The 243,793-nt window shown below is 40.3% G+C and overlaps 6 protein-coding genes and 2 non-coding genes across 24 annotated transcripts; 7 read left to right on the top strand and 1 right to left on the bottom strand.

Annotated features, from left to right (window-relative positions):
* Positions 1-734: 734 nt before the first annotated feature.
* On the top strand, positions 735-28,223 carry pdia6 (protein disulfide isomerase family A, member 6). Its single transcript, XM_043717444.2, has 13 exons — positions 735-1,107; positions 5,063-5,201; positions 7,079-7,136; positions 8,751-8,877; positions 10,549-10,655; positions 12,853-12,983; positions 15,989-16,103; positions 19,088-19,231; positions 20,292-20,376; positions 20,624-20,696; positions 20,895-21,053; positions 21,677-21,773; positions 22,507-28,223. Exons 1-13 carry the CDS (start codon positions 1,065-1,067, stop codon positions 22,573-22,575), a joined length of 1,347 nt encoding a protein of 448 aa, XP_043573379.1. The 5' UTR covers positions 735-1,064; the 3' UTR covers positions 22,576-28,223.
* A 14,385-nt stretch (positions 28,224-42,608) lies between these two features.
* pabpc4 (poly(A) binding protein, cytoplasmic 4 (inducible form)) lies at positions 42,609-87,476 on the top strand. Of its 3 annotated transcripts, none has more exons than XM_043717443.2 (16): positions 43,204-43,342; positions 45,680-45,859; positions 50,757-50,950; positions 52,004-52,119; positions 54,622-54,761; positions 56,812-56,906; positions 60,898-61,035; positions 62,539-62,634; positions 67,673-67,945; positions 74,050-74,140; positions 76,860-76,976; positions 79,736-79,875; positions 82,230-82,323; positions 82,547-82,677; positions 83,544-83,652; positions 87,022-87,476. In XM_043717443.2, the coding sequence occupies exons 3-15, from the start codon at positions 50,777-50,779 to the stop codon at positions 83,628-83,630; spliced, it is 1,692 nt and encodes a 563-aa protein (XP_043573378.1). In that variant the 5' UTR covers positions 43,204-43,342; positions 45,680-45,859; positions 50,757-50,776; the 3' UTR covers positions 83,631-83,652; positions 87,022-87,476. The 3 variants fall into 3 exon arrangements, with proteins under 3 accessions (XP_043573377.1, XP_043573378.1, XP_087832902.1); XM_087976776.1 differs by lacking the exon at positions 43,204-43,342 and adding an exon at positions 43,693-43,783; XM_043717442.2 differs by lacking the exon at positions 45,680-45,859 and having other exon boundaries at positions 42,609-43,342.
* Positions 61,638-61,768, top strand: LOC122563799 (small nucleolar RNA SNORA55). The gene has a single exon (XR_006315737.1). It is a non-coding gene; the product is annotated as a small nucleolar RNA SNORA55 (small nucleolar RNA).
* Positions 70,016-70,147, top strand: LOC122563798 (small nucleolar RNA SNORA55). Its single transcript, XR_006315736.1, has one exon. It is a non-coding gene; the product is annotated as a small nucleolar RNA SNORA55 (small nucleolar RNA).
* A 7,209-nt stretch (positions 87,477-94,685) lies between the features above and the next one.
* Positions 94,686-111,475, top strand: ppie (peptidylprolyl isomerase E (cyclophilin E)). Of its 4 annotated transcripts, XM_043717438.2 has the most exons (10): positions 94,690-94,905; positions 99,557-99,655; positions 99,986-100,029; positions 100,877-100,903; positions 101,132-101,213; positions 104,015-104,118; positions 105,676-105,799; positions 107,039-107,224; positions 108,777-108,919; positions 110,806-111,475. In XM_043717438.2, the coding sequence occupies exons 1-10, from the start codon at positions 94,875-94,877 to the stop codon at positions 110,872-110,874; spliced, it is 909 nt and encodes a 302-aa protein (XP_043573373.1). In that variant the 5' UTR covers positions 94,690-94,874; the 3' UTR covers positions 110,875-111,475. The 4 variants fall into 4 exon arrangements, with proteins under 4 accessions (XP_087832901.1, XP_043573373.1, XP_043573374.2 ...); XM_087976775.1 differs by lacking the exon at positions 100,877-100,903 and having other exon boundaries at positions 94,686-94,905; XM_043717439.2 differs by lacking the exons at positions 94,690-94,905; positions 99,986-100,029.
* Positions 111,476-111,571: 96 nt separating this feature from the next.
* LOC122563556 (homeobox-containing protein 1-like) lies at positions 111,572-173,911 on the bottom strand. Of its 10 annotated transcripts, none has more exons than XM_043717430.2 (11): positions 173,784-173,906; positions 157,101-157,181; positions 155,025-155,481; positions 154,551-154,636; positions 152,594-152,704; positions 148,251-148,398; positions 141,712-141,794; positions 139,375-139,470; positions 137,434-137,528; positions 129,394-129,536; positions 113,528-113,665 (listed from the first exon to the last, which is right to left on the bottom strand). In XM_043717430.2, the coding sequence occupies exons 3-10, from the start codon at positions 155,471-155,473 to the stop codon at positions 129,396-129,398; spliced, it is 1,209 nt and encodes a 402-aa protein (XP_043573365.1). In that variant the 5' UTR covers positions 155,474-155,481; positions 157,101-157,181; positions 173,784-173,906; the 3' UTR covers positions 113,528-113,665; positions 129,394-129,395. The 10 variants fall into 10 exon arrangements, with proteins under 10 accessions (XP_087832896.1, XP_087832895.1, XP_087832898.1 ...); XM_043717432.2 differs by having other exon boundaries at positions 137,434-137,525; XM_087976770.1 differs by lacking the exon at positions 129,394-129,536 and having other exon boundaries at positions 111,572-113,665; positions 157,101-157,184; positions 173,784-173,911.
* Positions 173,912-183,620: 9,709 nt separating this feature from the next.
* On the top strand, positions 183,621-201,482 carry LOC122563555 (transcriptional regulator ZNF706). Of its 3 annotated transcripts, XM_043717426.2 has the most exons (5): positions 183,706-183,753; positions 184,936-185,002; positions 192,223-192,371; positions 193,349-193,468; positions 200,306-201,482. In XM_043717426.2, exons 2-4 carry the CDS (start codon positions 184,990-184,992, stop codon positions 193,442-193,444), a joined length of 258 nt encoding a protein of 85 aa, XP_043573361.1. In that variant the 5' UTR covers positions 183,706-183,753; positions 184,936-184,989; the 3' UTR covers positions 193,445-193,468; positions 200,306-201,482. The 3 variants fall into 3 exon arrangements, with proteins under 3 accessions (XP_043573363.1, XP_043573361.1, XP_087832894.1); XM_043717428.2 differs by lacking the exon at positions 184,936-185,002 and having other exon boundaries at positions 183,621-183,753; XM_087976768.1 differs by lacking the exons at positions 183,706-183,753; positions 184,936-185,002 and adding an exon at positions 189,008-189,031.
* Positions 201,483-216,499: 15,017 nt separating this feature from the next.
* Positions 216,500-243,393, top strand: LOC122563554 (14-3-3 protein beta/alpha-1-like). Its single transcript, XM_043717425.2, has 5 exons — positions 216,500-216,866; positions 238,015-238,138; positions 238,662-238,825; positions 240,545-240,640; positions 241,693-243,393. The coding sequence occupies exons 1-5, from the start codon at positions 216,564-216,566 to the stop codon at positions 241,750-241,752; spliced, it is 747 nt and encodes a 248-aa protein (XP_043573360.1). The 5' UTR covers positions 216,500-216,563; the 3' UTR covers positions 241,753-243,393.
* Positions 243,394-243,793: the final 400 nt, after the last annotated feature.

The following is a 243,793-nucleotide window of genomic DNA, read 5'->3' as shown; positions in this document are numbered from 1 at the left end:
TTATAATACTGCCAACGTAACATCTTTATTTTAAAGGGGAGGAGACAAAATAAGATAACTTAAGGTCATTAAGCTTAACATCTCTTTTCGGGAAAATGTTAGAGCTCATGTTATTATACTACCTCCAAACTATGGTTTCTTCTTAAGTAAGCCAACATATGGTACCTTAAAAAGCACCTGAAAATCAAAATCCATTACATTCACTGCTTTCCCTTCATCTATCCTGCTTGTTACTTCCTCAAAGAATTCTAATACATTTGTCCAGCATAATGATCATATTATGTATTTCTAAATGCTGTGGTATTACATCTTTTATAAGAGATTCTAACAGGTCTTTTTCTTACCCTCCCACCCTGTTTTTCTCTATCTCTTCCTCTTATTCTCTCTCCCTAGTACTTTTGCTATCCATCTCTCTATCTTCTACTGTTTATATCTCTCCCATTCTCCAATTGTGTATATTTCTCTCTATCTTTATCCTGCTCTTTGTCTCTCGAGCTGTCCACTCTATCTCTCCTACTCTATTTCTCTCCAACCTCTCCTTCTCTCAATCTCACGACCAACTATTTCCATCTCTCCTAATATTCCCCTTCCACCTCTTGCATTGCTCTACTCTGCCAGGAGCGCCGCTGCTGCTGACACGTGTCCGATTCTTGATTGGTCAAGTCTGCAGAAGCCGAGCTGAAGTCACAAAGGAGCAGTAGCCAATGGGCAGCGGCCACGGCAGGAGCGGTCGCGCGCGCTGCTGAGCGTGACCAGTAAAGAAACTGATTAGGCACGGGCCGGAGGGACTTGACCATCCGTGAGCAGGGATTTGCCGCCTAGTCAGAGGCAGCTGCCCGAAAGTCTGACCACAAGTGAGAGGAGATTTAACTGACTGGCTGGCCGGCCGGAGGCAGCTGTCCGAGAGACTGCCCATAGGGACTGGCTAGAGAGCGCCCGTGAGGCAGGGACTAACCGACTGGCCGGAGACCGCCGCCAGCACTCGCTGACTGAACGAGGGCCTAAGCCCCAGTTTACCGACTTCTTTCACGGACCAGCGCAGCCGGATCACTTCGGTGCTAACTATGAAGCCCAGGAGCAGGGAGACGGGTCTGCTTCGTGTACTTGGTGAGTGTCTCCCACTCTATCTTGTACATCGTAAAGGACGAGAATCTCTGGGAAGGGAAAGGCAGTGACATCCCATGGCACTCAGACTTTGTATCCGAGCTGTTTTTCCCCAATGAATACATGGGAAGGCCGTCTTGCCTGATTTGAGTAATGCTATTAAATCTGTCTGTCTGGTAACGCCGATAGGTCAAGAAAATCTCAGTGGGCCCAAGTAATAAAGGTGAATCGAACATATATCAAAATCTTGAGGTTTGAAGGATGTAGCTGAAAATGTGTTGCTGGAAAAGCGCAGAAGGTCAGGCAGCATCCAAGGAACAGGAGAATCGACGTTTTGGGCATAAGCCCTTCAGGAATGAGGAAAGTGTGTCCAGCAGGCTAAGATAAAAGGTAGGGAGGAGTGACTTGGGGGAGGGGCGTTGGAAAGATAGGTGGAAGGAGGTTAAGGTGAGGGTGATAGGCTGGGGTGGGGGTGGAGAGGTCAGGAAGAAGATTGCAGGTTAGGAAGGCGGTGCTGAGATCGATGGATTTGACCGAGACAAGGTGGGGGGGAGTGGAAATGAAACTGGAGAAATGAGTTCATCCCTTGTGGTTGGAGGGTTCCTAGGCGGAAGATGAGGCGTTCTTCCTCCAACCGTCGTGTTGTTATGGTTTGGTGATGGAGGAGTCCAAGGACCTGCATGTTCTTGATGGAGTGGGAGGGGGAGTTGAAGTGTTGAGCCACGGGGTGGTTGGGTTGTTGGTCCGGGTGTCCCAGAGGTGTTCTCTGAAACGTTCCGCAAGTAGGCGGCCTGTCTCCCCAATATAGAGGAGGCCATATCGGGTGCAGTGGATGCAATAAATGATGTGTGTGGAGGTGCAGGTGAATTTGTGGCGGATATGGAAGTATCCCTTGGGGCCTTGGAGGGAAGTAAGGGGGGAGGTGTGGGCGCAAGTTTTGCATTTCTTGCGGTTGCAGGGGAAGGTACCGGGAGTGGAGGTTGGGTTGGTGGGGGGTGTGGACCTGACGAGGGAGTCATGGAGGGAGTGGTCTTTTCGGAATGTTGATAGGGGAGGGGAGGGAAATATATCCCTGGTGGAGGGGTCCGTTTGGAGGTGGCGGAAATGACGGCGGATGATATGCTGTATATGGAGGTTGGTGGTGTGTTAGGCCCCTCCAACCGCCATCAGGACAGAACTCCACTGGTCCTCACCTACCACCCCACCAACCTCCATATACATCTTATCATCCGTCGTCATTTCCGCCACCTCCAAACGGACCCCACCACCAGGGATATATTTCCCTCCCCTCCCCTATCAGCGTTCCGAAAAGAACACTCCCTCTGACTCCCTCGTCAGGTCCACACCCCCCACCAACCCAACCTCCACTCTCGGGGTTTAAACGGGGTTTGCTTTTTTTGCTTATACTCCGAACTTGTTAAATAAATTTTTGTGAATCTCTTCAGTGATAGTACTCTTGAACCTTGTTAAAACCTTGCTTTTGGAACTACAAGCTAACATGCATTTGAAGCAGTTACTAGATACTAAAATGACCATGAAACTTGATACAAAATCTTAGGTTTATTTTATTTTGTATCACCAGAAGAAAACTGAGATTGTGCTAATTTGTGGAGTAATCACAAAGGATGGGAGCAACGTTTTGATATTGGCTAATATCACTTGGTTTTTTTAATGTTGATAAAATGAATCAAAAAATCACTGGGGCTTGTGTCACTAGATAGGCCAGCACTTATTAATCATCCCCAGTTGCCCAGATGGTGATTGGGTTAGCTGTGTTGCTGTGGGTCTAGAATCGCATGGAGGCTCGCCAAGTAAGAACGGTGCATGTTTTCATCAAGAAGTGCTCTTACACACAACTGAACATTTTTGTTTTCTCCCATCACTTATTTTCATCTGTTAGCCACTGTCATTAAATCATATAATCAAGTGATTAATTTACGTACAAGGTCTGTTGAAGGGAATACAACCTAAATGACATGAGTGAACCAGATCAGCAGTTATTGCATGATTGCTCGAAGATGAACTTTTAATTACATCAAAAGTTAATTCAGAACTTTAGCCTGGGTTACTCCAGTTGCACTCTTTAATCAGGATAATTTTTCAATCAAAAATTGTGACTAGATTTGTTTTGCAATTTACTCAAATGGTTAAACTTTCTAACAGTTATGTTGTACATACGTTTTGAATTTAGGCCTGGTTTAGGTGTACAGAGGAAGGAAGAATATTTTTGTGGATGAAAAAAGATGTAGTCACAATAGACAGAGCCAGAGCCAGTTGAACTATCAGCATTGTGCCGCATGTGTTTAATTTTAACTGTTAAATAATCCTGTTGAGTTTACATTAACAGTAGAAACCTCACTAGGAACTTTATTGGTTGTCAATTGAGATTAATACCTAAAGAAATATATCCTTTTTAAAATGCATTGGTCAGTAAGGCATTGTAGAGTCATAGAGATGTACAGCATGGAAACAGACCCTTCGGTCCAACCCATCCATGCTGACCAGATATCACAATCCAATCTAGTCCACCAGCCAGCACCTGGCCCATATCCCTCCAAACCCTTCCTATTCATATACCCATCCAAATGCCTCTTAAATGTTGAAATTGTACCAGCCTCCACCACTTCCTCTGGCAGCTCATTCCATACACGTACCACCCTCTGTGTGAAAAAGTTGCCCCGTAGATCTCTTTTATGTTTCCCCCTAAACCTATGCCCTCTAGTTCTGGACTTCCTGACCCCAGGGAAAAGACTTTGCCTATTTACCCTATCAATGTCCCATATAATTTTGTAAATCTCTATAAGGTCACCCCTCAGCCTCTGATGCTCCAGGGAAAATAGCCCCAGCCTGTTCAGCCCCTCCCTATAGCTCAAATCCTCCCTCCAACCCTGGCAACTTCCTCGTAAATCTTTTCTGAACCCTTTCAAGTTTCACAACATCTTTCCGATAGGAAGGAGACCAGAATTGCACGCAATATTCCAACAGTGGCCTAACCAATGTCCTGTACAGCCGCAACATGACCTGCCAACTCCTGTACTCAATACTCTGACCAATAAAGGAAAGCATACCAAACGCAGCCTTCACTATCCTATCTACTTGCGTCTCAACGAGCTATGAACCTGCATTCCAAGGTCTTTGTTCAGCAACATTCCCTCGGACCTTACCATTAGGTGTATAAGTCCTGCTAAGAATTGATTTCCCAAAATGCAGCACCTCGCATTTATCTGAATTAAACTCCATTTACCACTTCTCAGCCCGTTGGCCCATCAGATCAAGATCCTGTTGTAATCTGAGGTAACCCTCTTCACTGTCCATTACACCTCCAATTTTGGTGTAATCTGCAAACATACTAACTGTACCCCTTATGTTCGCATCCAAATCATTTATGTAAATGACAAAAAGTAGCAGACCCAGCTCCGATACTTGTCAAGCGCCTTACTGAAGTCCATATAGATCACATCCATCGCTCTGCCCATCAATTCTCTTTGTTACTTCCTCAGAAAACTCAGTCAAGTTTGTGAGACATGATTTCCCATGCACAAAACCATGTTGACTATCCCTAATCAGTCCTTGCCTTTCCAAATACATGTACATCCTGTCCCTCAGGATTCCCTCCAACAACTTGCCCACCACCAACGCCAGGCTCACTGGCCTATAGTTCCCTGGCTTGTCCTTACCACCCTTCTTAAAGAGTGGCACCATGTTAGCCAACCTCCAGTCTTCCAGCACACAACCTTGGGGCTTCTCTTTGAGGCTTACAAAACCTGAAGAAGTTAGATGACTTTTAGTGTTGTCTAAGACTTTTCATTAGCATTTGTTATACTGAATTATGCAAGGATTGAGCTTTTGGATAAATATGTTTAAAATGTTAAAAATTCTATGGACATCTTTTGTTCCATCTCTATCTGCAGTATCAAGATTCTGAATCTAACACTGGTGTCCTGTTTTGCTTTTGCAGGTATTTTTGGGTCTTTGCTGGTTACAGTCAGTGCTCTTTACTCGGCAAGTGATGATGTCGTGGAACTAACACAAAGTAACTTCAACAGAGAAGTAATTGAAAGTGATGAACTCTGGTTGGTGGAGTTTTATGCACCATGGTAAGTCAGAAGAACATTAATTTGATAATTGGAGTATGCTACACCTTGTAATTATGAACCTGGTCATGATGAATGTGCATGATATTACTGTAGCCTATTGTTTGCCATTTGTATGATATTCTACTTACATGTTTATATTTTACTTTATATACAGCATGTAGTACAGACTAGCTTCAGAAAAAAAAATACATTTATCCTAGTTAGCCATCCATTTGTTTGTGCAGACAAAGCAGGAAGTCTAATTAATTTGATTTAAGGTAATCCCAGAAATAATGTATGTCAAAGGTAGTTGGTGCCATTATATTTTGAAGGAAATACAATTTAGATTAGATTAGATTAATTACAGTGTGAAAACAGGCCCTTCGGCCCAACAAGTCCACACCAACCCGCCGAAGCGTAACCCACCCAGACCCATTCGCCTACATTTACCCCTTCACCTAACACTATGTGCAATTTAGCATGGCCAATTCACCTAACCTGCACATTTTTTTTTGTTGGAGGAAACCGGAGCACCCGGAGGAAACCCACGCAGACACGGGGAGAATGTGCAAACTCCACACAGTCAGTCGCCTGAGGGGGGAATTGAACCCGGGTCTCAGGCGCTGTGAGGCAGCAGTGCTAACCACTGTGCCACCATGCCGCCCACAATTGTTGAAGTTAATTCTAAAAGTCTCACGAAGAAATATCTACAAGTCAGATTGAATCCAGCTAAATGCCAGCCAATACAATGTTGTGTAAAAGTTTTTTTTTTGAGCAGTAAGAATTGCTCTCCTCTCCTCTCCTAAACTTGCCATACTTTCCTGAGTAAATAGTGTTGACACCATCTTGCAGGACAAGTGACCAATTTTGTTCATTAGAACAAATTGGCTGAAACATTTCTTTAGGAGCTAAGTTTTAATCATCCCTTGAATGTTTGTTGGAGAGTGTAGAATTAAGCTGAATGGACAGAATGGGTCATATGAATGCATTTATGGTTTTCTTAAAGGCATTATACAAAGATGATTTTCCACATTGTTTTGAAAATCATCAAATGCAAACCAAAATAGCATAAAGCACACTTCAGATCTGTCAGGTATTGTTATGAAAGATTGCCTGCTTAGAGCACATGATTGCCCAGGGATTCTAAATCTGTATTAAGAATCTGTAATGGGTTAGCTTGTCTACTGAATTTTTTGGTTGTCTGACTTTTAGATCATTTCTATATTTTCTCCTTAACAATTGACAGGCATATAATAAGGTGATCAGCAAACTGCAGTTCTTGACACAGTCTGTTATACTGTAGAAGACTAAAGCGTCGTCTTTGCTATTGCACTAGTTGCTTGTTCTTGTAATCGATTTGTTGATTGTGCCTGACCACTGTTCAGAGCTGGAGCAGACCTTCTCATCCATTCAACATTGATTTATGACTTTCCATTCTTCCATCATTGCTACATGACCATCTCCTCTCTATATTAACTAGTATCTCTCTGCATCTCTTGCACATGCTGTTGCCCTGAAGTCTGATTATTTCATTGCACTCCTAACCATACTTCACCCTTTATGCAGCTAGCTGCATATTTGCCATTTGTAAGTCCTTGCATGTCTGTGATCTTGGAGCATCACTAAATGTTAGCTCCATAAACTCTCCAGGTCAAGATCAGATAGAACATTCTCTGCTTCAGACAACATGGAAAAATCTACAAAGTGCAATCCATGTTGGTTTTGAAAATGGAATATGGTCATCTTGGCAAATGTGTACAAACATACTGGCATTCAGAATACATTACTTGTGTATGGCTATAATTATCTGTAGTCGTGCATTTATAAGACATTGTATCTTGAGCACTTTTTAAATATAACCTGATATTAGTTAAGGAATTTGTCTTTTCCTGTTTCAGGTGTGGACATTGTCAGAATTTAGCCCCAGAGTGGAAAAAAGCTGCATCAGCCTTGAAGGTTGTATTTTTAATTAAATGCAATTTAATGAACCTTTTGGTTGTGAATCATGTTTCAAGACTAATTGTCTGGAAATGAGAATTTTTTTGGGATTTATTTGAATACTTATTGACAGTACTTTACTTTAGGAAGGATGTGAAGTCATTTAGAGGCTGCAGTGTGGAGGTGTTTTTCAAGAGTGTTTTCAAGGATAAGAGATTTTAAATACAAAATTAAGTTGAGAAGGTGATTTGTTCTTGGAGCAAAGGAGATTGAGGGGAGATGTACAAGGTTATGGTAGGGTTAGATAAAGTAGACAAAAAGCTTTTCTCATTAAGAGATGGTATAAGGACTGGGGACAGATTTTAAGATTCTGGGTAAGAGCTATGGAATTTTTTTGTATAGCAAATATAATGTCCTAACTCATTGCTTAACAGGATGGTGTTTGTAATTTCTTAGTTAATCAGCAATCATAAAGTTTGAATTATAAAAGGACTTACTGTTTTTAAACTTTTTTCCCAACAATTAATTGCCAGCCCCAACTTTTGCCTTCATATCATTATATACCATGCCTCAGCTAGTGAAGCTGCACTAAGTACCGATTTAGGATGTGCATGAATGCTGTGTACTTTCATTTCCTTTACCCACGTTTTGATTGGTGGGCAAACATGAACTGATGTTCTTGGAGTTGATACAAGAAATGTTCACCACTGCTTCAGTCATTCTGTAATGGCCACTGTCTTGTTTCTGGTATTGACTATATTATCTAATTTTATGGATTAAAGTTTTGTTGTTTTAATATGGTGCTGTGCTAAGCATGTTTTTCTAGTGTGGTGCTGTAAAATGAGTGGTAAGGGAGAGTCGGTGGATGTGATTTATTTGGGTTTCCAAAGGCTTTCGTTAAAGTTGTACATAAGAGATTGGCGTGTAAAATTAGTGGGATTTGGGGGTAGTGTATGAGTATTGATAGAACTACTCGACAGGCAGGAAACAGGAATGCACAGCATCCAGTGATTAGTGGGTAACATGCAACTGTACAGGGCCTTGAAGTATTTTGTGCAGTATTGGTCTCCTTATCTAAGGAAGGATGTTCTGGTTATGGAGGAAGTGGAACTAGGGCTTACTAGACTGGTTCCTGGGATGGCAGAACTGTTGTATGAATGGAGAACTATATTTTGAACTATATTCACTGGAGTTTAGAAGGATGAGAGGGAGTCTCATGGTTTTAAACAGGATAAATTATTGGAGTCCAGAACCAGAAGTCTAAAAATAAGGGAGAGGCTGATTGGGACTGAATGAAGAGAAATTCGAAGAAAACCTGGGCATTCTACGTTAAAACATTGAATGTTTTCAAGAAGTTAATAGAGGTAGTCCTTGGGGCTCAAGAGTTCAGAGGTTATGGGCAGAATGTAGACTGATTTGGATGATTGACTATATTGAATGCCAGAGCAGACTTTTAAGAGCTGAGCAGCCCCCTCCTGTTTTCTAACTTCCTGGGCTAAATAAGTGTTTCTTAGTGTAGACCTGGCTATAGAATGTACAATAAATTTGCTTTCTGCAATCATCTGGGTCTTTTAATTTGATGAAGTAAAGATGAAATTATGACTCTGCTTTATAACTCTTGTGATATTGCAGGGAATAGTAAAAGTTGGGGCAGTGGATGCCGACAAACATCAGTCTCTTGGTGGACAGTATGGCATTCAGGGATTCCCAACTATCAAGCTATTTGGAGTAAATAAGAATAAACCAGATGATTATAATGGTAAGAAAAATAGTGTGGAGATACTTGGAATCTAAGAGTCAAATTACTAAGTGAGTTTATACAAATTCAATTTAAAAACTTAGTGATTAAGTAGCTGAACAAGTTTGGAGACAATAATAGACAACAGGTGCAGGAGTAGGCCATTCTGCCCTTCGAGCCTGCACCACCATTCAATATGATCATGGCTGATCATCTTTAATCAGTATCCTGTTCCTGCCTTATCTCCATAACCCTTGATTCCACAATCCTTGAGAGCTCTATCCAACTTTTTCTTAAATGAATCCTGAGACTGGGCCTCCACTGCCCTCTGGGGCAGAGTGTTCCACACAGCCACCACACTCTGGGTGAAGAAATTTCTCCTCATCTCTGTCCTAAATGGTCTACCCCGTATTTTTAAGCTGTGTCCTCTGGATCGACACTCACCCATCAGCGGAAACATGTTTCCTGCCTCCAGAGTGTCCAATCCTTTAATAATCTTATGTCTCAATCATATCCCCTCTCAGCCTTCTAAACTCAAGGGTATACAAGCCCAGTCACTCCAGTCTTTCAGTGTAAGGTAATCCTGCCATTCCAGGAATTGACCTCGTGAACCTACGCTGCACTCCCTCAATAGCCAGAATGTCTTTCCTCAAATTTGGAGACCAGAACTGCACACAGTACTCCAGGTGTGGTCTCACCAGGGCCCTGTACAGCTGCAGAAGAACCTCTTTGCTTCTATACTCAATCCCTCTTGTTATGAAGGCCAGCATGCTATTAGCCGCCTTCACTACCTGCTGTACCTGCATGCTTACCTTCATTGACTGGTGTACAAGAACACCCAGATCTCTCTGTCCTGCCCCTTTACCTAAATTGATTCCATTGAGGTAGTAATCTGCCTTCCTGTTCTTGCCACCAAAGTGAATAATCATACGTTTATCCACTTTAAACTGCATCTCCATGCATCTGCCCACTCATCTAACTTGTCCAGGTCACCCTGTAATCTCCTAACATCCTTATCACATTTCACCCTGCCACCCAGCTTAGTATCATCAGCAAATTTGCTAATGTTATTACTAATACCATCTTCTATATCATTAACATATATTGTAAAAAGCTGCGGTCCCAGTACTGATCCCTGCAGTACCCCACTGGTCACTGCCTACCATTCTGAAATGGAGCCGTTTATCACTACTCTTTGTTTCCTATCAGCCAACCAACTTTCAATCTAAGTTAGTACTTTGCCCCAATATCATGCGCCCTAATTTTGCTCACTAAATGGCACTCACTGACTAGAGTTTCTCTCAGACGGTGCTTGGGCAAATGGTTCATTAAGACTTGCCTGGAGTAGGTATATAGTCCAATGTATTTTTAGCCCAATTCTACATGTGGAAGTAATCAATGCTTCTGACCAAAGTTATTTTTTGGAAAAATGTTCTTGTTAAAATCTGGCATATTTTAGGAATGCTAAATGTATGTCTTTTGAAATCTCTAACTGAAAGATACAGCTGTAACTGTGACTAAACTTTTAAAACGCTAAAATCAATCGAGGGCTCATGTTTTAATGAGGTGCATTATGTTGTCTCATTGACTCTCTTTGTTAAATATTTTGTGGAGGTTGGTTGCTGTTGTAAATTCACGAACTGTAATTGACAATCTTAATGTATTTCTTGAATTTTAAATGATTATATGCAGGTGCCAGATCAGCCCAAGGGATCACAGATGCTGCCATTAACTCTTTAAGGTCAATTGTCCGGGATAGACTTGGAGGCAAGAGCAGCTCAAGTTCTTCTGACAGAAAGGTAATTCTCTCAGTGGATTTATTCTGACAGATGTACTTGTGCTGATAAGTATTTTGTTTACCTTAAATAGGCAAATCTAAAAACTGAATGCATGTAGAGACACAAGAAATCTGTCATCAAAGAATGAATGTCAAACAGCACACTTGAGCTACCAGTTCACAACATAAAAATACCTGTCAGCCAGTAGCTGTTTTACTAAGGCTGGGAGGAATCTGTCTTTTTGTAATGCCAGGAGAGGGAGTGGAGAGCTGTTGTTTTGCCCTGGGAGGGTCACAAATGGGCTTCTGAGAGAGGCAAAAGGGTACTTTGGAGGATAAAATGGAGATGAGAATGCTATGAGATAGAGAATATGGCCCAGTAGAGTGCAGAAGAAAGAGGAAGCATGTAATAGAAGGGATCTAGGTGCAGACTTTCAAGGTGAGAATGGGAGGGCTTCATGGGGATTTTAAGGAGATTGAGGAGGGAAGAGGGAGGGATGTGTGAGAGGAGAAGGAAGGAACAATTCCAACCTTGTTCCATCAGGGGCACAACTAAGAGCCAAGAAAGCATGGAATCACTGAGCTTAATGCTGCATTTATTCAGATCCTACTCAATTAGGAAGACTGTTGTTGTTACAGATGTCAGTTGTTACATTTTAAACCTGAAATTGAGTTTGGAGGTAATAACTGGTTAAAGTATTGTAGCTTGCAATGAAGCATATTGAGCCCTCCCCAATCAGTAAAATGTTTGTGATGGCTTTTTATGCATAGAAACATCACTTTCTATGTGTTGTCTTTAGATTTTTCATGGTGGTGTTGTTATTCAGGATGACTTTGTCAATCTGGGGTTATGGTGAAGTGACGAAATGATCCATTGTAGATCTGTACACTTTGCCGCATGTGAGTCAGATAGTTTTTGAAGAGGTGATTGCGTGAGATGCTCAGATTTTCATATGCTCCTTCCGTTGTTATGTGCTGTGTCTTTACATTGGTTACTTCCACCAGGCCAAGACAAAGTAGTTGCAGGTGCATCTTTTCACTTTGCGTGGTTGAGTAAGAGATTCCCAAGAATGGAAATTGCACCTTTGCAGAATGGTTTTGAGGGTGCCTTTGAAGCACTTCCTATGCTGTCCTGGTAACTGCTTGCTGTGATGAAGCTTGGAAGAGAGAACTTGTTTTGGGGAATTTTAACAGCTGTGCGGACATTGTCCATCTGTGTTGACACTATTTGCAGAAGGATTACTAATTATATTTGCACCAGGCTGATGGAGTTAAAACACATCAGGTGATGCAGCTGTCGTTGACTCCTGATATGGCACAGGTGTTGCAAACATCTTTTGGCTCCTTTGTCCCATCTTAGATGATAAAATCAATGTCCAGGGTGAGGATGTTGCCATGGTGTCTTTTATTTGTTGCTCTGACAAGTTAGGGCGTTTATGACCAGGCCATGCCTTGGGCATTTTGTCAGGAAGGGGATTCCTTTTGTGTTTGTCATCTCTAAGCCTTCCTTGCTAATCACAGTCTGTTCAGATTTGCAATCACCAATCAGAATCAAGATTGTAGTCAAACAGGTTTATTTTGAAGCACTAGCTTTGAATGCTGCTCCTTCAGATGGTTGTGGAGGTTAAGATCATGCTCACAGAATTTATAGCCAAAGCGGTCCAGTGTAATGGAGATGTGGCACAGTAAACAATCTTGGATTATTCATGACACTGGACTCCTTTATAAGTTCTATGAGCATGATCTTAACCTTCACAATCACCTCATGAAGGAGCGGCACTCCGAAAGCTGGTGCTTCCAGATAAACCTGTTGGACTATAACCTAGTGTTGTGTGATTTTAACTTAGTCCACCCCAGTCCAACACTGGCCCCTTCAAGTCAATCAGAATCAGGTTGACATGGCACAACGGCTCATCAAGGTAGGAGTAAAAATCTTTGGCCGCCTCCAATTCTTCTAGGGTTGGGGCATGCGCATCGACTGGTGTGCTGCTTCTGGATTAGATTTCACTGACTGGTCATAAAGCATTTACCCCACAGAAGAGCTTGCAGAGATGGACTTGGGTTTTTTTTTGACTAATCCTAGAAGTCTGCATTCTTCCTGATTAGTTTACCAGAAATGAATATATCTGTCACCTGTCCAGTCCTCCTCCTTTTGCTCCCTTACTGAGCCCTTGCATTCTTTAGATGTAAGTTTTTTTTTTTGTCCCTCTCACTTACAGAGCAGTGGCGATGGATCTGGTAAAAAAGATGTGGTCGAGTTGACTGATGACACCTTTGACAAAAATGTAATTGGCAGCAGTGACATTTGGATGGTGGAGTTCTATGCGCCATGGTGTGGGCACTGCAAGAGGTACCCAATCATTTTCATAAAGCATATTGAAGAGAAATTTGCCTTTGATATAGTGTTCAATGTTACTCTGAAGTGTTGTGAAGGGTCAGAGCAGTAAGATTTTTTTGAAGAAATTTACTCTTTTGAAGTAAATATGAAGTTGATAGCATCATATTGCATATTATTCTCAGTAATGAGCATCTGTTCTTCAGATACATGTGCTGCAACTTGACATTGGCCTTTGTGTCCTCTTTAGATGCAGGAGAGGTCCTAGAGGACGAGAGAATATCCTCTTACAAACTTGGTTTGAGTATTTTTGAGAAAGTGACAAAGATGATTTGAGGGCAGAGTGACCTTTTGACAAGGTCCCTCTTGGTTGATAGAGAAGGTGAAGTCACATTGGATCCAAAGTCAGTCTTCCAAGACAGAGGCAATGATGGAAGGGTATTTTTCTGACTGGAGATCTGGAATGAGTGGTGTTCTGCAGGGATCCGTGTTGGGATCCCGGTTCTTTGTTTTTAGATGTACAAATGATTTGAAGGGAATTGTTATACAGCATGGGAAGCAGACCCTTTGGCCCAACCCATCCATGCTGAGCAGATTTCCTAAACTGAACTAGGCCCATTGGTCTGCTTTTGGTCAGTATCCCTCTAAGCCTTTCCTATGCATGTACCTGTTTAAATGTCTTTTAAATGTTGTAATTGTACTTACTGCTACTAGTTCCTCTGGTAGCTCATTTTATATATGTACCACCCTCTTTAAAAATTGCCTGTCACTCCTTTTTTAATTCCTCCTCTCACCTTAAATCTGAGCTGTCTAGTTTTGGACTCCCCTACCCTGGGGAGTATCTACTTTATTCATGCAACTTGTGATTTTAGAAACTTCTGGAAGGTCACCCCTCAGTCTCCTACATTCCAGGGAACAAAAGTCCCCCCAGCCTATCCAGGCTCTCCTCTTAACCCAAACTCTCCAATCTCCATTACATCCTTTAATCTTTTCTGCACTTTTTGCAGTGTGATAACATTTTTATAGTAGGGTGACCAGAACTGTATGCAGTACTCCAAATATGGCCTTACCAATGCCTTGTACAGCTGTGACATGACTTTGCAACTCCTGTACTCAACGCTGTGGCCAATAACGGCAATCAGGACTCTACCGCTAACCTGTCCTATTTGTCTTAGTGCAATACCTCGCTTTAATCTGAGCTCCATCTGCTATTCCTCAGTCCATTGGCCCAGTTGATCAAGATCCCATCATACTGAGGTAACTTTCTTCGATATTGGGGAGACAGGATGCCAACTTCTGAAATGTTTCAGAACATCTCCGAAAGTACCAATCAACCCCACCGCTCTGTGGCTGAACACTTCAACTCCCCCTCTGACTCCGCCAAGGGCCTGCAAGTACTGGGCTGCCTCCACTGCAAAGTCCCAGCCACCTGACGCCTGGAGGAAGAACGCCTCATTTTCTGCCTTGGGACCCTCCCCCCATCTTATCCCAGATCCAACCCTCCAACCTTGACATGTCCTACCTGTCCATTTTCCTTCTTACCTATCTGCTCCAGGCTCTACTCTGACCAATGACCATCACTTCCACTTTCATCTAGTTATTGCATTCATAGAGCCCCCCACCCTGCCCCCGTGAAGAGGTTGTGCTGAAATGTCCACACTCCTTGGATGTTTTCTGACCAGCTGCACTTTTCCAGTGTCACACCTTTTGACTCTGATCTCTAGCATATGCAGTCCTCACTTTCTTCACTGTCCATATACCACCAATTTTGGTGTCATCTGCAAATTTACTAACCATGTCTCCTAAATTCTGATCCAAATCATTTATATAGATGACACAGTAGTGGGCCCAGTATCAATCCTTGTGGCACACTGGTCACAGGCCTCCAGTCTGAACAACAACTCTCTACCACAATCCTCTATTTCCTACCGTGATGCCAATTTTGTATCCAGTCAGCTTGCTCTTCCCAGATCCCATGTAATCTAACCTTTTCAATCTACTGTGTAGCTCCTTGTCGAAGGCCTTGTTGAAGGGGTTATGCTCGAAACATAGATTCTCCTGCAACTCAGATGCTGTCTGACCAGCTGTGCTTTTCCAGCTCCACGATCTTCGACTCTGATCTCCAGCATCTGCTGTCCTGACACTCTCCAAAGGCCTTGCTAAAGTCCATGTAGACAACATCTGCCACTCTGCCTTTATATAGCTAGCCTGATTAAGTTTGCAGATGATGCAAAGATTGGGGAGCTGTGGATAGTGAGGTGAATTGCCAGATGATGTGGCAGCAGAGAGGCTGGTGACTTTAGTGGAGAAATGGCAGATGGAGTTTAATCCAGACAATGTGAGATGATGCATTTTGGGAGATCTAATGCAGGAGGAGTGTTGTGCAGTAAATGGCAGAACCTTTAGTCTGGACATACCTTTTAAAGTAAAGGGAGTAAGTTTTTGAGATGTGAGAAGCATGTTTTTCACAGAAGGTGATAAGTGCCTGGAATGTGCTGCCAGAGGAGCTGGTGATAGAGGTCGATACAATACATTTTTGAGACATCTTCACATGGATAGGCAGAGAATAGAGAGACAAACAGCGTAGAGTCAAGATTTTTAGTTTAAAAAGGCATCTTGTTGATGTTGTCTCTTGTGGGCCAAAGAGCTTGTTCTTGTTCTTTTAAACATTTGATTTTGACACTTCAATATATGAAGAATGATAACAGTGTACTAGAAAACAACCTCTGCCTAAGAGACTGGTCATCAGGGGTCATTGTCTGAATAGCAATGTAAATTAATTGGAGTAGGGTTGGGTGAAGGGGATGCCTCTTTTTGGGTATGTAATTTCAGTGTACATTTGCACGTCTATCCACTCCATAAGTTTTCGTAGTGTTGAAGATTTAGTTTTCCAGAATAATTATTCTACTATGTTATATGCTTAGTACACCGTGCAGTTTTAAAAAATAATTACCTAGGACAAGAATACTGAACACGTGAAATATCTAACTGTTTCCTTAAAATTTGGTTGTGTTGTAAAGGTTGGAACCTGAGTGGGCAGAGGCAGCTACTGAGGTGAAAAGTCAGACTGGTGGGAAGGTGAAATTGGCAGCAGTGGATGCCACAGCTAATCAACTACTAGCTAGTCGGTATGGGGTAAGTGGACAGAAGCACTTAGCTTTCTGGCAGGTAGTATAACTTGAGCTCTTACATGTTTAATGTTTGGAAACCTTCTTATAAAGCATAATGTTCTTCTTTCTTGATGTAGAGCTTTACTTGCATTTCAAGTGTTAAGGTTGCTATTGATACAAGGGTGGGTGGGGGGGATGCTGTGGTAGTTTGGCACACTAACCTCTACACCACTGAAGCCAAGTGCCAACTCGCAGGCACCTCTTCCTACTGCCCCCTCAACCACTGCCTCATCTCCCATCACCAAACCATCATCTCCCAGACCATAAACAACCTCGTCCATCTGGGGATCTCCCATCCACAGCCTCCAACCTCAGTGCAGGAACCCTGCATCGCCAATTCCAACTCCTACCCAAAATTCACAAATCTGACTGCCACAGTCGATCCATTGTCAGCCTGCTCCTGCCCCACTAAACTTATCTCTGTATATCTTGACTCTTTAGTCCAGGAACTCCCCATCTACATTTGGGACATCACCCATGCCCTCCACCACCTCCATGACTTTCTTTCCCCTGGCCCTCCCAACGCATTATCTTCACCATGGACCAGTCCCTGTATACATCTGTCTGCCATGACGAAAGCCTCCAAGCCCTCCATTTCTTCCTCTCCCATCGACTCCACCAGTATCCTTCCACTGACTCACTCATTTGACTGGCTGAACTGGTCCTCCCCCTCAGTAACTTCTCCTTCCAATCCTCCCACTTCCTCCAGACCAAAAGGGTAGCCATGAGCAGCTGGATGGGCCTCAGCTATGTCTGCCTCTTCGGGTATGTGGCACAGTCCACTTCCGCAGCTATACAGACACCATTCCCCACCTTTTCCTCCGCTACATTGACTATATCTGCACTACCTTGTGCTCCCACAAGGAGGTTGAACGGTTCATCAACTTGACCAACACCTTCCCCCGACCTCACGTTCACCTGGACACCTCCCTCCTTTTCCATCTCCATTTCTGGGGACTGACTCAACATGGTGGACATCCACTACAAACCCACTAACACCCACAACTCCCTGGATTAAATCTCCTCCCATCCCGCCTCCTGTAAAAAAAAAAAAAAAAAGCTATACCTTAATCCCAGTCCTCCGCCACATCTGCTCCCAGGGGGACCAGTTCCACTGTAGAAGGTCCCAGATGGCCTCCTCCAAAGACTGGAATTTTCCCTCCCACATGGTTTACTATGCCCTTGCGTGCATCATCTCCTACAACCCTGTCTTGAACTTCATTCCTCCAGTCGCAACAAGGAACAGAAACACCCCTGGTCCTCCACCTTCCACCTCACCAACCTCCCAGGTACTCCGCATCATCCTCTGCCATTGCCACCACCACCAGACATATATATATTTCCCTCCCCACCCATATCTGAGTTTCGGAAAGACCATTCCCTCCGTGACCCTGCCCCGGTCCTCCCTTCTCCTGCTGTCACAAGAAGTGCAAAACCTGGGCCAAAGGGTCCTTCCACATCAGTCAGAAATTTACCTGTACTTGCGCACACATCACATCAGGTGCAATGGATGCAGTAGATGGTCTCATTGGGGATACAGGATGCCAACTTGCAGATCATTTGAGAACATCTCTGGGATACCTTCACTGACCAACGCCACCGTCCTGTTGCTGACCACTTCAATTCTCCCTCCCAGTCCTGGGCCGCCTCCATTGCCAAACCCTACCCTGGAGGAAGAACGCCTCCTAATCGTATACCATGGGACTCTCCAACCAAACGGAATTGAAGTGAATTTCACCAGTTTCCCCACTTCCCCTCCGCTCACCTTATCCCAGTCCCAACCCGACGCTGCCCTATTGAATGGTCCTACCTGTCCATCTTCTTTCCCACCTATTTGCTCCACTCTCCTCTCCAACGTATCCCTTTCACCCCCACCTTCAGCTACCTATTGCATTCCGATGTTATAGCCCCCACACCCATTTATCTCTCAGCCCCCTTTGTCCACAAGCCTCATTATTGATGAAGGGCTTATGCTTGAAGCATTGACTCTCCTGCTCTTTGGATGCTGCCTGACTGGCTCTGCCTTTCCAGCACTCTTTGCCCCACAAATTAGTAATCTGTATTTGGGTACAACCTGTAGCCTAGCTGCTCCTCAGAATGGATATCCTCACCCAGTTGAATTTCTATTTACATTTTGATGATGGACAGGTAACATAGTCCATCAGAACCCTATAAAGGAAAGAACTAAAAGACCACCCCATCTGGGTTATAAACAAGATGACTGCGTGTTACTGAAAACGGGACCTGCTACTTTTACAAGAACATCTCCACTTTGAACCAAACAGGAAAAGATGACTTTGAAAACCTACAGTATCTCTAACAACCCCATGTGGCCCATGCAAAAGGCAAGTGGGGAATGGATATTAACTATAAATCACAGGAAAACCAGATGTAGTGTCAAGCAGACAGTCAGCACTCATGACATCTGGAAGTCTACCCCCTGGGGCATCTGCACTGCCAGCAGAATTTCAGGCTCTGACTGAAGTCTGCAGAGCAGCAGAGGATCAGTCTGCCAACTTTTACAGACTCCCACTATGCTGCCAACTGTCACGAGTTACGCTCTGTTGTCCCATTTCAAAATAGTAACCGATGCTGTGAGTTCTGCTTCCTCACAGGTATTGGTTGCCTGGAAAGACCTGCCAGAGGGAGGTCCTGAACTGTACCAGGTGAATGGATTCTAGTGAAAAAGACCCATAAGGAACCCGAGTTGTACTAACCATCCAGTCGGTTGTCCAGGTCAGAGGAAAGGAGGCCTGCCACACCAAACAGGCATCTCACAATGAAGTGGGACCAGAGACTATGATGTTTGTTATTGTTGTTCCTCTAACTGTGCGTGTTTTCTTTTTGTAGAGTGTAGTTGCCAAACTGTTAAGTATGTAAACTAGATAAACATACTAAATGTTAATCTGGGAAGAATGCTCAAAGGTTCCTTTTTGATTCTGCTCACAGATCCGTGGTTATCCAACTATTAAAGTATTCCACAAAGATGAAGATGGTCCATATGACTATGATGGTGGAAGATCAAAAAGTGATATTGTCACTCGTGCTCTTGAATTGTTTGCTGAAAATGCACCAGCTCCAGAATTGCATGAGGTACGGAGTAGACTGGAAAGTCAAACTGCTTAAATGTATTTCATTCCCTTCAGTTTTTTCAGTTTGTGATTATGGTCCTGACCTCACCAGTTGGTGCACTTGATAGCCCAGTTCTGGTAGTGATGACTGACTGCCTCTAACCGTGTTCACAATATGGAAGTATTCTCTGACACTCTCTGGCTCCTGTTGCTCTGCATCTCACTTGGGTTTAACCAAAGAATTGCGCTTGTATGTGCAATTGTTACAAAGTTGTATGTCTGGCTTTGGCGCTTTCCTTTTCTTATTTACAGAAAGAAAAAAGAAGTATGGTAGTAAATGCCAGCAAGTCAAATGCTGCAACTGTCAGTTTTTCTAGAAAGCCCTCAGAGGGCTTGCTTCTGGACTGTTTTGTGGGTATTAGAAACAAACTTATTACTCCCTTATACATTTCAAGAGTTTTGTTGACATTCCTCCAGAGTTGTTATGTAAATGCTTGGCTGAGATTCAAAATCTACAGTTATTGCAGCAGTATGTTGAGGTTATGGTTTGACATTTAAAGAGCAAATCAAAGAGCTAGCTTGTTGACTTTGATAGAATTGACTTTGAAAGAGATTAACTGTCATTTAAAGGCTTGACGTGTTCCACAAATGACAATCAGTGTGTAAGAGTGAGAGCTGTGATAGAAATTATTTTTTGAGCTAAATGACCTAATAACTAGGTTAAAATTGACCATCCCATGATTGCAGTCTGCTTCTGTGGTAAATAGAACAAAATCATCCATTCTGGTGGGGTTGGTTTGGTTAATCAGGAAACTTTCCTGACTGCAGCTGCCCACTTCAAGCCACAATCTAGCTCTTTGCCTTTCCGAAGGTGGTAATCCTCAGCACTCAGCACCAGACCCCAGACAGTGTGAGGAAACAAATTAATTGTATACAAAAGGTTCTGTATTCTCTGGTAATCAATTATTGAATCTTGCTCCAGTCAAGATTACACTCCCATTTTCAGATTTGACAAGGACCAATAAAAGTACGAATAAATTCATGCCTTAGTTAACTTTCTGTCTTTCTTTTTGATAAAATAGATTATTAACGAAGAGATCCTAAAGAAGACGTGTGATGACCATCAACTATGTATTGTTGCTGTATTGCCACATATTCTGGATACAGGTGGGCTTTAGCTGTTCTTACTGTTGCATGAGACTCATTGAAACCATGAGTAGGAAAAGATGACTGGTCAGTGAAGCCTATCTGTGTTAATCTTGTGGGTTAAAGACATGAAAAATCGTATACTTTGTTTTCTTTGAGGTTGGTTCAGTCTTTGGCAATGAATGCCAGCCCATTCATTTAAAAATGAAAATGATCTCTGAATACATTCTACTTGACCATGTAAGTAACTAGTTACATCTGTTTACAGGGGCTTCTGGACGAAATGAATATTTGGCAGTACTGAAGACTATGGCCCACAAATACAAAAAGAAGTTCTGGGGGTATGTATATTTATTAAATTTTTTCCAAATGGAAACCTTAATCAGATGTTTAAAATCTTAATATGCTGATTTACTGTTAAAATATAAAATATAAATGAATGAACTGAAAGCTTGAATCTCTATTATACTAATAATTGCTGTTACATATTTGAATTCCTTGCAGTAATTGCTTTTTGCTTTTTTTTGTTTTTTTTTCAGTTGGCTGTGGACTGAGGCAGGTGCTCAGGTAGAACTTGAAGATTCTTTGGGTATTGGTGGTTTTGGCTACCCAGCAATGGCTACAATTAATGCCAGGAAGATGAAATATGCTCTGCTGAAAGGCTCATTTAGTGAACAGGGCATCAATGAATTTCTTAGGTAATTGTGTTTGACATTCAATCAAACTGGAAATCGGGAACTACTTTTCCCATGTTCTTTACACAACCATGTAGTAATCTGTCAGAGTGGATATGGAAGGCTTCAATAAGAAATTGCCAATCACAGACCAACTTTTTCTGTTTCAGAACTGCTATAAAGGGTCTAAAATCATGACCACACAATAAATTTCTCATCCAAAGATTCCAGAGGACCAAACTGTAGCTCGCTTATACACAATTCATGGCCCGAGTGCATGCTATTTCTCTCATTATTTACCATTTTTCCAATGGAATTTTTAAGTTGGCTTTTTTATTTGCCCAGTCTGTAAAAACTCTGATATGACTGTGTTCTTTTTGAAGACTAGTTCTTGGCCTCATCTTCAGACAAGACACATTAGAACTTTCTGGACTTTAATCCCTCTCCCTCTCTCTCTCATTGCAGCACTTTTTAATGTGCTCCTTGTTCTTGGCAATGTAGTTGTCAGCTGAGGTGTGCATAAAATGTGTTACAAGACTAGTCTGTGAATTTTAAAACTCTTTCTGAAATAATCCTGTTTTAACACTTCAGTTGCTTATTCATTTAATTTTCCAACTGAGCTGCTTATGATGTCAATTTCCTTGCAGGGAGCTGTCAGTTGGAAGGGGCTCAACGTCTCCTGTCAAAGGAGCCACATTCCCGAAAATTAATGTGGTAGAACAATGGGATGGCAAGGATGGTCAGGTGAGTTTTTCTTTCAATTACCCTGTCCAGGGATGTTAGAATCTACCTTTTGGAGCAGGTGGGACTTAAACCTGGGCCTGCTAGCTCAGTGGTAGTGGCACAGAGCAATTTTATTTTCAGGTGTGTATTCATTTAAATTTTGTAAATTTGCAGTCCTACTACGATACAATGTTTTCAAGTAGTAAAATAACATGGCTGTCGTGAGTGGAACAAAATGCCTCACTTCTAGCTAATCATTTCACTAAAAATGAAGGCTCATAAGTGCTCTCTAAGGATATGTACTAAAATGGTAAAGCATAATGAGCTACCAATCATTTTAGTCAGTTTGTATACAATTGGATCTGAACTCTAATTTGCTGAAAAGATGGAGTAGGAGAAAGTGAGGACTGCAGATGCTGGAGACCAGAGTTGAAAAATGTGGTGCTGGAAAAACACAGCAGGCCAGGCAGCATCCGAGGAACAGGAGAATCGACGTTTCAGGCATAAGCCCTTCTTCAGATGGAGTATAGAGCAAGATGCGTCTTTAACTGTATGCAAGTATGCATTTAGCAAATTGTAACAATACACAATCGAAAGTCTTCTCTTTATTCTTTACTGCCTCCTTCCCAAACAAAGTATCAGGTTTTTCCCTTTCCCTGTGAACTTGTGGGCTTTAACAGAATCTGTATGAGACAATTAAATGTTTGAGTACTTATCAGAACTCCAAATGAGTCCTTTTTTTAATCTTTCTCAGATGCCAGCAGAGGATGACATTGATCTAAGTGATGTGGATCTTGAGGATTATGACAAAGATGAGCTGTGAGCTGATTGCCTTCCCCTTTTATTGGCAGACAGTAACCATTGGAAGTATTGTCATCTGTCTGCAAAGAGGCCTTGTGTCATTGTTCTAGCTCACTGTATTTCTACTGTGATCTGTAAATATGTTTCACTGGTGTTTTTTTCTATTTAAAGAAAAAACAAATTGAATGTTGCAGTTATGTTTTAAATTTTCCAGCTGTTTTAAGTAAATTGATCTAACAGACCAAACAGTCATTTGTTATACCTGTTCCACTCTGCTACTTATTTTGAATGGATTCTCGCATTTCTTTTGAGGGGGTGAGGTGCGATCTGCATAATGCATTTAGAGGTCTCTACATGTATTTGAGCAGTCCTTCTTCCAAAGAATGTAACCTGTTCTGCACAGGGCAAGTAAAATCATGGTGGTTACACTATTAAATGGGATTGATCATTTTGGAATTTTGGATAGTGGAAAGACTTTTTTTTCTTCTCCTGTGAGGAACATTAATTTCATGGAATAAATTTGGAGATTCAAATAATTGAAACAAGATTTTCTGGAATGACTGGAGAGACATGATTTCACTTTTCATTTGAAGCTGTACCCTGGAGGCTCATCTCTACTTGTAGCCACAGCACAGTGGCACATTGGTTGATCTGACAAACATGTTTAATGCAGTTTCACTAAGATGAAGATATTTGCAAATTTCACTTTATCCTGAGTACTTGCTACAGAATCTGCTTTGCAATATTCAGCTTTGCAATTGATGTCCAAGTATCATCATTACTTAGTACCATGAAACATTTTCAATTCTGAAAGGTTTCCTTTTAAATGTTAAGTTTGGTCTTTTCATCTAGTGAATGAAAACTTCATGATAATACTTGTCTGAGAGATATGGAGTCACTCTTAAATGTTTGAGTTTTTTTTTAATGGGCAGTATTAAAGAAAAAGGTTAATGTGTAAAGTATTTTCTACAAATTACAACTCTTAATACCTTCTGTTGTTACTGAACTAAATAGAACATGGTCATACTTGAAAATACCATTAGAGGTCACCATTCCCTGAAAATAAATGAAGTGAAATATAGAGAAGTCATTTTTAGTCCCCTACTTTTTATTTATCAAATCACAATTACATTTCAATTTGTTTACAGCTGTCCGCTTTTATGCACTGATTCTTTTCCAATTTTCAGAATATTGGGGGGAGAATTTGTTCTTTTAATCTTGTACCTGCAGATTTGTCACTTGAACCAAGAATGGCCTTCCATCTTGTGTATTGAGCTCTCTATACCTCCATAAAAACACAATTCTTAACCTTAAATGGGCAAAATGTTAAATTCTGATTAAGGCAAAAACTAATAGTAGGCCACTAATTCAAAAATGCACAATGCAGATCGATGTGCTTCTTTGAGTTGGGAGGTGGCTCTGAAAAGAAAAAGCATCATTATGCTTGAATCCAATACCCACCCACCACCACCTACTAATCTTTGCCAGTGAAAGAAGTGCAGGTTTAAGCCATTCCCATTTTTGAGAGATAGGACTTGGAGACAAAAATTTTTTTTTTCTCTATGAAGTAACAGTCAGCTTCATTTTCTTTCAATTGTTCCTTGCCCCCATTGATCAGAAACATGAATGATGATTCATCAAACATATGGAATGCATCAGTAACAAATAACATCTTTTGCTAGATGAATATTGTTTGAATATAGACTTATGGATACTCAACTGCAGAATTTACAGCTGAGGTTTATGTAAATACTGAAAAATGGACCAGCTCCCACTAATATAAAAAATGTTCAGAACAGCACGGATCTTCGAGTAAACTAGTTCCATCCTAACTACTGAAAAGGATAAGTGTTACAAACTTTGAAGTGTGATTTATTTATCCAAGTCAATTGCGAAGGTAATTTTCATCCATTGCTGGGAACATTACTTGCACGTTTAACGATATTCTCAAAGTTTGTGAGAAGATTTTTAGCTCGGGTTCTCGTTGTTGAGGTTCTGTTCGCCGAGCTGGGAATTTGTGTTGCAGACGTTTTGTCCCCTGTCTAGGTGATATTCTCAGTACTTGGGAGCCTCCTGTGAAGTGCTTCTGTGATCTTTCCTCTGGCATTTGTAGTGGTTTGAATCTGTCGCTTCCGGTTGTCAGTTCCAGCTGTCTGTTGCAGTGGCCAGTATATTGATCAATCAATAAGCACATCGATCTGGACCCAATATACTCAATGGCTGACATTGAGGAAAATGTTCCTAATTTTGATTCTATTGTGCTATGAAAATTTTCTAATTTCCAGTGAAATAAAATTAAGTAGATATTTGTACTGATTTTTAGGGATGGGCTGAAGAACATTTGCTGCATTTATAACTACTATTGCACTGAAGAATGAGTCTTTAGACTCTGGGTGTTTGCACCCCTAACCAGAGGCAGAAGACAATGTATGAATCATTCCCTTTAACAGAGAACAGCCAATTTACTGATTTAAACCAAAACTGTTAGCCCTAAATTGCCACTTACAAAAACACTTGACAGTACTACTGGACATTTAGTAGTAGAAGTTATTCCAAAATACCTGCAAGTCCTGTGCATAATTTTAATGTCCTGATGGCAGGTGAATGAATATTATTTGGTAAGTGGCAGCAAATACTGAAAGAACCTGCCAAATCCATTTGTTTAAAGGGAGCATCAAATCAGCAGAATAATATAGCCATCCACTATGTTAAAATTTCTACATATACAGGTATTCTGACAGCCATTGTATGCACAGTTCAAATATCAGAGTCAAAGAGTTTGGTGCTGGGAAAGCACAGCCAGTCAGGCAGCATCCGAGGGCAGGAGAATTGAAGTTTCGGACATCAGCCCTTCATCAGGAACCCCTTCCTCATGAAGGGCTTATGCTCGATACGTGGATTCTCCTGCTCCTCGAATGATGCCTGACAGGCTGTGATTTTTCCAGCACCACATTCTTCGACTCTGATCAACAGCATCTGCAGTATTCACTTTCTCCACAATTCAAATATTAGCCTTTCATCCTTGTTCTCACTGGTCTGATGTACTGTTATTACATTGTGCTGTACTTTGCATATGGATGCTTTTTCTGCAAATAAGTGTTAAGTTGAATATTGATTTAAATCTGACTTCTAACTGTCATAAGGAAATAATTCAGAAGACCAAGACAGACTATCATTCTTAAGACACTAAGAATCCAGTGTACCTTTGCTGGGATTGCTATGGTTTACTCAAATTGAAACACTAAAACACCAAAAATTAAGCTGGATCTTAAAAGTTTATTTGTATTCATTGGCCTTATTTTTCAATTCCTTAATACAAATGTATTAATAACTTTTCTATTTACTGGCATATGTGCAAAACAGTAGAATGTTGAGGTAGAAGTAAGTGTTAATTTATGCTTTAACTTGTATTTAGCATACTTTTATATTATTGTATTTTGTATGGTGATGATATCGAAGTCTACCTCACTCCCACATCTATCAATCCTTTCAACATTTCTAAGTTGCCAGACTGATTGATTGTACATTCAGCATTGGGTGAATGGACATTTCTTCCAATTAAATCTTGGGCAGAGTGAAGCCGATGGTCTTTAGATCCAATTAGTCATTTTGAGCCACTAAGCCCAGGCTTTCCCTGTCTGCTGTTTGATGCTGAGACTGCTGGCAAACTTAGTTTAATATTCTAGGAACAGCATCCTGCAGACCACAATGAGCTGTAACCTTGGAGCTGGGTCAAGGATGTTTCTGAATGACTGTAGGGCATTCTGACAATTAGCCCCCTCTCTTCAAAACTTGTAGTTCACATTAAGTCAACATAATTTAGGTAGCTAGGTAGCAGATCTTGCAACCATTGAAGTTCTGGTTTTTAAGCCCTGGATTACTTCTGGTGCCACATATTAATGAGTACATGAGTCGGTGGTAGAACAGATGAATGCATAGCTGAAGAGTTGGAAAACTGGATTCATTTCTGGGGGAAGTGGAGGATGACTATTATCAAGAATGGGAGTTCAGAAGAATGAGGTGTGATCTTACTGAAATATACTACTGGACAGTCCTCACTTTTGCCCAGTCTGGTAACTCTGGCAAACCACTATTAGGCCAGCTCTTTTTTTCCAGGTTTATTTATCTTTTAATATCTGCCAAAGTGGGATTCAAACCCATGTCCCCAGAACATTGGCCTGGGGTTTAGGATTGCTAGTCCAGTGACATTACCAGTAATCCACTGCCTCCCCATACAATAGATGTTCACTATATAAACTTTAATTGAAGGACAGTGAGTGTTATGAGAATCAAACAAAAAGCTCGTGACCAGAAAACAGTGAGTTGTAGTACATTATTGCTTTTCGGTTTGGAGAATGGTAGACAGTGGATTTTAAGTTATTTTCAATATATATAAATTACTTGGATAAGTGAAACTTCAAAAATTTGCTGACAATGTGAAATTTGTAGTTGCAAACAGTGACTGGAACAATGTCGATAAATTAGTGCAATAGGAAAATATGAGGCAATGCAATTCAATACCAAAGTTTGAAGGCAAAGCAGTTTGCCAAAAGTATCAGGTAATGGTAATACTTGTTAGCTACAATGTCAGTTTGGAGAAGCTGGTTTTGTTCTTACAGTAAAGGAGATTGAGGGGAGGTGTACAAGACCATGATGGTTTAGATCAGAGTGGTGCTGGAAAAGCACAGCAGGTCAGGCAGCATCCGAGGAGCAGGAAAAATGATGTTTCGGGTAAAAGCCCTTCATCAGCAGGAATAGAGGCAGGAAGCCTCCAGGGTGGAGTGATAAATTGGGGGGGGTGGGGGTGGGGTTGCTGGGGAGAAGATAGCAAAGAGTACAATAGGTGAATGGGGGTGGGGATGGACGTTTGGTCAAGTTGAAAATAAAACCTATTTGCTCTGATATGAAGACTATGTTGTGCATATTTAAGGCTTTGGACAAGAGATGCAAGGGGGATGAGAGCAAAAGAAAAACTGTTCAGTTGGTGTGAGAGCGCATTGATCAAGCACACCTATCTTTGAGCCAGGGAGGATTCAAGTCCCATCTGGTCCATGGGTGTGTCATAACATCACTAAATATTATAACTGAAAATAAAGAAAGGGGTCTGACAGATCAATCTACAGAGAACTGACATGGACTTAATATACTGAATAGCTGCTTTCTGCTATAATGAGTCAATGATTAGTATGGTACCAGCATATTATTTGTGGATGCTTTCTAAACTGAAATTCTCAATCAGCCATTATGGGATTTGAATTATTCTCTGGATACATCACCAGACATCTGAATTGAAAGTTCAGGCTTCTGTATGACATAAAACTACACTACTGTACCTGGTTTTCTGTAGTGTCTTATTTCAAAATCCTATACTTTATTATATGCAATAGATGTTTATTCAGTGTTGTTAAAAGCAACCATTTTATATGGAAATCTGCTAACATCAGACATTTTGTGGTGACCAGATACAGAAAGTAGGATACTTCATGCATGTCTCTTATCAGCAGGTTGTCTGAAATATGTTATTGAGTAGTTTGACAGAATTCAATGCCAGTTTCTCAACTGAGTTAATTGCAATGCCTAGCTCAGTGACTGCACATTTCTTCCAAACATGACCGTCTAGACTGTACTATACACGTTGATTTTTAGATTAAAAAATCTACTTGATTGTTTTGAGCCTGTTATTTATTCTCCATAAATTCTGAGCTTGTGATCTGCATTTCACTACTTTCAAAGTTGTTCCTCTGGAAAATAAATATAAAGGAAAGACTGAAATGCACTTTATATAAACAGGTGTGTATTGCTGATTCTCAAGTCTCCTGCTCCAATACTCTGCTTTTTTTTTCTTATCTCTCTCCCTTTCTCTCAAAGATTTTGAGTCCACAACATGTAAACTACACAGGTAGGGATACATCTCAGTTTTCTGGTGATCATGGGCAACAATTTGTTTAAAGAGCCCTGGAGGTCTACAGCACAGCTCAACTCCCTTTGGTCCATTGTCAGTGCCAGGCAAAAACAAGCTCTTATCCATTTTAATCCCATTTTCAAGTACTTTGCCCATAGCCGCCTTTGCTTTGGCATCACAAGCGAACATCTCAATACTTCTTAGAAACAGAAATCTTCCTAACCTTTATCATTGTATGTCCTCCCAATTTTTATTTCCTTTTAAGTTCTTCTCTATAAAATAATATTTTTAATATATACAGTCCCTTTTGACAGAAAATAATTGGAGACTGAGACATGGAGAAGTTGTTTTCAGGAAGCAAGAAATGAGAGTCAAGCATGTTGTTGAATATTCTAGAATGAGGGGCTGATATGGCTCAAACCATAGTGAATACTTACTCTCTTTCTGCCATCCTCCACATCTGATGAATTGGCATGTAGGTATAGTATCTGGCTCTATTACCCAATAAAATCCATTCAAATCTCAGGACCAAGAGAGTGTAATCAATGGAGATTGCAACACAACAAAGTCCAACCCTGCCCCCAGACTAAATTCACACACACCCTATTTTCCATGATGACTGGAGGATCACTAGTAAAAAGAAATCCTGTTTGATTTTTCCATTTCTTAAAACCAAGGTAGGGAAACTTTTGATTACTGTACTCCTGCTAAGATTGGGTAACTTGAAATAAACCTTGAATTGAACCTTGTATCTCCTTAATGTATCGTTCACTGTTGTCGTATTATAGCATATATTCCAAACCAGACAGGCCTGTAATTTTAAGACCATTATATGGCATCACAATGTTCAAGTATAAAGGAATCTAATTTTGCCTTTAGTTACTCGCTCAGTATCCTGGAATCAAAGTCTTCAGTCAGTCAGCTAAATGTATGTAGTCAGCACAACCTTCTTCTCAAGGGTCATAAGGAATAGGCCATAAATGCTAGCTAGCCAGTGATACCCACGTCCCACAAGAGAATTTTAAAAAAATATAGTAAGGATAGAAACCAGAATGCGTGTGAAATTTAGCATTGTAAATTCCAAGATATTTAAATCAACAAAACTGTGATATGTTACATGGGCTAACATGTAGAAAACCACAAACTGCATCACTTTAGTGGCAATCATTCACACAAAGTTTGTCATGACAGTTGGGTAATGACATTAAGTAGATGCCGAAGAATGACATGGTGACAGCAGTATGAAAGCTGTGAAAAGTCTTTCCTAACAGTCATCAATCTATTCAGGTTTAAAGCTGAACTTACAACTAGAACCAAGACTAAAGTGCTACAATCAAAGTTAAAGGTTATAAATCTATACAGAAGCACAGTGAGTACTCTATACTTCACACTTACAAAGAAATTGGCAATTTACAAGATGCTGAGGACAGCTCTAATTTAAGAGATGGCTTTTAAGTAGTGCTAAAAGGACAGTTCCAAATTAATCAATTAATTATCATGTTTAAAAAGAAAGCAGTAATAAAACCAGCCTTCAATCTATTGACTCCATCTATACTTCCCGCTGCCTCGGGAAAGCAACCAACATAATCAAAGATCCCCCCCCCCCCAATCATTGTAGGATTATGCAAGAATCCCCATCATCTAAAATACTGGACAAGAGCATTAATTTTTTTAATATCTAAAATAATGGACAAAATCCTGAGCTCATGCTGCAACAAATATACACAGAGCCAGATTTGTCTCTGGGACAAATGTTCACTAATTTACACCTCCACTCTAAGAGAACAATTAACCAAACCTAACACCTCTGGTCCAGAACTAACATTTACACCTCGAGTTACCCAATGTAGGCTGTATGAAGCCTCAGAGATACTGAACATTCAACTTCAATCAAAATATTTTCATGCATACTCCTAACTATCAGAAGGCTAATTGACCTCAAAGAGAACACCAGAAATACAGTGGAAACACAGACTTGAGAGGAGATAACAGGGGACACAGTCTGATCTTACCTTGGGGGAGAGTCTTTTTCAACAACAAGCTTCTGAAGAAACAGCTTCCTCATAGAATTCCAGATCCAATAAGCAGCTTCAGAACTAAGAACTACAGAGACCGGATAAAGAAGCTGAATTGGGAAGACAAACCAAGAGCATCATCACTACAAAGGACATCCAACAGGGGGAGAAGCAAACCGAGCGCTATCTGAACAAGAGGCCTATTCTGAATCAAGAGAACCGATGGGAAGAATCTTAGCAACTGGACACACTTTAAAACAGTTTTTTTTTCCTCAGTGGTGAACTAAAACTCTCAAGATCCCAAAATTTCCAACATAGTTGGCATGGAGGGCAAGGCAGGGGGTGACAAGGGTTGGAAGCCTGATTAAAGTTTCTGTGATTAAAACTGCTGTTTAGCTTCTAATTTTATTTATTCTGCATTCATTTTAGAAGTGTATTTAATTACTGTCCTCTGTATAGTTGATAGTGTTAATTTCACTGTTTAGTGTTTTTTAAAATCTATTTCTTGTATAATACTTACCTTTCATATTTAAATAAACACAGATTCTTTTGCCCTGAAACACCTGTCTACTACCTTCTTCATTTCACGTTCCCTAAATAAGTTCAGTGTCAGAATCAGGGATCTGGTGGTGATTTGAACCACCTAAAATCAGTTAATTACTGAGGGCAAACCAGAACTCTACAGGATTCATTGGCGAGTGATACAAAGGTAAAAAATTTGACTTCACAGAAGCCTTGAACCATGGGTGTCGCTGGCTGGGCCAGCATTTATTGCCTGTTCCTAGTTGCCCAGGAGAAGATGGTAATGACCTGTTTTCTTGAGCTGCTGCAGTCCATGTGTTCTAGTTAGATCCATAATGCCCTTAGTAGAGGATTTCCAGGATTCTTACATAGCGACACTGAAGGATTTCCAAGTCAGGATGGTGAGTGGCTTGGAGGGGAATTTGCAGGTGGTGCTGTTTTCTATATAAATATTGCCCATGTCCTTCTAAATGAAAGTGGTTATGGGTTTGGAAGGCGCTGTCTAAGGATCTTTGGTGAATTGCTGCAGTGCATCTTATTGATAGTACACACGGCTACTACTGATTTTATTATTTCAAAAATATACTTTATTCATAAAATTATTTTGATATCTATACAATTGGTGATGCCATACATACGTATACATTCCATTTCTTTACATAGAGAGATTGGAATTAATCTGTACATTGACTATCCAGATATTTTGCTGAGGTGTAAGCGGAGCCCAAATACTGAGTGGACCACCTGTTCTTCTTAGGCAGGCAGACCTTACACGGTGGTCTTTCCCCACCGTGCCTTGGCGGCAGCTGTCCCAAGCTTCAGCGTGTCCCTCAACACATAGTCTTGGAATGTGCCAGTCTGCAACACTCAGTCAGGGTCAACTCAGCTGGAAGATCAACAGGTTTCGTGCAGACCAAAGAGCGTCTTTCACTGAGTTGATGATCCTCCAGATACAGTTGATGTTCGTCTCAGTGTGCGTCCCAGGGAACAGACTGTAAAACACGGAGTCCTGCGGCACGGAGCTGCTCGGGACGAACCTCAACAAACACCACTGCATTCCTCTCCAGACTTCTTTTGCATAGGCACATTCCAGAAGGAGGTGTGTGACAGTTTCATCCCCTCCACAGCTGCTTTGAGGGAAGCGTGCAGTGGGGCAGAGAGTCCAGGCACACACAAAGGATCTCACCAGCAGAGCCCTTCTCACCACCAGCCAAGCCATGTCTTGGTGCTTGTTTGAAAGTTCTGGCAATGGGGCGTTCTGCCAAATGACTTTGACAGTCTGCCCAGGGAACCGCTCAACAGGATCCGCCCTCTCCTTTTCCTGAAGGGTCTCAAGGACACTACATGCTGATCACCTCCTGATGAATTTGTGGTCAAAGGTGTTTTTCTTTATAAATTTCTGCACGAAAGACAGGTGATACGGAATGGTCCAACTATGAATTTATGGTCAAAGGTGTTTTTCTTTATAAATTTCTGCACGAAGGATAGGTGATACGGAATGGTCCAACTACTTGGAGTGTTCCGTGGAAGCGAGGCCAGGCCCTTCGCAACACCGGGGACAGGTAGAACCTCAGTATGTAGTGACACTTGGTGTTTGCGTACTGGGGATCCATGCACAACTTGATGCAGCCACACACAAAGGTAGCCATTAGAGTGTTTCTCCCCCCATTGCCCAGATCTTTATATATGGTGTCCCTTCGGACCTAGTCCATCTTTGAACTCCACATGAAATGGAAGATGGCCCGGGTGACTGCGATGGCACAGGTTCTGGGAATAGGCCAACCTGTGCCACATATAACAAAACTGACAGTACCTCACACCTGATGACCAGGTTTTTTCCCGTGATGGAGAACGACCGTTGCTCCCAGCTGCCGAGTTTCTGCTTCACTTTCCTGATCCACCCCTCCCAAGACTTGGCGTACACCCCAGCCCCTCTGAACCAAATACCCAGCACCTTCAGGTGGACACTCCTGACAGTGAAGGGGATTGAGGATTGATCGGCCCAGTTCCCGAAGACCATGGCCTCGCTCTTGCCTCAGTTTACTTGGCCCCTGAGGCCCGTTTGATCTGGTCACATATACACATGAGTCTGTGCACGGACATCAGATCTGAGCAGAAAACGGCGACGTCATGCACGTACAGTGAGGCCTTAACCTGTAGGCCCCCCACTGCGAGGAATAGTTACCCCTCTCAGGCTCGTATCCTTCCTGATGGACTTGGCAAATGGCTCTATGCAGCACACAAACAAGGCAGGAGAGAGAGGGCAGCCCTGCTTGACTCCAGATCTGACTAGGCAGTTGTCTGATTCCCACCCATTGATTGAGACTGCACTGACAATGTTGGTGTCGAGCAGTCAGATCCAATTGCAGATTCCGTCCCCAAAGCCCATTTTGGAGAGAATATCTCTCATATACGTATGCGATATCCTGTCAAAGGCTTCCTCCTAGTCCACGCTGATGGGGCAGGTGTCCACCCCCGTGTCCTGCACATAGGCGATCGTATCCCTGAGGAGTGCGAGACTCTCAGCGATCTTCCTGCCTGGTACAGCACAGGGTCTTCAAGGAGAAGGAAGGGGAGCCTCTGTTCTCCATCATGTCGGCGGTCCCGTTGTGTGTGCTTCCTGCACAGAGGAGTCGGGTTGTCACCATTTATATGTACAACCCCCACATCCCAGCAGCTGACGTCCTGACCTTCCCAAGAAGATACGTCCAGGTTGAGGGAGAAAGCACCGATGTGGTCAACCCTTTCGGGATCTGTACCAGCAAGCGGCAGGTCAAGGTAACCCTGAGGGTGGACGCCAGTGGGAACATCCTCTACCCACCCTCCAGCTTCGCAATTGGAGGGAGCAGACGTTACCTGACATACGCAGAGCATCCGAAAGTGTGCCGAACCTGCGGGAGGTCAGGCCACATGGCTGTGGATTGTAAGGTGACTATTTGTCGGAACTGCAAGCAGGAGGGTCACTCGACCAAAGAATGCAAAGAGACGAAGAACTGTAATCTGTGCGGAGAGGTGGGCCACATGTGCAAGGCCTGCCCAAGACATGGGGCTGCCCCCTACACATAGATGGCCGGAGGTAGCAATGCAAGCTGTGAACCGCAAAAGACTTGCAAGGTACCACAAACCAGCAGGGGAACGGTGTCTGGTGGCACCCAGAAGGAAGGACAAGCTGGAACGGAGCAGACAGCAGCCAGCGGGGAGGTACAGCAGCTGATCCAAGCTCCTACAGGACAGACGGAGACAATGGAGGAGGAGGGAACCAAGGAGGCAGAGGAGTGGATTCCTGTAAACAACAGGAGGAGGAAAACCTGCCAGGCCCCCAAAGCCTCCCATCAAAGGGGGAAACGGCAGCTGCATGGTGAGAATACAGGCAGCTCTTTGGATGGTGAAGACAGGCGCAAGGAGGGTCGTCACCAGAAGAAGAGACAGAGCGCCGTGGGGAGAAAGGAGGGTAGCACCTCCCAAACAGGAAATGACGGACCCTCTGAGGTTACCGGTAAAGACCACCCCCCACCCGGTGAGAACCAGGAGGTATCCATCGCCCCACAGCTCCAGGTAACAGGGAGCAGCAATTCCCTGGCAGCCCCACTGTCAGACACAGAACTGGAATGTGGGGACCCTGGTCCCGGCCCGATGATACCAGAGCGGGGAAATGACTGCAGCGTGGAGCCGGACAGCTACTTCAGCCCTGCGAGGGTCCAGCAGTTTGCATTCACCACGGGGATGCAGACAGCTACCCTAGAGAGGTAGGACCTGGGGCAAATGGATGCTGGTAACCTCATAAACTGTTAAAATGGTGATAAAAATTGTGAGTATTAATGTGCGTAGCATTAAATCTGCTAAGCGATGTCCTGTTTCTGCAGGAGTGTGGGATAGCACACCTCAGCAGTTACAGGAGATGGTTGAGCCTGTGGGTCCATGGGCCGTCAGTTTGGTCGGGGGGCAATGATAACCGCTCCTCTGGCCTGGGTATCCTGCTTATTTTTACCTGGTTGATTTTAACCCTACTGCGAATCCTCTTGCAAGGATGCCTGCCTTGAAGAAGTTTTACTCCTCGCTCTACAAGAATCTGTGAATCTCTCTCTCTCTCACTGCAACCCCCAGGTCATCTCCTCTGCCCTGAAGCTCTTCAACACCCCAGCTCCAACCTTCCAGCTCAGCACCTCCCTCATGACCTGTCCTACCTGCCTATCTTCCTTTTCACCTATCCACTCCACCCTTCTCTCTGACCTATCACCTTCATCCCCACCCCCGTTCATCCATTGTACTCTTTGCTACCTTCCCCCATCCTCCTCTCTGACCTATCACCTCCATCCCCACCCCCATTCACCTATTGTACTCTATGCTACTTTCTCCCCACCCCCACCCCTCTCTCATTTATCTCTCCACTCTACAGGCATCCTGCCACTATTCCTGATGAAGGGCTTTTGCCCGAAACGTCGATTTTCCTGCTCCTCGGATGCTGCCTGACCTGCTGTGCTTTTCCAGCACCACTCTAATCTAGACTCTGGTTTCCAGCACTTGCAGTCCTTGTTTTTACCTATCCTGCTGCTAGGAGGCAACTTCACCATCTCCAAGGTTAAGGAGGTGGTGGGTGGGCGTCTCCTCGTCACTGACGTCATATACAGGAATACTCCCCTGAGACTAATTAATGTATATGCCCCAGCGGGTAAGAGCGAACTGTTAGCCGTCCTACAGCAGCTTCTACTGTTGCTGGCCACATCCAGGCCGGTCATTCTGGCCGGAGACTTCAACTGTATCATTGATGCAGATGGATGATCCGGCGGCGGGGGACAGGAAACTGGATGGAAACGTTCAAAGATGCCAAGCTGCATAACGTCTTCAGCACTCCTACAGACGGAGCGCAGCGCAGATACACCTGGTCATGGGCAGACAGGTCTATCCGCTCAAGGATAGATTACCTGTGTGTCCCGAACATTCTCGGTCAGATCACCGAGGTCAAGCCGGTGTTCTTCTCTGACCACTGCCTCCTGCTGGCCGACTGTCACCTATAGGACGAGCAGCGGGCTGGTAAGGGAACGTGGAAGCTGAACACAAAGCTGTTGATCCCAGGAGACATTGAGGAGCTCAAGAGGGATTACACAGGTTGGAGAAAACCATGAAACCCCTCTTTGAGTCTCCAGCAGACAGGTGGGAAATGGTAAAAGGGAATATCAAGATGTTCTTCATCCTCAAAGGTGTTCAGGAGGCGAGAGAGAGGCGGGGAAAACTGTCCCAACTCCAGGAAAGTATGCAGAACCTGCTCCTGCTGCAGATGATGGAGGTCGATGTCACGGAGAATAAAGGAGGTGAAGGGCCAGCAAGCCTCGCTCTTTGCCTCGGAGGCCTCCAAGATAATCTTCTGTTCCAGGAACCGCTCAGTGGAGCAGGATGAGACGTGCTCATGTTTCTTCTTCCAGAAGGTGCATAAACATAGCGCCGTGCTCAGCAGCCTGAAGGAAGAAGATGGCTCGGTAACGTCATCTCAGGCTGACATCATGAGGATCAGCAAATCCTTCTATGCCAGTCGGTATGACTCGAAGCCAACTGACAGCATGGCCTCCCAGTCGTTCCTGTCCTCTATCATGGAGGTCTTAGACGATAGAACACGGGAGAGGCGGGACCAGCCGCTATCTCTGGTGAAAATGTGTTGCTGGAAAAGCGCAGCAGGTCAGGCAGCATCCAAGGAACAGGAGAATCGACGTTTCGAGCATAAGCCTTTCTTCAGGGCTTATGCCCGAAACGTCGATTCTCCTGTTCCTTGGATGCTGCCTGACCTGCTGCGCTTTTCCAGCAACACATTTTCAGCTCTGATCTCCAGAATCTGCAGTCCTCGCTTTCTCCTCGCTATCTCTGGTGAACTGACCAAGGCCCTCGAGTCCTTCGAAAAGAATAAATCTCCCAAAAGCGACGGCTTACTGGTCGAGCTTTATTCTGCTGTATGGGACTTGACTGGCCAAGACCTGCTGGAGCTGTACGTCAGTATGCTTCTGGCAGGCACCATGAGCGAATCCATGAGGAAAGGCATCATCACCCTCGTCTACAAGCAGAAGGGGGAGAGGAAGGAAATCAGAAATTGGAGAACAATCTCACTATTAAACGTAGATTACAAAATCTTGTCAAACGTCATCGCCAACCGGGTCAAGTCTGCTCTGGGATCGGTGATTCACCCTGACCAAACACTGCTGCTACTGATTGTCGATGGTAGAGTTATTGAATATTTATGGACATGGCACAAGTCAACTGGGCTGCCTTGTCCTGGATGATGTCAAACGTCTTGAGAGTTGTTGTGAGCTGCACTCACCCAGGAAAGTTGGGAGTATTCCATCGCAGTCCTATCTTGTGCCTTGGGCAGTTTTTGAGACAGGTGGTGAGTTGGTTGCCACAGTATTCCTAGCCTCTGACCTGCTTTGTAGTCACTGTATTTTTATGGCTAGTCCAGTTCAGTTTCCGATCAATGGTAACCTCCAGGATGTTGATAGCGGGGAATTCAGTGATGGTAACATCCTTGAAAGTCAAGTGTAATAGTTGGCTTGTCTCTAACTGGAGTTAGTCGTTGTCTGTCACTTGTATGGTGTGAATATTACTTGCCAGTTGTCACCCTAAGCCCAGATATTGTCGAGATCTTGCTGCATTTGGACATGGACTGCTTCAGTATCTGAAGAGTTGTAAATGGTGCTGAACATTGTGCAATCATCAGTGAACATCCCCACGTCTGACCTTACGAGGGAAGGTCATTGATGAAGATAGTTGAGCAAAGGACACTAGTATGAAGAACTCCAAAACAGATATCTGAGACCTAAGAGGACTGACTTCCAAGAACCACAACCATCTTCCTATGTGCCATGTATGACTCCAACCATCGAATAGTTTCCCCATTATTCCCACAAATTCTAGTTTTGCTAGGTCTCAGTGCCACACTCTGTCAAATGTGGCCTTGATGTTAAGGTCTCTCAGTTTTACCTCACCTCTGGAATTCAGCTCTTTTGTCCATGTTTGAACTAAGGTTGTAGTGAGGTCAGAAGCTGAGTGACCTTGGCAGATCCCAAACTGGGTATCAGTAAACAGATTATTGCTGAGCAGGTGCTGCTTGATGCCACCGTTGATGACACCTTACATCACTTTACTAGTAATAGAAAATAGACTAATGGGGTGGTAATTGTCCACTTTGGATTTGCACAAGACACACCTGGGCAATTTTTCATATTGACTGGTAAATGCTAGTGGAGAAAGTGAGGACTGCAGATGCTGGAGATCAGAGCTGAAAATATGTTGCTGGAAAAGCACAGCAGGTCAGGCAGCATCCAAGGAGCAGGAAAATCGATGTTTCGGGCATGAGCCTGAAGAAGGGCCAATGCCCGAAACGTCGATTCTCCTGCTCCTTGGATGCTGCCTGACCTGCTGCGCTTTTCCAGCAACACATTTTCAGCTCTGGTAAATGCTAGTGTCATAGCTGTACTAAAACAGCTTGGCTAGGTGTGTGACAAGATCTGGAGCACAAGACTTTAGTACTATTACCAGAATACTGTCAGGGCCTATAACGTTTGCAGCTCCAGTGCCTCCAACCATTTCTTGATATCATGTGGAATTAATTAAATTGGCTGAAGACTAGCTTCTTTTTTAATTCCTCCATGGGATATGGGCATCGCTATTTAGGCCAGCACTTACTGATCATCCCTAATTGTGAAAGTGGGTGAGAAAGATGGTGGTGAGCTGCCATCTCGAACCACGACAGTCCATGTTCTGTGGGTATTTCCACAATGCCATTTGGGAGATTTTGACCCAGCAATGCGAAGGAATGATGATATATTTTAAGGTCCCAATGTTGAGTAATTTGGAGGAGAACTTGCAGGTGTTTTGCTGCTGTTCTTTTAGATGGAGCTGGTTGTGATTTTGGAAGGTCAGTCTAAATAGTCTTGGTGAATTTCTGCATGTTTTGGATGATGCCTGTACCAGTGGTGGAGGGAGTGAATGTTTGAGGTTGTGGTGCCAAACAAGTAGGTGGTTTGTTCTGGATGCTATCAAAGCTTCTTGAGTACTATTGGAGCTGCACCCATCCAGGCAAGTAGGGAGTATCCCAAAATACTTCTGACTTGCGCCTTGTCGATGGTGGAGAGGTTTCGGGAATCAGGAGATGATTTACTCACTTAAAGATTTCTCACCTCTGATCTGTTCTTATAGCCACGGTATTTATGTGACTGCTCAAGTTCAATTTCTGGTCAATGGTAGCCTCCAGGATATAAATAGAAGAAGGGTGATGGTAATACCATTGGATGTCAATGGGCAATGGTTCTATGATACTGTGACCTCTGGAGATGAATCATCCATTCGGCACTCTGGCTAACTTAGCTGAAAGGTTTTCAGAACTGGTTGCTGTTTTTACACCCATCACTTCTTTCTGTAAAGTACTTAACAACAACCCAAAGAATACACCAATGATGCTCTGCCAGAAGGAGGATTAGAAGGAATTATAACAGGCCAACAGCACCTGCAACTGCTTGACTCTGGAACAAATACTGCATCCATCAACAGGTTTAGCAGGACATCCAGATCCTGCGTGAGATGTGGCTTATCTCACACAAAGATAGTGTACAGTATTTTGTAACATATGTAAGCTAAGCTCTAAAAAAAGGGCATTGTGCTATAATGTGTAGAAAGTTCAATTGCCAAGAGAAATTCAAAGTAAAACATCATGGTCCACTGTGACATACGAAGAAGAACCAATCAAGAAACAATGCAAAGAAACCTTTCCAACTTCCATTCGTGGCACACAAGTACATCAATAAAATCCAAGAGGTAACAACAATGACACAGGCTAGAGACCAATGTCAGGCAGTACATGTGGCCAAGTTGATACACCAGGTTATGCCATTAGAAAAGCTAAAAGTTTCACTTTTACCCAAGTGATAAACCCCAAAATAAATGAACAAAATGCAATAAATGCCAAGATCGACATTGGTGAAAGTGAAAATTTCATCCCTTTACATGAGATATGAACAGGGAATTGGCACAGTGGAATGCAGTCTAACAGCATACAAGAGTCTGACATCCCCTGCATTCATATTATCAAGCTTCAATATCAATACAGGTCAGTGATGCACATCTGAAATCCTCTACATTGTTGAAACAGATAGATTGGCTATTATTGGTCTACCAGTATGCACAAATCTAAATATTATTGCAGTCCACAAGGTAGAAAACTCATTAGTTGCAACACCAAAAATTCCAGGCTGCAACATCAAATCTATCCATCAACCTCAACAATGAGGAGAACATCTCCTTCCACATGAGTTTCTTTCTGAGCCATGATGCAAGATCCTCACTGCTATTTTCCATGTTTAAAAACACAATTGCATTCTGATGACTGACTTTCACCAAATTCCCTTTTGTACAACAAATCAAAGATACCACTCGAGTAACTGTTGTTGACAGATTGACCGACATTTTTTGTAAGTTTGGTGTACTCAATAAAATATGTATGACAACAGTCCTCAATATGCTGGCATATCCTTCCAAGATATTAAGAAAATGGGGCGTTCAATATATTACTTATTCCCTTCACTACCATCAGTCAAATGATCTCAAAGATAGCACTGTTTGTACTGTAAAATCCATAATCATTGAACGTAAAATGATTTTGCTAAGATTTTTGGATACCCAAGATGCTACCCTTCTAGAAGAAAGTGAGGACTGCAGATGCTGGAGATCAGAGTCGAGAGTGTGGTGCTGGAAAAGCACAGCAGGTTAGGCAGTATCTGAGGAGCAGAAGAATCGGCGTTGCAGGCATAAGCCCTTCATCAGTTCCGAACAGTTCTTATCAAAATCACAAATTATATCCTATGTGACTGTGACCATAGCAAACTTCCTCTTTAAATTCTCCTCAATCCATGTGCAGAGTTTGACCTGTTTCCATTTTTATTTATTCAGTTGTGGCCAGAGAACACTGTCTTCGTTCCTCTTTCTGTTACTGCTTTTATATTTCTGGTGTCAAGGATATATCCTTGGCTCTCTCCTGAAAATAGTAGTTTGACTCCTCCACTGTTGATAAATTATCAGACAGCTTAGCCAATATCCAGTACTGAATGAGCAGGTGTTTCCTCCAATTAAATATTGTGAAGACTGAAGCCATTGCTTTTAGTCCTAAATCCATACCCTGCTCCCTAATTACCAAATCCATTCCTCTCCCTGGCACAGTCTGATATTAAATCAGTCTGGCTTTGATCCTGAACTGAACCTCTGATCTCCTGTTCATGCTATCACTAAAACAGTCTACTTCCACCACAGTAACATTACGTGAAGTCATCTCTGTTTCAGCTCATCTGTCTTCTGTCTCTAGATTTGACTATTCTAATGCACCTTTGACTCCCATATTCTTAGATTAGATTACTTACAGTGTGGAAACAGGCCCTTCGGCCCAACAAGTCCACACCGACCTGCCGAAGCGCAACCTACCCATACCCCTACACTCACCCCTTCACCTAACACTACGGGCAATTTAACATGGCCAATTCACCTGACCTGCACATCTTTGGACTGTGGGAGGAAACCGGAGCACCCGGAGGAAACCACGCAGACACTGGGAGAATGTGCAAACTCCACACAGTCAGTCGCCTGAGGCGGGAATTGAACCCGGGTCTCTGGCGCTGTGAGGCAACAGTGCTAACAGTGCTAACCACTATCCTCTATTGAGAGATCATTCAAAATGTTGTTGCCTGTATCTTAACCCACAAGTACCTATCATCCCTGTGCTCACTGACCTACACACATTGAAACAAGCAACATATGCTTTCGAAATTCTCATTTTTTTTCAAATTTCTCTATTGTCTGAGCCTTCCCTCATCTCTCACCCACAACCCTCTGAGATATCTTCAATCTACTAATTCTGGCTTCTTGTGCATTACCCCTAACTTTAATTACTCCACCACTGGTGGCTGTATCTGGGCTACAAGCTTTGGAATCCCCCCACCCCAACCCTCTCCCCTCTTCCACTTTTAAGATACTCCTTATTGGGTTCAGTGTCACACATTGGTTTATAACACTCCTCTGCCTTGGGAGGTTTTGCAAGATTCCATAAAAAATATTGCTGATGAAGGGCTTTTGCCTGAAACATCAATTTTCCTGCTCCTCGGATGCTGACTGACCTGCTGTGCTTTTCCAGCACCACTCTTAATCTTGACAATATTATACCTCACCTCAACTTACTCCCAAAATGAAGATTTGACCCCTTCCTTTGACCATGCAGGAACTTCTACTTGCTAATCCAGACAGCACTACAGCTTTAGAGGGGACAAGGGCACAAAGGGTGTGTAACCCAATCTTGTAGTCGATGAATGCCCTTTTGGGTCAGACCCATGGGAAGTAACCTAGAGGGATAGATGATGGCACGTTTTGGTTTTGAAGTCTTTTGCAAGTCAGCTGAACATAAACTCTGAGCTGTTGAGCCTGCAGAGGGCAGCGGCTATAGCTGACTAAGCTGAGTTGTTGGTTTTTTTTAAATATTCTCCCTCTTGTTCTTTTTGCCTTTTACTCTCATGGTGCAGGAAATGACGGGACTGTTGCCTGGCTGATATAAAAAGCCTCCTCCTCCATTGCTCTCCCTCCATCTCCTAGCCACATGTGTGAGTGTGGAAAAGCTCCTGCAGAAGCACACACTCATACGTGAAAAAATTTTTAAAAATCCAAAAAAATCTTATAAACAGAAAAAAAAACAAATAAAAATCGGTGGAACTAAGTTTTGAAGAGGAGGAAAAAATCCAGTTACTTTTTATAATTTAAAAAAAAGGAAAAATAAAGCCAACCAGGTCTCAGCCACGCTCTGGGATTTATCGTCTGGAATCGGACAAACCTTCCGAAGTTTCTGGAAACTGAAGTATTTCGAAGCGGTTTTCTAAAAAAAAACAAAAAAATTGAAAGAGTCGGGAATCCTGTTAAGTACATAGGCCACAGGCTTCAGGAGAGAAGAAGGTTTAACCGGTTCAAGCATTTCTGGAAAGTTCTTTGCCCGACGGTTTCTCTCCTCTTCTCTTCCCTCCCCCTTTTTTTTAAAAAGAATCCCTCGCGCTCGCCGTCACCCGTTTCGTTGGGGGAGGTGGGGAGGGGGAAAGAAGAGAGAGAGAGAGAAAAGTTGATCTTTTGATTTACGTCGGACTGTCTGAGGATGAATCAGACCGGTGCCAGCTACCCGATGGCGTCGCTTTATGTCGGCGACCTGCACCCAGATGTGACCGAGGCGATGCTGTATGAGAAATTTAGCCCGGCCGGGCCTGTGCTCTCCATCAGGGTTTGCAGGGACATGATCACCAGGAGGTCACTCGGATACGCTTATGTCAACTTCCAGCAGCCCGCAGACGGTGAGCCAGAAGCTTTTATTTCTTTTTGTTTTATTTTTAAAAAACAAAATCTTCGATCAAACCCACATCCACCACCTGCCCTCCCTCACCATTTCCTCCTATGGCTTCTCCATCAAGCCCTTGCTCCCCCAGGGCTGTGGCTGCGGGAGGCCAATGACCCAACTCTCGACCATTGCCCGGAGATATCAATAACCACTGGCTGCTGGCGAGCGAAGGGAAATGTTTCTTATCTGTCTGTTGGTTCGATTAGTGCCAAACTTTTCTCATCCTGGGAGATTTCCCCTGCCCCGGTTTTTCAATTAAAAAATACACCCCACCAGTTAGTTTAAAACCCGTCGATTTCATTGCAGGTAGCTGAAATGATGGGCTAGTAAAATTAAGAAAGGTTACGAATTCTGAAGGGATTGAAATCTCATGACCTTGGGCAACACAATGTCGCAGGTATGAAAATCAATAATGACTTTAACATTTCTCAATGTCACGGTTGGGCCATGAATACGCAGCTGGCACACTTCTTGTTAAGATGTTCCAAAGAAATTACAGGCAGGGACCTAGACACATGTTAAGCTAGTAGGGGAAAAGTATTTCAGGCATAAGAAAACACTTATGGGCCTTATGTCCTTGAGGAAGAAAAGTTGTAGAACACCTACCATGGCTCAGTGGGCTGATGAAGGATTTGATCTATTACTGAGCCAAATAACCTATAAAACTGTTTTAGTAATTTTTAGCAGGGATTATGGAAGATGAGCACTAAAATTGGCTTCAGTGTTCCTGGGTTAGGGGGAATACAAGAAAAAACATTTAGTATTCAATACCAGATTTCTTCTGATGAACCCCTTCTGGAAAGTTTGTCTGTGATCCAGAGTCAACGAGCAAATGCAATCCAAACTTTGCATTTGTAGAATGTCCTTTTGACTGAGATCTCTGAAGAACCAATATATTGTGGAAGGAGGAGCTGGCAGTTTTGTACTGTCACTACTATAGTACTTGAGAATTGGATTAGAGTGTTGTACATATTAAAATTCAAGATTGAAGTCAGAAGTCATAGTCCTACAGGACAATAGATTGCTTTCTGCTTAGAGAGAAATGACTGCTGATGAGTTTAATGTACGGATCACCATACATGAAGGTCTGGTGAAGGGCAAGGTTGAGAAGGCATGGTAACCTCACCTAGGTAAAAACAATGACTGCAGATGCTGGAAACCAGATTCTGGATCAATGGTGCTGGAAGAGCACAGCAGTTCAGGCAGCATCTGAGGAGCTTCAGCAAAATCGACGTTTCGGGCAAAAGCCCTTCAAACAGAAGGGCTTTTGCCCGAAACATCGATTTTGCTGAAGCTCCTCGGATGCTGCCTGAACTGCTGTGCTCTTCCAGCACCATTGATCCAGAATGGTAACCTCACCTGTTGCAGGAATTAAACCTATGCTGTTGGTGTCATTGTGCATTGCAAACTAGCTGTTCAGCTAAAGGAGCTAACTAGTCAAGTCAGTTGAAGAATGTCTTCAATATTAAATGTCATAGAAATTTAGTGAGGATGTGTCAGATGTGCTAATATGCATTATATGACGTTTGTCAGTGACTGAATGCTTTGCAATATTCTTGAGCAGTGCTTCTCCTTATCCACAAGCATAATGAGCTGAAATTGATTGTAACCCAGGTTTGAGATCAGAGAATTTAGCAAATTACAGCTTTTGAACCCTGGATTTTGTTGAATTTCTGTTCGCTGCAATATCAGGTTATCTATTTACCCACTAAATGATCATGTGCATTTTTCTTGCTATAAGATAGTTTTCTGGTATTTTACTCACTTTTGTACTTAAAATTAATTTTGTTTCTTGTCTGCTATGTTGGACTAGTTTATTCAATCTCATCTGGCATTACTTAGTTTCTGCACAGAGAACATCTACCCTTTCCCTTCCTCTGATTGTTGGGTCAAGTTTTGTGTATTTGCAATAATGCTGGGGATTATCAGCAGATGGTATTCATCTTTGCTTTAGAAAGTGCAGTGTCAGCCATTTCATATGCTGCTTTGTCCCTGTTGTGATTGAATTTTGGAAAAAATCAGCATATATCAACTTGCAGTTCTTTATGATGAGGAAAAGGTATTTGAAGCCTTCTAGTGACTTAAATCCATTTAACAATAGGATAGTAGCAGATATTGTATAATCTCTTGTTCAGCACACAAGTAATATATCTTGGCACAAGTTAGAGTGCTTAAAACAGTAACTGGTGTGCTGAAGTATGGATAATTATACCTTTTTGATTTAATTGTTGCACTTAGATTATTAGTTTCACTTTGTTTTAATGTCTTAAAATTTTTAAAAAATCTTTTTCAGTTGTTGTTCTGTGATCCTCCTGACATCACAGCACCAGCTCTAACACAAAACAATGAAAGGTTCTGATGCTGAGCGAAACTGTGCAACTATCGTGGGCATAACCACAGTTCTCAGCCAATCGGAATCCTCCTTAAACTAAATCAGAAATAAATGTTCAACTATCAGCAACCTACACGCATGGTAAGGAGCAACTTGAGCATTTACACGTTATCCATAATGAAATATGAAGCAGTAGTCTAATGTGCTCAGAATACAACTTTCTAGTGTCACTATTTCTTTTCTGCCCTATACTAGTGACTTTTCTTGTCACTTGACTTTGGAAGTTTTCCAATATGAAATCTGTTTTCACCCCCTTTCTGTCAAATAATGTTAAGCAATGTTTTAAAAGTGCTGCTTCCTTCATAAGATAATAGCAGAGTTGAGTACATCCTGAAAACCACTTATTAGAAATTAATTGTCACTGGGCTTGTTAGCAACTTATGCTAATATGCTTTATGGGGGAAAAAATCATTTTAATGCCTTAATATGCTTCTTTTAAGATGCTTTGATTCAGACACTTCAAATGAATCTATTATAGCCTCCAGCTGCAACAAACTTTACAGTAGGGTCATAATGCTTTTTTTTCCAGTCCTTTCAAATTTGTACAATAAAAATAGTATTTCATGTTATTCTAAGTCAGTATGTCTGTAGTTTAAAAATCAGATGGAATGCCTGTAGTATAATACAAATCAGAATTAACACATTGCCACTAGAGTTTTGTAGTGTAATGAATCTCATCATATGAAGCAGCCATTAGGTTATTGAGAGTTACAAAAGGTTTAGATGTGGTCTTTTCACAGTAGGTTGGGTTTTCTGCCTGCTTGGAACTGAAGTGTATTCACTCAACATAACAACTATTCTATATGTAAGCATTAAAAAGACACAAACAGTAATTCTAAATTCCTTCAGCACTATGGAGGGCATTAATTTAATCAAAGTTTTGTCAAATCAACTTTTAAGTCTTTTAAATTACTGCCAAAAATGCCACTTTTAACAAATCGCCACGGTGACTGACTTAATATTCAGATGCCTAGTATCATTCATAGGTGGAAAAACAATCATTTTCTGGTGGTTATAAATTCGTATCATAAATCAGAGTTACGATTTGTTGGTCTGCTTTATATTAATTGATCTCATTAAATCACTGGCAAGATGATACAATCATAGTACAGTGAAGGTAGCCTACCAGCTATGATGTAGGTTGGCATTAAGATGCTTGAGAGTGTAGTTGATTCCTACTCTGTTCACAGGCGTGTATACACAAAACTAGCAAAAACAATCGGGGAGAGGAAAGATATGGTACTGGAAGTGCAGAATATTACTAGAAACTGTAGAATGTCAGACAGATGAAATAACTTTTCCAAATTTGAATGTCAGAAAATGAAGCTTTTAAAGACAGTAACAACTTTCCCTGACACTTGTATTAAACTCCAACGGTTTATTTGGAAGATGGGTACAGTGTTCCAAATTTTGAATGCAGTTTTTAATAGCATATTGCAATTACGACCAATAACATGCAGTTTCTACATGTTATCATTGTAACTCACTAAGTACAAGTAGAATATTTACAAATTTCATTAGTAGTTGGAAGAAACATTTGCCAGTTTTCGGCCAATTCTGAGTAATTTCTGCCGGTTTGCTTTTAAAACGAATCAAAGGTTTTGAATTATTTAGAGTAGAGAAATAAAATGTTTCTTTTTAATGTTATTTTAATTTTAAATGACAAACATACAGTTTTTTTTGAGCATGATGAACTTTGAAAGTGCCTGAATTTTTTAAGCAAATTTATTCTTTTCATTAATATCAGTTATATGTTCCTGAGTCAAATAAAATTCTGTAAAGCCATAAATATTCCAGTATCCCTGGTAATCAGTAACTTAAATAGTGTCTGTCTATTCAGATTTTATTTTAGCTAAACCCAGGAAAGGAGATTGGCTCAGACCATGTGGTAAGTGTAATGTTGATTCAGCTCTTCTGCCTGCACATGCCTTTAAAGGACCACTTGCTAAAAATAGCAGGCAACGAAGTACAAAAGAGGTTGCATCGTCTATTGATGGTGTTTTTGTGAAATGGCTGTGTGTTATCATTTAACATGGCAATATAGCTTTCATTGGCTTTGAGAGTTCATGTAAAGTAAAATAATTAGTAAATATTACACATTATTTTAGATTTTATGAAAGTGTGGAAAGTTACAGTGCAGTAGTTTCAATTAAATACTGGAAACTACAGGACTGCTAGTTCTTACAGACAGGAAGATTTCACCCTGAGAAAAATTTGGAAGCTGAAACCAGAGCACTAGGGAAAAATGCAAGTTTTAAGATGTGCTTATTTAACTTAGGTTTTAGCTTCCTTACTGATACAGCATATATAACACTAAATGTCATGACCTCTTACACAAGGGAGTAAATAAAGTTAGCATCTGTGTACTTGTCAATATTTATTTGAATGTTTTTTGAAGCAGGAGAGATTGCTATCAAAGCTGAGATTTAAAACGAATCAACTGATTTCTGGGTCAAAAATGCTGTTCGGTTTTTAACTGAAGTTTTTTGTTAACTTGTATGAGAGTTAGTTTTTGTACTGCTAGAATATTTAAAGGGCGGTATGAAGGACTAATTATTCTAGTCAGACAGCTCTTTAATCCAGATACAAATTTTGGTCATTCAGAAATCTGTTAGAAGACAGGACTGTATAAGGTGAAGGAGCCATTTAATCAGCCATTTATTCCCCTTGGAAGTAGTGAAATTGCAGTATGTTTGCTGTTGACAGTCTCAATTTCCACATTCAGATTAGATTAGATTACTTAGATTAGATTACTTACAGTGTGGAAACAGGCCCTTCGGCCCAACAAGTCCACACCGACCCTCCGAAGAGCAACCCACCCAGACCCATTCCCCTACATATATTACTATATTATTTGCTTAGTGAATATGCACCAAACAAATGTTACTGGAAACATTTCTGAAGGTCAGTGAGAATAATTCTTGCTGGTAAAGAGTACAGGCAAATCTCTGGGAACCATAGTAATCAAAATGCTCAAAAGCTAATAGAATCTAGTTATAACTTAAAATATAAATTATGGTGAATTAGTCTGACTTGAGCGGGGTTACATGAGAGTCACCATTTCTGTTTGTTTAAACTTTCCAATGTCATTTTGTTAATCTTGCTTTCTGCTGACCCATCAAAATGTTTATAAGATGGGGGAAGAATGTGTTTGATAAATTACTTTCTTTCCTCAGTGAGGTTTATATATTATTCTTTGATTAAATGATTTGGGGAAGAAAATAATGCTTAACAAATTTGGGATGAGAAAAACTTGTCACTCTCAAGTTTCAGTCAATGAAGTTTTTCGCATTCTAGCAGAATATTTACTAACAAAGGATTCTGCAAAATATGAGCTGGTTCCTTTTGCTGACTTTCAGGAACTAGAGGCAATAGTGTGCTGGGGATTGGACAGGTCTGTTGCAAATAGCTCTTGCAATCAAAATGTGTACAATATTAACATCAAGGTAATTGATTTGAGAATTTTTGAGAAAATACATTCTGCTGACTGTGCTATAGAAGTCTATTTGCATAGTGATTAAATAGAAGAACTCCAAAGAAGCAGGATGCGCTGCATATTTATTTTTGAATTTACTCACATCAAATTTAATTTTCCCTCTTCGTTAACAAAGTAGAACAGTGTCAAATGTTTTAAGAGTTTGTGGAACTTCTTTAACACATTTTAACTAAAATGTGATGTATTAATGTGCAAAGTTGCAAAAGTGATAAGTACAGGCCTTTCATAATTCCAGCGACACTTCTAAGCGCAGGTGCTGTGACTTTTGAATGGTTCTTCAGCAATAGATATTTAAAAAGGTAATGGAAGGGAAAATCATGCATGTGTATTTCTCAACATTAATTTTCTGAGTGTTACTAGTAAAAGCTGAGATGTGACTTGAGCAGAGAAATGGAAAGGAGAAGATGTAAATAACTTTGAAATGTGTCACTTGTGTAAGTAAAATACCTACAACCTTCTTAATTCAAGTGAAAACGATAATACTCTATCATAATTATATAATGCTGAATTATACAGCGTTTTGTGATTTGACCTCTGTTTCAAGTCTTAATATAGAGCTTCAAAAGGTCAATTATAAATAAATCCTATTAACTTTTTTTGGCACGTGAACATTTTATGTAATGTTCCAATGAAAACAGGTAAATAAAACTTGACAGCGGATAATAAGATATGTTATTTTAATTAGTGTGAATGCTTGCCTTGATAGAATAGTACGGTTCAAAACCTTATACTTTTGTAATTGTTACAAACCTGTAACGTTTTACTGCATTAGTAGTTGTATTTCTGTCAAGAGCAGAGAGAATTAAAATTTTACATGCTGAAATTCAACAACTTTCAGTATACTACTTAGTATTTTTATTCCACATGATTACCTCATCTGAAAAGGCATAAGACACGTCAGTTCTAGATGATATGGAATTGGACTTATGTAGCTCTCATCATAATTACCCATTGTTCTCTATACAGAGACGAAATATTTGTTCTAGACAATAAGATTAGGAACTCAGTTTTGACTCACTGATGAAACCTTGCATTACAATATTGTTTAGTGCATCAATAAATCTACCAGTTGACTGTAACAAATTTCAGAATTGAAGCCAAGTAATAACTATCAGTTAACAATCTTGGCATTTGTTGTGTCAGATCTATTACATTTCAGTTAAAGATAGGCAGTAAACAAGAACAGAATTTACTGTTTTTGACCTTTGAGCAATGGTTTTCATTATCTTGTACAAGATTTCTGAGAAGGAGTGATTATTTGTCTTTTCTCAGTTAAAGCATATGTTGTCACTCATTCAATCCTGATCAATTTGTATGTTTAATTGTGCAAATTGATCTGACACATTAATCAGACACACAGAAATTTGGTGTAGAGTAGGACAACATTTATTATATTGTTGAACTTTTTTCCACATCTTGATTACAAACCCTATTAACTTTAAATTTACTTGGACAACTTTTAAAATTTTCTTAATATTGTAGCTGAACGTGCCTTGGATACCATGAACTTTGATGTCATCAAGGGGAAACCAATCCGAATCATGTGGTCTCAGCGTGACCCATCTCTGAGGAAATCGGGTGTAGGCAATGTGTTCATCAAGAATCTAGACAAATCCATTGACAACAAGGCTTTGTATGACACATTCTCTGCGTTTGGGAACATCTTGTCTTGTAAGGTGAGTTTTCAAACATGATGGATTAAAAACTAATCTCAAGACTTCTCGCTATTATTTTGCTCCACCCATGCATGAGATCAGATTACTTTATCAGAAATTCTATGGCAGTCTTCTTGAATAATTCTACTCAGAATACATGACCTTTAGGAACATTTGGAAGTTAGCTTGCCAAAGTAATTTAGTGAAATGAACAGTTCAGTTGAAAAGCATAGAAAAGTTAATTATTTCTATCAGCCAGATTTTGCTGCAGCTGTTATGGTGTTTAAATAATGCATGTGATTCTTAATGTGCAAATTGACCAGAAACGTGTAGTGAGAGAATTGCCAAAATGTGAGTTATGAAACGTGTGAATAGCCAAAAATTGATTGCTATTTTGTGTTAGTCCATTGAAAACGATGTCTCATCCGTAACCTGGTAATTTTCATGACGTTGTTGCATTTGTATGCAACTTATTTAACTGGCCACAAAATGTTAAGTCTAATCATTTATCAATATTAAGTGTTCTTTTAATGGTGTGATGATTGTTAATCAATCCTTTGCATAGAATATTTTTTCTCCATGTATATCTCTGCGACCCATTAATTATAAGTATGTTGTCTTATTCTTTGAGATTTTGAATTTTCTCATGTAAAAATGCTAAATTTTTTCTTGCTTTTTCTTGTCTTTTTTCGCTACTTATTTTTCTGTAGTTAAATTGGTATTGTATTGATTCACTCCAGTAACCTTTCGTTCCTACATTTTATTTATTTCTCAATCCTTTGCCCCTAAATTCACCAAGGTCACAGATACCCTATGATCTTCAGAGTAGTATTCTAGTTTTCTGAGTATTTGTAGAGTTTGTTTAAAGTTGCTATTTCTTGCTTTAATTTATCAAATGCACGATACAGGACATGATCTATCAAAAGTCTGGCTTTCGTCCAGGTCCTAATACCTTTTGTACTTGTTTTTTTAAACTCTTTTTCTACTGTGAAATCATTTAGTTCTCATTAAAAGTGCATGAAAGTAAAGCATAAGTTTAGGCTGACCAGAAACACAGGCATTTCTTTTCTTCAGGTGGTATGTGATGAGAATGGCTCCAAAGGATATGCATTTGTTCACTTCGAGACTCAGGATGCTGCAGATAGAGCTATTGACAAAATGAACGGCATGTTGCTTAATGACCGAAAAGTGTGAGTACCTCAAAGCTGGTGCTGTTTAAATTGTGGTTTCAATATGTGTGCTGTTAGACCTTGAACAGTGTTGCTCATACCTTGTATTAAATAATTAACTGGTTATTCTGAGAGATGGTAAATCTGGAAAAAATTGTGGTATGTATTTGTGACATAAATAAGATTTGTTTTAATGATCTATACCATTTAGGAATTTTCTAAGAACTGAATTCAAATCACTTCACACATCAATAGTAACCTTGATCAGTAACATTGATCCTGCTCACACCCAATTCTTATTTATTAGCTTCCCACAGGGAACTTGTTAACTTCAGTGTTTTATTAGCCTCACCTGTTTTGGGACATACTGAATAATAGAAGTTTAACTGTGTAGCTAAGTTTGTTTATAGGATAAAGATGTTGACGTTTCCACCTGCTGATTTAATGGCTCTATTTTAATAAAATTTGAACCAATTCAGTTAAAGTTAACCTGAAACTATACGTAAAATGTTTTTTGTACTTGTTTTCCCTTTTCTGCTATTCATTTTTCTTCCCAACCATTTTTCTGTTTTAACATTTTTTTTCTTTATATGTGTTTGTTCCTTTTGTTTTTGAAATAGTTTAACATACAGTTCTTTTGTTGGATCTCTCATCAATCTTGCCACCCAGTTATTCAAGGCCTAGAAGTAGATGTAAGTGGTTCTTAGTGAGATTTTTATTTAACATCAAAGAGAGAAATGCAATATAACTGTTAACAAGTTAGCTGATGGTTCCTTGTTGCATGGACAAGACAATTGGTCCATGGAATGCAAAGCATTAAAGATGTTATGGTGAAATATCACACTGGATTAACTAAACACAAATTATTCTTTCACACCCAAGTGCTTACGCACCCAGGTTGTATGGATCCGTTGTCATGCAGGCTCAGATCAAACTATTGTATAAAGCTTTTTTTTGAGTGTAGTGGAATTTTCTAAGTGAATAAATGTTTCCTGAAAGTAATAAAAGTCTATAAACTGAATTTGGGTCTCCTTGACGATGTTTTTAGTTTTCCATTAAAAATCTGTTGTTCTAAAACTGGATGTGTTACATCTAACAAAGCTGAAACGGTGCAATAAATGTGGAAGGATTTAATGTTATAGCAAAGGCTGTGCAGTGTAATTCCTTTATCTTGGACTCAAATTTTTCATCAGGGAAATAGGCTGGAAACTCAGATCAGATCTTATAATGTGTATTTTAGGATAGAAAGAAATATCTCTTCGGTCATTTTTCATCTGTAAAAGTAAATTGAGAAGCAATGAAAGCAACCAACTAATATGTTAAACCAATTTGGAATCAGAGTATCATACAAATATCAATAATAGGTTAGCACCAAGGTAAAATGTAACGTGCTGCTATTCTACATCTGTAGCCTAACAGAACTTGACCCCATCACGGTACTTATCCCAACATTTGTGTTTTCTGCTTAGTAACTCCGATCCTTAGTATGAAGAATCACCCCACCTCACAGTACAAAGGTGAGAGAATGCATGCAAAAACTAGCTTCTTACGGCTTCAAGAATAAAAATAAGCTTTTGAATTAATTTCAAATGCTTTATATTAATTTTATCCTTTTCAGATATTTTAGGGCCATTAAAAAGGGTTTAGTTGATTAACTTTCCTTTTGGAACATAAACCCTTATAACGCCAAGCACATAATATGTGTGACATGAGTATGACCTGCTAAGGTCAGCAAAATAACTTCTCCTTGCACCAAAATGGATTTGTTTTGGGAGATTCCAATAGAAAATTTCCTCATTTTGCTAATATTTTCAACACAGGAACCCATTGATTTGAGACAGCTGTATTCTACATCTATTCATAATGTTATATTGAACTCTCCAATATCCACAACTTCAAAAAATTTTCACAAGTATTCAAATCTAGTGAAAAGGGTTTTGGCTCATTCAGGATGCCTCTTTTATATACTGTTCATTTTTCATCTTTTGACAGTATTGCTTCAGGATTAGGACATTGCTATTACACTCAATTTATGTGAAAGTTCATAGTTATCTCTTATGAGGAAGAGTTAAGGAATGTTACTTTATAGACAAGAAGAAAGGGAATGTGGTTGTACTGAGTGATTCAATCGTCAAAATCTTACAAGCTCATTTGTGTATTTTTAAGAACAAATATCTGATCTAAATGACCACAATAACTTTTCATGCACCATGGAAGCTTCTGCTTGATTTTTGAATTTCACTAAATATTATACACCTTCTGCAGAATGGTGTCAGTGTAGGAGGTGATAATTTGGCTTGTCGTGTTTGCACGGCCTCTCCAAAGGAGTATTTTACCTCGTGCTACTCCCTGAACTTCTCCCTATGGCCATACATATGCTTCCTATTCAAATGAATAATTCAACTGCCTCTTGAATACCTTGATTGAATCTGCCTCTACCACACTGTCAAGCAGTGCATTCCAGTTCCCAACTAATCACTGGATGTAACAGCTTTTTCTCACTTCAGCATTACTTCTTTTTAGATTTGTCGGTCGTTTTAAGTCTCGTAAAGAGAGAGAGGCTGAACTTGGTGCAAAGGCAAAAGAGTTTACCAATGTTTACATAAAGAACTTTGGTGATGATATGGATGATGAACGACTCAAAGAAATGTTTGATAAATTTGGTGAGTGTAACTCCGCTACAAGTGTGGCTTTGAGATGGAGATAGTATGAACTAGTAGTCCTACATTATGTTTTTCGATTGCTCTAGTGAGGTGATGTTACCACCTGCGAAAGCGTGTTTGGATGTCATGGGGAGCATTTTCACTTATCTTTCAAAGTGATATATTTTAATTTGTCTTCTAAGTTTTCAAGTTCTACACATATACTTAGGCATGAATTCATGCCAGTTTGATGCCCCAAAAGTTTTCTGTAACAATTAAATCTTCTAAATTGTCACTTTGCTTGTTATTAAAGTTTCCTGATCAGTGCTTTGCTGATGGGTGATGCTATTTGAGGCCCAATGCCTTTCTGTAGAGAATGGATATTTCATTCCTTCCATAAGCCTTCTATTGACAGTGATGCAGGGGTCTGAATTCACTTCAGTTAAAAGCAACTGTGGTATAAGGTCATTAGAGGTGAGAGTACTCATTTTAATTCTTCAAAGAAAGTCGTGGAATGACTTTTTTGGAACTATTGTTTACTACTGTGAATTACCCATGGAATCATAAGATTAACTCAGTGTTCTATTTTGTCCATATAAGCTCTCTGCAAGAATACCTCAGCTAGCCTCTACCCTTTACCTCTCTTCAGATTTTTATCCAATTCCCTTTTGAAAACTGTAACTGAATCTGCTTCAAAACAGTGTGTTCTGGATCTTTGCCGTGTAAGATGGGTTTTTTTTTTGTCAATCAATTTGAATCAATGATCTCAACCCATCTGCCAACAGAAATGGTTTCATCTTTACTCTGTCCAGTCCCTTGCAATCTTGAATGCCTCTGTCAAATATCTTAAACTGTCTGTAAGGAGAAAAGGAGAACAGCTTTGCCAATCGATCTACTTAAGTGAAGATTTTGTCACCCTGGTACTATACTGATAAATACTTTTGCAAACTCTTCAGTGCCTTTACATCCTTCTCAAAATGCAATATTCTGGTTGAGGCTGAAATAGTGTTTTATGAGGGTTCACCATAACTACTTTGATTTTGCATTCTGCCTCCATTTATAAAGCCAAGGATCCCATATGCTGTATTGATTGTTTTCAGATTCCCTTTAGAATTGTACCCCTTCTATTTCCTTTCTTTGTTATTACTATTAAAATATATCACTTCTCATTTCTTTGAGTTACATTTCAAGTGGTACATATCTGTCCATGCCACCAGCCTTTCTCTACTATTTTGAAGCTTATTGCTATTCTACTCAGAGTTCATAATACTTGCAAGTTCTACACTGTGAAAGTATCTTTTGTAAATGGGGAGAGCTATAAATACACAATTTAACTTCCATTTTATAAATTACAAAATTGTGAAATGAAACTTGAATTTAAATATTAGGCTTCTGCATTATTGTTGCTTGCTTTATTTTTTTAATCTTATGATTCACCTTGTCATGCTGCAATCACTTTAAAATTCTTCAGTTGAGAATTAAATAAACAAATGATTTTTGTGCTTCCACAATTTCCACCATTGCAACTATTGGCTCTGCAATCCTTATTTTAAAACTAAAATGAATTCTGCAAAAATAAAATTGATTAGAATAACACCCTGAATGAGGTATGGAGTGCCAACTAAAGACTGTAAAGAAAACATGAAAACTTTAAAAGTAAAAACTAAATAATTTTCTACATCCATTTGCATCACTTGTCTCGCTCATTATCGTAAATGGGATCCATCTAAATTTCCACATACATGTGTTCTAAGGATAAAAGTGTGCCAGTGTTTTTCAGATAATATAATTACCTTCTACTACTTTAGAGCCCAAGTTTTTTTAAAATTCCTTTTGCTGGGACCACAGCTTATGCACTCCATAGCAGCAAAAAAATGACTGCAAAAGGTGTGACAGATATTAATCACCAGATACAGAGAAAAGAGAAAGGTGAAGCAATCCAAATCTTCTCACTGCTTTAGAAAGGGGCGCTTATGTTATTTTTGTGAAGGAATGCTAATTATGTTTGCTGCTTAGTTTCATATCTCCTGATATTCATCTGTCCTTTTTCTGTTTCTCTTTGCCCTATTAGGCAAAACCCTCAGTGTCAAAGTAATGACAGACCCAAATGGAAAGTGCAAAGGCTTTGGCTTTGTTAGCTATGAAAAACATGAGGATGCTTCTAAGGTCTGTATGGTTGTTCACAGGAGCTTGTAACATTACGGACCAGTACGGAAATGGATCATGATTTAATCAGTCATCAAAATTAATTGTCTGCACTTGAACAACTCAGACAAATGGAATTGACTCAAAATCCTGAAATTTTAATTTGGAAATTTTAATATAGTGAGCTGAAAAAGAAACTGCGGCATTCTGTGGTCAACTTTCAAAATTTGAGGTGCATTGAGAACATCAAATTCTAATTTTTAAAAAAGATATTTTCCATTATATAAATTCTGAATTGAGATAAGGATTTTGAATTCAAAGCAAACTTTCTTTAATGGAGAGAAATATGAACAATGTTCCATGTACTAATGGAAAACAAAACTAGTAAGGCAGCTCAAGCTGTAAACATATTGTACCATTAAATTTTGTGAGCATTATCTGACGTTGAAAGCAAAAGGCAAGCAATACAATGCAAACAGGATTCTATAATGTGACCCAGTTTAGGTGATGTCAGACTTAATTAGACATCAAGTCATCAACAACATTATCCAAAATATCTGCTGTGGTCAGTGCTTCTTTGCTATAGAAGTAAAGTCATGACATAACCCGTTTGGTTTGTTTTTACAATTTCACACAAAGTCTATTCTTTCCAAAGTTCAATACTTGTCTTTCTAATAACTATAACTCTTTGCTCTAGAGCTTCTTATTGCCAAATGTGTTCTAACTTGTTGTTCCACTTCTACAACTCTGGTAGGGAGGACATTGTGCATAGTTCGTCACCAGGCCACAATCTACGGTCAATCAACTGAAAAATAAATATTCTGCATTTTTATAATGTATGCTCAGAACGATCATAAATTTTACTATGACTGTTTAGTTCTCTGTTTTGGAAAGGATCTTTAAAAGCAAATGCTGACCATCCAATCACTCCTATTGAATTAGAATCAAGGGTTTTAGGTTGAGAATAGTTTGTCTTACATGAAAGTATCTAGTTAAAGGAAAAAAACATCCATTCTTTTGATGTAAATTTCAACTTTATCATGAGACAAAATTTAATTCTTTTGAAGCACACTGCGTTTACTTTATTAAAGAAGTGCACTTTTTACAAACTTCCAAGTTTTATAAATATTCATTACATAGATGAACTTTGGTAGACCATGAGGTTAAATTTTGGTATTGTATTAAATCAACTGATTTTAGCTAAGGCAGCAGCAGGATGCAACAATTGCCTTTCATGCCCCTCTGTCTTAGAAGAGTAAATTGGCCAAGATTTCTCCTGGTTGTTATCCAGGTGATCCTTCTGGACGTTCATGTGTGCATATGAGGACAGGATTTGCACAGTCTGTAATATATTTGACAATTAAAAAGCTATAAATATGTGAATTTTCAAAAATCCTTTCATTTACATAAAATTGTTTGGAATTTCAGGATGTCCCAAAACACTTTACAGTTAATTATATGTTTTGGTAGGAACATAATAGTTGCTAGACAGTAAAGCAACCAAATCTATTTAGGTTTGCCTTCTATCATCACCTAAAACAATGCTAATAAAGATTGGACTAGTCATAACAATATAGCTTTGTCAATTAGTTTACAATGACAGTGATGCTTTGAGAACCATCCTTTTTAGCATGCTACATTTACCATTTCAATTCTCAAATTACTCTCCCATCGATTTCCAAAATGTTATTTTCTAAAAGAACTTCTTTCGAATTGTCCAACCCTCTTCAGCTGCTTCATCAGTGACCTTGCCTCCATCACAAGGTCAGAGTGGGCATGTTTGGTAATGATTGCACATTGTTCACCATTCGTGATTCCTCAGATACTGGTTTGGGGGTGGGCAAGTGGTATGTAACATTCACATCATAAAAAGTCCAGGCACTGAACATCTCTAGTAAGAGACGATCTAACCACCACCCCTTGATATTCAATGAATCTCCCACTGTCCCATCCAGGAGGTTACCATTGACAAGAAACTGAACTGGACAAGCCATATTAATAAAAATGGCTACAATACCAGGTCAGAGGTTAAGAATACTGCAGTGGCTAACTCCTCTCCTGACACCCCAAAGCCTCTCCCCCATCTACAATGCACACTATCAGGAGTGTGATGGAACACTCTACACTTGCCTGGATGAGTATAACTCTAACAGCACTCAAGACGCTTGATACTATCCAGGAAAAAGCAACCTGTTTGATGGGCATCACATCCACAAACATCCAAATCTTACAATACGGATGCTCAGGAGCAGTAGTGTGTACCATCAATAAGATGCACTTCAAATATTCACCAAAGATCCATAAGTGGCACTTTTCAAATTCAGAACCATTGCAGTCTAGAAGGACAAGGACAGTAGATACATGGGAACGCCACCTCCTGCAAATTCCCCTCCAAGCCACTCACCATCCCAACTTGGAAACACATCACTGTTCATTTAGTGTTGTTGGGGAAGCTGGGAACTTACCGCCTAAGAACATTATGATTCTAGCTAGAGCACATGGCCTGCAGTAGTTCGAGAAGGCAGCTTGCTACACCTTCTCAAGGGCAGAGAGGGATGGGCAATAAATGCTGACTGACTCAACGATCTCCACATCCCACAAATGAATTAAAATAAATTTGCATTTAGTAGTATAAATTATTTCCATTATTTATACAGAGACTGATACAAACACTTATTGAAATGTTATTTTGACAAATCGCATCTTCTGGTTCTTCCATTCTGAACCAGGTGAAATTGCTGTGTATTACCTATTTTATATAGTCCTCCTCGTATCTTAAAAAAAACAACAATTTCACCACAGCCTTAATGAGAACACATCTGATACACATCATTGTTGTGATGTAACAACCTGGCAGACATTTTGCAAATTGCAGAGTTCCATAAACAGCAATTAAATGAACAGATCATGTACTTCAGATTTTAGCTAGAGTCATAGAGATATACAGCACAGAAACAGACCCTTCGGTCCAACTTGTCCATCCTGACCAGATATCCTAAGTAAATCTAGTCCCAGTTGCCAGCATTTGGCTTATATCCCTTTAAGCCCTTCCTATTCAGAAACCCATCCAGATGCCTTTTAAATGTTGTAGTTGTTGGAATTAAATGTAGAGCACAATATGATTTTCTTGGATCTTGGTCACATATTGCAGTGGGAGCCTTTATATTCAAATGAAAGAGCAAATGGGCCTTTGGTTTATTACCTCTTCTCCTCTGACTGAAATAATTCTTCAGCACTCTGATGTGCCAGCCTTGATTCATGTGCTCTCATTTCTGGAGTGAGTCTGAGGCGATGACCTTATGATGTGTGAATAAAACCACTAACCCCAGGCTGCATGTAGCAGCTGTTGGTATATAGGGCCAAAAGTTAATAACTTCAGGGGAACCCTCAGTCAATGTGGAAGTCTATATCTTAAAAAGTATTAAATATTTATTTATGCTCCACTTTTTGAATGTGTTTTATGTTAAGGTTTTAAAAATTTCATTAAAACAGCTAATAAAATTCCTTGCCATGAGCAATTAATTCCTCAGAATGTAAATGTTTTAATACAAATGTAAATGAAACATGCACAGTATTCTAGCCTGTTCTACATGTTTGGCATTAATGTAGCATTGTATAGCAATATGTCACCCTGGCATATGTATACTTTAGTAAATATCATTTGATAAATTTGTTTACAATAGAACATAGCACAGTACAAGCCCTTCAGTCCTCGCTGTTGTGCCAGCCTTTTATCCTACTCTGAAATCAGACTAACCTACATATCCTACATTGTACTATCTTCCATGTGCCTATCCAAGAGTCACTTAAATGTCCCTAATGTATCTGACTCTACTACAACTGCTGGCAGTGCATTCCATAACCCACCATTCTCTATGTAAAGAACCTATTTCTGACATCTCCCCATAACCTTCCTCGATTCACCTTAAAATTATGACCCCTCATGATAGACATTTCCGCCATGGGAAATAGTATGGATGAGCTGATGCTCTTTTCTCGTCTGTACTTATAGGCTGTGGAAGAAATGAATGGGAAGGACCTGAATGGGAAAATGCTGTTTGTTGGACGTGCCCAGAAAAAAGTGGAACGACAGGCTGAACTAAAAAGAAAGTTTGAACAACTAAAACAGGAGCGAATCAGTAGATACCAGGTGTGTAATGAAGTAGAAATAAAAACAAAATGCTGGAAATACTCACTAGGTCTAGCACTTCTGTGGGGAGGGAAACAATTCAAAGATTTTTCATCAGAATGAAGAGCCTTTGTAATGGCCTCATAATACATAACCACATTTGGAAATTACACCTATTATTAACAAACTCTGGGAATAAAGTTACAATCAAACTGGAAATCTCTTGATTAATTTGCTGCAGGACACATATACAGAGGCTATGTTACCTTTTGACTTTTTCATTTTTGTCAAATTTGGTGCAGTTACAATTCAAAGGAGGTGTTAAATGACTGTTGTATATAAATTGAGTTCTGTAGGGCAAGAGCAAATTATCATAATTTTCTTTTCAAAAACAGCAGTGCTCGTTTTTAAAAAATGGGTAGATAGCACGCAGGAAATACTAATCAGCTGAAAGTTTACATGTTTAATATATGGTACAAGAAGAGATAGTTTACCTGCTGTATGATCTTCTGCGGTTAAGGAAAATTCACCTAACTGTAGCACTGTCATAGAAAAAAAAGTTGTGCATGCAACAAATATACTATTGTGTGCCTTTGACCATATATAGTTCTGTTTGTAAAGTAGCGCCTAGTTCCTATAACCAGTTCTGATTGCAATGCAGATCCTGGAGGAGCTGTCGTGCAAAAGTAAAAGCTGAGTAAATCCAGATGGGTCTCTTTAAATTGAGGCTTGTCTCTACAACTTTGCAACACATTTTCAGACTTACAGGAAGTATTTTCCATATTTTCTCAGAGACTGTGACCCATTCTGTGCCACAGTTCCATAAGTGCAGACAGTTTTTCAGTACTTTCATAATCTATTTCAGGATATTAAGCACCAATGTATTCTAAAACTTTCATCAGTTTTTAGATCAAGTTCTTAAGTGACTTCCTTTTTGTACATTTCGTATCCCTTTTGAAACTGACCCGCTAGGAGTCCTCACTCTGAAAATTTCTGAACAGTACTGAAAGCACAGTGGGATTTCTTGCATGATTTTTCTCCTTTAGATTCTGGCAGGTTTCCGTATTGGAGTGTTCCCAGTAAGTTCATGCCAGAAGACTGCAAAAGTGTGTTTGGAAAAATGCTAGTTTTAGAAAATGTAACTATTGTAATTCACAGTTCATAAGTTTTATTTTGCTTTGAATGACGAATATAGAAAGTGTTTTCAGCTAATAATTTGTTTTATATTTGAACAATTAATCAATCAAATGGGTAATTAAACAATAATGCCTAATAATGTAAACTTTAAACTTATAAAAGTCACCTGCACCATTTAATTTAGAAAACTTTTAATGTTAGATTAATGGCTTTCTAGCTTATGTTTCGTTTGTGTGTGTTAGAACATGGACAGTTTTACTGATTTAAGATGGAATAATGCAGCAGTGCATTGTTAACCAATTTTATTCTATTTTTCAGCTGCAAGATTTGAGAATGTTAGTTCAGACTAAAACTATAGCGTTAACAATTTTACTAAAATGTTTTTAGGGTGTGAATCTATACATTAAAAATCTGGATGACACCATTGATGATGAAAAACTGAGGAAAGAGTTTGCACCATTTGGATCAATCACCAGTGCTAAGGTATATTTACTAATTAGTGCTAATAATGCTAATCATCAAAACAGAAAAACAAGCAAGGGTAAAATAAGTAAAAAGGTCCAAAGTTGACTTTCCCAGTTTAAAGTTCACTCCTTTTAAAACATGGTGAACTATTATTACTGTTTTGAAACATCAGTGTCCCTAAATGAATTGAACTCAAGTGCACTGTTGTCAGCACATCCGAAGAGCTCATGGCCTTTTTTATTGCTCAGAGTGAGACCATCTGTTTTGCCACCTCTAGTGTTCCCTTCTCTACTTGTAGCCAACCAGGGTCAAACTTAGTCTGACATTTTCCCCACCCCAACTCTAGCCCTGAACTTGCTGTTGCTCCCAAAGCTGTGGTCATGTTTCCTTATTTCCTTGTTTTGAATTCCTCCAATAAGGGTTCTACCCTACCACAGTACAGAAACAAGCCTGAAGTTACAAATGACATTCTATATTAATGAACTTCTTTGTCCTTCTCTACCTTGATGCCATATCAAATCTCCAGTGTAGTCCAGCTGGATAGGACTGTACTTACTCAGTTCTACTCTTCTCTGTCTAACCATAGCCAGCGGTTCACTTGAACTGACTTCTGACCCACTCATGTATCATTGCTGAAAAAAACGTTGCTGGAAAAGCGCAGCAAGTCAGGCAGCATCCAAGGAGCAGGAGAATCGACGTTTTGGGCATAAGCCCTTCTTCAGGAATGAGGAAGGTGTGCCAAGCAGGCTAAGATAAAAGGTAGGGAGGAGGGACTTGGGGGAAGGACGTTGGGAATGCAATAGGTGGAAGGAGGTTAAGGTGAAGGTGATAGGCCGGAGAGGGGGTGGGGGCGGAAAGGTCGGGAAGAAGATTGCAGGTCAAGAAGGCGGTGCTGAGTCTGAGGGTTGGGACTGAGATAAGGTGGGGGGAGGGGAAATGTGGAAGCTGTAGAAATCTGCATTCATCCCTTACGGTTGGAGGGTTCCTAGGCGGAAGCTGAGGCGCTCTTCCTCCAGGCGTCGTGTTGCCATGGTTTGGCAATGGAGGAGGCTAAGGACCTGCATGTCCTTGGTGGAGTGGGAGGGGGAGTTAGTGTTCAGCCACGTGGCGGTTGAGTTGGTTGTTGCGGGTGCCCCAGAGGTGTTCTCTGAAACGTTCCGCAAGTAGGCGGCCTATCTCTCCAGTATCGAGGAGGCCACATCGGGTGCAGCGGATGCAGTAAATGATGTGTGTGGAGGTGCGGGTGAATTTGTGACGGATATGGAAGTATCCCTTGGGGCCTTGGAGGGAAGTGAGGGGGGAGGTGTGGGCGCAAGTTTTGCATTTCTTGCGGTTGCAGGGGAAGGTGCCGGGAGTGGAGGTTGGGTTGGTGAGGGGTGTGGACCTGACGAGGGAGTCGCGGAGGGAGTGGTCTTTCCGGAACGCCGATAGGGGAGGGGAGAGAAATATATCCTTGGTGGTGGGGTCTGTTTGGAGGTGGCGGAAATGACAAAGGATGATACGATGTATCTGGAGGTTGGTGAGGTGGTAGGTGGGGACCAGTGGGGATCTGTCTTGGTGGCGATTGGAGGAGCGGGGTTCAAGGGTGGAGGAGCGGGAAGTGGAGGAGATGCGGTGGAGAGCATCGTTAACCACGTCGGAGGGGAAATTGCGGTCTTTGAAGAAGGAGGCCATCTGGGTTGTTTGGTATTGGAATTGATCCTCCTGGGAGCAGATGCGGCAGAGGCGAAGGAATTGGGAATATGGGATGGCGTTTTTACAGGGGGCAGGGTGGGAGGAGATTTAATCTAGGTAGCTGTGGGAGTCGGTCGGTTGGAAGTGAATGTCTGTGTTGAGTCGGTCGCCCACGAGGAGGTTGAACAATTCATCCACTTTACTAACACCTTCCACCCTGACCTCAAATTTACCTGGACTGTCTCAGACTCCTCCCTCTCCTTCCTAGACACCTCCATTTCTATCTCGGGCGACCGACTCAACATGGACATTTACTATAAACCGACCGACTCCCACAGCTACCTAGATTACATCGCCTCCCACCCTGCCCCTGTAAAACGCCATCCCATATTCCCAATTCCTTCATCTCCGCCGCATCTGCTTCTAGGAGGACCAATTCCAATACCGAACAACCCAGATGGCTTCCTCCTTCAGAGACCGCAATTTCCCCTCCACCGTGGTTGATGATGCTCTCCACCGCATCTCCTCCACTTCCCGCTCCTCCGCCCTTGAACCCCGCCCCTCCAGTCGCCACCAGGACAGAACCCCACTGGTCCTCCCCTACCACCCCACCAACCTCCAGATACATCATATCATTCTTCGTCATTTCCGCCACCTCCAAACAGACCCCACCACCAAGGATATATTTCCCTCCCCTCCCCGATCGGCGTTCCGGAAAGACCACTCCCTCCGCGACTCCCTCGTCAGGTCCACACCCCCCACCAACCCAACCTCCACTCCCGGCATCTTCCTCTGCAACCGCAAGAAATGCAAGACTTGCGCCCACACCTCCACCCTCACTTCCCTCCAAGGCCCCAAGGGATCCTTCCATATCCGTCACAAATTCACCCGCACCTCCACACACATCATTTACTGCATCCGCTGCACCCGATGTGGCCTCCTCTACACTGGAGAGACAGGCCGCCTACTTGCGGAACGTTTCAGAGAACACCTCTGGGGCACCCGCACCAACCAACCCAACCACCCCGTGGCTCAACACTTTAACTCCCCGTCCCACTCCGCCAAGGACATGCAGGTCCTTGGCCGCCTCATCGCCAGACCATGGCAACATGACGCCTGGAGGAAGAGCGCCTCATCTTCCGCCTAAGAACCCTCCAACCACAAGGGATGAACTCAGATTTCTCCAGCTTCCACATTTCCCCTCCCCCCCCACCTTATCTCAGTCCCAACCCTCGGACTCAGCACCGCCTTCTTGACCTGCAATCTTCTTCCCGACCTCTTCACCCCCACCCCCTCTCCGGCCTATCACCCTCACCTTAACCTCCTTCCACCTATTGCATTCCCAACGCCCCTCCCCCAAGTCCCTCCTCCCTACCTTTTATCTTAGCCTGCTTGGCACACCTTCCTCATTCCTGAAGAAGGGCTTATGCCCGAAACGTCGATTCTCCTGTTCCTTGGATGCTGCCTGACCTGCTGCGCTTTTCCAGCAACACATCTTTCAGCTCTGATCTCCAGCATCTGCAGTCCCCACTTTCTCCTAGTTGATCTTTTCATGTACCATTGCCTCTGGTGAAACCAAAAATCCATCCTTGACCTTGTTCTATTACACATCTACATTTTACCCTTCTACTTGATTTTGATTTGACTATTGTCACATACAGTGAAAAGTATTGTTTTTCATGCTGTCCAAGCAAATCATATCTTGCATAAGTACGTCAGGGTAATAGAACAGAATGAAGAGGAAAGTGTTAGAGAAAAGAACATTGTTAATAATTCTACCAGACTTAATTTTAGGAATATAATAGATGCAAGAAGATAATCGCTGGGGACTAAATAAAGAGTCGCAATGCTTTGGTGCCATCTTGCATAATATAACAAAACATAACATCATACGAACATTATAACATTATACAAAAACTATCGCTTTTCACATGTATTTTGACGACTCATCTTCACATCTCTCATTCCCCCTCCACTCTCACTAACTTGTCAGACTGCTTACTCATATCCAATACTGGATGAGTAGAAGTTTCTGCCGAGTAAATATTGGGAGACTGAAGCCATTACCTTTATTTTCAGATTAAAAATTTATTCCGACCACCAGCCCCAAGGTCTCTGTGGCAAAAAATTTGAGACTGAAACTGCTAACCCTGTTGGATGTCTGGAGATCCCTTCACTTAACACTTCATTCAAATGACAGCAGGAAAGGGGAAGTCTGTTTCATTGAGGTTGCTCGATTTTTGTTATCAGGTTTCTTTGAGTTTGTTGGTGTGCTGGCTGCGCATAAATCAATCATGCACTGTAATCTCCATCATTGTTTTTGTGGGCTATCCTGGGTTAGAATTTCATAGTTGGAATGGTGGGCCCCTTCCATTGACATGAGCTCGATAAGTCCCAGTAAGGTAGCTCACAACTGCTGTAAGGGATCTGGCTCCAATAGAGAAATGTCCTGTTGTGTTTCTAATGCAGGACAGGTATCCCATCTCTGAGTTAGGCGAAAGTGGGTGCTGCGGATGCTGGAGATTAGAGTCAAGATTAGAGTAGTGCTGGAAAAGCACAGCAGGTCAGGCAGCATTTGAGGAGCAGGAACATCGATGTTTCGGGCAAAAGCCCTTCATCTCTGAGTTGTCAGCCAGTCAGAGGCTGTTGACTCTACAGGGCTTGCAACTTCATTAGGAAAGGTGCTTACAGGAGACTTGAGAATGAAACTTGTTTCTGGAGCTTCTGAGTTCAAGTTGAATAGGAAGGGATAGCTGGAGCTAGTCAGAGGTCCCAGTAAAGGGAGTGGAGGGAGCTCGTTGTAAAGGGTGGGATGGGTTTCTCCTTATGGCCCCATCAGTTGGATCATCTGATAATTTCAAGATTCCTGAGAAAGAGGGACCCCACTCCACACTGCAGCCTGCTGACGAGATTTTGTGTGGCACCCACCTGACTGATGTACAACCAATGGCATCAATAAGGCCACCAAGTGGCCTCCTTACTGGAGAAAGTCGGAAAGGTACCAAGATCTCCATTTCCAGGCTACCCCACCTCCCAGCCAACTCCTGGGGCAGCATTAATTTCACCCTCGGTTTCTATAATATATTGGGGTGATGGTGGTGGATACACTTCCTTAACCCAACTAACTCAGATATAGGAACTTTTGTCAGTTGTGAGAGTAGGCCACAAGGTATGGTGGGCATTTGGTGTTTACTCTGTTCCTTTTCACAATTGGATAATTAAGATAATTTTAGTCATAGTTGCACTTAATTGGCTGTTAACCACACTGTGTAGTTAAGATTCAGGATTATTCTGGGAATAAGTACAAACTATTTTTTTGCCACAGTTTCTTTCTCATTGCAAACTTCGAATTCTTCTGCCACTTATTTTGCTATTTTTAAAGGTAATGCTGGAGGATGGCCGAAGCAAAGGTTTTGGCTTTGTCTGTTTTTCCTCTCCTGAAGAAGCCACAAAAGCTGTAACGGAAATGAATGGACGTATTGTTGGTTCCAAGCCATTATATGTAGCTCTTGCCCAAAGGAAAGAGGAACGCAAGGCACATTTAACTAATCAGTATATGCAAAGAATTGCAGGGATGCGGGCCATGCCAGCTAATACAATCATCAACCAATTTCAGCCAGCTGCAGGAGGCTACTTTATGCCAGCTGTACCTCAGGTGAGTTCTCATTAGAATTTTTGTCCCCTTTGCACTCCAGAGCAGAAACTGATAGGACAGTACAGTTTGGGAAATCTGGTGGAAATTAGTTCTGCCAGATTCTTGTTGATTTTGGGTCTTGCTATATTCTGGTCAGGTCTAGGTATCTGAAGCTCCCACTCAAGGCAGCTGGGAGCCTCAGGACTCTGTGCAAAAGGGACAAGGGAGAGAAAGTTGCATACTTTACCTACCCATATTCATGCTGTTTACTGAGTCCCCACCATGGCCAGTGAAACCTGGTAAAGAGAACACTGTGGATGGGCATATGAATTTTAAAGGTAAGTGACTTTGCTTATAAATGTTTTTCTGTTTGTTTACTAACAGCTGGAATGTGGGTTTTCATCAGCCTTGTGCCAGTTGCTTGTACTGTGGTCCTACCATAATAAGCTGCCTAGAGAGGAAGTGATTTTTGTTAAGAGACCATACCAGACAATTTAAAATAAGTTAGGCTTGAACTAAATACAGATATTTATAGTTTTGACAGGTTCTTGGGTTGGTGGCATCATTTCCTGTGCTGATGTAATTTCCTGTTCGTTTTTTCAGGGAGTGGTAAATAGGATCCAAGTCAATATGTTTGTTGAGAGAGTTCCGGTTGGAATGCCATGCTTCTAGGAATTCTTGTGCGTGTCTGTGTTTGGCTTGTTCCAGGATACAAGTGTTGTCCCAAAGTGGCTTCCTTCCTCATCATGTAAGGATATTAGTGAGAGTGGGTCATGTCTTTTTGTGGCTAGTTGGTGTTCATGTATCCTGGAGGCTAGTTTTCTGCCTATTTATCCAATGTAGTGTTTGTTACAGTTCTTGCAAGGTATTTTGTAAATGACATTAGTTTTGCTTGTTGTCTGTTTAGGGTCTTTCAAGTTCATTAGCTACTGTTTTAGTGTGTTGACAGGTTTGTGGGCCAGCATGATGCCAAGAGGTCTGAGTAGTCTAGCAGTCATTTCCAAGATGTCTTTGATGTAGGCGAGAGTGGTTAGGGTTTCATTCACTAAAGAGAAAGAAAACAACAACAAACTGTCATTCCTCGATGTCGCAGTAGAGTGAACAGACAATGGGGATCTTCAAACTAACGTCTACAGGAAAACATCACATATGCACCAAGTACTGAACTTTAGAAGCAATCATCCCAACATCCACAAACGAAGCTTCATTAGACATTATTTCACTGAGCCACTACACTCTGCAGCACAGAGGAACTACGAAAAGCAAAGAAAAATCACCTATACAGTGTATTCAAAAAGAACGGGTACCCAATGAACACAGTCCGCTGATTTCTCAGCAACAAACCCAAACAAGCAGACAAAGCACATCCAGAAACCCTAGCCACTCTCCCCCTATATTAAAGACATCTTGGAAATGACTGCCTGACTACTCAGATATCTTTGCATCATGGTAGCCCACAAACCCACCAACACACTAAAATAGCAGCTAATGAACTTGAAAGACCCTATATAGACAACAAGCAAAACTAATGTCATTTACAAAATACCTTGCAAGAACTGTAACAAACACTACATTGGCCAAACAGGCAGCAAACTAGCCACCAGGATACATGGACACCAACTAGCCACAAAAAGACATGACCCACTCTCACTAGTATCTTTACATACAGATGAGGAAGGACACCATTTTAACTGGGACAACACTTGCATCCTAGGACAAGCCAAACACAGACACACATGAGAATTCCTAGAAGCATGGCATTTCAACTGGAACTGTATCAACAAACACATTGACTTGGATCCCATTTACCACCCCCTGAGAAAGAATATCACCAACCCAAGGAAATGTAAACACACAAATAGAAAGCGGGCCACATCAGCAGTGCTTCATCCGGAGGCTCCCTGATGATGTTACCTAGTATGGTGATAAAACATCTAAAAACGAATCTTCCAGCTCAGTGAGCAAACCTACATCCAGAACCTCAACTGAGCTACAAATCTTCTCAAAACTGTCTAAGATAGGAAAAGTTTTGAAGACATTTCAGATTTACAGTTTATATAGCTTTGGCTGTATATAGTTCTGTGTAATGGAGCACCTGATTCCTGTAACCAGTTCTGATTGTCATTGCAGACTCTGGAGGAGCTATTGTGCCAAAGCAATGCTGAGTAAATCCAGATGGGTCTCCTCTAAATTGAGGCCTGTCTCTACAACTTAGCAACAGATATCAAGTTACATTTATACAATAATTTCAGGGTGTTTTTGGTCCTCTTGGAGAATGTGACTCATTTGAGGTATGGCCACATTAGTGCAGAAGACCTAAAGACTTTGCAAGCCTTGTAACACCATGCCTGCAACTAATCATTCTGCCACGAGGAAACCCACAATGTAGGCTGTTCACCATGGTTTATGTGGTCTGAATCTCACCAGAAATTGACAGAAATGCTATTTTTAGCAAGTTTCATAGATGGTTTCTCTCAGAGCTTCCATCATGCTACCTTTTAAACTTATTACTTATGTATCACATCCCTGTCGCCTCCATCATATCTTCCCACTTGCTGCGGGTGGAAGTACTGGCCACTGCTGGGACGTCCCAGGATTCCTGCACTGCTATGCATCTGGTCACACTGGCAGTTCGCAGCTGTCCTGTATAATTCCTGTCAGTTACCCCAGATATGTTTCATAGAGAGAAATTGACACTCTGTTTTGCCATTGGGGACCTGGAGATCTTCCTGGACAAGGGTGTGTGTGGTTGCTGCCAATGGTTTGTGCTTTGAGATGTTACTGACTGATGGAGCACCAGGTGAGTACACAGGGCAAGGTTACTATTCTCTCTCTCATATTGGGAATTGTTGCTGTCTATTTCTGTATGGTTGGTGGGAGAATGGAAAATTGCAAATCAGTGAGATGAGATGTCATAACATGAGCAAAGTTGCCACCGAAGTTGATAGGGTTGTTAGGAAGCCGTATGGTGTGTTGGCTTTTATTATCAGGGAGACTGAGTTTAAGAGCCGCAAGGTTATGCTGCAGCTCTGTAGAGCGCTAGTTAGACCACACTTGGAATATTGTGTTCAGTTCTGGTTGCCTCATTATAGGAAAAATGTGGAAGTTTTAGAGAGGGTGCAGAAGAGATTTACCAGGATGCTGTCTGGACTGGAGGGCATGTTTTATGAAGAAAGGTTGATGGAGTTAGGGCTTTTCTCATTGGAGCAAAGAAGGATGAGAGGTGACTTGATGGAGGTGTACAAGATGAATGAGAGGCATAGATAGAGTGGATAGCCAGTGACTTTTTTCCATGGCAGAAATGTCTGTCGAGGGGGCATAATTTTAAGGTAATTGGAGGAAGGTTTAAGGAAGATGTTAGAGGTAGGTTCTTTACACAAAGAGTGGTGGGTGTGTGGAATGCACTGACCCTCGATAGTAGAGTCTGTTACATTAGGGACATTTAAACAATTCTTGGATAGGCATATGGAAGATAGTACATGGGGGGATATGTAGGTTAGTCTGATCTTAGAGTAGGATAAAAGGCTGGGACAACATAGAGGCCAAAGAGCCTGTACTGTGCTGTACTATTGAGGATGATTATGAAAGTAGGCCTCTTGACACTCACTAACAAGAGTCTTATATTTCCATTCAACTCTTGCCTGGATAATAGGACATTTTGCTCTTGATATTGGGAATCACCTTACTGCTAATTTCAAGGATGATTCTCCCATTTTTTTCCACTAATACCCACATTGTTCGGTAGCTGGGAAGATTTCACCCTGTAAGTCCTTTTGTTTTAATTAACAGTAACAGAAAGTATGTACATTTAACATGCTTTTGAATATTTTGTGATTTCATGTAGAAAGAATTTAGATTTATTTAATATCCTATCAAATAATCCAGAAACACTTCACACCCAATGTTTTTTGATCCAAGTAAAGTAATTATTTATGTGCCTATAACTCTCCTGGGTATGTAAGTTTAGCATAGGATAGTGTTTCACTATTCCTTAAATGAACACTACCAGCCAAAGTCTGACACCTAAGCCACATAAAGAGTAATTAGAAGTCATGGTCAAGAGGGGTGGGACAGTGGTTCCAGGGTTGGCACTGCTCCCTCACAGTGCTAGTGATCCAGGTTCAAAGCCAGCCGCAGACGACTCTGTGGAGTTTGCATATTCTCCCCATGTCTGTGTGGATTTCTGCTGCATGTTCTTGTTTCCTCCCATAGTCCAAAGGTGTAAGGTGGATTGGCCATGGTAAATGCAGGGTTATAGGGGTGGGATGGAATGCTATTTGGAGGGTCAGTGTGGACTCAATGCTTCCTCGCTCTAGAAATTTTATGGGTCTGTGAACACCTTATGGACGAGATGACGAGCTTTTATTTCTCCCTCTGAAGGAATGAATAGACTATTGACTTTTGTCTTTATGTATAGAAACTCAAACATTTACATGGCAAAATATGAAGAGATACAAATACAAGAAAGCTGATGCTACACATTTGTATCAAACCAATCTAAATTAAGTTTTTGTGAAATAAGTAAACAATTCCCTAAAGCATTCATTCCTTTACTCACATTGTTTTCTTAATTATCTCAATCATTTTGAATATGACACAGCTGCTACAATGCCTCTGGCTGTTGTAACTGTAAAGACCATATGTATTTTATTTCCTGTATGTTTGATTGTGGACTGGAAATAGGACTGTTTTAAAAAAACAAGGATTGTGGAAGGAACTACTGCACTTTCTAAAGCAAGTTATCATTGTTTAGATAAGTTCTACACTGCTGCTTGTACGGCCATTGGGAGAAGGTTAGTTGCTGTTGAATTAGCACCAGGGAATGTGTACAAAGTGAGATTTGGCAAGCCACAAGTAGCTGATTGGTCGATAGAAATGTGGTCAGTTGTCGATGGCAAGACGACAGCTTTGACAATGACAATGTGATTAACAGGCCTGAAGGGCTCTTGACATAAGGACCTCTGAAGGGTCACTGCACCCAAAAAGTTAATTTTGATTTTGCTCCACACGTTGTGTTAGACCTGCTGAGGTTTTCCAGTGATTTCTGTTTTTGTCTCAGATTTGTAGCATCCATAGTTTTTTTGATTTTTTGACTGTGTTTGGCTCCTAGGCAGCTGAATGGTTTGTGGGTGTTAACAATATGGCCAGAAGCATTTGAACCTCCAAAAGAGGAGGTAGTCTCTCTGTGTAGTAAAGCCTGTTTCCTTTCCCTTACCAGTTGCTGTAAGCTGTAACTTTTAACTAGGAACTGGGAAACTTTAAAACATGTGATTCAGGATGTGCAAGGATGTGAAAAAATCTGGACAAAAGAAATCAATGAACAGCTGATCTTAAAAGAAGGATCATCTCTGCAACACCTGTGCACAAATGATTGAATCTCCTTTTCAGTTCTTCCTTCCACACACAGCAATATATTTTCTGTGTAGGGTGGAGTTTATTGGGGGTAGGGGGGAGGTAGGGTAGTTAAACTGGTTTAACTAGTAGTTATATGTCAAAAGTTCATAAATAGATTTTAGCTATAGGTAAACGATTATTATGATTTAAGTTATAATCTTTATACAGAAACCTGGTTGTTTGATCTATCACCTGAGTCTAAACAAGCACAAAAATAGGGGAACTTGCATAGCAGGCTTGATTTCCGGTGAGGCAAGACACAACCCATATATGGTTGAGCCCCACAAATCATTGAGCTATATAGTATAACCATAGAACTAGTTAGTGCATATAGCTTGTATTGTGGTTTCATAACTAAACTACAATTTAACCTTGTTTGTGGAGGAGTATTTTGCCTACTGGTATAATTTCTATGTTCTGCTTTGGGTATTGTCTCAGTCAGATTAGCACTAGAACTGAACATGCACTGAGTAAATTAATGCATAACTAGTAGGAGAAAAGTTTTGTAATCAAGTTAGCAAAACAAAATAGAATGATGCCCTGCTAAAGGGCTTTAGCAGCTGCTGAAAGTGACACAGTAATGAAAGTACAATAAAATGAATTTACAATTTTGCACAACTTTAGGATTTAATTCCTATTAAAACTAATTATGAAGAAAATGATATGGGGATTTCAAGCTACAGAATAAATGTGTTGCTGAAAGGATAAAACAGGTTCTGGTTTCATTCCAGGCCCAAGGTAGAGCTACATATTATGCACCAAATCAGATGGCTCAGATGAGACCCAGTCCACGTTGGCAACAGCAACAAACCAGACCCCAAGGTATGCATTTATCATGTTTACTCGTTTGAAATGACTGAGGCATGTTGTGTATGAAAGAAAATATTGGATATTACAAATCTATAAAATTCAAGGAAATATAGGGAAAGCTTCCTAACAAAAAGATTTTCCTTTTTTCTTAGACACTTGCTTTCTTTAAAAAAAAGCACTTCGTCACTACTTCTAAGTTGTAAGAAAAATCTTTTTGGTGTTTCTAATATAAAAGTTGGGATTTCCTCAATAGTTACTAATGGTATTTGATATGGCAGTAATGTTATGGCTCAGGAAAGCCCCAAGAAATATTCCTCTGTTGAACTGAGTTGATCTTTGCCTTCATTCTGTAGTGAGATTTCTATTTCAGGTAGTTTAGTTTGGGGGGACAAAGGGAGGTGGGTATTTCCTGGCTGACTCCCAGTAGCTAGGAGCAAGTGAGGACTGCAGATGCTGGAGAGTCAGAGGCGAAAAGAGTGTCGCTGAGTAAACAGAGCAGGTCAGGCAGCAGGAGAGTCAATGTTTCGGGCGTAAGCCCTTTATCAGGAATCCAAAACATCGACTCTTCTGCTCCTCGGTTGCTGCCTGGCCTGCTGTGCTTTTCCAGTGCCACATGTTTCGACTCTGACTCCCAGTAGCTGTCCAGCATGCATTCTTATTGGAGAATAATGTGAACTGGTAGCCGAGGACTGGTGTGTTAATTGGCAATAGCTTGTGTTAAAACATGCCAGCTTGCCTGGTGGTCTTGGACGTGAGCATTTATGTTATTTACACTTAAATCTCTTCTGGGGATGATCAAATCTGGATTAGGTGGAAAGAGATGGTAAATTCAGTTTAGTCACAAGTAATTCAAATGCTGATCCAGTTACTAGTAAGGAGTATACAAATACATGTTATGTGTTCTTGACTACTGTTTATTGCAATTGTGTATCTAGTTTGACTTGTAGAGTTTTTAAAAACACAATTAGTGATATTCAGTAAAATGTTTACATTACCGACTAAATAATTTTGTTGTTGAATGACAGTTTGGTCTTTGGAAGACAACAGGTTGTGATGTTTGGAATATTAATACTGCTCCAATATGTAACTGAAAGTACTTTTCAAAGTTGAAGATTCTTAATTTGCGTAGTTCATACTTCATTTTATCATTATAGTGGAAAATTCTTATAGAATCGTAGAGTCATAGAGATGTACAGCATGGAAACAGATCCTTTGGTCCAACCCGTCCATGCCAACCAGATATCCCAACCAAATCTAGTCCCACTTGCCAGCACCTGGCCCATATCCCTCCAAACCCTTCCTCTTCATATACCCATCCAGATGCCTTTTAAATGTTGCAATTCTACCAACCTCCACCACTTCCTCTGGCAGCTCTTTCCATACACGTACCACCCTTTCCATGAAAAAGTTGCCCCTTAAGTCTCTTTTATATCTTTCCCCTCTTAGCCTAAACCTATGCCCTCTAGTTCTGGACTCCCCCCACCCCAGGGAAAAAAAAACTTGGTCTGTTTATCCTATCCATGCCCCTCATGATTTTATAAACCTCTATAAGATTACCCCTCAGCCTCCGACGCTCCAGGGAAAACAGCCCCAGACTGTTCAGCCTCTCCCTATAGCTCAAATGCTCCAATCCTGGCAACATCCTTGTAAATCTTTTCTGAACCCTTTCAAGTTTCACAACATCTTTCCGATAGGCAGGAGACCAGAATTGCACGCACTATTGCAACAGTGGCCTCACCAATGTCCTGTACAGCTGCAACATGATCTCCCAACTCCTGTACTCAATACTCTGACTGATAAAGGAAAGCATACCAAATGCCGCCTTCACTATCCTATCCTGCGACTCCACTTTCAAGGAGTTATGAATCTGCACTTCAAGGTCTCTTTGTTCAGCAACACTCCCTAGGGCCTTACCATTAAGTGTATAAGTCCTGCTAAGATTTGCTTTCCCAAAATGCAACACCTCGCATTTATCTGAATTAAACTCCATCTGCCACTTCTCAGCCCATTGGCCCATCTGATCAAGATCCTGTTGTAATCTGAGGTAACCTTCGCTGTCCACTACACCTCCAATATTGGTGTAATTTGCAAACTTACTAACTATACCTAATATGTACATAAGAACAGTCTATAATATTGTATGTTTATGTAGATTTTTGATTTGAAATTTTGAATTTGTGACTTGTGTACGAGTATAATGGATTATTGACAGCACGCTCAAGTCACAAATATAAATGTAACCTCGTACTCTTTCTCAGGTTTTAAGCAATATCCCCTGTAATTTTCCTTTGATGTATGTAGCCTGTTGTTTTTTGTATCCTTTACGACCACTATATGGTTGCTCATGTTCGCATTTTAAAAGTAGCACTGGTTGTGCACGACCTGTTTGTTGCAGTGCTCACATTAGGGTAGTATAGTGTAAGAAAGCAATCTTATAAAAAGTCATTCTTAAAAATACAACATTTTAAGTAGATGCAAATTTTACAGGACAGATCTGAATTCAATTACAAGTTGCAGTAATGCAGCAACAAAAACTGTGCATGCTGGAAATTGGGGGGAAAACAGGAAATTGGAAATTCTCAACAGAATCTGTGGAATGAGGCATATAGGTCATCCACGTGAAACATTAACTTTCATTTGGGAAATTTTGTGCTTAGTTTCAGAAGCAAAAAACATATTTTTAAAAAGTAATTATTTGATTGGTTTCAGAATCTGTTCTTTTCTTCAACAGGGTTCCAAGCCATGCCAAATGCCCTTCGTCAGGGAGGTCCTCGGCCTTCTCTGCGGCACCTAACGCCAACAGGAAATACTCAGGGTCCTCGAGGTATTCCTGGTGCACAGAGAATGGGTGAGAGTTTGCTGAATGAAGCATTTTGTCGTATTAATACATCTTCAAATAACCCGAAAAAAGATTATACTGGCAGTTGAGGAATGCATTCATGAAAATGGTTGAATAGTAGGTGAAGAGCCTCTCATATCTATTACATTCAGAAGATAATTTATTTTAAATAACATTAAATTTTACTTGCATTCCTTCCTAATAAACTAGAATCACGTTTTTGGAAATTTCGGAATAAGTCTCAAAGCAAATGTAGTGTCTGTTCTTTTAAATTTATATCTAATTAAAGAATTGTAAAGTTCCTCCCCTTTATATTAACTGATTTATCATTGTCAAAGAGTGTGGTGCTGGAAAAGTACAGCTGGTCAGGCAACATCTAAGGAACATAAGCTCTTCATCCAGGCCTCAGATGCTGCCTGACCGGCTGTGCTTTTCCAGCACCACACCCTTTTAATCTGATCTCCAGCATCTTCAGTGCACACTTTCCCCCCTGATTTATCAGTGTGTGTTGATGTTCCTGTTTAACAAGTTATGATTCTGATAGGGCTGGTTTCTTGTATATGAATTTTTAAACCAACTACAGGAAGTCCTAGTGTTATTTCCTCTGATACCCTCTTTGGAGGAAGTGAACCATCCTAACAGCAAAAAACATGTTATTCTTGGTTGTGGAAAGATTGCCGATTTCAGTCTTTGTTCTTTCTCCTGCTGGCTGTCCAGTGAATTATATCAAAAGTGCAAATATTTGACATTAAGGGCATAATTTTGGATCTTGGGTCAGAATCCTTATATCAGGGCCAAGTGGAGGTGTCATGCAGTGTGTGTCATGTACAAGATATACTGGAGTAAGTTTCTTTCTTAAACCTGCGGCTTCTACTGCTTAGAAGGGTACGAGTAGTAGACATATGGGAACAACATGACCGCAAGGGTCTTCTGCAATCCACATAACATCTTGACTTGGAACGATATTGTAATTCTTACATTGTCACTGTAGTCCATACCAGTTCAAGAAGACTGCTCACCGTCTTCTCAAGGTCAGTTGTGAGTGGGCAATAAATATTGATCTTGCCAGTGATGCCCACATCCTATCAAACAAGAAATAATTTTAACATCCTGCAGTTAAGTGAGAGTGGACTGTCCTCATCTTGAAGTTCTGTCTTTGTAATCTTTAAAAATTTTAGATTATATATTGTTGCTGCCTCAGCATATGTGTCAGCATTTTATAGGAGTGCCCCTCCACAGGAAGAGTTTCAAAGTCTCTGGTGTGCTGGCTCCAAGTGACTGGCTTCATCCCTAATGTCTCAGGAATGTGGCATACTGAGTGGAAAATTCCACTGGTCCTCTTTAATTGGCTTAAGTGGACATTTACCTATCTCATGTGGTTACCTGTCACATTGGGGGCAGTTAGATCTTGCAGCACCGATGTTCCCTCCCTCCAGGACACAGGCTTGAAATTGAGATGATGTTGGCTGGTGGTGCAAATTTCAGCCTTGAATGGGGATGAAATTCCAGCCCTGATTGTCAGTATGGGATCTGGGAGACGATGCCCCAGTGGTATTATTGCTGGACTATTAATCTAGAGACCCAGGAAATGTTCTGAGGACCTGGCTTCGAATCCCACCATGGCTGATGGTAGAATTTGAATTCAATAAAAATCTGGAATTAAGAATCTAATGATGACCATGAATTCATTGTCGATTGTTGGAAAAACCCATCTGGTTCACTAATATCCTTTAGGGAAGGAACCTGCCATCCTTACCTGGTCTGGCCTACATGTGATTCCAGACCCACAGCAATGTGGTTGACTCTCAACTATCTTCTTGGCAATTAGAGAAAGGTAATAAATACTGGTCTAGTCAGTGATGCCTATATCCTGTGAATGAAGTATTAGACTTGGTACTGATGTCCCTCTAGAAGGAAACAACAACTTGCAGGCGCTTATGGTCTACCAAATGCTGTCTGATCAGTACATTTAAAGCTAAGTCACTGCTATAATGCAGGCATGTGTGGCAGCCCACTTACACTTCGTGAAGTCCCACAAACAGAATGGAGATAAATGACCAGGTAGTATTGTCCAATGATGTTGGTTGAGGATACATGTTTCAATGAATTCAGACACAATTCTGGCACAAGTTCTTCAAACAAATTAATTGGATCGTTTATATCCACCACAAGATCTCAGTTTAAAATCTCACCTAAAACCAGGCACTTCTGACAGTGTGAGTGCTCCTTTGGCAATGTTAGCCTATATTAATGTGTTGAAGATTTTGGAGTGAAGCTATGGACTCTTGATATTCTGACTCGGGTGATGTCAACTTTGCAGCTGAAAGTACTACAGTTATTGTTAACAAATTACCACTTAATGAGGTACAATATCTAGTTGAAATGGGCACATTCAGAGCAAAATGGGGGAAAATTTCAGGGTTTCTTTATATGGAATTGAGCTATAGAAAACATTAACATTCTAAATTTGAGCTCAGGGCTCTCTTGAGTTACTTAATCTCTGCCTTGACAGTAGTATCTAAATATGAAAAATCAGTCAAGGACTCCATGCTTTATATTTTTCCAGGGTTCTTCCAAGGTAATAGGAGATGGCTTTTCATAAGCCTGGCAATAGTCATCTGATTTCAATCATTTTACTGGTGTATTGATTACCTATTATGGAAACAACATTCCTTGAATTGAGATGATTTGTTCAATTTAATGATAAATAATGATCTTTTTGTTCAACTTCTTGTTATGAAAATCTCAATTATGCCTTGGTATTTTAGGATTATCAACGACTCAGAATCTGGCTCATCGTCCTGGAATTGCTGGCCCGACACCAAGGGGTGTTCCACCTTATAAGTACGCTCCCACTGTTCGCAACCCACAGCAATCAGTAGTACAACCTCAAATGGCCGTACAACAGGTACTGTAAGTTTATGAAATTTCCATTCAGTTATTGATGGAATATTACCTGAATTGAGTACATGATAAACTGAACTAGTATAATTTTTTTGCATTTGGTCACTAATAAGGTGCTAACCTGGTGAAGCTACAAAACTTGCAAGCCAAACAATATGATTAGATTAGATTAGATTAGATTACTTATAGTGTGGAAACAGGCCCTTCGGCCCAACAAGTCCACATCGACCCTCCGAAGAGCAACCCACCCAAACCCATTCCCCTACATTTACCCCTTCACCTAACACTACGGGCAATTTAGTATGGCCAATTCACCTAATTCTGCACATTTTTGGACTGTGGGAGGAAACTGGAGCACCCGGAGGAAACCCACAGCAATTGATAGAAAGTATTAAGCGATTTCATAACCAATGGATCCGATTTAAGCTCTGCAATCCTGCGAAATCTAGCTGTGAATGGTGGTGGATAATTAAACAATTCACTGAAGAAGAGAGCTCCTCAAACATGTTTTTGCTCCATGATTGGAGAGTTGAGTACATTACTGCAAAAGATAAGGCTCATTAATTTGCATAAATCTTCAGCAAGAAGGGCCAAAACCACCCCTCTCCCATTTATCTCTCAGCCCCCTCGCCCACAAGCTTCATTCCTGATTAAGGGCTTATGCCCGAAACATAGATTCTCCTGCTCTTTGCATGCTCCCTGACCTCCTGTGCTTTTCCAGCACCACACTCTGGACCCATATTCTGACCGTCATCAGGACAAATCCAACCAGGCCACTTACTGCCAATCAGTCTACTCTGACCATTAGAAAAATTATGGAAGAGGTAATCAACACTGCTATCAAGCAGCACTTGCATAGCAATAACCTGCTCACTGACACTCAATTTGGGTTCCACCAGAATCACCCTGCTCCTGTTTTCATTACAGCCTTACTTCAAACATGGACAATAAAGCTGAAGTCCAGAGGTGAGGTGAGAGTGACTGCCCTTGACAGCAGTATCACGTTTGACTGACTGTGGCATCAAGGGTCCCTAGCAAAACTAGAATGGATAGGAGTCTGGGGAAGTTTCTCCACTGGTTGAAGTCCTGTCTGGCAGAAGGAAGTTGGTTGTGGTTGCTGGATCTCGAATAGCTCAGCTTCAGGACATCTCTGCAGGCATTCTTCAGGGTAGTGTCCTTGGTCTTACCATCTTCAGCTTCATCATTGACCTTCCCTCCTCCTCAAGGTCAGAAGTGAGGATGTTTGCTTCTGACTTTAGTGTTCACCATTTGCGATGAAGCAATCCATGCCTAAAAGCAGCAATACTGAGGATACTGAGGCAGTATCCAGGTTTGGACTGATGTGGCAAGCAAGATTCATGCCATGCAAGGGCCAAACGGTGACTATCTAGCCATCCCCCAAGGCATTCAATGCCATTACTATCACTGAATCCGCCACTGTCAACATCCTGGAGGTTACCATTGAAACTAAACAGGACTAGCAATATTAGCACTGTGGCTACAAGAGCAGGTCAGAGATCTGGCATCATGTCGTGAGCAAGTCTTCTCTTCCCTTCCGAAAATCATCTCTCTATCTACAAGGCATAAATCAGGAGTGCGTTGGAATTCTCCCCACTTGCCTGGGTGACTGCAGCTCCAACAAGCTTGACACCATTCACAATAAAGAAGCCTGCTTGACTGATGCCACATTCACAAATATTTACTTCCTGCATCACTGACGCCCAGTGTACCATCTATAAAATGCGCCACAGAAATTCACCAAGGCTTGGTGCACATAACTTCCAAACCTACAGCCACTAATATCTAAAAAGATGAGAGCAGCAGATACATAGCAATACCACCACTTGCAAAATTACCCTCCAAGCCACTCAACATTCTGACTTGAAAGTATATTGCTATTCCTTCAGTGTTGCCTGGTTTAAATCTTAGAAATCCCTGCCTAATGGCATTATAGATAGATGCAAAGTAGATGGACTGCAGTAGTTCAGGAAGGCAGCTGGCCAACATAATCTTGTTGGCAAAATGTGCCAATCTTCAGGAAGTAGATGTTATCTTAACTGCTACCTACCAAGGATAACCAACAGATGTAACCCTGGTGTATTAGGAAAACTGGGGGAAAGTTTATCCATGTCACTACCTTTTCAGCAGAAATTTGGGAAGGGCAATAAATGTAGGCCCACATTCCCATAAATGAATTTAAAAATAAATTAGTCTAGTAAACACTCATACTAACTGTTGCAAGAGTTCTCGTATGGAAGTTGGCTATTGTGCCTTGTCTAACGTTTGGTAATGGAATGCTCTTGGTGGTGGGGGGAAAGAGAGAAACCATTTAGCTTATTAATTACTGTGATTTTTAAGCCCTCTCAATCTGCAGTGCTTGTACAAGGACAGGAACCTCTGACTGCCTCCATGCTTGCTGCAGCCCCTCCTCAGGAACAGAAGCAGATGCTGGGTAAGTGAAATCTGAAGCCCATCTGCCATGTGGCTGCAATAAAAATTAACCAAGTATTAGGTATGGTTTTGAGTTGTCAAATATTGAGACATCATTGGAAATCAAAAGTGCTGGATTATTTAATACAAATGCAAAGTGATTGGTAAGCATGCATTGACTTCTCAATTATCTGCTGTTGAATTCAATTCATTGACAGACCTATCCTGTTCTGTTCCATTTTCAGGTGAACGTCTATTCCCCTTGATCCAGAGTATGCACCCTTCCTTGGCCGGAAAGATCACTGGAATGCTCCTAGAGATAGATAACTCCGAGCTGCTACACATGTTGGAGTCCCCAGAATCACTCCGGTCAAAGGTATACTGATTCAGATTAATTATTATGTGGCTGTTGGTAAAGACTCGCTTTAATATCCAAATGACTGCTATAATTTTAAAGATAATAGGACATTGCCTGGGCTGAGATAAAAATGGTTTTCAGCAAAAAATACACCCATCTCTCTGGATTTTAAAGCTGCCTCACAATTTGCTTGTTCCTGTGGAGGCTCATTTTCAGATCCTCCTTTCTAATTGTGGGCTGGTCCATTGACAATAGCAGAATCTGAGGGTGATTTTTCCACACAACAAATAAAATTTATACATGGTTAGGTTTTCCAGGACATGCAGGGGTATTTGGATGTGAAAGCCCAGTACAGGCTGGGTGCCTAGCAATAATTCACTAGTTTAGACTTTTTGAAGACTTGATCTTTTTCATGCAAGTGAAATTTCAAAGAAAGATATCTAACAACTTTTATTAAAATATTGAGAAATATTACTTAGAATCATAGAATGCCTACAGTGTGGAAACAGGCCATTGGACCCAACAAGTCCACACTGACCCTCCAAAGAGTATCCTTACCCTATTACTCTACATTTCTCGTGTCTAATGCAGTTAACCTACACTCCCCTGAACACTGTGGGCAATTTAGCATGGCCACTTCACCTAACCTGCACATCTTTGGATTGCGGGAGGGAACCGGAGCACTTGGAGGAAACCACACAGGCATGGGGAGAATGTGCAAACTCCGCACACACAGTTGCCATTGGCTGGAATTGAACCCGGGTCCCTGGCGCTATTAGTGCTAACCACTGAGCCACCGTGCCATGCTGCCCCATTTCATGGAATGCTGTACACGTTGTATAGCGAGTTGTGATTTGTGTGTATATGCAATCTGTCTTCTGCAGGTTGAAGAAGCTGTGGCCGTACTACAAGCCCATCAAGCCAAGAAAGAGGCTGCCCAGAAGGCAGCTGTGGTTGTAGCTACATCCTAATTTGGGAATGAGATGTGCAATGGTAAGAGTTTGAATCATTGATTGACCTCCAATATAGGTCAGTTTTTTGTTGACTAATTTAATTGGTGGAGGGGTTCCCATAGATCACATGGGATTCAGGATGAGCTTGCCAGTTGAATACAAATTGACTTGATGGTAAGAGATAGAGAGTGGTGGTGGATGGTTGTTTTTTTGAACTGGTGGCCTGTGACCCAGTGGTGTTCCACAGCGTTCGTTATTGGGCCCACTTTTCTTTCTCATTTATATAAATGATTTGGATGAGAATATAGGAGGCATAGTTAGTAAGTTTGTGGATGACACCAAAATTGATAGAATAGTGGACAATGACAAAGATTATCTAAGATTACAGAGATCTTGATCAGTTGGGCAATGGGTTGAGGATTGGCAGATGGAGTTTAATTTGAATAAATGTGATGTATTATATTTTGGTAAAACAAACATAGGCAAGACTTGTACAATTTGTGGTAGAACAGAGAGACCTAGGGGTTCAGGTAAATAATTATTTGAAATTTCTGTCACAGGTAGACAAGGTGGTTAAGGTGTTTAGCACACTTACCTTCATTGTTCAGATCTTTTGAGTACAAGATATGAAATGTCATTTAGAGGTTGTACAGAATGTTAGTGAGGTATCTTCTGGAGTACTGTGTGCGGTTCTGCTCATCCTACTTTAGGATGGATATTATTAAATTGGAGAGGGTTCAGAAAAGATTTAGCAGGATATTGCCAGGAATGGAAGGTTTGAGTTATAAGGGGAGGTTGGTTGGGCTGGGACCTTTTTCACTGCAGTCTTTTCCCTAGGGTGGGGAAATTCAAACCCGGGGGACATATTTTTAAGATAAGAGGAGAATGATTTAAAAAGGACATGAGAGGCACCTTTTTTTTTTAACACAGTAGTTCATGTGTGGAATGAACTGCCAGAGGAAGTGGTGGATGTAGATACAATTATAACATTTAAAAGATATTTGGATAAGTTCATGAATAGGAAGACTTTGGAGGGATATGGGCCAAATGCAGGTAATTGGGACGAGTTTGGTTTAGAAACATAATTGGCATGGATTAGTTGGATGGAAGAGTCTGTTCGAATCTATAAAGTGTGTAGTTGGAAACATAGCAGGTCAGGCAACATTGAGGAGCAAGGGAGTTGATATTTTACGCAAAACGTTTCATCAGAAGGTGAAGGGGAAGGGCTGAAAAATAAATGGGGTTGGGCTAGGGGAAAGGTAAGTGGGATGGCAATAGGTGGGCAAAGGTAGGTGTTTGTGATCAGTCAGTGGAAAGTGTGGAGTGGATTGGTGGGAAGGAAGATGGACAGGTAGGTCAGATCAAGAGGGTGGAGTCTGTTTTCATGCTCTATGACTCTGTGCCTATGACTGATATTTTTTCTAGCCTTCAGGACAAGGGGACCATAGTTCCTGGAGAACTAAGCAAAACTATAGGAACAGAAAAGTGACATGGGAGTTTTGAACCCAACCAGAAAAGTGACATGAGAGTTTGTCCAATATCATCAAAAAATATATATCACAAGTGCCTGTGAAAGAGGAAGGGAACTCCAACAAATAAAGTGATCGGATTAAAGTTTTACTTGGATCAGTATTTGTTTTTCATTGCTGATTTATACAAACTGTTTCCAGCAGGGTCAGAATCTAGGTTATGTTTTCCTTTTGCTGAAGAATTTGTGACAATTTCTCGAACAAAAGTATTTTTTAAATACTTCTGAGAAATGTGGAGTATTTCCAGATTCATTGGAGGACAATTCTTCTAACAACAGTGTACTAATGGTGATTGGTTACTTTATACAGTATTAGACCTCAGGGGGATTATTTGTGCAAAAGTGACTATAATATTATTAGATTTAACTCATCAGACAAATCAAAGTCACCAAGGATTTAATTCTAGTCTCAGATTTCAAGAGCTTTGTTTAGGAAGCTGGACAAGGATTGTCCTAGAAAGCAGGGTTATGACAAAATAGAATGGTTTTAAAACCATCTTGATGGAAACGAAGTCTGGATGTTCCCAAGGAAAATGAGTTCATGGTAAAACAAGTCATATGGCTTATGGTTGTGCAAGGACAAGTAAGACTTGACCACAAATACTCATACAGTTAAATAAACATGGTTGTCACAAAAGGGATCAGTACTGAGTTGTGAGACATTAGAACCTGCTATCAAAGTAGCCAGTAGGTTATTGGTGAAGACAGACATTTGCAGTAGCAATGATAAAAACATTTTTAGTTTTGTTAGAAGTAAGTGCAATTAAGGATTGTTTAGTGCTGTTGAATTTCTGCTACTCATTTCAGGTGAATTTCCTGAGCACGACAAAGATATTAAATTTCTACTTTACATTAATCTTCACTCCAGCAGATTGCTGTGTTACATTAATGCAATAATGCATTAATTTCCAAGTTTTTGTGGATGTCAAACTAAAAATGTGAGTTTGAGGAGGTTTCAAAGAGGCTGCAAGGAGTTTTGCAGAGTAAGCGATCAAGAAATGGCAGTTAGACTATAATAAGTGGGAGGTTGTCCACTTTGGTTGGAGGAGAAAGTGAGGTCTGCAGATGCCCGCTGCGCTTTTCCAGCAACACACTTTGGTTGGAGGATTGGAGTGCAGAATGGGAAGTGTTGATGTCTGTCCAAAGGGATAGATCAACAAACATGTAGAGTTAGACCCCATCTACTACCCCCTGAGAAAAAAATGGGAAATTACATCACTACAGGAAATGATGTCACCACAGGAAATGACATCACCAACCCAAAGAAACCCAAACATATAAATAGAAAGCAGGAATTATCAACAGTGCTTCGCCCAGAGGCCCACTGAAGATGTTACTTAGGGTGACAAAATGCCTGGAAATGAACCTTTCAGCTCAGCGATCAAACCTACATCCAGAACCTCAACCTGAGCTACAAATCTTCTCAAAACTCACTAACTGGTTTGCTAGTTGGTATTTTACTTTGGATTCAATCAGTTTTATTAATTTTAAAATAGTAACATTGTTTGAACTGTAGTTTTAAGTTCCAGTAATATTCCTGTTATATGACACACAGCAAGGTGGTTCTGGTAAATCAATAATGCTGGTTACCTATTGCAGTTTGTGATAATTAGTCAGTATGAAATAAAAACTTGTTGACTTACAGTGCAATATGTTGAGGCTTCAACCTTTGAACCATTTGATTTTTTCACTGCAAATACTGAAGGAAAAGTACTTCAATTTGCAGACAATTCTTTTGCAGTCACTTCTAACTGACAACATGGGTATTTTTATATAGTAACAACGATACGTGGGGTTGGGGAGCTATCGGAGATTCAGTCATTGGAAAGTTCCAGTTGGAGAGGAGCCAGATAATGAAATGTTTTACTTTTTTCTTTGCAGATTGCCAACAACCAAGGATTCCACAAGTTTTGATTCAGATATATTCAGACTGGATGCGTGGATAGTGCTTAGCTTTGAGAAAAAAACAAAAAACATTGCAAAATTTCAAATAACCAGATCCTGAAACATTTTAAATGTACCTTAAGAATTTAAAAGAAATATATTTTGATAAATCAACTATAAAATTATCAAGCAGGGCACCACTTTGATTTAGAACTTGTTTTGTTTTGAAAATGGATATCTGTGGCCAGGATAGATTTATTTATTTTTTCCTTCTCTTTAAAGGACAGGAAATAAAAGGTTAAGGGTATGAGAATGGAGCGAGATTTTATTTTGCAGTTGAGTTTTTATCATTAAGGTGTGTTTTAATTTTTAAAACTCAAGTTTGCCTAAATCTGGAAAAGTGTGTTTCTGATTGGGGAAGGGAGAAACCAATAAAGAAAACTCTTTCACTACAGTGTGTCAGTTGTCATCATTTGCACTTTGATTTGATCTTTTCACATATGTTTTATTTGTTAGGTTTTGTAGTTTAGTTGACTATTTAAATTAGGGAAGTGGAACTTCAGAAGTAAACAATAATTATTTTAAAATAATGATAGAATGCTGATAATACCTTGACACATTTGCAGTTTCTCATTGAAGTAGCAGTGGATACCAGATAGGAACTCCAGGGCTCTGGCCTTGCACAACATCAGTGGGTCTGTCACCATCATACAAGTCGACTATTGTTCCACCCTCATTTTCAATTTGGTCAATTTCCTCCGAGCTGAAAGGAAATCTTCTAATAAAAATGTTACAAATATTTCATGGCTGTGAACTGACATCGGGATGCTTAAGTTCAAAACTAGGTGATGGTACTGTTTCTCCATCAATAATGGGGAAGTCTGTGTTGTCGCCATGGTTAGACAAAATACTGTGTGAATACTTTCCAAATGGGAAAAAATGTAACTGAATCAATGTGCATCTCCTGATAGTTGTTTAGAAAACTGAGAATACTGGTCTCAGAAGAGAAGATTCACTTCAGTTTGGAGGAGAGAATATAAGACAAGCAAATGTGAAAGTGTAACAGTTTCTTTTGAATGATCATTTCTGCTTCACTTGAAATAAACATTGTATTCAAACATGGTATAATGCATGGATTTGCCAGTTTTGTCTTTGCTTCCACTTGATGTCATAAGAAAATCTGGAAACCTTTCATGATACAAATCAAACAGGAATACAGCAGCTACAGCCAGCAACATTAATTAACAGCACAAATATTAATCAGGATTTCATTTTAAGGCCGATTTGGCATCAATCATACAGATCAGCCCATTCCTTTGACATTAGAATTTAAACATTTTACATTATGAATAATTGTTCCAAACAAATGACTGGAAACATACATAATATGCTCGTTTTAGCTTAAAAAGTCCATTTTTCTATAATAGTCAAATCAACAATCCTATCTTCTAAACCTTTACAGATAGCTAGTAAAATAAGGTTAAATTTCAAGGCAATTTTTTGCATTGTGGAGCAAATTTCCCTTAGTGACATAGAAGACAGTTTTCAGAGCAAATTGCTCAAGAAATTCTAAAGTGATAAAACTCAAAATCAACAAAAGCTTGTCTTGAAAATGTATCATTTTAGGCTTAACAAAATGCTTCTTGACTTAAGGAACACAAAGTTAATTCTGTCTTCTCTGGATGTCTTACTGTTCCAATATCAGGATGCAACCTGGTTTCATGATCCAAGAGCGTAAAAAGTGCATTTCATGTGGTGGTGTCAGGCATTTTTTTCATGCAATTTAGGTACTGTAACTAAGGATTGATTTTATTTTCTGATTATGTGCCATAACCTGCAAAGTTAACATAGGATTACAGGCCTTGTGTATAAATGACATGGGGAAATTGTGAAAATATAAATCATGGAGTCCTGATGGGTCAGAACTGTGACCTACTGAACAAATCTGGAAATTCAAAGTTTGTGAGAAGATTTGTAGCTCGGGTGCTTGTTGTTGTGGTTCTGTTCGCCGAGCTGGGAATTTGTGTTCCAGACGTTTCGTCCCCTGTCTAGGTGACATCCTCGGTGCTTGGGAACCTCCTCTGAAGCACTTCTGTGATGTTTCCTCCAGCATTTATAGTGGTTTGAATCTGCCGCTTTCGGTTGTCAGTTCCAGCTGTCCGTTGCAGTGATCAGTATATTGGGTCCAGGTTGATGTGCTTATTGATTGAATCTGTGGATGAGTGCCATCCCTCTAGGAATTCCCTGGCTGTTCTCTGTTTGGCTTGTTCTATTAAAGTAGTGTTGTCCCAGTCGAATTCATGTTGCTTGTCATCTGCGTGTGTGGCTACTAAGGATAGCTGGTCGTGTCGTTTCGTGGCTAGTTGGTGTTCATGGATGCGGATCGTTAGCTGTCTTTCTATTTGTCCTGTGTAGTGTTTTGTGCAGTCCTTGCATGGGATTTTGTACACGACATTGGTTTTGCTCATGCTGGGTATCGGGTCCTTCGTTCTGGTGAGTTGTCTGAGAGTGGCTGTTGGTTTGTGTGCTTTGAGTCCTAGTGGTCGCAGTAGTCTGCCTGTCAGTTCGGAAATGCTCTTGTATGGTAGTGTGGCTCGTCCTTTGGGTTGCGGCATGTCCTCATTCCGTTGCCTTTCCCTTAGACATCTGTTGATGAAATTGCACGGGTATCCGATTTTGGGGAATACATTGTATCGGTGTTCTTCTTCCTCTTTTTGCAGTTCTGGTGTACTGCAGTGTGTTGTGGCCCTTTTGAATAGTGTCTTGATGCAACTTCTTTTGTGTGTGTCGGGGTGGTTGCTTTCGTAGTTCAGGACTTGGTCTGTGTGTGTGGCTTTCCTGTATACCTTTGTGGTGAATTCTCCGTTCGGTGTTCTCCTGTACCATCACGTCTAGGAATGGGAGTTGGTTATCCTTTTCTTCCTCTCTAGTGAATCGGATTCCTGTGAGTGTGGTGTTGATGATCCGGTGTATGTTCTCTATTTCTGTGTTTTTAATGATTACAAAGGTGTCATCCACATATCTGACCCAGAGTTTGGGTTGAATTTGCACTAAGACTGTTTGTTCTAATCTTTGCATTACTGCTTCTGCTATGAGCCCAGAGATGGGTGAGCCCATGGGTGTGCCGTTGATTTGTTCATATATTTGGTTGTTGAATGTGAAATGTGTTGTGAGGCACAGGTCCAGTAGTTTGAGTATGCTGTCTTTGTTGATAGGTTCAACGTCCTGTTATCTGTTCTGTGTGTCCAGCAGATTGGCTATTGTTTCTCTGGCTAGGGTTTTGTTGATAGAGGTGAACAGTGCCGTTACATCGAATGAGACCATGGTTTCTTCCTTGTCTATGTGTATATTTCTGATGTCCAAGAATTCCTGTGTTGATTGTATAGCATGTCTGGATCCGCTGATCAGGTGTTTCAGTTTCTGCTGTAGTTCTTTAGCACCTAAAGTGCACAAACCAGACATCCAACTCAGACCCACAGTATCACTACCAGGGATACCATCACACAAACTGGCTAAAGAACTACAGCAGAAACTGAAACACCTGATCAGCGGATCCAGACACTCTATACAATCAATTCTTGGACATCATCAGAAATATACACATAGACAAGGAAGAAACCATGGTCTCATTCAATGTAACGGCACTGTTCACCTCTATCGACAAAACCCTAGCCAGAGAAACAATAGCCAACCTATTGGACATACAGAACAGACAACAGGATGTTGAACCTATCAACAAAGACGGCATACTCAAACTACTGGACCTGTGCCTCACAACACACTTCACATTCAACAACCAAATATATGAACAAATCAACGGCACACCCATGGGCTCACCCATCTCTGGGCTCATAGCAGAAGCGTTAATGCAAAGATTAGAACAAACAGTCTTACCGCAAATTCAACCCCAACTCTGGGTCAGATATGTGGATGACACCTTTGTAATCATTAAAAACACAGAAATAGAGAACATACATCGGATCATCAACGCCACACTCACAGGAATCCGATTCACTAGAGAGGAAGAAAAGGACAACCAACTTCCATTCCTAGACGTGATGGTACAGAGAACACCGAACGGAGAATTCACCACAAAGGTATACGGGAAAGCCACACACAGACTAAGTCCTGAACTACGAAAGCAACCACCCCAACACACACACAAGAAGTTGCATCAAGACACTATTCAAAAGGGCCACAACACACTGCAGTACACCAGAACTGCAAAAAGAGGAAGAACAACACCTATACAATGTATTCCCCAAAAACGGATACCCGTGCAATTTCATCAACAGATGCCTAAGGGAAAGACAACGGAATGAGGACATGCTGCAACCCAAAGGACTAGCCACACTACTATACATCAAGAGCATTTCCGAACTGACAGGCAGAATACTGCGACCACTAGGACTCATAACAGCACACAAACCAACAGCCACTCTCAGACAACAACTCACCAGAACGAAGGACCCGATACCCAGCATGAGCAAAACCAATGTAGTGTACAAAATCCCATGCAAGGACTGCACAAAACACTACATAGGACAAACAGGATGACCGCTAACGATCCACATCCATGAACACCAACTAGCCACGAAACGACACGACCAGCTATCCTTAGTAGCCACACATGCAGATGACAAGCAACATGAATTCGACTGGGACAACACTATTATTATAGGACAAGCCAAACAGAACAGCCAGGGAATTCCTAGAGGCATGGCATTCATCCACAGATTCAATCAATAAGCACATTGACCTGGACCCAACATACCGATCACTGCAGCGGACATCTGGAACTGACAACCGAAAGCGGCAGATTCAAACCACTATAAATGCTGGAGGAAACATCACAGAAGCGCTTCACAGGAGGCTCCCGAGCACTGAGGATGTCACCTAGACAGGGGTCGAAATGTCTGGAACACAAATTCCCAGCTCGGCGAACAGAACCACAACACATCTGGAAATGGATAATTCCAGTTTATGAAACTGAATTTGTTTTTCATTTAATAAAACTGTTATATATCGCCCATATCTATAAATAGAAGAGTTTCCAGCATTAGGGAAGTGCTAAGAGAATATATTAATTAAATCATAACGATTGATAACAAATCCGTTCAAACAAATTTAGGTTTGAGATCTATAAGAATAAACTTGATATTTCTTCCTACTTTTTAATCCCATTCCTGAAGAGGTTCTCTTTGGAATATTGTTTCGAAGCAATCAGATGCCAACTGGTGTTTTGTCCAAGTGTCTCCATTGAGCATTCAATATATTAGCTATTCAACATCATATGGAGGCCCAGTGCTGTCCATGCCCACTTTCATGTATGCACACTTTGCAGATGTCACTGGGTATCTCTCCCTTCTCTGACTGAAAGTTTGTGATCCTGATTGTAGTTCCTAATAAAATCCACTCAAGTGTAGGTTAGTGATTGAACCTGAGACCCTCATTGTCTATTTGGTACAACCTCAACTTCCGAACGATATTGATAATTTTTTTTATACGGAAGGTAATGTACATTGGGAATTGGGGAATAAAAGTAGGCCATTCAACATTTTCAGCTTGTTTTGCTTTTCAATTAGATTTGCGGATGGTAACAAACTGATTGGGGCAATTGAAGGAAGTAGCCAGAGGATACAACTGCTGTAATTGCAATCTCTATAAATATGTTGATAATTGCAAGATTCCACATATTGAAAGGAAACTGGAACACCATGCCTCCCCTATGAAAGGTGTAAAAATAGCTAAAAGTTGAGGAAATTGAAAATAAACTTGAGCTAATTACCAATTTACAGTGAAGCAAAAATAAATATATTGCTGTATTTTATTGCCAAATCAAATTATAAATCCAAGGCTGTCACTAATGTCCTGCATTAAGTTTGGTTCATGTACAAGTTCCAGTCATGGAACACTGCAGAAAAGAGGTCAGAAGCTTGATTTTCAGTGTCGAAGGTTTTATGGAATACCCAGTTGAGAAAGGAACTGAATGAGAAGGAACCTGACAAAAGATATTTTATAGTGAAACCAGTACACAAAGCTGACAGAAACAGATATAAGGTAAAGTAACCATAGTTTTATTCTCTCATTCAAAAATGATGTGGAGGTGCTGGTGTTGGATTGGTGTGTACAAAGTTAAAAATCACACAACACCAGGTTATAGTCCAACAGGTTTATTTGGTTGTCACCCGATGAAGAGGCAGTGCCTCGAAAGCTAGTGCTTCCAAATAAACCTGTTGGACTATAACCTGGTGTGTGATTTTTAACCTCATCAGAGAAAGAAGACTGGTGATGGTTTAACCTTAGGGTCATCACATCTCAGGTGAGGGCAGAAATTGAACACAAACTGTTGGCCTAAGGCTGCTTTGCAAACTAGCCATCCAGCCAACTCGCTAGCCTTCCCTTGCAAGTAATTTTAGTATAAAGTTTGAAAGTGTGGAATTGTTACGATGCAGAAATAAAACTCATTAAAGATTTAATTGAATAATGCTTGGGGAAATTTTTAAAATCTTGAATGGATTAACTCCAGTCAGTAGACTGGAGTACAACTTTGTGGAAGAATCTAGAACTAGGGCTCAGAGTTTAAAAATAGGAGTGTGCCAATTTAAGCTGAAAATGTGTTGCTGGAAAAGCGTAGCAAGTCAGGCAGCATCCAAGGAGCAGGAGAATCGACGTTTCGGGCATGAGCCCTTCTTCAGGAATGGCAGAGGAGATGACCTGGGGTGTGCAGTGAGAGAGGGACTCACTGAAATCCTTGTGGAGGGAGGAAGAGAGCATCTTCGAGGAAGGCATCCTTGCAAGAGGATTTGCAGTAGGTTAAAATCTTCGAGGGGAAAGTGAGGACTGCAGATGCTGGAGATCAGAGGAAAATGTGTTGCTGGAAAAGCGCAACAGGACAGGCAGCATCCAAGGAGCAGGAGAATCGACGTTTCGGGCATGAGCCCTTCTTCAGATGCCAATTTAAGACAGAGATGAGGAAAATAAATCCTTCAGACGATTGTAAGTCTTTGGAATTCTCTTTCTCAAAAGGCAATGGATGCAGGATCTATTTTAAAACAGGTAGATAGATGGATATGCAGGAACGTAGAGTTGAGGTTGAAATCAGATCAGCTATGATATTGAATAGTGGAGCAGGCTACTCTTCTTCCTTGATTGCCTGTAACTCTTACCTGGAGGAGAAAGTGAGGTCTGCAGATGCTGGAGATCAGAGCTGAAAATGTGTTGCTGGAAAAGCGCAGCGGGTCAGGCAGCATCCAAGGAGCAGGAGAATCGACGTTTCGGGCATAAGCCCTTCTTCAGGAAACGTCGATTCTCCTGCTCCTTGGATGCTGCCTGACCTGCTGCGCTTTTCCAGCAACACATTTTCAGCTCTGTAACTCTTACCTACTTAGATAGTGAGAAATGTATTAAGTCCCATTTATAAACTAACATTTTGAGGCTCTTTGTGAGACTGAAGTCTGAATTGGAGTCAACAGCAATTTTCCTATATATCCCGTAGAGAGAGGACTGTGGAATATTACAGAACATAAGCTTATTTTCAAGCCGCACCTCCCCCAGGCATGTTTTGGTTAGAAGTGTCTATAGGGGGCCATATGATTAATGTCTGGCTCTGCTCTGATGTTTCTGCATCTACTTCACCCCACTCTGACTATTGCTTCAAAATGGTTTTCATTTCCCTGTCTAGTCCACTTTAGAAAGTTAGCTTGCGTGTTATTTTTTTCTCTTCATTGACACGGTTATTTTCAAGTTCGTATAATTTCATGTTTGAAAAGGAACTGGTTAAAGAAACCAAGCATTGAGCAAGTGTCAGGGTCAAAGGCTGGAGTTGAGAGGGTAAAGTTCAAGAGAAGATGGCGTCGACCAAGCGGGTGCTGTACGTGGGTGAGTAAGGAAGGGCCACGGCCGCTCTTTATCTCCTTTTAGAGTCCTTTCGCAGTGAAATAACATTCTCCACGGGGTATTTGTTAGTGTTTAATAGTCTGGTGGGCAAGTTCCAAAGCCCTGAACAATGAACAAAGCTCATCTTTGCGAGCAAGATCGTCTGAATGTGACTTCTCGTTTGTTTCTTTTAAATATTACCATCTTCTAAACAATTTTTCCGTTTATAATTTATCATTTCTCAATCTGAGAATGCATTCATTTAACAATCAGGTAGAATTGCGCAAAATAACGAGCCGTTTTAATTAATGCGGTCCTTTTAAAATATTGATAAAGCCAAAATATAATTCGGCCAGAATTATACATAATTTGCTGTTATTATTACAATGGAAGAACACAGCAAGCCAGGCAGCATCAGGAGGTGGAGAGGTTACACCCGAAACATTGACTTCTCCACGTGATGCTGCCTGGCTTGCTGTGTTCTCCCAGCCTCCTGCCTGTCCCTCCTGATGCTGCCTGGCTTGCTGTGTTCTCCCAGCCTCCTGCCTATCCCTCCTGATGCTGCCTGGCTTGCTGTGTTCCCCCAGCCTCCTGCCTGTCCCTCCTAAAGCTGCCTGGCTTGCTGTGTTCTCCCAGCCTCCTGCCTGTCCCTCCTAAAGCTGCCTGGTTTGCTGTGTTCTCCCAGCCTCCTGCCTGTCCCTCCTGATGCTGCCTGGTTTGCTGTGTTCTCCCAGCCTCCTGCCTGTCCCTCCTGATGCCTGGCTTGCTATGTTCTCCCAGCCTCCTGCCTGTCCCTCCTGATGCTGCCTGGTTTGCTGTGTTCTCCCAGCCTCCTGTCTGTCCCTCCTAAAGCTGCCTGGTTTGCTGTGTTCTCCCAGCCTCCTGTCTGTCCCTCCTAAAGCTGCCTGGTTTGCTGTGTTCTCCCAGCCTCCTGCCTGTCCCTCCTGATGCTGCCTGGTTTGCTGTGTTCTCCCAGCCTCCTGCCTGTCCCTCCTGATGCCTGGCTTGCTATGTTCTCCCAGCCTCCTGCCTGTCCCTCCTGATGCTGCCTGGCTTGCTGTGTTCTCCCAGCCTCCTGCCTGTCCCTCCTGATGCTGCCTGGTTTGCTGTGTTCTCCCAGCCTCCTGCCTGTCTCTCCTGATGCTGCCTGGCTTGCTGTGTACTCCCAGCCTCCTGCCTGTCTCTCCTGATGCTGCCTGGCTTGTTGTGTACTCCCAGTCTCCTGCCTGTCTACTCTGGATTACAACATCAGCAGTTTTTTTCCCCCCTCTAACCAAGATACTATTATAATGACTATTCAACAAACGATTGTCCAGCCAATGAGAATATTTTTAACCTGAGATAAATTCCTGCTATGGAGTTTACTCCTTGGGTCAGTGGTTTCAAAACTCTTTTCCACTGTGACTATTTCGAGGTTTGAAATTTGTCACCATTCTTCGGTGAGATCTTTGAGAGTTGATAGGGAGGAGTTAAGTACCTGAAGTGTTGTCACTTGTTAGATCTGGAGCACAGTCGCTTGGGACTTCACAGCAGCAATTAAAGCTTTGGAACTCTCAACTCTCAACTCACGTGCAGCCTGCCTTTACGTGGTGGTCTTTTGACAGATAAAATTACTATTTATACTGCACTGTCATGTAGTGACTTGATAAACTCACTGTAAAATCAAGTAACTCGACCTGATTGTCATTTGGAGGCAGTTGGATGTTGTTTGATTTGTGGGTAGATTCCTTAGTTCTTAGTGTAATAAATGTCTGTAAAAACACACTTGGAAATAAAATCTAAAAGGGATTGTGTTTGAAAAAAAAACCTCTCCGATCTTTAAATGGTTCTATCTCCAATAGCTCAGCCCATGTGTGTTAACACATTTTGTTATAGAATGGTGGAATGCAGGTTTTTGCCTCAAATTGAATATTTAATCTTGGTTGCGTCATGTGAGAAGAAGTGAAATGGAAAAATAAGGCATTTCCATGAAGAGAGGAGCAATTGGAAACTGACTTTCCTTAATGGTCATTCATCATTGCAGCTTAGATAGATATTTCACAGTTAGCAAATGGAGCAGAAACGGGAAATATTTGAATATCAAAGGATTAAATAATAAATGTGCAGAATAGTTTAAGGGCAACAGATGTAAAGAGAATGTGACAAAGAACTTTACTTTTGTAGTGATTGATTTGCCATTAATTTACTGCCTAGGATGGTGGTCAAACTGAGATGATCAATGGTTTTGAAAGGAAGTTGATCAACTTGAAGGAAATGAACTTGCAGGGCTGTCAGGGAGTGTGGTTGAATGTTTTGCTCCAAGGAGAGCTGGCAAAAACTTGAAGGACAGGATAGCTGCCTTCTATGTCAAAAATGACTGTGGCTTTGGGGCGTATCTAGATGTAAGACATTCTACAACTGCATCTGGACAAGAGCTAACGAGGCCTCCATTCATGAGTGTTAGAATAGTACGCAGCTTACTTTAAACTAAAGCTGTGGTGTACCCTAATACAGAGGAACCTCGATTATCCGAATATCAATATCTGAATATCGGATTATCTGAAGGGGATCTCAAGGTCCCGATAGAAACATTACGTCAAAGAGCTGCGTCAACCCTGATCGCGTCTTTTGTTTACAGGTACAATGATTAAAAACGAACTTGGCTCACTGAAATGCTGCCGAGAACAGTCCTGAACAGTCCAGACACTGTCTCTAAATGACTGACCTCCTGTCCTCTCCCACACACTTTCCCTGGAGTTCTACATGGGTGAATCCTAAACCCCCCCTTTCCCAGATAATCTCTCCAACATTGTTCTGCACAGGGCAGAGGTGGAATCTGTCAAAAAGTTGTGTGCGCTATTTGGAGACTTACCTCACAAAGGCAGCAGCAGTCTTCCAGTTGGTGTGCAGTCTGCCCCCCCCCCCCCACCCCATGGGGTTGGGGCGAGTGGATGTGGTTGAGGGGACAGGGCTTGTGCGTGGTGTGCTGCTGCCTAGTCTCCTGAACGGGGAGTAGACTTCACAGAAAACTCCGAGCCCCAGAGGAAATCAATTAACCAAGTAATCAATTTTCCAGATGAAGATCTGCCCACCTATCTCATTCGGATAATTAAGGTTCCTCTGTATGTCTAATCTTATCTTGCTGTCCCCTGGCATATTTTGTCAATGAAATATTTTCTTCCAAAAAGTTGGGCAGTGAATTGCACTTAGTCTCTTCAAACCTGATCTCTAAAATTGCTGCAAATTCGAAGTAAGATTTATTTATAAAATGGTACTACAATAAACCTTCTTTATATTTCAATATGAAGGGAACTCGATATGCAGCTTATTTCTTAAACAGTTGCTAAGCTCTTTGATAGACAAGTAGATGTACTTTGGAAGATGTGCAATTATTCAGAGTGTGCTATGTGCCATACACCTTTTCCAATTGCATTGCATGTTGTTCAGTTTTGTTTTTCAAAATGAATCACTTCATGTGGAGGAATTGAATGTAACAGGCACCATATTGTTTTAAAGCTTAACAGAATTCAGTTCTTTGTCAATTACAATGAAACTGAAAATTTTAAAAAGCGAAATTATCCTTTGATCACATTGTTTTAAGAATATAGCATTTAAAGTTCTCATTGTCTGAATGTTGAGCACTCAAATTCATTTGAAAGCACCATCATAAGACATATTTGTATTATTGTTACAATATGTGATAAGGTATCAGGCAATCACTCACTTCTGTACCAGTGGAGAGTTTGATACTGTTTCCTGTGTCAGGCAAGATTGTTGAAAATAGACAATTGTGTGTTTCCAAGAAACACAGGAAATAGCTAGGCATCTCCATTTTTTTGGATGATGTATGCTGCAATTAGGTAAAATTTTCTTAATACTGGATAACATATCTCACATACTGTATATATAGTTTCACTTTATTAGTCTTGCCCTACTCAAGATCAAGTACTTTCTGTTCTAAAATTAATAAAATATTGGGGAATAAAGCTGAGTTCTATAAAAAGGAATTTCTGTGGAAAGAGTGATTGAGAGAAATCACAGGCAGTCAGAGAAGCATTGACAAGGTGAGTTTGGATAGAGATTAAAGTTACTGAGAATGAAGAATCATTCAATGCAAATAAATGAAATGCAAAGACTGAGGGTAAAAGGGAAGTGAGTTTGATAGAGAGTGTGGATCCTATTGTATTCTGCGGTCAAAGTAATCTTAGTTCAAGGGAAACACCTACAAAACCAGAAGATGTTTGTTGTCAATTGAATGCTGCCAGACTTAGTGATTGAAGTGAATAGGTTTTCCATTGCTTGAATTGTTTTAATTCTATCGTGCCATCTGATGTTGATGCCAAGGCCAACATTTGTTACCCATCCCTAATTGCCGTTCTGAATATTGTGGTGAGCTACCGTCTTGAGTTGCTGCTGCCCATGGGATGTAAGTACACCCACAGTATCTAGGAGAAAGTGAGGATTGCAGATGCTGAAGATCAGATGAAAGGCTCTTTTCCAAAACGTCGATTCTCCTCGGATACTACTGACCTGCTGTGCTTTTCCAGTGCACCACAGTCCACCCACAGTATCTGTTAAGAAGGGAGTTCCAAATTTTTGACTCTTAGTCAAAGTGGTGATGTTCTCCCAGAAAATCCTGTTATATTTAATGTATGTTTTGTGTTATCACCTGTAGGAGGTCTTGCTGAAGAGGTAGATGAGAAAGTGCTTCATGCAGCTTTCATTCCATTTGGAGATATCATGGACATTCAAATTCCACTGGATTATGAAACCGGTAAATACTTCACTTAATATTCCTCCAACTGATTGAACAGATTCAGAATACATGCAAACTGAGTAAATACTGAGTTTTTACGAAATAAAAATCTCTTTCCCAAAATCCTTATACTGAAAATTGTCTGTAAATATGTTTTATTAAAAAGGAAAGGTTTAAATTTAACACTTGTTAAGAGCTGGTAACAAACCAGTCAGTGTGACGTTCCGAATACAGTGAGAGCTACTTCCATGTGATGACTATTGAGGCTTAATGCTTTTGTGTGAGTAACACCACAGTGGTGATTATGAAATAGCTAAAAATCTAAATCCTTTTTGTATCTTTAAACAGAAAAACACAGAGGTTTTGCATTCATTGAATTTGAAAATGCTGAGGTGAGATGATTGTTTTTTTTTCCAAAGCTGAGAAGAAAACCAACCTTTTATTCTCAGTGGGAGTGTAATGAAATACCACTTGGGCATTAGAAAGAGTTCATAAAGGGCTGGGGCCAGGAGGATATACCAGGGCCCAATAACTGGCTGTAGAGGGTCTATTGTGTTCAGGTTGGAAGGCAGGGACCACTAGGTTCTGTCATTTTTGTCCCTGCCTCTGGGTACAGGGCCCCAATTAAATAATGTTTTAATTAGAGGTGATTGAATGAAAATATTAAAATATATCCTGTGGTTGAAAGATCTGTCAGCTGACAAATATTGTATTGCTCTTTGACGAAGTGACGCCATTCATTAGCCTGTCTTAATCTATATTCACTGTTCATGTAAAATGTGTAGAAAGGCCAGCATGGTATTTAGTTGTCCTAATTCTTTTTACCAATCATTCTGTTGAATACTTTGGACTATTTATATGAAATGGAATCTTGAATAACAATGGGCCAACAATATGTTTTTAGTTTCACATTCTGAGGAGCAGATCATTAGTCAGGGCCTCTGCTGGTAATTGTTGTTCAGGGACAACACTTGGAAGGTGTGGATTTTGAATGAGGCACGCACCTCACAAATGAACACACATTGTCTCTCTCCACAGGAAGCAAAAAGCTTTATTTTTTAATATATAAAAGCTGTATACAGCACTATGGAGATTTGTTTTAGTGGTGGTATCTAAGATATCTATTGTATCCCCAGTATGATTCTCAGATATTTCCTTTAGATGTATGAAGGTGTCTGGATGATAATGGATTCTGCTGCTTATTGACAATTTGTAGCCTTTTTAATTTTTTTCTTTCAGGACGCTGCAGCTGCCATTGATAACATGGTAAGTGGCAAATGATCTAGAACAAATAGGCAACCTGGCAGCTCTGAACCTTTTTATAATAAAAACTGGCAGACTTCTGTAACAAATAAATAGAGTTGCTTTCTTGAAAACACATTTAAAATGTCATAAATACAAAATAGTCTGGATTGTCATTGCCAAGAACCATTGTATAAAATGTGTGTGTTCTATGAAGAATAGTGGCTGATCTCTTTTTTTTCCATTAATTAGAATGAATCTGAACTTTTTGGAAGGACAATCCGAGTAAATCTGGCAAAACCCATGCGGATTAAAGAGGGATCCTCAAGAGCAGGTGAGAAATAAAAGAAGTTGGGTTTTGGCGCATCGGCTCAGGGAGGCTTAAGTTGTATGCAGCTCAGCTAGATCAGGAAGCTCCCAGAACCGATCTTCGGCCTTAATGTGGAGAATAGGTGAGGAACAGACTATGTAGAACTGACGTCCTAACAGCTGAATAGAAATCAATAATGTGAAGGACGTGTGCAAATAATGGCCACTTGAGTCGCGTGCTGACTGAGTAAATGCTTGGCAGCGTTTAAGGAATTGCATGAGGAATTACTTCCTTCAGGAGGGAAGGACAAGTTTAATCAGGAGGATAAAGACAAAACTGATGTGATTAAACAAAGAAGAATTGGGCATTTTCTTCTTACTGTTTACTTGAACTGATTGTGAATAAAAGTGAATCTGAATTAAAGCTAAAAGTTTTAATAGATGTTGAATATATTGGGAAGTAAGCTGTTGCTGATTTACAGGCTCCCATTCTTTACAGGGTACCATAGAATAAAGGCAATTAACTTCTCACATCATGTTGATATATTGAGTGATTATTCCTTTAATCAGTGTTTGTGTTACCAAGGACTAAGTTTGCAGAGACAAGTCCATTCCTACATTACAATTACTTCTGCTCAGAGGATATGGACATGAATCCCACCACAGCAGCTAGTAGGGTTTTAAATTGGGTTCATAAATTTGGAGTGTAAAGCTAGAATCCACAACAGCTATCATTGATTGTTGTAAAAATTTATCTGGTTCACTAATGTCCTTTAGGGAAGCAAACCTACTGTCCTTACCCAGTCTGGCCTACATATGACCCCAGACCCACAGCAATGGATTGAATTTTAATTGCCCTCTGAAATGCCTTTACAGGCCATGCAATTTGAGGGCATTTAGGGAGGGCCAACAAATTTTTGCCTTGGTGAACGATGCACACAGCTCATGAAAGAACAAAGACTGTTTTGCGGCTTTAGCAGAATTCATTTCTGAAAATTCATTGGCTAGTTACAGAGGCAAACCTTCACAAGATTGCCTTTGCCACTGTACTGAGGTAAAAGGTCAAGTTGTCATAGTCCCAGAGGGCCATAGGGTTGCTCCCTTATTAGAGAGAGACTGTTGATGATGGTTTAACCTGAGAACTGCTTTATTGCAAGTGAGGAGAGAGAGGTCTACAAGGTAGGATCTTCCTGGTATCGGTGTGGGAACTGAACCCACGCTGTTGGTGACGAACCAGCCATCTGAGCTAACCAACCCCAACCAGTGTGCTATAGAACCATTGTGCTGGGAATAAATGTTTCATAATGGTTTACAAACAAAAACAGCTAGCATTTACATAGAACCCTTCATGTAGGAAAACAAAGTGCTCCAAGGTTATAAATAAAAGTGTTTGTCAGGGAAGGAGAGTCATGTGGGCTGAAAGGAGAGGGCACAAAAGGATTTGGTAAAAAAAAACCAAAAGGTTCAGGCATTTAAAAATGATGATGGCAGTTTTAAATCTGAGGTATTTGGGAGATAGGGAGTCAGGTCAGAGAGAAAAGCAATTAAAAACAAAGTATTGCAGATGCTGGAAAGCTGAATTTGTTTTAAAAAGTGAGCTGGAGAAACTCAGGTCGAGCAGCATCTGTGGAGAAAGAAAAATTAAGTTAATGCTTCAAAATTGACATGACTTTGGTTATAATATAATTTGATACAGTTTTCAAACTGAAATTCTGAAGAAGAGTCAAAATAGATTTGAAACATTAACTTTGCTTCTTTCTCCACAGATGTTCAAGACCTGCTGAGTTTCTGCAGCATTTCCTGTTTCTATTTACGAAAGGGGTGCAGATGAAAATTGGTGTGGCAAATAGTCTGTGGTGGAGGTAAAAGACAGGCAGTGTTATGGAGATGGAAGGAGGCAGCCTTTGTGGGTATCGGATTGAAAGAACAGACCAGTGAACTAGACATTAAGGTCACTGTCCACTTCAGCAGGAGATGGCATGGGTTGTGCAAAATGGATGTCAGGCATACTATCTAAAGTGGAGACAGTGGCAATCATTATATGGGATTATCATGGAAGCTGTTTCCTCATTGAAATTTGGATGGGAACTGAGGATTTACAGGGGTGGTGTGATTAATGGAGGGAATCCATTGCTAGAGATGCTGTGGCTATGATTGGGTATGTCAGAGTGGGACCAAGCAAGAGCAGTCCCACTCAATTAGAAAATGGAAGAGCTACGTCTTGAGAAGAATGCTGGGGCTGAATGTGTCCTGAAGAAGGGCTTATGCCCAAAACGTCAATTCTCCTGCTCCTTGGATGCTGCCTGACCTGCTGCACATTTCCAGCAACACATTTTTCAGCTCTGAATGTGTCATGGGCTGCACAGAGATCTGGAATAGATAATGCATTGCAGCCACCGAAAACATTGTTTGGGTCATCTTGATGTTGTGGGTAGTCCTATAAACTGGTGGGAGAATCAAGCATGGAGTTGTGAATGAGATAAATCTCCGAGTTGACAGTTCAGAATTCTTTCCAAAGAAAGGAAAAACAAAGGTGGCCTGTTTGTTTGTAAAAGTAGACGCCCTGTCTGTATCTTATTCTTGGCTGATAGCAGAAGTTTTGCTGGTGAGCAGCCTGCTACAGTGCTATCAACAGGTGCAGCTGGTGTTGTGGATAAATGAGAACAAACATGTAAAATGCAATTCCCTGTTGACATTGAGAAAAGGAGATTTATTTCAGTGCACATTAAAACAGAATATTGTGACTGACCTAGTAATTTTAATATGTAATATGTATCTCAAATGTTCCTTTTGAGTGAAACATAAATAGTGTCCCTCTCTTTCTAGTGTGGTCAGATGATGACTGGTTGAAAAAGTTTGCTGGTAAAACTCTAGAAGAGAATGAAAATGAAGAGCAGGGAGGAAATGATGGAAGTACACAAACACAGGAGGTAAGATTTTGTCACCATGTGCTCTGTTTAACCCCTTGGAGAATTCCTTGTTTTGAGGTTCCATATGAATCTAACCTGTTGTTGAGAAATTGAACAGAATTCTATTGAGCTATAGAGCCTATTTTGATGCCTGAATTTACCAGTTTAATATGTAGTGAATTACTAGGAAAGAAAACAAAAGGGATCTGGTCGTCATGGACGGTTTGGACCGAAGGGTCTGTTTCCATGTTGTACGTCTCTATGACTGAACATAGGTTCAGATGCCAATTGTTCTGGACAGTCGTAGATTTACAGTATCGAACTGCACATGTTTGGTTATCTTGGATAGAGATGTGTAGGAGATTAAAATGCTAACCCGGTGGAGGATTGTTTTGAAGGTTAGAGCTGGGAACGCTGCTGTTAGAGAAAATAGGGGAAGCTTGGTCTGATGTCTGCCCATGCATGGTGTTCATACCTTATGCTTGAAGTTAAAAGTGCATACATTCTCCACAGTAGTTGTTCATTTTGACAGGAAAATATTTGTAAAAGTAGTTAAGAGTATTAAACTGATCAATGGTTTGGAATGCTGAGGAAATTTTTTATTAGTTAAAGGTTTATAAAAAATCTATTATGATAAGCTGGAATCAGAGGAAAAGTACATTTTAAAAAAAACTTTTTCATGGATGTAGGAATTGTGCTGGATTTGTTACCAATCTCTAATGGCCCTTGAGAAGAAGGTGTTGAGCTGTTTGTTGTGCCACTGCAGTCTATCAGATGCAGATACAAACACAATGCTGTTAGAAAGGGAGTCCAGGATTTTATTCCATCAACAGTGAAGAAACAGTGATAAAGTTCCAAGTCAGGGTGGTGTGTGGCATGGAGAAGAATTTGCAGGTGATAGTGTTCCCAGTACTTCTGCTGTCCTTTTGCTTTTAGTTGGTCGAGGCACAGGTTTGGAAAATGCTAATGAAGGAGGCTTGGCAAGTTACTGCAGTGTGTCATGTAAACACTTTTTCTTTTGGATTTTAGAAGTTTCCTTTTACTCATAAGGATGTTGTTAAACTAGAAAGGGTGTAGGAAAGATTTATAAAGATGTTACTTGGACTGAAGGGTTTGGGTTATAAGGAGAGGCTGGATAGGCTGGGACATTTATTTCCTGGTGTGTCAGAGGCTGAGGAGTGACTTTATAGAAGTTTACAAAATTATGAGAGATATAGATGAGGTGAATAGCCAGAATCTTTTCCCCCGGATAGGGGAGTCCAAAACTAGAGGGCTTAGGTTTAAGGTGAGAGGGCATATATTTAAAAAGGACCTGAGAGGCAACGTTTTCCACATAGAGGGTGCATGTATGGAATGAGATGCCAGAAGAAGTGGTAGATGCAGGTACAGTTACAACATCTAAAAGACATTTGGATAGATACATGAACAGGAAAGGTTTAGAGCAATATGTACCAAACACAGGCAAATGGGATGGTTAAGCTTGGGATAACAGGTCAGCATGAACAAGTTAGGCTAATGGGTCTGTTTCTGTGCTGTATGATTCTATGACTCTATTAAAAGAGATTTATTTCTTTTTAGGGTGAACCACCAGCCAAAAAAACAAGAACCAATCCTCAAGTTTACATGGATATTAAAATTGGCAACAAACCTGTTGGCAGGTTACGTTTTTTATTACGAGCTGATATTGTTCCAATGACTGCAGGTAAAGATTAACTTTGTGTACACAGCTGTGACCTTTCTAGCATCGAGACCAAAGACACAGAACTTGTATTAATGACTAGTATTTTGCCCCTTTATTTACACTGTCTTCTTTATAAAGTGTCTCTCTGCATCTTCCATCTGAGTATACCAACTGTTGCTTACGTTTGGGTAGGCATACTGAGGTGCATCAGTTATTTGTGGTAACTCATATGTGCACTTATTTTCTATTTGCTGACTCGTCCCTTCTGAATTTTTGAGTCTGGAGATTTACAACTTCACTGGAAAAACAATCCTAAATCAAAACACAAAGATGTGTGGGTTTGCGTGGCTTGAGATGTAGTAAACATAGACTTCAACTGAAAATGTGGTTTATTGTGGTAAGCACCAAGCTGGCCTGCAGACATGGAAGGCTTGGACATTCCTGAACAAAAACAGAAATTTCACTCTCTTTCAAACATTCTTACTTTCCCTGTGACTTGATCAGAAAGATCATGTTTTAAAAACCAATTGAACGACTTTAATAAAAAGGTACTATTTCACCTGGAGGCCCTCTGAAGATGTTACCTAGTAGGGTGACGAAACATTTGGAAATAAACCTTCCAGCTCAATGAGCAAACCTACATCCAAAAAATTTAGATAGGGGAAAGGGGCAAGGCCGCATTTATAGCCCATTCATGATTACTCTTGAATACACAGTGAGTCGCCACCTTGAATCCAATTGAGTAGCTTCCTAAACCACTTCAGAAAGTAGGCACATTGCAATAGATCTGGAGTTACCTGTAGGCCAGGTAAGGACAGCAGATTTCCTGCCCGAAAGGATATTGTGAACCAGATGTGTTTTTAATGACAACCCAGTAAGTTTGTAGTCATCATTTGAAATTTATTTAAATTCCTCAGTTATTCTGTTAATGTCTCTGGATCTTTAGTCCAGGCCACTAGAATTACTAATGATGTTACCTTGCCCCTGTATTTCCAACATTTTCTGTTTTTTATTTGAGTGACAAAGATCTGGATGTGAACTAGCCACATGTGAATCAGTGATTTCCTTAATAACTGAAGCAGTCATAGTCAACTCAAAACTCTGGTTCCCTCTCCACAAATGCTGCAAGGATTGCTGAATGCATATGTTTTCATTTCAGATCTCTGGTGTTTTGCTTTTATTTCTTCGTTAGCTGATAGAGTTTGCTAAGATTCTGCAAATTGTTTTTTTTTGTGAGGATATTGAAAACATTTCTTTCAGAGAACTTCCGTTGTCTCTGTACACACGAGAAAGGATTTGGCTTCAAAGGCAGTAGTTTCCATCGCATCATCCCACAGTTCATGTGTCAGGGTGGTGACTTCACCAACCATAATGGAACCGGAGGGAAATCCATCTACGGCAGAAAGTTTGATGATGAAAACTTTATCCTAAAACACTCAGCACCAGGTAGAGTATTTCCAAATTTTTGATATACATTGATATGTAAACTTGGTGTATAAATGCAGCTTCCCATCGTTCAGCTATTCACTGTTATAATATTGAAGTATGTGGTGCTGATCTTGACTGGGCCAGTGTTCCCATGCAACAACTGAAGGTTTTGGTGTAAGCTGAGCACAAATGAGGGTCTTCAAATTTTGCACAAAAAACTTTAAAGAACCTGCTTATTAATAGACCGGATCTACAATAAGACAGAAAGGATCGGTCCTTCCCCCAGCTACAAAGTCCTCTATCATGCCATCGGTCGGTTTACTTGCAAAATGAGAGGCCTGCGTATTCGCAACTTAATAATAAAGGAAATGTTTTATATATTTATAGATAAAAGTTAAGTTTGCTATACATTTTTAAGATTTTGTCCTATAAAAATAATCCTTGTGTGTATAAACAGCTGGAGTAAATAGGTAAAATAGCTGAGAATTTTATTGCAGTAGTTCCTCAGTTGCTATTTTCTCCAGTTTTCTTTCCTTTCATTGAACTGCAGCAGTCTTTTACTGATGCTGGAAGTCCTTCAATGCTGTTTCCACATGCCTTGTACTCTTGGTAATCCTAGGTGGTCACCATTAGCAGGCTGTTTCATTGTGGCAGGTACCATGTTTCCCAGGGTCTTTTCAAATTTGATCAGGAGCAGGAACTTTGTTTTACCTCTTCCAAAGCCCAGTAGGTCACTGCAGGCATAGGGAGTACTGTCACCACTGCCCCAGCTGAGATCAGCGAACTCCAACACAGCCCAGAAATTGAACCAATGAACTTTTTGGACAATTTGGCTGACATTTACCAGTTGAAATGTTGGAGAAACTAAAACTTTTGTGCTTTTCGTTTATTTTTAAAGTCCTTGCCATGTAGTTTGTTTCACTTCAGTTTGTAAAGTGATTGTATTCTTCAATTCTTGATATATTCTTAGAACTTGGAATGTAATAATTCCAGCTGCTGATATCTTCCAATTGAAACTATACAAACTAAGGAGCTAATCATAAAAAGAGCATGGGTGGAGCTTTGCTCACTGAGCTGCAAGGTTTGTTTTCAGATGTTTTGTCACTATACCAGGTAAGATCTTCAATGAGTCTCTGAATGAAGCACTGGTGGTGTAGCCTGCTTTCTATTTATATGTTTGAGTCCCCTGAGAAAAAGAACAGGAAATGACATCACCATAAGAAACAATGTCACCACAGGGAAATGACATCATTTCCTACAGTGATGTCATTTGCTGTTCTTGTTCTCCAGGAACCCAAGGGAAACTAAACATATAAATAGAAAGCGGGCTACACCACAAGTGCTTCCTTTGGAGGCTCACTGAAGATGTTACCTAGTACAGTGACGAAACGTCTGAAAACAAACCTTCAAGCTCAGCGAGCAAACCTACATCCAGAACCTCAACCTGAGCTACAAATCTTCTCCAAACTCGCTAATAAAAAGAACATATTTTGACATGGGAAATTATGCATTGAATTTTGGACTCATTAACATTGAACAGTGTCATTGACTTTTTTTTTGTTTTGCTTAGGTTTATTATCGATGGCAAACTCTGGAATAAACACAAATGGATCTCAGTTTTTCATTACCCTTGACAAAACAGACTGGTTGGATGGAAAACATGTGGTATTTGGGGAAGTGGTGGAGGGAATGGATGTAGTCAAACAGATCGAAGTGAGTATAAAACTTAAGTCTAAGAAGTTATTTAATTTTTCTGCTTTTCACATGATTGCTTACCCCACCATCCTACACTGTAAGGAATGTTAATGGTGGTCTCCTCCAAATATAAATTTACTTGGTGATTTAGGCAGCATATCCAGGTGGAGTATATGTATCAGTGATCTTTGTGTATTGGAACTTGGGCTGAAAACTGATGGGTGTTGGTTGTCAACAGAATTCCAAATCAGTGACCAAATAAATGCAAAATGATAGTCTTTCATTTGCGAAGGAAAATTCCTGTGGCTTTCTTTTCTTTATATAAAGAAACACCTAAATATTAATGTATTTTTCTTTGATCTGCTGCATTCTTCATGGTGAGTCAGGATGAGTTATTTTTAAAATTATAAATGTTATACTGTGTAACAGTATTACATTGTAGTATTGAATCATGGTTACAGAAATATTTATATTTAAAATAAAACATTATAATATTTTTCATTGTGAAGTACCTCTAGAATCATAGAATTATACATTTCAGAAACAGACCCTTGAGTCCAACTCATCCAGACATCTAAAACCAATCTAGACTCATTTGCCAGCATTTGGTCCATATCCTTCGAAACCCCTCCTATTATGTACTCATCTGGATGCCTTTTAAATGTTGTAATTGTACTAGCCTCCACCACTTCCCCTGGCAGCTCATTCCATACACGTACCACACTCTGTGTGAAAATGTTGCCCCTCAGGTCCCTTTTAAATTTTGCCCCCCTCACCTTAAACCAATGCCCACTCAACTTGGATTCCCCTACCCTGGGAAAAAGAGCCTGGCTATGCACCCTACCCATGCCCCTCATGATTTTATAATCCTCTCTAAAATCACCCCTCAACCTCCAAAACTGCAGAGAAAACAGCCCCAGTCTATTCAGCCTCTCCCTATAGCTCATACCTGGCAACATCCTTGTAAATCTTTTCTGAACCTGATATTAATTTGTAATTGAACCTGTTGGGTATTTTCTAAAATCCTTTTCGAAGTCGTTACGTAGTGCAACAGACAGGGCAAACAAGTGTAGAAGTTGAGGAGGAAAAGGGTGGCACTTAGAAGCAGCACTGGGACAGCAAAGGTACTTGGATGAGGTAACCAATGTACACTCCTAACAGTGTGGAACACTCTGCAGAAATTACAAAGATACAGCAGGCATCAGGAGGAGGGAAGGATAGTGAACTTTGTTGTGATATGTTAAAGGATGTGACCCAGGACCCAGCTGAAGGATGGAAGTTTGGAAATTAAACAGAAGCTAAACACATTGTCTGAAAATGGGAAATCCTTTGTGTGTGACGTGTTTATTATTTCTTGAAATATAAATACTGCTCGCAGCAGACTTCCTTCCCTAACATACATTCTTGAATCAAATGTTTTTGAAAAGGTGATCATATCATGGTATACCTGTTGTTAGCTTTCAATTCTCGATGTATTATTAATTGAACTTAAGTTCCACCAGCTACCATCATGGGATTTGAACCCATGTTAACAGACCACTCTCTTCTTCTGTGTTGGAGCTATTCTGGAATGTGAGGTTATAGGTACACGCCAACAGTCAAAATAGGTTGAGTTTCTAATACAATTTAGGTGCGTTGAAAACCAAAACAGTCAATTTTTTTTAGAAAATAACGCTACAATTGTTTTGTTCTTTAAGAAAATTATATTTTGTTTTGGTTAGTTATTTCAGTGATTATGGTTAGCATTCTTTGTTTTAGAGAGTAGTAAATGCCTTTAATTTTTCTGTTTCTGGCTGACAAATGATCAAGACCAAAACAAATCATCAAAAATTGCATTTTTAGTGTCTGTTTAATTGAGGTTACTTTTTCTCTAACTATACATAACCATTTTTTAAATATTTCAGGCTCAAGGTTCTAAAGATGGAAAACCAAAGCAGAAAATGATCATCTCGGACTGTGGAGAATATGTGTGATTCCAGTCCCTGCAAAGCATGGTTTTGGGACATTCCAATCTTTTTATTATATTCAGTGTTATCTGTCAAGATTTGTAACTGATGTGAACACTTGTAAATACCTTGTAAACAACGTAAAGTAAAATATTTGTTTTCTAAAATGAAAGTTAGCCACTTTTTCTCTTACAGATTAATACACTTATATAAACAAATTTTAATTACAAATTTGCTGTGTAAAAGCTAATAAAATAATAATAATTCGGCACTTAAAATATACTTTTGCACAACAGAAAGGCAGTCTAGTGAATATACGTGGAAACACAGGCAATGTGCATCACAGAAGGATGTACTTTAGCCCCCACTGTACCTGTACTTAAGAACTTAGGCTCTTGCATTCAAATTCAGAATACTCTCAATTAAGTTTCTAGAGATCCCAGTAACATGGCTCTGTAATCTATGATACTCCATCAGATTCAAATATTCTAAAGATATTTCTGCTTCTATTTGTTTTAAAGGAATGTCACAATTGATTCTGAATTCTGCACTCTGCAAATCATGTGGTCGGTCAAAATAACATGCTCTGCAATCTAACTCAAAATGTAATTTAACCACATTTTTCATTTGAGGGAGTTTTATAAGAAGTTAGGAAGAACAACTTTACAGAGATAACAGAAATGATTTTATGTCTATTCAAAAACAAAGAAAACCAACAAGCCCATTTGAGTATGTTTATTGCTTTATTGGGGTAAATAAAATTTGAACTAACCAAAAAATTCAATTAATGAAAATATACAAAAACTATAAATTGGGTTCTATAACAGTCTACTGTCAAAAGGCACTAATCCAGACCATTAACTACAAATTATATACATATGGAAGCATATGTATGGACATGGAACAAAGGACAGTATACACAAGCACAGAACACAAATAAACCAAATTCTTACAATTCTCATTTCCTTTTATTTCCAGTCTTTTTCTGGGACAGAGTATATGAAAGGGCTTTTTCCCCCGCACTAATGTGTTATCATGCATTGCATGATAACCAGATCCCCATCCCCATAATGTAGTGTCTGAGATGCTTGGTTTACAATGCTGTGGTTTTGAGCACAAGTCCTAGATCTGGTATGTATGTCCAACATTTTCTGTTTATACTCCAGTGTTTGGTTTGATGCTCAAATTAACCAACCAAGCTCCTGATGAACTCCATCAGTTCTTGCCTCAATCACTGGATTTGCTATTTTGCAGTCAGGTTTTGCAGAAAAAAACTGATACAGACCATCATTCTTCACCCATTCATGTCCCCACCCCAAACCCACAAAAGGTCCTTGTCCTTACAAAGTGCACCTGTTGGCTTGAACACAGTGACATATAGGCATCAGTTACTGAACCCAGGGCTGGTTCACCTACACTTTTTCAATTAAAGGAGGTGAAAGGCCTTGTGGAGGGAAAGTATAATTTAAAAAGATATTGATAAATTGATGATGGCTAATATAAATTCCACAACATTATAGACACATCAATAGTTGATAGTTCAGTAGATCAATTTTCTCTTGCATATTTTGTACATATTGAGATACAGTTAACCTCTGGAGATAGACACTAAAGCAGTGTCCTTAAGTGGAAAATAACCCAAACATGAACTATAATGGCAGTAGATTTGTCAACAAATTAGTGAATACACATTCATAGTTGCCTTGCTGAATTTTAGTACAAGCTTAACTGAAAACTGTTTTCAAGCATATGTTGCTACAATAGTTTAACAGACACTGTTCAATCTATAATTAGACTTTTTGTACAATCTGAGTTTGTTAAACAGATAGATGTTCTGTATATCCTTGGAACTAAATAAAAGTAAATGTTAGAAGTTACTTAAATACAGTGCATAAAAAATTAAGAGTAATTTTAATAACAGTGACAATTTTACAGTGTATAGTATTTCAATAGTTACTTTAAAAAAACTCACAGCAAAATTACATAAATGCTTGTAATTTGTACAGAAAAAAAAACAGATGCTCCCCTTACACACCATATTCAAAACTACATTTCTTTTTATTCTTAAAGCTGCAAATAGAAGCTGGTCTAATCCAGTCAATGAAGAGGTCAAAATGGGCACTGCTGATATCGTTGTTCTGTGGGCAGTGTAATTGTACACCTGATATAATTTTCTGAAATATGCAACTGATCTGCTACTTTCATATGCTAAAACATACTAGAGTACAAAAAGTAATTTATTTTAAAAAGTGCTTTTAAAAAATATTTACAATAATTGGATGCAACTGGATGATGTTTGAAGACCTTACAAGTATGACATTTACACTGGCTAGACTCTGTTACCCTTTAGATCTCAAAATAGGGATTGGAAAGATGAGGGTAGCATTAATATTTTATGTACATATATATCTTGCAAAACTATAGACTTAAAACCTGTCTTTGTTATACATAACTCAACAGTCTTTCACAGAAATTACTAGCTGGGAGAAGCCCATGTTTGTCTTTTAAATAACCAGACAATTAAATAGGATACAAATTTAAGTGCAATACACTGCCCACAGTATAGTGGGTACCCTTTATATCTGGCAGAATGAATAGTGTAATACTGTACCTTTGCTTTAATCAATAGTGCAATTTTTTTTTAAGTTCAAGGTTCACGACTCCAGGTCAGATTGCTCATTTTTTTTTGAATGTCAATTCTCCAGGTTGATCTAACAATTCGCCAAATTTCCACGTAGGTGCTACTGTAATCTCTTACACTGTCATCCATCTCAATTAGATGGGGCATACAAATGGTGATTATGTGTACAAACCTCGCCTAAAATAAATGAAACCACAGGAAGTCATACAATTAGGCATGCCACAGTATCATGACGTTGTTTAAAAATTATTTGAAGATAGCATCTGATAAAAGTTTGAGATTAACACAGGCAGTTTTCCAAAAAGAAAATCTATATTATTTGTGTAAGTTTTACTCGAGGTGCATAGAATTTATAGTAAACTTGTAGTTTATTACTATCATACAATTATATGAAATTACTTCGGGGAGAAGCACAATGGCCACAATTTCTAATCCAGAAAATTGAATGTTTTGTTAAAAAAAACCCAGCAAATCTGTGACCATATTAACTTTAGATTAATTATCCAAGACATTGTATCATATTTTATAGGTTGCAGACAGAATTTGTAAAAAGAATTCTGGAAGATTATTTAAATTATGAACATCAATAAGTTAAGCATTTAACAAATGTCAACTATAAAATCAGTGATACCAAAAATCAAGAAATTAATAGCACAAATATCAATTTTAACTTCAATAATATTGCATGTTGTTAAAAACTTTAACCTCAATTTTAGAATTCAGCTTCTGAAAAATGCAAACTCCATTTTCTAAGTTTTTTGTGTTCTCTACACAGAGAGAAAAAAATGATCTGCATTTATATTGTATCTTTAGACATGTCTCAAAGTGCTTTATAGCCATGAGTGAAAGAGAATTGGGTAGCGAAGCTGGCCCAAAACTTCCTCCACTGCCACACTGAACTAGATGTTGGGAGTCAGGTATGGCCACTGGCAAGATGCAGAATGAAGTAGCTGCTCCCTCTGTCACCTTATTGCAAAAATGTACCTCAGGCCATACTAGTTTAATTGTCACTACCTTCATGACTTAAGGAGAAAGTGCTCATTGTGTCAGAATTATAGGCCTACGTCCACTGAGAACCTGGTTAATAATATCCATTTTTACTTTACATAGGTCCCTTGCACTTTTTCCAATGGAGAATGGATTTGACTTCACATCCCAGAAGGGAAAGTGGATTGTGCTAATCCACTGCAGTCCCCTGCAGACAAATGTTTTGAAAGTAAAGGGTTGTAGGTAGTATTGCTTGGCCATCTAATGGCTAGGTCAGCAAATGTACATCTGCCTTTCTCATCAAGTACATTGTTTAGAAAATGCAAACAGTCAAATAAATGTTGATTAAATTACATCTCAAGTTAAAGCAGAAACTAGACTACAGTGTCATAGGAAAACATGAGATAGAGGGAGAGATTGCCCATATAATCAAACCATCGCTTCCTCAAGGGCATTGAAGGAGAAACAACAATTAGTGGCAAACTCAGTGACACCCACGTCCTGTGAGTGAATAAAAAGATCTGTAAGCTAATTTTTTGTGTGGGCAAGGACATCATTAGAATAATATTTATTTGCTGCTTTATTTCAATAGTAAGAAATTCTGGTTTTACACAACCATAAGTTCCATATCACCATCTTCCAGATAATCCTCAGTATTAACAAGATGTGACATTCGTTTAAATAAAAAAACTGGAAGGAGGAGCCCCAGATAATTTGACTGGAGTGTATGCATGCAACATCTATCCAGCAGCAGCTTTTGAAAATATAGATCAGCTTTAATCTAACAGTGTCGACAGACTATTAGTAAATGATATTATTTTGATAAGATCTTGTCTTCTCTCGAAATGTGGGTTAACTGTAGAGTTGCTTTAAATTAAGATTAGAGATGGGGTTTGAGAGAGGGAAAGTGTAGGCTTTCAAAGCAAAAGAATACTACAACATTCCTGGGAGTTATTTGAATGATGAAACCCAAAATGGGATAAGAAGGGTCAGAGTGTACAAAGAAACAGCAACAAATAAGGTCAAAGGGGGAGAAATGGAAAAAAGGTGTTAATTTACAGTTCTTTACTTATATTCACATAGTGTTTTGACCAAAGGAAAATAATTAATGGCACAAATAAAAGTAATGGCTAACTTATGACCATTATAGAGACATTGTAACAATGAGTCAAACCTGGGAACTAAGCATTTAGTGAGACACAAATTCTTTTAAGGACAGGCAGGAAGGAAAAGGAGGTTGAATAGCATTGTTAATGCAAGATGGAATAAGTAGCAAGAAATAATATTGGATCAGAAGGTATGGGTGAAAGTAGGAAATAAGAGGAAAATGATGACACTAGTCTATTGGTCACCCAACAGCAGCTGTTCTGTTGGACAGAGAGCAAATAGGAGATAATGACAGCATATAAACATGACAGTACATTAATCATGAGTGACTTTAATCTGTGTGTCAATTGGGAAAATTAAATAGAGAAATTATTTATAATGTGAATTAGGATAGTCTCCTAGACTAATACATTGTGGATCCAACCAGGAGTCAGACTATTTTGGATCCAGTAGTGTGTAATGAGGCAGGTTTAATAAATGAAACAGTGACTAGAATGGGGCTGCATTTAACTCTCAGTTCATGAGTAAGAAATTTGGATAAAACCTGTGCTAAAGGTAATTTCAAAGGAGTGAGGATAGAGTGGACTGGGAAAGAAAGCAGAACAGACTGCTCAGCTACAATGGCAGACATTTAGAACAAAAATAATTCCTGACTCTCAAAAAAAGATTAACCCCAGTGAGGAAGGAGGATCTTAGGAAGGGATAAACCAATCATGATTAACCAGGAAGGTAAGGATAGCATCAAATTGAAAAAAAATACAATGTAGAAAAGTTTAATGCTAAACTAGAGGATTGGGAAACAAAAACAAAGACACCAAAAAAAGAGGCAGCAAATAAATTTTGATACTACTAGCAAGTAATATTTCCTGAAATGACATCACCACAAACCCCAGGAACCCCATCCAGGACAAACATATAAATAGAAAGCAGGAGACAACAGCTTCGCTTCACTTGGAGGTCGCCACTGATGATGTTACCTAGCCAGGTAATGAAACGTCTGGATATCAAACCTACAGCTCAGCGAGCAAACCTACACCCTAAACCTCAACCTACAAACCCTCACAAACCTTGCAGGTAGATTAATGTCTAGTACTAGCAAAATGTTAGAATTTCAATCATTTAGAAATGCATGATATGATCAAGCAGAGTCAACATGGCTTCATGAAGGAGAAATCATGCCTGACGTATTTATTAGAATTCTTTGAGGAGGCAAAAAGCTGGATAGATAAAAGAGAATAAGTAAATGTTATGCATTTGAATTTCCAAAAAGCATTTAGTAAGGAACCACACATTAGACTATTTAGAAGGTATGAGACCATGGTGTTGGGGGTAGTATATTAACATGGATATGGGATTGGCTAACTAATAAAACAGAGATATGGGATAAAGGGAGTTATTTCACAATGGCAACCTGTAACTAGTGCCACAGGGATGAGTGCTGGAGCCACAATTACTTACTGTATATATTAATGACTTGTATCAGGAAAGTGAATGTACTATCACCAAGTTTGTGAATGACATAAAAATGGTAGGAAGACAAGTGGTGAAGTTAACACAAGAGTATGTACAGAGGTATAGATCAGTTAAGTGAGTGGGCAAATATTTGGCAGAGGGAAAAAAAGTATGCAAATTTGAGGTTATGTACTTAGGCAGGAAGAAGAAGAGTTGAATATTATTTTAATGGAGGAAGACTGCAGAAAATGGCAACACAGAGGCAATTAGAAGTTTTCATGCATAGGTCACAAAGAGTAGGCATACAAGTTCAGCAGTTAATAAGGAAGGCAAATGGAATGTCAGCCTTTAATTCAAAGGGAATGAAGTCTAAAAATATGGAAGTCTTGCTAAAACTATACAAGGCCAGAACTAGACCACACCCAGAATATGGCCAACAGTTTTGGTCTCCTTATCAAAGAAAATACATACAGGAATTGGAGGCAGTTCAGAGAAGGTTTACGAGGTTGATCCCAGGTATGAAGGGATTATCTTATGAGGACAGGTTGAGTAGACTGGGCCTGTACTCAAGAGAATTTAGAAGAATGACAGGTGACTTTACTGAAACATAAGATTCTTAAGAGGTTTAACAGGGCAGATGCTGAGAGATTGTTTTCCCAAGTGGGAGGGGAGAGGACAACAGGGCATAATCTCAGAGAACGTGATCGCCTGGTTAGGACAGAGATGAGATGGAATTTCTGCTCTCACAATAGTGATGAAGTTGTGGAATTCTTTATCTCAGGACTCAGAAGCTGGGTCATTAAGTAAATTAAAAGCTGAGACAGATTTTTAATTAGCAAGGGAATAAAGGACCATGGGAAAAAGACAGCAAAGTGTAGTTGAGGATGATCAGGTCAGCTACAACCTTATTGAAAGACGGAGCAGGCTTGACCTACCTATGCTCCTTTGGTCTTACTGTATCTAACTAACCAGAGTACTTGTGAGTTCTATTAGTTGGATTTCGAGGTTGCAAGCTGACTTATATGTAGAAAGAAAATGTTTTCCTCTGCACCTGAAGGAAGGATTCCTTCAATGGGATATTGTTCTACAGGTGAAACTCACACTCTGAAACTAGCTGCCACTCACGTACCAATCTCAGCTGTGAGTGAGGTATACAGGCCATACCACTGTGGAGGTCAACACAGTTGAATCTGATCTCTTTCTCATTGGAAACACACACATCTCCACGTAAGAATTCTGTACAATTAGCAGGACCCAAAATAAGATCTTTACAACCAACTGAACAACTGCACTATTGCCTGGCAACTATTGGCAAAGACACTACAGAAATGGAAGCAAAATTGTTTTAGCTGCCCCAAACTAATGGCAATAGATAATAATGAAAAGTTTAACTTCTTGGAATCCATATTTATACAGATAATTATTAACCTTGCTCTTTGAGAAGAACACAGGAAGGAAGTGGGGTCGAATCTTCAATATGTATATTGGATTTAAATAATGTAACTGAGACTCAATCTAGAATGTCAACCTGCACAGGGAGCAGAACTTGGATCCAGATGCTAGGCTAGATGAAGAGTTTAATACTGAATTTCCTTATAAGCAAGAAATGCTCCTATTGTGCTTCATGTAGAAGCCTTACATTTCACTCTTTTGAACATTGTCTCTAGGGAAGGTGTTTTAATATAACAAGGGTGTGAAATTTGGTAGGGCAGATCTTATCAAATTTGTTGACTGGTCTCACCTGGATTTTGAAATGTTAATTCCATTTTTCTCTGCACAGATACTACTATTTCCAGATTTTATTTTATCCCACTTTTATTTCAGACTTCTTCCGAATGCAGTATATTGTTTTTGTGCTGACTTACAATTTAATAATCATTATTGCACACATTAGTAGGCCAAAACATTATAATGTACAGTAATTAAGTTGTTGAGCCATATGTGATCCAAAGGAAACACGAACAAGTTGGCATTATGGAAGTACTTTCAAGTGAAATTGTAGAAGTATAAACCCCAGCCCACAGTGAAATATGCTAGTCAAACTGATCTGCTTACTTGTCAAAAATCAATGAACAACTTAGTTTAGAATTTATTTATGAAGATGGTAGCCCTGTAAAAATCAGCCTGATGTGAAAGCCATACTGAATTAAGATTTAAACAGCAGTTGTAACCAATGTGCTTTTGTAACTGTAAGTATTTAACATTGTGAAGAAGGACTTCCTTTCTCTGTTTTGCAGCAGAACCATAGTCCTAACAGGAAAGAATGAGGTCACAATTGCACTTTTACTTTTAGAGAATACAGATCTTTCCTAATCTATTAGCAAACGACAAGTAGGAACCCTTCCTCCTACTAGGATAGGTAATCCTGCCGTGATAACAGATTTTAAAAAAACACATTGGCCAAGGTGAAGGTTGGTCTGGAAACAAATGTTCAAAAGTAGGATTTTTATAAAAAAAAATTAACTTCATTCTTGGGGCCACGAGTGGTAAAATATTCTTGTACCCACCTGAGGCTGATATAGACAGTGTCATCGGCCAATTGCACATGTAACACCTGAAGCCTGTAACGATGTTGAAAATGTAAAATTACTACTTTTGAATGATTATTTATGGCATTGGTGTTATTTTGAGGCAAATGTTGAATGGAAGTTCATGTGTCACAGCAATTAAATGCCAAAAGATCCAAAAGAAATTTGAGGTTAGGGTCTGGGGTGGGGGAAGAATAAAATCAACTGTCCTCCAGCAGCTTGCAAACTCTTTAGTAATGGGGCATTGCACAAGGAGGCTGCAGAAATATCCAAAATTTAATTTGTAATACCACTTTGGATAGTCGGGAGGTGCATCTTTGACAGGAAAGGCAACTTTGATTTATTTTTGGAAAAAAGGAGACAGCGCAATTATTTAAAAAATGATTTTACACAATTAACACCATCTTTCAACATCATGCAGTGTAAATGTTTGAGTTATTTACCAAGTAAATATAAATAACCAGGTATAAAGTTAAAGTTTTAAATGGTTAGTTGTGACATTTGAAAGGCAGCAGTGTTTCTATTGTTGCTCATATTGGTATCTTTTTAAAAAAAGCCCACATTAGAATTTGTTTGACAATGCGTTTAAGAGCCACTTTTCAAGAAATGTTATTGAAGATAGAACATTACATACTGTTAACTATTCTACTTAACTGAAATTATGCATAAGCTACATTTTACATTGTAATTCAAGGAATCCAATTGGTTTTTCATTTCATTAGACCTTTGCTATTTTTCATACAGTTGTCTTCTAGCTCACAATATTACAAATACATATCTATTTGATATGATTAACTGGACAACAATTGGAAGGATGAACCCTCACTTAATCCTGCCCTCTTTGGCCTTAGGCCATTTAGACTAATTATACATCCCAATTCATTTAAAATCAATTAACTCTGCACAAACCAATTTGTTTCAGCTTTAATAACATAATGATTAAGTCTTCATTTCACTTTTCAAATATTATTTATAATTCACCAGTGAACACCCAATAGCAAACACTGCTTGTCAGTTATAATGTACAGGACATGAGAGATGTGCAATGGAGCTTTTCAGTCCAGGCAACATAACTCAAGCAAAAAAGCTTCTATATCTGTCAAACTGAAATCAGTAAATACAAATTGTACATTCAAATACTGTAAATTCTGATTATCAGATATGCCGTTCTACAAAAGTGACTGCCACTTCCTACATGTAATGTGGACTTTGCATTGTAATCCTAGTTCTGCATATGCACAGCATGGTTAGATCACTGTTAGATTACTATATGTAGTTTTGGGCACTCCATCACAAAAAGATATTAAAGCCATCTAGATCATAGAATGTAAATTCACCAAGATAACACCAGGAGTGTGAAACCATAGTTATGATGAGCAATCTAAGCTACCAAAACTATTTCTACCAGAGCAGAAAGAGAGGGGATTTCATGGATATTCTTTTAAAATATAAAATGTTTTTGTGGAGTGAATAAGGATAGACCGTTTCTTTAGTTAGGCAATCATTCATGTGTAGACTGCTCCTGGCTACACCAGCATCCCATTAACACTGACAATATGCCTACTGCAGTTTGGAAAAAGGTCTACGGCTGTTAGTCAAGGGCACAGCCTAGTTTTGGGTGATTAGACTCTCTTAAATATGGAAAGTATGGTCCTTACAATACGATTGCCAATTATGCAGGTGATATGCAGAGTAAGTTTGGAAAAATTCTCCTACCTCACCATTTACCTTCCTGTCAGTTATTACAATGATGAGGCTGATAAGATTAGATATTTTTCACTGTGCCCTTAAGCTTAGGTTAAAATAAAGTGGGTGACAAAATTCTGCCTGATAACAAGTTCAACTTATTCAAGCGAAACCTGGGAACAAAGGGTAAGGGCAGATATGCTCCAAGTAAATAGACTAGTCAGTTTAAGATTTTAGGGCAGAAGAGGAAAAGAACAGGGATTGGTATGGTCAGCAGAGAGAAGAAGGTCGTTTGGTAGCTAACAAAGCAAGATGTAGGAGAGACAGCTGCTTGTCAAAGAGGCACATGCTGCAGCCATCTAAGGAATGTAGAGAGATTCATCCATGACAAATTAAAAGAGGCATCGGAGCAGGAAACATTTCTGGCCAAACATTCTGAAATCCAAGTGATAGTCCCTCAAGGTTATTAGTTGGTGAAATGGAAAAACAGGGATCATGACACACAGTCAGATACCGGACATTGAGGTCTCAAACTGTGGTTTCCTCCAACTCATTGATTAAAACATTTGCTAAGAATGAGAAGTTAGGATTTTTTTAAGTGAAAGAATGTTATTTTTGAACATGGTGTGCTGTGCTTCAGGGATTGCCAGAAGCAGAAATTACCACAGGTTTTATGAGAAAATTAGAGAACAAATTACTTTTCTTACAGTGCCCTTAATGTAGTAAAATATCCTAAAGGTGCCTCGCAGGAACAATCTCAAGCAAAAGTTAACTCGAGCTGAAAATGTGTTGCTGGAAAAGCGCAGCAGGTCAGGCAGCATCCAGGGAACAGGAGAATCGACGTTTCGGGCATAAGCCCTTCTTCAGGAATGGCTTATGCTCGAAACGTCAATTCTCCTGTTCCCTGGATGCTGCCTGACCTGCTGCGCTTTTCCAGCAACACATTTTCAGCTCTGATCTCCAGCATCTGCAGACCTCACTTCCTCCTCAAAAGTTAACTCGAGTCACATAAGGAGTCATTAAAGAGATGAACAGAAAGAAACATCATCAGTGAGAAAATACCTGGAGAGTGAGGGTTGGTGATTGTAGAGATTGAGACTTTGGTAGCGGTAAGCATGCTTATCATTGGTAAAGATATCAAAATAGGGATGCTCAAGAGGCTAGAATCGGAGCACACTGATGTCTGAGAGGATTATGGAACTGAAGCAAATACTGAAATAGGTAGAGGCAAGACCATGGAGAAATACAAAAGCAGGAATTAAAAGATTAAAATCAAAGGTTTGTCAACTGGGAAACAATGTAGGTCAATGACTACAGTGGGAGATAAGGGAAGGAACTTAGAAGGGTTAGGTCAAGGGCACTGAAGGTTTAAACACCCTCAGATTTCCTGCAGGTAGAACAGTAACTAGTTGGAGAAATTTCTGCTAATTCAGTACTTTATGTTTGACAACCAGTCTGACAATTTAGAGAAGGGTTAGGAGATATGGTAATGTGGTAGAGATGGGTGAATGACTGGACAAAGTAGATACAGGGCTCAGAGGGCACAGTGGGAGAGTTAAGGTTAGGTTACTCCAGAAAAGAGCTAAGGAAGACTCAATAGTTTAACTGGTCTCTATTGACATAAAATGTAAAGAAAAGTGCATACTATTGATTGGTCTTATATGATAACAGTCTAATCTGGCGCTGGAAAAGCACAGCAGGTCAGGCAGCATCCAAGGAGCAGGAAAAGCAACGTTTTGGGCAAAAGCCCTTCATCAGGAATGCCCTTCATCACCTCATTCCTGATGAAGGGCTTTTGCCCAAAACGATGCTTTTCCTGCTCCTCAGATACTGCCTGACCTGCTTTGCTTTTCCAGCGCCATTCTAATCTTGACTCTAATCTCCAGCATCTGCAGTACCCACTTCCGCCTGCTTATACGATAACAGATTACTTGTCAACAGGAATGGCACTCCATGTGAAAAATGCTGTCACATTTCCATGATATAAGAACTCATATGAAAAGGAGCACAGTATAGCAATGTGGTCAAAGTAAATTTTATATACTGTAATTCTGCCTGCAAAATGGCAACAAAGCACCAGAGGGCGCTCTTGTTCCAATATACTCCTTTGTACTTTAGAAAGAACCTTTTATAATAGTTACCAGGTGTAATTGCTGGGCATTACGACCTGACAGCATCAGCGCTAGATCTTCACTGCAGTGCAAACTGGAGTGCTATGACATACTTATCTCTATCAGTGCAAATAAGTTTGATTACTTGCTTGGCTCAGCAGTAACTCTCTTACCTCTGAGTCACAAAGTTAGGGGTTCAAGCTCCACTCGAAGAGTTGAATACATAACCTAACCTGTCACTTCAGTGCATTCTCAAGAGTACTGTTACTTAAATAAAAGACCAAATAAAAGATCACAAGAGACTATTTAAAAGAGGGCATAGGGTATCCTGGTCAACAGTCTTTCTTCAATCAATATTACAAAAAGCAGATCAACTACTCATTTATCTTATTTTTGCTTGGGTGCGATATGTTTGTGCAAATTTCATGTTTTTTTTAGTCCAGAGGACAATCATAATTGTATTTCAGAAGTAAGTAATGGACTGTGAAGCAGGTTTGGGTGCCTTAGGACATGAAGGCAACTATATACAATGCAAATTCTTTCCTTAGTCATCCTGTAGTTTTTAGTTCTGATGATGGATTAGCAGTTGACATTTACACATTCCTGTCTTGCTCAGTAAACTGACTATTCTAGATGTGAGTTATTCTTTAATAAACTGCCTCAACCCTACTCTTTGTGACTTGTTTATTTTCTCATTGACCCCTATCCTGAAGACACTAACTTCAAACGGTACCTTTGTTATTGCACTCAGGTAATTGTTCATGCAGTTGGGGTTATCACAATCACTTCATCCTATTGACAAGTATGCATGAAACAGAATATTTGTTTTGTGTTTTGAAGATTATCAGCAATCTGAATACAATTGCTAGATTTTGTGAACCTACATGATTTCAGAGACCAGTGTAAATCTATTGTCATTGTATGCAAATCACACGTTATTATAAATGGTAGACTTTTGAAAATTTAAGGCTCAGCTCTCTAAATAACCCACCCAACTCCCCCATCAATTCTATTCTTTACTATTCAGCCAGACATCCCCACCTCTAACAGTAACCTTTACAGAAAAACTGCAGTTTTGTTTTGTCAATCACCTGTATATTTTCTTTCTTTTAGTTCCAAAGCAAGCTCTTTGAAAACAATTGTTGAAACTATGACGGAGCATCCTAATATCCTATGCACCCACCGACTATTGGAAAAATAAGGGGACCTTTGCCTGTGACTTTTTTTGCCCATTAATCATGCGGCTTGGGAACTTCAAAACTCCCATTCTTTAATCTGTTATTAATTATTTGGGGAGCAGGACAGGGAGGGAAGACTATTTTGAAGAGGGGTTATATTCAACTTGAAATGTTAAACTCTGTTACCTTTTACGACATGAGCTCAGTATTTCCATCACTTTCTGGTTTCAATTTATATTAAAGAATTCTGTCAGTCCATCTACAATAATTATAACAGTCTGGACCATGATCAGAAATTAGTGGCAGCCAAACAGCTCTTAGCAGCTCATGCATTCAGAATGCTGCTCCAAGTGAAACTATTCATTCCACATGATGCAATTCTTCTTTTCTCACAGCCATTGCATTAAATGGGAATATTTACACCTTTTTATTTAAAACAGAGCAATTAATACTTTTACCTTGTGTGCCTTCTGGAAATGTACATGTTTTAAAGGCAACAAGGGTGATCAATCCAGAAGACTTTTATATACTTTAATAATGAAACAAAATTTTAACCGTTTTGAATTTTGCTTCATGGGCCAATATATCTGTAAATTACATAACGCCTGGGGGAAATTAAGGGACAACAGAGATGACAGAAAATACAAATTACACACATGCAGAATGGAAGCCAATGGTAAACAACCCTGTACAGTAGCCAGTGCACTATTATCGTGATACATTGTACAACTGTGTCATGAGTTAGGTTTCAAATGGATAATCTGAATCTCTGCAGAGCTAACTATTTACTCATATGTTGTGAACACTCCTTAGAAACCATAATTGATACATAACATTCTTGGGCAGTACTTTCTTATTAGTTGCATGTTCTTGGAGTCGTATCCTTTTTCATTGATGAGTACCATGGAACATTACAATGCTTACTAACTAGTAGTTTGGGTCCAGCCAACGTAGTCTTGTACTTTGAGAATGCTATATCTTTCCAAAATAAAAAAGTCCTGCCTCTCTCGGTCTATTACTATATCCCATCAGTGAATTCAATCTGGCTCCTGTACATGGCATAATGTGTCATTTTGGTTAGGTGCTGAGAAACTTCACACTGCCAAATTGTTCCGGTGATCATCTTCCCAGGGTTTACACTTTGGAGACTCCCTTCCACCGGCCAACCTCAATCTCTAACAGTTTGTCTTGTGAAGTGGAACTAGCTAACATGCCTACAGTGTGCTTTACAGTTAAGATGCTCTTCACAATGCCTCTATGCTTCTCTGCTGGATCCCTCCTGATTCTCACTCAAAAATCACATCTTTAAAGTACAAGTGAGTGGAAAGCAAAATAACTATATTTGCATGTTAACTGGTTTAAGCAGGCAGAAGAAGGTGAATACCGAATTTGTGCACTGAAACACATCATTTCCCATTAGAATTCATGAATAAAAATTAGCAATTGGTGCGTAACCTTGTTAACATGCAAAATTGCTACATATAAACGTACACTAAAGCATCTTGTGGTAGCCCTCTTGTTGTTAGAATCGTTCAAAGCACCATCTCCCTTTTCCTTCAGACTATATATCTTTACATGTTTCCAGTATAGATTCCTCATTTTTCAAATTTTAAAAGTACAGGATTGAAATTCTGTTTTGTAAAATACCTTTTTACTTCCTTATTATTTCTATTGCAGGTTGCCTGACAGTAAATAGTATCTTTCAGATAGTAACGTTCTAAGAGGTTTTCCTCCGTGGATAAAATGTGATGTCAAAATTACACGCTATAACATGGCACAGTGGCACGCACGGTGGCACAGTGGTTAGCGCTGCTGCCTGGGTTCAATTCCCGCCTCAGGCGACTGACTGTGTGGAGTTTGCACATTTCTTCCCGTGTCTGCGTGGGATTCCTCCGGGTGCTCCGGTTTCCTCCCACAGTCCAAAGATGTGCAAGTCAGGTGAATTGGCCATGCTAAATTGCCCGTAGTGTTAGGTAAGGGGTAAATGTAGGGGTATGGGTGGGTTGCACTTCGGCAGGGCGGTGTGGACTTGTTGGGCCGAAGGGCCTGTTTCCACACTGTAAGTAATCTAATCTAAATATTAATACTTGTATGCCTTTTTTTCCCCCACTGCTTTGGGGAAGACCTGAAGCCATTTGAAATAAATAAGTGAGTTAGTATGTCCTTTAAAACAGCATACAAGAGATTTCCACATGAGGACATTGTGTTCTACCGCACCAGTGGCACAGTAGAATATTAAAGTTTGTTTCAACAGTAAAGCATCCATTGTCTCATGATAAAGGGCAATGTCCTACACTGAAAGACAACCAGAATATCAGAGAAAAGAAAATACTTTTGTCCCAAATAAAAAAAAACGAAAGAATTACAGATGCTGTAAATCAGAAACAAAAGCAGAAATTGCTGAAAAAGTTCAGCAGGTCTGACAGCATCTGTGAAGGGATGCCAGAGGGTATGAAACAGTCTGATTTCTCTTGAAAGATGTTGCCAGATCTGCTGAGCTTTTCCAGCAATTTATGTTTTTGATACTTTTGTCCCAGTTCATCTTCCATTGAAAGTCAAAAGCTTACAGTGCTTCTAATACTATATACCTGGATAGAGGAAAATAGCCGAAACCTTAGATCAAGACTGCATAAAACAAAGGTCTGAACGTACAGAATACTGACTGTGGTAATAATCAAAATAACACTTAGCAAGTTTTATCACTGAATTACACTTTTTCCTGTGTTACTGGCATGATAACCAAGCAAATTAATATATGCAATGTTTTTTGTCATTCCTAGCAGCAGTGTCCATGGACAGTATTAGAGCATTGTTAGCTTGGAAACCAGCATCATTATAGACTGGGACTAGACCAGCTTGGTTCTAGGTTCTCTGCCACGTTGCTAAACTCAAGGTTTTTATTGAACTACTTCACAGGAAGCAGGAATGATTGTGAATCTGGATTATTAATTACAATCTAGAATTAATCCATAGCTATGAAACGTTAAAATAAAAGATACTGCTAGGACTTATTCATTCTTTTGAAGCTTTTGTCAACCACAGTAGCTTCAAGGGGAACAACTCTGATCCTTTTCAGTGACATAAATCAGAGTCTCAGACTTTGGGTAAAGAAACATTTACAGAAAAATCAATGACACATAAAATTTTCTCCAACTTTGGGCAACTTGGAACCACTGCAGCAAAAGGTAACTCTTGACTGAGAAAGTTTTACAACATTGAAAAGTCATTTGAGTTTCCCATTCTGCAGTCACCCAGATTACAAATGAGCACAAAATTTTGCATCTGACAATCTTGAATACTGCCATTGTTCATTTACATATCCAATTTATGTACACTTAAGATAACCTCCATACACTAGTGTCCTCCTAGGAACGTAGGACAGTACAGCTGAATGTCTCTAACAATAAGACGTCATTTCTCAGTCAATACAAGAGAAGGCAAGTTTCAATAACAAATTCAACTGTCCTGTTGTGGCGTCTTTAATGCAGCCACTGTGTTGTTACCCACCAATTTCCAAATAACCAGAAGTGTTATTTTTGACGCATCAGTGCTGTTTTACAAATGATTGTTACATTATGTTATTCTGCTCCTTATGGTCTTGGGATGCAAAAACACCAGATGTATCAAAATCTACATAATACTGAAAACATTTCTCTAGCAGTGGATCTTACTTATTCATTTAATTCCTGTGCTAAATCTCTCCCCATAGTATACAGCTAACAAGTTAATTGCTCCAATATCAAATTTAACACGGAATGAGATTTCTTTATGCAGTATAAAATTCATTAAAAAACTAACCTTGCTGACAGATACAGGGAACGTTTGATGACAGCATTACAAAAATTAAAGGGATTTTTCCCCAATTAAGCATAATCTTGCTTCTGGGAAGGTGGAAATTGGCAGAATGCAACCAGAGACTGTCACACATCAAGAATATTTGTCAGATCCAAAAATTTTGTTCTTCCTTAACCTGAGAGGCAAATTCTAATAAGTATGTTATAGTTGTTGTAAATTTCAGCATTTAATTGCACATACTTAAAGAGATGTGAAAACAGGGTTGGCAGCTCGTCCAAAGAATGGATTAGTGGTGCTGGAAGAGCACAGTTCAGGCTGCCTAACCCGTCCAAAGAATGCTAGGAGGCTGGTGTACAACCAAACCTTCTACAAGTAAATCACAAAAAGAAATTTTAAAAATAAAATTCAGAGGGAAATTATTTTATCAGGGAATGACCACAACAGGACTGACTGTAGAATGTCGACCCTTTCCCTGATTTATACACATGCTAAAAAGTAGGAGCAAGCGAACAAATCCCATTCTGAACCACCCAATGTAAAATATGGTATGGGGTGTGTACGGAACCACCAGTCCGTTAGTCTCCATCAGTTGGAACCAGGAAGATACTGTAGAGTGAGAGTTCTGCACCCATACAACGTCCAACTTTGGGTCAGTTTGGTCTGATGTGACCTTTTTTTTTGTTCGTACCTCCCTAATAAAAAACTAGCTATGTAGAAAATAGAAAATGTTTTTATTTTTCCTTCAGCTAATAATTTCAAACTGTACTGGGTAATGTGCAGTAATACATTAAAAACATGATTGTTGAGTTCACAGTCAGCTGTCAGCAAACCTTAGCACAAGTCACACCTGACAACTTCTATTCACTGATATGTTAAGATGAGATGATCACATAGGCAGCTATAAAAATGATATGAGAACTTCTCTTTCAATTTAAACGCACAGCGAACAAACAAATGATAAATATACATCTAAATAGTCTGTTGCAGAACAGTACATATAATAGGGAAGAAGGTGGCTATAGTCTATAACAATATATAATCCTGATTGCCTTCAGCCTTACGTTCAATCATCGTCGATTGCTTCTGTCTTGATCTCACTTCCACCCTGGCTGGCCAAAGCTAGGACCGAATGATTGACAGCTGCCATTTCAACAGCCAATGAGATGGGGTCTTGCTGATGGTCACTATGGGAAGTATTTTCATCCTATGGAGGGGTGGAGGGGAGAAACACAAACTGCCATATAAGTAGCACTGGATTTAACAAAAATTAAATAATCTTACAGTTCAGCATTAACGTGTTCATTTGTTTTCTTCCTCCAATGTCTGCTCTGTTTAAAACAAAACTGTTATTTCAGGTAAACCCACATTTCCCAAACTTCAATTGGTTTTCCATTTGTCAAGAAATGTCTGAGCTTTCGATCAGCTCGATCACAACACAACCTACATTCCCTTTAGAAGCAGTACTCTTATATCCCTGCTTCAGCCCTCACTTCTGTTCCTCTTAATTCAAGGAGACCAGGTCTATATATTCACGGTATGATTAAAGCAGAGGAGGCTAGTCAGGCCATGCCATCTCTCTATTTGGGCAATTTGGCGACCCCCATTTTCCTGTCCTTTTGCAATAGTGCTGCAAATGTTCTCTTTTCAGTCATCTATCCACCTCCCTTTTGAAAGCCATGAATGAACCTGTCTCTACCAGAATTTCAGGTAATGCATCCTAGCTTGTAATCACTTCCTACTTAAAATAAATAAATGCAACAGTACAGAAGACAACTGGTTTAGCCATTCAGTGCTAGATCTGGCTGAATCACAATCAGCACTGTCAAGTGCTATTCTTATCTGTCAAAATTGCTCAGTATCTATGATTATCCTGGTACATGAAGATAATGTTTGGGTTCTTTTCTCTAGTGTAAACCATGTCTTTTCATCACCTCAACTCCTACAATTGTGAAGAGCTCTTTGACAGTCATGAAGATTGAGATCATTTCATCAACCTCCCTCCCCTCAACTAGCCACCCAGCCAAACATCTTCTCTCAGATTTCCCACTACTTTAGCCCTGAACTTGCATTCATTCACTGAACTAAACTTGTCCGTGAGATCCACTTCATGTTCCCTCAATCTTGGTGACTGCCTCACTTCCCTTCCTCATTCACCTGCCAGCGACTGGTCCCCTTTCCTTCTCATCTCCTGTAATCAGATCTCTTCACAACAAAACAACACAACCTCACCAGCTTTGTAAACTACCATCCATCCCCAAGATCCCTATCTCTTCAAAGTCCTTAAAATATATTATTATCTCCCAAATATGAACTCATCTTTCCCAGAACTCCACATCTGTATTCTTCCAATCAGGTTCTCTCCACCAGCCACCGTACTGAAATGCCTTTTATCATGTTGCAAGTGACATCTTACAGATTGTCACCATGGTAAACTATCCCTCCTGGCCCTTCCCTGTTAAACTTTTTGTGGTAATGCTTCTATGAGATACATTAAAATGTATTAATATGTCAAAATATAAATGCAACCTATTGTCTCCACAAAGAAAATAGGCTTTTGTGCCCGATCTAGAGTCTTCTGTTTATCCACAGGTCCACAGGGCAAGATAAAATAGAAAGATGGAGATTTTAGAAAGGTTAGAGGAGTGTAGGAAATACAGGCGTGAAGTGAAAAAGGAAATTAGGAAAGCAAAGAGAGGAATGGAAAAACATTAGCTGATAAAATTCAGAGAAGTCCAAAGATATTTTATCAGTACATTAAGAGCAAGAGGAATACTAAGGAAAGGATGGGCCTACTGGAGACGTACATAGGTACATGTGCATGGCTGCAGAAGATGTGGCAGGGATCTCAACGAGTGTTTTGTCTATGTCTCCATAAAGAAGAGGGAAGTTGCAGATATTCATGTTAAAGAGGACAATTAGATAAAATAAGTGCAATGAGAAGGGAAGTACTGGAGGGCTGACCTCTTTGAAGGTGGATAAATCACCAGAGCTGGGTGAATTGTACCTTAGGCTGTTAAAGGATGTCAAGAAGGAAACAGAGGATGTTCTGAGGTTCATTTCCCAATTTTCACCAGATATAAGCAAGGTACCAGAGGACTAGAAGTCTGCTAACATTGTACCATTATGCAAAAGGGTGCAAGGATAGGCCACATTAATTAGACACTGGTCAGTCTGATCTCAGTGGTGAGCAAATTACTGGAAGCAATGTTGAGAGCTTGGATTAATTGTTACTTGGACAGGTTAATGATTGACAGATGATTCTGTGAATTAAAAGCATTTCCACTAACGTTCTACTGGAATCAGTTTTGGATCCATTGCTATATATTAATGATTTTGACTTGAATATGGGTTCCATGATTGGAAAATTTGAGGAAGTCACAGAAACTGGCTGAGTAATTGAGAGTGAAACTGTGAACCTCAGGAAAATATCACTGGTTTGGTTCAGAGAATGATAAAGTGGTAAATGGAATCCAATCCTGAAAAGGTCAAGGTTACGTGTGTGGAGAAGACAAGTAAAGAAGACAATAAATGGAAGGATAATGAGGGAGATAAAGGAAGAGATAAGACTTTGGTGTGCATGTCCACAATCCCTGAAGTGACTGGACAGGTGGAGATGGTGATAAAGAAGGCACACAGGATTCTTTCCGTCTTTGGATGAGATAAAGCAGAGATGTAATCTGAAACTATAGAAAACACTAGTTAGACATTTTTGGTTAGAGTTTTTTTGTACAGCTCAGGTCATGGCATTACAAGAAGGACATGATGGCTGTAGGAGAGCATACAGAGGGGATTTAAAAGAATGTTGCGAGGACTTGACAATGAGCTGAAAATGTGTTGCTGGAAAAGCGCAGCGGGTCAGGCAGCATCCAAGGAGCAGGAGAATCGACGTTTCAGGCATGAGCCCTTCTTCAGGACTTGACAATGAGGCAAGATTGGATAGATTAGCGCTGGTTTCCTTAGAATGGAGAAGGCTGAGGGATGACTTTATCAAGGTGTGCAAAATAATGAGGGGCTTGGACATGTAAAAACGCGTTTCCTGTAGTAGAGAGGTCAATTACCAGGTGGTGGCACAGTTTTAAGGTGCTTAGTAGAAGAATAAGAGGAAACATGAGGAGAAACATTTTCACCCAGAGGGTGGTGGATGTTTGGAATTCACTGCCCAGTTTGGTGAAAACCCTCAACTTAAAAGAAACCTGGATCTGTACCAGAAGCTCTGTACCCTGAAAGGCTATGACCCAGGTACTGGTGAGTACTATTAGAACAGGCAGCTAGTTTATACAACTGGTATAGACATGATGGGCTGAACGACCTTGTTCTGGACTGTGACTTTTCTGTACTGGTTCTCCCTACAGAGATACAGGTATATACACATCACCAACAATATAATTTGCCCAGTCATTCACTTATACAAAACTTATCCAAAAAACACAGAGAAGATGAAGTCTCATGTAAATATAAAGGTTTCAATAATTTCACATTATTTTTCATCTCATTGGAATATTCTTTCAAAATTCTTTAACTTCCCAATCCCAATATAACAACATTGCACCTGCTGTAGTGGGGTGCTAGAATTTCCAATGCTAAGGATCTATGATCACAAAAAAAATCCCCTGCGTGTTTAAATAAAGTTGATGATTTGAATATTGTATTTGCTTTTTTCAAAAAGGAACAGAAAATGTGTCAGCTACTATTTCCAGCCAGTGTATCTTTCTAAACCTCATCTTGGCACCCTCTCAAGGACAGGCCTGAATGCCTCTGTGAAGTACCTGAGGGTGTTTTTCTATGATAATGGAAAATTGCTGTGGAAGGCAAAGGCTGCTTTATTTTAAATATGACAATCAAACAACTAACACACTTTTCTTAAAAAGAAACAAAGAATGAGGCTTTAGGGCATTATCACTGCAAATATTGTCTATCATTCACAGAGAACTGTATTCACCAAGGCATTGGAAGACGAACATCAATTGGTAATGAGTATCTGGGAGTGAGTGATAAGATTCAGGAGATCCGGACAGTACAAGTGGGAAAGCCTAGTTTCTCCTCTCCTGTCTCAACCTTATCAACAAACAGTGTGCCTGATGCCTCAACTTCAATAAGTTGCTCATTGAAATCTGCAACCTAATCCAAGCCCCTAAGCAGGGTGAGGATGGCATTAGCAGTAGCTACAGAGGTAGGTAACCGTGACTTGAAACATTTTACGTCAAGCTCTTTCCAAGCTGGATCAGAAGAAATCTCCAACATCCTGTGGCCACTGTTGTACAATTGAGGTCACTGGTATTTTGTATGTAAACAGAGGTGCAGCAAGCGCGCTCCGAATGCTGCAGATTGGAATTGACTGTACACAGGTCACTGTGCAGGATTGCTAGCGGCACACAAACAAGGGGTCAGTCAGCTCAGTTGGCTGGACAGCTGGTTTGTAATGCAGTACGATGCCAACAGTGTGGGTTTAATTCCCACACCAGCTGAGGTTACCATGAAGGACCCTCCCTTGGCAAGCTCTCCCATTGCCTGAGGTGTGGTGAGGATAGCAAATCATGCTATGTAGAGTCACTGCCATTCTTCCTGTTGAACACCTCAGCAAATGAACCAGTGTGTCAGAAGATAGATTGCTGTGAGACCCAAGGAATCCCTTTGAGCACTTGTATCTGCAGCCAGGTCAGAAGTCTGATGGTAGGTAGCTGGCTGAATGACTCAGTCGAAGGTACCACAGCAGCATCCACAAATTTAGGAGTCTTCTGCACGCAGTGTAACGGAAGCTGATCTAGCAGCCACCATCATATTGAGTGCATAGATCGTGACTGAGTACACAAGGCCAGTAATGAAACTGGCTGCAATTTCCATCCTGGAGATCTAGCTCCATGCAAATCCAGTGCTGGACCCCTCCACGCTCCTTGACTGTGACTCTCGGTTGTCTGGCAGATCACCCAATGCACCAAGCATTTAATTTTGGACAACTTCAGACTTTTTTTGTGAGTCACCTTAACAAAGTACTCATCTGAGTTCATGCAGCAGAACTTGAGTGACCTCACCTACAGGCATCTCCGCTACCATTCTATGTAATGTTCTATGTTCAGCACTGTCTTGGCATCTGGTCTCTCACAATCTCCAAATCCTGCCTTTTAAACTACACCCAAAAGTAAGCACACAATCTCAGTATCGAAGTTCATGGCTGCGAGTGTGAGATTGAGCAACAGTGTTTCTTCATCGGTCTCTTTTTCTTCAAGTTCTTGCTGCTGAACAACTGCCTGGCCAGGGTTCACTCCTTGACTCTGAAAGGAGAAAGGCAAAGGGATGGAGTTGTGTGAGAGCCTAGTAGGACAGCAAAAGGTGCCTGCTTAGACCATCTGCAGCTTGTAAATCAGAAGAGATTGTAGGATCAGTGGAAAGTGGGTTATGAATGTACCATTATCCTTTGTACATTCAACCTTGTTAATGGTCACGGCTGCTGCAATAATGCTGAATATCACCTCGTCCAACAGGGTGAAGACATGATGCCATGCTTGGTCCTGCTTGTCACTGGCCTGTAGTTGTGTGCTCCCACTTCCTGCAGGGGGAAAAGTGCAACAGAGTGTAGTGCAGTGTGTGTGCGCATGATAATTCTATCCTGGCTGGCTAATTAGACAGTGTCTGAGAGTTGTGTGATTTGGGTGCAAGGTTGTAGCAATTCTGATTGTGATTGAGATTTGAACCTTGGTAGGCATTATTGATGAATGAAGGGGAGATTGTGAATTGAGCAATGAGTGAAACCAGTGAAAAAAGTTTGAAAACTTTTTTTTAAAGTCAACCTGTTTAGACATGCTATGACACATCTGCACGCAGGTAGGACTTGAACCCAGATGTTTTGGCCCTGTGTTGGGGACACTATTACTGTGCCAGAAGAGTACCTTAGTGCTTCATTGTTAGCAGATTGCATCTGAAGATCCGTTCATCAATTTCCAATGAATCACTGAGCTTCTTAGGTCACTACATGGAGGATTACACTGCTAACATGCTCCCATTGCCTTTGCTGTCAGGAGGACTGTGAGGTAAGCTGAAGATATGCTACGTTCTGCTACTGTTCATCTTCTACCCCAAAGCCTCCAGTGCTGCTTCGGTGAACCTTAGAGCACACTCTCTGCCCCACAATGCCATTTCTCAAAGTTCTTGCTGCTTGGATATTCTTCCTCAGGCACTTGCAGCATCTCTTTGTAATTTGTTCTGACAAGCTTCAACTTGCATCCACTGCTCAGGAATGGAATACTATGCAGCAGAGTGAACACTTGTTTGCATTGAAAGTAATGGATTCAGCTTATTCACTCATTGTGATCTGCATGCCTGTTTTTGGACCATACCAACTTTTGCAGCAACAGTATTATGGTGTCTGCTGAATTATGTCAAACATTGTGCAATCAGAGCAAAAATGCAGCCAAAAAAAGCAATTTTAAATACAGTGGAGAGAATTGCTGAGAAGGCGTGAATTGGATGCAATTTGCAGCCTATTGTTAATCAACAGATCTGTGGACATATTAACCAGCAGCTAGTGGGTTCAAACATAGGTCCTAAATATTTCAATTAGAAATCTGTTGTTTCATGAAACAATGGCTGGTAACTGAAAACTAACCAGGTTGGGGTTTAATGTAGTTTTTATAGGCTAGTGAATTTCAAGAATGTATCGTCTCAGGCAAAACCTAGGCAAAACATCAAAGCTCATTCTGCTTTGGGAAAATGACAACATTGAACAAAAAAAATGGCATTTTCAAATTAAATCAATATGAAGTCACTAAAGTACTAATTCGGCTAGTCTTTTCTCCTGTTTCGTGCATCCAAGGGTCATGAAATTGTATTGGGTTGGTCCAAGTCAATATGTGAGGTATGCAATGGTTTGCCATTGCCTTCTGCAGGATGTCTGACTACAAACCTCTCTCACCCTTACTGTCCTCCACCAGGGGCACTGGAAAGATTTTTAGATTAGATTAGATTCCCTACAGTATGGAAACAGGCCCTTCGGCCTAACAAGTCCCCACTGACCCTCCGAAGAGTAACCCACCCAGACCCATTCTCCTATTCTATATTTACCCCTGCGCCTAACACTATGGGCAATTTAGCATGGCCAATTCACCTAACCTGCACATCTTTGGATTGTGGGAGGAAACCGGAGCTCCCGGAGGAAACCCACGCAGGCATCAGGAAAATGTGCAAACTCCACACAGACAGTCACCCGAGGCGGGAATTATTTACAGGCCAATAATCTGTTTGACCATATTATGAATGTCATTTCCATGGCCAACAAGTTCTGATGTGGGACTTGAACCCAGAACTTTTGGCCTAGAGATATGGACAGGACCAACATTCCCTCCTGGCTACTCAGAGGATCCATGCCGTTCCCAACACTGATGCAGCACTGGTCACACGACAATTGGTAAATCTAAATAGTTAGACCCATGTGCCATCTAATTAGTGAAGATTTCAAGAATGCAAGAACTAATGTTTCTCACATTCTTCTTCTTTCCAAAAGGTTCATCAAAGTCAGTGTTATTCACAACTTGAAAAGTTCTTAAAGTGCTTTTAAAAAAATAAGTTGTTTCACAAAACTCATTTATTATTCAAATGCTGCTTTAATTAACCCTCAAGAACACGTATCTGCAGAACACACACACCCACCAACAAATGAATGATTTATAATTCACTTTAAATGATCTTGAGACCTTTAGTCTGTCATCCAGCAAATAGTTTTTAGATGACATTGAATTTATGGCCAACTCCTAGTGTGGGTTCAGACATTTTGTGATCAGCCTGTTTAGAGATGTTATTACACACCTCTGGAGCAGGTGGGACTTGAACCTGGGCCTCACAGCTCAGAGCTAAGGACATTACTACTGCACCATAAGAGCCCACTTAAATTCTGAGTCCAGTTATTTTTAATCAACCTGCTCAGACATGTTATGACACAGCTAGAGCTGGTAAGACCTGAAGTTGACCCCCTGATCCACACACAGTGACACGACAACAGCCCAATTAAATTCTGAGATCATAACATATACATTTATTCAATACACCTGATACAGAAAAGAGATTCAAAGAAGGAACTTTTGTAGTTCTAACCTCTAATAGTCGTGACTCACTTGCTCACAGTAGTCGTTGCCCTCAATGTCATCACTATTGGAATGTCCACCAGGACTCTGAACATCAATCCCATGACTCTCCAGGATTGCTGCTTCTTTGAAAAGAAGATTAATCAGAAACTAACTAACCTTAAAAAAAAACACATGATGTAAATTTTAAAAGCAAGACCAAATCTGTACTCTCAAGTCTGATTTCCAGCATAGGTCAATCATGAGTAAAATGTCTGGATCGTATTCTCTTCTACAGTCCAAGGTCATCATTACCAATCATTGTACTTTACCTCACCTTAAATGAAAACATGTAAGTCAGGGCAGACCGAAGATGGAACTTAGAGCATTCCAATCAGTATGACCATACCAATTTTGCATTGGGGACCTCAGTTCTATTTGCAATATTCCACTTAACCTAAGTACTTCATTAATTATTTACTTGTTTAAAATGTTTGCAAAATTTAAGAGAATCACCAAGCACAAATACGTTTTGCCATGTGGTCACTTTTAGAATGGACAGAACAACATCCAACCTAATCCACATTTGGTTCATGCAGCTGCGGTACAAACTGAGAGAGCTGAACCTCTTGCTTTGCTACAGTGTGGGGTTTCACTTAGCATTTGCAGGAGAGCTGCTTGAAAAGACTGAATAGAAAACCTCTTTATTTTGAAGAATGAGAGGTGATCTCGTTGAAAGCTACAAAACACTTACAGGGATCGACAGGGTTGATGCAGGTGCAAGATATTTCCCTGGTTGGAGAGATTAAATTCAGGAGACACTGTTTTAAAACAAGGGAAAGCTACTTCGAATCAAGATGAGGAGAACTTTATTTTACTCAGGGAGGAGATATTGTTAGGTTAAATAAATAGGCAAAAAGTTGGCAAATGGAGTATAGTGTGGGATGAACTGTTGTTCATTTTGGAAGGAGGAACAAAGGACAGAGAATTAGGTAAACTGGAAAAACAAAAAGGCAGAAACCTGCAATGCAAAGGGACTTGAGCATACTTGTGCACAAAACACAGAAAGCTAGTACAAAGGTTCAGCAGATAATCAGGAAGACTAACGGAATGTTGGTTCTTATCTCAAGAGGATTGGAGTATAAGAATAGGAAAGTCTTACTTCATCCGTACAAAGTGCTGGTGAGACCGCATCTGGAGTATTGTGAGCAGTTTTAATCTCATTATTTAAGGGAAGATACCATTTCATTGGAGGCAGTTCAGAGAAAGTTCACTAGAATGATCATGATATGGGAGGGGGGACTGTCTTATTAGCAAAGACTAAACATGTTGAGACTCCACTCACCAGAGATTAGAAGAGAAGTGATCCCAATGAATCATATAGGATTCTGAAGGGGTTGACAAGGTAAATGTTGAGAGGATGGTTCCCCTCATGGAAGAGTTTTGGACCAGAGGTCTTAGTCTCAGCTCAAAGGGGCATCAATTTAGGATTGAGGTGAAGAGGAATTTCTTCTCTCAGAGGGCTGTGAATGTTTGGAACTCCTTGCCCCAGGGAGCTGTGGAGGGACAGTGTCCGTGTGTATTTTTAAGGTTGACATAGACAGATTCTTCATCAGTCAGGGAATACACGGTTATAAGGAAAGGACAAGAATGTGGACATGAGAAATATTGGATCAGCCATGATCTTATTGAATGCTGAAGCAGTCTTGAGGGGCTGAATGTCTACTGCTGCTCCTATTTCTTAAGTTTTAAGGTTGTAAATCTTTGGAATTGTCCACTACAGAGGACATTTGACAGATTTCTAATTACCAACGACTTAAAAGGATATGGTGACAATGTGACATTGAAGTGAATGATTAATCACGATTACACTGAATAGAGGAGCAAGCTTGAATGGTCTAGTCCTGCTCCTTTGTTCACAACATTCTAATTATGAAACAAGGATTCTATCAGCTGTAAGTAAACATAAAGCATTTCCTGCAATAGCCTTACCTATATTTGCTCTTCTCTTCATCTCCTTCCGACGATTGGCAAACCAGTTATACACTTTCAGAGGGGTAACTCGTTCAAACTCTGATAACTTTTTACCTGTATGAGTGAACAATATGCAGGCAAACCTATTACATTAAAGGTACTTCATCACACACATAGGAAATTGTAATATGATTATCTGGTATCACCATTTTCAGTATTTACAAAACTTTCCAGTTAATAATGACTTCTCTCTTAACATATCACTGAGCTAAAAGGTTCTCAAATATTTGAGCTGAATGAGAATTCAGGCAGAGCATTAGTTCTTTAAAAAAGGTAGAGTAAAGATTGATCAATTTGAGAGACTAACCTGTAATGTATTCTATTGGGAATAGAGAATAAACCAACTTGATTGACCATTTTTGATAAGATTAGATTAGATTACTTAGATTAGATTACTTACAGTGTGGAAACAGGCCCTTCGGCCCAACAAATCCACACCGACCCTTCGAAGAGCAACTCACCCAGACCCATTCCCCTACATTTACCGCTTCATCTAACACTACGGGCAATTTAGCATGGCCAATTCACCTAACCTGCACATCTTTGGACTGTGGGAGGAAACCGGAGCACCCGGAGGAAACCCACGCAGACACGGGGAGAATGTGCAAATTCCAGACAGACAGTTGTCTGAGGCGGGAATTGAACCCGGATCTCTGGTGCTGTGAGGCAGCAGTTGCTAACCACTGTGCCACCGTGCCGCCACATTAAGTTTTCCTTCTGTTCTGTTAGCAGCCACTTAAAATCTATTGTATTCGGGAATTGAAGGTGGCAGCTTGATTCAAAGTGTTGTCCAGGCCTTCCCTATTCTTAATTCCCAAATAAGTAGATTTTAAAAGACTGATCACTTTTAATTTCCATAATCATTGCGCTCATGTATTCTTGAGAGTGTGCTTATTTTGGGAGCAAGATAATTTTTATAAAATTTCAAAAGGATACTTAGTTGCAGCTTTTCTGTTGGGAGTTCATTGCTGTTTATGTCAAGGTTTCTTAATTTAAAATTCTGACCACTTAGGAATTATGTAGCTCTAACAATATTTTCCCCAATGTATTAATTTCATATGTCTTCCAACAAGCACTTTGCTTACTTCCATTTTAAAATATGCAGACTTTCTAACTTAAGTACAGTAACTGCTTGCTTAAAGTTATAGTTGCATTCCTGGAATTTGTGACATTAAGTGAAACAACTTTAAGTGAATCATTGATTCCCGCTGGAACCTATCCTAAAGTTAAGTTCCTTTGGACATTTCTTGCCCAATCGAAAAAAAATCCAGTTTGAAATACTGTACTATACATGTGCAACACAATACATTCTTAGCTAAATTACTTGCAAAATAAACACAGCGAATATAAAAGGGATGCATATACAAGAAACATATACTCAATATACAGTACTGTATATTTAGATTGATGGGCTCCCACCTAGCGGCAGATGTTGGTCATTGCACGTACCAGATGAAATCCCATACTCTAAACATTGAACAGATTCTGTCACTAGATGGAGTCACAACATCACTGAGAGCTCAGAAGTGGAGCCAGCAGCAGAGCTGGGGGTGAACCAAGCAGTCAGGGAAGAGTCTTAGGTAAGAATTGCCTCAGGTAAGAACGTGGGGTGGCACAGTGGCTCGCACTGCTGCCTCACAGCACCAGAGACCCAGGTTCAATTCCAGCCTTGGGCTACTGTCTGTGTGGTGTTTGCACGTTCTCTCCATGTCTGCATGGGTTTTCTCTGGGCGCTCCGGTTTCCTCCCACAGTCCAAAGATGTGCAGGTTATGCAGAGGCATATTCAATTGCCCATAGTGTTCAGGGATGTGCAGGTTCGGTGCATTAGTCAGTGGCAAATGTCGAGGGTTACTTTTCAGAGGGTCGGTGTGGACTTGTTGGGCCAAATGGCCTGTTCCCACACTGTAGGGATTCTATGAAATTGGCAGAGATTGGGAGGCAATGCTAAGGGGCAAAGCCCAGGGGAGAGCTCAGGCTTGGACAAAGGTAAGGCTGGAGTGAAGCATCAGGAATCAGGCCATTTGTAGCAAATGTTTATAAACTAGTGATAAAAAAAGTGTTGAGTATGACAACTTTCAGTAAAGACTTAGTGTGCTCTACAAGAAACTTGCAAAGTCTTCAGTACAAGTGATGCTACATACACATAATTTTCACAAATAGCAAACACTATTCTGTATTTTGACAGTGTTTCAAACATATAGTGCCAGAAACCAGGTACTTTGACGTTTTGTGATTGATTTCTTCTGTTTGCATTATTTTACACCGATCCAAACCTGAATCCAGGCACTGCTCACCTGGTTTCTGTATGACTGTGTTGCAGGCATTTGCAATTTCCTCTCGCTTTGCCTCATCTGGATATTGATTTTCACCGAAATAGCTGTCAGGCAGTGAAATCAAACAAAAGACAATTATGAGCTTATTTAAGTTGTTATGTACTGTCGTTAGTATTGAAACATTGCAATAAGCAGATTAATGTAGAAATGTTTTAATTCATTCTTATGTAACATAGGGTTTCCCTTTAAAGGTTAATGATGATTTGGGTGTGAGGTTATGGGTTAAGCCTCAACCTATACCCAGTACTGTCACCAACAGAGAAGTAAACTGACCTCACACCTGGCAAATAAAAATTCTGAGGTACAAATAATGTAGAATAGACAATTACTGTGCATTTCTGAACAGCATTTATCTTTCAGTCTTCAGAGAAAGAAATAGATTGGTAATTCATAGAAATGCTTTGATTATTTATTAAAATGTGATAGAATCTCATTAAAATTATCATTTTTTGACAAGCCAAAAAGGACTGCTACTATCAAACAGTCATGAAAACAAGGATGTCAGAAAGACTATGGTGCATTATCATTTTCAGATTAAATATACTAGTCAGTTCTAGTAGCTTACAACCTTCCCTCTTAGCTCTCCTTTCTTGGTGATAAGTAACACACATTGTTGCATGATTCCATGGGTAGTTGCAGCCCTTAAAGACCTTATTCTATTGTATTCTCAAAAGGGAGAAAGTGAGTTCTGCAGATGCTGGAGATAAGAGTTGCGAATGTGGTGCTCGAAAAGCACAGCAGGTCAGGCAGCATCCGAGGAGCAGGTGAATCTGCATTTCGGGCATAAGCCCTTCATCAGGAATGAGGCTTGTGAGCCAGGGGGCTGAGAGATAAATGGGAGGGGGGGGGGGGTAAAGTATGTGAGAGGACAATAGATAGATGAAGGTGGGGAGAAGGTGATAGGTCAAAGAGGAGGGTGGAGTGAATAGGTGGGAAAGATGATGACAGGTCAAGAGGGCAGGGGCGAGTTAGAGGCTTGGGACTGGGATCCAGTGTGGTTGCAGGGTCCCAAGGTGGATGATGAGGTGTTCTTCCTCCTGACGTTGGGTGGTAAGGGTCTGGCGATGGAGGAGGCCCAGCACCTGCACGTCCTTGGTGGAGTGAGACGGGGAGTTGAAGTGTTCAGCCATGGGGCGGTGGGATTGGCTGGTGCGGGTATCCCAGAGATGTTCTCTGAAATGACCTGCAGGTTGGCGTCCTGTCTCCTTGATGTAGAGGAAACCACATAGGGTGCCATGGTTGCAGTAAATGACATTGTGGAGGTACAAATAAATTTCTGTCGGATGTGGAAGAATCCTTTGGGGACTTGGATGGAGGTGAAGGGGGGAGGTTTTGCACTTCTTGCGGTGGCAAGGGAAGGTGCTGGGAATGGGGTGAGGACTGGTGGGGGGGGGCGTGGATCTGACGAGGGAGTCACAGAGGGAATGGTCTCACCGAAACTCTGATACGGGGTAGGGAGGGAAATATACCCCTAATGATAGGGTCTGTCTGTAGGTGGCATGTGGCAGAGGATGAAGCGATGTATGTGGAGATTGTTGGAGTGGAAGGTGAGGACCGGGGGACACGGGGTTCTCTCCTTGTTGAGGTGGGAGGAGTGGGGTTCAAGGGCCGAGGTTCAGGAAGTGGAGGAGATGCGCTGGAGGGCATCGTTGACCACGTGGGAGGGGAAATTGAGGTCTTTGTAGAAGGAGGACATCTGGGATTTTCTAAAGTGGAATTGGTCATCTTGGGAACAGATGCAGCAGAGGTGAAGGAATAGGGAATAAGGGATGGCATTTTTACCAGAGGCAGGGTGGGAGGAGGTGTAGTCCAGGTAGCTGTGGGAGTTGGTGGGTTTGTAGTAGATATTCGTGGTTAGTCAGTTGCTGGAGTTGGAGAGGTCCAGGAAGGGGAGAGAGGTGTCTGAGTTGGTCCAGGTGAGTTTGAGGTCAGGATGAAAAGGAGTTAGTGAAGTTGATAAAACTGTTAACCTCCTCGTGGGAGCATGAGGTAGTGCCGATACAGTCATTGATGTAATGGAGGAACAGGTGGGGGTGGTGCGGGTGTAGCTGCGGAAGATGGACTGTTCCACATACCCGACAAACAGGAAGACATAGCTGGGTCCCATCTGGGTGCCCATGGCTATCCCTTTGGCTTGGAGGAAGTGGGAGGATTGGAAGGAGAAATTGTTGAGGGCAAGGACCAGTTCAGCCACGTGGATGAGGGTGTCAGTGGAAGGATACTGTTTGGGACGGCGTGAGAGGAAAAAACAGAGGGCTTGGAGGCCTTCAACACAGCGGATAGATATGTACAGGGGCTGGATGTCCATGGTGAAGATAAGACGCAGGGGCCGGGGAAATGAAAGTCGGAGGAGGTGAAGGGCGTGGGTGGTGTCCTGAACGTAGGTGGAGAGTTCCTGCACTAAGGGGGACAGGATGGTGTCGAGGAATGCAGAGATGAGTTCAATGGGACAGGAGCAAGCTGAGACTATGGGTCAACCAGGGAAGGCAGGTGTGTGAATCTTTGGTAGGAGGTTGAATCGGGCTTCCCAGACAATGAGGTTGGAGGCTGTAGATGGGACAGCCCCAGAGGTGATGAGGTTGTGGATGGTCTGGGAGATGATGGTTTGGTGATGGGAGGTGAGGTCATGGTTGAGGGGCAGTAGGAGGAGGTATCCGCGGGTTGACGCCTGGCTTCAGCGGTGTAGAGTTCAGTGCGCCAAACTACAACTGTGTAACAGAAGAATGATGGATAATAGACATTTTTCTAGCAGCAATACAAAAGAATTTCAGATGGAAAAAGAGTCCGATTATACTGCATTAAGGAGCCTGATGGCTGGAGGAAGAAATTGTTACACAGTCTGGCCAGGAGAGACTGTGTGCTCTGGTATCTTCTGCCAGATGATAGGAGGGAGAAGAGTTCAAGTGAGAGTTGTGTGAGATCTTCCACAATGCTCTTAGCCTTTCAGATGCAGCGTGTGAAGTAAATGTCTGTAATGGAGGGAAGAGAGGACCTGATGATCTTCTCAGCTGTCCTCATTATCCGTTGTAGGGTCGTATGATCCAAGATGGTGCAATTCCCGAACCAGGCAGCGATGCGGCAGCTCAGGATATTCACAATGAACCCTCTGTAGAATGTGGTGAGGATGGTGGGGGTGGGAAGTAGTCTTTCCTCAGCCTGCGCAAAAAGCAGAGACACTGCTGGGCTTTCTTGGCTGATGGAGTTGGTGTTGAGGGACTGGGTGAGATTCTCCAGCAGGCGTATGCCAAGAAATTTGGTCATCTTCATGATCTCCACGGGGGAGCCGATGTCTAGTGGAGAGTGGTCACTTCGTGCCCTCCTGAAGTCATCAACCATCTCTTTCATCTTGTCAGAAACAGGTTGTTGGTTCTGCACTAGTCCGTTAGCCGCTGCACCTCCTCTCTGTATGCTGACTTGTCGTTCCTGCTGATGAGATCCATTGATGATGTGATTCGAGCTGTGTATTGCTGCACAGTCGTGTGTCAGCAGGGTGAACAGCAGTGGACTGAGCACACAGCCCTGTGGGGGCCCCCATGCTCAGTGTGATGGTGTTGGAGACGCTATTCCCAATCTGGACTAACTGAGGTCTCCCAGTTAGGAAGTCCAGTTACAGAGGAAGGTATTCAGGCCCAGCAGACTCAGCTTTCCAATCAGGTGCTGAGGAATGATAGTGTAAATGCAGAAGTGAAGTCTATGAACGTCTGACCATAGGTGTCCTTCTCCAGGTGGGTGAGGGCCAGATGGAGGGTGGTGGAAATCTGTTGAGCAGTTGATACATGAACTGCAGGGTGTCCAGTGAGGGGGCCAGCAGGGTCTTCATATGCCTCATCATGAACCTTTCAAAACACTTCATGATGATGCATGTAAGCCCCATAGGGTGGTAGTTGTTGAGACAGGACGCTGAATACTTCTTTGGCACGGGGACAATGGTAGCGGCCTTGAAGCACGTTGGAACTATGGCACAGCTCAGGGAGATGTTGAAGATGTCCGTGAGAACATCGCCAGTATGTCAGAGCATCCTCTGACCATTCTGCCAGAGGTGTTGTCTGGTCCAGAGCCTTATGTGGGTTGACTCTGCATAGGGTTTTCCTCATGTTGGCCATGGTAAGACACAGCACCTGGGGAACTTCCTCGCTGCCAAGTCCTTTCGTAACTCGAACCCGTGCATAAATGTTGATCAACTCATCCGGGAGGTTGGCATCACCAGCACAAGCAGGCGATGCTGTTCTGTGGATGGTGATGGCCTGAATACCCTTCCACATGCTCTGCGTATTGCCACTGTCCTGAAAGTGGCTGTGTATTCTCTGCGCGTGTGCACACTTTGCCTCTTTGATGGCCCAGGTTGTTGTTAGGTCTGCCTTGTCATCTACTCTGAAGGCAGAATCACGGATCCTCAGCAGCGCACACACCTTTGCGGTCATCCAGGCTTCTGGCTGTGACGAGAAGTGATGGTCTTGGACACAGTGACATCATCAATACACTTGCTAATGCAGCAAATCACTGACGTCGTGTACTCCTCGAAGTTGACGGAATCACCATCGGTTGCCACCTCCCTGAACACAGGCCAGTCAGTGCGCTCGAAACCGTCTTGAAGAGCAAAAATCGGTCCTGCCGGCCAGGTTTTCACCTGCTTCAGAACCTGCTTCTAATCTTCAGTTGAAGATTAGATCACCTAAGAGCACATCTGTTCTTAGCGCATTTGGTGTGGACAGCCAAAGTATCCCTTTGGAGAGGTAGGGTGCCCCTCTGTACGTGGTCCTACAACACATGGGGGGGTAGGGGTTATGTATCCTGTAGAGATTCAGTTTCAAGTGTACCTGGAGGGCAAAAGTCAGGAACCCTTTGATGGGGCTGCAGGTACCCTTTGGGATTGTTAACCACTGAGAAGACAGTCCATACTACCTTTGCAGTGACCAAATTTTTAAAAAGACCTATCAAACCCATTGAAACATTGCAAGATCTGATGAGAACTATCAAAGCAGTTAAGACCTTTGCTTAATAGAGTAACATCTACAATATGGAACTTTAAGTTGTGGCTGTACAGGACATTGGTTAGGCCACTGTTGGAATATTGCATGCAATTCTGGTCTCCTTCCTATCAGAAAGATGTTGTGAAACTTGAAAGGGTTCAGAAAAGATTTACAAGGAAGTTGCCAGGGTTGGAGGATTTGAGCTATAGGGAGAGGTTGAATAGACTGGGGCTGTTTTCCCTGGAGCGTCGGAGGCTGAGGGGTGACCTTATAGAGGTTTACAAAATTATGAAGGGTATGGATAGGATAAATATGCAAAGTCTTTTCCCTGGGGTGGGGAGTCCAGATCTAGAGGGCATAGGTTTAGGGTGAGAGGGGAAAGATATAAAAGAGACCTAAGGGGGTGAGACGCAGAGGGTGATACACATATGGAATGAGCTGCCAGAGGAAGTGGTGGAGGCTGGTACAATTGCAACATTTAAGAGGCATCTGGATGGGTATATGAATAGGAAGGGTTTAGAGGGATATGGGCCGGGTGCTGGCAGGTGGGACTAGATTGGGTTGAGATATCTGTTGGCATGGACGGATTGAACTGAAGGGTCTGTTTCTGTGCTGTACTACTCTATGACTCTATAAGTAAAACCACTGTATCTTTTCTCCTGTATAAATGAATACCATAGATACTAGGTGAGTTAGCAATGGTAGGTTAAGGGTGAACAAGTGAGTGGAAATAGGAACTATCCTTGGTAGCCACACACGCAGACAACAAGCAACATGAATTCGACTGGGACAACACTACTATCATAGGGCAAGCCAGACAGAGAACAGCCAGGGAATTCCTAGAGGCATGGCATTCATCCACAAACTCCATCGACAAACACATCGACCTGGACCCAATATACTAACCACTACAGCGGACAGCTGAAACTGACAACCGGAAGCGGCAGGGACAGACCACTATAAACACTGGAGGAAACATCAAAGAAGCGCTTCGCAGGAGGCTCCCAAGCACTGATGATGTCGACTAGACAGGGGACGAAACGTTTGCAACAGAAACTTCCAGCTCAGCGAACAGAACCACAGCAACGAGCACCCGAGCTACAAATCTTCGCACAAACTTTGAATAGGAACTAGGTTTGTGTAGATGTAATGGGGTATTTGAGGGGTAATAGAGTATGGACAGAGGAGCGCAGGTTGGTGTGGATGTGTGGCAGAATGAGAGAGTGAGGGCTGGAGTAAATTTTTATGCTTTATTCTTTTATTTTACCTTTTGGACACAAAGCTGGAGCCCTGAGGTAGGCTATCTGCCCAGCTCAGCTCAGCTGGCCATTCTTAAAATACTTCTGACCTGGGAACAAAGTCACTGGCCTAAGGCAAAGTCTTTACTCACTCTAGTTCTAAATGTGCAACATTTAACCTGGGCTTACTGTTTGAGAGTCAAAAGTTTATTTACCTTCACCTCCAGCTCAGCCTAATTTGAGACCACAAGACTGATGTTTAAAAATGAAGAGTACCCCCCCTTCTACCAACCTTTCCATGACAGAGAGGCATTCTTTTCGCCAGGTAAATCTACTTCCCCTTCTGAGACGGAAGTTTCCTGTCACTGGGCTGACGTTTGACCGCCACTCAGGGTCCTCTGTTGTTGTGGTCGAAACTGGTCTCATACTTAAAGTAGCACCTAAATGGATAAAAACAAAACAGGTATAGATGGAGGATAACGTTCACATTGATTTTATTGAAAAAATATTAATTTTTCATTGAGCTTTGCATTCAACTCAAATTCTTATGCCACATATTATTCCAAATATTGTCCTTATGTTTTATAGAGGATAATTGTAGAGCTGTAGTATGAATGCAAAATATAATGTAAAAACATGTAAACAAAATTATCGATTCAAGTGGAAATCACCTACTTTTGTTTTCTTTTAAATATTAACAATATGCTTATTACACATTCTGAGACAGGATGTTGTCTTATTTACAGAACTGCAGTAATGCAATTGATTTATGTTTTTATATGAAGCGACAGTCTTGATGTGGATATGTCTGTTTTCAGTTTCTCTCCTCTCTCTCCGCTATCTTCAGAATAGTCCAAGATAACATTGGTTGACTAAAGAAGGTCTTTGCAATTTCTGCAGGACATGTAAAGATTAATTCCATACTCCTACTGTCAGGATAGAGAAACTGTGTTTAAAGAAACAAAGGTCATAGATAACCATAATTCTTTAGTCACAGAGAGCATGGATACACAAGTCATAGAACTAATCCTTTAGTACACAACTTACATATATATTTTTATTCTTATAAATTAGAATTACATATCTTGGTGGCAGAATAGGACTCCTGAACTGGACTTCTCTGCTCCATCCATTTCTTTTCTTTTCCAGCTTTTTCCACTTTTCATGTTTCTTCTTCTTTCAGCTTACCTCCCGTCCTCAGGTAGCATTGGCAACGTCCAATATGAAGCCTGGCATGGACCCCCAGCCTCAAGGCAAAGCCCCGGAGCAGAGTGGAGGTGAGGGCCCTGGAGCAGAGTGGAGGTGAGGGCCCGGAGCGGAGTGGAGGTGAGGGCCCGGAGCGGACTGGAGGTGAGGGCCCGGAGCGGACTGGAGGTGAGGGCCCGGAGCGGACTGGAGGTGAGGGCCCGGAGCGGACTGGAGGTGAGGGCCCGGAGCGGACTGGAGGTGAGGGCCTGGAGCGGAGTGGAGGTGAGGGCCCGGAGCGGAGTGGAGGTGAGGGCTGGACCGGAGTGGAGGTGAGGCCCTGGAGCGGAGTGGAGGTGAGCGCCCGGAGCGGAGTGGAGGTGAGGGCCCGGAGCGGAGTGGAGGTGAGGGCCCGGAGCGGAGTGGAGGTGAGGGCCCGGACCGGAGTGGAGATGAGGGCCCGGACCGGAGTGGAGATGAGGGCCCGGACCGGAGTGGAGGTGAGGGGCCGGAGCGGAGTGGAGGTGAGGGGCCGGAGCGGAGTGGAGGTGAGGGCCCTGGAGCGGAGTGGAGGGCCCTGGAGCGGAGTGGAGGTGAGGCCCTGGAGCGGAGTGGAGATGAGGGCCCAGAGCGGAGTGGAGATGAGGGCCCGGAGCGGAGTGGAGATGAGGGCCCGGAGAGTATAGGAGGTGAGGGCCCCGAGCGGAGTGGAGGTGAGGGCCTAGACAGGATTTGTCTGCTCTGTCTTTTCTGCTTGGAAGGACTGTAATTCTGAACTTCTAACATTTTCCTAAGAATCTGTACCCAGTGTACCTTTTGTATCTAAGATGGTGCGAAGGTATGTAATGCTGACTTTTTATTTCTTTATTTTTTAAATTTATTTCTAAGAATCTGTATCTAGGTACCTTTATATCGAAGATGGCATCGTAAGAGGCAACTTTGTAAACTTTTCACTGTATTCATGTGAGTACGCATGACAATAAACCTAAATTAATACAGGTATTTTCCTAATCAATGGTGATACAGAGGAGCAGGATTCAGCTACTAGACTAAGCTTCATCTGTCCTCCTTATGTAACAGGATGAACTCCCCGCATAATATGCATCTACCATTAGGAGTCCAGCAGGGGTTATGTTATACAGTTCTAAGATTTCCTTACTGTAGGTGCTCAGAGAAGGGAAACTGAGAAAACTCAGTAAAATATTGTTTTGTTTCAAATAATATTAATTGGAAGAATTGAAAAGAGAAAGGTAGCACCAGAAAAATGCAACAGGAGCAGGCCATGTCACCTCTCTGTTTGTGCTGTTATTCTGTTGGAGCATCCCTGATATGTGTCACATCTCAATTTCCCCACCTTTGCTCCATATCCTTTAATCAGTCTTGAAAATTTCAAATGACCGAGCATCCTTTTACAGAAACCTTTGTGTGACTCCTAATTTTATTCCTAAATGGTTCAACTCTGAATTTCAGATTCTGGCCTTTGTTCTGAATATCCTTACCAGAAAGATAGAACAGTATATACTGTACCTGTATCTACGCTATGAATTAATCATTTTAAAGATCACAACATTTTAAAGATCACACATCAACTATCCAAACTCTGGCAAGTACAAACCAAGTTTATGAATCCTGTGTTTACAAATGAATCTTTTAAATTTTAGTGTCATTCTGGTGGATCAATGCTGCACTACATCTAAACTAAATAAAGTACTCATAAGGTGTCTAATAAGTTGCTTATTGTACTTGTTTAGTAGCTTTCAGTGATCTATACATAGTCAGTGAAATGTATTTGCTCCTCCTCTCTTGCTCTTAATAAAGTTCTGATGTTGTCTTTCTTGAATCTTAAATGAATGATCTCATTCTAGCTAATAGTGGACTTCCATCTGCCAGAGTTTTGTCCACTCACATAGTGTGCCTTGGTCATTCCATCTGCACACCTTCCTAATGCAATATAATCTGGTGAACTGGATACATAAATCCATTCCCTACTGCATTCTGTTTGATTTTTAAAAATTAATATTTAAATAATAAACATGCACGACATCAGAAATAATTGTGGAGTTACTGAGGAGCCTAGTTGACATATGTTATGTAACAAATCCTGATGAAGGGCTTTTGCCCGAAACGTCGATTTCGAAGCTCCTCGGATGCTGCCTGAACTGCTGTGCTCTTCCAGCTCCACTGATCCAGAATATGTTATGTAACAGCCAGACTGGTTGAAATATTCTGTTTTTAGGACAGTTGAATGTTGGCTTTAAATATATTTTCAAACAATGACAACCACATTTGTTCCTAGAGGCTAAGAATTATTTGCTATGAGTTCATGATTTTTATTGGAAAATCATCAAGAAAAATAGAAAAACCTGAACGTTTTAGTTAGGTTACATTTCTGGCCAATGTCACAGCTGGTGGAGTGCCACATGCACAATATTGGAGTGTTTCACTTAAACTCAGTCCTGGTAAAACATTGCCGATTAACTACCAGGTGAGAGGTCAATGGTCAGGGACCTGCCAGCACATACACACACATTCAATTCAATACTGCAGGGTAGTACAACATAGCCTATACTTTTCCATTTAACCTTTTCAGCTAGATAGGCAACCTTTTGGCTGCTCTTAGCCCAATTGGTTTAGAGATAAAACAATTAGATTTACTGTTCTGTGTTATATGGCACTTGAAGAGGTTTGAGCTGAAAATGTGTTGCTGGAAAAGCGCAGGTCAGGCAGCATCCAAGGAACAGGAGAATCGACGTTTTAGGCATAAGCCCTTCTTCAGGAATGAGGAAAGTGTGTCCAGCAGGCTAAGATAAAAGGTAGGGAGGAGGGACTTGGGGGAGGGGCGTTGGAAATGCGATAGGTGGAAGGAGGTCAAGGTGAGGGTGATAGGCCGGAGTGGGGTGGGGGCGGAAGGTCAGGAAGAAGATTGCAGGTTAGGAAGGCGGTGCTGAGTTCGAGGGATTTGACTGAGACAAGGTGGGGGGGAGGGGAAATGAGGAAACTGGAGAAATCTGAGTTCATCCCTTGTGGTTGGAGGGTTCCTAGGCGGAAGATGAGGCGCTCTTCCTCCAACCATCGTGTTGCTATGGTCTGGCGATGGAGGAGTCCAAGGACCTGCATGTCCTTGATGGAGTGGGAGGGGGAGTTGAAGTGTTGGGCCACGGGGTGGTTGGGTTGGTTGGTCCGGGTGTCCCAGAGGTGTTCTCTGAAACGTAAACTTGAAGAGGTTTCCATAGCCAATGACAGAACAGTGTAGAAGTAAATCAAGACCTGCATTTCACGAATAGGGTGATGTGACAATGGGTGTCATTGCACAGATGCAACTAGATCACAGTGACCACTTTTAGTGACAGCACCCTATCTCCTGCATTGAGAACAAATTCTTCATTTTTTTCTAACATTGTTTTGACTCCTTTTTTAAATGTACAGAAACCAAATCATAATGTTGCTCACCTGGACTATTCTTTTCTAAAAGATACCATCTATAAAATGCCCTCTTCTTAGGTTCACTCATGTCAAGACCCTGCTGCAACAGCCACTGGGATATGTAGCTTTGACTAATACCTGTATTAAATAAAGCACAGAAGTTATTCAAAATTTTATAATAAAGAAATGATGCCATCCAGGTTAATATTTCAATTTCTTTCCCCATAAAACATACATAAAACATTCCTCCAAAGTCCTGAAACCTTTCGCAACTCACATCTTGATACAGCTCCCAAAGCTTAAATCTCAGACTCATAATTTCAGATTTGTTTTTTATTGAATTCAATATTCCACCATCTGATGTGGCAGGAATCGAACCAGGGTTCCCAGAATGTTATCTGAGTTTTTGGATTAACAGTCCAGCGATCATACCACTAGGCCATCGCCACCCGTTGTTGAGGAAATGTAGTTGGCAAGATTCGAACCTGGGCGTGGAAACACTAATGGATTTCTAATCCATTGCCTTAAACACTCGGCCACGACAAGTCTCAACCCATCAACCACTTCATGCAAGAGTTCAATGACAGGCCTCTGTGGTAAAAAAAGACTTCCATCCCATTATCCCTCTCAATTGTTGCAAAACCCATTCATTAAACACAGTGATCATAAAAATATACCAAGAGCACAAGTAAGGGTTAAAAAGCACAGCATTTCAATCGGAATGAATTCAGGTCTGAGTGCAAGGGTAGAACAAGCAATACTGTTTAATGCACAGGGTAATGGAATGAGATGACTGGAGACAAATCAACAGCATAACATGGCTACAGGGAAGAATGATGAAGGGGAGGTGGATTGATAGGAAATGGAGCAAGTTAAAGTTTTAGCTTTTGGAAATTTGAAACATTTTCGGTGTTTGAACCAATCTTATGAATGCAATTAAAGCGTGAAATTATCTCTAATTTCCCTCAATATTATAAACTTACTGCTCAAACCTGTTATACTATTTGCGTTCCTTTTTTCACAGAATATCTTAAATTCCAGAATTCAAGTCACTATCATCTAAAGATACAATCAACTGAGCTGGAAAACTAATAATTTATTTTCTAAACAGCACTATAAATAGATCAGATGACATATGTGTGGAGGTGGTATAAAGGAATGTGGATAATGGGAAAGCAAAAGAAGAAAGGAGGCAATGAGAGTGAAGGAAGGGAACAAAATAGACAGGGTGTGAATGGAAATAGAGCATCAAGGATTGCAGGTTGCATTTTCCTTGCATTCGTCACAGGAAAGAATAATTTGAGATGCTGAGCAGTCCCGTCTCACCATAGCATCATCCACCAGAAAGGAACAAACAAAGAGCCATGAAGACTGCAAGCTCCAGCTTATCAATAACATAAAATGAGATAAATACATCTCCCATCTATTTTATTCCCTAGCAAAACCTCCTCAGCTCTCACTTCTAAATCCTCATTCTTTTTAAAAAATACAAAGGTTTATTTTGTGTTGCTTTCTTCTGACCTGAAGCCAGGAATTTACAAATACCTGTCAAAATACAAACTACAGGAGATCTAATAACAAATAAAACTGTATAAAAGTTCCACTGATAGTATTTGAGCTAAATGTTCTAGTTCCTGGAGGCACCTTACGGATTGCATCAATTGGGAAAAATTAACATAGACAACCTTGCGCAACACCATGTAGACCCTTTCGTTGTTTCAGGACGAATGAGTAGAGTAACTTAAAGCTGTGCTAATGCTGTTGCCCTGTTTAGAAACTTGCTGAAGAACAAGAAAAACCAAAAAAGTCACGTCAAGGTGGTCCTAATAGAAATTAGCAACAGCTTATCTTACATTCAATACAGGCAATTATTTTCTTGTAACTTAGTTTTATGCCCAATTATGGAGAGACTATGAAACACAGATAATACAATATTTCAAAGAAAAACTAACCTCACAAGAAATTTCCACCCTTTATATCTCACCTGTGACTTGTCCCACTACAGCTTGAGAAATCCTCCGATTGGCTAAAAATGCTTTGATTTCCTCTTTTACTGCATTGCTGTCCCTTCTGGAAAAGAAAGAATGTTCTCATCGACTTTTTTTTAGTTTATTTTATTATTTCTTTTCATTCCACGTGCCGCCTCTCCATGTGTTCAGACTGTGCATCCAGAAACTATCCTGGTTTTGTCCATGAATTCCATTTAATATTCAGGCACAATCAATACTACATTGGCTAACAAGAGACGCCATTCGATGTGACTTTATTTCTTTTCTCTCTGTCCCGAAAATAGTATCAACTCAATGAATTGCAGTCCCCCTAAGTATGCTCACCAAACAAAATGACAAAACTCAAGCTGGTTGAATGTAATTTAATCTATGTTATTTAACAGCCAGAAAGAACAAAATCCTGTAACTATCCTGAATACTCATTTAACTACATGGACTTTTCATATTACCTCATGTACTCTTCCACTTTCTCCTCCAAATCTGCATCATCATCTCCTGTGTCAAAACTATATGATCTCTGACTCCCACTGTTCTGGTACCGCGGAGACAGTGTTCCACTGGCAACAAGTCTCTCATTTACAGTGCTTTCTCGCCCTGTGTGGCTTGCATTGTAGGGTGGAGGTGATGTGTCGTAGCTGTTACTAGGTGACGGTGATTGCGCTAGACTTTGAGTCTGTGTAGCAGCAGAAGCTGTGGAAGAGGATGCCGAAACGTTGTTGCCATAGTTACTGGTGTAGTTAGGCCGCCTAACAAACTTTTCATTTTGCTCCTGGTCGAGCCGTTCCATTGTTTCAAGTGCATGAATGATTTCGTGTTTAGTCATTCCCGATCGGCGGAGGCGCTGAAGAAGATCAATTTGTTCAATAGTGTATCGAGGCTCATCGTTATAGTAAGACATGATGTTATCTGCAAAGAATTAGTGCTAAGTTAGAAATGCTGAGCCAGGGGATGACCGACAGTAATATTATTTTCACTCTTCTAAATCAAACATCAATAACTATTTCTGATGAAAGATTACTGAACTGAAATGTTGACTGTTTCTCTCTACGTATAAGCTCAAACCTATTGAGTATTTCTGGCATTTTCTCATTTTATTTCAGGTTTCAGCATCTGCAGCATTTTGCTTTGGTGCTTAAATTATCCAATTTTCTTTCTTTTCCTTCCCTTCTTAAAATTTTGACTCTCGCTTGACTTTATCACCCCAAGGGTCCAGCTACCTCAGCATTGTGAATATTGCCCATATTGGAGTCCAGACAATGAGTGTTGGCAAGCTCTTTGTAAGATATTACAGTCAAACCTGCTCCAATCCTCAGCTGATATGCACAATTTAAGTTTCTAGCATGGGTGAGTTACTGAATATTAATCAGGAGATGTACATCAATTAATTTTCCTTTCCTAACCTTTGAGCACAGAGCTAGTTGTTAGTGACCCAGCTGAAACAGCTAACTCAGCATAAAACAGGGATTAAAGCTGGGACCTTTTAACCTGTATGATTTAGAGCTACATCTGAGAGAGCCTGGTAATGTCAGTGGACTAGTAATCCAGACATGAGCCTCAATCCCACAATGGCATCATCATGAAGGAATTTAAATTCACTAAATTAAATCTGAAATGAAAGATTGGTCTCAGTAATGGTGACCATGGAACTATCAGCAATTGTTGTAAACTCCCATGTGGTTCACTAATGTCCATTCAGTAAAGAAAGCAATGTGAAACTATAGCAATGCGTTTGACATTATTGGATCTTTGAAAAGGCTGAGCAACCACGCAGTTCAAGGGCAATTAGGGATGGGCAACATATGCTGGCCCTGCCAGTAATACCCACCTCTGGTGAAAGACAAAAAAAAACCTTTAGCAAAGCTTTGCCTTTACAAACTGACCTTACACGAAGTTTATAGGATCCCTACAGCACAGATAAAGGCGATTCGGCACATTAAGTCTGCACTGACCATCTGAAGAGCATCCAACCCAGACCCAGATGCCCCCACAATTAACGCTGTGACCCCACATCTACATGGCTAAGCCACTTAGCCTGCACATCTCTACACATTACAGGGTAATCTAGCATGGCCATGCCACCTCACCTGTACACTTTGGACTGTGGGAGGAAACCGGAGTACCTGGTGGAAACCAAGTCAGATATGGGGAGAATGTGCAAACTCCATACAGACAGTCACCCAAGGTTGAAATCGAACACAGATCCATAGAGCTGTGAGGCAGCAGTGCTGTCCATTACATTATACATCAATCTCAAATACAGTCAACTTCGCATCCATGAATGAAGTGCACAATAATGAGTAAAGTTAAACAGATTCCATTCTAGCAAAAGTGCAAGTCAGTGTTCTTTCAAGATACAGTTTCATACTAGCTCAACTGCACAATACTAAAACCTGTGCAAAATCTGAAGCTTTAATTGCGATTTAAATTTTTATATTTTGGTAAAGAGCCATCTGTCCGGTCAGCTCTTCAAGAAGGCTAATGGCTCAATTAAAAATAAATATTTCTAAGGAGATTGGGTGACTAACCTGAAGTGGAGGGGCTCCAGTTACTTCAGCTCTCCACATCTGGGCCTCTTCGGATTATAATCTGCTCCTGTCCTCTGGGCCCTTCTTGTGCAGCACATGGAAATCCACAATGCAGGAAAACAAAATAAATCTTTCTTAAATTTTGAGACCATTACATACAAGAACCATTTGGTTCGAAGCCACAAACCCACTGCATTTTCTCTTTACCAATGGAGATTTCTTACAAACCTGACCAATTTAAATCAGTGGGTGAATATAAACTGTGTCAATTTCATGAGATTTCGCAGCTGGAAATTATTGGAATGTCTCTGTGGGAGAAACTACAATCCAAGGAATAAACATTTGGTAAACATGGTTCGAAATCATTAGTAGTAACATGATGACAGAAAAAAAACTGGCATTCCACTCTGAAGTTAAATCACTTTGAAGTAACCTTCTTGCAATTCATTTGTCTGCATGAATACTGAATTGCTACAATAACCTGCTGTGTGACAACGATAGCATACATGTTAACTGGCTGAATTTCGCTTCAGCCTCAGGTTTTATCTCATGCCACATTCACTTTATTCACTTTTGATGATAATTTCCTTATACTTAATAAATCAAGAATTGACTTCATGTAACAGAGATGCAGAGATCTTATTATTAATTGTATTCTCTAAACAAGACACCAAGTTGTAAATTTGTTGTAGAAAGTTTGCTCCCAGCTGTTCAAGCATTTCACAACTTTTGGCCTGTGGTTTTCATTAGAATCTGTGAAAGACTGCCAAGAAGGGCTGAAAGTCATCACTCCCAGATGCATTGAGGTGGACTGTGTCAAGAAGCAGTGGCCAAGGAAGGCAGCAAATAAAAACCATGCCTCAACTAAACCATCTGACACCGTACCGAAAGGCAGTAGAGGGAATCGTGAAGGCAGTGTGGATTTTGAGAAATGTTTGACATTCTCTCCACATTTCAGATAGACTATTGTCTCTGTAGATGTATTTCCATGGTTTGCATCATACTGCTAGACCTTTACAGAAGAGATGCTCCAGACACATCGGAACATACTCTCTCTTTATAACCCTGCTGTTCAGATAGAATTTAGGTCTTTGAACCACAGCTGCCAAACATTGATGAAATGCAAAATAACATGACAATAGACTTGTTCCTTGAAGTTTTGAGAGTTGTCAAATTACTGCATTTTTGACATCTTCATCAACAGTATGATGCTAATTTTAACTGGAATTCCTTTATTACGGTGTTAATTCTACTAAACATTAAACAAGCACAAAGCAGCAGCGCTGAATTATTTTTTGTTTATTTAAATAGCAATAAAAATAGCAATTTCATGACAAGAGGATGCCAGGTTTCCTGTCACATAATACATGCTATTGTATGCCTTTGTAAATTTTAGGTTAAGCAATCCACAAGACAGCAATGTTTGTAGGCAGTTCTCTGCAGATAAAACGCTATAAGCAACTGTAGTTCCCCATCACTGTACCTCCTGACCTCGGACTTCCCTAGTTTATGTGGCTTAGCTATTCATGGAATAAACTCACTGAGCCACTGAGGGAGACCATCTGGCAGTTTCTCAATGAAAACAAAAATTACGCTTCTGATGGAATAGTCATTTGAAATATTACAAGTGACTTAGAATTGCATATAGCCAGGACAAGATTTACTGCTTACTTTCAGAACTCTAGAATCTAGAGATGACATAGCCTGACACTAGAAGCCAAATCGGGGGGTTCCCTAACAAACCAAAAACCGGGAATGCAAACAAGTGTGTGGGTACCAGACTCCCAGGTGGATCACAGAGCCTTCACAATGAAATGTCAGTCACATGGTGTTCAGCTATTCTCTATCACATAATGGTATCTTTATAGCAATCTTTTTAAAGCCAACAACATACATTCATCATACGTGGAATGCTGTAGTGTTGATTAAAAAATAAAATGATTAATTATGGTAAAATTAAACTTATGTTCCAGAATTTGCCAATTTGTAAATATTAAAACACATCTTCAATTATAGAAATACACAGCACAGAAACAGCTATTTGACCCAAAGAAAAAGGGATGCTTCACTCCTACGCCTATTCCATCAAACCTTTCATAAGTTTAAAGATCACACTTCACCTTTCTCTATTCAAGAGAAAGAGGATCCAGCCCATTCACTCTTTCCTAATAGCAGAACTGCAAGCTTATACCTACCAGGCTTCTAAGTTTTTTTTCCGTCTCCAGTGCCCATTCATCCTTTTTATAATACCAGAATGATCCACAGTACATCACTGTTGTTTAATCAAGCAACATCATATGCTTAGCACAACTTCTCCACTTTTCAACCCAATCCTTCGAGAAGCGAATTCAAGTATTTGGTTTGCTTTTCTTAGTGCAAGGGTGATGTAATGAAACAGATTATTCTAGTAAACAGAAAATTAATCTTTAATATAAAGTAAGCTGTAAAATGGAGAAAAATCCTAAAGCCAGTAACCTGACCTCAATCTGACCAATTTAACTACCACTGAATTACAATAGAAAAAGCTTATCGGACAAATTTTAATCTGTGTGACCCCACAATATTGTGGTATTGAAGTCTACTATATTCAACAAAATGTAGCAAAAAAAGGAAAAAAAATGTTTTCAAAGAAAGAAAATACTCAAGGAACGCAACTTAAAATTGCAAGTTTGACTGTAACAATCTACCTGCCCTTTTTATAGACTTTTAATGTTCAATGCAAGATAAAGAAAAACATTTACCCTAAATATAGGATAAATGTTCTTGAAGTGTTGTATTGTACAGAAAGGCCTCCAAGGGATTTAGGATTGCAGGAAACAAGCAACTTTTACAAAACTGCATCCTTTTGTAGTTCTCAAGAACTCTTAATGTCCTTCTTTAAATATTACATATTTATTACATAACAGAATAAAGATAAAAATCACAACACCAGATTATAGTCCAACAGGTTTATTTGCAAGTAACAGCTTTCAGAACACTGCTCCTTCATCAGGTAGCTATGGAGCTGGATCATAAGGCACAGAATTTATAGCAAAAGACCAGTGTCATGCAACTGAAATATATTGAACAAACTTAGATTGCTGTTAAGTCTTTCATCTTTTAGAATGGGTTGCAGGTTTCAGTTAATTAATATGTAAATCCCAGAACTTCTTTCAAATCACATTCTCATAATAATTTAAGGTTTTATAACAAAAGGTGACATCTCAGCTCAGACAATGCATTAAAGATGTGAGGTTAGAGTCTGTCTGTATCTCAATCTTGAGTCAGACTGGTTCTGTTTCCAAAGTAGGAATTTATAAAATGTTACATGGATTGACTGCCTGCACACTGTGTGCTTTTTGAACAAAATAGAATGTATCTGCAATTGCAATTCTGAAAATGCAAATTCACCCCAATAGACTTATATGTGTGTGGCATGCATGTGAGAGAGAGAGAGAGTGATTGTGTGCATGTGGGTGTGAGAGCACATGAGAGTGTGTGTTTACATGTGTGCCCACTTGGTAGAGTGTGTGTGTCTGTGTGAGTGTGACGGGGTACCAGCCTGTGAGAGGGTGTGTAAATGGGTGAGCGTGTATGTGTGTGTGTGAGAGAGAGAAAACATATGTATCAGAGAGAGTCTGCGTGAGTGTGAGTAGGTAAGAGTGGGTAGGTATGTGAGAGTGTAGAGTGTAGTGTAATCACACCTGCAGTGTGACATGAACCCAAGGTCCCGGTCGAGGACATCCTCATGTGTGCTGAACTTGGCTAACAGCCTTTGCTCGGCCACTCTGAGTTGTTGCGTATCCTGAAGTCCGCTTGGAGGATGGTTACCTGAAGATCTGATGCCGAATGTCCCTGACCACTGAAATGTTCTCCTCCCAGTCAGGAAGGGAACTATACTTTACACTCTCACTTATACACACACTCTTACATACTCACACAATCATGCAGACCCTTCCTCATACACAGGCCTCTCTCAGACACACACACACACACACAACTCCCACACTCACAGCCACACACACACCCTCTCACAGGCTTATACTCCATCACACTCATGCGCACACTCTACCAGGCACAAACTCTCTCATACTCAGATGCAAACACTCACACTCTCTCCCACACACACTCACACACGCACACACACTCTCTCTGTCTCTCTCTTCCTCACATGCACGCACACACATATATAAGTCTATGGGGTAAATATGCATTTGCAAAATTCTAATTGCAGAATTAGACAGTAATTCTAACTCATTCTACAAGCTGAAAGACTTAACAACAATCCAGATTTGTTCAATACATTGTTTCAGATGCATGACACTGTGGTCTTGTGCTATAGATTCTGTGTTTTATGATCCTGTTCCATAACCACCTAATGAAGGAGCAGCGCTCCGAAAGCTAGTACTTCCAAATAAACCTGTTGGATTATAACCTGGTGTTGTGTGATTTTTAACTTTGTCCATCCCCAATCCAACACTGGCATCTCCACATCGTAACAGAATAAGGCTGTGTAATGATTAAAGATGTAAGAATAATACTTTCTGCATAATTAACTCACTGAGAAAAAGAACTCAAAAATCTCATTTTATGAATAGCTTGTTTTATTATTAAGCAAATGTTCTGTTTCCTGGGATTAGTTGATATTGGTGACCATAGCTGTTAATTCTCAATTGTGTAAATGAGCCTAACTTACTGAAACGTGACATAAACTATCTAAAAATCTTATTAAACAGATACTTACGTATTGTATAAAGCAATGGATGCTAGGGACAGCAAAGTTTACGACAAGGTAGGTCACTAAATTTCACCAAGGGCCTGTAGTTTACTCCAAGGTAACCATCTGGTATGTTCAAATAATTTATATTCAGAAATATTGATGAGTTAAAGTTCTATGCTCAAATTCATTGTGTTGTGATCCTGATTTCAATTGTGCAGTAAAGTTACTGGATGAACGTTTGCTTATGTTGTTTATACAGGGTCTAACCAGTCATAGCAGCATTCCTTGTTTATTTTTCTCACTGGAACATGTAGATAGGGAATAACACAGAATCTTGGAAATATAGGAACAGGAGGGGGTCATTTTTCTTCAAGCCTATTGCACCATTCACATTTAAATCATAGTTGACCTGTACCTCAACTTCATTTTTTAGACATTGCTCCATATCCCTTGATGGTCTCATCAAGGAGGAATTTTATGGAGGCAATGGGGATCTTGGCCACCAGCTGAGAAAGTCAGCGAGACACTAATGCTCCTTCCTCTGGGAACCCTGATGGTATTTACTGCCAATCAGGCTGCTAAGGGAACCCGAGCAGGTTTTTCACAGGATCATGACTTCAGAACAGGAGATCTTGCCCAGTAAGAGTCGCTGACCAGTCAGAGGCTGGTAGCTCTTTGCTCAGCCAACCAACCTATGAGGTAGTGTCTGCTGCTGGAATGAGACCTATCAGAGACTCAGGATAGCGCAGTGATCTCGGCCAGAGGAAAACGATGGCAGAAAAGGTGGTTACAGGAGTGTAGGGGAACTGTCAGCAGCTAGGCTAGCAGGCAGCAGTCAGTAGTCCTTTCTCTTCCCAAGTCAGAACATTAGTCAGGCCCTCCAGATTACTTCAATAAAAGCAAAATATTGCAGGTGCTGTGAATCTAAAATAAAGAAAACTGAAAGTACTAGAAAAACACAGTAGGTTTTCCAGCATCTGTTGAGAGAGGTATAGAGTTAACACTGAGTTTGTTATGACTCTTCCTCAGAAATGAAAGAGATTAGAAAATGGTGGGTTTTATGCTGTTACTATTCTAGTAGCACTTACCATTGCATCATGCATCTCCCTTTATTCGTGCACTTTATTTATTAAGCATGGGCTTACATTATGAAATCAAGTCAAATCCAGGGGTCATCCTCTGGATTTAGTAAATGAAGATTTATTATTATTCAGTTTTCTTTGTTTGTAAAGTTTGGGAGGGTGTTGTCCTTGTTGTCAAATGGAGATAATCAAGTTGGGGAGGCAGTGGTGTGGTAGTAAAGGTCACTGGATTAGTAATCCAGAACCAAAGGCTAATGCTATGGGGACATGGGTGAGATTCCCATTATGGCAGACAGGGACATTCAACAACTAAAATGAGCAATTGTGTAACCATTGTAAATTGTCATAAAACTCATCTGGCTCACCAATTCCCCATACGGAAGAAAATCTGCTATCCTTACCTGGTCTGGCCGACATGACTCGAGGTCCACAGCAAGTCGTCAACTCTGAACTGCCCTCTGGGCAATAAGTGCTGGCCAAATCAGCAATGCCCAAATCCCATGAATGAAGATTTAAAAAAATGCTTACCATCAAAAATTTAAATAAAAATCCTTGCTGAACAGTTAAAAAGGAAAAATTGGCATTCTATGGTACTATTCAATGACTAGAGGGTTTCCACTCCAGGATGCTATCCAGAGACATTTAGTGCACGCTGGTGAGGATATCCTCCATGAATTAATAGCTTGTGACCTCACATATGAACCCTGGCTACTTGGCCAGATTATCAGATGGCTACACATGCCCATGCAGAACTATCTCACATACAATAAGCATCATATTGAATATGTTTTTAGCATCCTTATTTTATAACTGCTTTGCAGGATGAACCATTAAAAATAATCCTGAAATGAATTAGTGTTAGTTTTGCATACCTGTTAGCCTCTAGAGCCATTTGCCCTTCGTGAAGTGAACTGCAGTTATGGCACCTAATCGCAATAGATGCTCACAAGTGGACTACTTGCTGAAAGTGTTTTTTTTTAAAGTGTGTTACATGCTACAGGTGATGTTTGCAGATTATGGTCAGGCAACAGCAATATTTTGGGCAATATTTTATTGTAGCAACCTTGGCTATTTTCACAAATATACACATAAAGGAACGTTCACCAAGAAACCATGAAAAAGAGTAAAACTGTCTTTTGCTAAATAGTTATTGTACAATCTATTAACAGTCTCCCAGTGAAGCCTGGCTTTGACTAAAGGCTTCCACAGCAAACTGTGATCTCAGTTGTATCCAAATTTATTCAGCACAATGTTGTAACAAGTAACTGGTGGATTTCCTATTTTTCTTGTGACATTGCAACATTGCTGGAGGTGTAAGTTTAATGATTGCTGAGTATTCTATTTTTGCATATTTTTAAAGTTCCATTATGAATACTGGTACAGTTACTTAAAAATCAGAAAACCTCAAATACCTTCAGCTTGATGCTTCATCAGTATCTAGATTCTATCGCCAAATCTTAATTTCTATCAATCAGTTTGCAGTTTTATGAGAGACAGAAGCTTTTTTTTAAGAAGTTTTATTTCCATTGCAATCTAACAGCGCAGAAATTTCTTGTAGGAGTTAATATTAGGAATTAGGGTTTGGACTGCATTCAAGACAGTAATCTTATGAACAAAACTGGATTCCTTATGTGCCTAGTAAAATACATGTAACATTACCAGAATTTAGTTTCTAAAAATTGATCAGTTTATAAGCAAGAGTCTATATACAGTAATTAGGTTAGCTTGTTGTATGATCCTGCTCACAACCTTGGCATCATATTCAACTCTGATCTGATCTGACACAGTGTTATCTTCATCACCAAGCCATTCTACTTTTACTCCATAATATGGCTCATCTCTTCCCCTACCTCAACTCATCTGCTGTTGAGAAAGTCTTGGTTTCATTACCTCTAGAATAAACTATTCCAAAGCTTTTCTGAACAACCTCCTATCTTTCAGTTTCCAAAACCTTGCACTCACCCAAACCTCTGCACTCCATATCTAGACTTCCCTAAGTCCATCATTGCTGTGTTGCTTAATTTTGAAAATGACTAACCATGACTCTGCTTCCTAAGATCATCCTTGTTATGTTCAATAATGAAATACAAGGATATTGAGAAAGACTTACTTTTTACTATGGGAAAGTCCTTTCGCCACAGCTGAAAGAATTAGGCAGGAAGCTATGGGATTCACTGGATATTCTTGTCCATTGATGCAAACCCCTTTTATTTTTTTGCCATTTCCTTTGGTTAATTTTGCCGTCCAGAATAGGTTCTCAGGAAAATTGAGTGGGCATCAGTACAAGTAACCAAACTCTTTTTTTTTTCCTCTCATGCTCCATTGATTAAAGTAGGTTTTTATGTTGGTTAGTTCCTTAAATTATTTAGTTGTTGTCCCACATATCTTTGTTTAAAATTCACGTTAAAGAGACTAAAGACTATTTTCAATCTGACATAAATTTGGATGATAACATTTTTAATATTTTAAAAAGACCAAATTGCATCTGCACTTTAAAGACTACAGTAACAAAATGGAACAAAGTAAGTACGTTATGTGCTTAATAATTTGGCATTCACACATACCAAAACACACAAACTTCCTAATAATACATTAAAAGATCAGGTTTCAGTTTGTAATTGGATTCCATATAATAAGGCCATCCTGAAATATGGCTGGTACACATAGGTTTACTTGCACTATCGGCTAAATTCTATTTTGCACAATTTATACTTTGTGAAATGGCACTCAGGCACTTTGAAAATCATTACAGGGATACTCAAATTACAAGTTATGCACAATGTAATGACAAGCTTGTTTTGTCATAGAAAATCTTCCACCTTTGCACAAGCTGGCCTTATGTGCTACTTTCCTAATTTGCTTTGTATTATTCACTATCACAATCACAGTTTCACTTTCTTGGTTTGTAAACCATACCGGAAGATACAAATCTGAACCATTAAATTTAGCTATAGAGGCGGATGGAAACAGAAACATACACCGCAAGTTTGAAAGATGCAAATGTATGGCATGACCTACATCGGAAAATCTGAGTATAAATCGAAAAATTGTGCATGTGATATGAAATGAGAATTGTTTAAAAAGAATGGATATTTGATTTTGGAGCTTCAGTGACTTCAAAATTGAGAAGAGTAAATGGGAGGCTGTTACAATTACAACATTTAAAAGGCACCTGGATTGGTACATGAATAGGAAGGGTTTAGTGGGATATGACCCAAGTGCTGGAAAATGGGGCTTGATTAGGTTAGGATATTTGGTTGGCATGGACGAGTTGGATTGAAGGGTCTTTCCATGCTGTACATCTCTATGACTCTATGACCAATTGGTCCATCAAGCCTACCCAACAATTAAGATGGCTGGAGCATCACATCTAAATACTTCCTTACTTCTCTCCATTCATCCACCTCTGCCTCCTCCACCTCCACTCTGATACCATGCATTCTTATAATCTCCTGAGGGAGGTCATAAAAAAGTTACAATATTTCAACCAGAGGCACCTAAGCTGCTTCTGCCCTGAGAAAAACATCAACACTTACAAATGTGAAAATAAATAAGAAAAAAACTCATGAGGAGAAAGTGAGGAATGCAGATGCTGGAGATCAGAGTCAAAACGTGTGGCACTGGAAAAGCACAGCAGGTCAGGCAGCATACGAGAAGCAGGGGAGTCAGCTTTTTGGGCATAAGCCCTTCATCAGCCTGACCTGATGCACTTTTCCAGCGCCACACTTTTTGACAGAAAAAGCCATGACAAGCAAAACATATAAAGCCACCGACTGAATTCTGGATTTTAAATTGTTAATGATACACAAGAGGTCCCAAGAAGTAATAACATTTAGGGAACATTTGATTGTCATTTACCAAATCATAGAAAGATAACATGAACATTGACTTAGGAGCAGGTTTAAGGTCATGCAGCCTGTTGAGCCTGTTCCTCTGTTGAATAAGATCACAGCTGATCCAATTATGATCTCAACTCGCATTTCCATCTTCTCCTGACAAACAAAGTCTCTCTCATCAGTCAATAATCTATCTTTGTCTCAAAAATATTCAATGACTCCAAGTCTATCACTTACTGGGGAACAACATTCCAAAATCTCAAAAGATTCTCTGCATCGCTATTTTAAACAGAGTATCAATTTCTTGCAAACTGTCAGTAATTTCAATTGTTAAGGTAACGAATCAGAAAAAGGGGCAAAGTTATCCTGGACCTTTGACACACTTCCAGTCATGTATTTACTGAAGTTTCATGTCAGTAATGATGAAGGTCCCCTTAATTCTATCATTTAACTGTCCAAGCATTCCCTGTCATTCAGAAAGATATGTCAGACACCCATAGATCATGAGGTATAGGAGCAGAAGTAGTATAATTGGCTCAGTGAGTTCACTCCTCCATTCAATGATCCCATGGCTGTTCTAATAATCCTCAACTCCAATTTGCTGTTATCCCCATAAACCTTGATTCCGTTACTTAATGACCCATACTCGATAGCCCTCTGGAGTAAAGAAGCCCACAGATTGACCACTTTCAGAAAAAAATAAACCTCTTCATTTTTATTTTAAATGAGGGACCCCTTACTGAGATTACAACATCTGGTCTTAGAATCTCCTACAAAGGGAAGCAAACATCTTTGCATTTACTCTGTTAATATATATTTTATTAAGGTCTCCTCTCATTCTTCTAAACTTCAGTGGTGTAAGTTCAACCCAAACAAATTCTTTTCATAAGAAAGTCACTGCACACCTAGGATCAACTTAATGAACTTTCTCTGGACTGTCTCCAATGTCAGTATAAATTTCCTTAGATAAGGGGACCAGAAATGTTTTCTCCCCCATATCTGATGGTGCATGAAGCAGACAAAGCAATGTTTACATCTTTCCCATGTCTAGTTTTCCTGGAACAGGTTACTGACCCTTTGTGAATCACCATGTACTTGTGCAATTTGTAGGAAGAAGAGAAAGGCTAAAGGAAAGCAACCAGGTAGGTCAGGCTGTATTAATGGTATTCTGCACTCACCAATCAGGACCCTGACACCTGCATTTACAGAGGTGAAAATACATAACTCTCTGATAAAGGAAAGTGTATCCAAAGAGAGGGTACAACAGTCAAACTATTGTCACAAACACAACATATAAAACTTTAATTAAACTGAATGTTACGGGTTCTGTAAAAGCTTCTGAATCATGATGTATCTTACTTTCACTTGATAATGAAAGCTACTGGATAATGAAAGCATGCTTGGGAGATCAAAAGCCAGTAGTGTTTGTAGTTCATACATGGCATAATATCACAAGCCACATCAACAGATCCAGGCACATCCACTTCAAACAATCATAGGGAACTCTCTTCACAGACTCATGTAGGACACTGGTACTGTGTCACAAGACCCTTTTAATTGAATCTGAGTTCCAGCAGCTGTCATGGTGGGACTTGAACCTGTGTCCTCAATGCAAGAGTCTGACCCTCTACATTACTACTCCAGTGAGTCTACCACTCTGCCATCAATCCCCCCCCCCCCCCAATGACTTTAGAAGATTCCAATTGTTTTATAACCAATTAAGCACTTTTGCAATGTGGTAATCGTAGGAAATGAAACAGCCAGTTTGCATACCACAAGATTCCACAACAGCAATAGCATAATGATCAGAAAATCTGTTTTAGCAATACAGCTTAAAGGAAGAATGCTGGCTAGGCCACTGGGAAAACTCCATGCTCTTCCTTGCAGATTCCAGGTCAGTAGGAAACCAGATGAGCTAACAAACATCACGACTCGTTGCAGTAATATTCAACAGCAAGCATAACTCTTAATACAACTCCTCACATATAACTCAGTGCTGCTCTACAGGATGCACATCTTAAATTGGAAATGAGGCCAGCTTTCTGTCCACAATCACATTCAGTACCAATTTTACTTGACCAGCCACCAGAATATGAAACTGATGTTTGACTGCTGTATCGTTTACCTGTAAACTTTGTATTGGCTGCTCATAATTGATTATTTTCAGTTTGTTTTTTCTTGCCCCTCCCCCATTCAGTTTTGATAAAGGCTGCTAACAACTGAAATGTCTCTTTCGCCTTTCCGAAGGCTTGTAAGGATATTTTGCCCAATGCAGCTATTTAGTATTCAATCCATTCAAATATTATTAGACCAGAAATCCTACGTTCTCTAAACTGCAATTAAAAAAAGGCTTCCATTTATACAGCATTTTTTGTGTTTAATAGAAATGACAAAGTACTATTGTAATGTACAAACCGGGTCAACCAAATTGTGCACAGCAAACTCCCAAAAACTGCAATGTATTAATGACCCAGTAATCTGTTTTTCTTGTCATGTTATTTGAATGATAATATTGACCAGAACACCAGGAATAATTCCCCTGCTTTTCCTCAAAATTGTGCCACAGAATGCTTTACACACCCTGCAAGCACAGACAGAATCATGGTTTAATGTGTCATCTAAAAGACAGTACCGCTGACAGTGCAGCAGGCTCTCAGTCCTGCACTGGAGTGGCAATCTTTATTTTGAACTTGGAACTTTGTAATACCAAGGTCAAACTGCTGTAAAATGAGTCACAGTTGGAATAAAATCAAATCAGATAGACTTCTCTCCATCACATGAAAATATATAGAATTGCTAATGCTTTATTGCCAATATTATTCACAACAGCAGACGCTCTTCCTCAATAGGTGTTGTAAACCAAGTCTTTGAATATTTTTAAGGTAGATTCTTGAATACTAAGAGGGTAAAAGGTATCAAGGGGGGCTGGGAATATGGAGTAAAAAGATCAGCCATGATCTTACTGAATGGCAGAAGAAGCTCAAGAAGCCAAATAACCTACTCCTGCTCCTAATCCATATATTCATGTGTTTGTTTTAAAATATTCCTTGGTACTTTATTGGAATGATGATCAAGTAAAATTAAATACTGAGCAGAACAGGGAGATGTTCGGACAGGTTATGAAAGTTTGGTCAAAGAGGTAAAAGAAGAGAGAAAGGTAGAGAAGTGGAAAGGTTTAGAGAATTAATTCCAGAGATTTTCCAGCTTTTCTACCAACTGACAATAACAATTTGTCCCATAACATAGATTTCATTTGATTTTTGTTGTTGTTTCCAGTAGAATTTAGACCAGTTCCTTTCAAGTTTTTTTCTTCCCTGATATAACAATAAAACATCACCTTAGATCTCCCTCACCCTTTTCCTTAATCTCTGCTCGATGCTATCTCTGAAAAGAAGGTATGTACCAAGAATTTCCTGCTGGTAGTAATTCTAGCCCTAAGTCTGCTGTCAACTGTGGCTTAATTTGTAGCATTTTCACTTCTCAACCTTGGTCTGTAAATAAATACTCAACATAGAATTGAGGGTGCAGAGCATTAGATCATACAATCATCTCATGTTTCCATATTCTAAAACAACATACACAAAGAACCTACTTATTTTCAGTACCAAATTGTACCTACCCTTGGCCAATCAAATATACTGTTTCCCCTTAACAACAATAACTTATATGTTGCCTTACTCCAGAAGATATTTGATAAGGTGCCAAAGGTTATTGGGGAAAACTAAAGCTCCATGGTGTAAGGCGTAACATACTGACATGGACAGAAGATTAAATAGTCAACAGGAGGCAGCAAGAATAAATCAGTCAGTTTCTGGGTGGCAAGACAAAATGAGTACTATGCCAGAGGAGTCAGTGTTGGGGTATTCACTTTTTAGAATTTATATAGAAGTGACTTGGTTGGAGGGTCTGAAGGCATGTTTGCTAAATTTGCTAATGACACAAAAATAGGTAGCAAAGTAAGTTATGAAAAGGTATAGATACTACAAAGGGACATACATAGGCTAACTATATGTGGGCATAGATTTGGCCAATGGAATATAAAGTGGAAAATGTGAATTTGTACATTTTGACAGGAAGGATAAAAAAAGCATATTATCGCAACGGTGAGAGATTGAAGAGCTCTGACATTGATAGGGACCAGGGTATCCTACAGCATTAATTGTAAAAGTATAAAGGTAAAGTAAGCAATTTAAAAACCTTGAGAATGTTACTGTTTATTGTGTGGGGAATTGAATAAAAAGTTGGGGGGGTGGGGGTTATGCTTCAGTTATACAGAACATTGGAGAGACCACATCTGGAATGCTGCATACATTATTGACCTCCTTATTTAAGGAAGGATGCAAGTATGTTGGAAGCAGTTCAAGAAGGTTTACAAGGTAATAGTTGTGATGGATGTGTTATTTATCAACTGATAGTGATAATTCATCCCAAACATATACTTCATTTCATTTTTGTTGTGTTTCCATTAGAATTTATATCAGTTCCTTTCAAGCTTTTTTTTCCTGATATAACTATAAGCATCATTCTGGTAAATGACACCCATGATGTGGAGGTACCAGTGTGGATTGGGGTGGACAAAGTCAGAAGTCACATGATACCAGGTTATAGACCAACAAGTTTATTTAAACTCTCAAGCTTTAGGAGCTTCACCTGATGAAGTTGCAGTGCTCCAAAAGCTTCAGATTTCAAATAAACCTGGTGGACTATAACCTGGTGTCATGTCATCCTAAAAATGACAACAGCACAGGTTGTTGTTTCCAGTATTCTGCACCAACTAAAGTACTGCATTGAAAATCAAAAGTTAAAACATTTTTAAACAGAAGTCACAAAAAGTTAAGCCACAACTTTTAAGTTGTTAATCAATGATCATTTTATCTTCATCTTTTACTCAACATCTCCCTCTCCATGACACAAATAATTTTCCTGAGGATAGGATCTGATTCAATCTTCTGTGTGACTCTGTAATGTGATACAGAAATGAAAGACTTAAAGGAAAAGTTCCAACTTCAATTTTCCATTTTTGGGTGTAAGAAAGTGCAGCACACCAGTGGCTTTCAGGGAAGTTCGTTCCTCTTTGTCAGTTAATTTTACGATCAAAAAGAGGCTTATCATGGAAGATAAGGGACATAGCCAACATTCCCAGATTGTCATCCGTCATTCTGACATGTAGCACAAAGCTTGACCAGCTCAACACCAGCATCCTCCATCCAACTAGAAAGCACATTGCCAACTCTAAGTCAACCAATGCATGGCCAAGTTTCACTCCCGACACCAGCTTTTCAAATTATTTTTGGACTTCTCACTAAAATTGAATTCCTGGTCAAATATAAACAGTTTGAAGAAGGGTTTTTATATGCTTCACTTTTTTGCAATTCTAGCTTCATTTTGGTACTCGAGAAGGTTCTGATTTAGATAAGAGTTTGGTCAGCTCACAGGAACGCCAACATATTCTTACCAAATCTCTGCTCAAATTTCACCCTGTTTAAGAATGAAAGAGTTTTACCAGCTGTACAAATCTAAATAGAAAAAGAACTGAATAATCAACCTTTTTCATAAAGTTTATTGAAGCTCTTAAATGACATTATAAAATTAGAATCAGTACCTAATATGTAATGAATTTCCATTGTTCACTGTTTTAATAGAGGTGCTAAACTTTTTTTTTCAAACCATTCTTAGGATGTCAGCATTGCTCACAACTGTATTTGTTGTCCACCCAAAATTGCCCTTGAAGGGGTGATGGTGGAGCCACCGTTTTTAATACAACGGAGTTGATCATTATTACACTTCTAAGGTTTGTTAAGTGTCAACTTTATTGACCATAGGTTTGTAGTAACATACAGGTCAGACCAGGTGAGGATGCCAGATTCCTTTCTTGAAGGACAACAATGAACTGGATGCATTTTACATTGAAAACCAGTAATCTCAGGGCTACCGTAACTGATAAAATCTTATTCCTTTCAGATTTTGATTAATTAGACAAATTTTCAAGCTGCCAAATGGAATTTGAACTCATAACTTGGGATCATTAGGCCAGGCCTCTGGATGGTTATCTCAGTGACAAAGTAACATTGATGAATCTTGTGTAAATACATAGTATTAAATTTCAAATTGTTTAAAGATGTTTTGACTGTACTTGGGAGCCAGGTTTAATGGACATTCCTGATAAATTTTAGAAAGTGGCGTGATGCAGCAATTGTTTATGTAATATACAACATAATCACAAAAAAAACTAAACCAAACTAGGCAACTCAAATATTGACTAAGAATTTCGTTTTTCAGACTATTTGTTGGGGTGGGGAGGTTATTTATCAGCCATTTAACCATTTTGCATTAGAGTCAAGTCTCATTTCAAACACCCATTTTTGCTCTAAACCTGTTACTCTTGAGTCAGAGACAAACGCAATTAAAAATGAAACAGGACATTTGGCAGAACTTGAAATGCTTAAATTATTTTGTGATCTGCGCAGGTTTTTTTTAATCTTAGCTATCGCACATCGCGGAAAATTGATGACCGTAGAATAAATTCAAGAGGAGAAGAATCCCCAAGCCTCAAACAAGAGCAAGACATTTAACTTTGCACTGACTCGTCCTTGACGGCGAACATTGTTTCTCAAATAAAAACAATCTCCAAGAGACAGATCTTTTCTAAAAAACAGGATTTTTACGAAATGTAAACAATGCACGCTTAAAATCTCCAGGCTACTGGCTGCTACTGATCCGCACTGTTTTATTACAGTTCAGTTCACAAACAATTGTGTAGATGGGGGGTGGGGGGAATCTGAGAAGGGGGGGGGGGGTCCGAACACTAAAATAAAAGGTCGATTTAAATTTGAACTATGGATAAACTCCGCACCGATGAAATGCCCCCTCCTCCCCTTCCCTTTGGATTAAATAAGGAGTATTGTTGTCTTTGAGAACTAGCGACCAAAACACTGCAAACAATGTGGATCTCATCAATAATAACCTCCCATCTCCGGCGGATCCCCGGTGAGGAAACAGAAGCCGAAATATCCCCGGCCGCCGGGATCCCGCCGCCGCTCGGGTGGTGGGGGGGTCACAAACTCACCGGGGTCCGGGCTGGAGCACGGCGATCCCGGTCGGTTAGAGCCAGAGCTCCGAGTTACACTGAAGCCAAAGTCTCCGCTCCATCCTTCGCCATGACAGATTGTGAGGAGCTCTCACCCCTGACCTCTCACCTCTCACCCTCCTCACTCCCTCCCCCTCCCCTCCGGAACTGGAGGTAGGGCAAGCCTGCAGACCCAGGGACCTGTGTCAGTGTCAGTGCCATTGCACCCAGTGCTCAGGGATCACACACACAGCCACAAAAAGAAAGTGCTTAGAAACATTGGTGCTTGGGGGATTTTTATTTCCTTTTGTGCGTGTGTGCAAAAATCCTCACAGTTGGAGTGTTGACAGCCGCTTATCTAAGTGCCAAGTCTCACCCACAGAGTGAAGCTCTCTCACTTTGGATTAAATATGACCTATTTTACTTAGCTATTAATATATTAGAAATCCTACGCATTTTCTGCCAATTATGCGTTTCAGTGGCTCAACGTCATAAGGGAAACTGCTAATGCCAGCTGGCTGTGTTGTAGTTGCACCCCATCCCTCCAATTGGAGACACTGCAGCCCTGCCACTGGCTGCAGGGTATGATTGTGACATGTTTACATTGATTATTTTCATTCTATATTTGGACATACAGGAGAAGCCTGTCAAAATGTGCCTCACCTCCATCCACACAACTTGCAGTCTTGTGTTCTCTACCTTCTAACCTCATTCCATTTGAAGGCTACACATGGTCTTAGTTCACTATTTATTTTTACACGTGGGCTGATTAATATATTGGCTTGAATTTTGTACTGAGCATAATAGATGAACAGCACTCGTCATCATTATATTAAACAGTAACTTGCAGAATGCATGGAAAGTAAGTATGACAATCTAGAAACTGCAGTCATTGCACCGTGATAGACTTCACTAAATGGTATCTTGTTGATAGACTCAGCATTGAAATCATTGGGTACAAAGTTATTGTGCTTACCCATCACTTAGGAAATGTTAGGTCCAGTGAATTTTTAATGCCTTGATTAGTCATAGCTACTCACAAGCAGCCTCTTTGGCCCTGAAGAAAATGCATTTTACAAGTATGAAATCCTGTTCCTTCAGAGTATAATTACAATTGAAGCTTTAAAACAAAATACATTTGTTTTAGTTTTTTCATGTCTTTTTATCTTTCCATCTTTATTTGATTTTTCTTTGCCAATCTATATTTTTCATCCTATTATATAATTCAAATCAATTTATAATGGGTGGCTTACATATTTAGACGGTGTGGCAGTGTGAATGATTGAAGAATTTCACTGTCTCTTGCGCTGCTCACATGTTACAGCTTGTCTCTTACATTTCACAAAAAATATCAATACAAATGGTTCAATAAGATGGCTAACAACAAACAAGAATTAAAAGATAAAAAAATCAGAAGTGAGAAAACTAGTTATTTTCTCTTTTTTTTTCTGAATCTGACTGTTCCTAAAAGGTAGGAAATCAACATTTAATATTCAGCTGCTAACCTAGAGATAATTTTCCTGCAGCAACAGCAATAAGGGCAGGATGGAAATTTAAAGTTGATAAGCCAAATTAAACATAGATTCATAGAGATGTGCAGCACAGAAACCGACCCTTTGGTCCAACTCCTCCAGGCCGACCAGATATCCTGAATTAACTTAATCCCATTTGCTAGCATTTGGCCTGTATCACTCTAAACCCTTCCTACTAAATATTGTAATTGTACCAGCCTCCACCATCTCCTCTGGCAGCTCATTCAATATATGCACCACCCTCTGCGTGAAAAAGTTGTCCTTTAGGTCCCTTTTAAATCTTTCCCCTCTCACCTTAAACCTATGTCCTCTGGTTTCAAACTCCCCTACTCTGGGGAAAAGATCGTATCTATTTACCGCGCTCCACATGATTTTATAAACTTCTGCAAGGTCACCCCTCAGCCTCCAACGCTCCTGTGAAAATAACCCCAGCCAATTCAGTTTCGCCCTATAGTTCAAACCCACCAACCCTGGCAACATCCTTGTAAATCTTTCCTGAACCCTTTCAAGTTTCACAATATCTTTCCTATGGCAAGAGACTACAAATGAACGAAGTATTCCAAAAGTGGTGTAACCAATGTCCTGTACAGCTGCAACATGACCCCCAAATGCCTTTACTCAATGCACTGACCAATAAAGGCAAGTATACTAAATGCTTTCTTCACCACCCTGCCTTCCTTCAGCTCCACTTTCAAGGAACTATGAATTGGTACCCCAAGATCTCTTTGTTCATCAACATTCCCCAGGACCTTATCATTAAGTGTATAGATCCTGCTCTGATTTGCCCTACCAAAATGCAGCACCTCACATTTAGCTAAATTAATCTCCATCTGCTACTCCTGGGCCCATTTGCCATCTGATCAAGATTCCATTGTACTCTAATGTAACCTTCCTCACTGTCCACTATATCACCAATTTTGGTGTCATCTGCAAATTTACGACCCATACCTCCTATATTCACATCCAAATCATTTATATAAATGACAAAAAGCAGTGGACACACTGTGACACACTGCTGGTCACAGGCCTCCAGTCTGAAAACTAACCCTTCACCACCACCCTCTGTCTTCTACCTTTGAGTGAATTTTGTGTTCAAATGGCTAGCTCTCCTTGTATTCCATGTGATGTAACCTTGCTAGCCAGTCTCCCATGAGGAATCTTGTTGAACGCCTTACTGAAGTACATATAGACAATGTCCAGTTCTGCAAGAAACGCAAAACTTGCGCCCACACCTCCCCCCTCACTTCCCTCCAAGGGCCCAAGGGATCCTTCCATATCCATCACAAATTCACCTGCACCTCCACGCATGTCATTTACTGCATTCACTGCACCCGATGTGGCCTCCTCTACATTGGGGAGACAGGCCGCCTACTTGCGGAACGTTTCAAAGAACACCTCTGGGACACCCGCACCAACCAACCCAACCGCCCCGTGGCTGAACACTTTCACTCCCCCTCCCACTCCGCCAAGGACATGCAGGTCCTTGGCCTCCTCCATCGCCAAACCATGGCAACACGACGCCTGGAGGAAGAGCGCCTCATCTTTCGCCTAGGAACCCTCCAACCACAAGGGATGAATGCAGATTTCCTCAGCTTCCTCATTTCCCCTCCCCCCACCTTATCTCAGTCCCAACCCTCGGACTCAGCACCACCTTCTTGATCTGCAATCATCTTCCCGACCTCTCCGCCCCCACCCCCTCTCCGGCCTATCACCCTTACCTTAACCTCCCTCCACCTATCACATTCCCAATGCCCCTCTCCCAAGTCCCTCCTCCCTACCTTTTATCTTAGCCTGCTTGGCACATCTTCTTCATTCTTGAAGAAGGGTTTATGCCCGAAACGTCGATTCTCCTGTTCCTTGGATGCTGCCTGACCTGCTGCGCTTTTCCAGCAACACATTTTTCAGCTCTGATCTCCAGCAACAACAGTCCTCACTTTCTCCTAATGTCCAGTAGTCTGCCTTCATCAATCTTCTTCATCACTTCTTCAAAAAACTCAATCAGGTTAGTGATTTCCTACATTGAGTCACCTCGGCAGAATACTAATTGTGTCATAGGAACAGTCCAGAGGAGCACTGGGAAGGCAAGAAGGTTAGTGACCCTCTCTTCTCTGTATGGGTAAGTGGCATCATCTTCCCTCTTCTATTCCAGACTCTCTGCTGTCTCAATACTTCCCCTACTTCCCATCTAGGCTCATAGTCTACCACTTTATCATATGCAACATCTTCCTTCACATGCTGTCGCCCACCCATTTGCCCCCACGCTACAAACACTGCATGACCTCTGCACTATCTACTCACTCACCTGAAAACTCACCTTTCTCTCACCTGCACCAAGACTAACAGCTGTGTCGCCGACTTTCATCTCTCTCAATCGTTGCACTTTGTCTCATTCTAGGAGAAAAAGGCTCACAGTATGAACACACAAACAAAGTATGAGCGTAGGCCATTCAGCCCTTTGAGCCTGCTCTCCCTTTCAATAAGATCATGGATGATCTGATCTTTAAACTCAACTCTACATTCCTGCATATCCCTGACAATCCTTCGCCTCCTTGGGAATCAAAAAGGCAAAATAAGAGCTAATATGTTGTGGTGAGCCTGACATTCAGTTCCTTATCCTTTCTTAAAGTTCCTGACCCTGACAACCCAAGCAACTGACTGACAATACCCAAATTCCTGGACTTATATCGGAGCCTGCTCTTAACCTACTATGTTGGGACCCACTCACTGAAGGATGAGTCTCTGGACTTGACCAAGAAGTTTTCTCTTTAGATGTTGAGACTTGGCCATTTGGTAAATGTACATGCGGTGTATTTGCCATGAATGCTGTTGATAGATGGTACATGTGTGAGATTGGTGTTGCATGGTGACATATAGCAATAGAGCAAATGAAGAGCCTTGAGAATACAATCCATGAGTTAGATGTCAGTCCCGGCACACAAGGTGTGCTGTAATGTAAGGTGTTGATGCACTCCAAAATGCTAGTTTGTATTATTGTGCAAAAATCTGTAATCCTCTTAGCAGCAGATGACTGAAATTTCAGCAACAGTCAATAGATTGAGCAGCTTTCAATGTTTCAATTATATGTTCCAGCTAAAGTTAGTTCAGACAACAGGCCTGTCTTGTTGTGCTCTTGTGCTGTCCAGGAGGCCCCAGTTCAAGTTCTATCTATCCCAGAGGTTTATAATAATATGGGTGAACAAGTTGTTTATAAAATAGTCAAATATCAAAAAGTCAAATATTCCTGATGAAGGGCTTTTGCCCAAAACGTCGATTTTCCTGCTCCTTGGATGCTGCCTAACCTGCTGTGCTTTTCCAGCACCACTGTAATCTAGACTCTGTTATGTTGTACTGCCCCTAGTGGGCAGTAGATGTGAGTTGTTCAATTGAATTGATGATGTGGGTAATTTGGTAGAGGTTTTAAAAAAAACTGTTGTTGGTGAGAGTGTTATAGTATTTGTGTATCGTTAGATTACATGCCCTGGATTGAAGTCCTGCCTGCCTGTAAGGAGTGTCATAACATGTCTCGGTAGGTTGTTTTAAAAATATTATTGGACTCCGTTAAGTTCCTTGCATCTGAGGAGAGTTCAGTACATTAAGGGATCATCTCAAAACATCACTGATGTGTCTTCATTAATAGATTGTTTCTACCAAAAAGTTTTTAAAATTAAAAATGAGGTACTTTGCAAAATTCGTTCAGTGTTGTTCCTATTTCACAATTTTTTTAAAAAGCAGAAATGATCCAGATATGAATGCAATATACTCTGAAAAGCATTTGTATTCTGTGGTACATGAATAGAACCGAGTCTTTGAATCCAAGTTTGGATTCCTGTTTGACCAGTCTTAGTTACAGATAGAGTTCATTCTTATTTGGATAAATATTCACATAGCCTGATTGAAACGTCCTGCTTGACAATTCATTTCTACTCCCTAATGTCAACAAAAATTATATTCATTAAGATCAGCAATTTAACTGGCATGTTACAGCCTCAAAACTAGCTAATGTGGAATGAATTCTGTTTACTGTCTCATTGATCTATTAATATTATTGAAATCATCAAACAGCTCACCTCAACATTGAATCTCTTCCAGAGAAACTAATCCCAACCTCCTCAAACATTCTTCATTACAAAACATAGCCCATACAAATAAAATATTTTGATCCAATGACAAAATGGGGAAAAAAGCAAAACAGAACATGAGATAATTATGGAGGATGTAATATTTTGCAACAGAAACATTTGAAAATTTAATACTTTAACATTGCTGAAAACTAAAATCACTTATGTACTGGGTCCAATGGAGTATAAATAGAATTTAACTAATCTGTGAACCATCAACATTTATTGAAATTTCAAAACTTTCTGCTATACTTTACAGTTTCAAGAAAAGCATAAAAGCAAGATGTATTTAACATGTTCCAGGTCAAAGATTGATTGTCCAGAATGTTTGATGTTTATTATGGTATTAAAATTAACAAACAATAATTATTGATTTCCCTATGCACAGCCAGATTGGAGAACAGCTTGAAGTCATACACAAAACAAGCAACACACGGAAATCCAGACATACAGAGTAATACACATGCAAATACATAAAACAACAAATGAATCTCTGGGATAAGAATGAGCTCAGAGATGGCATAACAAGAGATCAAAAAAAAGAAGAGGACACGAGCAAGGGGTTGGGGAGATAGGGCAATTCACGCATGAGCAAAAGTACAGTATGCAGTAAAAACATTTTGAGTATTGTTTTGAAATGTGAATGTCAACAACAGCATATTTTATTCACAAAATAAGGGCCTAAATTGAAAAATGGTGCAGATAAATAATGTATGAGTTTGAAATGTTTTACAAAACTATTCATTTTGATCTGTTACCTTCTAGATAATGGAAAATCACTTCCATTTGTTTATTTGTGAGTTATGGTTGCAATAATGTCAGTTTCTGGATTTGAAACCTTAACATAGAGTTGAATAGAATACTGAGTTTGCTCCTTGGATGCTGCCTGACCTACTGTGCCTTTTCAGCACCAGTCTGAACTAAACTCTGGTTTCCAGCATTTGCAGTCCTCAGTTTTGCCTAGTTGAGTTTGCAATAAGTCTAGTTTGGCTTGAAACAGTGAACTGGGGGAAAGGCATAGAATTTGTTGCAGGGGGTTTGATGGAGAGACAATGAGTTCAGCCTTCCTATATTTAATTTGAAATTGTAGTTTATCCAAGAAGGGATACTGGAGAAGTGGTGTTACAATCGAGTTAATAGAGACTGCGAGGAGTTGCAAATATACAGCCAACTCCATGTTTGCAGATGGACAGTACAGAGAAAAGGATAAAAAGAGATAATGATGGTTTCAGTGAGGCCCCTTGGATATAACAGTATGAAGGCAGGAAGAGAAACAATGTCTTGAGATGTCCTGCCTATAAGAGATTTGGTGGTGTAGTACTATCTTGGCAACTGATGGGATTTGAATTCAAACAATAAAATCTGGCATTTGAATTCAAATAATAAAATCTGAAATTGAAGCTATTTGAAATAATGGTGATCACAAAACTATAATTGATTGTCATAGAGCTCCATCAGGTACACTAATGTAATTTAGAAATGGAAATCAGCCATGCTTACATGTTCTGGCCGATATATGACTGCAGATCCTCAGTAATGTGATTGACTCTCAACTCTCCTTTGAACTGGCTGAGGGAAGCCTCACGGTTCAAGGGCAACAAATTCATGGGTCACATCCCATGAAAGAATATTTAAAAAGTGAGGTCCAGTCTCATGCAGTTGGACAAATGGAAGAAAGGATGGATTTGGAGGATGATGACTTTGGAGAAACAAAATGAATCTCTGGATGAGCTCAGAGATGGCATGACAGCAGATTGGAAAAAAGAAGAGGACATGAGTGAGGCCTGGGGGTGACTGGGACAATTTTTTCTTTGGCAAAATGAGGAAGATCAGCAACAGAGGAAAGTAGATAGATGATCTCAACCTTAATGACAAAGAGGGCCATGACATTCTTGCACATGCTGAGGATCAGCAGGGAAGAGGTACTCTCAGCTGCTTCATTAATGATCTTCATCATGGTGGGTGATAGGCTACTAGTCTGATGTTGAAACAAATAATCCCAGACCAAAGCAGCACCTGGACAATACCTGGGTTTGAGTTGGCTTATGCGTGAAACATTAAATAATGGCCATTTCAACAAGGAGAAAACTTGAACACCTCTCCAACCATCAGTGCTAAGTTTTTCATTGTAAACAATTTGGAAATCATTCCTCAGTAGAAGCTTAATTTCATCAGCTATATTATTGCTATTAGAACAGGAGAAAAGCTAGGTACTCTCAGGGATATAGTTTTTTGGATCAGAACATTGTATTTTTCCATTATCTTTAAAACATAACTTAGCAGTATGATGGAATATTCACTGACTGTTGATAGCCACAGCTGCAGCAATCTCCACCTTACATAGAATTTGATCTTATCAATGCCAACGCTGTCATCAGGTAACTATGGTTGCATAACAAATTATCTCCATGTTGCAGTTCTTCCTTTCACAGCACCATAGCCTCATAGCCCTCTTGGTGCCAAATCTTGAGAATTTGAACACCTTCTTTTCTCTTTCTTTGAAAATATTCTTCAGACATATTTTTCAACTTACTTTTAGCTGTTTTTATCAGCTTATTATCCATTCCCTTCATCCATTTTAACGCATGTTCACCTCTCTGTAAAATGTCAAAATGCTACCTAAATTCAAGTTTATTTTAGTTGTGACTTGGAAAAATATTGTTTGAGTGGCAATGCAAGCAGTGATTAGGATCTGGGATGCCAGCATGAAACTGCTAGCTTTTAATTCAGGCATTGAAAAGGGAATTGGATAGTTAATGATAATCTGATCAGGAAGCATAAACCAGGCTACATGAAAGAAGGTACCAGGTGAATTGCTCCTTTGCAGAGCCAACTTCCTTCTGTGTTGTAGATATTTTCCTATTCAATTTCCTCAGAGTTGTTATTACATCTCTAGAGCATGTGGGATCTGAAGCCAGGTCACCCGGCTCAGAGATAGGCACTCTACCACTGCACCACTTGAAATATTAGCCTAGAGCTCCAGATTACTAGGTCTAGTGGCATTCCCATTATACCACCCCTTCTGCGCTGTAACCATTCTGACCCAAACATTTGATTGAATCTGAAACATAAACAGAAAGTGCTGGAGAATCACAGCATGTCTGGCAGCATCTGTGCAGAGTTAGTAGTTCTAAAGAACGGTCACTGGAGTTGTAATGTTAACTATGCTTTCTCTGCATAGATGTTGCCAGACTTGCTGGGTTCCTCCAGCAATTTGTGCTTTCGTTTCACATTTCCAGAATCCATGGTCCTTTTTTTTTCATTCGATTGAATCTCATGGTGTGGCATGTGCATGAGTTTCAAAAAATAAATCCATAGCAAATACTATTTAAAAACGAATGCAGCTTCATCTGTTTCAAGAGAATAGTATTCTTTGTCAACTCAAAACCTCTGAGGAGGTAGTTGCATTATCATAGTGAGCGCAATAACATTGAAAAAGCACTAAAATCAACTAGGAGAAAGTGAGGACTGCAGATGCTGGAGATCAGAGCTGAAAAAGGGCTTATGCCTGAAACGTTGATTCTCCTGCTCCTTTGATGCTGCCTGACCTGCTGCGCTTTTCCAGCAACACATTTTTAAGCACTAAAATCAGCCATGATGTGGAGGTGCTGGTGGACAAAGTTGTAAATCAACAACATCAGGTTATAGTCCAACAGGTTTATTTGAAGTCACAAGCTTTTGGAGCGCTGCTCTTCAGCTAGCGATTGGGGCAGGATCATAATACACTGAATTATAGTAAAAGATCAACGTTTCTTACAACTATGTGATGTATTGAACAAACCTAGATTGCTGTTAATTCTAAGTCATTAAAGACTTAATAGCAATCTAGGTTTGTTCAATACATTGCATCAGTTGTACGACACTTTGATATTTTACTATAAATTGTGTCCTATGATCCTGTTCCGCTAGCTCTCTGACGAAAGAGCAGCGCTCGGAAAGCTTCTACTTTCAAGTAAACCTGTTGGTCTTATAACCTAGCGTTGTGTGATTTTTAATTTCGCATTAGGATGCAAATTAACTTGTAAATCCCAGAACTTTTTTCAAGTCACAGTCCCGACATAATTTAGGTTGTTTCAGTGTAAAAACAAGGGACACCTCAGCTCAGACACTGAAAACAACCAAAGCTGCAACCCCAAGTTGCAACGTGTTTGTTACTGCAGGGGTCACGGGTCACGTGATTCCATCGGCTCCAGGCCCCACCCCGATCCAGCGCAACGTCACTTCCGCTGACGTAACACAGCCGCCGACGAGGAGGAGGAGGCCGTCGCCGCCATCGCAGATCGCGCTCGTTATTCCGCTTCCTCGGTCCGGGCGCGCCGGGTGAGCTCCTCGAGCCAATTCCGAGTCTTTCTCCGGAGTCTTCTTCGGGAATGGAACGGTCCTGCCGTTCGCCGCCTTCCCCTCCCTCAGCTCCTGACCTCGTTCCAATCTCCACTGTTGCGCAGCTTCTGACCGCCGGAGAGGTGCCTGTAGGCCGCACGACCCCCCCCCTTTTCCCCGGTGGTTTCCTTATTAACGGCGGCCGGCAGGCACCGGGAAGGCCTTCACTTCATATTGAGGCCCTCCACTGGTAGCGGATAGGATTTGTTCCCCTCCCGTTGGGATCCTTGGTGTCTGGACCATGTAGTGAGGTGTTGCAGAAGGGTTTATCTTTTGTTCGGTTTCTGGCCGATATGTACAAGCTTGAAAGCTGGCAGAGGGGGGAGGGAGGGGGGGGGGAAAGCAGGCAACTAACCCAGATTGTTCAGCGTAGATGTCAGCGGCTCCGTTACAATATTCGCCGCAGCGCTATGTGCCCTCCGCTCTCAACCTCTGTACTGAGTGCGAGATGAAGCTTCATGTAGTTTGAACTCGTCGCTTAAATGAGTGAAGACTGTTCAGCCCGTCAAGCTTGTTACACCACTGAGGTCACGGTCAACCTGTATTTAAGCTTCATTGTTATATGTTGTATTTGTATCCTTTACCTCTGCCTGCTTCATCTATTTTGACATTTTCGATCGGTCTTTATTTCGAGGCTGAAAGGTCAGCATTTCTAACAGTTTCTCTAGTTAAGTGCTTACTTAGGCTTACTATTATTAGCCTAATACTTATTAGCAATTGACTGTTATGGGCTGTCTCAATGTTTCTTACCTATCCTATCAACTTATTGCTGTAAACATCTAAATGGGATTGCCTCTTGTTTTCTACATAAAGGGAATGCAAACCTAGTTTGTATGGTTTGTTTATAATTTAATCCCCTTTATCCCAGTTTGAATCAGTTTGCGTCAACTATGAGAGAATGTAACCTTTGCGATATTGTGCTTTGAAGTGAATATTGTCTTCCAGATATCTTAGCCAAACTCTCTACTGCTGTAATATTATTGCTATTAACATTTCATATTCCTGTTTCAAATTATATGAATTGCCTGATCAGTAGTGAAGGATGTGATTGAGATAGTGACTGCTTTTCATGAGCTTAAGTCCTAAAGGAGTTTTAAAATCACTTGTAATATGTTTATTCAGGTCAGAAAGCTTACGTTGACAGCAGTGAAATGACTGAGCAGGTTACTTACCTAGATGTTGACTCAAGGTAAATAGTTGGCTGGGGCACTGTAAGGGTTTGCTTAATGTGGTGCTGTGGGATCATAAATTCCAACACTTTAGTTTATGTTCTCATCTTTAGAATGAGATGTGAGCCCTTAGATTTGGAAGTGAGTGTACTACCACTGAATTGCATTTAATGTCTTGTCAGAATTTCTTTGCCCATATCTGTGCTTTATATGCTATTCCTTTCAACCGAAGAAGACATTGTCCCTTATAAATTTTATCAAGGATATTGCCAGATAAAGAAATGTGCTACAGCCAGCTGGAAATTACAAAATAGTATCATAATATTTGAAATAGTGATGTTTCTTTGAGTGGTCATAAAAATATTAAAATGCTCATGGTGTTTAAAGTCAAGCATGTTCCAGGTTGTAAACAGGTCCATCTTGTCTGCTTTTTTCTCTAAATGAGCATGTATTTTAATTCTTTTTACTATTTCAACATAGATTCTAATAATCCTTTGTCACTAAGTTTACGTAAATTTTATTATGCCTATAATTTGATATAGCATCCCAAAGTACTTCATAGGAGTGTTATGCAAGCTTTAGAAAGAAACAGTTTAGAACAGTTGACCAGAAGCATGGTTAAAGAGCTTGATCTTAAGAGCTGCCTTTAAGGAGAAGAGAGAAAAATTGAGGAAGGCAATTCCAGATCTTGGGAACAAGGCAGCTGAAAGTACAGCTGGCACTTGTGAATAAATTCTGGTATATTCAAGAGACTTGAATCGGAGGACAGGTCTCTGGTGTTTGAAGGGGATTGAGCAGGGCTGTGAAAGGAATTTGGAAATTAAGATGAGAATTGTAACCTGGGTTGTTTTTAACATGCAAGTGAACAAGGCAGGAATGAGTGTTAGGACAATGACTGCAGTGTTTAGGAAGTTGTTTAGCAGGTAGAATATGGAAGGCAGAGCAGGTGTTTGTGGAATAGTCATGGCTATTGACTTGGGGTTTCAACAGCAAATGATCCCAGACAGGAGTAGAACTGAATGAATTATGAATTAGAAGTTGGCAGTCTGGATGATATAAATAAAAATAGTTACCTCCCACAGCTGAGAACTGGTCTCAGAGAGGACTGGTGGCGGTTTAATCTGAGGGGTACCATGCCTTAGTGGTTGAGAAAGAGTGCTTCTTGATACACACAACCACTGCAGAATTGAATCCACAGATGTTGACATTGCCCTGCATTGCAAGCTGGCCATCCACTTTATGGTGTGAATATGTAGTTGGAAGCTCAAGACAGTGAATTCTGAGGCTCAGTTTTCATATTTCTCAAGGAGAGGAATTGAGCTGGTGTTGAGTTTTATTTGTAATATTCCCATAGTGTGAATGTATGGAATCCCAATATTTGGTCAAAAAATTTTATCCTTCTTATGAGACAAGTAGAGGTGATAAGCAGAGCTGAATGTACTTAGAAAATGTAAATAATTCCATCTTGGATGATGTGGGTGAGGGGCAGTATGGAGGTGACCAAGAGTAGATCCTTGAGAGGCAAGAGGAGTAGGGAAGCTCTTAAGAGTTGATTCTCGAGAGACCGATTAATAGATAAGAATGGAACCAGATGAATATAGTCACATCCAACCAGGTGCTTGTTCTTGGAGATGGATGATGTGGTCAACTATGACTTGTAAGGTGGGGTGAAAAAGTATAGTCTTCTATTAGAGAGAAATGGATGATGCAGCAATAATGTGCAAGAATGGAAGGAGTCTGGGTTTGGTGTTTTTTAAGAGTAAAATTATATATTTGAAGGATTGGGCGATTAGCATTGATGGTTAGTATTTTGGTGGCAAATAAAATTATACAAGAGGCTCTTTGGTGTCTGCATTCTCAGTGGGCCAAAACTATTCTAAACATATGCTATTCCACTTTCCAACACTCAGCCTCGAATCTTCTGACAGTTCAAGTGCTTTTCCAAGTACTTTTTAAAGGTTGGGGCTTCCAAACTCAGCTACCTGCATTCCAGATTCCCACTACCCTCAGTGAAAAGAACTTCTCTCCAATTCCCTCAACTTGCTGCCTGCCTTTCTTAAAATTATGCTCCCTGTTATCAACCCTTCAACTAAGGGGAGCACCTGCTTTCTATCCAGCTGATGCCCCTCCATCTTGAGCACCACATTCAGGTCCCCTGTCAGCCTTTGCTGCTCTAAAGCAAACAAATCACACCCGTCCAGCTTCTCTTTGTAGCTAAACTGTTCCATTCCAGGCAATGTCCTGGTGAATCTCCTCTGCACCCCCTTTTCTTTTAACCACAGTGACCAGAATTGCACACAGTACTCGAGACCAGTCCTTTACAACTCCAGCATTATCTCCCAGCTCTTATAATCTGTGCCATGACTGATAAAAGCAAGTGTCATGCATGTCTTTTTAACCACCCTATCAACATGTCTTGCTACCTTCAGTGATCTGTGGACAAATCTGTCAAGGTTCTTGTTTCTCTGCACTTTCCACTGACCTCATTTGAGTAGTCTCTTGATACTACTGAAATGAATTACTTCTCACTTCAGGATTTAAGTTCCATCTGACCAGTTCAACTATATCCTGTGTAACAAAACCACCTTCCTCACTATAATCACTTTGTAATCTCCAAACTTTCTCTCTCAAGCACACGCGACCATCCATTCCCAACCCCGACGTGTAAGATGTTTTCTTCTACATCACTTACATCTATCATGAGCAACAAAGGGCACAACACTGACACTGGCTTCCAGTCATGCAAGCATCACCCTCTGTTTCCTACCACTAGACCAGTTTTGGATCCAAGTTTTTTTTTGTCCTGGATTTACCACCTTAATTAAAAGAGGGACCTTGTTAAAGGCTTTGTTGAATTTTACATAAACTACATGAATTGTACTACCCTCACCTACAAACCTGCTCACCTCACGAAATTCAATTCAGTTTGTTAGACACGACCTTCCTCTGACAACCATGCTGGCTACCCCTGACCAAATCCTGTCTGTCCAAACTGGAGGATAATTCTCTGCTACAAAATATTTCCCAGTAGTTTCCCAACCACTTACGTCACTGATCTGTAATTCCCTCGTTTATCTCTACTTTTATTGAAGTGGAACCGCGTTAGCTGTCTTCCAGTCTTCTGACCCTTCCCCTCTTGCCGGAGGGGAATTAAACATTTGGGTCAGAGCCCCTGTAACTTCCTCCCTCATCTCCCAAAGCAGCTTGAGATACAATTCATCCAGACTTGGCGGGTTGTCTATTTTTGAGCCTGTCCATATTTCAATACCTTTTCTCTCCCTATGTCAAACTGCTCAAGCGCTTCTTACTGAACCTACATCCTTCAATGGGATGAAGTACTCGTTTAGCAACCTACCAATGTCCTCTGTCTCCATGCAGAGATTTTTTCCTTGGTCCCTAATTGCCTTTATTCCTTCCCTGAGTAACTTCTTCTAGACATACTTGCTTAATATTTTGGAGTTCCCTTAATCTTTGGCAAAGCCTTTTCATGGTCGCTCTTTGATCTCCTAATTTCTTGTGTTTTCCCCTGCACTTCTGATATCCACTCAAGCCTCTTGTGTTTGAGGAATAGGAGGTTGGTCTCAAGCAATCTCAATTTGAAAATAGTTGATTGGAGACGCAGAAAGATGATTAGTGGGGGTTGGGCCTTTGCAAGAAGGGTAACATTGTGTGTTGTTGTCACTGAATTTGAGACCAGCCAAAGTCCATAAGGTTTGACAAATGTTTGAATTCCTACTGCAAATGGCCGGTCCAGTTGTGCTCCACTTCCATTTAAGTCTGTCTTATGAACTTGATGCACGTGTTAATGTACACCTGATCAGGAGGACATTCAGGATGAGGAGAGTAAAGGTTTTGATAGATGACGTCGAAGATGAAGCTGAGGGTGTGATTGAGAAAATCAGTAGCTTGATTTTTCTCAACAGAATTAATGGATTTTGAATCAGTAGGTTGTCAGTGAAATCCATTTTCCAATGGGTTTGGTACAATAATTTTGTGATCTTTTTTGTAGGGTTTTGTGACTACTTTAAAATATATCTTCCTGTTCACTGGTGAGTTTGAGTAATCAATCACTATCACTCATTGTAATGAATACTTTATCAAATTGTTGACATGAAAAAGACTTAACTACTTGTATCCATTTAGATTAGATTACATTACAGCGTGGAAACAGGCCCTTCGGCTCAACAAGTCCACACCGTCCCGCCGAAGCGCAACCCACCCATGCCCCTACATTTACCCCTTACCTAACACTACGGGCAATTTAGCATGGCCAATTCACCTGACCTGCACATCTTTGGACTGTGGGAGGAAACCGGAGCACCCAGAGGAAACCCACGCAGACACGGGGAGAACGTGCAAACTCCACACAGTCAGTCGCCGGGTCTCAGGCGCTGTGAGGCAGCAGTGCTAACCACTGTGCCACCGTGCAGCCCATTTGTTTTTGACAGCTTGAGTCTGGTCCCTTCTGAACAGCCCCTTTTCCAATTTTGTATAATAAGATATTGGAAAGTGTGCATGTAAACCTGCTGTGGATTTGTATGCACAAAACTAAGGCAAATTGTTTTTGGCCTTAGTGTTTTAAAGTTGGAAGTTAAAAATAGCTATGTATCATCACACCAAGGTTACTGCTAACTTACTTAAAACCTCAGTATATTAAGGATTATTTTGGAATAGAAAGGTGTATTATAAACCTAGGCCACTTATCACTTAAGGCCTTGTCTATTTATCCTATTCATGCTTCTCATGATTTTATAAACCTCTATAAGGTCACCCTTCAGCCTCTGACACTCCAGGGAAAGCAGCTCCAGCCTATTCAGCCACTTCCTATAGCTCAAATCCTCCAACCCTGGCAACATCCTTTGTAAATCTTTTCTGAACCCTTTCAAGTTTCACAACATCCTTCCGATAGGAAGGAGACCAGAACTGCATGCAATATTCCAAAAGTGGTCTAACCAATGTCCTGTACAGCTACAACATGACCTCCCAACTCCTGTATTCAGTGGTCTGACCAAAAAGGAAAGGGGGCTCGGTGGTTAACACTGCTGCCTCTCAGCACCCAGGACCCATGTTCAATTCCAACCATGGGTGACTGACTGTGTGGAGTTTGCACATTTCTCCCTGTGTCTGCATGGGTTTCCTCCCACAATCCAAATGTGCAGGTTGTGAATTGGCCATGCTAAATTGCCCATGATGTTTGGAGATGTGTAGGTTGGGTGCATTAGTCAGGTAAATACAGGGTCAGGGAATAGGTCTGGGTGGGTTGCTGTTTGGAGAGTCAGTGTGGACTTTTTGGGCCAAAGGGCCTGTTTCTGTTGGGTTTCTAATCTCCTAGGGATTCTAATCATACCAAACACCTTCATTATCCCATCTGCCTATGACTCTACTTTCAAGAAATTATGAACCTGCACTCCAAGGTCTTTGTTTAGTAACTCTCCCCAGGGCCTTACCATTAAGGGTATAAGTCCTGCTCTGATTTGATTTTTCAAAATGCAGCACCTTGCTTTTATCTAAATTAAACTCCATCTATCTATCACTCCTTAGCCTGTTGGCCCATCTAATCAACATCCCATTGTACTGAGGTAACTTTCTTCGCTGTCTACTACACCTCCAAATGACATCTAATATGACTGAAGCAAACTATCCCTTAATATTTTTAATTTGCAAGGTTGACTGTCTGTTTTAACTCAGGAGGAATATGCTAATAATTAACCGTACCACACTGGAATGTACCAAATGTAAATGTTCTATGATCAAAATGTTAAGCTTGTTTTGCCTTATTACGGTTATCCAAAATAAAGCAGACATTCATCTGGTTACTTCAGTAAATCCAGTCTTCTAATCAAAGTTATCTAAGTTACTGCAAAGTTTATTTTAATTCCGTTCGTCTCAAACACAATCACAGGTGAGACAATACAACTCTACAGTGATAATGTGGAATTTATTTTAAGACAAATTTTGCAGCTCTGTTTTATTTATTCACTTTTCAAGGTGACTATCAAAACAACAGGTGGCTAAAAATGCACATAAACTTTTAACTTCAGTAATTACTGATGAGCACAGCTGGCATAAGCTACATCTCTTCAAAAACCTTTTCAATCCACTGTGCCCAAACAGCTCCCTGTTGTTGATCCTCATAGACTTTAAAGAAAATGTCTAGGAAGTCCAGACCAGGGATCACAGTTTGAGGTTGAGCCAGGCCATTTAGGGCTGAGATGAGAAGTTTCTTCACCTGAGAATGTCAAATCTATGGAGTTCTGTGCATAAAGCAGTTGAGGCCAGAACATTGAATGTTTTCAGGAAAGTTAGATATTGTTCTTAGAATTAAAGGGTATGGGGGGGAGAAAGCAGGAACAGGTTTGAGTTGGGTGGTTAGCCATGATTGTATTGAATGGCAGAGCAGGCTTGAATAGCCTCTTAAAATTAAGTTTCTAAAGTGTCTTCCCAACACAATCGTTCAGTGCCCCTCCAATGTTGCATAATTGAGTAGTGCATAATTTTCCCATTCATATTTGTATAATAACCAGAGAATTGCTTATTCCACACTTCCTGCAGTTACCTCTGGTATCCCTTAATTTATCTTTGAACCTTTTGTTTCTTATCTACATGCCACCTGAAGATAAGTTAGCTTTCACATGCACACTGACACCCATGTGAATGGTATAATAGCAAGCTGATTATCAGGCAGCAAGGTGGCTCACTGGTTAGCACTGCTGCATTGCAGTGCCAGGGAGATGGGTTTGACTGTGCTACCCTCCAGGTGATCTGGCTTCTTCCCACAGTCCAGTATTGGTATGGACTCAATCGGCTGAATGGCCTGTTTTTGCTGGAAGGATTCTATTATTTGAAAATTTAGTAAAGGTCAGTGCCTCTCCACGCAACTTTTGATGACTGGCAATGCCATAGTTAATTTACTAGTTATTTATATACATGACTTTAATTGTTATGCAGTATGCACTATATTTTTTACTTTCAAGTTTGAAATAACTTGTGGAGTAGCTCTATTCAGTGCATTGTTTCCTTGCTGTATTGATTTGCACCCTTTTAGTTTCTTTCCCAATTGGCTGGGACTGCATTGTTTTAAATTTTGATGGGATATCTAAAGGTCATTTTTGTTAAATCATAAATTTATTAGACTCTCTTCATTTGGATTGTTTGCTTTAGTATGACGACTTAGTTTTGTATCACTTGTGACTCCTCTCCATCAAGGAGAGTAACTAAAACTTGCCTTTTTTTTTGCTAGTTTTCCTGGCTGTTATCATGGCTCGTGGGCAGCAGAAGATACAAGCTCAGCAGAAGAATGCCAAGAGGCAAGCTGAAAAGAAAAAGGGGGGATCTGATCAAAAAGCAGCAGCAAAAGCAGCACTTGTGCACACCTGCCCTGTCTGCAAGGTAAAGGAATAGTCTTCAGAGCAATATGGTCGCAACATAGTGTTAGAATACCTGTCATGTTTAGATCAAATTCTATGAGCTGTTGAATTCAAATTGTTCTAAATCATGGTTTTAAAAATTTGCAAAGTTTCCAGATCAATCCTGCAGATTATTTTCTTAACTTGCAGCAACCTAGGTTGTTTCATGAGTTGCCAATTTGCTGGCATTTTTATTAATGTTAACAGTAGATTTTTACCAATGAGATGCTAATTAAAATTTTACTCCTACAATCATATATCTTAAGTGATTGCTTAACTTAGTATGGATTCAGTCAGGCTTTGTACGTTGTTTATGCCATGGCTGCTTCAGAGGGAGAGCAGCCAAACATTTTGTTCCTGAAAGCTGATGGTATGAATATCATTGAAGGGTGGATTTGTACTTGTGCTTCTTGAGGTTATGTAACCAGCCAGACAGTTTGATTTCTTGCACAAAACACAGACTGGTCATGCTTACACGTGGGAAGAGAGACTTGACTGACCGCAACTGTGAAATTGTTCCTTTTTGAGTACATGACTTGAAAAGTTTGTGGATAAAATGAGGACCCTTGTGACTTCAACACTGGGTGTTTACTTTAACTCCAGCACTTAGATGGAACCCAAATATGCTTCAACCTTGACTCAGATCAGATAACTTTTGAAACAGGCTAGGGATTCAATCCAGACTGCTCAATGTTTTAATTTATATTTGAGTAATGCTGACAGCCATTCTGAAATTCTTACTACCTAGCTTTTCCTTTTTGATTTGAAGCCACTAGGTACTGAATTTTAGCATTGGTTAGCGAGTTTTGAGAATATTTGTGCCTTAGGTTGAGGTTCTGGATGTAGGTTTGTTTGCTGAGTTGGAAGGTTCCTTCCAGCTTGGTGAGCAAACCTACATTTAGTATTGGTTATTTACTTATTTATCACATACTTATCCCTACTGTTTTTTTTTCTTTTCAGACACAGATGCCAGATCCTAAAACTTTCAAACAACATTTTGAGAGTAAACACCCGAAATCTCCTTTGCCTCCTGAATTAGTTGATGTACAGGCTTAAAAAGAAAATAAGACTTGGATATGGGTGAGAAACTTTGTTTATTGTTAAGTAACCAGAAAGTAAAGAAAATATCTCTATGCAGCTTTTAAATTCAGAACGGCTGAGCTGAATTTTTTTCAATAACTTGTGCAGACAGTTGTTTGTGGATTTATTGCAAGTACTTGAGAATTGTGACTGTCAGTTTTGGCTGCTTAATTTGATGCTTGAAGTTTTAATTTTAAGTTAGAAACGAGTTAAATATAAACAAAGGACCAAGCACCAGTAGCTAAAATGTTCTGTAACTTTTCAATCTACGTTTTATTGTTTTAATAGATAGAAAAATACAGCACAGAACAGGCCCTTCGGCTCACGATGTTGTGCTGAACGTTTGTCCTAGCTTAAGCACCTATCCATGTACCTATCCAATTGCCGCTTAAAGGTCACCAATGATTCTGACTCTGCCACTCCCACAGGCAGCGCATTCCATGCCCCCACCACACTCTGGGTAAAGAACCTACCCCTGACATCTCCCCTATACCTTCCACCCTTCACCTTGAATTTATGTCCCCTTGTAACACTGTTGTACCCGGGGAAAAAGTCTCTGACTGTCTACTCTATCTATTCCCCTGATCATCTTATAAACCTCTATCAAGTCACCCCTCATCCTTCGCCGTTCCAATGAGAAAAGGCCTGGCACTCTCAACCTATCCTCGTACGACCTATTCTCCATTCCAGGCAACATCCTGGTAAATCTCCTCTTCACCCTCTCCAAAGCTTCCACATCTTTCCTAAAATGAGGCAACCAGAACTGCACACAGTACTCCAAATGTCGCCTTACCAAGGTCCTACACAGCTGCAACATCACCTCACGACTCTTGAATTCAATCCCTCTGCTAATGAATGCTAATACACCATAGGCCTTCTTACAAGCTCTATTCACCTGAGTGGCAACTTTCAAAGATCTATGAACATAGACCCCAAGATCCCTCTGCTCCTCCACCTTACTAAGAACCCTACCGTTAACCCTGTATTTGTCCTTCCAAAATGGACAACCTCACACTTGACAGTGTTGAACTCCATTTGCCCCTCCTCAGCCCAGCTCTGCATCATATCTAAGTCCCTTTGCAACCGACAACAGCCCTCCTCACTATCCACAACTCCTCCAATCTTCGTATCGTCTGCAAATTTACTGACCCACCCTTCAACTCCCTCTTCCAAGTCATTAATAAAAATTACAAACAGCAGAGGACCCAGAACTGATCCCTGCGGGACTCCACTTGTAACTGGGCTCCAGGCTGAATATTACCATCTACCACTACTCTCTGACTTCGACTGGTTAGCCAGTTCTCTATCCAACTGGCCAAACTTCCCACTATCCCATGCTTCCTGACTTTCTGCAAAAGCCTACCATGGGGAACCTTATCAAATGTCTTACTAAAATCCATGTACACTACATCCACTGCTCTACCCTCATCCACATGCTTGGTCACCTCCTCAAAGAATTCAATAAGACTTGTAAGGCAAGACCTACCCCCCCTCAAATCTGTGCTGGCTGTCCCTAATCAAGCAGTGTCTTTCCAGGTACTCAAATCCTATCCCTCAGTACCCTTTCCATTACTTTGCCTACCACTGAAGTAAGACTAACTGGCCTGTAATTCCTGGGGTTATCCCTATTCTCTTTTTTGAACAGGGGCACAACATTTGCCACTCTCCAGTCCCCTGGCACCACCCCCATTGACAGTGAAGACAAAAAGATCATTGCCAACAGTTCTGCAATTTCCTTTCTTGCTTCCCACATAATCCTAGGATATATCCCGTCAGGCCCGGGGGACTTGTCTATCCTCAAATTTTTCAAAATGCCCAACACATCTTCCTTCCTAACAAGTATCTCCTCTAGCTTACCAGTACGTTTCATACTCTCCTCTTCAACAATACGGTCCCTCGCATTTGTAAATACTGAAGAAAAGTACTCATTCAAGACCTCTCCTATCACTTCTGACTCAATACAGTCTCTCACTACTGTCCTTGATCGGACCTACCCTCGTTCTCGTCATTCTCATGATTCTCACATACGCATAAAAGGTTATCCTTGATCCTATCCGCCAAAGATTTTTCATGCCCTCTTAGCTCTCTTAATCCCTTTCTTTAGCTCCCTCCTGGCTATCCTGTATTCCTCCACTGCTCTGTCTGAACCTTGTTTCCTCAACCTTATGTAAGCCTCCTTACAAGACATTCAACCTCCCTTGTCAACCAAGGCTCCCTCACATGACCATCTCTTTCCTGCCTGACAGGTACATACATATCAAGGATATGTCGTATCTGTTCCTTGAAAAAGTTCCACATTTCAACGACATCCTTCCCTGACAGCCTATGCTCCCAATTTAGGCTGCTCAGATAGTGTCTTGCTGCATCGTATTTACCCTTCCCCCAATTGTAAAACCTGCACTGTTGCATGCACCTATCTCTTTCCATAACCAAGGTGAAAGCCACAGAATTGTGGTCACCATCACCAAAATGCTCACCCACTAACAAGCCCATCACTTGTCCCGGTTCGTTACCAAGTACCAAATCCAATATTGCCTCCCCTCTGGTCAGACAATCTACATACTGAGTTAGAAAAGCTTTCTGGACACCCTGCACAAACACTGTCCCGTCCAATCTACTTGATCTAAAGAGCTTCCAATCAATATTTGGGAAGTTGAAATTGCCCATGACTACTACCCTGTGGCTTCTGCACCTTTCCAAAATCTGTTTCCTAATCTGCTTCTCCACATCTCTGCTGCTATAGTAAACACCCAACAAGGTGACTGCTCCTTTCCTATTTCTGACTTCAGCCCATACTATCTCCAAAGGCAGATCCCCCTCAAACTGCCTTTCTGCAGCCGTTATACCATTTCTAATTAGCAAGGCCCCCCCCCTCCTTTTATAATAAAATTGCATCATTTTATTAACTCCATCTGGCTGGTAACTCTAACAAATCACTCAAAGGGCGATGGCATATCTTTGACATTTTTCCCAAAAGCAAATGCCTATATTCAACTTAGCCAAATTTCTAAATCTGAAGACTGCAAGTAACTGATTGATGTTTTGTTTAACCTTGTTATCAGTTTTTTGCACTTAAACAACATCCCAAGAATTCTACAGTTAAGGAATTTTATAACCAAGCTGATATTATAAACAGCAAATTCAGATACCTGTGGCAGACTTTAAAAATACTGTAGTATTACCTTTCTAAAAATTAGCATTTTAATCAAATAACTTGAAATACTTAAGTTCCTAAATAACACCTCTAGCCACCAAACATTAGCTGTCCTCCCTGACAAGTGTTCCAGCCAGCTGTTGAGCAGTAGCTAACCAAATGTAGTGTAATTTCTTTTCTGTGCTGCTACTTAAGTGCTTCTGAGTGATGCACGGTCAGCCAGGAGATACCTATTTAAACTATATTCCATATTCGTATTCCCAAGTGCAGTACCAAGATCGCTACCTTAGCTTGTGCAAAATTAGTCAATGAAGAGCTCAAAAATGGGGCTATGCAATCTTTTTGTCCAAAAACTACCCTAATTTGTTTATTTGTAAAATATTTCAAGCTTCTGAATAATCCAGACTCTGTTGAAACACCCTTGCACCTTCTATTGATATCAGATATATTCTGTCATTGAGATTGACTTGGCATCATTAATCATGCAATCTTGAATCAAGCTCGACTGTATAGTAATCCTGTTTGCACGTTTATTTGTCTTTACCAGTTATTCTTTTGTAGTTGGGCATTAAACAACTAATTTTAATAGCAGCGTCAGTGCAGCAGGTAATTCCAGGCTTCAGTATGGGGATTAGTAATGGAAATTAAGAGGTACAATTGAGAAATGACTGCATTTGCAATTTTTGAGTTATGATGGGGAGGATAAATGAAAGATTGTGTTGGGATTGAATAGCCTTGCTCCTTGGTGAAAAATGCATTGCATGTTATAATTGTTGTATTCTTATCTAAGCTGGGATGTAAAATTGAATGCAGTTGGTTGTACTTGCATGCTTATGACACAGTCATAGAGAAAATTGAAGATTTTGAAATGTGTACTTCAAAATAGACTCATTTATCTGGCTCATCTGCAGTTTGTTTTTGTATTGACTCTGATACACTTATGCTGTGTAGAAGGAGAGCTTTGCTACAGAATGAAGTGTCATCTTTATAAATAAGCTTGCACATAATGCCAACTAGACCAGGATAAGTTGGAGACCAAAAATGCAACTTTGGGGCATGCTGGATGTGACCATTCTAGTATGAGGAGAACTGCAAAAGGAAATGTGCTTGTATCTTGAGATAGGATTCAGTGAGATTGTCTCATTCTAACAATTGAACTCCTGCAGTGAAACCTACCACAATACATTCTCAAATGCTGAATATATTCATAACATATATCATTGCAGATGTAGGTAAAGCTCCTAATTTCACTCAAACTCTACATATAACATATACTTTAATGCATCCTTAAGGAATCGCCTTTTGAAGAGCTCTCTTCCCTCTAGCATTTGTCTTCACTGTAATGGAAGGACCTGCACAAGACAGTTTACAATGTGCCAGCTGTCTGAATCATTTTGAAACCTAAAGCTGTTTAATGTGAAAATCTTCAGCAAAGAGGAAGTACTTTTTGAGAGGCTCATTACCATAGATATGAGAGTGTTTGTGATTTGGCGCTATTTATTTGAAAATTGGGAGAGGTAGCAAACATACTGTGCTGGGTTATTCTACTATGAATTTGTTTATGCCAAGTCACTATATTTTTAATAGCTGTGCCAATGATAGACTGATTAGTTTTGTCTTTATCTTAAAATACTTCCTAATCAACCTGTTCAGAGATATTATTACATGCCTCTGGTGCAGATGGGACTTCAACCCATGTCTGTTTGTTCCAAGGTAGGGATACTAAACTGCATCACGAGACTTTTTTGGGGAGGTTTGATCAGAGGAAATCAAGCCATGAACCTCCCTGCACATGGAGGTCGAGAGAGCCCCTATCACCTCCACAGACCAAAAATTCCAGCTTATCCACAAAGTCAAATTTAGCCTGGTAACTGAACGTTGTCTCCTCTTCAAACCCATTTCTTCTCCTCTTCAGCCATGCAAGGTATGGCATTTTGTTAAAACAATCAATGGTAGGGCCCTGGGTAGTGTTGTAGAACAGAGACCTGGGATTCGGGTACATAATTCTTTGAAATTTGCATCACAGGAAGACTGTGGTTTAAAAGGCGTTTAGCATGTTTGCCTTTGTTGCTCAGGCCTTTGAGTATAGGCGTTGGGAAGTCATGTAGAGGTTGTACAGTATGTTAGTGAGGTCTCTTCTGGACTGTGTGGTTCTGGTTGCCCTGTTATAGCAAGGATATTATTAAACAGGCGAGGGCTCAGAAAAGATTTACCAGAATGTTGCTGAGTTTGTTATAGAGTCGATAGGCTGGTACACTCTTCACTGGAGCATAGGAGGTTAAAGGGTGACCATGTAGAAGTTTATAAAATCACAATGGGCATAGATTGTGGTCTTTTCTCTCAGGTGGGGTGGTTCAAAACAAGTTATATTTAAGGTGAGGAGAAAGAATTCAAAACATGAGGGGGAACTATTTTACATTGTAGCTAGTACAGGTGCTCAATCCTTTATCAGAAATGCTTGGCACCAGCTGGTTTTCGGAATTCAGAATAAGTGACAGTTTGGTGAAATTTTTAAAAATCTTACCGGAGGAGCATGACTCACTAAAGCAGGCCTTGAGAGAGAATCTAGGCCTGCTGATGCTAAGCCACGCCTCCATGTCGCATCTGAGTGACTCGCATCGAGTGGGTGTCGACTTGGGTTAACTGTTTGCGCACACAACCTTATTAATGAGAGAAAAACTTCACAAAAACACCTTCGGACTTTGGAGGTTTTTGGATTTCAGGATTTCTGATAAAGGATTGTCTACCTGTATGTGGAATGAACTACCAGAGGAAGTGGTGGTCGTAGGTGCAGTTACTATGTTCAAAAGATGTTTGGATAAGTACACAAATGGGAAGAGTCTGGAGGGATGTGGACCAAACACAGGCAGGTGGGGTTTGTTCAGTTTGCAAACATAGTTGGCGTGGACTAGTTGGCCCAAAGAGTCTATTTCTATGCTGTATGACTCTGACTCTCATCATTTTAGAAAACTAATTTATCACTTTTTAGAAAATATGGGTTGTTTTAAGAGAATTGGGTGAATTGCCTTTAAGAGATCCTTTAACGATGATCTCAAGGTTCATGAGTTGTTTCCTTGGGCCTTGCCATAATCTGTTAAGTCTTGAACTCAGCCTGTGTTTTTGTATTGCTAACTGACAAGCAGGTCAAAATGGTAAAAACAAGGGCTGCAGATGCTGGAAACCAGAGTCTAGATTAAAGTGGTGCTGGAAAAGCACCGCAGTTCAGGCAGCATCCGAGGAGCAGGAAAATCGACGTTTCGGGCAAAAGCCCTTCATCAGGAATTGAGGCAGAGTGCCTGCAGGGTGGAGAGATAAATGAGAGGAGGGCCACCCCTACCCTCCTCTCATTTATCTCTCCACCCTGCAGGCACTCTGCCTCAATTCCTGATGAAGGGCTTTTGCCTGAAATGTCGATTTTCCTACTCCTCGGATGCTGCCTGAACTGCTGTGCTTTTCCTGCACCACTCTAATCTAGAAGCAGGTAAAAATTTTAGCTCTGCTCAGTTGAGCTTGTTTGGCTAGTGTGACAGTGCTGAGTAAATTTCAGTGTTATTAATCTGAAATTTTAAATGAATAATCAAATGAACAGTTGGCTAACTTAGTGAGGTTTCATACATATTTGGTGCAAGATGTGATTTTGGCTTTATTGTGCTTTCTAACTTCATTTTTGTGATTACTTTCAGACTTGGAATTCTGCTGACATGATGCACTGAATCAATTACACAAGGCCTGGAAAAGATGAAGGATATTTGATTCTTCAACCTTTTCCCTTTCTACTTACTACTGAACTGTTGATGTTTATTCCTTTCATGTTTTGGGGGCAAGGGAGCATTGGAATGAAGATTTTTTTTTTGTTCAGAAATTACAAAGCTGCCAATACTTCAAGTGAGCTGGGTGAGAAAGTGGTACTAATCTAGTGATAGACCAGTACTAATATTTACTTCTCTTCCATTCACTGTTATTAAGCACTGGCATCATTGTGATCCTTGTACTGTTGGAGACAAATGCAAAGCTGTAATCTTAACTATCTACAATTAATTGACTTTGTGGGAACCTCTCAGTGAATGTTGTTGCTTTTACGAATTTGGTTAGGTTAGTGTACTTGTCACTAATAAAATACCTTGCTAAACACCAGGCTGATCATCTACATTAGGGTATGTATCCATTTGGCCTGTGTTCAGCACCTTCTTTGTAGAAGGGTCATTGCAATATTAAAGTTTGTTCCCTTGTTGCAATCTTAACTTGAAAATCGATATCAAAACATGAAGATTTCTAATGACAATGGGGTCTTTCTCTCAAAAGTGGATATTTCCAAGAATTGCAGAACAGTTTAAACTCATAACCACTTTTCTCAAGTGCTTGATTGCCTGAAAAATAAGTTTTTAGCTGAGCTCCATACATTTTCTATTGCAAGTCATACTGTGGCATCACTGAGTTTAAAATGCATTAATGTGGAGCAAACAGTTGAAGAGCCACTGTCTCCTGATGCATAAATGCTAATAAATGAATGTGTTGGAGCTTTGTTTTCTAACTGTTGCTTTGCAGCTTACAATTGTAGCATTAACATCTTACAGCAAAGCTGGCATGTTGGTATGTGACATGTCAATTAACTCGTCAATGGTTTTTTTGTCTAAAATTTTAGTTTGAAGGGGTTTTTCAGAAATAGTGAAACCGATCCTTAAATTGAGTCTTTCCTATTTAAAATCACAATAGCTAAGATTGCAATAGCTTGTATATTCAACTAGTTCTGCTCCTAATCCTTTAGCTGTTTTTCTGTAGCAATCTTGCATAGTCATACACATACAGTATTGTGATTTATTGGAGCTCATTGTAATTTCTTTAATAAATATCAGAAGCACATTTTCTTGTAAACAGAATGGCTCATTTGTTATTCTTAGTGTTGAACTGAGACTAGTATTCCTGCCAATATGATGTATTGTTTCCAGCAATGTGGCACTTGATTTTAATCTTGAATAACTTTTCTAGATTAAAGTGAACTTGTACTGTAAACCTCTTGGTGTGGTCTGACACTAAGTTTCTTGTACATACTTTGGTTTGAATGGAAGTGGAATTACCTATACAAATACGCAATGGACAAGTGAAAATATTTGTTTGAGTGCAAGAAAGTAAATTTAAGTAAAATAGTCATTTGTGTCTTAAGATGTGCAGTTAAAGAATTCTAGATGGATAAAATAGTTCCTTTTGAGTCATGCATCAAAGAAATTGATTAAAAGAATCACTTTGTTTGATTTAGCTTCTATTTAAAGGCTATTTTGACTGAGGCATATAAATTCAAACATTACCATGTTTGGTGTAAAACTTCAACTGATTTGAGAAAATAGCACAGTCCATTCAGCAATTAATGTTTTGCTTCATTCCAATATACCTGTAACAATAGTAAAATTGCACTGTGCCCTTTTGGTTTGGGCAACAATTTGTACTAATAAGTTTCAACTATTGGATGCAGATGGAAAAATTCAGATATAAGTTAGTTGCGCAGGAAGGTAATGGGAAAAGAAATTCCAACTTCTGATTGGGAATAGTTTTAAATGTTTACACTGGGTTCAGGAAGATGCTTGATTGGCCGTGGATCAGTTATGTATATCTGTCTATTTCCAGTATGTAAAGTTGGACAATGGAACACCAACTGAAATGAGATGGAGAACCTTGCCTTTGTATTGTAGGTTGATGCACAGAGTATGCTCTTGAAATTTACAGTTGAAATTCAGTTGGAATTTCAACAACTTATGTGGCCACTGGTTCTTGTGATTGTGCCAATTGTTTTTGGCTCAAGCTGCACAAGTTGCTTTTACCTCTTGAAATCCCTAGAATTTCATGAGCATGAATGGAAAGTGTTTGACGTTAGAAATTTGACTGAGTTTTATCCCATGACCTCTACCTAGCTTAGAAAAATAGAAATTTAGTATCTATTGAGTGTTACAACAATTTCTGTACTATTCAGTATTGACACTTGGTCAGTTTTAATAATTTTTAGGGATTGTATTTCCCCTCAACTTGATTTTCAATTTTTAAAAGGTTTTGCAAAATTTTCTCATTGCCAAATATTTGCAGACTTGTTTTGCCTGTTTAATTTGTCTCCAATGTTTTTTCTTGTTTTTAAGTAGATGTTACAAAATATGACTCTGCAAACATGCACTTTATATCCTACAGAAACATGCCTTAATGCTTCAGTTGATGAAATTAGCTGTTCCTACTAAAGCATTTAATGCTACATTTGAGATGTAACACATCCATGTAGCTGTATTTTTGGGTGGTAATTTAAAAGAGATTAAATTGTGAAAAATAAGTTGTGATCATGCTTCTCAAACATATGTTTATAGTTTACGTTGAGTTCTTAGTTTACTAGCTTCCTGAAATCTTAAGCCACAGTCTTTAAAATCAAATTTCGTATCCAGTACAGTTGTAACATGTATTGCCAATAATGATTTGCATTATAAAAGCTGTTTTCAATAATAGGAGTTCTTGCATTTGAGAGCTTTATTGTCTATAGATGTTGCGATGTTTTGTTTCTTAAATACAGGATGTTGCATTTTGTAAACCATGTTTGTTTTTTGGCTTCCATTATCATTTTGCAAGGAGTACACTTGTACCAAGGAATTCTACAGCATTTAATTCTTACAAATTGAGCTTTCTGGTGGTAAGGGATTCTTAGACTTTCAGTAATAAAGAACTTGTATCTTTCATGTCCTTGGTACATTCCATACACTTCACAGCCTTTAACAGTGAAATATTTCTTTAACCAGTGACTAACTACTTGAATGAAGCTTTTTCTTGACCGGAATCAGATTATTAAATTTTTTTTTAGTTTGGCAATTTACTGGGGACTAAGTGATTTCACACTCCATTTGCTGTTTTTGTGAAGTTAGTTCCAAGATGTTTAGTTATTTGGCAAAGAAAAACCCAGAAAGCAAGGCTGAATGTATGGCCTCAATAGCCAAATGACTACCATGTAAATTTGAGATACCTGTACTTAAATTTGAGGCTCGTTATAAGGAAGGATGAAACTGGTGATTAACAATTGAGCTGTTTAACCACCTTTGATTACCTTTGAAAATATGCTACTTAAATTTTTCAAGGAGAAAGTGAGGACTGCAGATGCTGGAGATCAGAGCTGAAAATGTGTTGCTGGAAAAGCGCAGCAGGTCAGGCAGCATCCAAGGAACAGGAGAATCGACGTTTTGGGCAAAAGCCCTTCTTCAGGAATGAGGAAAGTGTGTCCAGCAGGCTAAGATAAAAGGTAGGGAGGAGGGACTTAAGGGAGGGCATTTCCAACGCCCCTCCAAGTCCCCCCTCCCTACCTTTTATCTTAGCCTGCTGGACACACTTTCCTCATTCCTGAAGAAGGCTTATCCCCAAAACGTCGATTCTCCTGTTCCTTGGATGCTGCCTGACCTTCGCTTTTCCAGCAACACATTTTCAGTACTTAAATTTTTCCCAATGGACATTGGCTAATATTTTCACAATTTAGGAAAAGTGGGAACATTTTCCCTGAGTACTTCCAAAAGGTTGGGTTTTTGTCTGTAGTTTTGGCCACTGTTACACCAATGAAAAGACTACTTTGTAAAGTAAACCGCTCCTAATGGAATTAGGCAGGAAACTCTCTTCCCTTATTAACCTTAATTCCTGGATGTCCCTAACAAAACTGTTCAGGGTTTGGTAACTAGCTTCCATAAACTATCAGCAACCTAATTGTAGTTATGTTGTAATGCTTTTCCTCTGCCCTCTCTAATCTTGTACATAGAATTGCTAAAATTAAATCCAATGGAGGAAAAGAAAATGAATTTCTCTACCTTGGATAAAAGTGGTATATCGTATTTCTTTATCCTCATTGAAGGTTTTAATTTATTATCCCTAACTGGTGAGGATTTTGACTGGGCATAAAATTCAAAACAGATCTTTGTATGAATTAATCATAGAGCTTGAATTTTAAGCTGAATTTCTGGAGGTGTGGGGCTACAGAATAGGTTTTAGTTTTTTAACATGCCGAGTGATTCCACATATGCTGTGCTGTCAGCTAAAATATCAGTAACCAATCTCTCCCAGAGTTTCAACATCTCTATAATAGGATGAGTTTTAAACAAAAATAATCAAACCTGTGCAAATAAAAATGGACTTCCAGAAGCAAAGTGTCTTCTGGTGACATCTTTGTCTTTGAATCTCTTCAAACAGGAAATTCATTATCTGCATTCTGCTCCTATGGCAGCTTTCCTGTAACAAAAATAAATTGAAGAAAATCAGGTGGGACAGTATCTGAAGAGAAAGCAGAATTAACAATTAAGTCCAGCGACCTTTCGGAACTGCTTTCCTGTCTCTTCAGAGTGGTATGTTTGTCTTCAGTGCCCTGGTTCTGCAGACAAGATTCTGCTTGTCTGAGATCAGTCAAGCAAAACATTACAAGGCCAGCTGCCTGAAACTTGTGTTGGAAGCTGGCACTTCAGTACAGTTTCAGTAGATCATGCAAGCCTATTGCTAGGCCATACAGGTAGAAAGTCATGGCCTATTTGAATTAAAGGGGACTGTTTGAAACATAACTATCTTGAAACCTTATTTGGAGAGCCCAATGACTGTGTGCCTATCTATTATCTTAGATTTTAACCAGAATGGTATATGGCTTAAACACTTTGTGATTTGTGCCGCATGAAATTGGTGCTTGCATTCTCTTTGTCTGTCTCGTAATATTGAGTTCAGTAGTGATTATGGAGTTGATGCTATCTGGTAAATAGTTTAATGTCAAAAACGCTTAAACTGTTCCCAAAAGCACAGATGAAAAATGGCTGCAGTAGATAAATGAAAAACTAGAGTCTTAAGGCAGGTCTTTAAAGCTGGGGATGTACAGAAATTAAATAGGACTTTGGCTCGGATGTTGCCTAGACCCATGATTTGTGTATGTGTCGAGGAATGAAGTGGTCTTAGCAATTTGTAGGAGTATGAAAGGTTAAAATGTCAGTTCAATTCTGAACCTTTCAATAGGATTGTAGCTGGAGTTGAAGACTAGCTTCCTGCACTGTCCCAAACTTTAATGACCTTTTGGTACCCAAACAAAATCTCTTGAATATATCCAATAATTTAGCAATCTTGACTCTCCAATATTGAAACATTTTAGATATTCACAAGCCTTTGTGAAAATAATTCCTCAACTCACTCCTCAACATTTCACCTCATACTGAGCCTGGTCCCTAAAACTTCAACTCCTCAGGGTATATAGGCCTATTCAAGGGGGGGGGGGGGGGGTTACGGGGGCTTGTGTGCAGTGTGTTGCTGCCTCGTCTCTCGAGCGGGGAGAGGACTGAACAAAAAAAACTCCAAGCCCCAGAAGAAAGGCATTTAATCGATTAACCAAAACGATTATCCGAACGAAACAGTGCCTGCCCATCACATTCAGATAATTGAGGTTCTTCTGTATTTGCTGTACCTTTTATTAATTCTCAAGTTTTGGGTACAAGCACACCCAGATCCCTCTAAATACCAATGTTTCTCAGTCTCACCATATGAAATTCAGCTTTTTATACTGGTGGAAAATTTCACACTTGCCAAAGTAATATTCCATTTAACATGCTCATGCACATGTACTCAACCTGTCTAATCTCTTTGCAGTCTGTGTCCTACTTGTGTGAGAATAAGATGTATTGTCAGCAAACTGGGATAGTTATGTTCAGGTTCATCAACAAAGCTATTAGATGGACTGTAAATAGCTGAAGTCCAAGCACTGGTTCCTGCCAACTTGAATAATTAGGTTAACCCTCTTTTGTGTCTATTAAACAATCCTCAGTCTAATATCCCCATCCCATAAAGTCTAATTGTGATAAACATTAATATGGGACTTTGCTTAAAAAATTTAAATATTACATATACTGACTTTTTTTCTTAATCTGCCTGACTAGTTAGAACCTTGAAGCAAACTCCCTAACAGATTTATGGAGAGAAATGAGTTCAGACTTCAGGTCCAGTGACCTTCAGAATGTTTTGGGTTAATTGATTTCACTCCACAGATACTGCCAGTCTTGCTGAGTTCTCCCAGCAATTTGTTTTTGTTTGCTTTCCAGCATCTGTAGTTCTTTTGGGTTTTAGTTCCCTAACAAATTTGTTTGGATTGCAGGGAGGATAAGCAAACTGACCTTGGCATTTTGATATATAGGGAGCCATTCAAGTAGGGGACCGAGGTAGGAATGCAGTTGAAGTAGGGGGCAGAATAGTTGGGGAGATGGATACTGTTCTGTGTAGCCATGAATGGGAGTCATGAAGTCTCTGGTTGTCCGGTGCCATGATTAAAGACCTCCTTGGGGCTGAAGAACTTGGAGGGATAGAGATTCATTAGTGCATGTTGTTTCTAAAAACAAAGGAAGATTTGCTGAAAGATTTGAACAGTCTAGGACCTAATTAAAAACCAGAACCTCAGGGGTGTGTGTGGAGAAGATTGGGAGAAGGGGAAATATAAGCTTATGAAGCAAAGGGACTTAGCATTTCGGGGCAGCTATTTGGATAATGATACCCAGAGTGGGACAGTGTTTACAAACTTAAAAATACAGCAGTAAATCTTTTCAAATAGGAAGAAAGTTAAAAGGCAAAATTAATGGCTTTTACTGTGTAGTTTATGGAACAGAACAATGAATTCACTGCATAAATACAGATTAATGAGTATGGTCTTGTATTGTCTCTAATGGCTATAAGATAATCAAAGCTGGAAATGAAATACTCAGGGATATGTCTTGCTGTGTTCTGGTGGGTGATATGACACCAAAATAGCAAGCGGGACAGAACACTGCTTCATTGGAGGCTCACTGATGTTACTTAGACTCGTGACAAAATGTCTAAGAAATCTACCAGCTCAGCGAGCAAATGTACAACGTTAATTAGGATTGTCAGGTTGGCAGAGGAAACCATGAGGTAGAATTCATAAGTGTGTATTTGGGGACAGTTTCTTGGAACAATAAGGTGGATCCAACCAGGGATCAGGTTCTTTCAGACCATGTGTAATAAACCAGCTTTAATAAATGATGTCAGGGTAAAAGATTCCCTTTGAGGGTGTTATAGCAAATAATATCAGGATGGGCAGCAAGAATGTCTTCATATAAAAATGGAGAGAAGCCAAAATGAATACAGGTTCTGCTATAATGTTTTGTTAACTGCATTCCCTTCTCAAAATCCCAACGTTGAATAGATGAAGATTTCTGATAGGTGCCACACATTAGACTGTGTAATAAGAGCGCATGGTAGTTGAGGTCGTTTTTAGCATAGATAGAGGGACCATAACATGGTACAATTAAACATTCAGATCGAGAGGGAGGAACTTGGGTTGGCTATGTTTAGATAAGGGTAAGTGCTCAGGAATGAGGGCAGAGCTGGCCGGAGTGGCTTGGGAAAAGAAATAGCATCAGAAATGGATGAGGAATGATGGCAAACTTTAAATAGGTCATGGCTCACAGCAAAGACCTATTCCAATGAGAAAGGAGGATTCATGGAAGGAACCAGGGAAGTTAAAGATAGCATGCATATATATTCATTTAATGTGACAAAGGTCAGTGGTAGGCCAGAGGGCTGGCAATGTTTTGAGAGAACAAAAGACCATCCAGAAGGGAAAATAAACTAAAGGTATTTATAGCATGCAATATCAAGATGGGCAGCAAGAGTCCATTTAAATATGTAAGAATGGAGAGAAGCCAAAATGAATACAGGTTGTTGTGGTATAATGTGTTTTGTTAACTGAATTCACTAACACTAACAAATTAGGGACACAGTTTCTAAAGTGCAATCTTTTAAAATGTGTGTTGGCTGTAACACAATTACATTGCCAACACTAAGGGCTGTTTCTAAAGCATGATTTTCTATATTATGGGGTTACATTAGAAAATTAGGCTGACAAAATAGCAGGGAACTAGGAAATGGCAGAAGACTTGAATAGGTCATTTGTGTCTTCACTGTGGAAGACACACAGCATTCCAAAATTACTAAATATTCAAAACGCAAAAGGAAGTGCAGAATTCAATATATAGTTATAACTAGGGAAAAAAGTGCTAGAGAAGTTAATGGGATGGAAAACCAAGATGACTCCAGTTCCTAATAGGGTGCATCATAGGATATTAAAGGAAGTAGCTACAGAGATAATGGATGCAATAGGAGTAATCGTCCAGAAATCTTTGGATTCTGAAAAAGTCCCAGAAGATTGGCAGTTTTCCAATGTCTACTTTGTCTTGTTCCCTTTTTAAAAAATAACCCAGTAACTATAGGCCAGCAATTGTAACTGTTATTGGGGAAATGTTAGTATATTAAAATGTTTTAATTGTTCTTGATCATATGTATTTCTAAACTCAGTATGTTTTCATAAAGAGGAGAATTGTGCCAGACAAATTTACTAGATGCTGTTTTGAGCCAACAAACAGCATAGATGAAGGGAATGTAATGTTGGAATTTTCAGAAGATTTGATAGGAGCCACACTAGACTGCATAATAAGAGCCCACGGTATTTTAGGTAGTATATTAGCATGGATAGAGGATTGGCTAACTAGTGGACAGTTGAGATAAGGGGAAATTTTTAGGGGTTGGCAACCTGTAACTAGAGTCGTACTGATCAATTCTGGGACCACTATTTTAAATGTATATAACTAAAGTAGATGAGGCAAGTGAACGTACTATATCTAAGTTTGTACATACAAAAATAGGTGGGAAGGCGGGTTGAGAGGATAGCACAAAGACTGCAGAGAGATATGATAGATTAAGCCGATGGGCAAAAACTTGGCCAATGGAATATAATTTGGAGAAAAGAGATTATGCACTTTGCAACGAAGAGTAGAGAAGCTGGACATCATTTAAATGGAGGGGACAAAAAACTGGAGAAAGATTTGAAGTTCTCATCTATGAATCTCAAAATACTAGCATCCAAGTTCAGATAGTAGAGAAGACAAATAGAATGTTGGCCTTTATTTCAAAGTATAAAAGTAGGAAGGTTTTGCTAAAACTGCACCTGGTAGACCACATCTAGAATACTGAACCGTTTTGGGCCCCTTACCTAAAGGATGATGTATGCATATGATGCAGCCCAGAGAAGGTTAAATAGGTTGATACCAGATATGAAGGCACTGCCTTTGAGTAGATTGGCCTCTACTTGTTGGCATATAGAAGAATGAGAGGCAACTTTATTGAAACGTGGAAGATTCTTAGGGGCTTAACGGATTAGATGCAGAAAGGTTGTTTCCCTCATCATAGAAGTCTATAGTACAGAAAAAGGCTCTTCAGCCCATCAAGTTTGTGTTAGTCAAAAACAAACAGCTGTTCTAATCCTGTTTTTCCTACACCTGGTCCATACTGTTGTATGTCTTGACATTGCAAGTCCACATCTAAATACTATTTAATTGTTATGAGGGTTCTGCCTCTAGTGTGTTTTCAGGCATTGAATTCCAGATTTCCTTCACTCTCTAGATTAAAAAGTATTTCTTCACAGCCCCTCTAAACTTCCTGCCCCTAACCTTAAATCTAGCCCCCTGGTTATAGATCCATCAAGGGGACAAGTTCCTTGCTGTTTACCCTATTTATGACCCTCAATTTTTTGATCTTGATCGTGTCCTCCATCAGTCTTCTCTGCTCCAAGGAAAGCAACCCCAATCGACCCAAAGTTGCTTTGTAACTGAAAACTCTCCAGCCCAGGCAACATCTGGTAAATCTCATTTATACTGGCCCTCATACAGTGAGTTCCAGAGCTGCGCACAATACTAGGTAGCTATGGCCCACCCAACATTTCATATAGTTCCAATAACCTCATGCTCTTAATCTTTACCTCTGTTAGTAGAAACAAATATCCAAGGTGCTTAACCACTATCAACCTTAAGGAACTGGTGGATATACACACAAAGGCCCATCTGATCCTTGGTGCTTCCTTGAGTCCTACCATTCATAATGTGTTCTCTTTCCTTGGAGTCATCGAGATGTACAGCATGGAAACACAGACTCTTTGGTCCAATCTGTCCATGCCGACCAGATATTCCAACCCAATCTAGTCCCACCTGCCAGCACCTGACCCATGTCCCTCCAAACCTTTCCTATTCATAGACCCAGCCAGATGCCTTTTAAATGTTGCAATTGTACCAGCCTCCACCACTACTTCTGGCAGTTCATTCCACACACAACACCCTCTGTGAAAATGTTGCCCCTTAGGTCTCTTTTATATCTTCCCATCTCTCCCAAATTAAGTATATTCAAGTATGAGACTGTTTTAATCAGTAAGAGATACATGGATTATGGGGGGAAAAGGCAGGAAAGTGGAGTTGAGGATTATCTGATCAACTATTATCTAATTGAATAGTGTAGCAACTTGATGGGCTGAGTGGTCTACTGGGAAAAATTAAGGAATAGCAATATAGTTTCAAGTCAGAATGGTGAGTGTAATATGCAGGTGGTGTTCCCACGTCCTTGTTGATTAGTTGTGGGTTGGGAATATGCTGTCAAAAGAACCTTAAAATTTAAGCAATGCACCTAAATAGTATACTCTGCTCTTGAGCATCACTAAAGGAGGGAGTGAAAATTTGTGGATTGCTTTGACCTTAACTGAAACAATCTAGAGTTGAAGCTACACTTGTAGATGAGTGTGGAGCATTCAATTACACTCTTTAATTTGTGACTTGCAATTGGGGGACAAAGTTTGGAGAGACAGGTGGTGAATTACTTGGTGCAAGATTCCTGCCCTCTGACTTGTAGCCATAACATTTATATGACTAACTTTATGGTCAATGGTAAAACACAGGATGTTGATTTGGGGTGCATGGGTTGGGAGCTGGAAATTTAGTGGTGATACCATTGAATGTTGAGGATATGATTCAATTCTTTTTTTGGAGATTATCATTGCTTGGCACTAGCTTGAATGTTGTACAGGTCCTTATGCATTTGGTATGGACTACTACAGTATCTGAGTATTTGCTCATCAGCAAACACCTCCACTTCTGTACTTAATATCGAAGGAAGGGCATTAAAGAAGCTTCTGAAGGTAGTCTGGCCTAGAACATTATTCTGTGGACAGCCTGTTATGAAGGTCTGGAGCTGGGATTACTGACTTTCATCAACCCCCACCCCATCTTCCTTTTGAACAAGTATAATTTGAAGCAGAATTTTTTCCCCATTTCCTGTTGACATTACATTTGCTTAGGCTCCTTGATACCAAATCAAATGCATGGAGTACAAATCTTTCCCTCCCTATTTGAACTAAGGTTCTAATTGGGTCAAGAGCTGAGTGACCCTGGCAGAACCCAAACCGAGCATCAGTGTATGATTTTATATGTACCAACTGAGCATCAGTGAGCAGGTTATTGCTAAGTAACTTTGCTTGATATAGTTTTTGATGGAGAGTAGGCTGGGGCTCGATGAATATAACTTGTTTTATTTGTGGACAGGACAAAACCAAGTTACTTTTCCACATTCTCTCGTAGAGATGCCAGTGTTGGACTGAAACAGATTGGCTAGGGATGCAAAAGTTCTAGACATAGACCATGTAAGGTTTGTGATTATATATTCCATGTATAGGTATCTATAGATTTGTGAAGGTTTGTAGCTCGGGTTGAGGTTTAGGGTGTAGGTTTGCTTGCTGAGCTGTATTTTTGATATCCAGATGGTTCATTACCTGGCTAGGTAACATCATCAGTGGTGACCTCCAAGTGAAGCGAAGCTGTGTCTCCTGCTTTCTATTTATATGTTTGTCCTGGATGGGGTTCCAGGGGTTTGTGGTGGTGTCATTTCCTGTTCGTTTTGAGGGGTTGATAGATGATATCCAGATCTGTTTGTTTATGGCATTGTGGTTGGAGTGCCAGGCCTCTAGGAATTCACTGGCATGTCTCCGCTTAGCCTGTCCCAGGATAGATGTGTTGTCCCACCGAATAGGTGGGTTTTTTCATCCATGTGTAGGGCTACAAGGGAGAGAGGGTAGTGTCTTTTTGTGGCTAGCTGGTGTTCGTGTATCCTGGTGGCTAACTTTCTTCCTGTTTGTTCCTATGTAGTGTTTGTGGCAGTCCTTGCATGGAATTTTGTAGATGACGTTGGTTTTTGTCCATGGGTTGTACTGGGTCTTAAGTTTTAGTTTTTGTTTGTGTGTTGGTGGGTTTGTGTGCTATTAGGATTCCAAGGGGTCTTAGAAGTCTGGCTGTCATTTCTGAAACTTCTTTGTATGGTAAGTGGTTAGAGTTTCTGGTTGTGTTTGGTCTGCTTGTCATGGTTTGTTCTTGAGGAATCTGTGGACTGTATTATTTGAGTATCCGTTCTTCTTGACTACATTGTATAGGTGGTTCTCTGTTTTCCGAAGTTCGTCTGTGCTGCAGTGTGTGGTGGCTCGTTGGAATAGTGTTCTGATACAGCTTCATCCCAACACAAACAAAGCTGTATTTTGTCAGCAGATTGTGGGCAAAGATAGTGAAAGATGATGCAAAGGTGAAATTAGGCAGTGTTTGAGTATGCAAAGTTTGATGCGAAGGTTTTGGCCAAATAGGATGGTTGAGTTGTAAGTAGTCTGGCCTAACCTGATACTGTGTCTGGGGAGGGAATTGATGCACAATTTATGGCAGAGATATAACTGCTCAACTGGAGGAAATTGCAGCTGATTCATGACTGCAAATAAATAAAGTGGAAATATAAGACAAGTGTACGGAGGGATTGAGTGAAGTGGAGGAATGCTGGAGCTAAGTATTATCAATGGGTATGTGAAACCTCACCTCCATGTCCTTGGATAATATCAGCAAGAATGTAGAGGAGGGGGGGAATGGGTGGAGTGTGGAGTTGGGGCAAGGCTCTGGGATACATTTCAAATAAGCTTCCTCCTCCCAGATCTTTCAGCCTGTATGGTTATTGTCTAAGTGCCATTTCAAGTGAAGTTGACAACCATACTTTTTCAAACATAGCAATAGTTGATCTCATTGGAGTTCTGGATAAACTATTCTTTAATAACTTCTAGCTGCTTCCTTCACTGTCAGCCACTTGATGATCTGTTAATCCCTTTTGCATGCATAATATGTCGAAATAACTTGATATTTAAAAGTACTCTTATTCTGTATGTCTAAGGAGGAGAGTTGCACCTGAATTGGAAGGGGACTAATATCCTGGCAGGGAGATTTGCTCGTGCTACTCGGGAGGTTTTAAGTTAGTAAGCATGGAGATTGGGAAGAGACCCAAAGAGTGAAGAAAGAGAAGTCTGAGGATGGTATAGTTGAGGTGGAGGAACTTACTTTGTTCTCTGCCTTGACTATTTAAGATTAAACTGCATTTATTTCAATGTAAGAGGCCTAACAGGCAAGGCAGATGAGCTCAGCCTGGTTAGAAACATGGGACTGGGATATTAGACATGACAGAAATGTGGCTCATGGAAGGGCAGGACTGGCAACTTAATGTTTCTGGGGATAGATGCTATAGGAAGGATGGGGAGGGGTGGAACAAGAGAGGAGAGGATGGTGTTTTTCGTTAAGGATAACACTACAACTACTTCAGGAGGTTTTTCCTGGGAATATGTCCAAGGAAGTTACGTGGATGGAACTGAAATAAGAAAGGAATGATCACCTTACTGGAATTGTGCTATAGGTCTCCCAGTAGTCAGCGTGAAATGGAGAAGCAAATTTGCAAGATGTCTGATTATAGAATCATACAGTATGGAAACAGACCCTTCAGTCCAACTGGTCCATGCTGAACATAATCCCAAACTAAACTAGTCCCACCTGCTTTTGGTCCATATTCCTCCCAAATTTGTGGTATAGTGGACAGTGAAGAAGGTTATTTCAGAGTACGGTGGAACCTTGATCAGATGTGCTGATGGGTGAGGAATGGCAAATGGCCTTTAATTTAGGTAAATGTATTTTGGTAAGGCAAATTTAGTTAGGATGTTTACACTTTATGTAGGGTCCTGGGAAATCTTGTTGAATAAGGAGACATTGGGTACAGGTTTGTAGTTCCTTGAAGGTGGAATCACAGGTTGGCAGGGTAGTGAAGTGTTTGGTTTGTGTGCCTTTTTTTGGTCAGTGCATTGAATATAGAAGTTGGGATGTCACATTCCAGCTGAACAGGACATTGGTTAGGTCACTTTGGGAATACTGTTGTTCCATTCTAGTCTCCCTGCTATGGGAAGGATGTTAAATTTGAAAGGGTGCATAAAAGATTTACAAGGATATTGCCAGGCTTGGAGGGTTTGAACTATAAGGAGAGGCTGAATAGGCTGGAGCTTTTTTCCCTGGAGCATCTGAGCTGGAGGGTTGATTTTAGAGGTTTATAAAATCATGTGGGTCATAGTGAATAGCCAAGGTCTCTTTCAGGTTCCTATTTGGTTCCCCTCCCTAAGGGATCAATTCTTTTCCAACTTTTATCAGCGTGCATTGGATCAAACCTAAAACTTTGATTCTCTGTTCCATGCATACTTGTAAATGTACCAGCTCAGTGAAAGGAGAGACATTGTTAAATAGAGCAATGTTGATTGTGCTGAGTTCTTCAATGACAAACAAGTCAGTCTTACTCAGGTGGCTGTTGATCAGCAAGCCTGATTTAGGATAGGTCAATCAGCCAGTCAGTCTCACTGAGGGGGTAGGAAAGAAATAGTTAATATAGCTCAGGTAGTGTGAGTTGGGGAGTTCAGTGAGCCTGACTCTGTATGTGGGTCAGTCAGTTAATCTGACTAAGGGTGAGTAGCCTGAGATATGGGGGAAATCGGTCAGTCTGACTCCGGGTGGGGTTGGGGGTGTCAGTCAGTCTGACTCCAGTAGAATGGAAGGGAGTATAGTCTGACTTAGGTGGAATGGAGTCTGTGTAAGAGTAGTCAGTATAACTCTGGTTGTTCAAGTCAATCTGACTCTGGATGGAGCGGGGAGGTCAGTTGGTCTGTTCAGTGTGAGTGGAATGGGTAGCAGTTGGTCAGTGTGACTGTGGATGGAGTGGGGAGGGGTGGGTTGGTTGGTTGGTCAGTGTAACTGGGTGGAGTGCCATGGTCAGCTGGTGAGAATCTCGTGCAGTATCTTTAGGTGGGGGGAGTTGGTCAAGCGGTGTGGATGGAGTGTGGTGAGGTGTCAGTCTGGTGGTCTCTCCTCTCCTGCAACATTTTTAGGGATTTGGACTGTGTGCGCATATTTGTGTGTGGGGGGGGGGGGGGGAGATTGATCAGTCAGTTTGTGTTGAATGGGAGGGGGTGGCGGGGGAAGGTTAGTGACGACAGTCTGGCTGCCTTTCCCATAGCATCTTGGGGGGGGGCGTGTTCAGAGTCTGGTCCCTCTGGGACCCTCACCCCCAAAAGATGCTACGTGTGTGTGGAGTGGCTGGGGTGGTGCTCAGTGTCTGGTCTTCTACAGCATCTCTGGGTGGGGGAAGAGAATAATTTGGTCTCTCCTGCAGCATCTCTAGGTGGGTGGGGTTGGGGTGTGGGGAGTGAGTGAGAATGGTCTCTCCTGCACCATCTTTGGGGTGGGGATGTGTGTGTCTCTGAGATTCTGGTCTATTCTGCAGCATCTTTAGAAGGGTGGGGGTTGGTGTGGATGGAATGGGGGGGGGGGGGAGGAAGAGAGAGAGAAGAAAAGTGTCAGACTCTGCTCTGTCCTGTAGCCTCTTTAGGAAGGTGGGTTTGGGAGCGTTGTCAGGTCTCCCCTACACTATCTCCGGATGTGTAGGGGTCGGTGTGGGTAGGTTGGGAGGGGGGGGTGGTGTCAGACTCTGGTCTCTCCTGCAGTATCTTTAGGTGGGGAGGTCTCAATGACGTCATACCCGGTACGCTGCGCAAGTGCAGACCCCCCCTCGCTGGGAGAGCGCGTTCAACCGCCATTTGGTTTCTGAGGAGCCGAGCGTGAGGCAGAGGCAGCGGGAGAGGGAGAGCAGCTCCGACCGTCCGCCCCACAGAGGAAAAAGAAACCCGATAATTACACACTAAGGGGGGAGGGGGGTGGGAATTATCTCATACAAACGTACCCAATTAAAGCAGCTCCGGCCATGGATAAGAACGAGCTGGTGCAGAAAGCCAAGCTTTCGGAGCAAGCGGAGCGCTATGAGGACATGGCGGCCGCGATGAAGGCGGTCACCCAGTGGGGCGAGGAGCTGTCAAACGAGGAGAGGAACCTGCTGTCGGTCGCCTACAAGAACGTGGTGGGCGCCCGCCGCTCGGCCTGGAGGGTCATCTCCAGCATCGAGCAGAAAACCGGCGAGGGCGGCGGCAGCGAGAAGAAGCTGCATATGGTGAAGGAGTACCGGGAGAAGGTGGAGGTTGAGCTGAGGGAGATCTGCCATGATGTCCTGGTGAGGAAAACAAAAAAATATATATATTGGGGGGGGGGGGGGAGGATGCTGCCGCGGATTTTTTATTCGCGATCATTCGATTTAATGGGAAATTGGAGCAAATTTAAAAAAAAACGACACTGCGAAATACAGTGAGGTTCCCAGTCACTGACATATCCATCCCCACAGGACGTTGGAAAGCTGGTCCTCTGGCTCTGAAGCGGCGCTTCCTCCTGTATCACCATCTCCATCAGACAGGAGTAACCGGTAGAAAATGGAGGAGAGAGGGCAACCTTCCCTCTGCATTGAGCTGCGGCTGTCGGGTGGGGTAGGCAGTTGGCAAACGCCAACGTACATCCGAGCAAGCAGCGGTTCGCTCAGCCCACCCGGAGGAAATAAAATTTAAGATGAACTGGCCAGATGTTGTAATTATCCAGGTGTGGACAATTTTTTTCATTCATTTAGAATGAAACGTTAGCATTCACAGATGGTTGGCCCTCATTTTAAATGTAAACTGGGCTGCCTTCTCTCCTCCCTCCCCCCCATCACCGTATGAATCTGCAATTTTTATCATATGTGTGATGCCAGGTTTATAAGCGTGGGAATATCATGAGAACTGAGCTTCAGAGGAGACTGGCATTAAATCAGCGGTTTTTGCCATCACTTCATTGGGGGAGGTGGGGTTGAGAGGAGGGGAAGGTAAGAGGGGAGATCCTTTTGTTTTCTTAGCTAGGTGGAAATGATGCTGTTAACTGTATTTAATGGTACAGGAATAACGAGTTATATGGAAGTGTTGTAAATGCTCCCCCTTTCCCACCACCACTCTGTCAACCTATATAGATGACCTGTTCAGAGGTCACTGTAGCTGCCTGCCGCATTGAAGTGGGCTAATTAATTAAAAAATAATTTTTTGGGATAACTGAATAGTCACTGCTGAAGCACCTTCCAAATGGCCCAAGATTAGGGATTTCTAGTGACATATCATTTATTTGAGGTAATTATATACACAAAATAATTGTACATTGATTCTCATACTAAACTGACATGCACATGTTTGGACCATTAATGTACTGTTTGAATAGCCAAGATCATTTGAGAAAATTCCAGCCATGAGTCAAGTTTTATTCGCTTCTGTATTCTCAGACTTCAAGCAACTGACTGCCTCATGTATGTACTTTTGCACCATGTTGCTAAGATTTACTCTGTATTAATTCTATTAAGCTATCTGGTCTAATGATCAAATACATGCATTTCTCTTTTACTATATCTGCAGCATGCATTGTCTTTGTGAATATTTCTTCGGAAAGGTATCATCTACAAGTCTTTGAACATAAAGGGCTGTCTCTGTAAAAAAATTAAAATAAATTTCAATAATTAGCACCAGTTAATTGTAGCAGGGACAAAATCTTGTGCTGACTTTCTGAAGTTTTGGATTAGATACAATTTGGAAGGGTAGGGGAATAGGTAATATGGCCAAAGAAGCTGGTGAAGTCTTTATTCATGGACGAATATTGAGGATTTGGAATGATGTAGTAGGACAGAAGTGATGAGAGGTAAATTCCAGAGTTTATGGATTATAAAGCAGAATGCTTAGCTGTTGGTAAAGTGGACAGAGTGGACAAACTATATGGAACAGCTTTGGGTGAAAAAAGGTGTAGAAAAGCATTGCATGAGTTAAATGGCAGTCATTCTTTCTATATAGACTACAACGTATGGCGCAGATAAATATCTCCAAGTAAGATGCTAGGGCAGGCCAAGAACTAGTTTTATTGTTGCTACACTTTTCATCCAGAGACCCAGATAATTTTTTGGTGGCACGGTTTTGAACGGTAGATGATGGAATTTGAAATGAATAAAATAAAACATTTTTTAATTCAGATTTTTATGATGACTTTGGAAACCATTGTCGATTGTTATAAAAATCCTTCTGGTTCATCAGTGTCCTTTTAGGGAAGGAAATTGTCTGGCATACTTGTGACTCCAGACCCATAGTAAAGTGGTTGACTTTTTAACTGCCCTCTGAAATTGCTTGGCAAACCATTCTGTTATATCAACCACTAAAATGTCTTTTTAAAGGATACCAGGGTGAACTATCTGGCATTGTTTTAAGGCACAGGAGATGACCACAGCAAGGACAGCCCTGTTTACCCTGCAAAGACATTGGAGAGCACATTCCAGTATTGGGAGAGCTGTTTCACAGATTAGTCAAACAACAAGCCTGACATTGACTGTAAGATACAACTCCACAAGTTTGACAATGTCTCAGACAACATCTTTACCATCCCTGGAATATCTGGTCCCATTAGCAGAGGAGGCAGTCAAGTGGTATACAGTCAGGGAGAATTGCCCTAGGAGTTCTAAACATTGACTCTTGACCTCATGAGATCTCATGGCAATTGGGGAATGTACTGAGGATGGCAAGGCCAACAATTATACTCCAGGTGGAGGACTTAAATGTCGTTTGTAGCATTGTGTAGCACAGACGTACCTTAAACAAAAAGAGTGTCAACCACAAAACAGAATTACTTTCGTGCTAGACAGCGTAAGCAGCTAGTAATAGAACTAAGCAATTCAACAAGGTAAAAACAATGACTGCAGATGCTGGAAACCAGATTCTGGATCAGTGGTGCTGGAAGAGCACAGCAATTCAGGCAGCATCCGACGAGCAGCAAAATCGACGTTTCGGGCAAAAGCCCTTCATCAGGAATAAAGGCAGAGAGCCTGAAGCGTGGAGAGATAAGCTAGAGGAGGGTGGGGTTGGGGAGAAAGTAGCTTAGAGTACAATAGGTGAGTGGGGGAGGAGATGAAGGTGATAGGTCAGGGAGGAGAGGGTGGAGTGGATAGGTGGAAAAGGAGCTAGGCAGGTCGGACAAGTCAAGGGGACAGTGCGGAGCTAGAAGTTTGAAATTAGGATGAGGTGGGGGAAGGGGAAATGAGGAAGCTGTTGAAGTCCACATTGATGCCCTGGGGTTGAAGTGTTCCGAGGCGGAAGATGAGGCGTTCTTCCTCCAGGCGTCTGGGGTGAGGGAGCGGCAGTGAAGGAAACCCAGGACCTCCATGTCCTCGGCAGAGTGGGAGGGGGAGTTGAAATGTTGGGCCATGGGGCGGTTTGGTTGATTGGTGCGGGTGTCTCGGAGATGTTCCCTCAAGCGCTCTGCTAGGAGGCGCCCAGTCTCCCCAATGTAGAGGAGACCGCATCGGGAGCAACGGATACAATAAATGATATTAGTGGATGTGCAGGTAAAACTTTGATGGATGTGGAAGGCTCCTTTAGGGCCTTGGATAGAGGTGATGGAGGAGGTGCGGGCACAGGTTTTACAGTTCCTGCGGTGGCAGGGGAAAGTGCCAGGATGGGAGGGTGGATCGTAGGGGGGCGTGGACCTGACCAGGTAGTCACGGAGGGAATGGTCTTTGCGGAAGGCGGAAAGGGGTGGGGAGGGAAATATATCCCTGGTGGTGGGGTCGTTTTGGAGGTGGCGGAAATGTCGGCGGATGATTTAGTTTATGTGGAGGTTTGTAGGGTGGAAGGTGAGCACCAGGGGCGTTCTGTCCTTGTTACGGTTGTAGGAGTGGGGTCTGAGGGCGGAGGTGCTTATCTCTAGCTTATCTCTCCACGCTTCAGGCTCTCTGCCTTTATTCCTGATGAAGGGCTTTTGCCCGAAACGTCGATTTTGCTGCTCGTCGGATGCTGCCTGAATTGCTGTGCTCTTCCAGCACCACTGATCCAGAATAAGCAATTCAACAACCAACTGATTGGTTGCTCTGCAGTCTTGCCATATTGAATTGTGTATGGTGATGGATAATTAAACAACTCACTGAAGACGAGCTCTGCAAATATCCCCATCCTCAATAGTGGACCCCAGCACATCATTGGAAAAAAAAGACCAGACTGAAAAATTTGCAATAATCTTCAGCCAGAAGTGCTGAGTAGAAGATCATTTTGCCTTTCTCCAGAGGTCCTCAGCATCACTCATGCTAGTTTTGAGAAAACTTATTTCACTACACATGATAACGAGAAATGGATGGCATCACTGGATACCGGAAAGGCTATGGGCCCTGACAACATTTTAGTAATATTGTGGAAGACTTGTGCTTCAGAACTTGCTGTGCTTCTAACCAAGTTCCAATACTTTCACAACGTTGTCGTCTACCAGACAATGCGACAAATTGTCTAGACATGTCCTGTATGCACAAAGTAGGACAAATCAAAACTGGCCAATTACTACCCCAGCTGATTATCAGTCAGGCCATGGAAGTTGCCATCAACAATTCTGTTAAGCAGCACTTTCTTTGCAATAGCATGCAGCTGATGCTTAGTTTGGATTCCATACTTGGCTCCTGACCTCAACACAGTAAGAACATGGAGAAAGTGAGGACTGCAGATGCTGGAGATCAGAGTGGAGAGTGTGGTGCTGGAAAAGCACAGCAGGTCAGGCTCCATCCGAGTAGCAGGAGAATTGACATTTCAGGCACAAGCCCTTCATCCTGATGAATGGCTTATGCCTGAAATATTGATTCTCCTGCTCCTCGCATGCTGCCTAACCTCCTGTGCTTTTCCTGCACCACACTCTCGATTTAGTCCAAATATGGACTAGAAGCAAATTCCAGAGGTGAGGTGAGAGTGACATCAGAGCCACACAATTCTTTGACGTTTGTGTCACAGGTGGACAGGGTGGTTAAGGACATGTTTAGCTTGCTTGCCTTCATTTACCATATGTTTTGCTTATAAGAGTTGGTACGTCATTTTGAGGTTATACAGGATGTCGGTGAGGCCTTTTTTGGAGTGCTGTGTGCAGTTCTGGCCGATCTGTTGTAGGAAGGATATTAAACTGGTGAAGGTTCAGAAAAGATTTACTAGGATGTTGGTGAGAATGGAGGGATTGGGTCTTAAAAATAGGTTGGATAGGCTGGGACTTTTTTTCACTGGAGTGTAGGAGGTTGAAGGGTAACCTTATAATGAAATTTATAAAATCATGAGGGGACATAGTAATTGCAAAGGTCTTTTCTCTAAGGTGGGAGAGTTAAAAACTAGGGGGCATACTTTTAAGGCAAGAGGAGAAACATTTTAAAAAGGTATGGGGGGCAACTTTTTTGAGGTATATGGGCCAAAGAGCAGGCAGGTGGGATTAATTTGGTTTGGGAACATGATTGGCAGGGACTGGTTGGACCGAAGGGCTTGTTTCCATGCTGTATGACTGTATTTGAAAATTAGTGGCATCTAGGATCACTAGCGAAACCACTGATTGGAGTCATACCTGGCACAAAGGAACGTTGTTGAGGGTGATTTCCTCGGAGCAAATATTTTCAAATTAACCTGTTCAAAATTGTCATTTCATAACTCTGGAGCAGATGCGGCTTGAACTTGCTCAGAGATATGTGTATTACCGTTGCACCGCAAGAGCCCTTTGAGTACCTCAGGATAGTGTTCTAGGCTCAACTATCTTTACCTGCTTCATCAGTGACTTTGACTCTATTACAGGATCAGAAGTGGAATGTTTGCTGCTGGTAACGCAATGTTCAGCTCCTCGGATACCAGGGCAGTCCATGCCCGAATATAGCAATACCTGGACAGTATGCAACTTTTTGCTGACAGGTAGCAAGTAACATTTGAGACATATTGACCATCTCCAGCAGAGCAAATCTAACTTTTGCCCCTTGACATTCAATGGTTACAATGATTGAATACCCACTATCAACATCCTGATGTTGTCATTGACCAGAAGTTGAACTGGACTAGCCATATAAATACAGTGGCTACAAGAGCATGTCAGACACTGGAAATGCTGCAGTGAATATCTCCCCTCCTGACTCTCCCAAGCTTGGCAATCAGCTACAAGATACAAGTCAGGAATATGATGGAGGAGAGTCATGGAGTTGTACAGCACAGAAAAAAAATCTCTCTGGTTGAACTCATCGATGCTGACCAAACACCCTAAAATAGTCTAGTCCCATTTTTCAGAATTTGGTCCATATCCCTCTTAAACTCCTCCTATTCACTTAGCCATTGAGATGCCTTTTAAATGCTGTAATTGTACCAGCCTCCATCACTTCCTCTGGCAGCTCATTCCATTTATGCACAACTTTCTGCGTGAATAAGTTGCCCCTTAAGTCTCTTTTAAATTTTTCCCCTCTCACCTTCAACTTATGTATTTTATTTTGGACTCCCTATCCTAGAAAAAAGACCCTATCCATGCCTCTCATGATTTTATAAACCTAGTCCCCACTTGCCAGTATAAGTGAAATTCCAACAACACTCAAGAATTACTTTCCCTGTAATTTTTGCTGCAACTATATATCACTATTCCTTCAGTGTTGCTAGATCAAGTTACTGCATTACTCTCCTAAACAGAGTTGTGGGTTTACCCACACTAATTGACTGCAGAAGTTCAAGAAGGCAGCTGACCATGGTATTTTCAAGGGCAAGCAGAGATGGGCAACAAATGCTGGCCTAGCGAGTGACACTCTCATTCCATGAATAAATAAAGAAAAGAGACTATGGGCATCAAAGAATTGGTAATTGTATGTTCTCTAGTGTCAAATTATTGATTGTACTTTAATTTAAAACCAACTCAATACTAATGTTGTACAAGTAAAAAATTGTTACATCCTTTAATTGCTTAATCTAGCTTTGAAATATTGGATATGATGATCCAGAAGAAATTCCTTCACCTGGAATCTACTCAAATGTTATACTTGGATACTCAGCAGGTCTCGTAATTTTGCTAACCTGAAAAGATGGTCCTTGAATGTGAAACATCTCATTTCTGCTGGGTGATAATTTTATAAGTATCTATTACTTCTCTCAAGTGTAACTTGTGTGATCCTAGACAGTGCGTGTTGACAGGTTTTATGATTGTGGAGGCATTACAGGACATGAGCTCTTCTCACCCAACACACATTTACCAACTTTTCTGGCAAGGGATGGTTGATGATGATCAGAAGTGAACATTTTCGCTGCCCCTTCTTTCCCAGTCTGAACCATTGAGGCCAATTGTAGCCACTTGCTACTGTCTATGAAGGATTTAGCTGGCTGTAAGCTCAGCATTAAATCTGGCACTTGCCAGTTTCCCAACAGATTGTAGACTTATTGCTTGTCACTGAATGTTGATTTGTTGATTTAAGTCTGGATATAATGCTTAAAGAAGCTTGGATGTAACTGGCATTCTTTTATGGATGAATTTGGCATGTATGATTTCTGCAAATAGTATAAATTTTAAAACATTGATTAGTTTCCTTGTTGAATTCTTTCTCTTTGAACTATATTTGGCCATGATGTGGGAAATAACCCACTCTTAAGTCTTTTTTTTGTATTTACTATTATCTTCAAGAGAGATCCAAACTTCAACTGACTTTTAACTTTTATTTCAAAATTGTTAAATTTGGAAGTAGCTAATATTTTGCATGAACCCACCATCTTATTAGACTCCAGATTTGAATTGTTTGCTTCTTTCTAGCTTTCAGGAATGATAGATCAGTGTATTATAATTAATAATTAACAAAGCTTCTTTGATCTTGTACTCCATTGTGTTAGTTTTGGACATTTCAGAATATGTAATAAGGCCATTAATCGCTTTTGCTAAAAGATGCTTGAGTGTGCGTTTTTATTACTGTTGAGCTGGCAAGTTATGGAACAATGTGCCTGTTGGAGGCCACAATTGTTGGGTGTGGGGAGACTGTGTATTCTGCAGGAAACTTCCAGTAGCCTGCATTATAGAGCATATGTTTAGTTGCTGAAATTCCAAACGATGACTACAATGGCAAATATTGTTGTCAAATGTCTTTAGTGTTCATTGTCAGTTTTTGGACTAGTTATTAACAAATATATGAATTTTCCTCCTGTGAGAAGTTTAAAAGAAGTCGGTTTTTGGATAGAAAGAAATTCTAGCCATTTACATTTTCAGGCCATCCCAAAGTCAATGAGGAACACTGAATTGCTTTTTGATGCAGACTCTTATTAGTAGATACTGCAGCCAACTTGTACAGAACAAGGTTGCACAATGGTCAAAGGAACTTTTCATCTGTTTACGATTTTATGTTGGTTGGTGTTAATGCTAAGCAGAGAGAACTCCCATGCTGCTGCTCATTATTTCATAAGAGCTTTTAGTTTTATCTGAGAAGACAGATGGACCTCATATTAACACTCTGTTCGAAAGATGGCACCTCTGAAAATGCAGTATTCTGTCTACTGCACTGCAGTGTCAGCATAGATAATATGCTCAAGTTCTGAACGAAGTACTTGATTTTGACTTTGAGAGTATTACCTCCTAACCAAGGTTGAAATTTTCCTTTCATACAGCATGTGCATATTTTAATATAACTTCTTCAGCATCAGACAGTACTTTTAAAAGACACTTGGTTTTTTTTGCATTAATTACCAAATATCAACGATGTTTAGCTTTTTCTGCTGAATGTAGCTGATCTTGAAGTAAGGCAAAGAAGTAATGGAAATGTTCCGTTTAACAATCACTTTAGGCAAGATGAATATTCTCAAGACTGACCTTATCCATTTGCTATGTACTAAATAATTAGTTGCAATACACAGATCAACATTTTAAAACATTCAATTATTACAAATAAAACAAATATTTTTAAAATTCCAGTGGTAAATTAAATGTGAATTGATCTCTTAACATTTAAAATTTAAAGGGGAGCGGAGTTTTGTTTAGTGATGGACTTTTACCCTCCACATGTAACATATTTTCACAATGCATTTTGCTAGAATCTAGAGAAGAAAGCTACAAGCCTATAGATGAAACCTATTTCAAATCTGGTAATTTCCAATATTGTTAAAAATTCATTTTGTAACAAGCTGTGAGGGTAACTGGATTGGCTGGTGGATCAGAACTGTGCATTCTGTCTTCAAATTTTTAAAAATCAAATATGTAGAAAGCTATAGTTTAAAATCAGCTGAGTGCAGACCAAGAAAATTGAGATCCAGTTCTGCCATGCCAATAACACCTAATAGTTTTCCAACTTTATGCAGATTTAATTACAAAATGATCACATGTACATTTTTCCACACCCAAAAACATACAATCTGCTTTTGTCCCTTTGAAAATATACTAACACTTCTCAGCTGCTGGACACCCTAGGTAAAGTAGATATTACTGATGACTACACAGTATTGACGTTTGCCATTTAGAGTCATAGAGATATACAGCACAGAAACAGACCCTTTGGTCTAACATGTCTATGCCGGCCAGATATCTTGAACCTATACTTTTGCTTTTCTATGCCTATTTCTGTTTTCATTCTTCCAGAGATGTAAGTATCACTGGCTAAGTCAGCTTATGTTGCCCATCTCTAATTGCCCTTGTGAATGCCTTCTTGAACTGCTGCAGTCCTTGTGGTGTAGGTTCATCCACAATGCTGTTAGGAAGGAAATTGGAGAATTTTTATTAGGTGACAGAGAAGGAATAGTAATTATAGTTTCAGATGAGGATAATGTGTGACTTGGAGGGAAATTTCAGGTGATGTTGTTTCCATGCATTCAGGTGTAGTCCTGGAATTCCTGGAATGGCAGGATTACCTTACACTGAAAGACTGAAGCGACTGGGCTTGTATACCCTTGAGTTTCGAAGATTGAGAGGGGATCTGATTGAGACGTATAAGATTATGAAAGGATTGGACACTCTGGCAGTAGGAAACATATTTCCACTGATGGGTGAGTGCCGAACCAGAGGACACAGCTTAAAAATATGGGGTAGACCATTTAGGACAGAGCTCAGGAGAAACTTCTTCACCCAGAGAGTAGTGGCTGTGTGGAATGCTCCGCCCCTGAGGGCAGTGGAGGCCCACTCTCTGGATTCATTTAAGAAAGAGTTGGATAGAGCTCTCAAAGATAGTGGAATCAAGGGTTATGGAGATAAGGCAGGAACAGGATACTGATTAGGAATGATCAGCCATGATTATATTGAATGGCGGTGCAGGCTCGAAGGGCTGAATGGCCTACTCCTGCACCTATTGTCTATTGTAGTCTTTTAAAGTGTAGATGGTTTGGAAGGTATTGTTGAAGGAGTTTAAGTTCCTGCAGCAGTGCATCTAGAATACAATAGAATTGCCTTTTTTTGTCAAATATACTCAGGAGTATAGTGAAAGATTTATATGTTGCTAATTACAACACCAACTTAAATACAAAAGCACCTAGGCACAGCTTCTTTTATTACAAGAAAATACAGAAATAAAATGTCCAGCATTATAGAAAAGAGCTCAGTATAGCAGACCATGCTGGCACTTAGCTTCCAGTCCACACTGAGCCCTGGCTCCATAATGCAACGTGCCATGCCAGGAGGCTGGTGTGCCAACACTGCGAGGTCACTATGCCACACTCAGAGGCCACTATGGGGGTCTGCTGTGCCAGGCCAGGAAATAGTAGCTCCTTGCTGGAGGTCAAAAGTAGCCAGTGCACCACCTGGAAATCGAACTCTCATTGCAAGAATGGGAATCTTGCATGATACCAGTACATCAGCAATGCTTGTATGTGTGTGGTGTATGTTGACTACAATCAACCAAGCTATTTTATCTGAAATGATGTAAAGCTGCCTGTGAGTTGTTGGAGTTGTATTCATTCAGGCAAGTGGATGGTGTTTCGCTATACTCCAGATGTCTGCCTTATTGATTGCGGACAAAGTTTGAAAGTCAGAAAGTAAGTTATGTGTTTCAGAGTTTCCAGCCTGTGACCTGCTACAGTTGCACCAGTATTTCTGTGGCTGCTTTAGTTCAGTTTTTGGTATATAGTTACCTCTAAGATGTAGGTAGTGGATGCTTCGGCATCAATATTGCTATTGAATGTCAAAGGGAAATAGATTCTCTCTTGATGGTCATTTAAGTGCTAGGTAAGTTCCTTCCCATTTAACTATGCAAGCTTAAATTGCCCAGATCTTGTTGCACATCTACATGAACTGCTGAATTATAGAGTCATAGAGATGTACAGCACAGAAACAGACCCTTTGTTCCAACTTGTCCACGCTGACCAGATATCCTTAACTAATCTCGACCCATTTGGTCCATATCCCTCTAAACCCTTTCTAGTCATATACCCAACCAGATGCCTTATAAATGTTGTAATTGTATCAGCCTCCAACACTTCCTCTGGCAGCTCATTCCATACACACATCACCCTTTGTGTGAAAAGGTTGCCCCTTAGGTCCCTCTTAAGTTTTTCCCCTCTCACCCTAAACTTATGCCTTCTAGTTCTGGAGTAATTAAGATGCATTAGTCCCAATTCGAATGCCATCTTCCAAAGATGTCAACCAAGCTTGTGTCTAACTGATTATTTTTTCAGTTTTGCGATGTATCCTTGTCACAAATGCACTTTCCAGAACACATTCTGTGACCCAGATATGGTCTCCTGTTTTTGCTTATATAAGAACATTGAAAAATCAGTAGTGAAGAAATAGGGAGCTATCCAATGGACATTTTATCCTGTTGTCCAAATCCTCCTCTTCTGCACACTACATATTGCACATGGGGAATTGGGATAAAGCTGCAAAAGATCATCCAAAGTAATTGGTGTAAATATATTCACAATTGAGCATGTTTTAGTATACCTTCATAAAGGGCATGTATTTGCAGAATAAATGGAACAGTATCACCTGAGTCATTGTGGATGCCTGCAAGGGTTAGGTTCTTTTCCCGAGATTTTGCACACGAGATGCAATTTGCACACACCGACTTCTGCAAACAGTTAAAGTTTATTTAAGCTTGTACAAGCTAGGTGACCCCCTTTGACGACCAGACCATGTAAGGAGACCAGATTTCCTTCCCTAAAGGAGATTAGGTCAATCAGATGGGTTTTTATACGATGATTACATAGTTGTCATTAAGTTAACTTGTATTTCCAGATTTTTTAAAATTCAAATTTCATTATCTACCATGGTGAAATTCGAACCAGATCCCCAGAACATTAGAACCAGGCTCATGTTTACAAGTTCAATGACATTACTACTGTCTTCCCATGTTATTGAATTAGGAATAGGAATCTTGGTTGATGCAGTCTTTCTGTTCTTTGAGCTTCTACTCCCTTCCCATAAAAATGGCACATTGGTGTCACTTGTACAGTTCAAATAAAATAACTCAGCAGAAGGGAAGAATCAAGCTTTAAACCTTCCTCATTACCCTACTGGGTGATATATTCATTCAATAAATAAGAAAGACTGAGGAAAAAGCCTTGGATATTTTTTATAATACCTTGCATGTCATCTCATGATGTACTTCATAGCCAATTAATTGCTTTTGAAGTATAATGATTATTATTGCATATCATCTAAGCAGTATTTAGATGTTTATTTGTGTTGCTATAGAACCCAAGGCTATGGACCAAAAGCTGAAAAATAGGATTAGTGTTGTCTGCCCTTTTATTGACTAGTGGGGATGTGATTGGCAAACAAGCCACCACTTGCCCTATAACCACAAGTCTATGTGAACAAACGCAGAAGCCAATGTGCATGTAGTAAAGCTAAACAAACAGCAGTGAGAGAAATAACTAGTTAAACTGTTCCGCTGATGTTTGTTGAAAGCTAAATGTCAGCTTTCATCCTTGCAGGGCATTATTCTTCAAATATTACTGAGTTTTTAATGTCCTGTTATAAGAATCATTGGCATTATTGCAGATAATCATTTTCATTGACGCCACCAGAACCAATGATACACACTGAGGCTGTTTTTTTTTTCTCTTTTTGTCCTCATTTCTTTGTTAAAACTAGATAGTTCATTGTGCAATGCAGCACTGAGCTAACAGATAGCAGCACTGACTCAGCTGATTTTAGGCAGTCAGTAGCTAAGCCAGTGCAGAAGCAGGTTTGATCTTGAAACTCTTGCTGACTTAGCTAGTAATAATCAGGGTTACAGTATGGGTAGTGTGACTGATGCCCTGGGTTAGTGAGCAGAAAATAGATCAGGATTTATGATTCCCATGAGTTGGCCATTTCTAGGTTTCAGGAGAGGCTAGTTTAACCTCTTACACTACCAGATAGAATCCACATGAGTAGTAGTTATTTGGCTGAATGTTTATATAGGTTGTATGGTCTTTATAAGGCAATATCTCAGTTTCAGTAAGAGTAAGAAAAAGGCATAAACTAACACTGAATAAAGATTAGCATTTGGCTTTGAAAAATTACAATGATGCATAATCTATTTCTTTTGCATGTTCAGTCAATCAGCTGACTCTAATCTTATAGAGACACTTGAACAAAAGCAAGGATATTTTTAAACTCTAAATTAAGCAATACTAAGTGGAGTTCTAAAACAACTGTTTTCAAGTGCAATAAGTATAATTCTATAAATGGAGCCCAGTACTGTTATAACTGAACACCTTCGAATTCCATGCTGATAGCATTTTTTAAAGGAAGACGATACTATTATTTCTTAAAATCATGATCTCAAATTGACCACACCTGACCTTTACATTGTCTGGCACCTTTGCTTAGTTTCCAAAGTGGAGCAATATTAAGACAATTGTGACAACATTAAGGAGGAACAAGGTCAGTATCATGGGCAAGTTTGAATTATTTACTGGTCATTTGTGTCTTTGCGCATTAACACGTAATTTCAAGACTACCACTTCACTAACATTGCTTTCCTGCTGAACTTGCTGTCTAACATGGTATGAAGCAAGAACAACAGGTGCATGGCCCCACTTAAACTTAGTCGATAGGATTGTAGGTCAGACAAATAATTGTGTAGCGGTTTTTGTGGGGCAGTGGTAGCATCCCCTACCCGAACCGAGAGACTCGGATTCAAGTTGCTAAGGAAAATAGCTTGGAGAATTCAAGATATTTAAGAAGAAAGCTAAAGATTGGATGTAGCTGTCATCCCTGCTTAGGTAGAATGAATATGCAAATAGAGGAAATCCTAGCATGTGGCCTCAGTCAGGAGACAAGGTTGTAAAGTATGTTGATGAAAATTGCCAGAATGGATTCCATTTCTCAAACAGCCATCCAAATCTTGGTGCTAAAAAAGGCAAGAAAGTTAGGTTTTGCAGGCTTCAAAACCGTCTCTGGATAGTGTACCATGCTAATGAAGAGAAACAATTCTGAACTGCAATAGAAGACCAAGATTTCAGCATCACCTAGCAGAAATAAATGACTGGTATATCACACTTCACCAGGTTAAAATTGAACTTTGGTAGGAGTGGATGCAATTTTGTTTGTATTAAGAACATTGGTATGATTCCTTGAATTTTCATATGCCAACCAGTTAAATGTTAGGCAAAGTTGGAGAAAAAAATGGTGTCAGTGAAGAGAATTGACCATGAAAAGAATACATTCACAATTCTGGTAACCCATGTTCTGTTGGCAGAAATGTTCCCGGGCCAACATATCTGTTGCAGGCTTGCTGCAGTGCTCCAGTGAAGCTCAGTACAATTTTGAAGAATAGCACATAATTTTTCTGCTTGGGAACTCTGAAGCCTTCTGGACTCAATATCAACAGTTTTAATGCTTGAGCACCTTCTCCCATGTCCTTACCCCAAACCCCAGACACCAGATTTGTCATCAAATAGGCTGCTAGCACACACAACCCATTGTCAGTTATTCATTCTTCCAGGCTGACCTTTACTCACTCCTTTATCTCTCTGTTTTTCTCTCTCTTCAGGCTCTATCTCTCCCTGATGTCTACTCACTTTCAATGAATTATGAATCTGAACTCCAAGATCTCCTTATTCAGCAACACTCCCCAGGACTTTACCATTAAGTCCTGCCCTGATTTGCTTTCCCAAAATGCAATACCACACATTTATCTAAATTAAGCTCCGTCTGTCACTCCTTGGCCCATTAGTCCATCTGAACAAGATCCCATTGTACTCGTAACCTTCTTCGCTGTCCACTACACCTCCAATTTTGGTGTCATCTGTAAACTTACTAACCATACTTCCTATATTTCATGAGGGATAGAGCATACAGGTTGCTGCATATGTAATCCTATGTGTGGGTTGTAGCGACTTGGAATGAAGTCATCATCTAGAAGGTGTGTCTTGAGCCTTGAACAGTGAGGTTAGAATTCATGAATGGTCAAGTGTTACGCCTTCTGTGATTGCATCAGAAGGTGCTATGGGAGTGTGAGGAGGGACGGAGGAGTGGATCAGGTTGTCATAGAGATAAAGGTCAATACAGAATGCTGACAGTGGAGGGAGGGATAGATAGGTTTTGAGGTGGCATCATGCTAGAGGTGGGTGAAATGCCACTAACTTAAGAAAAATGATTTTCTCCTTAATCTCTATTTGTAATTCTTATTTTGGAGAAGTTAATGCTGATAATAGAATGCCTTTCCATTTTGATGCCCATTGTCAGCCTTCAACACACTATTATTTTGAGATAGGACATAAACAAAGTTTCACATACACAATCCAATCTCCCTACCTACCTTTGTTCAAGTTTGCATTTCTCCCCTCCAGTATCAATGTTCACATTTTCATTTCTCAAAATGCTTGTAGATGCAATCCATTGGCAATAATCCTAACAATTGCCACAACGTTTTTTTAATCATGGCTTTTTAAAGTATGGTTTTATGTTCCCCTTGGATATCTCATGATTTTTTAACAAACAATTTTACTTTACAGAATTGTTTCAATATTAAAATCTCTCATTCCTGCATTGGTTAAACTAGCATTTGGATTTTCTTAACCTTCCAAAAAGATCACTATATATTCTCATTATTTCCTCCTCCTCTGCAGCCACACTTCTCATCAATAACCAAGTTAAAAATCACACAACACCAGGTTATAGTCCAACAGGTTTAATTGGAAGCGCACTGGCTTTTGGAGTGACGCTTCTTCATCAGGTGATTGTCCTGATGAAGCGTCGCTCCGAAAGCCAGTGTGCTTCCAATTAAACCTGTTGGACTATAACCTGGTGTTGTGTGATTTTTAACTTTGTACACCCCAGTCCAACACCGGCATCTCCGAATCATCAATAACCAGGTTTTCCTAAAAGCCAACACATATTTCAAAAGGATACATTTCAGCTGCATTTCAGAAGAAGTTTCATTTAAAGGTAAATACTTCAGAATACTTCCAAACGTTTCCTATTCTTGTACTTATCTAAATGTCTTTTAAACATTGTAATTGTACCCACATCCACCACTTCCTCATGAAGTTCATTCCACATGTGAACCACACTCTGTGTAAATACTTTGCCCCTTATTTCTTTTTAAGGTGAGAAGAGAGAGATTTAAAAATGTGTCCCCTAGTCTTGAAATCCCCCATCCTAGGGAAGACACCTACCATTAACCCTATGTACACCCCTCATAATTTTATAAACTTCTAGAAGGTGACCTCTCAACCTCCTATGTGCCTCCTATGGAAAAAGTCCCAGCCTATCCAGCTTTGCTTTATAACTCAAACCTTCCATATCTGGCAACATCCTGGTAAATCTCTTCTGAGCCTTCTCCTGCTTAATAATATCCTTCCTATAACTGGTTGACCAGAACTGGACACAGTATTCCAGAAGAGGTATCACTAATTCCTGTAAACCTCCACATGACTTCCCAACTCCGATACTCAAAGGACTGAGAAATGAAGGCAAGCATGCTAAATGCCTTTTTTAAAACTACCCTGTATATGTGCAGTAAACATCAAAGAATTATGTACCTGAATCCTTAGGTCCCTCTGTGCTACAACACATACTTAATGCTTTGTTAGAAAAGAGGCAATCAAAAATAATCTTAAAAATCACACAACACCAGGTTATAGTCCAACAGGTTTAATTGGAAGCACACTAGCTTTCGGAGTGCCAGTCCTTTATCAGGTGATTGTGCTCCAAGAACTGGTGTGCTTCCAATTAAACCTGTTGGACTATAATCTGGTGTTTTGATATTTTTAACTTTGTACACCCCAGTCCAACGCCGGCATCTCCAAATCAAAAATAATCTTGGTTCAGAGAGTCAAGATGTACAATCAGTTTGGAGTACATAAGAATTAGCAAAGGGAAGAAGAACTGGTGAGAGTTTATGTGCCCCTTCATGGTCATTCAGCTACTCTGTAAAAAATCAAGAGGTGAGTGATCGTGAGTGTACTGCTGTAACCATGGGAGACTTCGATCTTGACTGGACAAATCAAATTGATAAATTTGGCCTGCAGGATGAGTTCATAATGTTTTTAGAGCAGTTTCTTAGAACACTGTTCTGCATCGGAAGAGGGAATGGACTATTTCTGACCTGGAAATGTGTAATGAGAGGGTTAATTAATGACTTCATAGTCAACATCCGCTTTATAAGAGTGATCATTTAATGATAGAATTTCACATTCTACATTACAAGGGTGTAAAGATAGCACTGGCTAATATTGGAATGGGAAAATAGACGAAAAGAGAACATGGTAGAGGAGCAGTGGTCGGCTCTTGATATGTTTCATTACACTCAACAAAGATATTTTCCATTGAGAACTAAAGACTCAGTAGGAAGGATGCACTATCTGTGGCTAACTAAGAAAATTAAGGATATTATCAAATTTTAAAAAAAGACAGAACAGTTCTGCAATGATTAGTAGTAGGCCAGAGGATTGAGAAAATGTTAGAAACCTGCAAAGGATGACTAAAAAAGGAGAAATTGGTGTGAAAGATAGAAACTAGCAAAATATATAAGGATAGTAGGGCTTTTACAAGTATATAAAAAGGAAGAGAGTATTGACAGTAAATGTTTGATTCTTAGAGGATTGGATTGAGAAATTAATAATGGGAAACATAGAAATGGCAGAGACGTTGACCAAGTATTTTTTTTCTTGTTTGCAATTGAAGTTGGGAGAAAAAATCTCAAGAATAATAGAAAAGCAGATGTTAAAATGAAGGAAGGAAATTACAGCTCTCATGATTGCTAGAGGGGAAAAGTACTAAGAAAACTAATGGGATTAAATGCTGACCCGATGACCTGTATTCTAGCATCTTTACAAAGTGGTTGCAAAAATAAGTGGACACATTAATTGTATTCTTTCAAAGTTCCAAGATTCTGGAAAAGTCTGTTCTTTCCAAAAGGTTGAGAAGTACCAGTATTCATGAAAGGAAGGAGGCAAAAAGCCAGGCTCAGATAGCCTATCATCTACCTTGGATATCTGCTGGAATCTGTTACAAGGAAGTGGTAATGAGACATTTAGAAAATAATTACATAATCAGGCAGAGCCAGAATTGTTTTTGGAAAGGGAAATTGTTTGACAAATTTATTAGAATTCCTTGAGTGTGTCACAAGCAGGGATAACAGTACATATAGTGTATTTCAATTTTCAGAAGTAATTCAATGATATGCTTCATAAAAGATAATTACATAAGATAGGAGTTCAGTTTTTGGGGTATTATGTTGGCAAAGATAGAGGATTAGCTAATTAGGAGGATATGGATCATTTTCAGGTTGGCAAATTGAAACAAATGGAGTATCACATTGATATGTGCAATGCCCTCAACTATTTATGATCTATATTAATGACTTGAATGATGGGACTGATTATACTGTGGCTAAATTTGCTGACGATACCACGATAGGTAGGAAAGGAATTTGAGCTGAACACAAAAGTCTGCAAAGAATGTCGGCAAAAAATTGTCAGAATGAGTACGTTGTGAGAAAATATGAGATTGTCACTTCGAGGTGTAGAATAGAAAAACCAAAGTATTTAGTAAATGGAGAAAAACTGCAGAATGGCTGCTGTAGAGAATGATCTGGATGAATGTACATGAATCACAACAGTAGCAGGCTTGTACAACAAATATATTGGCAAATGGAGTATTGGCCTTTATTGCAAGGTGGATAGGGTGTTAAAGTAATGGAGCCTTACAATAACTGTACAATGCATTGGTGACACTATTTATAGGTTACTGTGTCCAGTGCCCTTGACCTTTAGTGATATTACTGTCACTGAATCCCCCAACTATTAAAAACTTGGTGATTATCATTGACCAGAAATTTAACTATACTAGCCATATAAATAATGTGTCCACAAGAGCAAATCGGTATCTAGGAATCCTGCTGTGGGTAACTTATGTCCTGACTCCCCAAAACCTGTCCACCTGTCCACAAGGCATGAGCCAGGAGTGTGATGGATTATTCCACGCTTGCTTGGATGAGTACAGCTCTAATAAAAGTCAAAAGGTTGAGAGCAACCAAGACAGAGCAGCTGGCAGGGTTGGCACCACATGCTCAAACACTCACCACCAACACAGTGTCAGTAATGTTTACCTTAAGAAGATGCACTGCAGAAGTTGACCAAGGCTGCTTAGACAGCACTTCCAAACACACTGTAACTATCATCCAGAAAGACCAGGTTAGCAGAGATATTTCCCATCCGAGTCCCTCTGTATCCTTCACTGTCACTAAGTCAAAATCCTAGAACTCTTTGCCTCATAGCACAATGATGTACTGACATTGAATGGACTGAGAAGTTCAAGAAGGCAGTGCATCCCCACCATTTCAAGGGAGGCTAGAGATTGCAGTAAATATTGGCCCTCCCAGTGAAGCCCACACCCCCTTAATGAACTTTGATTTCCTTACTTCAGGAAGGATATACTTGCTTTTGAAGCAATTCAGAAAATGTTGTTTAGGCCAATTCCTGGAAGAAAATACTCTTGGTTGGACATGGTGATTGTTTGGCACTTCCGTGATGCAAATGCTACTTGCAGCTTACCAGTGCAGCTTGAGTGTTATCCAGGTCTTTATGCACAAATTATCAGAAGGTTTCAAAGTTCCACAAACAGCAATGAAGTAAATGACTGGTTAATTTGTTTCGGTGATATTGGTTGGTGACATGTAGAAGATAAATTGTGAATTGTAAATATGTTATTTTGCATAATGTAGTCTTCATTTCTTCTGCCATTTCCATTTCTGTGAACCTCCAAAAATGTCTATTTGTATTAAGGAATTTATCATTATATTCCATTTACACAACTATAAATATTTAGCTTCTGAGGCTATATCTTTTTAAGAAAACATGCTTTCATGTTTGGTAGATCTGCTGTAGGAAATAATTATCTTAAAAAGGTATAATGTGTATAAGGTTTGTATTTATCACTTGCACATCACTCTGGAAAGCTAAGCAAGAGAAACTGTTGGAGGGGGGAATGTACAAGCACATGATGGGAAGACACATGGTTCTTACTAAACCATATAGCTGTTTTGTCATTGCAGAGAGACGATTGGTTGTGGTTTAACCTGAAAGTCATTATGCCTCAGGCGAGGGGAAAGGTTGAAAAGGAAAATGCTTCACCTCAGCTGGTGTGGGAATTGAACTTGTATAGTATGTGTCACTCTGGATCACAAACCAGCCATGCAGCCAACTGAGTTAAATCAACCCAAGCTGTGTGCTACTTTTAAATGCCTTGTGCTGGATATTCTGCTGTAAAAGATAAGACACATATTGTTGGAGCTTTTCCTCTTGTACCAACCAGGATGGTTCACAGGAACTACCAAAGCAAAGGGAAAATAATGTTCTCTGAAAAATGAACCAATCAGAGTGCATCTGCCTTGCTTAAAATTTTAAAAAGCGGGGCAGTTAACTCAGTCATCATTAACTGGTACATTCTTCATGACAACACCAATCAGAGTTCACTCTCTGTATAAGATTTGGTGTCCTTTTATTTTGATAGTTCTTGTGAATTGTCCTGATGAGTAAAAGACAAAAAGCTTCAACAAAATGTTTCTTTTCCAGCAATTCTCAAGTCTGCATTTCCAAAATTACTCTAGGTAGTCTTCCCTTCATTTCTTCTTAACAGTGGTATTCATTATTGTTAGTACGTTAACGGACCATCTCATTCAGTTTCTGGGTTATCAACACTGTTAAGTGTTGATTTCTTTTTCCCAGGCATGTATCTGCCTGTTTTGTTTAGGACTTAATTTATCATACAGTTATTAAGTCTTATAGTTTTCACGTGTGAGATTAGTTAAAATTTGTTATGCCTACGTTTTACTCACCATGTGTGCTTTGTCTGCAATATTTGATATTAAAATTAATCTATCAGAATTTACAGAGTAACTCTAATATTGTACAGTGATGTTCACATTCTTAGAATGAGCTACAAAGCATATATACAAGTTCTTTGTTAACAAATAGTAAGGTATTCTTCCAAAAGTTTCATAAAATTTATAATTAGTCTAAATATAATACTTTTTTGATTTTAATGATTACTCCTATAGTTTCTGGAAATGAGTTTAGATATTTTAGAGTCTGATATAACGCAAATAATTTTATTTCTTGCAGTATTTGCTGGATAAATATCTAATACCAACTTCGACCAATTCAGAGAGCAAAGTCTTCTATCTTAAGATGAAAGGAGATTATTACCGTTATCTTGCAGAAGTAGCTGCAATTGAAAACAAAAAACGTAAGTTTTTACTGCCGGTATATTATCTGCAAACAACATACAGAAGGTATTTGTGACACTGCATGTTAACTCACCAATATAGTGGTATAGAATGGTCAAAAGGATTCTATATGAAATCTTCAAATACTAATCTGATTTTGGTATCAGTTGAGGATGATGGAAAATTAGACTGTGATGCAAAAATCTTTGATGTTTTGCCTCTGCTGAGTTTGTAAGAATGGTTGTGTATGAGATTACACCATCCAAATCAATATGACTTGTAATTATGTGTCGAATAGATAGAAAATGCTGATAGATTTAGAAGATTGAGTTGTGAGGAAGTACGCTGCAAAGGGATGGAAGCAATTGGGGTATGAATTGCAGGTTGTGGAGAGGAGAATGGAGTAGGGGAGGAAAAGAGAAATAGCGATAGACTAAAATTACAGGCAAGGGAACACTTTCGATAACAAAAAAACGCTTAGTGATTACGTAAGTGCTGCTAAAATGAAGGCTACTTTCAGGCTTATATTCTGTCTTGTCACAGAAACTGTTGAGAACTCCCAGTCGTCATATCAAGAAGCATTTGATATCAGTAAGACAGACATGCAGCCAACACAACCTATCCGATTAGGTCTTGCCCTGAACTTTTCAGTATTCTACTATGAAATTCTCAACTCTCCAGAGCAAGCCTGCGCACTGGCCAAGGCGGTAAGCAAAAATGTCAAGGACTACCTTTTTAAAATATTTTTCCTTGTTATCATTCAATAGGTATTGAGAAGAATCCAAATAATTATTTGGATAGAAATAGTGTGTGTGGATATGGGAAAAGGCAGGAGATTGTCACTCGGTAATACACCAATGGACAGTCCTTTGCATCATAACAACTCTGTACTCTTGTTCATTGAATATACTATGCCTGGATAAATTGTCACATAAAAACTGTATTAATTTTGGAGAAGACTTGGTTCCTCACCTTTAGGTTTCTTCTACTTTATTACTTTTCTAAGACCAGTGAGAAATGACAGATTTGTTTGATCCTAAGTTTAGTTTTGAACTCAAATAAACTTCTAACTGCTTATTTCCACTCCTGAAAAATTGCCTATTGCTGCACTTACTTTAACTCTGTTCTGAAAAGCTGATAGTATCGTCATTGTCTTCATAGTTTAGATTAGATTCCCTACAGTGTGAAAACAGGCCCTTCGGCCCAACCAGTCCACACCGACCCTCCGAAGAGTAACCCACCCAGACCCATTTCCCTCTGACTAATGCACCTAACACTATGGGCAATTTAGTATGGCCAATTCACCTGACCTGCACATCTTTAGATTGTGGGAGGAAACCGGAGCACCCAGAGGAAACCCACGCAGACACAGGGAGAATGTGCAAACTCCACACAGACAGTTGCCCGAGGCTGGAATCGACCCTGGCACCCTAGTGTTGTGAGGCAGAAGTGCTAACCACTTCTTTCCTGATACATTATCCTCTACCTTCCATAAACTCCACCTTACCAAACTGCACTATCTGTATCCTGCCCTATGCTGAGACTTGCTTGCTCATTGCCTGTTGGCTCTCAACTCCCAAAGCTTTGAGTTTAGAACATTTGGTGATGTCTTGAATTCCTCAGTGATCTTGCTCTGCCTTATCTATGCAACTTCCTCCAATTATATAGCTGAAATTCAACTACTTAAGCAGTGCAGTTCATAACAAAAAAAGACAGATGTTAATACATGGTGTTTTTGTTCACTTCACTGTTTTGTCTAATTCTAACATGGTTGATTTAGCGATGTGGAATAATGGTATAAGTTGACCATATGACAAAAAATTGTAAACAATAAGTGCAAAGTCACAAATTCAAGCAAATGTGTAAGCGTTTATTTCCTAATTGGGTTGTGGGTCTTTAAACAAATTGATAAATACCTGGCTAAGAGGAAATCAAATATTATTAAAGGTAGCTGTAAAAATTGGCCAAATGATTAACCCCCTTAAGATCAATGGGAAAGATAGGCATAGAGTGTAATAATGTAGGAAAGAGCTTGTTTCACACTCAGCGAATTATTTTTAAATTTATAGTCATTGTAGCAATGGTCCTACAAACAATTGGATAAATTGGAAGATTTTTTTGTTTGTTCTTTAAAATTAATTCAAAAGTGTGGACTACATTAGCAAGGGTGCACTACAGGATCTCAATTTTTTTTGTATTCTGGATATCTGTTACTATATTTTTTAAAATCTGGTAACTTTTACCTTGAAGTTATTAATTACAGAACAGAATTCCAGCGCTGTATGTTTTTTTAAATGCATCCCAAATTATGGATCACTCTAAAATAGCTTATTCCGTTAAGCTGCTGCGTCCTTTTTCATTCTCCCATTTTTGCAACTGATTTATAGTACAGTACTGAAATATTTTTTGACCTTTGCTGTCTTCAGGCATTCGATGAAGCTATTGCAGAGCTGGATTCACTGAATGAAGACTCATACAAAGATAGTACACTCATTATGCAACTACTTAGAGATAACCTGACGGTAAGTGAAATTATACAACACTGTAACAATATTTCAATAAATGGTTATTGAGCTTAATGAGAAGATTGAGGCATACAAAATCTAAACAGTTTTTTTTAAAGACCATTAATGCTCATGTTTTTCAATATAATGTAAATAAGAGTGATATGGTTAAGAATACTATAAAAATATTTATACAGTCAAATCACCATGAGGAATAGAAAATCTTAAATGCAAGTGACTGAAACTTAGAAACTTAACAGAAATTTGCAACACTGGACAGTGTCTAGAATAAAATTATTGCAACCTCTTGCTCAGAAATCTAATGCAAGCTTTGGAATAAACAAGCATTTGAAAAATGTTTAATTTTTTTGCCTCAACTTGTGTATAATGTACAAATAACCCCTCTCTTTGGAATTTGCAACAGTGTAGCATGGCAGAATTCCCTTTAACTAAGATGTGAGAAACACCAAAGAGAGGTTTTTAACCTTCATCAAAACCTTTTCACTATTGAGATTCACCTCATTTGCACCATGTCACCTTGCTTACATTGGTCTGGACCATGTGCAGACTTGCCCTTCTGTTTGTCCCAAAGCTGATGTTTATCTCTTTCTTTGTGTTTAAAAGATTTTTCGAACGTCTTACTGATTATACATTCAAATACCTCCTCTAATCCTCTTGCTCCATTTTTCTGCACTGTGATCATTTATTCTGTCAATGATACTATATTAAAGCAAATTGTAACATTAAAAATTATTCTTCATATAAGTATTGAGAGAATATACCATTATGGCCATTAAACTTTATATATGCAAGCTTTATCAGAAGTCAGAACATAGCAAAATAGCCAGAACAAATAGCTAAGTCTGCAGAGGCCCCCAAGTATTGAACTAATGGAAAGTTTGACATCTGTGTGTATATTGTTTTTGTAACTTTAGAAATGTGTTTCCTGACAATTAAAAATGATATTTGGTATTCACAATATTAATCACTAATTCTACTTGTATATACTACATTGTCAAACATGTGGTTTTCAAAAATATAGGCTTAGAAAATTGTTGCTTTTTTTGCAGTTATGGACCTCTGATAATGCGGCAGATGATGCTGATGGTGGAGAAGGGGGAGAGAACTAAACGCACAGATGGAGCTGCTGTCCAATCCTCTTTTACATGTCTTCATTCTTTAGTGTTCCACTGACAATTCCAAGAAAGGAATTTCTCAATCACCAATACTGAATAGATGCACATGTGAATGCCACAATTTAGCCTATGAAAATCTGCAGCTTGGAACAAATGCCATTCCTTAGCTTTCTTTTGCTAATTGTTCTGACTTTGTAGTGTGCAGTTGGGCACCTGCTACACAAACAGCAGAGATTAAATTTGCGGCGTATTTGTGAATAAGTTGATGTAGGTCCTTTTTGGTTTGCAAAGGAAATTTATGATTGCCAAGAGCAGCTATTTTTAATGAATGGAGACTGGAAAATGACTAAAATCCAAAACACAGAATAGAAAGTGTTTGAAGAGCACTTTAAATATGGCCGTTGATTCTTAAAGACTATTGCTTGACATTTCAGGTTTGGAATGTGCATACTTTGGTACACACCAGATAGTGTATGCCAGACATAAGCACATTGTTACTCAAAAGTGTGTACTCAGCTTTAGTGTCATGGTCCTGAAGGTGGATCAATATTTATTAAAACAAGGTTTTCGGAGCTGCTTGGCAATCTAGCAATTTACATTGTGTTCTGAGCTGGCCGATCAAGATTCAAGTCCCAGAGCTGTCTCATGTTCTGAACCCATTGCATAATGAGTTTTCTCTATTGTTCAGATGCCTTGCTGAAACCCCATTTTAGTCAATTTTGTACTGCTTTTCATTCCTACTAACAGGAAGTTGCATGGCAGCTACTTGTCTTGTTTTTTTTTTGTTGGGTTAGGTGGGATGGGATGGAAAAACAGGAAATTTTGTTTAAAAGTTGTGCATTAAAAGAAAGTCTCAACAACAACAGAATTCTAAATAACGCCATCCCTCTGCGTTCTGGTAATAACGGACATTGTAATCCTAAGTAAGTAGCTTAGTGATTTTTCCTAACTCTCCTAAATCGATTTCTATGCCCATTCTTAAACCAGCCAAACTGTAAGATTTTATCTTCCATCTCTATCAAATCAGTCACCCTTGTACTCCAGTTTTTTTCTTCAGAAACGTTGTCCAGTTTAGAACCAGAAAAATAAACTAGATTGGAGAAATTAATGCAAGAAAGAAATCCAGTTTCAGCCAGGTTAATAAAAGGGAGAAATTACTGTTGGTACAGAATACCTGACTCTCAATCTGTGGTGTTTTGGTAAAAATGCAAAATGTTAACTGGATCATTTCCTATAGCTTATAGTAGTTTGGTATATTTCCTATTGGCTCATGCAGTGTTAGATGCTCTGTGCCCTTTATTTTAAAATGTAACTTGTTTTATTAGTTATTGATTCAGTTAATTCTATAAAGTGCTGTTATTTTCTACTATGAAATATTTTTGAGGTGAAAACTGATTTAACAAAATTGGATTAAAATAAGTTGAAGGGACCTAGGATTTGTCAGATTCGACTGTAGTTTTGTCATCGTGGAAATATTGGCAGTATTTAATCCAGCACTGCTGTGTTTTAATATATACATATATATGTATATGTACGTAAAATTTTAATGAAGGAATACCCTATTTTGTTTTTAAAGTTTGAAGCTGGTAACTGAAAGTAATATGCAATGCCAATAAAACATTCTTCACAAACTGATTCATTTTATTTTGATATCCTTGATCTTATTAATGTTTATCAATTACAGTAAAGCAATTGTACCAAACAATAAATGGTACTGTTAATTACGGAACAAACTATTTTAGTATGCTTCTACTATGTTTTTGCCCTTTGTATTAATCTATAAAAGTCAGGAGCACTTTGTTTAATTGCAGTTGTACAAATCAGAAAATATCAGGTAAGTGAGGGAGAAAAGAACAATAGACAATAGGTGCAGGAGTAGGCCATTCTGCCCTTCGAGCCTGCACCACCATTCAATATGATCATGGCTGATCATCCTTAATCAGTATCCTATTCCTGAACCATAAGATATATTGAGTTAGAACATTGATTTGTCACATGAAATCTAAAGTTGCATTTTAAATTAACAAATATCCAG

The sequence above is a fragment of the Chiloscyllium plagiosum genome, unplaced genomic scaffold, assembly GCF_037043375.1.
Source record: "Chiloscyllium plagiosum isolate Xiang-an unplaced genomic scaffold, Cpla_swu_hap1 HiC_scaffold_30, whole genome shotgun sequence".
NCBI classification, from domain to species: domain Eukaryota; kingdom Metazoa; phylum Chordata; class Chondrichthyes; order Orectolobiformes; family Hemiscylliidae; genus Chiloscyllium; species Chiloscyllium plagiosum.
The sequence above is the reverse complement of the archived record's forward strand: the minus strand, read 5'-3'. Positions and strand labels throughout refer to the sequence as shown.

Coding starts and splice junctions, on each gene's coding strand:
- pdia6 (XM_043717444.2), top strand. CDS start 1,065: ATGAAGCCCAGGAGCAGGGAGACGGGTCTGCTTCGTGTACTTG. Junction 5,202..7,078: donor GTGGAGTTTTATGCACCATG/GTAAGTCAGAAG, acceptor TTCCTGTTTCAG/GTGTGGACATTGTCAGAATT. Junction 10,656..12,852: donor CAAGTTCTTCTGACAGAAAG/GTAATTCTCTCA, acceptor TCTCACTTACAG/AGCAGTGGCGATGGATCTGG.
- pabpc4 (XM_043717442.2), top strand. CDS start 43,150: ATGAATCAGACCGGTGCCAGCTACCCGATGGCGTCGCTTTATGTCGGC. Junction 62,635..67,672: donor GATCAATCACCAGTGCTAAG/GTATATTTACTA, acceptor CTATTTTTAAAG/GTAATGCTGGAGGATGGCCG. Junction 82,678..83,543: donor CAGAATCACTCCGGTCAAAG/GTATACTGATTC, acceptor TGTCTTCTGCAG/GTTGAAGAAGCTGTGGCCGT.
- ppie (XM_043717438.2), top strand. CDS start 94,875: ATGGCGTCGACCAAGCGGGTGCTGTACGTGG. Junction 94,906..99,556: donor CAAGCGGGTGCTGTACGTGG/GTGAGTAAGGAA, acceptor TATCACCTGTAG/GAGGTCTTGCTGAAGAGGTA. Junction 101,214..104,014: donor AGAGGGATCCTCAAGAGCAG/GTGAGAAATAAA, acceptor CTCTCTTTCTAG/TGTGGTCAGATGATGACTGG.
- LOC122563556 (XM_087976770.1), bottom strand. CDS start 155,473: ATGTCTTACTATAACGATGAGCCTCGATACACTATTGAACAAATTGAT. Junction 152,705..154,550: donor TGTAGTGGGACAAGTCACAG/GTGAGATATAAA, acceptor TATTTAATACAG/GTATTAGTCAAAGCTACATA. Junction 137,529..139,374: donor GAAGAGAAGAGCAAATATAG/GTAAGGCTATTG, acceptor TTCTTTTCAAAG/AAGCAGCAATCCTGGAGAGT.
- LOC122563555 (XM_043717426.2), top strand. Junction 192,372..193,348: donor ACACCTGCCCTGTCTGCAAG/GTAAAGGAATAG, acceptor TTTTCTTTTCAG/ACACAGATGCCAGATCCTAA.
- LOC122563554 (XM_043717425.2), top strand. CDS start 216,564: ATGGATAAGAACGAGCTGGTGCAGAAAGCCAAGCTTTCGGAGCAAGCG. Junction 216,867..238,014: donor AGATCTGCCATGATGTCCTG/GTGAGGAAAACA, acceptor TATTTCTTGCAG/TATTTGCTGGATAAATATCT. Junction 238,139..238,661: donor TGCAATTGAAAACAAAAAAC/GTAAGTTTTTAC, acceptor GTCTTGTCACAG/AAACTGTTGAGAACTCCCAG.